This window comes from Nilaparvata lugens, chromosome 1 (genome assembly GCF_014356525.2).
Source record: "Nilaparvata lugens isolate BPH chromosome 1, ASM1435652v1, whole genome shotgun sequence".
Taxonomy (NCBI): Eukaryota; Metazoa; Arthropoda; class Insecta; order Hemiptera; family Delphacidae; genus Nilaparvata; species Nilaparvata lugens.
Window position 1 is genome coordinate 8,084,684 of NC_052504.1, and position 288,358 is coordinate 8,373,041.

The window sequence follows — 288,358 nt, forward strand, 5'->3', positions numbered from 1 at the left end:
AGTGAATCCGGTTTGCTTTCCACCCGACAGTTAAGAAAAATTTCACAAATTTTCTATGTGCTGTACAAACCTGCAGGCGTTGCTTTTTAAGTGTGCTCTCCGAGAATATCTATAGTAAATTTAGTACGAACAAGCATTCCAAAAATGGCTATAGATATTCTCAGACCTATATCACTTGGGGTATCAACATCATCAATATCGGTGCAGTTCTCTTAGGAAAATTCGATTTCCACTGACATTAAGTTCCCACGAGCGTGAAAGAAAACTTTTAAGTTTATGCTTGTTTAAGACTAGAGAATACTCATTGGGCAAGTTGATAACCTCTTTAAAGTCTCCTTCACTATCAATATCAATTATGTGTATGCAAATTTCACCACTATCAGGAAATGTGACATTGGTTACAGTATACCAATCGTAAGCCAAATGGTCAAAACCCCAATTTGCTTGTGGGTCTGCATCAATTGAAAATTCATTAAAGCTTGTGCAATCGAAATAAGCACTCATTTTATCGTCTTATCAGTTCAAACGTTTCAAAGCAAATGACACCTTCTGTTGCTGCAATTCGACGCGTGATATACTTTCCTTATCTAATGTGATGTCCAGCAATGCTTACCACTCGTTATAGATTTTCTTTTGGGGCTAATACAAACCCAGCATATTGACCAAGACCCATTTTCGATGTAATCAAATCTCCCACCTGTTCCTCAGTCAAATTATGTTGTTTAGCCTCTATCCAATTCATATTAAAACTAACTTTTGCGTAATTCCTTACAATATCGTAGGCCATTTTGTGAATGAATAATTTTAAATAATCTATAAAAGCGGGTGAACATTGCAGTCTCATCACAGTATCTTTTTCAGAATTTGTAATCAAGGTTGTTAGTTCATCATTAACCTTTTTAACAGCAAGATCCAATTCATCTTTCTTAATAAAATCTTTTAAATCAGTTTTTTGTGCATATTGCTCAGTAATTTGTTTAATCAGACCATTAACAGCATCCTTTGTAACGAATTGTTTAATCCCATCAAAAATAGTAGCTTTTATTGCGTCTGCCATTCCAGATAATCTTTTTTCAAATTCTTCCTTAGTTATATTTTTACTAGTCAATTTCTCCAAAACAGTATCTAAATATTTATTATCAATTACTGACGGTTGTGTTTCATTTACTTTAGTAAAAATTTCTGTACTAAGCTGTTTCAGTTTAGTGTTAAGATAGTTTCTGTCCAAGATCTCTAAATTTTTAATTTTATCAGAAATGGCTTTCAATTTTTCGTCCAAATAAGATTTATCAACCTTATTTTTGTCAATACTAACCAACTGGGTTGAAAAGGTATCTGATAAATTTTTCACTTCTCCTAATGCACTCTGTAGAGTTTGTGTTCTCTCTATGATAACTTTATCAATATTTGCACTAAAAGTCTGTAATGAACTTTTAACAGCTTCACTGATTCCCTGCTGATTTATTGAATCAATTATAGTCTGTGTTATGACATCAATATTACAGGAAACCTCAGCAGTTGAAGCGGTAGCAGTAGGTGTTTCAATCCGTCCGAATCGATGCAAGGTCATCGTGACACTAAATAATTAGTTTTGCTTCTCTGAGCTCTTCTAGTATAGATGAAATCTCAACATCATGAGCAGAATTCCCAGAAGCTTTTGAGGAATAGAGTAAATTTAATCTTTCCACTAGTTCATCAAAACTATCAAAGTATTGGTAATTTCTTTCATGAGAAATATTTTTTGCAAAATTCAACAAACCTTGTCCCTTCTTTTTAACAAGTTTTTTACTGGGAAATAATTTCTGAATCAATTGCGATTTAATTCCATGATTACGTTTAACATAGCCTCTTCGATCTAAATGTACACCAGTAAGTAATAAGATACGTTTGTACTTGTCAAGGTCATCATTATTATAAAGATTTCTGTTTGGTCTCGCTTTGAATAATAATTCGAGTAATCCGCGAGTTAATTGAATTCTTTCTTTATCAACATCTATATATCCATTATCAAATATTACCTGTACAACATCGCTGATTCGCCACACATTTTCATAATTTCAAATGTAAATCTTACACTATCAATGTTTTTATCTGTTAACCTATCATCAATGAAATAATACATTCGAATATTCAACCAACCTAATGAATTACAATAGCAAAATTCAGGAATTTCCTTTAATTCGCATCTTTGATGTCTATCAACTATATTCTTATTTATAATATAACATACGCTTATATGTTCTGACTTCTGTTCTTCACTTTTACCAGGTTTTATAAATGTTAAATATTCCTCAAACGTTAGTCCTTCTTTTCCGAAATTATTCAATTCTAATATTGTTTTGTCAATAAGTTCGAAATAACAACATCTATATTTTTTATCGATTTTATTCGAAAAATAGTTCTTATCAAATGAAATTGAATCCATCTCCAATCTGAAATTAAACAGAATATGCTATCAATCTTGTTCTAAGCCTGTCTCATCTGTAGAATCTCGTAAAAAATTCCAGATAAGTTTATTTAATTGTTCTTTTGTTAAATGTTTATTTTTTTCTGTTATAACCTTCTTAATTTTATCGATAGACTCTTTAAGATGACCACAATCACATCTGTATGAGCCTGGGATATTGCCATTCTCCCAGAATTTATCATATGATGTACCGTATAATTCACAAACTAAAATATGATTATAGTTATCACTATGCCAAACTCCTAATTTTTCATAATCTCTCACAAATGTTAAATATTGTAGATTTGTCCATCCTTTTTCTGCTAACTGGTCCAATAATTGGTGATGCGTCTCCAATAGTTCAGTTAGTTCACAACGATAACTTTGTATTCTCGCCATTTTTTCTAAAGAAACAGAATCATATTTACGTAATTCATTAAAATGCCTATTTATAATATACTAAGCTTATATATTCATCAAATGATTTCCGTTCGAGAGCACATATCTGAAAACATATTAAACTATAAGTTGGAATGATCAGCGTATATAATCAATTGTAAAATATTTACTTAGTTAGTAATTGACTCTTATCTATCCAAGACGGTTCACTAAAGTGTGATTTTCTAACTACAAATCATCATTTTTGTTTCCAAGGAGAATATAAAGAAGACTATAATGTGATAGCAGATAACAATAAAACTGTTGGGATTGATTGTTTGAGTTGGGCCAATAGCAAAACCTTTGAGCCTATTCAAGATAGCTTGTCACTCTTGAATGATAGTAGAAATTATTTCCAAAATGCTCCAATTTATTCTGTGTCCTTGGCTAAAATGTGGAGAAAACTGACAGATAATTTGAAAAATAGTTGTTGTTTGATCTATAATGATCTTCTACAGTATGTTTACTGGGGGGTAATAGCAATACCAGCAAATTGAGTGGAGTACAAGTAAAGCTTCCCACTGACCCACAACATAGAAATAAAATAATATCCTATGTAATCTCTGCATTTAGCTTTAATCTACTACCTATTAATTATGTGGAAATTTTCGAGGATCCATCAAACAAAAAATAATATCAGTTTCTCACAAAAGTGTGGAGAGTGGAGAGACTTTTTTCTCCAAGTCAACCATAGTTTTCTCTACCATATCCAAAGTTGTTGACCTAGATGAGTTGGGTCTTGTAGCAACAGGTAACTTAATACCACAAGTCTTAAGAAAACAGCCAAACATAACTTGTGAGCTTCCTCCATACCCTTGTCTCCTATCTCAGTGCTATCAGCCAAGAAGCGTAAGCTAGAACTGGATGAAATTGATCTAAAAACGGAGGAAAATTGAGTTTTTTGAAGCCACACAGTCATTTAGGGAACAGCATAAGCAGCTAGAAGAATTTTAAAATAGAAAATTTGAGAGGAACTTGGACCATTCACATTGGCGAAATTTTGAGCCTAGTGGAGTTTATAATGTGACTGCATTTACTGTGAATAATACTGGGAAATTCCCATATGTAGGTGTACTAGGGGAGAAAGATGGTTTGAAAAACGTTTACTTTGTAAAGGGCTGTCATAAAAATGTTTTCATTAATGCATACAAAGCTATCGAAACTCTCAAGAAAGAGGGTTATTTTGTAATCCCTTACACTGACAAAAAAGAAATTATTTGTCTACCAAGGGAAGAGAAAATTTGTGTAATTACAGTCAATGCTATGTCAAGCTATAATGGGCATACATTTCCTAGAATAGAATCAGTTAAGTTTCTCCCAGATGTTTGGAAAAACTTGGAAGACACTCCCTTCACACAAAAAGAAGTGGAGCAGTATAATAACATCACAGTGCTGGAAATTAAAGGGAAAGTGAAAGTAGGAGAGTGTAAAAAGATTGGAAGAGTTACCACAAGGTATAGAGTTAGTCATTATTGCAATAAAAGAAGTGTACAATAGAAACAATACTCGGTATATACTACAGTTTGAAAATGTGGAAGCATTTTCAAACTATTGGTTAGAGGAAGAATTTGAAAAGCCGAACATAGATTTGAATTATAAAATTAGAATCAAGCTAGATGTTTTATTCCTAGTAGGAATAAGGAAAGAGTTACTTTCTGTATTGATTTGGGCATAGATATGCTTTGATGTATGTATAATAATTAAAAAATAAAGAAAATTATTGTGACAATCCTCATGACATTGAGCTCTCACCCCTTCTCCTGATTCCTCTCTCATTTTTTCTTTCCTGCTAAACGAGTGGAGGAGGAGGACAAAGGAGGAGGACAAAGGAGGAGGACAAAGGAGGAGAACGTCAATTTTTGTCCTCGGAGGGGAGGAGGAGGAGAACAATTGTCCTCCGAGGAGAGGAGGAGGAGAAAAATTTAAGTAAAAATGAACTTACATGTGTTGATTTGACGAAATGAAGCTCAGCTAGCACCTCGGCTATGATTTTCTAGATGCAGGTAAGGTTCCTTCACGAGATTGCTTATGAGTAGTGAGGTGAGAAAATGCTGTGGAAAAACAATGTAACCAAACTGTAACACTAAATATATATTATAAAAATCAACACTTTCACAAAAATATGAGAATATAACAAAAATTTTCACTTACAATCAATAATGACCTCGAGCTAAAGCTCTGGGGAGTATCGGCAGTGTTCGCCAATTGTGATACACACCTCCTTTGTGTTTCTATCTCACTCGTACAAGCATGCAACAGACAGAGAAACGACTTGCTATATAATCGCTTTTCTCAGTGGAAAATCATCATTCACGTTAGAGAGCTATCAGTACGCGCTTCTCGACACCATGGACAAGTCACACCGTGCATCCTCATCCTCATTCTTATTACCAGACAGCCCGCCTCCGGAGAGGGAGCTGAACTACTGGGAACAGCAGAAGCAGCAGAAGAAGCAGCAGAAAAGCCTCAGCTCAGCTGCCACCTCTGCCGCCCCCTCCTCCTCAGCCTCAACCTCAGATCCCTTGAAGAAACAAGGGATCTTCGTCCAAGATGAGGATTCCAGCATCATCGTGGGAGACAGCAGCCCTCCCCCGCAAGCTACTTGGGCACCACGCCGAGCAGCGCTCACATCGGTACCCGCCACCAAGCAGTCTGTCAAGAGGAGGCTGTTTGTCGACGATGAGGAGCCTGGCGTCCTCACTCAATCAAAGGTTAGCATACAAAAAATTATTATTGTAATGTACACAAAATCTTTATAAAATGTGAATCTTATAAATCTTTTGTGTGCATTTACTGATTCTTATACTGTGAGCGAAGACTGAGCTATCTAATTGTGCTATCAAAACAATCCGAACACAGATAAATTCTCACGATGGTTGCATTGAAATTTGGATAAAAATTCAAAACATGTTTTAGTAATTTCGATAATAAATTCGAATATGTTGCATGAAACAATTCAATTATCTACCAATTTGAATTGAGTTCAAGTAATCGGAGAATTTCCGAGTTATTACTTATATATATTACTTACTATATCAAATTACTGATTCGAATAATGCATAAACTGTTTGTGTGAAACAAAAATTTGCATGAGTAATGAAACGTGAAATTCGAATAATATTGTTATTATAAATCCAATCATATTATTCTGCAATAACTTTGATGACAAATTACTTATTACTTATATGAAAAATCCAATCATATTATTCTGCAATAACTTTGATGACAAATTACTTATTACTTATATGAAAAATAGTTGTTGTTTGAGTGTGAAACAAAAATTTGCATGATTAATGATTAATTTATGTTTTCTGCAATCATTTATGTTGATTGTAATGAAGTGAAAAATTTTTTCCGATAATTGAGAGTTATGTCAGAGAATTTCCAAGTTATTACTCACATTTTTTGAGTAGTGAATCTGTTGAGCGCAAGATCACTCTCTCATGTCAGAGAATTTGCGAGTTATTAGTCACAGTTTTGAGTAGTGAATCTGTTGAGCGCAAGATCTCTCTCTTGTATGATTTTATAACCTGAAACAAATAAGAGTCTAATGAAATATTTTTCAACAGAAACGTGCGGTGGAAGAGGATGAGGAGGAGGACAGCTCCATAATGACGTTGTTACAGCAGGAGGAGGATGAAATTCTCCCCGAGGAGCACTTCCTCACCGTCATCAATAGGTACTCCCCGAAACCCTGGACTCCTCTAAGAGAGTTGATGGAGGGTACACCTTACCCTATTGAGGACGTGAGGGAGGTCTGCAATCAACATGGACGTCGCGTGGTGCTCAAGATCCGGCTGTCAGGTCAGAGAACAACAGATGTTTACATACCTGAACGTTTCACGCAGATCTTGACCTCCAAAGACATCCAAAATTTTAAAAGTAAATGCAAATCATTGTTACTGTTTTGTGAAACATATTAATCAGTACATGACTGACATAAACATTGTTAAAATGCATAAAATTTAAATCATGATAATTATATTACTTATTACTTATTTTGTTAATAATCTTGTAACAAATTTTCAGATTTACTTTTAGGGTTTCAGTTAACATTTTATGAATTTTATTATTACTTATAAGTTATTTTGTTATCCGGCTGTCAGGTCAGAGAACAACAGATGTTTACATACCTGAACGTTTCACGCAGATCTTGACCTCCAAAGACATCCAAAATTTTAAAAGTAAATGCAAATCATTGTTACTGTTTTGTGAAACATATTAATCAGTACATGACTGACATAAACATTGTTAAAATGCATAAAATTTAAATCATGATAATTATATTACTTATTACTTATTTTGTTAATAATCTTGTAACAAATTTTCAGATTTACTTTTAGGGTTTCAGTTAACATTTTATGAATTTTATTATTACTTATAAGTTATTTTGTTATCCGGCTGTCAGGTCAGAGAACAACAGATGTTTACATACCTGAACGTTTCACGCAGATCTTGACCTCCAAAGACATCCAAAATTTTAAAAGTAAATGCAAATCATTGTTACTGTTTTGTGAAACATATTAATCAGTACATGACTGACATAAACATTGTTAAAATGCATAAAATTTAAATCATGATAATTATATTACTTATTACTTATTTTGTTAATAATCTTGTAACAAATTTTCGGACTTGACATTACATCGTCTTTCAGCAATATAACCTATATCTTGTAAATCACAATTTTCAAGTATTTAGTTTTGGCACAAGCCATTACATATATTTTCATTATAATCTATAATTTTCAAGTATTGTGTTTCCTCCACTTCACTCAGCTGAGGTTGTATGAATCTATAATTTACAAGTTTTGTGTTAAGGTGACAATTGCATCGCATATCAGCATATACATAACCTACTTTGTTAACCGCATAATTTACTTGTTATATATCAATAAAAAATAGTTTGTTATTCTATAAAAAGTTTTCACTCACCTATCACACTAGTATACGTGTAGAGAACTCTCCACACTCTCCAAGTTGCATTGAGTGATAAGAAAAATTAAAATGTGTTTTATAGAATGAAGTGTGTACGCACGCGCAAGCATACGCATGAGCTGACAACATCGGGCGAACGCTCACTGTGTCAAGGTCGGCTCAACGCTCTGCCTTCCTTGTTGCGAAGTGAGGACATTGGCCCTTACACATCTGGTGTGATGCATTTCATTCATTCACGACCTTGCAAGGTCTTGTGTACATCGTACACATGGCTGGATTGACATTCCATTCATTCTTATCTGTATGACTTTTTCACATCAACTATTTGAAATGCATTTTGCAAATGCATTTCAAATAGATGATCTGAATAGATGAATTCAAAGTATTATTCCAAATTAATAGAAAATTCCATTTTTCTTTTAGATAGTGTAATGATTAATTAATTAACTTTAGTTCTGTGGGTAGATGACACAAGTTGATAAGTCACATTTTTGACCATATTGAGTTATGCATATGGTTGTGTTCAGAAAAATTAGATCTATAAGATGGTATAACTAAATATGTTGTACCTTTTTAAATAGCTGAGATATAGACCTTGCTTAAGCCTGATACTGCATTTTCTTCCAAACCCCAAGTTGACAAATATTGATAAGTACATATATCTCAACACTCTTCTACCGGTTTGTATTATAATCCAATTATCAAAAGATGACAAAATTTGATAAGTGTATGTACTGGTAGGCTATTATAAAATCTGAAAATCAATAACCCATATTGAGAACTACATAACCCATACAACTTTGCAAACAGTTCAAGTTTGGTTAACTTGATCAATACTTGTAAATAATATCAATTAATTTTTAAAACATATATTCAAATTTCTATAAAATCGATTTTTAAGATATTACCTATACTGTTACATTGTGATTTGAAACATTTGACAGATGGCAAAACATGATATCTCTGACATCACTTGCAAAAATTCTCAATAGTTAATTTAAATAAATTGTTTTATCCCTTGATATTTAAATAGTCGAGGATCAGCTGATTATATTAGTGTAAAATGGGTAAGACTATTTAAATAGTTGAGGATCATCTGATTATATTAGTGTAAAATGGGTAAGAAAAAATATTATAGAATGTTTGCAGCTATGCCAAACTTTCAAATTGCTCTCCTGAAAAGTTTACAAATCATGACTTATCAGCTTGTGTCATCTACCCACAGAGTTAATGTTCGAGCATTGAGTTGAAAGGTAATGAAAATATTGAATGTTGAGAACACTCTTTGTGCATGTTGATATTCTTCGCGTGTGCGTTAAATCATTCTATTGGAGGAAGTTCTTTCCAATGTACTTTCTTTCCCCAACTTCTTTTCCATGTCTGTACTTTCTACCAAATTACGCACCAATACTTCCAAGGATTCAGACATAAACTTGTAGGAATCTAAAAATTTAATTTTGCCTACTGAAAGTGTCAAAAAATTAAAAATATGTATCAAACAAATAATTTCTTGTGCGAAAACAATCGAATGCAAAGTATGAAATTGGCGTCTATGTATACGAATGCTCAGAAAAGAAACTTTGCACGTTATGGATTCTTCTACAACGGAAAGGAATTACAGTGTGTTTATTGCTTGCATGCACTGAGATTGCATAAAGCTCGTACATGTTGTCTGTCTACAATTAGATACGCCTCGGTCTACTATAGATATTCTCGGAGAGCACACTTAAAAAGCAACGCCTGCGGTTTGTACAGCACATAGAAAATTTGTGAAATTTTTCTTAACTGTCAGGTGGAAAGCAAACCAATCACTTTTTACAGTATAAAGATGGATTCACTCATCTAGCATTCACTTTAATCTGATAGTAGAGAATTTTTTCCTCAGGGAAATTATTTTTTCCCTCACATTTTCCAATTTTATCTGAGATTTTCGAATTATTGGACATACTAGATACAGGTCATCTACATTATTGTAGTGCAAATGATTTCTCAACTATTGTTACAAATTCCGATGAACTTTGGAAATGCTTGTATGACATTGCAGATAAAAAATGTAAAAGATCAACTTAGATCATTCTGTTAAGACATCAATAGAGCTGATACCCCCAGTGATATAGGTCTGAGGATATCTATGTCCATTTTTATCAAGAGATACGCCCCCTCAGAGTCAACTCTGTTACAGCTAAGTGCACATTATTGTTCATAACATAATCGAGGTCATGCAGTGTTTTAGCTTTGCTAAATTCAAAAAATTAACTCGCCTCTTGATGTCAATTTCATTCAATGAATTTGATTCTATTGCAAAAAATATTAAATTTTCAACAGGATTCCAAGGCGATGATTTACCGTTAACAAAAACAGAAAATGTACATTTTCCAATTTTATCTGAGATTTTCGAATTATTGAACATACTAGATACAGGTCATCTACATTATTGTAGTGCAAATGATTTCTCAACTATTGTTACAAATACCGATGAACTTTGGAAATGCTTGTATGACATTGCAGATAAAAAATGTAAAAGATCAACTTAGATCATTCTGTTAAGACATCAATAGAGCTGATACCCCCAGTGATATAGGTCTGAGGATATCTATGTCCATTTTTATCAAGAGATACGCCCCCTCAGAGTCAACTCTGTTACAGCTAAGTGCACATTATTGTTCATAACATAATCGAGGTCATGCAGTGTTTTAGCTTTGCTAAATTCAAAAAATTAACTCGCCTCTTGATGTCAATTTCATTCAATGAATTTGATTCTATTGCAAAAAATATTAAATTTTCAACAGGATTCCAAGGCGATGATTTACCGTTAACAAAAACAGAAAATGTACATTTTCCAATTTTATCTGAGATTTTCGAATTATTGAACATACTAGATACAGGTCATCTACATTATTGTAGTGCAAATGATTTCTCAACTATTGTTACAAATACCGATGAACTTTGGAAATGCTTGTATGACATTGCAGATAAAAAATGTAAAAGATCAACTTAGATCATTCTGTTAAGACATCAATAGAGCTGATACCCCCAGTGATATAGGTCTGAGGATATCTATAGCCATTTTTGGAATGCTTGTTCGTACTAAATTTACTATAGATATTCTCAGAGAGCACACTTAAAAAGCAACGCCTGCGGTTTGTACAGCACATAGAAAATTTGTGAAATTTTTCTTAACTGTCGGGTGGAAAGCAAACCAATCACTTTTTACAGTATAAAGATGTATTCACTCAGTATAAAGATGGATTCACTTTAATTTGACAGTAGAAAGATGGATTCACTCATCTAGCATTCACTTTAATTTTACAGTATAAAGATGGATTCACTTTAATTTGTCAGTAGAAAAGGGAAAAAGGGAAATTATTTTTTCACTCATCTAGCATTCACTTTAATTTGACAGTAGAAAGATGGATTCACTCATCTAGCATTCACTTTAATCTGATAGTAGAGAATTTTTTCCTCAGGGAAATTATTTTTTCACTCATCTAGCATTCACTTTAATTTGACAGTAGAAAGATGGATTCACTTTAATTTGTCAGTAGAAAAGGGAAAAAGGGAAATTATTTTTTCACTCATCTAGCATTCACTTTAATTTGACAGTAGAAAGATGGATTCACTCATCTAGCATTCACTTTAATTTTACAGTATAAAGATGTATTCACTCAGTATAAAGATGGATTCACTTTAATTTGACAGTATAAAGATGTATTCACTCAGTATAAAGATGGATTCACTCATCTAGCATTCACTTTAATTTGACAGTAGAAAGATGGATTCACTCATCTAGCATTCACTTTAATTTTACAGTATAAAGATGGATTCACTTTAATTTGACAGTAGAAAGATGGATTCACTTTAATTTGACAGTATAAAGATGTATTCACTCAGTATAAAGATGGATTCACTCATCTAGCATTCACTTTAATCTGATAGTAGAGAATTTTTTCCTCAGGGAAATTATTTTTTCCCTCACATTTTCCAATTTTATCTGAGATTTTCGAATTATTGGACATACTAGATACAGGTCATCTACATTATTGTAGTGCAAATGATTTCTTATCTATACTAGACTGGGATTTAATCTGTCAGTATAAGTTGAATTGGGTTCTTAGAGATTCATGATGCTGAAGTAAGATCTGACTGAGAGAATAATTTGAGCATATCTTCCAAGGTTGACTCTCACTGTCAGTATAACATTAGATGGAGTCACTTTAATTTGACAGTAGAAAGATGGATTCACTTTAATTTGACAGTAGAAATATGGATTCACTTTGCATTTAAAGATTTTAGGGTTGCATTTAAAGTAATATCCTTGCACTTAAAGATCCTTGCAACTAACTCTAGAACGAGAAACTTAAAGAGTAATAGGGTTTTAGCACATCTACAAAAGAGTTTCTTATCTATAATCTACTAAATAGTAGATTATATAGTTAGTAGTTAAGTTTCTTCAAATTTATAGTTTCTTATCTATACTAGACTGGAATTTAATCTGTCAGTATAAGTTGAATTGGGTTCTTAGAGATTCATGATGCTGACTTAAGATCTGACTGAGAGAATAATTTGAGCATATCTTCCAAGGTTGACTCTCACTGTCAGTATAACATTAGATGGAGTCACTTTAATTTGACAGTAGAAATATGGATTCACTTTAATTTGACAGTAGAAAGATGGATTCACTTTAATCTGTCAGTAGAAAAGGGAAAAAGGGAAATTATTTTTTCCCTCACTGTCTCTCTTCCTCCCCCTCGTCCTCACTGGGAGAGGGGTGAGGGAGAGGGAGAAGGAGAGGGAGAGGGAGAGGGAGAGGGAGAGGGAGAGGAGAAGGAGAGGAGAGGGAGAGGAGAGGGAGAGGAGAGGGAGAAGGAGAGGGAGAGGGGGAGGAAAGGGGGAGGAGAGGGGGAGGAAAGGGGGAGGAGAGGGGGGAGGAAAGGGGGAGGAGAGGGGGAGTTTGCGCATGCGCAGAGGGGGAGGGGGGAGGGGGAGGGGGATTTGCGCAAAATTTTTTCCTTATTTCTCGCGGATTGCGCAAAAATTCTTAGCAGTACTGTCAATATTAGGCTACTGTCCTCTAAATACAATTTGACTTTGAAAATAATATTTCTGTAATAAAACACAAATGTCAATCAAATTAGTAAATAGAGAAAGCAAAACATCAAGCTTTTTTATCAATTCGAGGCTCGACTAGCATAAGTTAAGAACTTGTGCGCTAGCCGATATAAATTATGCAGATATTTGTAAGACAATAATATAATTACCAAACAAAATACATTATTATTAAATTTATTCGGGTATAATAAATTATAATAATATTGAACAATAATTGATTTTCGTTGTAGAAAACTCATATCTAGTGAATAGTCCCGATTTCAGTGAAATAATGTAATATAATGATCATAATAAATGTAGTAATAATAGTTATAATGATAATCCAATCCTATAGGCTATTAAAAGAGAAGTAATAAATAGGTAAAGATGGAATCTGTTTTGATAGAATGAAGTAAAAGTAACAATGAGGTGGTCCATATGGCTAGAAGTAATGGAGGTAAAAATTTTTTATTTATATTCCTAAGTCAAAGAAAATCATTTCTTGAACCCACTTATCTAATTCCTTAGCTTTGGTTTTAGTGATTCTATTGATAATAAAGGACGTTGGGATTTAGTTGATGAGGATTTTGCTATAATAGAACATTTGATGGCGATTTACTGATAAAACTGTCCTGTCAACATTGTACATATTTGTTCCAGATAGACGTATATTATATGGTGTTATGTGGATTGTAAATTGATCTCTATTTTTATTGATGAATAGGATTATGTTTCTCGCATAGGTCTGTCGCAGTGTGTGTACTTTCAATTCATTGAATATGAGTCTGCTGGGATATAGCATTATTTGAATTGGGAGCATTGATGTTATCTATATGGAATACTGACAGTTAAAATTCGAGCTTGAAATTGATGATTGACTTCAAACTGTCAGCGTTGAATGAATGGAAAGCATTTCAATTAATGAATCATTAAAAATTGGTTTTATTTTGAGCAACTATTATCCATTATCCTTTGATGATAGTCACATTTATCAGTCAGCAAATATTTATTGATAATTATTATAATAAGTCTGCTATATAACAGGTGGGGCAGAGTGGACTCCCTAGTTTCAATCAGTCACTGAAGAGTACGCGCGCGAGTTAGCGTAGTGGGAGAGGTTCCATGTGGTGGGGGAAAAGACGCCATTATTAGTAGACACCATTCGGTGGACTGGGGAGCATCGTGGTTTTGTAGTCGAAACGTTCTTTAAAAATAAGGATAGTGTGGTGGCGACCCAGCGTGCATTTCGTAGACGGTTTGGTTTGAATCGTCATGATAGTGTTCCCGATGCTAAAACAATAAGGAAATGGATTACAAGTGTACGGGCGACCGGATCTGCACTGCCTAGAAAACCAGTCGGACAACCAAAGAGTGTGAGGACACCAGAGAACATAATGGCGGTGAGAGCGTCTATTGAACAATCTCCATCGCGCTCTGCGCGGAAACATGCTGCTGCTCTTGGAATGTCGGCCAGAACGGTGAGGCGAATTTTACACTCAGACCTCAATTTACACCCGTATAAGTTGATGGTTGTTCAAGAATTGATGCCAGCAGATTTTGTTAAACATACAGATGCTTGCAATGCAATACTGGCTTCTTTACAACACGGCACTATTCTGTGGTCTAGTGATGAGGCACATTTTCACCTCTCGGGCACAGTAAATGAACAAAATTTTCGTTACTGGACAGCTCAAAACTCACGAACTCTTCACCAAAAACCTCTTCATTCTCCACAAGTGACTGTGTCCTCCATAGGCATAATTGGCCCCTACTTTTTTGAATCGGAAGGTGCAACCGTTACTGTGAACGCTGTGCGCTATTGTCAGATGTTGGAGAACTTTTTCTTCCCCACAATTGAGGAGTATGGTGAGGAAAATAATTTGGAAGCCTTTTGGTTTCAACAGGATGGTGCCACGGCTCATACCGCCCGTCTCTCTCGCCAACTTCTGCAACAACGGTTTCCTGGCCGCTTGATCTCATTAAGAGGGGATGTTTCATGGCCCCCTCGCTCCCCCAATCTAAGCCCATGCGATTATTTTCTTTGGGGTTACCTCAAATCTGAGGTTTACAAAGTTCGACCAAGGACCTTGGAAGCCCTTAAGGAAGCAATTGTTGATGTTATCACTGGAATAACGCCAGATATGCTGCGTAGAGTTTTTGAAAACTTCATGGAACGCCTGAATATGTGCATCGCTCGTCAAGGTTGTCACCTGGACGATATCATTTTTAAAACTTAATGAAAAATAAATTGCATTGTATTTATATTTCAGGAATAAAAAGCTTTTGTAATAATCTTGTATGGTTTTTATACAGTTAACCGATCATATCAGGGAGTCCACTCTGCCCCACCCTGTATATCACATAAGGTTCCAGAGATCTTCCAGAACTCTTCCAGAACTGGTGTTGTGAGTAATAAAGAATTTCGAAAGGATAAATTGATGTGTACTGAATTTTGTTTAATATATTACCATCAATTATTGAAAAAGGTGAGGAAATGCAGAAAAGCTGAGAAAACGCTATAAATAGACCTTTTGTCATATTTTGTGATTGAAAAGTCACCGGTCAAATAAGTAACACTCTAATGTGATAATTAAGTTGGTCAGTTCCAAAACTCACCAACTCCATCTTTGGAAATTTTTCAGGAGAGCTGAAAAACTGTTACAGCTGATTGAAAATATTGACAGTGCTGAAAAAAAACAGTGATTTCTTCTGAACTCTCAGGATACAATTGCATCAAATTCTTTAATGAGACCCAACAACTTTCGACAGGAAAAAATAATTAAATATAGAATTGGTGAGTTTTGGAACAGGATAGGGTTTTTAGATGGTTTTGTTGCAGTAATGAATGGATCAAGACAGTTTTGTTGCAGTTTACAATAATCAAGTTTTAATACACTTTCAATGTAAGTCATATAGGCCTAGATTAAAAACTATCGTTTCATAATACATTTTCAAAATAAGAACAGAATTCAAGAAAAGTATAAAATTGATTTTTATAGGTATAGGATAAAAATTAGGTATTACATTTCAATAGTCTACAGTCATTATCTTTCAAAATTAAAGTGAAATATGAAAGGGATTTTTATGAGTATCATCAAAAAAGTTATTTTTTATATAACGAAGTCTCCTTCTAGTGTCAAAATTCCATCTTCCATTGGTTCCTCTTCATCTTCTTCCTGCTCACGTCTTCCCATTCTCTCATTGAAGATTTCCGAATAAAATTTGAGGCACTCAAGCTTCGACCATTCTTCCCCATAGTGCTTTCTGAAAAGCTTCTTTACATCCATCACCTTCATTGGGTTGACAGCAGCATCATTTTCTTCTACTTGAGCAACGATTCTATTGACTCTGCAGCCTCTTTTAGAAATTCCTTGTGGCTTCCCCAAATCAGTCAGGTAGGTTGTCTCCCCATGAACTTTACCATTATTTTGTTGACCTCTTGTTAGAATAAATCTCTTGCAAACGGAGAACTTGAAATGCCAGTCAGCTGGCTTTTTTATATTTCTCATTGATGCCTCCTTCCAGTCCTTGACTTAAATGTCAGTTCCTAGCCTTGAAACATTGGCTGACTCTCCAAATAATTCAAAATATTCATTTGGATGCACAATCGTTTCCAATTTTCGAATTTTCCTTTCAATGACACCAAACACCCTGTCTGGCGGGATGTAGGAATGTAGGGATGTAGGAATGCATAGCAATCTTTCCAATATGTGCCGGTGCTACAACAGTCAGCCAGTTTAGAACAGCAGTGATCACTATCGTGTTTTTATTCTGACCTCCAGCTCCGTCAGCAAAGAATCTTATTGTGTCCACTTGCTCTGGAAAGGTGGTATTTGATAGGCGATGTACAATGCATTTGGCTATTTCACTTGAACCCTTTTTAGCTTCAAGTTCACTCCAGCCATAAATGAACGTATTTTCTCGAGTTTGACAAGCTTTTGAAGTGCCTAAGCACATTGTAAAATTATAAACATAGAACTGTCTCAAAAAATAGGCAGATTGATCAGTTAGCTTTGAAAGATTAAATTTTTTTGACAATCAAATGAGTATGTTAGCTCATTCTCCTTTTCCTCTTTCAATAGAGCAAAAAACGTTTCTGCTCGTTTTTTTTGGATGGCTAATTCGGTTTTCAGTGTAGCTCTCTCCACTTCACTGATTGAAGTGCATTTAATTCTTTCTTTGAGTTCTAGACACTTTGAGCACTGATCTGTAGCAGGTGAACCAAACCCTACATTATAATTCTCAACAAAAACTTTCCTAAAATATTCATATTTAACTTTCAGTCCTTCATCATCATTCACCTTTTCATTGTAAGCATTGCAAAGATGTTGAATACTCAAGTGACTGGGGAGATATTGACGTTTAGACAGTAATGGGACTCCACTGTATGAAGGGATTCAATGAATTTTTTCACTTCAGTGAGTTTCAGCTCAGAATGTTTTGAACGATGATCTCCCGCCCTTAGCTCCTGAGGTAACTCCCCAGTCATAAGTTCTTTTCTGCATAGTCTTTGAACACGAAATTTGGAGATTTTAAGGACATCCAGAAAACATTTCTGACAGACTTCCACTAAAACTCTACCTTGTTCAACGCGGAATGTTGGAATATAATAATCAATAGCCATACCTCGTGCTGCAGAGTCTTCATGTTGAAGTCGATGGCGTTTTGGTGTTTTCCCCTTGGCATACCTGATTATGAAGTGATCTTGCTCAATCTTATTTGTTGTTTTGTAGAAATTTTGATGGAATCTTCTAATGTCCTGCATATTGATTTTGGAGCACTTGAAGTCACTCTTGTTGCCTTCTCTTATTCCATGGCCACAGTTTGGAAGAGTTGGGAATCCATGTGCTGCATGTCTGGAATCAGAATAAAAATTTGGTATAAGTCATCTTGTTATTACTGTAGACATACTTTTGTATGACAGAAAGTTCAATTTATATTTATGTCATAAGAAATCTTTTCAAAGTTGATTACTCAAACAGGAACAGAGAAAAAAAATAGTAAGATATACACCAAGACTGTGTTCAAATTCAAGTCTACTCTTAACTTGATTTGTTAGACAACAAGCTAATTTGATAAAATAGAATTCAAACATAAATTTTGTAATATTATTGAAAATATGAACAATAATCAGATGATGGAAACTTACAATAATAAAAAAATATAAGGTATGATCAGCTACCTTTGTATTGATTTTTGAGGTTATGCTGCTTTTAGTATTGATAAGTTCCTAATAAATAATTATTATTCTATTAAGCAGTAACTTACCTTTTTTCCTTATCTTTAGTTTTCTGCCAGTTCTTGACATTCCGTTTTCTTTTCGTGTAATGCCCTCAACAATAATTCGTACTACGTTTTAACCTTGTTGAACAATCACTTCGGGAGCTTCCATTTCAATCATTTTGGCGGAATGGAGTGAACAACAATGAACAATAACCTAGTATCACAGAATTAATAATAGCAGGAGATTAATATTATAGGAGTTTTCTCTGCTAGTATGTGCAGCCAAGATATATTGCCTACAGTTTAGCCAACATCATACTATTGAATAAAACTTTTATTAGGTGGTAATAATGTTATAGAATCAAATTACAGCAAAATTGTATCAGTAAGCTAGTTTTGTTGCAGTATAGTTTACAGCTGACTAAGCAATCAGAGGAGTTAGCGACTTTAGAAGTAGGAATGGAATAAGTGAGTTTTGGAGCAGTAAGATAGTTGGAATTGGAGAGTTTTGTTGCAGTCATCATTTTTCAACACAGCTTTTAAAGGGGAATTGGAGAGTTTTGGAACAAACCGATAGTATCATTGGATGTGGTATAGAATTGTCTATCAGATGATGAGAAAAAAAAATTGAAAATTTTGGAGTTAGTGAGTTTTGGAACTGACCAACTCAATTAATGAAATAGAATAGGCTGCATTTTGTTTGCTCTGTCAAATTTCTAAAAGCTACACTATTTACAGCGATGCAAATGTTTTAACTCTAATATTTCTTCCTCTTCCTCAGGACCAAGCAGTGCTAGTCTAATGGCCAAGCTAAAAAAAGAATTTACTCATGCGTTTTCAGAGGAGTAGGTAGGGCAGAAAGCTATCTGATTGGCTGACTGGGTTGGCGTTCGGGAATCATATTATAATCAACCAATCGGAGAACTTCCTGCCCTGCCGACTTGTATGAAAACGCTTGAAAAACGCTTAGTATGACATGAGATTGAATAAAATTTGACTAGGGGTTATACAAGATGTTGAAATAATTATTAATGTTAATACACAACCGATTTTCAATAAAGCAGCTATTTTTAGTCCTCTTCCAAGTTTTACTCTGATAATAATTATCACCGTTGTTTTGTGTGATATAAGTGGAATAGAAGATTCATTCTAAAATGATAATTTTTCATCTGTCAATCGATTACAATAATATTTAAAATTCAAGAGATGATTGAGTTATGATATGTAAATATTATTCCTATTGATAATTATTATTTCATCTTGTTTCTATTTCTTTTCAGTGTTAGGAACCTGTGTTTTATAAATAACTAAAGATCATATTGCTATTCTTACTTTAATACTATTTTAAAGAAACAGGTTTATTTTTGTCACATCCACATTTATTAGACTTGATGGATGTGGCAGAAATAGAACTGTGTTTTTATCAATTCCGGGAGAAATTATTCCACAATATCAATTCTTATTCAACAAGTTTTATCATTAATATTATTTTATTGAACGAAAGTCCAAATAATCATTTTATTCCTTCAATAGATCAATATCAATAATGATATAATTTATCTGTTGCAGTTGTTCCTATATGTGTGCTCAGGAAGGTGTGCACTGAGTTTCCTGGACAATCGACTGAAGTGCGTGTGTCATTCAATAGAGAGCACTGTTGGAACAGCCAACAATCTGATATGTGTGTTGTTTTCTGATAATGAAATGCAGTCTGAATGCAGCCGTTGCTAACGGTTAGTTGCACAAATTATCTTACTTGTTCTCATTACTGTAGATACTGTTCATTCCAATACTCCAATACTATATAGATTTGAATAGAACTCATCGAATCCCAATCAAAACTAGGAAAATGAATGCTTTCTTGAAAGATGCTTGCAGACTTTCCTTTCTTACAAATCTCACTTTACTATTAATTCTAGTACCTATTCGAAAATAACGTTTCAGTTGATAAGACGATGCTCTTTCATGTTCATAGATTAATGCATTCTTCCGATTCAATCTTTCTTTCATGTATTCTTGTAACCTTGCTCATAACATGTAGCCTATGTTTCCTTGTGATAAAATTATTTTTTTTCATCTAGGTAACGGCTTTGAGACTAGGACTAACCAATCACAAGATTTCTTGTCACAATGTATATCCAGCTATCATTCATTAGATTATCAGATCTCTCCAAAAATATAAATTCTAAACTCTGAATTGAGACTTTACTTGACAAATGATACCACATTAGGTATGTGTATATTGTAATCATATTAAACGTATTGTGAATTTAAAGATTGATTATAAAAAACATTCTCATTTGCTCGAATTTCACATTTAGACCTAGTCAAAGGAATATAAGCTAGACTAGTGAAACGAATCTACCTATTAATAACTCTCTCGCCTTTATATTGATACAATATTGTGAAAGTTTAATACAATTTTCATAAACTCGTGAATATCGTATTACTGTATTTAAGTTCAAACCAAAGAAGGATATAGAGAATGCATATGGAGGAGAAACTATCGTTCAAAAAAAGGAAGATTCTAACTTTATGTGTCCTATTCACTTTACATAAATCATAATAGTAGGTGTATTTTCAACGATAGTATCTGAAAATAATTTCGAATTGCATGGCTACAAAACAACATTGACTGATAAAAACCTCTTGTCAGACAAATCTAGTCTCAAATAATCACATTTACAGATAATAATTGAAACGCGGTGCTATCTTATATAGAAAGAAAATTCTTCAATGTTGTTTTCCATCACGAACTGCTTATTATTAAATAACTTCTTGTTATTAGAAAAAACGACTAGCAGTCAGATATTTTACAATAAATGAATTACAATGGTATGGAATTACAAATTACAATGAATTACAACCAATTACTTGGTTGACAACCAAGAGGATGGCGGACCTGCCGAAAGATCTCGTTGTCACAGTTAGTGATTAATTCATTTATTGTAAAATATCTGACTGCTAGTCGTTTTTTCTAATAACAAAAAGTGAAAGAAAATTGTTATATACAGAGTGAGTCATATTGTATGGGAACACTTCAATAAGTTGGAGACTGTTGTGGATATAATACTGTAACTTTCAGGATAAGTTATTAGTCAAATACTCTACCTTTTGACGTAAAACTGAATTCCAACCCCACATAAGGGGGTGACTTAGGGGTTGTTACTCGAATATTTTTAAATGTAAACACCCATTGTGTGGTACATCATTTTAAAGGCCTTTTTGAAACAAGAAAGATGGCATCGACAAAAATGTTCTATGATACTTGTATCTAAAATGGCGGCTGATTGAAGTTTTAGTTTTGGAAGAAATATTGATAAATTTCAGCCGCCATTTTGGATAAAAGTAACATAGACGATTTTTATTGATGTCATCTTTCTTGTTCTAAAAAATGACTTTAAAATGATGTGCCACACAATGAGTGTTTACATTTGAAATATTCGAGTTACAACCCCTCCTAAGTCACCCCCTTATGTGGGGTTGAAATTCAGTTGTAGGTACGTCAAAAGTTAAAGTATTTGATCAATAACTTAATATACTGAAAGTTCCAGTATTATATCTACAACAGTCTTCAACTTATTGGAGTGTACCAATGCATATGACTCACTCTGTATATTGATTGACTAATTTGTGAATATTTTGTGAAATTATGCTTGAGAGAAGTTTACTACATTAACATTTCATATTATTTTGATCCATGAAAAACACATACCGGTACTAGTTCATCATAAAATGTTAACAATTTATAAATATTGTGAAATTCATTGCGAATGAACTTGAGAACAAATATTTGTCAATTCTTTACCAAATAAATATCTTACTAGTTCATCATAATATGCTAACTATTGATGAAAATTGTGGAAGCTATCGCGAATAAACGTTGATTAGAATCAATATATTTGCCATCGTAAGATGCTAATAGTTACAAATTGGTAATATAAACTTGAGTAGAATCAATAATTGCCAATTCTTTACCAAATACTTATCTTATTTTATTTATGTCAGTAAACATTTTTTGTCCAATGTTTGTTCAATTTTATATATATTGTATGTTTCCAGCGCTACCTACTAGGACCTGATCATTGGGTGGACTGAGTAGTCCAAGCAGCATGCAGCTAGAGCCTGGCTTCAACATTTCTAATGTAGAGTGGTAGTTTAACTAATGCATTAATTGTAATTTCAATTGTATCACTTCAATGTTATTTTATCATGAAGTTTTTGATGGAAATATTGATAGTTATTGAATGGGAGCCTTAAAAGTTTTGTCTTTCTAATTTGTTGAAACCATTGTGAGAGAAAATTTCAAGTGTCATATCGCCAGGGCTGGTGCAAAATACATGCGGACAACTAAAGGAAAAAACTTTCAATTTTGCGGAAATTTAAAAAATACTGTATTTATTTAGCGCCACCAGCAAGCGGCGTCGCGGCTATGATAAGATAGCATTTCTAATTTGGTAGAAAAAATGGTTCATATGTTTAGCTAGTATATGTTAGCTCCATGATAATTCATAATTTTATTCATAGCCAAAAAACAATAATTTGGAACAGTGTGTACTTCATACTACACGAGTCTTATCCCAATCATATGGGGTCGGCATTTCCCTCCTTCAGCCGCCTCCTCCTCAAAATCCTGTCCATCTCCTCCCCGCATCTCCAACCCTTCTCCCGCATATCCCCCCACTCTGTCTCTCCACCTTATCCTTGGCCTTTCTCGCCCTCTCCTCCCACCCAGATCCAAATCCTGCACCCTCCGTCCTCACATGTCCAAATCACCTCATCCTAGTCTCCGGCATCTTCCATCCCAATCTATCTCTAGAAATACCTAGAAATAATTTATCACTAGACTTCTCCAATTGGGCTTCAAAAATCCCTTGAAGTGACACCACTGCTGGACGTCCAGGGGGCGGAACACTCTAGCTAGAGCCCGAAGCAAGCTCGACCGCTAGTTTTGTAAATTGGCGGGAGGCGCCAAATCCGCGACTCACATGTACTAGAAATTCTCCTTGCACCGGCCCTAGCAGCTAGAACCTGGCTTCAGAGTTCCTAAATGTAGAGTGTATTAATATTTTAACTAATGGATTCAAGTGTAAGTATAATTGTACCACTTTTCATTGTTATTTTATCATGAAGTTTTTAATTGGAATATTAATTGTGATTGAATGCTTTTGTCAATCATGATGGACGCCTGTGATTGAAAAATGTACATTGTATAAGCTTTGTTGGAAATTAGATTAGTGTTTTTGTAAATTATGTATTGTCCTCCATCAATGTGGTATCGTTCGTTATTGAAGCGGCTTTAGAAAGTACATAATTATAAAGTACCGTAACTGTTATATCAATGTAGCCTTAATCGAATGTTGTTTCTAAAATGTAAAGACATGACACATTTAATGTTTCATTTGAAATCTTGAATGTCGATTTAACGTACATGATTCAAGAATGTTTGAATAGTGTATGATATTTTTTGATAAATAAACATTATCCCACATTATACCGTTGTTGATATCATTGCGAATCCTTCTTAAAATTTCATTAATTTCAAATTCAATCTCAATTCAAATTATTGTCTGTATGTAAATTTCAGTTGCATGTGTAATAGAAGAGTAGAATATTTCAAATTTAGTCTGTATTAGAGAACTCTTTCTTGTAAGAATTTCTTAGAATAGAAATTGATATTTAGTTAGAATTAAAAAAGAAAATAATTGAAATCTATTTGATTTATGAGAGCCATTATGTTAGCTCAGTTGAAAAGCCTCTATATTATTCCAGAGTTATAGCAATTATTTCAGCATTATGCATTTTCTTATAAACTAGTAGTGTCTTTAGCGCCTATTATAACTCTGTTCACATCAAAAGAGTACTTGAAATTATTATTTATTACAAATCATACACTAACTATATTCATTTATAGGATACATTATTGAAAGAATGGATAGAACTAATATTATAGTCCATAATGTAACGAATCAAATGACGTATACTAGAACTGTTTTCGATCAATGGTTACAGAGATAATTGATTTCCCTCGATTACCTGCATTTTTCAACTTTGAGGGTGGTTAGGGGGTAAGCTCCAAGGGTATTTCTTGGGACTTCTGGGAGGATGACCCTCTGGGAGGGTTCTATCGATGGTGAGAGATTAGCTTTTATTAAATTTTCGGATCGAAACTGCTTTTTTGGACCTTCATTGACTGGGCTATAATGTGTTTTCTACATAATTATCATAGGTAACAATATTACTCTTATTTCAGACTTGAATTAGTGTATGTAGCTCTCTAGTAATTTCTGAAAATGTTGTAACATATTAAATCTGGGCAGATAAAAAGCCCTAACAGAAACAGTAATAGGTCTGAAAATAAAGTAACTGGCTAATATCGCCAAATAGATAATAACTAAGATTAGATAGCATCAGCTTGTTCTGGCTAAATGGTACAAGAACCTAAAAAGGATTTGAAGGAAGTTTATTGCTCATAAATAGATTATTATATAAAATATTTGAAGATTGAGGTTATGTACATGTATTCACGGATCGGTGACCTAGAGATCGATCAAACCGAAGAACGTAGAATCTGACCAAAACCCCTTGGCAGAGCTTTATTGCAATCAGATGGTGTGCAATGTGAAAAAACACCTGTCCACGTGGCTAATTATTAGGTAGCATGGAATTAATATTAATGTATAGAATATTAACTAGCATGTAAAGAGCATAAATAAAAAACCAAATAAAAATAATTTAATGTATTCAGGAAATAAGAGTTACCAGGCGCATGAATACCGAATAAAATTTGCATGCACCAATAGTAAAACGGCAGTTAATAGGCGGCAACTGTAGGCCAGTTCAAAAATATTTCTATATATTTATATAAATGTACTAGATTTTGTGTTAAAACTTTGTATAGTCTATGTTATCGATATGGCTCGAATGCAAAGAAATTATTAATCATACAATCTAAGCAATATTTTGGCATTTTTTGTAAGATCTATTTGAACCTAATGGCGGAGGACTAAGATATTTAAATTTTATGCTAATTTGAAAGTCGGAAAGAGGATCTGTAAAACTTGAGAAAGAAGAACCAGCACTCGCCAGCCAAATGCCACCATAAGAGGACCCCAAATATTTTAGAGCGTAGTACCTTACTAATGATTTTGTAAAAGTTAAAGTTAAAGTAAATTATTAAATTTCTTAAAAGACTTCGTGATGCTATTGTGAAGCAGAAGTCATTTTCATTTCAATTAAACTTATAACCCCTTGGAGGAGACGATTCCGGCTACCATATTCCCGGACCACATGGAGTTGGATCGACATCGGCGGCTTACAAGAAGATTTTCGACACGTGAGTGATTAAATTTGAATTAGTGATGGGCGCCCTAGTGCTTCGAATTAATCTGATGATCAAAGCTAGCTCGCCGAAAGGGTTTTATTATAAATTGAGAAATTAATAAGAGTAATACTTGCGCAAGTAAAATTAGTATTAAAGGTATTTAATTGAAAGAAAAATATAGATCAATATTTTAGAAAATTCTATTAAATCAAAGAAGTACAAAATCTAGGCTAGTAAAACATATGCATATAATATTTAATTTTTTGCAATACAATTTGCGATAATTTATTATAGTTCTAATTCACTAGATGAATGGCTCTACCTATTCCGTCAGGTGCCGAATCTTGCACCCTGAGATAAAAATATATATTCGATACAAAGAAATCTACTAAGTACTAGAGATTTTAATATATATATATATATTTGGATTATTAGTGGCTAATTTATCAAGCTGATCTTAGAGCACACATTTTTAATTGAATTGTCCAAGTCGACAAGTATTAGCCAGCGCATATCGCACCTACATGCAACAGAATGCATATGATTTTAAGATAAAGGCACATGGTAATGATTCGTGCCATAAATCTAGAATATAAAGTTTAGCCTGTGATATTTTTATTGATTTCAATTATTGTTCTATTTTTATATTATATTTTTCTATCGCTCTTTATATATTTTTTGCCTCGATTGATCTTTGCATTATTTGTGTAATATATGTATGAACGTTCATGGTGTGCAATTTATTTTTTATTCCTCAACACTATAGTATAAGTATCATTTTTATATATATATATTTATTATTTATTGAATTACAAGAGTTATAGGGGAAGCTCATACCTAAGCCTATCAAGATTTTTTTTTTTTAAGACTGAATACTATTAGAAAACCACGACCTAATTATATCAAATCTCATGCTTTACCGACTGATGCCAAGCAGGAGGCTAATCGTTATTTAAATATAAAGAATAACGTGACATAAAAGACATGCCGTACCAACGTGGGACTGATGATGAGAGCCAAGCTCATTGAATAATTATTTGAAATTAAGTCAATAACGATATTGAAAATTATAGATAACTTATACGAGTTTTGAGGAACTGGCGAAGTGAAGTTTGTATTACTTTTTGGGGAATCAATAGCTTTAAATAAAGAGAAATTATATGTTTTAAAGAAAATTTTATATTATTAGTACTGTAAAAAAATACATGTCTATAGAGAGAGATTATATTTTACAAGCCTAAACTGCTATTACTTTCTAGTCAAAAATATATTATGTGTTTAAGCCGGTTGGAAAATAAGTCTCAGCCTGTAAACTAGCCAAGAATAAATCAACACAAAACATTGGGGGCGCTAGAGCATTATAAAAAACTTAAGTATAAATACCTTGTTGTAAGAGTATCCAAACACTTTACACATCACTGTTTCACTGTAAGTCCCGGTTTGTGTCTCTTTTTTAAGCATTCTCGCTTATCATTCTTATCACTGTTTAATTAGCATTTATCATATTTGACATAATGAATCACACTCCCGCAAACTCTGAAGTTTCATATATGTACGGCGGTTGCACAGATCCCACTTTGTCGACTCCAAGCACATCAAACCCCACCACGGTAGATGCCAATACGCCACGAGAAAGGGAACCAGGAAGCGTCGGGTCGATAGTCTTCGATCCACCAGGTCTGCAACCTCTATCATCCACTCGAATCGACGCCGCTGAATCAACGGATAGTAGAGATCAACTTTGAAGGGGGCGAGGAGCAGCCTGCAGAACCCGCATCGCCGGAGGCCGAGTCACACCTGAGCAAACAAAGTATATTTTCAATCACAGAGTTAGATCCGCTTCAAAAGGTAATAATGGAACAAACTAGCAGTACTTTCAATATTATGTTACAAAAAACAATGGATAATATGATGCAGGAGATTAAGAAAGAGATTGCTACAGTAAAAGAGGAAAATAAACAAACAGTGGAACAGGGCATGAAAGAGACCGCAGGCGCTATAAAATCAGTAGAACAACGGTTGGATAATATTGAAACTAAAGTAGAGAATCATAGGGAAGAATTAAAAGCAATGATAACCCTACAAAAAGAAAGTCAGGATAAAGTTACGGCAGGATTATCGGAAAGGTTGGATACGGTTACATGTGAACTCAATGAAAGGATAGATAACCTAACCATACAAATCACTACACTCATTCAGGATATAACCAATAACATTAAGGCCGATTGCCACCAAGAAATCCACAAACAAATTACCGTTGCCAATCAAAACTTAACAACTACAGTTGACAAAAATATTAACAGTATTAAAGAAATACAAAGTAAACAGATTAATACGTCCACAAAAATGAACCAACTGCAAGGTAGCATCAATCAAAATACTGAAACCTGTAAAGCTTTAAATGGAACTCTACTAATTCAAAAATCCACTCTGACTCAATTAAATCAAGAAATAAACGCAAATAAAATTACACATAATAGTCAATGGCAGATAACACAGGAAAAAATAATAGCATTGGAAAATCATATTCAACAACAACCTCAAGGGATTCAAACAGACAACCTCAACGTACATAGTATATTACAAGGACTAGGAAAATTTGACAATACTGATCGCCATTTGCAACCTCAACCATTCATTGATCAGATAAAATTAGTACAAACTCTTGCACCTACCTCTTGGAATTTTTGGCGTCTCCGTTTGACTAATTATTGATTGGCGAACCCCTGATGTTCTTTCGGAGTAGAGCCCATGAATTTACATCATTGGATGAGTTTGTCGCTGTCTTCCTGGAACAGTATTGGAGCAGAAGTAAACAGTTGGACGTGCTAGCGGACATTATATCATGCGATTTCAACCCTAACTTAGACGGTGCATGTACCACTTTCGTCACTGCCCTACAGTTTAAAAATTCTCAATTGAGCGAGCCCATTAACGAATCGGCATTAGCAAGTATTATTTAAAGAAGCTACCGTATCAAGTTAGAATGGCACTCGCCACACAACCCATTACTGATTGTAAGCAGCTGATAAATCATTTATATGGCATACAGTCTGCAATGGCAATATCAAACCACCGTTCAGACCAGAGATACGCACCAAATCAACATAACTCAAAAGTTAATCAGTATAACAGCCAAAATTATGAACCGGTATCATATGATCGCTACCGATCTGCTCCTCAATTTGAACGCCGCTATGAGCACAGGCAAAATGGTAACTGGAATAATGAAAATTTTCAAAATCGCACAACCAACCACTATGCCCAGCAGAGCAATCGTAAGAATCACTATGATGGCCGAGATCGATTAAACTCAAATAATAATCACACACAAAACAATTACAACAGAAATTATAAACCGCCACCTCAACAAGTAAGTACAAATTATACATTAGCACATGCAATAGGATTGAATCAACAAAAAATCCGGAACCCAGCACCCAACGACCCGCCACCAGATATACAGAAAACTACAGCTTATAAACCATGACTATATGATACCCCCGATACAGCAAGCACAAACTCAAGTGAAACAAACCAAGAAAGGCAGGATATTTCAACATCATACACCACATTCAGAAATGATTTACCGGAGACGCAAGCGCCCGAGGACACCGGACGGCCGACATCAGGACGGAGAGGACGGCATTCGGGAGAGGAGCATGCATCGTAAGGCCCGGAGGCGGAAGAAACGGAGGAACCGCGCGCGCCGATGGAGGCCGCATGCACGCTTCAAGAGGCAAAGAAGAACACCGGACCGACACCGAGGAGGACAGGAGCGGACCGACGGCATGCATCCGCGGCACATTCGTTTTAAGGAAGATGATCAACGATGTGACCGGAATAATAGGCCAAAGAAATATAACAAAAATGGAGCTACAAGAACAAATATCGATTCATGCGTGAAAGCACCGGTCATACGCCTTACGAAATCATATTCGGTAAAAGGAATAATACATTTATCGAAAAATTAATTGATTTTCCAAGCTCAGAAGTGAATAAGTTAACAAACCCTAATATCCTTCATCTAGTAAGGTTAAAGCTAGAGCAGAAGGCAAATAGCAGAAAGAGATTCCACGACCGAGCATATAAAATATTTTCATATAACGTTGGAAATGAAGTTTTAGTAAAGAGCCACAGGTTATCAAATGCTTTGGAGAAAGTAACTCGCAAATTCTTTTTAATTTATTCAGGGCCATTCACTATAGTAGCCATATCGCAGCATAACACAGTTCAGTTACAAGAGAGTGAGAACACGCACATTGTTTGGTGGGAAAATGTAGCCAATATTAAGCCATATCACAGAATTTGAAATAAATATGATAAGAAATCAAGGAAAACATTATTATCAAACCGATTACTAACCTTCCTTAATAAATTTAATCTTGGTATAGGACCGCGTGGCAACAATCCAATGTTTTAATTCCTTCCAACCGTTAGAAGCCTGCAATAAGAAAAAGAATAAATTTTAAATGTGTAATTAAATTATATACATCAGATAAAAAAGGACACAAGCGGGGATAATATATTTAAAATTTGTAAATTACCTTTAAAGAGAAAAAAATGCAGCAGTTAGGTTAATAATTATGAAATTCGACAGCAAATTATGTAGAACCAGTGACCAGCTGGGCAAGGCCACCTGAATCAAATACGTAATGCCTGCAAACATATGATTATGAAAAAGTATGATAACCCAAAATTGTTATTTATTATTGTTATTTATTATATTTATTAATGTCGGTATATTTATTTATATGTTTTATATTTATTACTTTTAATTATGCCACGTTTGTTACCTGAAAAGACTTAAAGTGAATACAAGCTACCAAAAAACCAAAGAGCCATTAGCAAAAGAAAAGTATTGTACCTGATGTATAGAAAATTATTTATATTAAGACCTAAGGAATACTATAAGATATAAGCCCAGAAGTTTTGTGAATCGAAATTATTGTCTAAAAGGAATCATTTATGAGAATTATGAAATGTGTGTAGTTAGGTGGCGGCCCTGCAAGCGGCGAATTTAAAAATTACTATGTTTTAAGTGTTGTCAGGAGGAGTGCGTTTAGAAGTTTATATTTATGATATTTTATGTGTGTTGAGGAGGAGAATTTGTTATTGTATTTGATAAAGGTATAAAGGAGATGCAGCAAATATGTCTGCGAACTGTGATAGAAGTATGAGAGTATAATTATAAATAAAGTATAGTGTATATCGATGTATTGAAGGGTGGGTTTTCATTAAAAACATTGTGATTCTCAAATATTTTGAATTCAAACCCAGGGGCGCGTGTAACATATTAAATCTGGGCAGATAAAAAGCCCTAACAGAAACAGTAATAGGTCTGAAAATAAAGTAACTGGCTAATATCGCCAAATAGATAATAACTAAGATTAGATAGCATCAGCTTGTTCTGGCTAAATGGTACAAGAACCTAAAAAGGATTTGAAGGAAGTTTATTGCTCATAAATAGATTATTATATAAAATATTTGAAGATTGAGGTTATGTACATGTATTCACGGATCGGTGACCTAGAGATCGATCAAACCGAAGAACGTAGAATCTGACCAAAACCCCTTGGCAGAGCTTTATTGCAATCAGATGGTGTGCAATGTGAAAAAACACCTGTCCACGTGGCTAATTATTAGGTAGCATGGAATTAATATTAATGTATAGAATATTAACTAGCATGTAAAGAGCATAAATAAAAAACCAAATAAAAATAATTTAATGTATTCAGGAAATAAGAGTTACCAGGCGCATGAATACCGAATAAAATTTGCATGCACCAATAGTAAAACGGCAGTTAATAGGCGGCAACTGTAGGCCAGTTCAAAAATATTTCTATATATTTATATAAATGTACTAGATTTTGTGTTAAAACTTTGTATAGTCTATGTTATCGATATGGCTCGAATGCAAAGAAATTATTAATCATACAATCTAAGCAATATTTTGGCATTTTTTGTAAGATCTATTTGAACCTAATGGCGGAGGACTAAGATATTTAATTTTATGCTAATTTGAAAGTCGGAAAGAGGATCTGTAAAACTTGAGAAAGAAGAACCAGCACTCGCCAGCCAAATGCCACCATAAGAGGACCCCAAATATTTTAGAGCGTAGTACCTTACTAATGATTTTGTAAAAGTTAAAGTTAAAGTAAATTATTAAATTTCTTAAAAGACTTCGTGATGCTATTGTGAAGCAGAAGTCATTTTCATTTCAATTAAACTTATAACCCCTTGGAGGAGACGATTCCGGCTACCATATTCCCGGACCACATGGAGTTGGATCGACATCGGCGGCTTACAAGAAGATTTTCGACACGTGAGTGATTAAATTTGAATTAGTGATGGGCGCCCTAGTGCTTCGAATTAATCTGATGATCAAAGCTAGCTCGCCGAAAGGGTTTTATTATAAATTGAGAAATTAATAAGAGTAATACTTGCGCAAGTAAAATTAGTATTAAAGGTATTTAATTGAAAGAAAAATATAGATCAATATTTTAGAAAATTCTATTAAATCAAAGAAGTACAAAATCTAGGCTAGTAAAACATATGCATATAATATTTAATTTTTTGCAATACAATTTGCGATAATTTATTATAGTTCTAATTCACTAGATGAATGGCTCTACCTATTCCGTCAGGTGCCGAATCTTGCACCCTGAGATAAAAATATATATTCGATACAAAGAAATCTACTAAGTACTAGAGATTTTAATATATATATATATTTGGATTATTAGTGGCTAATTTATCAAGCTGATCTTAGAGCACACATTTTAATTGAATTGTCCAAGTCGACAAGTATTAGCCAGCGCATATCGCACCTACATGCAACAGAATGCATATGATTTTAAGATAAAGGCACATGGTAATGATTCGTGCCATAAATCTAGAATATAAAGTTTAGCCTGTGATATTTTTTATTGATTTCAATTATTGTTCTATTTTTATATTATATTTTTCTATCGCTCTTTATATATTTTTTGCCTCGATTGATCTTTGCATTATTTGTGTAATATATGTATGAACGTTCATGGTGTGCAATTTATTTTTTATTCCTCAACACTATAGTATAAGTATCATTTTTATATATATATATTTATTATTTATTGAATTACAAGAGTTATAGGGGAAGCTCATACCTAAGCCTATCAAGATTTTTTTTTTTTTTAAGACTGAATCCTATTAGAAAACCACGACCTAATTATATCAAATCTCATGCTTTACCGACTGATGCCAAGCAGGAGGCTAATCGTTATTTAAATATAAAGAATAACGTGACAATGTTTATTAGGTATAGAAGATTCGATGACGAAAGTATTATAATAGGTACCGTAAGAAAGAATTCTAGGATTAGAATCACTGAACAGCTCTATATTATATTATTCTTTGCGTATTTCATGCATTACGAAGAAACTCTTTTAGGGGCTTACAAAATTATCAAAATGGATCCAAACGCTTCCTGGAAAGCGCTGATAGGATGTGAGAAGCAGCCAAGATTCAAGCCACCTCACTGGTTCTCAATTTTCGTAGAAGTTTCTTCAGTTGTTGAACTGGCAATATTGGCAGCTTATCTAAGGTGAACGTCATTTTTGTATTTCCCTACTGCTTTATTAATAAAATAGAAATTGTTGGTTGATGATTGATTCACACTGTGTAATAAATGTGATGCGTTTTACAACATTTATAAAAATAATTCCAATATATTTGAACATTTATAATGTACAATCTATAAAATGTACATTTATCAGGTGATATTCCAAAAATTCATCAGCGAGGTGACGATTGTATACTCATCGTCGATTCTAAATCGTTGAATTAAAACTGATATCGGGGTACCGAGCTTCGCTTGTTATTTATTTATTGACTTTTGATAAAACAAACACAATTCTTAAAAATGATTGGGGAAGTACTAGCTAGATAAAATTTCTCGCTGATTGATTATGATTACACAGCTGGGAATAATTCTGTCTCTCTCCCACACAGGCACACGCATCTTCTGTTATCGAGAGACGACGAAACTATCATGTTTTCCAAGGATGAATTATCCTTTTAATGTCGTTCAGCGAGTTTTCCAAAGAATGAGACCCAGTGCAATCGAATCTTCATATCATAAACCTACTATGTTCCAAATTTCGTGAAAATCGTTGGAGCAGTTTTCGAGATCCGTAAAACATAAATCATCATTTATAAAAATAACCAGATAAATACAGAAATTGATCGCTTAATATAATAGGATATTTTAATTTAACCATCCTCATCTCTTCTGAACATATTGAACAAAAATCCGATAGCAGTAACATCTAAAATCAAGTTTGAATGTCTCATAATAATGGATTATTTTCCCTGAATCACGGTTCCCTAATCACTGGAGGATATTGCCAAACCTTGCTATTTTAAATTCCGTTCATGATTCTCGGATACCATGAATGGATCTCATATAAAATAATAAAATTGAAGAAAAATTACTTTTAAAATTAGTCAGAGCACTCGAATTGATTGAGCATGGTGGGATAGTAGATGGAAGAATTCTTGTACGGTATAGGCCTACATGATATTTTCATACGTGGTAATCGTAAATTATTCACCAAAGTGATCATTTTGTTCTACCGTAGTTGATATGAATGATATATGGTATCAGTAGGCTACTTTAAAGTAGATATTTGAATGTGATTTGTACCGCTATAGATGAATAATTCAAAGAGAAGAGAATAGCAAAAACTTGCAAATTGAAATTTTGTCGAAAAAATAACAACTTTATTAGATAAAATATATTATGCAAGTACAAAAACTTTTGAAAGAGGATTATAATACTAAGCTTATTGGCCTATGGCACGCTGATGATGAAATAAGAATAACTTGCTAATACAAAAATGCGTACCTACGGTATTTGCTTTCAAATAGTATTGTATACCCTATTTGTTCAAAATTATAGACTTACAATACGTTAATAGATCAGGATGTAAAATATAATTTCATATCCGTTTTTGTGTGAAGCCAAACAATGTGCATAGTCTAGACTCCATATCCAAAGAGCACTAGTTTATTTGATTCACGGGTTGATCAAAAATATTAATCAAACAAAAAACTTCGAGAATATAGAGATGAATGTTTGGTAAATTCTTCTCATGGTTTGTACCGGTACCTTCAATCGAATTTCATTCTTAGGATAGCCAAATAGAGTTTCACATTACAACGTTTGGAGACTATTTTATATATTGCTAAATCCAGCTTTGCAATATTCTATGAAAATCATATTATATATTCCAGTCTATCCTATTCTAAGTAGGTACTAAAGATACCTGAGATTGAGGTATTCATACAAATGGAAGTTTTGAAGCAATTGACTTAGTTTTTGATAATAAAGTATCAGCAGGCTTATCTATCGCATCACTTTTGATAGTTTTGAACACCTGAGGGATCTTAGATGTCGTTGATTTTGATGATTCTTTGTCTGTAGATGATTCAGTTTCAGTTTCTTCATCATTCTCTCCTTCCAATCCTATTTCATTCAGAATCCTCTTGTCCAGATCGGGATTGGTATCTGCAATGAGAATCACTATTATTTCAGGTACAAGACATAGTGTATAAACATAACAATAACTACTACAAATAATAATAATAATAATAAATCCATGAATTTTTATGCATGTCAATGCATATGCGTTGTAAAAACTTCCATATTGACATAAAGTGTATCAAAAACAAAAACTACAGTAGGACTACTATAATGATAATTAATCTATGAATTGTTATTCATCAATGAGTATCAGTTGTAGAAACTTCCTTATTAAGAGTATAGACCTTGATGGGATATTGTACAGTAACTATATACGGTAACTGGTTATATCGTAGTATGCTTTATAATAGTCATACCGTATCCAACCAAACATCATTGCTACGGTATGACTAATAATCTAATATAAAGCTGTTGCTGTTATTGTAATACTACAATTACGTCTATCGTGGAAAATTACTAAATTTGAATTTGTCATGCATCACTGCAGCATCTCTTCTATTGTTCAAATTGAATATATTACCTGATGAACTATAGTTGACCGAGCGAAGTGAGGTCTAAGATTCGAATCGAAGGTTTTTCATTTCTCTTTATGTTTATATTTTTGTTTATATTTATTTATGATTTTATGTTCCACATTTGCAGCAATAGATTTTCATGAAATTTGACAGGTATGTTACTTTTTGAATTTCGCGTCGACGTATACATACGGTTTTTTGAAATTTTGCATTTTAAGGATAATATAAAAGGAAAAGGAGTCTCCTTTGAACGCCAATATTACCGTAAAAGTCAGACTTTAGAATTATTCATCATAAATCAGCTGTCTAGTGGACTATAATACTACCCGTTCAAAAGCATCGAACATCTTGAAGATGTATCTTTCCATCAACGTCATCGGACGGACGACACGCATCGGACGGATCGGACGATTAGATTTGATGCATTGTTTTCAATTGGAGTGCGCATACCTATCCGCATCGTATAGGTATGCGCACTCCTATTGAAAACAATGCATCAAATCCAATCGTCCGATCCATCCAATGCGTGCCGTCCGTCCAATGACGATCTGTGTGCGCCTACCTTAATACATCATCATGAATTTTATACTTCAGTGAGTAATTTGATGTTTAATTGGTTTGTGAGCACAATTTTTTAAAACGAGTATAACTGTTTAAAATTGGGTCATTCTTTTTGAAACACCCGGTACCGTGAATATTTTATCTGGAAAAAATCTTACCACAAAATGGAGATCCGCTCAGTGTATTAGCGGCGAAAACCCCTCTTGCTGCAAACAGCGGAGCAAGAAAGCCTGATGCAGTGCACGCTTTTTTCGAGCATTTCAGCACCGAGGCAGTAATCGGCTCAATATTCCCAAACGTCACAGCACTGAAAAACAAAACAAATGTCGCTTACGGTTATAAGCTCTATGTACGTTGTATTTTAAATATGTTGAATAAAAACAATATAAAACTTGTAGTACCCTTTTATTAAACATTTTGAAATAAAAGTTTCAATAATGTATTAATAAAAGGGTACTACAAGTTTTATATTGTTTTTATTAATTTGAATAAAATAGCCCATATAAGTGAAGTGAATTTGAATATGTTGTATGTTCTATTTAAAATATTTTGAAAGTATGAGTGCTACTGTAATAAAGATCGTACTGAAATGTTCAGTTAAGCTGCGTTTACACCAAAGTTGTTGACAAAATGTTTATTTTTCCATCCTTATAGATTCTATTAGATTGAACGGAACTTGACAAACACATATGCACATCGTGTGTTTGTCAAGTTCCATTCAATCTAATAGAATCTATAAGGATGGGAAAATAAACATTTTGTCAACAACTTTGGTGTAAACGCAGCTTAAGCCTACAATTGATATTCTAAGCGAAGGTATTTTATTATGAAATTCTTGTTTATATGAATGGAATGAGTTGCAAGAGGACTCCATCACTATAAGATCTAATTTGAATAATTCTATAAGGAGAAATATATGGGACTTCCCAAAATTATATTTCAGAGTGGTGAGTTATTTCTTTAGAATTTGAATCATTCAACCTTTTTAGCCTGCCAGTAGAGCTGTGATCAACAAAAATTTGGCTAGCCTATATTTTTTAGAATGGTGGGGTTAGACCAAACGAGCGAATGCTTGTTCTGAACAAAAAATAATAAAAATCTGGATGATGCCAGTTCAAAAGCTCCAAAGCTACTTCATGTGCCATGATTACTCTATAGTCATGAGAAATAACATTGGATTCATATACTCTTGAAGACATAATTTAACATAGTTCTACTTTTTGTGTAGTTGAAAAGTTGATATTGTGGTAATTATTCATATTGAATGAAAAAGACTAAGAAATTATCAAAAACACAGATTTATTGGTACTAAGAAAGACCGGTTTCGGTTATTACACCATTGTCAATCTCTGATAAACTACAGTTTGTCAGAAAACCCGGTTTCGGTTATTACACCATTGTCAATCTCTGATAAACTACAGTTTATCAGAAAACCTAGTTTATCAGAGATTGACAATGTTGTAATAACCGAAACCGGTCTTTCAAATATCAATAAATCTGTGGTTTTTGACAATTCCTTAGTCTTTTTCATTCAATAACATAGTTCTCATAAGTTGGGTTGTTTCTATCCTTCTATGTCTTTTTTCGCTCCAAACTCGTGCTTTATGCTCGTTCAGTCTAGCCCCAGCTTAAGAGTTCGAAATAATTAGTTTGGTATGGTATCAGGAAGTTCGTTTATGATCGAGAATGGATTAATGCCCGGAACGTTCTGCCTTACTGAAAATTTTCATAGAGTATCTAAATCTAGTTGACGAATGATCTCTCTTGCAAAATATTGAAATATCGTACCGTATAGCCTTCGATAGATCTATATGGACTAGACAAAAGTTTTTTATGTAGCAAAGTAATTATTGTACAATGCTATTATGCACCACAAATAAGATAATGAATATATGATTTATGATTTATAATAATATAATTATAATTCATAATTACGAATTATGATATTGTACCAAAAAATTATATTATGTACCATTATATATTACCAAATAAATCAACCTGAAGATTGATTGAGTTATTATTTTATGGATGATCGAAATTGACTATGGATTACGGGGGAAAAATCAGACTTTTGGCTACAGACCACAACAAGTAATCAAATCTTTTCACTCTCAAATTTTGCTTCATTGGTACTGAAACAATGACAGGGTAGCCTAGTATAAAATTAAAGATGGTTTTGAAGCGATTTAAATGTAGTTGTAGCCTATGTATAAAAAAATTGAATTGCAATATCGCTGTTGAAATGAAAACTATACACTGTAAAAATTAACTTCAGACTTGGAGGAATACGCGGCGCAGAGAAATGGAGGGAGATCAGCCAATTACAGTGATGGATAGAGTCATAGATAGAAGCGCAGTTGCCAATTTGTCGACTGACGGATTCCAGACAGGAAACTCCGTAAGTTTAACATGAGCGCTTGAATACTCACGAGAAATTAGAGGAATGCTGGCCGGTCAGAACGGCAACTTCGCAGCCGTTGTTTCTCTACCTCTGTATGCCTTCTCTTCTGCGCATGTCCATCCCAAGTCAGAAGTTAATTTGTACAGAGTATAGTTGAAGAATGATATTGGTTTCAGCATGGTGGGAAATGTTCTTACTCATTTTCTGTAGTATTGTTAGTTTATGTTACTTGGAACCCCAATATCTGAATTAATAAACGCGTTTGTAGGTAACTTACTTGACAAGAGACCGTAATGTACCAGCTCTCCTAGCCCAGATATTACAATCGCTGTTTATCGTTGCTGTGAAGTACTGGTAGGCCTTTGTGTGAGAACAGCTGATGTAATGCGACAGAACTGTTTCAAAGAAATAAACATTTTCATCACTTTTTTCAACAGTTAAATTTCAATTATAATTTGGTCCAACAAAAGGTTCAAATAGATAAATTTAATTTCTAACGGAAAAGTAGAAATGTATTTTGTATTGTAATGTATATCCCACACGAATACAATACGAAAGTTAGGGGGTGAATATATCAAAAGTTCACGCCCCTACCCGCCCTTATACTAAGGAAGTGGGGGTGGTTTGAAGTTATCATTGTTTGGGTTTTCGCATATACAATATCTCGAGACCTCTTCGTCTATACGGACATCAACATAATTATACAAAATTAAAGCATACAGAATTTTTTACAAGTTTTGACTGATAAATATTTCTATAATACCGGTATATTTACACATAGGTTTCGAGATATCTTTTTTTGTTCAGGGCTACTTTTTAATAAAAATAAATATATAAATCTGAGTACCCTTTTTGAATTATTTGGTCACGACATGTTTCGGCTACTGATTAGATTTTTAACTGATAATTGAAAATCTTAGTGATTATCAAGAGATAATATGACGAAATAAATTAAAAAGGGTAGGTACTCAGATTCATATCTTTATTTTATATTTTCGAGATATATATATACTGTATATGCAAAAACCAAACAAAATATGTTACTTTTAAACAATCCCCATCCCCTTAGCACAGGTGCTTTTTCAAGCAAAATGTTTAGATATAATAATTACGCCAATCTTCTAAACTCTAAACAAATAAAATAATACTTTTGTAATTTGTAAGTTAATGCTTGAATGTTGGCTGTCACTTTTGTTTTGTTCACCCCCTAACTATCCCAAACAGAGCTGTGAGGCAGAAAACTCTCTTCCAAACTGTCTTCATCCAAGGCAATCGCACACAGTAACAGACGGAGAAAATTCCCTCAATAGGTGTTCGAATGTTGCAACGCACACAGTCGTCGGTCTGTTCGCACTATATGTCTGCTCACGTCTGCATGTAGATCCAGAAACAAGGATAGTATATAGGTATTCTATATACTATTCTAGCTGCAGGATAGCTAAACCAAACCCTCTCTTTCTGTTCGCACCGAATATTCTGAATAGCAAGCGAGCCTTGTATTGCGGGTTGCCTATGTCCTACCATGCAGGTGCAAGTTCATTTTATCTAGCCCCAGCTAGTCTCCCAGGTAGAGACACATATCTCCATCTGTATGCAAACATCATCTGTCTGTTGCTGTGTGCGTTCGCTTTACACCTTCTATCAAGCATTCGTTGCCTGGACTAATATTAATTGGAGTTATCAGTTACTATTCTTGTGCAATATACTACAAGTATTCTATTATTTAATAGTACTGTATAATCATAATAACGTATAAATCAGTAGGTAGTTTTTAAGGTTCTAAGTTCATGGATGACAAGAACGATATTGAGAGGCTACTCTCCAAACCACAAGATGGTGTATGATTGCAATCAATCTCAGTCAATTAAAAAATTTACAGCTCAGAATATACATTTCTTAATTTATTGGAAAAGAATAACTTCAATACTTGGGTTTTCTCAGTGCAGGAAAGGAGATTCTCATAATTTTTCATATGAATTTATTTTCCTTTTTCGAAGTGAAGTTTTTGCAATCGCTCACAATAATTATATTAGAAGCTATATTTAGTGACTTATGTTTTTGAGTCAGTGTAAATGATAGGACAGCGTAGTTGTCAGTTTTCCCACCGTCTTCTTCTGTAGATTGATATGATTCAAGTCATCGAGTTATATCTGATATAATATCATAATTTCCTTTAGATTCTTGATAATAATGATCAATTTCATCTCAAATAATGTTACATATTCTTCGAAAGAGTAAATCTTTTTATGATTTGATAATAAATTTTCATGATGAATCGAATAATAATGGCTTCCTACTTGCACAGTTTGCTGAGAGCAACAGGTTGGTTATTAAAAGCACCAGTTTCCCACATAAAAGAATTCATCTGGGCACGTGGAAAGTACCAGGGAGTGAAGTGGTAAACCAGATTGATCATGTGTTAGTATCTGCCAGGCATGCTTCAGGAGTTCTAGATGTGCGTACAATGAGAGGTCCAAATTGTGACTCTGACCACTTCTTGGTTAGAGCTGTGGTACGATTCAGGCTGGCCAATATACGCAAGGAAAGAGGAATAAGAAGATGCAAGTGGGATATTGATAAGTTGCAGGTAGATGATGAAAGGCAAATCTTTCAAAACAATTTGGAAGGGAAGTTTATGCAGAATAACATGGAAAGGTGAATTTGGAGGTGCAATGGGAAAGGATACGGAATAGTTTAGACAGTGCTGCTCAAGAAACCATAGGAGTGAAGGTAGTGGAAAGAAATCAGGAGTGGTTTGATGACGAGTGTGAAGAAGCTTTAAGGGAGAGAGATGAAGCTAGGAAAAAAATGTTGCAAAGGAACACAAGAAATGCTAGAAATAACTACAATGAGCTAAGAAGGAGAGCAAAATCAATTATAAGATCCAAAAAGCGAGAAGCAATGAAACAAAAGGTACTAAACTTAGAAACATTGAGTAATACTAACCAGAGCAGAAAATTATACAGGGAAGTGAATTGGTTCAGGAAGGGGTTTCAGGCAAGATTGAATGGGTGTAAGGACAAAAATGGATGTGTTGTTAGTAATGAGATGGTTCTAGAGAGGTGGACTGAACATTTCGAAGGAGTGCTGAACGAGGGGGAAGAAGAACAACCAAGCCAGGTGTTTGAACCTCTTGTGAGAGAAGAGGGAGAAACTGCAGAACCCACCTTTGCTGAACTAGAGAAGGCAATAACAATCCTGAAAAATAACAAAGCTCCTGGTGAGGATGGCATACTAAGTGAGATGATCAAGAAAGGAGGGGATAGATTGAAGAAAGAGATCTTTGAGTTGATTTTAATGGTCTGGAGAGAGGAAAGAATGCCAGATGACTGGAAGACAAGTATAATCTGTCCAATTTTAAAAAAGGGAGATAAAATGATTTGTGATAATTATCGAGGCATTTCTCTGCTTAGCATTGTATACAAGTTGTTCACAAATATACTTCTGCAAAGGCTCATCCCATATGCTGAGGCGATATTGGGCGATTACCAGGGGGGTTTCAGGAAAGGCAGAAGCACAGTTGACCAGATTTTTACATTGAGGCAGGCAATGGAGAAGTGCATAGAGCATGACATAGTTCTACACTTGCTTTTTGTGGATTATAAAAGAGCATTTGATAGTCTTTGCAGAACGAAGTTACTTGAAGCCATGAACAATAACGGTTTGCCATCAAAACTAATTAAGCTGGTGTCGGCTACCCTGAACGAGACATACTCTAGGGTAAGGATAGGCAAGTCTGTTGGAAGGCGTTTTCCTGTGAAGTATGGAGTAAGGCAGGGAGACGCTCTCTCGGCATTGTTGTTCAATTTAGCTCTGCACGAGGCAGTAAAGGACATTGCACATGAAAGTACTGTTGTGAATAGATTGTGGCAGGTCTGTGGATACGCAGATGACTTGGTCATAATAGCAAGAACTGTGCCGGCCTTGAGAGAAGCTTTCACTCTACTGGTGAACAATAGTGTGCCAATGGGTTTGAAAATCAATGAGGCCAAGACAAAGTATTTAAGAGTGTCACCAGCCGTAGTTAGGGGAGCTACTAGAAATATGAAAATTGGACCCTACACATTTCAGCAGGTGGATGACTTTGTATACCTGGGAACGCTTGTGACAAGTAGTGGTAAGATCACAGCTGAGATACAAAATAGAATAATGGCAGGTAACAGGTCATTCTATGCAAGTATAAAGTTATTCAAGTCTCGACTACTATCAAGAGCTACAAAGGTGAAGTTGTATAAGGCATTAGTCAGGCCTGTAGTATGCTATGGCTCTGAGACTTGGGTACTTAATGCTGGTGACATGGAAAGGCTACGAATTTTTGAAAGAAAGGTGATAAGAAGGATCCTTGGCCCTGTGTGTGAAAATGGACACTGGAAACGGAGAAAAAATTGTGAAATTGAGCGTTTCTTGGGCAGTGAGGATATCGTCAGATTTATCAAGGCTGGCAGGATTAGATGGATAGGACATATGGTAAGGATGAATGATGAAAGAGTTGCAAAATGTATATGGAGGGAAAGGCTATACAATAGAAGAAGAAGAGGTAGGCCTAGGAGTAGATGGACGGATGATGTGGAGAATGATTTAAGGACGCTTGGAGTTCGTAACTGGAGAAGGCAGGCACAGGATCGGGAGAGATGGAGGGGCTATGTCTGGGAGGCCAAGGGTTGTAACGACCTGTAGCGCTGAGGAGTAAGTAAGTAAGTAATAAATTTTCATAATGTATTATTCTGTCAAGTTTATCATATTTCTACGAACTTATTTTTCCATAATATTGAAAGAATAAGACGTTGATGTTGTCAATACCACTTTCAGTTTTGGTATTGACAACATCAACCTCATTCTTTCAATCTGTTAAAAAGTTTGTTGTTGATAGGTTCACCACTCTTGGAGCAAATTTGTTGATTGTTGTATTAAAGTGGTATTGACAACATCATCGTCTTATTCTTTCAATATTATGGAAAAATACCACAACATCTCTTATCATAGAATCAAATTATATTTTTCATTCATTTATATTCATGGTTCATTGAATTTTAGCCTCCAAACAATCTCGCAACAGTGCGAAGCTAAAAAAAATGTAGCTACCTGCTTTGCAAAATGACAGTTAAGGATAACAGACCGATGTTAATCAAGTGCTGACTGTATAACGTGTATCCCACGATAGGCCTTTTTCTTACTAAGTGGTATAAGAAAAACCAATTTCAAGAGTTGCATTGAAAAATTCGCTGATAATTATTGAACATATTTGTATAATATATATAGAGGATATATAAAGATCATGAAGGTTGAACTGAATTTGAGAATTTTCTGTATAATCTTACCTCTGAATTTTATTTTAGCAATATCCGCCAGAGACGCAATAGGCACATTTTTAGGAACCAAGCATTCCGGCTGATCGAGACCACCATTGAAATAGATATCAACATGTCCTGTTTAAGAAAATACATTCTTTAATAATCAAACACTTCAAGCATATCAGCCATCAAATCTCAATTCTATCACTATGGAAATTATGAATCACTTTCAGATCATGCGAGAGATTATCTCACTGTCCTTTTTAATGTAGAAACATTAACTTATTTTTTGGACATGTTATAAATTATCAAAATTTGGGAATTGAATAGTTTTGGGCCAAGCCTGTTGTTCCTTCCCAATCATATTTATATGATTTGTGATTGTATCCACAAATAAATAAATTAATTTCACTGGAAATTACAGTAAGATGCAAGGTTAAAGTTGAATTTGACCAACAGTTACTTTTTCCGAAAGTCACACTATCCTGATCCATATTCTCCAAACCCTCAGAAACCATACTTGAAGTTTAAATGCAAAAGATTCCTTATATGGAGAACCTGAAAAGAAGCTATTATTATTAGCGTATGGCTTGGATTGTGGGGAGTCATGTGATAAGTTCCACTTCACCCATATAACTGCAATCTCCCATGACGGAAAACTGCGTGATGGTTATTCTTGATTTTCACAGAAATTTCATTTTGAAAAAGAGAAGCTATTTTCCAAATGGCTACCATTATTGTATTATGTGCAATAGTTTTTCAGAATACGTGATTCATGATGTAATTATAGACATCAATTTTAATTAATTATAAACTATATATTGAATTCATACCTCTCTAGTTCTCAATTCCTGAATTTCCAATTCTGTGACTTAGTGGAGCTGACCGGAGCTACTTGAGAACTGAGAGTATTGTAGTCTCAATCCTAAATTTCATCAATATAATATGCTTTACAGTTCAGCTTATTAAAACAGGCATCCAAACCTACGTTATCTAATATCTATAATGTAAAAAAGTACATTGAAAAATCATAGGCCTATAATGGTTTTAAGAATTAATTCCATGAATCACTGTGAATTCTTGAAATGAGGTGAAATAGAAACGATGATGGCAGGTTCAAATAATCTTGGAACTTATGTGAAATTATGTGGAACTGACAACATCGTATATATGGTAATATTAGTGTGATAGACTGTGATACTCTGCAAAGCAGTGTTAGAATTACGGTACGGTACTCTTGAAGAGTAATTGGGAAGCATCATCCGAACTTGTTAAATGAACTCCTTGTTTTGGGATTTCTCTCATCCCAGAATCATCTCTCAATTCTCTCACCGTTTCGACTCATATCTTGAAATGGCAGAAATCCCACAATATCTCTGTTCATAGTGTAAATTCTTGAATTAGGTACTTGATAAGAATTCAAGCAGCGCTTCGTGGGGCCAAATGGGGGGCAACATTATCGTAATCAATCTGCCAATAATAGCTCACCGACAGCTGAAATCATTCCAAATCCCAATGTTGGTAGAACTGGTCGAATGTTGGTATGGAAAACGTCCACAAATTGTGCATCTGACTTATCCAATCGAACTTCTTTCGGTGTACCCTCAAAGCCAGGTTGAGCCGGGTCCAAGCCTTGAAGAAAGATGTGTACAAAAATTAGTTTCGATTTTTCGGGTTGTTCCACTCCGATCTCCATGATGTGTATAAGCAGCTGAATTCATCCTGGATTATAGAAAAATTTGAATAAATTGAATTCAGCAACCATTAAATTGAAACTTCATCGTCAACTATTAACAAAAGTACCGAGTAGTTTATACTACTCGTGTACCATTTATATGGTACACTGTATTTTCTGTTAATAATTTAAAATATTTGAGATACATAATTTTTATACAAATTACCTCCATATAAACTCTTGCTCTTAAGCAACCAACGCCTTTCATGACTTCCCTTGAGCGTCTGAGTAGTGTGGCCTACTCTGGGCCACAATAAATATAAAATTACAATTATTATAAAAATTAATTATAAAAAGTAATTTTTGTAAAAATTACAATTATATAATTCTATAATTGAGCTCTCAATTATTCGGGCGCTTTAAGACTGTGCAAAGGCTAAAAATAAACTTTCTACTCGTGATATTTTTCGAAGTTTTTCGATTTGTATATCATCAAGCTATCAAAATGAAAAAGTTTTTTCAGGACATTTTTTCTGAACATTACTTATTGAGATATGAGCGCCGAAAGTTCAAATTTTGGGGACAGAACCTTTCAAATTCGGTAAGAGATAAATCCATGAGATTTAGAGGATAGATTCTTCATGGTATTGTTGATCTAGTAAAACAAAAGTTTCTGAAAATTTCAATTTTTAAGATAGTTATCCAATTTACTAAAAATAACCAGAAATAACTCAACAAAAAAAGTTCCACTTCACCCATATAACTGCAATCTCCCATGACGGAAAACTGCGTGATGGTTATTCTTGATTTTCACAGAAATTTCATTTTGAAAAAGAGAAGCTATTTTCCAAATGGCTACCATTATTGTATTATGTGCAATAGTTTTTCAGAATACGTGATTCATGATGTAATTATAGACATCAATTTTAATTAATTATAAACTATATATTGAATTTCATACCTCTCTAGTTCTCAATTCCTGAATTTCCAATTCTGTGACTTAGTGGAGCTGACCGGAGCTACTTGAGAACTGAGAGTATTGTAGTCTCAATCCTAAATTTCATCAATATAATATGCTTTACAGTTCAGCTTATTAAAACAGGCATCCAAACCTACGTTATCTAATATCTATAATGTAAAAAAGTACATTGAAAAATCATAGGCCTATAATGGTTTTAAGAATTAATTCCATGAATCACTGTGAATTCTTGAAATGAGGTGAAATAGAAACGATGATGGCAGGTTCAAATAATCTTGGAACTTATGTGAAATTATGTGGAACTGACAACATCGTATATATGGTAATATTAGTGTGATAGACTGTGATACTCTGCAAAGCAGTGTTAGAATTACGGTACGGTACTCTTGAAGAGTAATTGGGAAGCATCATCCGAACTTGTTAAATGAACTCCTTGTTTTGGGATTTTCTCTCATCCAAGAATCATCTCTTACAATTCTCTCACCCGTTTCGACTCATAGCTTGAAATGGCAGAAATCTCACAATATCTCTGTTCATAGTGTAAATTCTTGAATTAGGTACTTGATAAGAACTCAAGCAGCGCTTCGTGGGGCCAAATGGGGGGCAACATTATCGTAATCAATCTGCCAATAATAGCTCACCGACAGCTGAAATCATTCCAAATCCCAATGTTGGTAGAACTGGTCGAATGTTGGTATGGAAAACGTCCACAAATTGTGCATCTGACTTATCCAATCGAACTTCTTTCGGTGTACCCTCAAAGCCAGGTTGAGCCGGGTCCAAGCCTTGAAGAAAGATGTGTACAAAAATTAGTTTCGATTTTTCGGGTTGTTCCACTCCGATCTCCATGATGTGTATAAGCAGCTGAATTCATCCTGGATTATAGAAAAATTTGAATAAATTGAATTCAGCAACCATTAAATTGAAACTTCATCGTCAACTATTAACAAAAGTACCGAGTAGTTTATACTACTCGTGTACCATTTATATGGTACACTGTATTTTCTGTTAATAATTTAAAATATTTGAGATACATAATTTTTATACAAATTACCTCCATATAAACTCTTGCTCTTAAGCAACCAACGCCTTTCATGACTTCCCTTGAGCGTCTGAGTAGTGTGGCCTACTCTGGGCCACAATAAATATAAAATTACAATTATTATAAAAATTAATTATAAAAAGTAATTTTTGTAAAATTACAATTATATAATTCTATAATTGAGCTCTCAATTATTCGGGCGCTTTAAGACTGTGCAAAGGCTAAAAATAAACTTTCTACTCGTGATATTTTTCGAAGTTTTTCGATTTGTATATCATCAAGCTATCAAAATGAAAAAGTTTTTTCAGGACATTTTTTCTGAACATTACTTATTGAGATATGAGCGCCGAAAGTTCAAATTTTGGGGACAGAACCTTTCAAATTCGGTAAGAGATAAATCCATGAGATTTAGAGGATAGATTCTTCATGGTATTGTTGATCTAGTAAAACAAAAGTTTTCTGAAAATTTCAATTTTTAAGATAGTTATCCAATTTACTAAAAATAACCAGAAATAACTCAACAAAAAGTTATTTTTAACTTTAACTCAACTTTTTCTTGAGTTATTTCTGGTTATTTTTAGTAAAGTTTGAATAACTTTTTTAAAAATTGATATTCTCAGAAAATTTTTGTTTTACTAGATCAACAATACCATGAAGAATCCATCCTCTAAATCTCATGGATTTATATCTTACCGAATTAAAAATGTTCTGTCCCAAAAATTTAAACTTCAGGTGCACATATCTCAAAAAGTGATGATCGGAAAAAAAATGTTTTCCCGAGAAAACTTTATCATTTTGATAGCTTGATGATATACAAATCGAAAAACTCAGAAAAATATCACGAGTGGAAAGTTTATTTTTAGCCTTTGCACAGCCTTAACCGGGCGTTTGGTTCATCCCACAGCGCCAGTTCTGCTCACCAAAATTGACCCACTTGGCACTCAGATTCATTAGAAGTTGTGCACAACACAATTCTATCTCTCCGGCCTGCTCATAAGATGACATTTAAAGATTAAGAATTAAATCAACTCAAACAAAATTCACGCACGGACAAAATATGTTTTGGATACGACGATATTATCTCATGAACAATTTTTCTCCTAGCTGCTCTCCCTGTTCCCAATACTTTAACTGGCAGAAGTTCTCAGGATAGCAAATTATTTTTTATTGAAATGAAATGAGAAAATTCTTTATTAGGCGGAGTTAGGAAATTTATTCACGATCAATAATCATAAACGAATAGTGTTTCCATCAATAGTCAGCCCCCTAGTTTGGGCGTTTTCTAATCAAAACTTGATTCATTGAAAACTCTCAAATAAAATTTGAAATTATAGATGTTCACCTGTAACCCGCCCAATTCCTGGCACTCTCTTGGCTGCATAAGATGAAATATGTGCACCCAAGCTGTGACCAATCAGATGAATTCTGCCTGGGTCCATTTTGTATTTCTTCTTCGCGTAATCAATGAATCTGGAATGAAAATAAAAATGTTTAAATGAAATTCAAAGTTGAATACTGTAAACCACCCCAAAGACTTCTGGAATATCATTTGCCAGCCTGGGAATCGAACCCGGTTACCCAGTACCACGTAAATGTTAGACAGCGGTCTTTTTATACTAGAGGCCACAGCCACAGTATACATTCAGTATGGAAACTTGAGTAGTACCATAGAGAAACAATAGCGTAATGCTTCAATAATTACTTACGCTATTATTTCTCTATAGTAGTACCCTGGCACAAAAATCCGCCAACTTTTTAGGAAGCTCCGCATTGTAATAGTCAAAGACCTTAAAGAGATATCTCTAAAGAGCATCTTTAAGGTCTTTAGTAATAGTATTGATGGGAGGTTCGGATCACTTTAATGATCCGGATCAATTATTGATCTCGTTCACTGCCACGAGCCAATCAGAAGACCAGGATTGGAACTTCCCAAGGTCACGTGATGTGTCTAGTATTTTCGCCATGTAAAAAGCATTGGTTGCTGGATAGGCGTTTGATTGACAGTTTCATTCTGTACCTATTCTGTACCACAGCGACCAGCAAGTCTACAGATGGAAATTGATGAGAAATGGCATTTATTCAAATGTTAATCGGTATCAAACGAAAATCCAAAGTTGAATGCTGAAAACAATTCTCATCGAATTTCCCATCTAGTAGTTGACCCTGTTGTCAATATTTTGCAGTACCAGTGGTAGCAGTGGTATACAGCATTTAACTTTTGACTTTCATTCAAGAATAATAATTATTTATCAATATGCATTTGAATAAATACAATAATTTCTCATCAATTACCATCTGAAAATAGAATAATAATAATTATTATAGATTTGAAATTGAATTTCAACTGATTCTAACAAACTAAATGAGATATTATCTAGTTCAATTTATTAATGGTGAAGTAGGCTTATAATAGCTTGTCTTTTTTATTTAGGTCTACTTTGAATATAAATTAAAATTGAAATCTAAGAACCCTTTTCAAATAATTTAAAAAGGGTACTTACATTTCAATTTTTATTTATAATAGCTTTATTGGAGAAGTATATTCAAAATTTTTGGAGCCATAATTTTATTCATATCATCATTTAACTTTCCTATAACAATAAGTCAATATCCATAAATAAACAAATTATCCATATTCATAATAGCAGCCGCATGCACATGTTATGCAGGGATGCCCATTTGGGGGGGGGGGGTTGGTTGGCAAAGAACAAACTGCGTCATTTAAATTTTTGAATTCATGAAAGAGGGATTCAAAAGCAATTCATGAGATCCCAAGAGAAGGTTAGCAGTGTCAAAAATAACTACTCACGTCCTTTATGGGGAGGAGTGATTAAAATTTTGAATATTAGGGGCTTGTTGGGGGTGGTCAACACTGTGTTATCAAGCAATAATTGAATCTACTATAACTAATGGATTCAAATATTATCATTCATTGACCGAACGTAGTGAGGTCTATGTTTTAACTCGGATTTTCTTTTGTCTGTCTGTAGGTAACGCGATTACGGCCAAACGCGTTGATAGAATTCTATGAGATTTGGCAATAATATTCCTTTTTCAACTGCGTGTCGATGTATACACAATAAGGTTTTTTGTAATTTTCCTTTTGAAGGATAAAAAATAAATGAATAATAATATGAAAAGAAATTCCTCCATACTCTGATATCACAAAATATACTATCATCTACTTTGAATACTATCAGACTAATCAGACTATTTTATTCTAATCAGACTATAGATTTATTCATAATCAATCAGCTGACAAATAGATTATTCATTGCATGCATTACACAGATGTCTGGCCGTGTCTATTTCTATAGGGTTTCAATATTTTTTTATGATGCGTGCCCATCAGTATCAATATTCTCACATTTGAAAAACAAATTTAATAGGTGATTTGAAATAAAATAAAAAATTATTTAATGAACTCAATAATGTTGAAGAAATTATAATATTCTTGATTGAAAAAAATAATTTTAAAATAGCTGAGAAATATGTTCATCAGATGGAAAGATTATCACGGAACTGGATAGATTTATCATATGGGATATAAATTCAAACGTGAACTGAGTTTATTGACATAAGTGAGTTTTTGATCTTGGAGAAAACAAATAACAGTTTTTAAGAGTAAATTATTATTCAACTGTGAATTGTGATTCAACTGAATCAAGTAGAACAGGTGACATCAGATACTTTTGGATAAGAAAACTGCGTGTGGTCTACTGTTCACAGAGCTACTAGTTTCTACTTTCTACCATTTTACCATCTGTACCTTCGTACCATTGGTGTATTTAATATTTTTCAATTAAATTACGAGTATATAATTATACTAGTCAGTATTTCTGTCACGTACTTCTCCTTCGCTTTTTTCATCCCCCTTTATATAATTTGAAAAAAATATTATGTTAATATAACAACAATAGATAGTTGACTCACCTAGCTATCTCAGCTCCTACAACTCTTGTGTTTGATGCTGCTTGGAAATAATTGATGGTGGAAGCACCTTTCCCCCAATCCACAATGAAAACATTCGCATCTTCCTGAGAACAATAAATTATTTAAATGAGTCGATCAAGTTACAGTAATTGCCAACTTCTGACCAAACTTTGCTACTCTCGAGAAATCCAATTTTATTAAATGACTAGTGACCCCCTGGGTTATTTAAATGAGTCAATCAAGTTACGGTAATTGCCAACTTCTGACCAAACTTCGCTACTCTCGAGAAATCCATTCTTATTGAATGACTAGTGACCCCCTGGGTTGGAGAACTCGCTTAAGAACGGTTGTATTGAAATCTATTAACTTCTTGGATGATATAATTATAACAGGCCGTAAACAAGATGAACATTTGAGGAATCTGGGGAATGATTTAACAAAACTTTCTAATGCTGGCTCAACATTAAGTTTAGAAAAATTCCAGTTTTTCAAACCAGGAGTGAGATACTTGGGACACTTAATAAACAGTACTTGATCTGGCCCAATGACATCAAGTTAATGTTGTATTTTGTCTTATTCAACTGAATAAACGAATACTTAACAATGACATATAAAACCACAACCATTAATTACACAGAGTTGATGAAAATTATGAAACAGCTAAATACTTCAATTACAAAAATAATTAGACAGTAAGTTTTATTGAGGATCCTATTTGAAATGAAAAATCACTTTTCAAATATTACTCTGTCGCTTCAACATCTTTGACCCTCAAATGAATCCAAATTCATTTTTTGAAATGAGAAGGTGGTCATGATTTCGATACGATTTCATGAGTTCCAAGAGAAAATAAATTCTTCAATGTTGTTTTCCATCACGAACTGCTTATAATTAAATCGTTTTTTCTAAAAGCCAGAAGTGAGAAAATAAATGACGAAAACCGCACATTGATATATCAACCCGTATCATTTTCTTGATGTAAAGTAATTATCAAAGACCTTAAAGAGATGCATCTTTAAGGTCTTTGGTAATTATGTTGTAGCCTATATTAACCAGCTGGAATCAAGATGTCAGCGCGTGTGATAGCTCCCAGATAGCTTCAGCTGATGTTATGAATGAATGAAAGGAAAAACTATAATCATTGCATGCAATGAATGAATCTTCAGCTGACTAAATGATAAATCAAAACTTTTTTAATTTTTTGTAAATAATTTTTTCTTATGCACTTCCAATGTTATTTCTATATCCTAAAAAGAGTCGAAGGAGTAAGTCAATTTTGTTTGTCCAACGAACTACACCGGTAAAAAGGTTCGAAGAATAAGGGCCGGTTTCCGAGCTCGGGATTTGGCTAATTCCTAGACTTAAAACAGCTGGAGTCATATATTTGGCTTTCCGAAACGGGGCGTAGTCGCATTCATTGTCATAGTCACGTTTGAATTAAATTAAAAAAAAACTAGAAAATTAAACACAAAATAGAATAATGAAAAAATAGTGTAAAGTTTCAGCTATTTTGAATTATTTAGAAATGTTCAATTTCGTCAAGGAAAAACGTTTCAAATTATAGAAATGAGAAAATAAAAACTGTGACTACTGCATGTTATTAAAACTGCGACTATACCCCGTTTTGGAAAGCTAATATTCTGACTCCAGCTGTTTTAAGTCTAGGACTTAGCCAAATCCCGAGCTCGGAAACCGGCCATAAGTGTTCAAAATTCGAAGCTGATTGATCAATTCTTTCTAAAGTTATTGTAGAACATACAAACAGGCGGACAACGACTTTGGCATTCAGTAAGTCAGAAGTGAGAACTAGCTAACGCTCGTTCAATAAGAGAGTAGAAATATCACAAAATATGCAATTATCTAAATAGACAGGGGGGGGGGGTCTCACAGGGAGCGAAGAAGCAGACTTTGACATTGAAATTTTCTTGGTCCCAATAAATGTCAGCGGTAAGCAGTGTTTAAAATAATGAATGATGATGACCTTTTCTGCGAGGGTGCCTTTGTGGGGGGGGGGGGCTGATAATAAATTTGAGATCCAGGAGGGATACCTATTTCTGTGGTTACACATTAATTATTGTATTTATTAATTTTTCCCATCATCGATGATATTTTGAAGATTTTTGACAGGTACCTTTTTGAGGAGAGCGTCCTTCATCTCTGACATCCAAGTGCTGTTGCCAGAAGCGAAGAATCCATGAGTGATGAAATAGGTCTTGGGCCGAGTCACGTCAAAGTCGGTGTCATTGAACTTGATTTCCGGCCAGAAACCCAGAGTATGACCGTCTAGAATGGACCGTCCAGTATTTCTAAAAATGATAATTATCAAACTTATTCCATTCACAAACTTCACATGGATGAATGGATGAAGATATATGTCGTAGTCTGATTCACGTTATAAAGACAGCGAATGTTAGAAGGACTGCATAGTTGTCAATTCTCTCTTCCCACCGCATTCTATATAAGTTTATAGTAGTTGTGAGTCAAGTTATCTCATATACTATCGATTTGTGAAATTTATAATGATCAATTGTTTCTCATCGAATATATTTTATTATATTCACCAAGAACATATGTATTTTCTTATCTAATCAATCAGTTAGATTTGAAATTTTCATAATATATTGTGATTGAATATTCTCGTACCGTAGTTCATTATATTAATTTATTCATAGCGTGCAAACAATTTGGCAACGTTGCAAAGAAGCCTTTTGGAAAATGATGGAGCTATCTGCCTTATCAAAAGAAGCCAAGAACGCTGTTCCACTGGCCAGTCACAGAATAATGGATCTGTAACGTTTGTAGTAACTTAATAATTTTCTGAGGGATAATGTTATTATTAATATTAATGTTAAGCATATTAGATTATTAGATGCTGAAAAATTAAATAATTCAATTATTGACCGAGCGAAGTGAGGTCTAAGGTTCAAGTCGACGGTTTTGCATTTCTCTTTATATGTTTATATTTTTGTTTATATTTATGTTTATATGTTCCGCATTTACAGCAAAACGCAGCAATAGATTTTCATGAAATTTGACAGATATGTTCCTTTTTGAATTTCGCGTCGACGTATGCATAAGGTTTTTTGAAATTTTGCATTTTAAGGATAATACAAAGGAAAAGGAGTCTTCTTCGAACGCCAATATTACCTTAAAAATCAGACTAGAATATTATTCATTATAAATCAGCTGTCGAGTGGATCATAAATTGCATGGAATTACGTATGGAATTCAATATCTCAATGTAACTTGGTGAAAAAACAGCTGTTATGTGGACTATTAATTGCATGCAGTGAGGCATGCAATTGATAACTTGAAGTAGCATACTATTTTCTCCCGACCTTTCTCTGCTTTCAACTCGGTAAGCTTTTTATGATAGTAGCATTATAGCTGTTCACATCAAATATTATTAGCATTATCGATACAACAACCCAAACAGCCATTAGTTGTTTATAGGCTACACTGATATCTCGCAGACACGACAGGACAGGACAGAATTTACTCTGATAGACAGTACGGTATTAGAGGAGACCGTGTGGTTTATTATAACGGCGCGAGGTCTTCTGTTCACAGAGCTACTAGTCGTAACTGTCTGGTATTTGATGTATTATAATATAGGTACTAAAAGTTTACTTTACCGGTATTGTATTTGTAAGCGATAATATCCATCCATATTGTGACGATTGCATAGAAAATGGAAGGTTCTTATTTATTACAATAAAGAACAGGTAGAACATGAATTGGAACGGTTACTGGAACAGCGATATAATAATGATAAATTTGAACTTTTCATGCCTTTTTCATCTGACAAAAATAACAGTGTATGACAGTATAGTATATTTCGCCCCTAGAGCAGAAAAATATTTCTGCCCGTGGTGCGAACGCTATTTTTCGCCACACACAAAAATAAACAATATATATATGAGAATAGTTGTTTACTAGGCACTTCCGAAAGCAGAAGTGGAAGATGATAGCTCTAGCAAATCTGAGGTAATCTGAATATCAGGAAATTGTCCAAGTATTTTTATTTTTTATTCTGATTTGTCTGAATAACCTAAAAGATGATGTTCAATTATGTGGGAGGTTGAGTTTATTCTTTCAAATGACAATAAGATGATATTATTATAAATGTTTTAATTATTGAATAATGAACACAAATAATGAAAAGTTTTTTGATCAGCTGCTTTTTGATCACCTTTCTTAGTTCCATGTTAGCGACTGGAAAGGGTACTCTTTCTGGCCTAGGCCGGAAAGAAACCTGTTCTGACGTCAGACGAGAGTCGTCTGCAAACAATGTCTTTCAGATCTACGTAGGGACTGAAAATCAGCTGCTTTCTGTGCAGTGTGGCGAAAACATATATGCTGCTCCACTAACTAATAATGTTAAGCTATGGATGATACTCTTATTGAATGAATTGTGGAATGATGACATAAATTTTGAGTACTGATATAAGTTTGGAAGGGGTGAAATAAACATTCGGCTACCTGGTGAAGAAGGTCAGAGTGAATCCAATTTCCTCTGGTGACTCCGGAGCCGGGAAAGCCGGTCGAAATACTGATGACCACGGATCTGATGTTGGAAAACAGCCCAGCTCATCATAGCACACTGTCTTGTTCGCAGCATCGTTCTCGCCGAACACTCTACCTGAACAACAAATCAATCTTTCAACTAGCAAACTTTCATTATGTCATTGCTAAATTGATTTTCTTTTATTTAGACTTAATCTGCGTTCACACCAAAGGTATTAAAATGTTTATTTAACCGTCCTTATAGATTCTATCAGATTGAACGGAACTTGACAAACACATATGTTCATCATGTGTATGATAAGTTATGTTCAATCTAATAGAATCTATGAGGATTAAGTTATTAAGATTCTGTTTAATAACTTTGGTGTAAACGCAGCTTCACTATTCTATTATATCCACGTGTTTTATCCAACAATAATATTATATTTTTCGATTTATTAACTTACAGATATCTTCTTCTTCTGCTAGTGCCTATTCGTTCCGAATATTGGCGATTAGCCTGACTATTGTTATCTTATTTACAGCCATCCAGAAAATACTGTGAAATATATTGTATAGTATATTTATTTGGAATTAATTTCCAACTATCATAATTATATTTCTGATTTATTCACTATATTTACACTCGTGTTAGGCATTATACTATCCTATACTATTAAACGAACAACTTCTGTTTATATGTTTAGATGTTTGTATTTCACCGGATCTCGAAAACGGCTCTAACGATTCTCACGAAATTTGGAAGAAAGTAGGTTTATGATATAGAAATTCGATTGCACTAGGTCTCAACCCTGGGATAACTCACTGAAGGACATCAAAAGGATATATATGTCTTGGAAGAACAGCTGGAAATTTTGTCGTCTGTTGATGATGGAAGTGAGTGAGCGAGTTCATGAATGTGGGACTGTGTCAAAATTATGACTCAGCTGTAGAACTTTTGTAATCATTCAATCAGTGCCGGTTGTACAAGAGCCGGTTAAATTTTAATCCTGATTAATTCCAGTAGAACCAATTTGATAAGCTATCTTTTTTAAATGGTCTTCTCTGATTAGAATTAAAATTTAACATTCTTTAGTGAAATAAATTTTTGTATTCCTCTGGGAATTGATCTCGGTCCACTGTGATTAGATAGAACCTATCTGTATGAACGATAAATATATTATAATTTCTTTTTTCGTAATAAATTTTATATGCTTTTGTACTCCAGAGCGGAGCTCGGTGCCCGGATGTTGTTCAATCTAATAGAATCTATAAGGTCGGAAATAAACATTTCGTTAATAACTTTGGTGTAAACGCAGCTTTACTATCTATATATATAAAAGCGAAATGGCACTCACTCACTGACTGACTGACTGACTGACTCACTCACTCACTCACTCACTCACTCACTCACTCGCATAACTAAAAATCTACCGGACCAAAAACGTTCAAATTTGGTAGGTATGCTCAGTTGGCCCTTTAGAGGCGCACTAAGAAATCTTTTGGCAATATTCCAACTCTAAGGGTTGTTTTTAAGGGTTTAAAGTTCGTCTTTTAGCATGTATATTCTTCTTCTCCCAATCTCTTAATTATAATTGAAATTTCCATATCATATGTTACTATAGAACTATAATCTAGATAGAGTACCTCTTCGAAACAGTGTTGTTAACTGGCAACTAAATTAATAATTTTGTCAGGTTGGTATTAAGTTGAGTTGAATTTGTTAGGTTGGCACCAAGTTGAAGATTTAAATTCATTTATCGCGGAAAAATAATTGATTGGGGCACTGCTACTTCAATCCTGGGAATATTATATTACTAGCCGTCAGGCTCGCTTCGCTCGCCATAACCGTTTAGCCAGACGTTTAGTCTGAACCCCCGACTGGATTGTCCTAACATATGATAAAAATGCTCAAATGAAAAATGCAGGCGAGCGAAGCGAGTCTGCTGATCTCATTCTTGGACGATCCAGTCGGGGGTCCAGGGGGCGGAGCCCCCTGGCTAGACGTATATGGCGAGCGAAGCGAGTTTGACGGCTAGTGCTATTATATCCACGTGTTTCATCCAACAATGTTATTATATTTTTGATTTATTAACTTTTATTCATTAACAATTTCTTCTTCTGTTAGTGCCTATTCGTTCTGAATATTGGCGATCAGCCTGACTATTGTTATTTTATTTACAGCCATCCAGAAAATAATGTGAGATATAATAATTATTGTATAATATATTTATTTTGGAATTTATCTCCAACTATTACTACGGTATAGTTATATTTTTGATTTATTCACTATATTTACACTCGTGTTGGGCATTATACTATAGTAGTAAATAGTACACTGCGTGAGCCAACACACCTATACTATATAATGCAGTTCAAAATTCTAGAAATATTAATAAAAATCCAAGTACCCTTTTTAAAAATTCTTAAAGTACTCACAACAGGCTCATAACTATTCAAGAGTTGCCCTTACGAGGAAAGGCACAGTTCAATTATAAAATATTTAGCACCGGTATCATATTAAAATATCAAAGAATAATTCTAATTATTCTCTAACTTATTATAATATATTACTATAGGGTAGCCCATCTGAATATTCAATAATGATATTATGTATAATATACTAGTACATTGCTGATAGGCCTGATACTCTACTGATTTGTAGATCTGCTATTCATTTATTCATTTCACTTTGAGCCAGATCAATAATTTTCCAGACATATAGGTGAAGTAGGCTACTTGTTCTAAATTAGAACAATCAAAATCACAATCCTCTGATTGGCAATGATGAAAATTTCAAATTATAGCTGAATGATATACAGTCACTAATAAACGTATGTGAAATTAAAACTAACGTTATCATAACGTATAAGTCACAATAAAATTGGCCAGATAGAAATTTAATGTAATATTGTATAAAACAGTAAATGGGATGCGTTTTTTGGTGTAGGCCTACCGTTATCGATTTCTTATCAGAAATGTGACATGTCCTAAATTTTTGAGAAGTTCATAAAAACGTTTATTGCTGTACAAATTTCAGAGAAATATAGTTCCGGTTTCGGCATTTGAAATCTCTAGAATGACAATTAGCAGAATTTGAGAGCCAGTGACTGATATTAGTGAAGATAAAACATGATTGTTCCCGAACCATATAATATATATATTTTTTGAACGAAATAATGACCCAAAAATAGTGTACCCTTCACCGGGATCTGGCATTTTGTCTGTAAAATGTGTGCTAATAGAACATATCATAATTAATAAAATATATAATTGATTGATAAATAGGCTGGTTAGTAGTTTTGATAATTATACAGTTCAAATTTATTGATATTCAAAACATTTTTCTTATAGGCTGGATATCAGGAGTATTCAAGAATCATGGAATAAACAGATTATTTGAAAAATAATATTCTATTTTCTCAAAATTTATGAATTCATGCAGGGCTATTTTCTTGTATTTATGAAATATAATTATAGTACCCTTTGAAACCTGACGATGGTGTGATCACTGACCCTAGTATTCATAATTTGTAATCTCATTTATTCTATTACTAATTTCAAAGGGTACCGAACTATAATTCTATTTTATTCTATTTTATATTTTGAGAAAAAGGTGCTGCGTCAGTAGAAAGTCGGATAACTCTTTCAATTAACAATTATTATGTTTTTAGTAAACCATGAGAAATATGACAGCATAGTATGACATATAATATAACATAAGTATGACAGCATAAGTTTTAGTTTGTATGAATAAACTGTCAGAAGTTCTTGAGAGAAATACTAATGTTTGGATGAAGCAGGTTGAATAGTTAGCACATAGGAGCATTATAGAGTGTTAGTATATAGAAGTTAGCGAAAGATACTCAGCCTCAACACAGGATGTTTTTATTATTATTTTTTTTAATTTATACATTTATTATATGAATTTACTCACCAGTACTCAAAGCAAATAGGATCAGGCAGCCCACCGAATGCATCAGTCCAAGTCCACACATGACTGTGAGGTGGATGAGAAGTACTGGATAGAAACAAATAATTACATCCTCATTATTCAAACTTTGTGTGCAAAATCAAATGAAGGTCAATCTATGTTAATGTTTTCTTATTGTGTTTCTTGCATTTTAACGGTAACGCATTAATTGTCTACAAGTATAGCATTGTATTACGTGAAGTCACACGATATTCTCCCGTACCTCTGTAGTCTTTCTCCATAAAGTTTAATTCTTCAATGAAAAATGAAAAGTTTTTTTCAATGGTATTTTTTATTTATCTGTCTTCATGTCATTTAATCATTTTCTAACTGACCATTAGCCAGAATGCATGTATTGGATAATATAGCAATCTGCTGTAAGATATCTTATTACTCATTTATTGATTCAATAATAAACAATTATCAATTAAAATATTTTTCCAGTTATTATAAATATAATAACAATCATATTTAATAAGGTGCATATACTTATCATATTTATAACATATGTATGCACAGTAATCTTGTATTATTATCTTTAGTAAAAGCTTGTTGCCTCAGGTTGAAATTATAGGGTTGAAAGTAGGAACAATTTATGAGTATTTCGAGTTGGAAATAACTGTACCTGATATGACATATTCAATACAAACTCCATACATTATTCAGATATTTCCTTTTATTCAATCATTTATCAATAACAGAACATCCTACTCGGAAGCTTGATTCACTTATATTTGAATATATGTAATACAAAATGATATTCTTGAAGTCATAGCCTATATCTACAATAGTGCTGAAAATAATGTAAACAGGAAATTCAAAGAAAATATGAAGAGTATTAAATATGTTATATATATGATAGTCATTCTCACAGTAAGTTATATAATGATTAAAGAATTTTTCAATAAAGTTGACAGAATAATAATGTGTGGATTATTAGTGATAATATTGATGAAATTTGCCATGATAACAATAGTTTATGCTGTAAGCAATTTCCAGTTATTATAATGATAATAATTCGACTAACCAATGAAAGCTCTATACTATCGTAAATAGATCTATATGGACTTCTGCTGGAAATAGTGACCTAAAAGTTCTAAATAGCAGTTGAAGAGGATTTTTATATTACAACTAAACAAAAGGAGTATAAAAATCAATAATTCTATGCTTTTCCTCCAATAAATCGAAAGTAGACCTAATCCTAGAGTGAGGAATCGAATTCACATTTCTAGACATAAAATGACACTCACCTCCGCGCTACAACTATTCTGTCTCATTCCAGAGACAGCTTGATTTCAAATGTGATCCGTTGAGATATTTTTCATCTCTAACCGTCTCTCTCAACGACCTTGAGCTTCCCCCACCATTATTGAAAATAAACTTTATATCCTGCTTCATCTTCAACTGACCATCGTGAAAAAACAAAACTAATTACAGGTTTTACACTTGAAATTTCCATCTAGATCGGCAGGCCATTAAAAGCTACTGGTTCAAAACAGACATTTAAATTCAGCAAACACCCAGGCAATTCTTGATTCTTCTATATAGTGTATCTCATTATATAAGACAATGTTTATTAATGCGGATTCCAATCAAATTGTATCAGAGCCAAGGTATCCACCATAAAGTGTTGGATACCGTAGTACAAATGATTTATTGAGAAGTATGATTCAATATATGAATAGGCTAAATAGATGAATAGATGAAAAACATTCTGTACTGTGCACTCTATCCTTTACGTAAAACCACTGGGTATTTTCTATTTTCGAAATATATTCAAAATCTGTGAATTATTTTAATAAGCGAACTGATTTTCAATTTCAAAACCACTTCACATGAACTCTTGAAAAAAAGATTTAAGAAACAGAAAGTTAATTCTTGCGAAAAAATATCATTCTCACTATATCATGGATGTTTGGAATCAGGTTGAGTAATTTAATGGAAGGATCTTCAGTGTCAGAATAGGAAACGCGTCAAGAGGTGTTAAACACTTCATTGTGAACATGTTTTTTCAAGGCAGACGGAATCTCACGATGAATTCTCCTATTTCAACTTCTTCTCCAAAAGACATTAATTGTTGGGTAGGGAATTTCCACGAAAATTGGATTATCTCTGGTCATTTTTTGTTCAAATGACTTGATCAGAGTCAGACCAGAGACTTGCACTGACTTTCATAATTCATATTTCAGAGTTTTTTGTTAAACTTTGTCATAAACCTAACACTTTACCTAAAACTTTAGGTTAGAAACCTAATGATTTTTCTTATCTACTACATCCAGATTTATAGAACCAGATTATGTATAGAACATTAGATTTATAATTTTCTCAATTTTAATAGGTTCTCATTATTTGAGATTTTTACATTTATTAATTCATGCTGTTTTTAAGTCTTTACTGTTTTTATGTTCTGGAATTTTTATTAGAGGATTTTTAGGTATACAGGATATTCGGTATATAGGTAATTTAGGATTTCAAAGTGCTTTAATTAGATCAAGTTTTTTAATTTCTTTATTTAGATTATGTGGTTTACCCTTTTACTCAGGTTTTTTTCAACTATGATGAGGCCTACGATATAATGGCAGTGAAGAAAGATAGGAGAATAACGTTGCCGATCCTCATGCAGTCTTATTGTAATGACTTCTATAGACGGTGCTGATACAGTTTTATTGATGTAGTATTAACTGTTCATTCCCGTTTAAAATAACCAATTATATTCTATTAAGCAATAAATTATATTTTTGAAGAATTTACATAATTAGGATGAAATATTTTATTAACTAATTATAAATTATACATTGTTAAAAGACGATCTGGCAACAGAGCAAAGCAAGAAAGAGATAGTGCTATCCGCTTTGTTGAATGATAGACAAGGATAGCAATACCATTGCTAATCAAACCCTGCCATTATAACGTGGACCTCGTCACTATACCGTAAATAATAATACTACCGAAGAACTAGTAATAATACTTGTAATAATACTACTAGAATAACTATACCGGTACTATACTACTACTATCACGGTCGTAATAGATTGGGAATGATTCAAGCATCAGACATCACGTACAGAGGTTTCAAAAAATTCAATGCAATGATGTAAAGATACCTCTCTCATGGACTTGGAAATGATTCATTAGGAAGCAAAAGGTATGTCCTCGATCAAGGCAATGGAATATGTGATAAAGCACTTGAAAGATAACAGCACAACTGGCTCGAGCATTGATTACCAATGCGCGAATGATAACATTCATTTCCGAAATATTCAACGAGAATATAGTCATTTGAGCTTCAAATTACCTAAGTTCGTAAACGTTATTTTGTGTGTATTGTATTGGTGTTTAGAAACCTATGAATTTAGCTTAGTTTGATAATGACGGTGACAAGAATGTGTGATTAACAGTTTTCTGGATAAAATATAAAATAATATCGAGTGACCTGGCTGGCTCAGGTCTGGTGTCAGAGTTTTCAGGTCGCAACTGATCAATTTCTGGATAAATTCGTTCATACTGTGTAAGTCTATCTAAAATCTATTAATTTATTTGCTTTGGTTGAGTTTCTGATTATATTTTTTGGCGCTTTATGATGATAAAACATGAAAATTTAATAATAATATTATTCATTGATGTTGTGTTCAGATTTATACTGTGTAGGCTCATGATCAATAACCTCACAATTAATAATCTATACAACAAAATTCTCATGTAATTTATTATTTCTTTGTAAAATCCAACATTTTTTCTTTTTTAAACATTATAATATTATCTACATTCTTCTTTTTTCAAATGATTAATATATAATATAACAACCTAATTTCAAGATTTCCCAAGAAACACTTGAGAGAATTTTACAAATTTTGGAACAATTTTTCCACATAAATTAAGTTTACTATGAATATTATTATCAATCAAATCCACCTAATTATTCAAATTTCATCACACAGAAGTAAGTTTTTCATGTTGGATGATTTTCACCGACTTGTGTGGAGTTGTCTTTCAACTTACTGTTAATTTGACAAATGGTTGATAAAAAATAAATTATTTATAAGAATAAACTATTATCTGGAATAATGCTCGCTAGGGCAAGCTCTATCTGGTCTAGTGTGAGAGTGTTCTAGCTGCACCAAGAGATCAAAGATAGCAAGTATTGAATTAATATGGAACTACCGTACAATGGTACAATATAAAAACATCATGGAACTTTTTGGAAAACAAGAGCATTTTAATTCATGGATACGTTTTACTCCAGGAGAATCGAGTAAATCTTCAATTTATTATTAAGTTATAAATAAAGCATTCAATCTACGGAACGGTATCGTACCATACAAAAACTTCTAACTTATATGAACTATTCATATATTTTTAAATTATAATGATTATTCATCAATTTTAATTCTAATGCTAGAATTTTACTTATTATTGAAAGTTTTTTGTATTATGTCAACAAACGTACGAACATGCTATGAAGTAAATAATTTTTGTGATTTACTGTTCATAGAGACTTTCCATTATGGTATATTGTTATAACAAAAATATTGTAATTATTGTATAATACTTTCTATTGTCATTTAAGTAGTAAAAAGTGTAATTATTGTATTTTATAATATTGTCTTGATGAACGTCTTTATTCTATTCTAATATCATTAATTTTTCAACTGGTATTTGAATATAAGAGCATACAAGTATATATGAACATAGAGAAACATAGCATAAGTAGATATCCCATGGTATAGGGCGTTTATGTCGCAACTTTTACTGTTATCTCAACCTGATAGTTCATGTAATTCTTTCCCGTGAAGCTGTGTGACACTGGTAGTCTCTCATATTGTGCCGTGTTCATACACTCTCACCCCAACAAAACAGTAAAATTCGACAATAATCAACAGTAATCGGCTTGAGATACAGTAAAAGTTGCGACATAAACGCCCTATACCATGGGATATCTACTTACGCTATTGTTTCTCTATGATATGAAGTTACTGCAATATCAATCCCATGTAGATATAATCTATGCACAAAGGGAATATTGATGGAATGTCATTGATTTACCTTGTAAACAGTCCATAATCGCGCCAAAACTGAGCCTGATTATTGCTGCACGTCTGTACTAATCACTCAATCTAAACCCGAATCAAAGCCAGCCAGCATCAATGTTAATTACTTTTCGGAAGTGAATGGTGCCTGAGTGTATTTGTCAATTAATATTCCACTACGTCATTTGGTGACATCTGCTAAGTCTTATCCACAGATGGATAGGTGTCATCAATGAATAATGACAATAGAGTTGAATATACTTCAAATCACAGATTTAGAGCAGACATACATCATGTATATAGATGAAAATTAGAAATTAGGTTGAAACTAGTTGTTTGAAATGCTTTGAAGTTTAAAATGTTTTAAATGAAAGGGTACTTCTTGTTTTTTTCTATAATTTTAATAAACTAGGCCACACAAGTGAAGTGATTTTGTGTATCAGATGTATCGCAAACTCCAGAGGAGGCACTTCCAGAATCATATAATGTTACTGGTAGGGTAACACCTTCCCAACGAATATTCATCTAATCAAATCGGTCATTCATACATAGAATTCAAATTGTTTTTTATCCTTCAATGTTGTTTCCCATTACGAACTGCTTATTATTAAATCACTTTTTTGCTATTATAAAAAGAACGACTAGCAGTCAGATTGCAATCTGATCATCCTTCTTGTTTATCCAATCTTGTTTATCCTTTTCCCAATAATTATATTACAATAACTGATAATAAATTCACCTACAACTATCGTAAACGTTTGTTTTCCTAGTCCATTGTTGTCCCTTATCCTACTATCATAAGAAGCCCGGACTTTCTATATAAACTAAGGTACCTATACTAGTAGTTCTGTGAACAGTAGACCTCACGCAGTATTCTCATCCACAAGTAGCCTACCTGATTGAAACTATAGACCTTATGGAAATACAGCAATAGACTGGCTTCTCCACACATCTGTGTAATCACTTGTCAGCTGATTTATGATGGATAATTCTATAGTCTGATTTTTACTCTAATATTGGCGTATGAAGGAGGCTCTTTTTTCCTTTTATATTATCCTTGAAATGCAAAATTTCCAAAAACCTTGTATATACGTCGACGCGCAATCAAAAAAGGAACATACCTGTCAAATTTCATGAAAATCTATTACAGCGTTTCGCCGTAAATGCGCAACATAAAAACATATAAACATTTAAACATTAAGAGAAATGCCAAACCGTCGACTTGAATCTCAAGTCTTGAACCTCACTTCGCTCGGTCAACTAAGGTAGGGTCCTGGCAGGTCCATACTTTGACAATTTCCCAAAAATAAGTTAGATTTTTGTATTACACGATTTTATCACACTATAAGAATTACAAAAAACATCCTTTTACTGCGAATCATTTAATTTATCCTTCATTTGAATTGTTTACTAAAGCCGTAATGAATAATTATCCATTATCTTTATCATCATACAACATTACTCTTATTATAGACTTGAATTAGTGTCTCTAGTAATTTCTTAAAATTTTTATTATCTACGGTACAGAAGATTAGATATAATGGAAGTATTATTATAGGTAAGAAAATATTCTAGGATTAGAATCACTGAACACCGCTATATTATCATAAATCTTGGCATATTTCATGCATTACAAAGGAATAATTCTTTTTTAAAATAGGGGCCTACAAAATTATTAAAATGGATCCAAACGCTTCGTGGAAAGAGCTGATGGGATGTGAGGAGCAGCCAAGATTCAAGCCACCTCACTGGTTCTCAGTTTTCGTAGAAGTTACATCAGTTGTTGGACTAGCGATATTGGCAGCTTATCTGAGGTAAACGTCATTTTTGTATTTTCCCACTGCTTTATATTATTGATGGACGAATAGAAACTTTTGGTTGATGACTGATTCACACTTCTTGTATAATGTGATGCGTCTTACAACATTTATAAAAACTATTCTAATTTCATAATACCGTGATGTACCGTATATTTATTAGGTGAAATTAAAAAAAATCATCAGCGAGGTGACGATTTTTACTAATCGTCGATTCTGAATCGTTGAATTAAAACTATGTTATAATTTAACCATCCTCATCTCTCATGACCATATTGGAAAGATTAATAATGATGAATCACTATCAGTGGAGATTCCTTCTTATTCGCCGATAAACACAAATAATAGGCCTATATGTACACAATTTAATAATGATATTGCAACAACTGGTGATGTTTGAATGAGAACATAAAGAATAACAGGATTTTTATTTTCATAAAGCAGCCGTCTAGAATATATCTATAGTTTTCCTAGTTGGATTCAGTACCATAATTTCTCTTGAAGTGAGAAAGAAATAAACGTTCATTAGATTTCACATAAAGCAGCCGATGTCTGATTTTCTTCTAGGACTCAGATTTTGATCTGTCTCATTTTCTTGTTTCAAATTTTTATTCTTCTAATTTTGTGAGTTTATTATTTGTCAAACTGTAGCCTATCTTTTACACGAGCCATATGAATATTCATCTGGAAATTTTTGTTAAATAAATTCTCCACATTATGTTCACATACGCCTAATCGTCATTGCGGTTGAATTCTGAGTTTAAATAATAAAGAATGAACTCTGAATTCTGAATAAAGGTTTCGAGTGACAAAGTAAGAGACTATATATAGTGAGGTCCACGTTACAATGGCAGTGTTCGATTAGAAATTGTATTTCCATCCTTGTCTACCATTCAACAAAGCGGAAAGCGCTATCTCTTTCCCGCTTTGCTCTGTTGCCAGATTGTCTTTTAACAATGTAGAAATTAATAATCAATTAACTAAATATTTCATGTGAATCATGAAAATTCATTATGAAATATTGAAAAATATAATTTCTCACTTAATAAAATATTATTTATTATTTTGAACAAGAATAAATGATTATATTATTACTATAATAAATCTGTATCAGCTATCGTCTACCTATAGAAGGTATTGACAAGACAGAGGATCGGCATTGTTGTCCTCCTATCTTCCTCCACTGCCATTATAAATCCCCACTATAGGCTGTAGTCTGTAGTCTGTAATAGGCTATAATCTGTTATTGGTACCATAATTATTTGATTTTTTTTTCTTTTTTGCGATGGGTTTGAAAGATTGTATACTTATTCAACATATTATTGTTATCAAATATGAAATATCCATCACAGAGTTTTGTCAAAGTTTGATAGCTCTAACAATTTCAGGTTTACAGCTTTGCTTCCATTGTCAACTTATCAGGATTATTCGCAATTCTGCAATAATGGTCCATATTATGCTAATGCATACACATTCAACCCGTTCACAGACAACTTCACCGAGGCATTCTACTTTTTCTCACTCTTATCAGCACTTATTTTAGTGAGTATTGTTACTGAAATTGAATATTCTTTAGGTAAGAACTTCAAGAATTTATGTAGTGTGTCATAAACCATGGGATTTGACAGCTCCTCGAACATTTTTATTTCAAAATAAAATAAAAAATACCATATGCCACTAGTGAATAATGCAACATTATTATTATGATACATTCTAGTTGGATTGAGACCTTAGAATATCAATCAGGCACTTGATTGCATGAGTTGACTCAATTATCAGCAAGTTTAGTCGGTTGAGATTTCTCAGCAAACGTCCCCAGAAGCTACCAAAGTTAGGAAAACTTGCAATTGTAATAAATTAAGCGAGAAAATTAACAAAAACTGATTTTAACAATTATCGTTAATTATAGAAGGGAAAAATAATGGTCATCAATAAAGATCATCGACTGTAAGACAACGTTTATTCACCCAATCATGCAAATGAGCAGTTAATTTCAGTTAACAAATAATGTCAATATCAAATTAGATTTTAAAGGCTGAGAGGCAGTTCTGATTACTGTTATTCTCTCCAATTATAGGGAGCACAATAGCTAGAATGCATGAAACTGGCGACAATTCTGAGGATAATCAACTCAAGCATTGACTGAAAATCACATTCAGCGAAGCCTTCATATTCTTTTCAATTCCCAACTGGAACCGTTTTTGTGACCTTCACAAAATTTCATTGGGATGAGTTTTATAGAAATAATTTCAATGACAAATGAAATCTGTTCTGTGTCAGAATTATGGAAAATTGTTTGACTCTATATTATATGGAATGCATGGATGAATCATGAACAACTTTGACACCCGATGGAATTCATGAAATCAGTCTATTATCAGCCTATTTGAAATTATAATAGTCCTAGACCTGCTCATTTTTATTACCTTCGCACTACGGTATATAATATATATACCTATTCATTTCAAATTTTAATATAGGGCACCTTTTTCAAAACCTCTATATTTGGGTTTATTATATTTTCCAAATAATATATTATGTTTAATATTACTGGATCCTCAATACCAGAAAACCTTCCAATACTATACTGCCAATTGGCATAACTTCAATATTTTCTTATACTTTAGCCTTTATGCAATGAGGGTTCTAAAATACATCGGTATTGCCTGCTGGCTTTTTACTTTGGCATAAATTTATTGTGAAATTTCAGGTAGCTACTGGGTAAGTTATAGCAGAGAAAACTCATAATGAGAATAACAACGTAGTGCATTTATAATATCACGCATAAGTTAGCATAAGTTAGTTCTGCATTGTCCCACCAGATTGCATAAGCATGTCAACAGTCGCTTGTAACGGCTTGTAATGAGTGGAAGGAGAAAAGTGGGCTGGCATGGGAATATGGAAGGAGAGTGTCAGTCTTTTGATCCGGTTTTTTATAGCTGCATCTGGCAGCCTGCCAGGCTTTCAACTCATTTCTGAGGAAGCCTCAAGAATAATATTGCAAGCACAACCAAAGGCCAATTAGTGGCCTATTATAAAAGACAAACAATTTCATTCCTTTGTGATATGTAGCTTTCTGCTCTGACAACTCTAGAGCTGAATTATGAGTATATATAATTTCTATTTTTCTATAATCTGTTGATATGATAAGTTCTTCAATATGATAGGAGAAGAAAAGGAGGATGATAAGAATAATGAGAAAAATAAGAAGAAAATATTATTTGATGATCATGAGTAGAAAAGAGTAGGATGAGATGATGATAATAATGATAATAATAATAAGAGAAGGAGGAGTTGATGGGATATGACAGATAAGGAGAAGAAAGAGAAGAAAAAGAAGAACTTCTGATCATTTTCTTTCCCTCTCATAATTATTATCCTTCTTCTCACTTCTTCTTCCACTATTATTCTCAGCTCTTCATCTTCTTCTCGTTCTCTTCCTCCTCCATTCTCATCTTCATTTTCTTCTTCTTCTCCTTATTCTTCTTCTGCTATTTCTTTGTTTCTTCTTTTTCTCCTCCTCTTCTTCCTCCTCCTAGAAGAAAAAGAAGAATAAGAAGACACGAAGAAATAGCAGAAGAAGAATAAGATGGAGATGAATAAAATGAAGATAAAAATGGAGGAGGAGGAGCTGAAGGAAGAGGAGGAGAAGGAGAAGAAGTAGTAGTAGTAGAAGAAGAAGAAGAGGAAGGAGAAGAAGAGGAAGAAAAAGAAGAATAAGAAGAAGAAGAAGAAGGAGAAGAAGATGAAGGGGAAGAAGGAGGTGATGGAGTAGGAGGAAGTGTGAGTGTTAACTATTGTTATATTCTTATTGTTGAAGTTAAACTAACAATTTCTTCCAGGTTTCAGACTGGACAGACAACCAGTCCTCTTTTGAAAAAAACATGTTCTATCCAAAAATTGTCTTTGTTCAAAAAAAGGTCTGGTAAGCTTTGTTATGAAATACGGTCGAATCTCTGAAAAAGTCTCTATTTGTTTTTGGGGACCCAGGAGAACATAAGAATGTTCACACATATCAGGTCACGGCTCTCATCATTATCATCATCATCATCAGTCTCATCACCCTTATACAAACCATGACGTGGGCATCATCCCCAGTGAAAAAAATTCTCATCAAAATATTAGATTAATAGATTTTTTGATGTGAGATTTGAAGTTATAAAATAAAATCATGGTAATCATCTCTTAGTGCCACAGGTTTATGCAGTCTAGTAATTTCAAATTATATTCTAAATCTGTACATGAACTGAATCACATCAAAATATTGAAAGTTGAATTCCATAAATTTAAGTACAACCCCTCCACATTCCCCAACCGCAAAGATTGGGCCCGGGCTAGGGACCGGCTTGCGGCTGTGTTACGTATATACATATATTACAATTCATATAATAATTAATCATTTTCCATCCATATAAATTTGATATGTACATTTTTAGTGCTACATACATTTTTTAAGTATAATGCATATACTGTATTACAATTTATATGACAACTTATTAATTCAAATTTATGTAATTTATTCTCATATGTTCATTTCTAGTGCTACTCTTTATATGAATATACAAATATAACAATATTACAATAATTTACATAATAATCAATCGATAATTCCAATTCATTCAAAATTTGATATGTACATCTTTAGTGCTACTTGTTTACATACATGCATAATATATTACAATTTACACATGATAACTTATTAGTTCAAATTTATAAAACTCTCATATGTTCATTTCTAATGCTACTTGTTTTATGTATATACATATACTACAATTTATACAGGAACTTGAGTAATTCAAATTAACAAATTTTGGCAGGTGCATTTTTAGTCCTACTTGTTCTACTTCTACTTATATTACAATTTTTCCAATTCCTAACTTATCATGACAAACTTCCCTTTCTTTGATATAATATTACTTTCTTATGATATAACTCAAGTTATGTATATACATATATTACAATAAACGTCTATTTATTTATTTCACTATTTATACAATTTTTACATGCTGGAGACCTAGATTTCTAATGTTGCAGCAATAGACATTATGATTGCAGATGAGAACATTTTCAAATTGTGTTGGCCCTACCCAGGGATGAGCTGTCAATCTAACAGGGTAGAGTTAGGCTAAAGCTGGATGACACCCAATTACCCCGCCCTCTCCTGAGGGTCGAAACTTTACAACCTGGGCTTGGTTACCAAGGTTGTAACCAAATAATGAAAATGTTCTAATCATAGATGCCAAAGCCTCAAATATTTTGCAAAACTTTCATTTTTTCAATGGATGACTTCTTACAGGATGATGTTACCCACCGACACTGCTTGAAAATCAATACTCTGAAGAGCAATTTCAAGGTGAACATGTAGTGTTTTCGACACTCATCATCAATATCTGAAAAATCGATTTTCTTGATGGTGATTTTCATTAGTCGTGCAACTACATTATTCTTGAATGAGATTTTTTTGAAAAAAGCCTTGTACATTTTCAATGAGTGGCTGACTATTTCATTGAAAGCTTTCGATGGTGCTTTCAACCCACCTCCTTCTTGCAGTCTCATACTAGAAAACGTCCTATTCATAATTAGAAGTTCTTCAGCGCTAGATAGATTGGAGTTCATATCACATTGTGAGTTGAGACATTTTTCACAAACGTATTTCCGATAGCATCTGTAAGCCAAGTACCCAGCAAAATACGTTTGTGAACAGCTCTCTAACGTGGTTGCTTCGAAGTTGTCTATTCCTGGGAGGCTCCTGGATGTCTCATCAGTTTCCGAGCATGAAGAAGATTCATTGGAAGATCCAATTGACATGGTTTCCACTGACTGAACATCTTCTAGAGTTTCCGGAACTATTCCTTCCATCTTTTCATTTTGGTCAATGATAAGTATCTCATCTTCATCCAAAGTATAACTTGATGTCCTAGGTGGCTCCATCAAATACTTCAAATTGAATAGTCTCAGAGATCCTCTGAAAACCCGAACTGTTGGATTCCTATTCCATCCACCCCTTTGTCTAATTGACGAGAATAAGTTCTCGATTGGGTCCTGATTCAATCGAGAAGTGAGTAGGTATTCCACTCCCTCAGCATCGATTAGAGACAACACTGAGTTTATTGTTAACAAAAATCCTTCAAAGCACGGTGGCCTCTTTTTTTTTGCATTGATTTTTTCGAGTTTTTGGAATATCCCTAATGATGTCTTCAAAATACTGTTTACATGAACATTGTCTTTGCTTAGAGCAGAATTGTCTGGATTTCTCGATAATTTCTTCTTACTGTTAAGGGCATCAAAGAGGGAATTCATGTGCACAATAAATTCAGCTGTATCCAATGCTGTCTCACTTCTCAATTGACCAGTTGCTACCACAGTTTTCAAAGCAGCTGCTGTTGTATGACTGAAAATTTGTGTTGCAAGCGAAACCTTCATTTTTTGGAAACTATTCGGCCAGATATGACTTGGTGTCAACTGGTGAGCAGCTCTCGTTGACCCACTGCTGGAATCAATTGCATACATCTCCTCGATGTCTCTGAATGATATAACTCTGTTATCCATTATAAAATCATGTGTGAGGAGGTTGTTTCGAACTGATTTAACAAGATGAGGAACATCGAAAAGTGCATGGACAACTCGTCCTCCACTCATTTCAAAATATGGCCGTGCAGGACTTACTCCAAGCTGCTTGTATGCACTACGATTAGTGGTACACTGGTCGCAAACAACAGCTCTAACATCAAGACCTGCATTTTCGAGAAACGTTACACAATCAAGCAACAGAGTTTTAGTTTTATCGCCTGACAGTCCTTTCTCAGTTATGAAATAACCAACTGGTAACTTCCATTGATAATAGAGGCCCCGAATCATAAAAACTGTTGCTTGCTTGCCTAAATGACAATCACGGCCATAATTTCCTATATCTTGATATCCTTCTATGATATCCAAGTTTGTCGAGTACTCCAAGGCCTGTTTGATAGCCATATCATCAAACATAAGAACACATGACTTTTCTTTTGATGACATGCACCGAGCCTTCGCTCTGATCCTCTCCATTAGATCTTTGTTGAAACCAGTTCTATAGGAGTTTTTCTCAGAAATCCAAGCTTTTATAGTGCTGATGCCTGGAAAAATCATAATTTGTTTGAGAAACTTATAGGCTGCAGGAGAAACCAAATAGAGAGTTGTGCTGATCATCTTCTCCTTTTTCGACCATGGTTGATTTTTTTTATGCTTCTGCATTCTCCACACGATAGCAGCTTCTTCACTTCGGAGGGGGAAATTCAACAAAGCAAATTTTTGAGAGTCAGAAACCCTTTTTTGTTTCAATTGCTTCTTCAACCTGTAAATAGTTGCTCTCTTACTAGCTAACTTATTTCTCAAGACTGCAACCTTCGTTGACAACACTTTCACTTTCTCTTCCAAACTCTTATTCGATGAACCAAATAAAGCTCTATTCACCGACTTCAGCTTTGGCGATGGTGATACATTATTCACCCAAAACTTGCCAGATGGGGTGCTGAGTGATGGAGAAGTTGGTGATGGCGAGACGGGAGGATTACCCAATGCACTAATATTTCTATATTTTCGGGGAGTGGATGATGATCTATTAAGAGTCGGTGTAGGGGATTCTGGAACAAGTGGTGGGTGTGAAGGGCCAGGTATTACTTCTGGTGCAACGTAGCACAATGGAACAGCGCCATTCATCAATCGGCCACTTGGCAGAATATCCGATTCTCGAAAATGCTGCTCACAGACTCTCTTTAGCTTGTTCAATTTTGTTGGAGATAGTCCAATCAAATCAGAATTTCCTGGAAAAAAAAGATACATATTGGATGAAAGGACATCAACATATTGATGATTTACAATTTACACATGTAGGCTCCATAACACTATATTCTCTCTGCCACGACGTGAGGAATTTCTTATAACATTAAAGTAGTGATAAATACTAGTGACCCCCTGGGTTGGAGAACTCACTGAAGAACTATTATATTGTAATCTTTGAAACCGGCAACTTTTAATTATAGGCTACAGAGTGTATGAAAATTATAAAAACATAAATATTTCTCTTACAAGAATAATTTGACAGTAGGTTTCATTAAGGATCCTATTTGAAATGAATATAACTCTGTCACTTTAACATATTTGATCTAAATTATTTAGGTACCCAGGTACCTAGAATAGAAGGTACTGGCCACGCGCATCTCAATATTTTAATGATCAGAGTCAGATGATCGGTGTGACGTCATTGGTGCTCTAAATATCTATTCTTCCTATCTTTTTAATGTTAAATTGAGCAACTTTGTAAGTATTTTTCTCAAAAAGTAAATAACTTTCAAGTCCCATCAACATCTCATACAATTCATACAATTTTTATCTTCAATTTTTCTAGAAATTCAATAATTGAGAATTGTATTGAATACTTGCTCTCGTATTGTGAAACACATATTTCTCATTTATAATTTGTGAGAGGAATTCTCAAATGATACTTGTTCTCTTATTGTTAAACTCTCATTCTTTATTTTTTATTTGTGAAAAGGAAAACAAACTCTTCATGATCCGATAATAATGTTTTTAATAAAAATGAATCATTAATTGAAAAGTATAGGCTACGTATGATTATGAATTCATACTATAAGTACCCTACAATATTTATATTCCTTCTAAAAAAATGATAATTCTCTAAGACAAGTGGATTGGTTGAATGCCTGTTTGAAAGACTACGAAAGGATGACAACCTTAAAAATTAAAAATTTGAATAAAAAACCTGCAGTAGAAAACCTTTGAAGCCATTCATCTTTTCAAATGTTGCCAAATTAAATCAGAGAAATCTTCTATAATAATTTGCTATATTAATTCTGTGATTAAATCTATTAATTCCTTATAGAGTATCTCTTCTCGTAGTATCAAATTAATGATAGTTCTCTATCTCCAAATCGGTATGCCCTCACATTATCGAGCATTCTGGAAGATCTAAGAGTTCAAAAGTGAATTTATAAAAAAAAATTAAGATAAATATTGTAGTTGTTGGTGGTACTTGAAAGCTATGTACTTTTGTAGAAGAAGACTTACAAAGTTGCTCGAGAAAAATAAAGATAAATTTTATTAGATAGAACATTTCTGTATGAATGTTATTATAATTTATTCTTTCATAATGCATTTTTTATGCTTCAGTACTCCAGAGCGAAGCTCGGTCCCCGATATTATGATTGTAATTGACTAACGGACTAGTTGACCGAGCGAAGTGAGGTCTAAGATTCAAGTCGACGGTTTTGGAATTTCTCTCAATGTTTAAATGTTTTTATGTTGCGCATTTACGGCGAAATGCGGTTAAAGATTTTCATGAAATTTGACAGGTATGTTCCTTTTAAATTGCGCGTCGACATAATATATACAAGGTTTTTGGAAATTTTGCATTTCAAGGATAATATAAAAGGAAAAAGGAGCCTTCTTCATACGTCAATATTTGAGTAAAAATCAGACTATAGAATTATTCATCATAAATCAGCTGTCGAGTTGACTATAAATTGCATGCCATGAAGCATGCAATTCAATATCTCAATGTAACTTGGTAAAAAATTAACAGCTGTGAAGACTATAAATTGCATGACTATAAATTGTATCCTAATAAATAGGATGCAAAGAACTTATAACAGCTCGTCTGGGCGCCTAGATGTCTTCTGGTTTTCTCGCGCTAAATTCCGGAGAGCGTTATATGATAATTAAATCTTGTGTAAGCATGATCTGATCAAATGAATAGTTGGTGTATAACTGTGCGAGGTCTACTGTTCACAGAACTACTAGCAGTTTTGTGAACAGTAGACCTCACGCAGTATTCTCATCCACCTGATTGAAACTATAGACCTTATGGAAATACAGCAATAGACTGGCTTCTCCACACATCTGTGTAATCACTTGTCAGCTGATTTATGATGAATAATTCTTTAATCTGACTTTTACTGTAATATCGACTTATGAAGGAGGCTCCTTTTACCTTTCATATTATCCTTGAAATGCAAAATTTCCAAAAACCTTGTATATACATCGACGCGCAATTAAAAAGGAACATACCTGTCAAATTTCATGAAAATCTATTACCGCGTTTCGCCGTAAATGCGCAACTTATAAACATTTGAACATTTAAACATGTAAACATTCTAACATGTAAACATTAAGAGAAATGCCTAACCGTCGACATGAATCTTAGACCTCACTTCGCTCGGTCAAATATCAAGTTATGATGTTCATTTCTCTTCTTTTCTGATACTTTTTTTAGCAGTCAGTCCAGTAGGAAATTCATAAACTAAAAAAAAACTACTCAAGTTTCATGATATTACGTGATAATAAATATTAATATGTTATAACAATAAAATAAATAATAATTTTATTAAGTGCAATGAAAGTGAAACGAGCTCTAATGTGTCTCCAAATTTATTATTAATCTTGGTAAACAGATCTTAAAATTAGCATTGCATTATGTTGATGATGTTTATTATTGTTATAAAATAATGATATTGAATGTTGATTGGCGAAATGGAAAACATGGGTCTGATTTCTGATTACAAAGTTTCTTCCTTTAATTGACATCTAATGAATTGCGTGAGTTTTCTGTGTGAGTTTACCAAGGTTAATTGAATGGAACAATATGCCCACAACCCGGATGTTACACCGTTAGAGTTTTCTGTTTGGGGGCATTAAGCATTGGGGAGTCCGATGGTAGCAAGCATTCAAGCAAGAGAGACATCAGTGTTTTATTTAAGTCGGGCTTAGGCCACAAACTTAAGTTCAGTCATAAATTTGTCAAATTATTTTACATTGAGTTTTTTCTAGCAGCTCCTTGAAGTTTAAGAATAATTAGAGGCTAACAACTAAATATAAATGCTAGAATTGAAGGCTAATCATTACTAGAGAATTAGAATACATGCAGATTGTTCTAAGTGTAAAGGTCTACTTATAAATCTCTCAACATTGTAAAATGATATAAAAAATTAATTGAAGTGAGTGGAGAGCATTTTCAAAATTCTTTCAAGTTTACAACCTATGTGCAGTGTATTAGTTTCAATCAAATATAGCGATATGAATAGATTCTTGCTCCCTTGGTCACTTGCTCCTAAAATATACACTTACTTGGTAAACTCACTCATGAAACATCCGGTATATTATTATGAGAATTATGAAATTTTCTTACCTGTATGACGTATCCAAATTTCTGATAAAGATTTGGAAAAACGGAACATCTTCAGTCCTTTGATTTTTGCTGCACTGTTTGTGCAGCCTTTGTAAGAGCACACTGTAAATGACATCGCGGAAGCTCGATTATTCACATTGGCGAGTAACTTAGTCTCTTCACTTTTAGTCAATTGCTCGAGACCAAGACGGCAAACACGAAACTATCACAACACAATCAACCATCCAGAAAGAGGACAAACAGCAGACTGTCTTCAACAAGACAACAACCAGCCTGTAGCACCCCCAGCATAAGCGGGGCTTCAATAAACAAAAGCAGCATTTTCAAAGCTCAACACCCACCATTGAACGATTCTTATAATCAACCGTGACAAGTCCTTTCTGTGTGAAACACAAAATGCAATAGCCAAAAAGGTATCAGAGAAACGAAGTTCTCCATTATATTATAATGGTAGGATACTCAGTTTTCAAAAAAGTGACCAGCACTGATGCCGATTCCATAAGGTCTGGGTAGGTAGGTAGGTAGGTAGGCTGTGGAGCCCACCCAAAAAATATTTTGGGGGGCTGAGTCCACAAAAAATTCTGATCAATTATATGGAAAAAACCCCTCCCCAGACCCCTAACCAATGAGCCCACCCAAAGATTTTGATAAGTCGGCGCCCATGGTGGCCAGGGTATAAAAGTGATAAATTCAGAATCTTCATGTTCAAATGCATGTTAAACAGCTCATTAGTTAATAATAGTCCAGTTACGAGATAGTGAAAAAGGGCAGTTTTGATAATTAGTTCCGAAAACGCAACATTTTTCGGGTAATGATTCTGGAGTATTGGATATCTTTACAAAAGTTGACCTTATAGAGCAAGTGAGAGAAAAATGAGTATATTGTGATTCCAGGCTATTAATTATGTATACTAACATCCTGCAAAAATTCAGCTTCACCAAATATTATGGATTGGGTGACTTATGTAGTTTAAATGAATGTAATAATAGTAATACATCAGCTTCTTCTTCTTTTCTCATGTTATCTTATTCTCTTCATCTCCTACTTATTTTTCTTCATCATCATGTTGTAGCTCTTCTTCTTTTTCTCCTTCTTCTGCTTCTTACTATTATCTTTTTGTCATCATGTTCTATTATTTATTCTTCTTCTTCTACTCAAAATCGTCATTTTATTCTTATCATCTACTCATCTTCTTCTTTTTCTTCTCCTCTTCTCCATCATTCTATTCTTCCTCTTCTTCTCCTTCTTCTTTTTATTTTTTCTTCTTCTCATTGAAGAAAGAGAAGAATGGGAAGGAGTAGCAAGATAGAAATAAGAAGTGGTAGAACATGAAGAAGATTAGACAGTGGAAGAAGAAGGGAGAAATCTTCTTCTTCTTCTTCTTCTTCTACGAGGAGGAAGAGAAAAAGAAGAAGAAGGAGTAGCATATGAGAGAAATAAGAATTAGTGGATCATGAAGGAGGAGAAGAGGATAAGAAAGATGAAGATATACTATACAATAGTGATAGAAAATAATAAATATTTAGAAGATGATGAACTGAAAACTTCATATTTTCTTCTTCTTCTTCTTCTTCTTTTTCTTCTCTTTTTCTTATTCCTTTACTTCTTCTTTACATAGAATTCTCATTCTTACAGAACACAGAGTAATATATAAATGATACAGTCATGATTCAGCTGTGAGAATGTTGGGATGAAATGCAAAGAAAACAGAAGGCGGTTGAATAATATTATTATCACAATAGTCCTATAATTGCTTCACATGTTGACAGGTGTCTGGTGCCGAGTTGACTGTGTGTGTGCATCTGTGTGGTGTGTGTGTGTGTGTGATAGTGTGAAGGAGTGAGGGGTGACTACCTGTCAGTGGAGTGGGTGATAGAGTTGTTGTGAGGACGGAGTGCGGAAGGGGGGTGTGCGAGACCGGAGTAGGGTTCTGCGCGCTACCTGCAATCTGGCAAAGGAACTACCTCGATTACGCATGAACAGAAAGTCCTATTCCGCTAGCCTTCTGTGCTATTCTGTGGTTATAGTCATAAGCGATAGCATATATTTTTTATTTATAATGGTAATGGTAATGTGATAATAGATGCACTTCTCAGATAAATCGATTTAAACACTTTTAACTTGACTTCTCATGATAATAAACAGTGCAGATAAATTTTCATGTTAGGTAATTTGTTTATATAATAATATATTTATGTTATGTATATAATAATATTTGTTTATGTAATAATATTCAAACATGTAGGCCTATTTTATTATAAAAAAAGAGCAGATGATGACATTTTCTCCTTACTGCAAGCTGTCTTATAATATCCTCTAAACAATGCATTATTTTCAATTAATTTGAATCATTTTAAATAAAAACAAAAATGTTCTGTTATAGGTGCTGGTCTATGAGTTTGAAAGGAGCTACTACTCAAAACATCCCAGCTATCTACATTTTTCACCATGTCAACGATTCTTCTATATAGCACTCAGGCCTCTAGGTAATATTATTAATCCTATACTATTAAACGAGCAATTTCTGTTTATATGTTTACATGTATATATTATCTGTATGTGACTGGATCTCGAAAACGGCTCAAAGGATTCTCACGAAATTTGGAACAAAGTAGGTTTATGATATGAAAATTCGATTGCACTAGGTCTCAACACTGGGATAACTCGCTGAATGACATTAGAAGGATAAATACGTCCTTGGAAAAACAGCTGAAAATTTTGTCGTCTGTCGATACCGTAATGGAAGTTAGTGAACGAGTGCATGTGTGGAATCATTCAGCTGATCTCACGAGAAGAAAAATTCAGCAAGAAAAATAATTATTTTCGTTTATTTCCCTTTTTTTAAAAAACATGTCTATTTCAGAAAGTCCAAAATAATTACTAGATGCTGTTAGTGTAGAATAGTACATAGTATATTAACAAATATTGTAGCAAACAATCATTCTAAATCGAATACTTAGTGTATCTATTTGTAATTGATGATGTGTTTGTTTTTTGAAGTGTGAATAAATTGTTATTTTGATGAGTGATAGTAGCTTAACCTAGATTTTTATATGGACTGTAGTATAAATTTGAAAAGGGACAGTTTTGGGTATAAGCCTGTTGTGCCTCCTCATATAACTCTGTAAAAATAATTGTAGAACTGAAAAAATTAATAAATAACTATAAATTTAATCTTTCGTTAAAAATTTTCTATACTTTTACACTCCAGAGCAAAGCTTGGTCCCCCGATATTGTAATCTTAGATCTGAAAAATAATATTCGAAGTAAATAATACAGTTAATTATTTTGAGTGATAATTTATAGGAACTGATAAATAAGTGCATATAACAGTTTGGGACTGACCCTGTAGTGTACTCTGTAGGGAGTTGAAATCTTTGGGTTGAGCCATTTCAAAATTGGTAGCAGATAAATTCATGAAATTTCGAGGATAAATTCTTCAAAGTATTGCTTACTGAATGGCTTACTTGATTCTTCACAACAATTCTATGAAAATTAATTTATGTTTTAAATAATAACTCAAAATGGGATATTTTTTCAAAGGGGAATAAATTTCCCTAGAATTTATTGATATTCTGATAAATCAATTAGGCCTATATCATACCAATTTAACAATATCTTACAGAATGAATCCTTGAGATTCCATGAATATATTTTCTACCAATAATTCTGAAACGACCCTGAATATTTCTACTTCAGGCGCTCATATCTCTAAAAGTAAAAATTAATAAAAAGTCAAGGTAGAGCTCTGATAGATCTATAGGTCGACCTATCTAGAAATCTCATTTTAACTTAAATAATTTAATCCGGATTATTGAAGTATGGTAGCTCGTTTATCTATCATTTCATTTCATTACAATTTCAGTCATCAATCATTCTTTATTGATACCAACAGTTCAAGAATGATATCTCTCCCTAAAGGATGCCCTACTATACTATGTAGGCGGAGTGGGAATATTCAAGTATCTTAGACAAAAAATTTAAAAGAAACAAGATTTTGAATTGTGAGCGAACAAATTCACCGCAATTGATTTAAATATAGTAGCATACGGTATACAAGTTATTCTAAACTGTCCACAGGTTTCTTCACAATTGGAGTTTTGATAGTCTCAGTCACCGTGGATCTCATGAAAGTTCAAGTGGCATGGCCAAGGCCCTATTCCTTTTACAAATTTCCTGAATTGTGCAATTCCACAGCGAAACTAGATGGTAAGAAAATAGTTTAGTTTTAATTTTCAGTTTGGTTTCAATTCAATTCTTTATTGCCTTTAACATGGTAACAAATCAAAGGTTAATAAATCAAACACTTATCACAAGAAAATAAAATAAAATTTAACAATCCAAAACTGAAAAACTAAGGGTGAGCATCCCTGACCAGCAATTTGGCAATTTGGAGGTACCGGGTTCGATTCCCAGGCTGACAAATAATTTTTTAATAATAGCGCTCATCGAATTTCCATCTAGCTGTTTACACTGTTGTCAATATTTGCAGTAGCAGAGGTCTTCGGGGTAATTTACAGCATTTAATTTAGATTTTCGTTTAATGATAATTATTAATTCATTAGCATTTGAATAATTGCTATATCTCAGTGCCTAATTTCCATCTGTAGGTAAGCAAACATACAATAGTTTAAGACAAGGAATGTATCTTAGATATAGGCTAGGCTACATTGGTTCAGGTTATTATTAGAATAGATCTTATAAGGCTATTTTGTGTATAATCTCTGCACTACTGGTTGATTGTAATGTGTGAGGATAAACATGACTTGGAGTTGATCCAACAAGAACAGGTTGAAGGCTCATTGAAATATATCTCACGACTCTATTTGCAAGTTTAAGTTGACAAATCTAGTTGAATTGCAATATTATTCTCATGTTCTCATCTCACCTGTTGCTCGCAAGCATTGATACGAAGTCATTTTTTTCAAAAGTGACGAACAATAAATAATTGTCTCATTATTGCTAAATAGTTCTGATAATATTATTGATTGCACAGAGATAATAATGTACCGTACTACCTACATTGATAGTGTAGGTTTCAACTTAGCCTTAAGTACGGTACGATTGTATCTTCAGGCTAAATAAATTGATTGATTCGTCTTGAACATAACTTTGCAATAGCAATGGTTGTTAATTAAGGCCCATTGACGGCTCAAATATATATTCAGGCGAGGTGGAACCGTCAGGGACTCCCCACTAATAAAAACCTATACAAATATTATTATTATTTGCAATAGCAAATTAAAATGAATATAATCATGTTTAGTGGGAGTGGGATGAGAGAAAAAGCTAGTGTGCCATATGAGATCGTGGAATTAAAAAATAAAATTTTCGCTTAGTTGAAAAAACTTCATTTAGGAAAGTACCTACAGATAACGGAACTATAGTGAGGTCCACGTTATAATGGCAGTGTTTGATTAGCAATGGTATTGCTATCCTTTTCTGTCATTCAACAAAGCGGATAGCGCTATCTTTTTCTCGCTTTGCTCTGTTGCCAGATCGTCTTTTAAGAGTGATGAATCAATAATAAATCAACAAATATCTTAATTATGAAAATTCATTTTAAAATTATATTGAAAAATATAAATTCTCGCTAAATAAAATATAATTTATTATTTTAGACGAGAATGAACAGTTAATATTACATCAATAAACCTGTATCAGCTACCGTCTATAGGTGGCATTGACAAGACAATGACATCGGAAACGTTGTTCCCTTATCTTTCTCCACAGCCATTATAACGTGAAGCTCACTATAGATAGATGAGATGGGCGATTAAGGATAATAATACGAATAATAATTCGGATACCCAATAAGAATAACAACTACAGAGAGTAAGGCCCGGTTGCACAAAAGCCGGTTTAATTTTAATCGTGATTAATTTTACGAGAACCAATCACGATTAAAATTTAACCAGCTTTTACAAACCGACACTTAGAGCCAGTTGCACGTACGTCGGTTGAATTTTAATCGTGTTTAATTCCACGAGAACCAATCAGAGAAACCGTCTATCAAAGAGGCCTTCTCTGATTGGTTCTCGTGGAATTAATTTAATTTCAGGCTTTTGTGCAACCGACACTAAGAATAATAATTGTCCGTTTTTTGAACTATTTTTAACGACATTACAGTCTATTTTTTGAATATTAGTTATTAAAACTAGTACTCACTGTGGAGTGCTTTCGGATCTTCTTATATTAGCGAGCAATAAATTTCTGTATATATTTATATGGTTATCTGGTTATATGGGTATATATTTATGTTCAACGGATCTCGAAAACGGCTCTAACGATTTTCACGAATTTTGAAACATAGTAGCAAGGTTTATGATATTAAAATTCGATTGCATTAGATCTTATCCTTGGGAAATCTCGTTGAACGACATTAAAAAGATAATAATATTCATCCTTGGCTGAAACAGCTGTGGATGGTAAAAAAGTGAGTGAGCGAGTGAGTATGTAAAAAATCAAAATATTGCAACCCCGAAATTCATAAGATGACATTTAGCCAGCTGAGAAATATATAAGATGACATTTACCCAGCTGAAAAATATAAACACGATCATTTCAGAGAATATGTGTTCTGTCATAGCCTACTATAGATAGATACTTTATTATCTAAAGTAAGCCATGGTTCTGTTTATCAATAAATAAAAATAACGAGCGAAGCTCGGTGCCCCGATATTTTAAATAATGTCGTTAAAAATAGTTCAAAAAACGGATTATTACTTACAGTTTGTCATGGATAGTAAAATAAATGAAAAATAATAATTATTACTTAAAAACCTGCAGCCAACTCATTGAGTTGTTTTTCCTACGTGATGATCATGTTGATGATCATCAATGATGCTGTTTTAGGGACAGTGTCGAAAGCTGTGCGTTACGCTTTGACTGCGTTTCCCTCGCATCTGACAGCTGTGACTGGATTTTGCAGCACATTATGCGCTGTTTACACTCACCACTCGTGCACACTCGACTCAGCGCCTTTGACCAAACCTATCATCAAAATGATGCTCTTCCTACTCGCCGGAACTAGTGCCATCTACAAAATGAACGTTCACTACAACCACTGGTTTGATGTTGTCGTGGGTCTATTGATAGGGGCACTCTTTGGATACCTGACGGTATGTAGCCTATACTGTAAGGCTAGCTCCACACACATTCGGTTTCATTCGGTTCGGGTCGTTTTCGGTTCGTTGCCGAAAACGAATGAGGCATTCATACATATTAGGTTTTAATTCGAACGGTTCGAATTAGGTATTTTCTTCTCAACCACAGCTGTATTTGGATTTTTACAATTCATGCTGGCATTAAAATATAAAAGCTGTTTCATAAAACTTTTAAGTCACGTAATACAGGATAATCACCATTCCAATTACATGCTAAATATAGCCGATAAAATCAGCTGTTCCTGTATTACAGGACTCCTGCGTTTTTATGAAACATGGCCCTGGTGTTCAAATAGTAAGATGAGATTTCTTGAACAACAAAATTTTCAAGTTAATTAAAAATTGTGAACTGTTTGAAAAGTTTATTTTTGATTATATTAATTTTGAACGTTCAGAGTGATTATTTTCTAAAATTGTGATTTTTTTCTTGTTTTGACACATATGGTACATAACCTTCGTCATTTCTCTTCATATTAATGAAATGGTAGCCCTTCGCTAAAAACGAATTTGAAACTGGTGGAATTTTATTAGTCAAGTGGGCGTTCGTTTCTATGCGGTTTCTATTCGGTACCATAACCTATTCAAACCGAATAACCATTTCACATTTATCGGAATTTGCCGAAAACGAAACGAACCGAATGTTTGTGAAACTAGCCTTATTGGTATTCAAAACTCCTTCAATTTTCTTATCTCCGAGTTTCATTTCAATTAATTTTAAATATTACCATATTCCATATTCTGCATATTTTACCATTTCAGTATATTAACTTCTACAATTTATTTAAACAAAAATATTCCAAGAATAATCACTATACATAATTGAATACAGTTTTCCAAGAGTTATCACAATTCAACTAATAAAACTTAATGAGAAGTAATAAAATGAATCAAAGAGTGAAACGTTGTAGGATAAACGAAGAATGTTGTTATTAAACTGCAAACTATATAGGTGTTTACTCGCTTACAGTAAATGATATTGAATATTAATGCAACGCAGAAAATCCGAAAAGATCTCTCTCCCAAAAACGCCATAAGCATAATTTTAATAATAGAAAAATGTTGAAATTTAATTCTCTAATTTCACAGATGCGAATTCTTGGTTGTGAATGTGAATTTCTATTCTACAGAACTCAGAACTTCTACTATTTGAATTGACCAAAATTTTCGATACAGTATTTATGGAGAATAAATTATTATTCAAGATGAGAATTGAATACAGAGTTTCAAGAGTAGTCACTAGACAAGACTCTGTAGTCATTAGTGAAGATTACGATTTTACCGGTAAAATGAATTACAGCTCCATAGTATACGGTGGTGAAAACCCTCATAGTTTAGTTTTTACCTTTTGGGGAACACTGGGCACTGAATAGCCACTTAGTATAAATGGATACTTCTAGCCTGATGGATACTCTCTGTATTCAATTTGAAGGATATTTATATATTTTTGTTTTGTAAAATTGTATTGACAATAAAGAAGTTTCAAATCAAAATCAATAGGTATTGGACAGCGATCATGAAATTATGGGTACTCGATTTCCTCCCATATTTCATCAACCTTTCAATAACATTCACTCAAGATTTTCAAATTTGTTGAATAAACCTTACAGACCAAAATTATATCCTGCTTTCTAAAGGATCATGTTGAAATTACTTGTATGAAATTTGAAATATTATTGTTACTTAGGTAGACTGGATAAAGGAATATCAACATAAAAGCTGAATTGAATTAAGAACCGCTATCTGAAGAAATATCGGTAAAATTGGTCTACTCATTTATTCAGAATGCCATCCAATAGGCTGCTAATATTAGCATGGAAGGACAAACCCGAAGGAAAGCGAGGCATAGGAAGACCAAGGAAGAAATGGATGCCGGTACAGGCCACTAGAGCCTAATCCTTGTAAGAAGATTATGATGATCATGATGATTGTTACTTGGGTGAATTTTGAAGCATGTGATTGGAAAGCATGCTCCATTCAGAGAGTAATTGTTTCATATTTTTCACAATTATTTAGGTATGTCTGGAAGTCGTAATTTTAGTGGTAAAACTAAAATTAAATTTAGTTAAAATATACATATTTTCTACATATGTATTTGTGGAATTTTCTTACTTTCCACAGTAAGAATATAACCTATTTTTATGGACATGTTATATATTATAATAATATCAAAATTTGGGAACAGAATAGTTTTGGGCTATGCCTGTTGTTCTCTCCTGATCATATTCATATGATTTGTAATTGTACAGAATTGTGCAGAGGAAACGCATGTTTTTCGAACAGCCAGTACTCGTCAACGGGAAAGGGTATTGCCTGGAACGAATGTTGGCAGACGATTCATACTATGCCATTTCAGTTGCTATGAGCGTTGGAACGTACAGCATCGTGTGTTCGCTGTTAAGCAGTTTTTTTTTAGAAACAATGAATCTGTAGTCACAGTGCAACACTTTTTCGTTAATATTTTAGAGTTGAGGGTCGAGGGTGCAATGCCCGATCGAAATACTGTACCCCGATGGAATGCAGCGTTTAGGAGTACAAGTTCTGTGATTAAAAAGAAACCACCTGGTCTTCCCCGTTCCCCGGAAAGTATAGACCGAGTCAGAACGGCAGTTGTTACTAGTCCTAGACGATCGACTCGTCGACACTGACTCGGTCTAAGTATTCAGGAGTACGAACTGAACGGGAAAGACCAGGTGGTTTCTTTTTCACCACAGGACTAGTACTCCTAAACGCGGCAGCCCATCGGAGTACAGTATTTTGATCAGGCATTGCACCCTCGACCCTCAACTCTAAAATATTAACGAAAAAGCGTTGCACTGTGACTACAGATTCATTGTTTCTAAAAAAAACTGCTTAACAGCGAACACACGATGTTGTACGTTCCAACGCTCATAGCAACTGTATTAACGAATAAATAAATAAAATGATTGATTTATATTTCAGCATTCATTACTATGGCGAGGCTACTCGGTCCATTTGCACGGATTCACAGACAACTCTTGGAAGCTACTCTTGCCTCGAGTAAACGTGCCGAAACAAGTTGTGAGGAGAACAACAAGTGATGATTACATTTCTACAGGGAACACCCTCAGCTTGAGAAGCCAGGAGAAACCACAGCCATACTGGCTACAAGCTTGAGAGAGCAAATTTATTTAATTATTTAATTGATCTGTATGTTAGTCATTATTGAATCATAGTTGCAAGGATACTCTTCCCAATAATTGAAATATTCGTATACAGTAAATTATTTCCTCCCTTCCAAGATGGAGTTTGATTGAGTTGAGTGTGGATAAGATTGAGTTCGGTGAACATTTGAAGATTTGAACCATTATAATTGTTAAAAATGGTTTTATAATAATTAAGAACCATTATAATTGTTGAAAAATTGATGAATGATTGCACTTTGTGTTAGAACACTCTTCTATGACGTTCACATTGCATAATTTTGATTACAGAAATGAGATAGATCAAAATTATTTATAATCAATACCCCTAAATACTTTGAATGAATGTTTATCATTTCACAAACAGAAGGGACAGACGAATAAAATGTTACTCTTTTCAAATTCATATAAATGTTATTTGACATGCGATTTGGATAGAGTTCACCCCTAGAATCAAATGAATAGGTCTTGTGTAGGAATTAATAAAAACAATATAAAAACTTGTAGTACCCTTTCTTATTCAAAACTTTAAAATATTTCAATGACTAGTTTCGACCATAACTTAGGTCATTTTCAAGTTGAAATGTAGAAAATAAAAATGAACAAGTTGATATTTATACTTTAATTAATAACTTTAAAATGATTTCAACTTGAAAATGACCTAAGTTATGGTCGAAACTAGTCGTTGAAATATTTTAAAGTTTTGAACAAGAAAGGGTACTACAAGTTTTTATATTGTTTTTATTAATTTGTAAAAAAGTAGCCCATATATAAGTGAAGTGTTTTTTGTAAACTTTATAGCAGATTATAAATTATGTAAGTTTTATAAGTAGAATGATATAATTTCCATTAATCATTTTTGTAAAGGGGGTAAAAGTTGAGCGGTTTGAAATTGAGCGATTTTGTATGATTCAAATGCTTTTTCATGTAAGTAGTCATCTTTGTTAACGTCCTCAGGTAACAATATTATTCTAGCAGCTGAGTAGCATGTTATTCAAATCCCAAGTTAGAGAAAAGGTTAGTCAAAAATCAAGATGCATATCACTTATGTACAGAAAGAATTAATATTATTGTTAATACAAGAGTTATTCACCAATACACGGGTAGAAAACTACATATCTTCTTAGAGTAAAGAAAAAAAATTACATTTTCTTCAGTCTTATGCCTTAAGTTAATGAAAGTTCAGATTTACACAGATGGGATGCGTTAAAGTTCGTCTTTTGATAAATCTTCTAGATCGACGTCTGATAGATCGATGTCTTCGTCAACAGGTAGTTGACCATCTTTGCCGTCCCATGGCTCAATCGATTGTATCTTCGGCAGAGAGGTTCCTCTGAAGGGGGCAGTTGTGCCGCGTCCATAAGACAGATCTCTGTAAAATTGAGAAAACGTTGCATTATTTGAAAACAAACTATTGATACGTATATATACTATTACAGTGAGATCCACGTTATAATGGCAGTGAAGGAAGATAGGAGAAAAGGGTTGCCAGATCTCAGCCTTGCCACCCAAACAGCTGATACTTGTATATCTGATGAATTTAACTGCTCATTATTATTGAAAATAGTTAATCATATTTTATTTGTCAAGAAAATATTTTTTTAAAGATGTAATAATAAATTTTCATGATTGAGATTGGATATTTTATCAATTAGTTGAATTTCTAAATTGTTGATGAACGATGTGGCAACATCGCAATGCGTGAAAGAGATAGCGTCATCTGCTCTGTTGAAAGATAGACAAGGATAGCAGCACCATTGCAAATCACACACTGCCACTATAACGTGGACCTCACTATAATGCTATGTTAGAAAATCTAATTACAATCTAATATTTATCAATGTATTTACAATGTATGGATTTACGAGTAGAAGGACAATATTTGATAAATCCTTTTTGTAAAAGTACTTGAGAAACCTATTGGTGATGTTTATGAAATTCTAATATTTACAATATTTAATAATAACAATATTATATTAATATTTCCAATGTTTATAGCTTAGTAAGTCATTATTTTTTTATTTTCTGGCTGAGGGTGATGCCCAAATGAGCTTCTAGGCTTATGCGTAGGTAATAAAGCGGATGATAATGATAGATGAATGAACCTACAGTTTTAGGAGGATTCCAAACAACCGGGAAGCGATTTTGAAACTCATGAATCATATTCAGAGTTGGCTTAAGCGGTCACCCTTCCAACAGGAGTAACAGGCGCATGATTCTCAACTTATCTGAGCGATAGCTCATCAGCGCGACCACTGAGTCAAACCTCATTGTAAAATCAATTCCTACCAGTTTTAGGAGGATTCCAAACCACCGGGAAGCGATTTTGCAACTCATGAATAATAATCAGCGGAGTTTGCTTAAGCGGTCACCCTTCCAACAGGAGTAACAGGCGCATGATTCTCAACTTATCTGAGCGATAGCTCATCAGCGCGACCACTGAGTCAAACCTCATTGTAAAATCGATTCCGATGAATTCCTTTATGGAAAGGGGTGGACGTAAAACCGTCTGAAGTTAAGCGAAGATAGGCTAACCAGTAAAAATATTCTAACTTTTTTTACTATGTATATATATATATATATATATATATATATTATATATATATATATATATATATATATATATATTACTACACCATATTTTATTACTACACTCTAAGCTTTTCTTGTTCCAAAAATAGAATAATCACTGAATGATTAGTGAGCAACAAGGGTAATTGACGTCTGATCTGGTAAATTTACAAATCAAATTTATTCATAAGTAATAGATATTGCAATTGGATGCATATATTCAATGAAGAAGATGTTTCTTACACCAATTTTACAGTCTGTTAATCATGCACAAAGTAAATCCTATTATATAAAGCGAGCAATTTCTGTATGTCTGTTCATATTTTTAATATATTTTTGTTTACAAATGTTTGAACTGAAAATTGAACCTGAATTTAAGTGTATGGAGCATAACCTACTTTCTGGACTATTTATAGTGTATATAAATCAAAATTCGGGGAAGAAACAGTTTTGGGCAGTGCCTGTTAGTCCTTTCCCAATCATTTTAAAGAATTGTGTTCGGTTCAGTTCGGTAGTCAATAAATAAATAACGAGCGAAGCTCGGTGCCCCGATATTTATATGCTAAGCATGAAAGTCAATTAATCATACAAATCTTCTGTGCTTCATTGGAGAACAAAATGAATTTATTGGATTCTATGAGAGAACTACAATTAATAACAGATCATAATTATTACATACCTCAAAAACTCATTGATTCCATCATATGAAAACGATCCTCTGAGAATAGAATACTTCATTTTCTTTGCGTTGAGAACAGCCATCGCCGGGTAACCAAATCCGCCAATTTCCAGTTGTTCTTCCAATTCAGGATGAGATCCAGCTTCCAACCAAACCCACCTCAAAAACAAACGAAAACTCTGTTATTTGAAGCAATGTTGAAAAATTTGAATTTATCAAGAGTAAAATTACAGTAGAAACAGCGGTGGCTCGTCCTATGTGTTCAATGGTTCATTGAGCCCCAGAATTGAATCAACTTCCTATACAATGATGAAATTACATCACAACATTTACGTAAACTTAACGTCCATGTTTTGCTTCCGGAGTGGCTTGACACAGCACCAAATGGAGCGACGAGACGGGTGGTGGTGGAAATCAGTGTTCATTCCCCAATCTGAACCCAAAAACAGGGCTGGGTGAGGTAGTAGAACGGAGGAGGGGAATCAGTTTGCTGGCACAAATTTGGTTCACAAACCTGCCTGAACCAAGCTTGCACGAGTTCATCCGAGAGTAGCCGAACCTAGCCGAGGCAAGTGAAGCATTCGGTAAACCTCGGAATTAATCGTGAGTATTCCTGATACGGATTCAGTATCAGTGCCATCTTGAACTTGCTCATAACCAATAAATTTAAATTTGGTGGCAGTAAACAGAAAAAAAATCGGTAAACAAGAAGTAGCCTAAGCGTAACAGTTTTGAGGTTATACGGTATGGTTTCGGGTATACACTGTATACAGTTGTGATAGATTTCACTGCATTTTTCGTTATATAAATTTGTTTTGCGTGTTGAAGAATATAATAATTTCTAGTGTGTTTCGTGTATTCGTGAGTATTTTTAGTATGTCCATTTTTTTTTAGTGAGAGTGTGAATATAATTTATTGCGTTACCGTAACAGATTATGATGAAGAAATATGAATAAGGTTCAGTATTATTTTGTTAAAGACAAAAATTAATATTGAGGATAGGTGTAAAATAAAACTTGATGGTAGACCAACTCCCGAAGTAAAAAGCTAATAAGAAAAATATGAACAGGACAAAAAATCTATATTTGTAGAAAATATGCTTAATCTTTGGGGGGTAATTCCTTAAAATTATAATTGATTACTTTTACACTTGATTATGCTCAATACTCTATATCCTCTTGACCTTTCTCCTCAATGGATCATGCGGTTGAACCCCCCACCCAAGCTGAACGCTACTGAGTAGAAACGACATGAAAGCACATAGATGAAAGATTCATAATATATTCCTTCGAAAGAAGGCCACATATACTTTCTTATCGGGAGTTCTGACTGTTCTCCCTGGACAATAATTCATTTATTTATTCACTTAGAACAGAATCGCTCATCATCAAGATGATATTGGAAGAGGAAAAACCAGCGAGCCCTTTGATATTGCTCTCCCAAATTTTTATCAATATCAGTTCGAGAAAAGGTTAAGTCACTTTTTACTTCTAACTCCAGTTCACAATTTCTGTCCAAAATGTGTACTTGAAATTTAGAATTTGGAATGTTTCTTAATGCAGATAAACAAGAAATGCGGTAGGAAAAGACGGATAGGTTTGAAAATAAATTAAAATAATTGGACGCAAATGAAATAATTAGACATTCAATCACATATGAAATAAGAAATATGGTATGAATAAGTACCTCTGAGAATAGAAAATTTCATTTACAATTACGTTTCTTTAAAATTATAATTTTAGTGATAAGTAAAAATGGAAAAGAGAGGATAAAGGAGTTGAGTTGATTGCTTCGAGAAGATAAAATACAAAGAGAAGAGCTAAATTTATTGATAACTTTCAGAAAGGATTCAAAGTTTCACCTTGTTACAAGACAGTAGCTCAAATTATTCACTTCTATCATATTTAACAAGATAGTCTAACACACAGATTATTTGAAAGATATTTAGGAGAAGTTTACAGCCTTCTTATTGATTCAAAAATGATGCTAAATAAAATTGTTTTTGAAGGGACGGATTCAAGGATCCAAAGGTTCAAAGAACCTCACACGTTAACCAAAGCTTATTGTGTTCCCAAATGGTATGTTAGTTAGGCAAACCAATACCTATGTCCTTTACAGGAGCCAGGAGGTTTTCCCTATGCTAACATTCCATTCATCACATTGTTGCAATCCTTGTCGCAATTCAGTGTGATATGCTTGGCAGTCTCTTTAGACTGATTAGTCCTCGTGACCTACGTGGGTTCCACTCTTGGTTTTATTCTTTTAGCCCCTCAGAAACTTCGCAGGGTCTAAAGCCTCACCTCTCCCAAGAAGTTTTGCCAGAATGGCCGCCCTTCCTTGAACAGTGGTGAGTTTTGGCCTCTCCACCCACAAACTCGTGACCTACGTGAGTTCCACTCCTGGCCTTTTTGTAGGTTCTTCCGCTGAGAGAGGGGACGCCAAACTGCCTCTAGGGCGCCCGGCGCCCGGCCACCCTTGACTCACATTTGTGCCTGGAGTTTGACCCATCTCTGGTCTCTTGAATTTTTCTTTTTGCCCCTCCGGAACTCTGCAGGGTCAAAAGCCTCACCTCACCCAAGAAGTTTTGCCAGAATGGCCGCCCTTCCTTGAAAAGTGGTGAGTTTTGGCCTCTCCACCCACAAACTCATGACCTACGTGAGTTCCACTCCTGGCCTTTTTGTAGGTCCTTCCGCTGAGAGAGGGGACGCCAAACTGCCTCTAGGGCACCCGGCCACCCTCGACTCAGCCTCTTGACCACATTTGTGCCTGGAGTTTCGCCCATCTCTGTTCTCTTGGGTTTTTATTTTTGTCCCTCCGAAACTGCCCTGATGGGGCAGATCAGATCCCATGGGTTTGAAGGCAAGGCAACTTCTGGAGTTGACTTGAGGTCCATTTTAGTCGCCTCCTACGACAAGCATGGATACTGTGGGTGAATTCTGGTTTGCAACACATTCTTGAGTACGATGATCGACTCAAAGCTCCCCCAACCCACAGGGGGCATGCTTAATAAAAAGTGAAGCATCCTTTAAAATGTAGAGACGTTAGAAAAAATAAGAAACTTACCCCCATAGTTTCTTCTTGAATTTTTCTCCAAGTGATGTCAGAGTTTTGATATACTCATTTCTACAATTAGCCTGGCAATCGAGAATATGGGGAAGGACGGCTACAACACATAACGGATGATCTTCACAGGCTTCTTTCAGCACACTTTCACCGACAATCTATAAAAAATAAATGAATGCTATCAGTAGGTAACCACAGTTGAGGAGGCGGCTACATATTATCATAGAGAAACAATAGCATAAGTAGATATACCCCATGGTATAGGGTGTTTATGTCGTAACTTTTACTGTTATCTTAAGCCGATAGTTCATGTGATTCTTTCCCGTGAAGCTGTGTGACACTGGTAGTCTCTCATATTGTGCCGTTCATACACTCTCACCCCAACAAAACAGTAAGAATCGACAATAATAAACAGTAATCGGCTTGAGATAACAGTAAAAGTTGCGACATAAACACCCTATATCATGGGATATCTACTTACGCTATTGTTTCTCTATGATATTATTTAGCTGCAAGCTTTATAAGCTGAAAGGAATAATACAAGCAGTATTAAACAGTATTTCAAGCAGAAGATACAGGAATATCGTTGATGACAGAGTAAATTCATAATGAGTTCAATGCTCCAAAATAATTTATGAAATAAAACTATATAAATTCAATAATGTCTTGTCTCAGTATAATGCATCCAATAAATCAGTTATTACATGTATATAAAATCATAGTACATGTATCTAGACTAGCCGGCAGGCTCGCTTCGATTGCCTTATCCGTTGGGCGGAGCCCCCTGGACCCCCGGCGGGTTCATTCAGAAATGGGATCGGCAGGCACGCTTCGCTCGCTTTTTCATTTGAGCTTTCTTCCTTCCGTCGAAAAGTCAAATGAGACTTTCAGGCTCGAATCAATCACCAGTTTTCTTTAAAGTGCAGGGTTACAAAGATCGTTTATTTTTATCAAAATTGATAAATATTCAGGGTTTTCTCAGAGACTTGGTTGAGACATTATGGGTAGCCTATTGTATTTCAGCCTAACAGTTCTTTTACATTTGAAACAGGAATGATATGGAGAACTTATCATATCTAACCCTATCAAGTATGAATTTGCTTGAGAAATGTAGAGAATCTTGAAAAAAGAAACATCACCAGTTTTCTTTGAAGTGCAGGGTTACAAAAATCATTTATTTTTATCAGTATTGATAAATATTCTCAGAGATATTATTACATATTATAATATTGTTTTTCTCAGAGACTTGGTTGAGACATTGTATTTCAGTCTAAAATTAGCCTGAATTTAAAACAGGAATGATATGAAGAACTTAACAAATTTCCATATCCAACCCTATAAGGTATGAATATGCTTGAGAAATGTAGAGAGAAACTTGAGAAAAGAAACACTCTAAAAAACGCTAAGGGAACGCTTGGAAAACGCTGTAAAAGCGCCTATATTGAGCGAATCTTTGGCGTAATTCTGAAGTCCTCTCAAGACAAATATCTAGACCCTAGCTGAGCTTCTGTACAAAGATTGAACATTTTCTCTCAATTGATTCTTGAAAAATGTAAGAAAACGCAGAAAAATACGGTAGGAAACGCACGGAAAACGCAGTAAAACCGCCCATCTTGGGCGTAATTCTGAAGTCCTCTCAAGAAAACATTTCTAGACCCTTGCTGAACTTCAGTACCAAATCTGACATGATCTGTCAATTAGTTCTTGAGTAGGCATGGAAAACGCAGGAGAAACACTAAAAAACCGCCGATTTTGGGCGGACCCTAGGCGTCTTAACTTTAGGCGGAACTTCACTCCCAATACAACATTTTTATACCTCAGCTGAGCCTATGTACCAAGTTTGAACATTTTTTGCCAATTAGTTATTGAAAAAGCTGAGAAAACGCAGATTTTGGGCATATCTTTCGAAATTTGTTCTTAGTGCGCCTCTAGATGGCTAACTGAACATACATGCCAAATTTGAGCCAGTTATTTGGTCCAGTAGATTTTTAGTTCTGTTGATTGTGAATAAATGAGTGAATGAAAGTGAATGAATGAATCAGTGCCATTTCACTTTTATATAATATTTACCGGTAGATATATAACATAAATGTTTTAACTCATGTAGTCAGCCATCAGCCATATAGGATTCAGGTAGACTACACTCTAGAATGGCATTAGCCAGTTTTAGGTCAACTATTATAGAAAACTTTGAACTTTTCCGAATTCCTGTAGAGTCAGACATGCCCTGCTAGTCCGAAACAGATAGCGCACTACAATAAGAAGAAGAATTATAAAAATATGGAAATTTCAATGCTTTCTCATCACTTGGGAGCATAAAGATAGTCGAAAGACAAAGACATGATGTATTGAAACTTAGTGAGTATATTGAATCAAAAGTTCCTAAGCTCGATAAATCTATTAGGGCCGGTTTCCGAGCTCGGTATTTAGCTAAGTTCGAGACTTTAAACAGCTGGAGTCAGAAAATTGGCTTTCCGAAACGGGGCGTAGTCGTAGTTTTTATGATAATCTTTATTTTCTCATTTCTATAATTGAAAACTTTTTTCCTAGACAAAATTAAGCATTCCTAAATGATTCAAAATAGCTGAAACTTTACACTATTTCATTTTGTGTACAATTTTCTAGTTTTTTCGAAATGTAATTTAAACGTGGACGTGGACTGCGAATACGACCCGATTCGGAAGCCAATTTTCTGACTCCAGCTGTTAAATGTCTTAAGCTGCGTTTACACAAAAGTTAATAACAAAATGTTAATTAAGGATTAATAACTTAATCCTTATAGATTCTATTAGATTGAACATAACTTATCATACACATGATGAACATATGTGTTGGTCAATTTCCGTTCAATCCAATAGAATCTATAAGGATTAAAGCTGAATCCCGAGCAAACCGGCCCTTAAGTCAAACTTACAAAATAACAGTATAATAAGTAACTAGCATGCCACTGAAAACATTCTTCATGAATGAAAATAGTACAACACTTAGACTCTGATGAATACCCCACATGACTTTACTTTACAAGGATGAAATTGCTGAATAAAATTCATTTCACACACGATTTTTCACATTAATATCGACAATATGTATTTTGATTTGGATAGCAACCATTTTGAGAAGTTGTAAAATCATCAATTGAAATACCTGTTTGATTTCGGGGGCAGGAACATTCTCTGCCAGCTTTTCCAGGGCCCAGTTTACAATATCGCTGCCTGTGCGACCTCCGTTGTAATCTTCAACCGATGAAGAATCTTTCTTTCCGCCAGGGAAAAATTTGATTGTAGGATATCCCTGTACGCCGAATTTACTAGCTTTTGCGCTATGAACGGTGGCATCCAATGCTCCTACTTTAACCTGCAATTTATTTTATAATCATTTAAACATATTTGTACAAGAAAAAACAAGGTTCTTGGAATTGAATAACATGAGTGTATAAAATTGTTTTATTCTACCTATTACAGTATTTGAAGTTTGTTGGAATACTTTTTGGCTGAGAAAGTGTCGTTTGTACAGTGCCAGTTTAAACTAAATTTCATATTGAATTGGATTAATGGTATTGATAAGGATCATACTATAAGAGATCATATTGATAAGGATCTCTCATGGAATGCCCATACTGACAGACTGGCGAACAGAATCAGTAGCAGTTTATTTGTTCTGCGAAACATAGTCAAGTGTGAGCCCCCTGAGACAGGAAAAACGTTATATTTCGCACTCATTCATTCACATATTGCAAATGGAATTGAGTCTCTGCAGAACATAAATAAGATATTCATTCTGCAAAAGCGGGCTATTAGGTGATTAGTGGGATTGGGGTTCAATCATCCTTGTCGAGATTATTTTAAAAGGCTGTGCATACTCACTGTACCTTGTATTTTTATTTTCAAAACTTTATTATATGTGATTAAGAATATGGGCAGTTTAACGACCAATGCACAGGTACATTCACACTTTACAAGAAACAGGAACTTTATCGTTCAGCCTCACAGGCTAACTCTTTTTGAGAAAAAAACTAGCTAAATAGGGTCAAAATTTCTAAACAAGTTGCCTAGTAGCCTAATATAGATTTTAAGAGCATGACTTTCAAAAAAGATCTTCATAAGTTCCTTGTTGAAAAAAGTTTTTATAGTATAAATGAATTTTTATGTGACAATTAATATCATATAGGCTATATCTATATTTTTATTATGTTAAATATTGAAGAGATTTTTTTTGAACATGACAATGTTCAATTGTATAGTTGTGATTCATAATGACTGTACCTGTATTGAACAAATAAAAAATATTATTATTATATTATTATAATTATTAAATCTATATCAAGTTTCATTTGTTATAGTGTGATTCGTTTTGAGTTTAAGCCAACAGTTGATTGAATTCAGTTTAAGCTTTCACAGTGCCCTAAGTGATTAACATAATCTTTGTATAAAAAAGCTGTTGACTATTGAGTGTTGCCTATTAGGCCAAAGGTAACACTCCATTTGCAGGTTTAATTATGAGAAAAAAGTATCATCATTTATCGACAGAATATTCATTTCCATTGATAAATTGTTCGTGCAGTTTTGCATGGAGATGATGAAACCCCAGTTTCAAATATAATAAAAAAATTCATATTTTTAAAATACTACAACTCATACAAATATCAAAAAGTCAAAATATGTTAAAAACACTTTTAAAAACTAATTCATTTACTAAACGAGCCACATTTAATAATAGAATTTCATAAAAATTAATAGCTAATAGACCTATATTATAAGTAACTTCAATGACTGTTTGGATAAATTTTGTGATAAAAATATACATTAAGTGTTATTTATTTGCCATCTTGTGCAGTAGTAAAGGTGAATTTGTGATAATAACACAAATTAAATAGGAATAATTGAAATTTTTACAAAGTTATTAGTATAAACCATAGAGTTCTACAGGTTTTGGTTATCACGCCATTGTCAAACACTTATCTTTTATAGTCATCTTCCACTTTGACAAATTCAAGTATTATTAAATCTGAGATTAATTACATATAATTATTATTACTAATACCCTTATACTTTTTTCTTCTAGAAAATGTTTGAACCTTGTTTCGGCCAATCACGTTATCATTATCTTTCAAGTAGCCTCATTGAAATAGATGACAAAACTGAGATATTTGAGTCTACATTATAATGATTCGACTATTCATTCTTCACTGATTGTAAAATGAATAGTACAATATTCAACTATAGTTTCAAAAGTAATATAACATCATAAAATTGTGGCAAATTTAAAATTAAAAGATCACTGACCTCATTTCATATCATTAGAATAAGAAAGTAAAATGAGATGTGGATCTAGTCTTTAATTTGTGTTTGCTCAGTTGTCTTTTGACAAGGCAAATGATTAGAGAATGGAAATGATTGTCATGTTACTCAATCATGGATGAATGTGGCAAGTCAGTTGCTATCTGAGTGAGAAACATCCAAACTACCGGATGAAAGAATCCAACAATGCTGAATAAAAGATAATATTAGGGGAAACGGCATTTACTCCAGCTATTGTTTAGTTCATTAAAAAAATCAAAGGTTTCAAGGCTCCAAGATTCAAATATCACCTAAATTGCAGACTAATTCAAAAAAATAGTTTTGGAAAGATTAGTCAATGTGGATCATGCCGGCACAGCAGCTATAATATTATTATATATTATGAATCTATTAATGTAGCAATAAAAAAGTCCATTTTTAAAATAAAGAAACACTTCTTTCCGCTACATGGGAAGTTTCTAAGGACATTGAATTTTTAGGCAAAAGAAAACACAAAATATTGGGATTGTTGTGATAATACATACTTTGTGAACTTCAATGATGATTGTGCAGAAGATATTCTTGTAATGTATTACAGTATTCAAAGTATTGATTCGCAGAAGCGTTACAATCAGTGGACATCTTTGACACGTTCAGAAACCACTTTATAGTGAGGTCCACGTTATAATGGCAGTGGAGAAAGATAGGAGAACAGTGTAGCCGATTCTCTGTCTTGACTCTTGCCTTCTATAGAATATAGCTGATACCGTTATATTTGATGTAATATTAACTGTTCATTCTTGTTTGATTAAATCAATTATATTTTATTCGCCAAGAAAATAAATTTTTCAGTGATTAAATAATACATTTTCACAATTAAGATTTAATATTTGGCTAATTAGCTATATTTCTGCATTGTTAAAAACGATCTGGCAACATTGCGGAGCTAGAAAAGGAGAGCGCTATCTGCTTTGTCGAATGATAAACAGCAACACCAATGTTAATCAAATACTGCCATTATAATGTGGACCTGACTATAGTAGCAATTAAGTCGTGCTGTATAGCAAAGAAGTTTAGATATCTACATTTATAGAGAATTTCCAAATTTTTAGCACATCATGCAGTATTAGTTCAATGTTAGTTCACAAAATACTAGTTTCTAGTTCAGTTGAATGAAGAATTCAAGATAAAATAATTATTGTGGATGTTATAAAAAAACTGTGATCTCTTCCGACTACTGTATTGTTTACTCTATCCAATAAATAAATGTTAATTTTTCAAGGTGAACGTTTTTAGATAACGACTTGACTGACCTTTCCCTTGAGTTCGGTGGCAGCATGAGCCCAGTGTGGAGCAAGATTCTTGCAGTGTCCGCACCAAGGAGCATAGAACTCAACCAGCCACATATCTTCAGAATTCAACACCAGCGAATCAAAGTTAGAGTCTGTGAGCTCTATCACGTCTTCTTGTTTTCCCTGGAGAAGAAAACACATTTTAAAGTTTCTCTTACAAAATGTATGAGAATGGAAAAATAGTTGATGAAGTCTGTACCTGTGAGAACTGTGATAGCCTAATTAATAAAATGAAAAAGAAACAATTCAATGGAGGCAAAACTTGATATATCATTGATTCAAATTACAGAATTTAAGGAGATAATTTGAATTCGTTTGAATCTATATCTTGTTTTATAATAGATTTTATAGTCGAACGGCCTTCTTCAGCTTACAAGCAAATTACTCAAATAAACTCAAATTACATTTTCAATCAATATACTTTGGACTGACTTTTAACTTTGTATTAAAATTTATTTCAATAATACATTTTCAAACATTAAAACAAAGAAAGTTACCAGTATAATATACATTGGTTTGGGTGAAACAGTTTTTCAACATAGAAAAAGGCATCAATAACTATTTCCAACATACATTTTATAAGTAGACAAACTATTTACATTTTCTCTAATAAATTTGCTATCATATTCCCAAACACACATCAAACTGATAGAATCTTTTCAGAATAAAAGGTCTCCAAATTTTCATATGAACTCTAACATTAAAATATACACGATTGAACAGATCCAATGTAACAAATTCAAGAGAAAAACTGTATCTAGAAAAAATGTTTTATAAATTTTTAAATCTTTAATAAATTATGTTTGATCATGAAGTGATTCAGAAGAGTTTCCGAATCTGCGAACTGATTAGAAAAATTAGCTCCCGTTGAGGAGATATGACCAATTAAATACCTTTTACATCTCCCAGTTTATTGAAGAACGCAAATTGATCAGTACATTATTTTTTTCATTTTTCCAGGAAGAAAAGAATCATTATCAACTCTGCCTTCTTATGAACCTTGATGCGATGTTTGTTCAGGTCAAGAAAAGTTTGAGCATTTGATATTATATATTCATTTCATCTGTTCTGTTGATGCTTTAATTTTTTACCTATTATATTAGCCTACTCAATTTCTCTGTTAATATGAAATGTATACTACCTTATTTAGCATTTAAATAGATTTTCACGCTTAAACGTTTTGCATTATTTTGATAACATCCACATAATTGGCTTTCTGTGACTCACTACCAACACTCAAGGTGTCCTATGTATGTTGACAGAGCAGGTATTATTTGCAGTAAAGTTTGAGAGATGTATTATTTGTAAAATATGTGTTATATCATGCAGTTTGTACGTACTTCTTGCAAATATGCTTGTATCAGCTTACATACATAGTAGCCCAAATGCCAATGACCATCATAAGCTCAAGTTACATAGCATTATGGGCCAAACTCTATATTGGATAAAAAAAGTATGAAATTTTCGGTTTGTTTTCAACAAGTGTGTTTCTATTCTGGCTCAAAATTTTGCAAAATTACTCATGAATTTCCAATTTGTAGAGATTTGAGTGAAATATTATTTTTTAAATATCAAAATTTAAAACTTTTAGTTTAGTCATTTATTAGTTTTGGAGTGGAAATTGGACTTTTTGAAATGAAAAGTGAAATAACTCAAGAAGTTGAATCTTACTTAGAAAAGTGAAATCTTAACCTCATTCTTTTTTGAAATTTTCATTCGTAAAAAATTGGGAGAAGACATTTTTGGGCTTTAGATAAAGGCTGGAGCGCACAACTTGGCAACGTCGCAGTCCAGCTCAGCTTCAGGCCGGCTAGTTAGTTACTGATTCCATTTATACTAGTAAAATGAATTCACTTGGGTAGACTCCCGATTAACTACCAGCTTAATGCCCTTTATCAAATACCAATACAGAGAAATTCAATTCAATGAAAGTAAAAAAATAAATAATATTAACTGATAGACTAATTTTAACTTCAATTTTAGTTCTAGGAGTTTCAAGTACAATGCCTAACTTGGCAATATATTTCACTGTTCTTACTTTCTGTGTCTGTATTTCCTACGAGCAATTTTAATGATCAAATGTATTTCATTAATAGATGAAAGTATTGAATAGTACCTTTTAAATGTAAAATAAAAATATAAAAGTCGAAATCGTCTTCTTTTTAAGAAACTTCTGAATTTAATGCATTCTCTTCTTGTGCATCCATAACTAACTATACACCGTAATGATAATCGATAGTTCAATAATATCCATCAAAGGGAATATATTCTACTACCATTTAGTTTTTTTTCGTAATAATATCCATCAATTTATATTAATACACATCATCAAGTACCCTAACCTTTATTATTCATTTTTCTTTCAAAACAAGACTTGTTTCAACTCATCTTTTTTTATTTAGGAAAAATGGCTTTAGATGAGTTGAAACTAGTCGTGTTTTGGAAGAAAAAAATACGAAGAATACCGTACTTGAAGATTTATTTATCATGTTTTAATAATTTCAAACTAGCCTTATAAAGGGAAGTGATAATTTATATTAATGAATTAATAGGTTATTGGAAGAATAAATTGCTGGAATAATGATAATTCATTCAACTTTATCCATCAACTTAATTATATCTAGGCATAATAGTATAAAACAAAATTCACAGAAGAATTAATATCCAATAGCAATAGTTTAATCTATCTTTACATATCTTTGTGGGTTTATAATCACATTATTGACATAAATCAAATACTTACTATCCCTACTAACAAATACAAATGATTTCACAATATACAATAATACAAATGATTCTACAAAATACATTTTTTTTAATGGTGTAATGAATCTATGCATATCAAGTAAAGCATGGTCGGCCTGAGCCACACGTTGCCATATTGAACGTGTTCCGGCCTTCTATCTATAGTAGGCTATGCCAGTGTCTGTTGTCTTCTCCCAATCATATAAAAATTATAATTATGATTTGTAATTGTCAATGAAATAAATAAATAAAACCTTACAGTTGTGTTGTGAGTGATGTTGTGGTACTTTTCCATAATGAATTTCAATTTCAAATTTGTGTTTTCAAACTAAATAAAAATGCTGAAACTAATTTTCTTGATTTTTGAAAGCAATTATCTTACCTTGGATGACTCGCTCTGTTTTCCTCCGAGATTGACGGAGACTTTACTCTTGATGGCAGCGATTCCAGCATCCGCCAAACCCTGAGCCGTTCTAGCTCCATTATAATCTTCGGGCTTATTTTTATTGGCCCCGAAAATTTTCACAGTTGGAAATCCTCTAACTCCAAATCTTCCACCCAAGGACTTCTGCTCATCTGCATTTACAGCACCCACTTTCACAAATCCCTAGAAAAGTATGTCGCATAAGATTGTATTTCATATAATCGGTTGACTATTTTTGAAGTTTGAATACAAAGAATCACTAGAACCATAGCCACCTCTAATACAAGACCCTGGCCTATGATATTGCAACGTCGCAGTGTAGGCCTAGAATCTAATACATGATTGGTGAAAAAGATCAGCTGGTATTCTTTTAAATCTTTTTTCACCAATCATGTATTAGATTCTAGGCCTACACTGTGACGTTGCAATAACGTAGGCCAGGGCTTTGTATTAGAGGTGGCTATGCTAGAACCCTTATATTATTGGGGAAAATTGCCCGAGTAACAAATTATTAATTATGTTTGTGGAATGGAGTGGCCGTAGTCGAGTAGATTAGATGCTGGCTTTACAATTCAGGAGCCCGGGTTCAAATCCCGCCGCAGGAAAGCTATTTTTCTCAGGACACTCATGTGTTTCGGATGAACACGTTAAGTCATGTCAGAGGCCCTGAAATTGATCAGGTGCGACCTGAAAACTCTGATACCAGACCATACCCAGTCAGCTCACTCGATATATTATTAAATAAGGAACTTGAATTCAACTTGATTTAACTTTATTAATTATCTATTTATTTACTAGTTCTCTTTGATAACTTGACCGGTTTTGACCAAATACGTTATTTTTATAATGCTGTGATTGGCTTAAACTATTTGTGCCATCAAAGAAAACAAAGTGTACGTTCTGTATACAGTTAATTGTTCCAGTTCCAATCGTAAATTGATCCATCACGTGACTAGTGCAAAATGTTCACTTGGAACGCCATTTCAAAATCGTTGGTTCAAGCTTTTGGCGCGCACTTATAGAGTTGATTTACACCAAAATGTGTCGTTCACGAGCTGCGTGAATGAAGAAAGGCTGTTTTACAAACTTACCGTCTAGAAAAGTGTGAATTTCTTTCATTCCATTACACTCGAATTTTCTATAGAGAAAAATTCATTTAACGAATGGTTATTGACATAATTTTGTTAGTTATGTATTCTATGGCTATGCTATGGTAATCGACCAATGAGAGCTCGGATAGTTGGAACTGTACCTCGTTGGAACAATTTACCACGCTTCGACTGTGGGGCAGGAACTTGGAACTGGTTTCTGGTACAGAATCTGTCAAAATTCTTCCCATGGGACGCGGAACTTTTTACCAGGTAAATTGTGAATCGGACAATTTACCACATTCTATGTACACAGAACGGGTCTAAAAAAGAGTAGGCCTACTGATTCTAGATTGATATAGTGATTCTATATGATAAAATTTATTAATTATACAGTATATTAGGCCTATAAAGCACTGAAATAAATCACTCTAGATTTGAATTATTACAAATTTTCGTAGAATTCCTCAAGTAAGTCTTAGCCTACTGCTAGATACACTTGACCATGTTTGTCTATCAATTAAATATTGAATAGAGTACAAAAGTCGTTTCAAATCTTAAAATGCAGCAAACATTCAAGTTTAGCCAAGTCGTTTATAACCATGATTTTATCATTCTATCGGTACATACTATATAAGGAGATTCATTGAAGGATCTGAATCTTTGCGAGTCATTTTGTACGTGCTGATCATGTTATTTTATGGGAGGATTAAGCTAGATTCCCACATGTCTGTGGCAGTAGAAGTGACCGGTACAGTAACTACAGTAAGAATATTATTCTCAAAAAATCTGTGCTGATAACTTTCACTGTTACTGACATGTGAGAATCCAGGTCCCTTGTAAAGAAACATGTAAATCTATTCATATTCGTAATTAGAAACTCTAAATTCGGTAATGTTTCAAAAGGCTAATTTAATGAATTATTTCTACCTTCAAAGCAGTGGCCGCTTTGGAATACTGAGGCACGAACTGTTGACAATGTCCGCACCATGGTGCATAGAACTCAACAATCCAAATGGCGTCACTTTGTGTCACTAATTTATCGAAGTTAGCTTCTGTTAAATCGATGACATCAGAGCTAGAAGGATACAAACCATGACATCCAATGAATGAGAGGAGCAACAGTAGAAACGCTGAAAATACAAATTTTCAATTAGATACACATTTCAACAACAGAAAAATTGTGACGGTCAATGCGTTTTATATGTAATTAAGGACTATTTTTTTAAAGTTGCGTTTGTCTATTATAAACTTATTTTACATCTTTCTCTTCAAAATTAATTTTCTACAAGTTCTATAAAAAATATGTTGTTTATTGTACATTTAACATAGTAAATCTGCTTCACACCTTAAATGAACTTGTTTTTCGGGACCAAGTTTCGCGTATTTCTTAAAAAATACTGTAGCTACAGGTCTGAAAACGGTTATATTCAATTCTTCAGTTAATATTACATGAAGTACGCTAAATTTTACATCATAATTTAACAGCCAAAGAATACCCGTAGGGATTCGTTTCAGCAGGAGACTGAAATTCAGACGTAATCTTTCAACCTGTATAACTTGGTAACCAAGCATTTTCGGATCTATGTTAATTGGAACTTTTTTCGTTTTTTACTTTCCTTGTCTATTACCATAGGTAAGGAAAGTATTGCTTTCCGAAAAAATTAAGGTTCCCCAATTTCTAAATTTCTATAGGCCTACGTTTCAAGGTCCCATGAGTACAAAAAAGTGGTTTTTGGGTATTGGTCTGTATGTGTGTGTGTGTGTGTGTGTGTGTGTGTGAGTGTATTTATGTGAATGTACAAATACCCGACTTCTTGCCCGAAATTTCTGATAGCGACACTAGCGCAGTGGCATCATAGCGGACTTCGCTCTTATTAATCTTATTCTCTATATCAATGGTCTGTGTACACGATATCTCATCTCCCAATAAACGGAATGACTTGAAATTTGGAACTTAAGGGGTCCTTACAATATAAGGACCCGAGACGAACAATTTCGATCTAATGCAATTCAAAATGGCGGCTAAAATAACAAAAATGTTGTCAAAAACAGGGTTTTTCGCGATTTTCTCGAAAACGGCTCCAACGATTTTGATTAAAGTTAGACCTGAAATAATCATCGATAAGCTCTATTAACTGCCACAAGTCACATATCTGTAAAAATTCCAGGAGCTCCGCCCCATCTATGCAAAGTTTGATTTTAGATTCCCAATTATCAGGCTTTAGATACAATTTAAACAAAAAATTCCAAGTGGAAAAGATTAAGCATGAAAATCTCTACAATTTATGTGCAATAACTTTTTCACCTAAAATTAAATTTAAAATAAGCTCGAAATTCGAGAAAATGTTATTATTTCAATTGCAAACTATTGGCTACTGTTGATTCTATTAAATCATTCACTATAAGAGATAGCAGACTTCGTGTGTCTCCAGCGTTATTGTCCTGTCAGCAGCTGGCTTTGATCTTTGAATAGTAGACTTGAGATGCGCGTGTACACTAGCTTCAGGTGATAAATTTTCATAACGGCAAGGAAAGTTGTGTGAGTGCGCCACACCAGATTTTTGATGTAAGAAATCACGCCCTGACTTATGGGCACCTTTTTCCAGAACACCCTGTATATTACACTTCTGTCTCTTCGTAAAGCCGTGTCCACACTGAACAAATGTTCGACAGATATGTTTGTTGAGTAGCTCAGGGACAAACATTTTAAAAAGTTTGGACAATCATTGTTGGCCAAACAGAAATTACTATTTTTCCAAACGTGTTTAGTGTTTACACCTGTAAAACATGAAACCTGTTCTCATTTACAAATATTTTGTTTGGTGTCGCGTGAACATTGGCCATGGGTAAACATTTTTTTGTCAAACATAATAAAATTTGCCCAAACTTTTTCAACAAACATGTTTGTCAAACATTTGTTCAGTGTGGGCACGGCTTTAGATAGCTCTAGCTCTAAACCCCTCATCGCTCTCTGCATTATATACCACTACTGCGGCCGTAGTGCATTGAATGGGCTTATGACAATAAGGTTAGGTAGGTTTGGAATCTAAACTGTTCAACACAAAAGCCCATACCGTATACTGCACTTGAGCGGAGTATAATATGAGCTTCTCTTAGGAATGACGTGTCTTTTAAAGTGTAAAACAAAGGAGATGATCCATCAATTATATTAGCAAGTAAACATATTTATAATTTATTGGCAGAATCCCATTTAGTACACATTCTCTTGACTTGATACTTGATGATTAGCGGGCTGGCTACCCGAGTATACCACCAGCCGGGTCTCCACAATCTGGTGGTCTTTTGCTAAAATCGACCCTAGGGTATTGAGCGTAATAAGAATTAATTTACTGCAAATCGCTTAAACATTCCTCCAAAACAATAAAAACATTTTAACAAATAAATATACAATAGTTTATGTCTAAAGTAAGCAAGGTACCGGCGAATATGCTTTACATATAAAAAGAAATAGAGAACTCAAGCAAAAATAAAGTATGAATTGATTGTTTAATTGAAAAAATTACATTTTTTTCAGCTGACGCCTAATGTATTAATTTTTGTCTGATAATAATACTTACGTTTGCCTAAGAGGGAAACCATTTCACCAATATAATTCTAATCAACTAACCTATTCAATAACAAAAGCTATGTTGAATTCAATAAAAAAAATTAATCTCTCTGATGCAAATTTAAAGAGCACTATTTAGTTCAAGATTTACTTCAAGAAAATTGTATTTTTTGCTAACCTAGAAATCACAAAAATACAGAAGAGCTATACAAAATTTGTGAGACTTCAAAGTTGTGAATCGCGATACTATTCGGTCTGTTCCTGTTTATTTTATCGGCAAAACCAACCAGCTGCAATCTGCAAACGCTACGCTTTCTCTTCTGATTGGTTGATGATTGCGTAGGATGCCATCTAGTGGCATTACAAACTAAAATCATTTCGTGGTGATTTTTTATTGGCTCTGAAACAATGTTTAATTATTTATACAATCAATAAATAAGAATAATAATGAATCATTTTATTGTGAATTGTTTTTTTCCGAAAGTGGAACAGATCATAAAAGTTTACACAGATTCTGAATGCATTATGGGTGAATGTAACATTTTTTAAAAAGTTGAAATTGCTCGAAAGAATAGTACCCGTTATTCATTTATTCTGAATTCAAAAAGCATGTTGTACTTTGAACTTTTTAATACATAATGTAAATTATTATTGAAACTAAAATTAGTTGACTACTTTATTGATGTCAACCTAACGGATTCAATAAGTTCCTTTATTCATTTACAGAAACGTTGAAAACATCATTGATCGTAAAATGAAAAATATTGAATTTTAATTGAGTAAAAACTGATGAATTGTATAAATGTAGAAAATAACAAAAACGTTCAACGTTAACCAGGGTGAGACTCAAGAATAGTACATAGCTATAGCTATAATACTACCTATAGTAATAGCTATATACTATCCTTAGGTGTGGCTGTCCCACCTCGCGGAAAAATAATCATTTAAATCCGTTTTATCTGTAGCCTATTGTCTGATCTCTGGGTATCTGAAATCGATGTTCAACATCGATAGACGTACGGTACCCTATCCTTAAGCATCATCGAGGTTCTACAATCGACTCTCGATATATTAGTTCAGAATTATCGACATAAAACCAATCTAGGCCTACCTGTAACATCCTGTGATTTCGTTGTCAGAAACAAATTAGAAACCCCATTTCTAAAAAAAACTCATGATGTCGATGAGAAGCCACTGTACCGTACCGTATATATTTTGACGAAAATAAAAAACCTAGCCTCAAAAATGTTTGCTGTGATGACACAATGTATAAAAACTGTGGTATCTTGCATGTTCTACCATTGGTGGCCAGCCTAAGAAAAGGGCCAAGCACTGAGTCTATTTGCACAACTGACTTAAAAAGATCTGCTTCCGGCTCAAACAATGCGAGGGTTCACACCGGCATCCGTGATCTGCCAGCCGACGTTCCAAGAAAACTCTGCTCGCATGCAGATGCTTTCTTATCGCTCTGGGAGCGATTTTCTCCAGGCATCCGAACGGATGTTTTCGATGAAGATCTCTCATCAAAAACCTAAATCACGTAAAAAATGAGATAGGCCTATGATAATTCTAATTTCAGATTCGGATTCAGCCCCTTCAAATAAATAATTTGGATACAAGAAAAATGTATAATAATTAAAAATTTGGAGTGCAACTGAGTACAGAGCGAAAATAGCTCTGTCGGCCCACATATGTTTTTTTTGTGTGAACACAAACTGCAGACGTTTGCTCTGTTGCTCTGCAGAGCAACTTGATCTGAACAGATCTGCTTGATCTGATCAGAGTGATTGTTCTAGGGCAGTGTGACTAGATCCATAAATATTCTTCCTTCTAATTGTATCATATTCATTCAGTTGATGATCAGTATTAAAATTACTGTAATATTAAATGGAATCAAGTATAATATCAACGGAATGAATATGATACAAATAGGTACAATTTATTGCTTTGGGAAGTTGCTATTTGACTATACTCTGTACAAAATAACTTTCGACATGGTATGGACATGCACAACAGAGGAGGCATAGAGTGGTGGGGATACAAGGGCGGCGATGTTTCCGTTTTGAACCGGCCAACGTTCTATAATTTCTAGTGAGTAGGCAATTCAAGTGCTCATGTTAAACTTCTGAAGTTTCCTCTCTGAGAGCACTGACTCGACTGATTCTAATTCTAATCGACAAATGCGCTTCCACCTATGACTATCCGTCACGGTAATTGGCTGATCTCCCTTCATTTCTCTGCGCCGCATATTCTTCCAAGTAAGAAGTAATTTTGTACGGAGTATAATCGCATATGCAACCATATGCTGGTACTCACAAGCAAAAACTCACCATAATGCTACACATTTTACAAGCTCATTCAATTTTGATTCTCATATCCTTACGACTTTTCATCGGCAAGTCGATTTTACTATAATGAGGTCCACGTTATAAAGTCAGCATTTGATTAACATTGGTGTAGCTGTCCTGTCTGCCATTAGACAAAGCAGATAGCTCTATCCTCTTCTAGCTCCGCAGTGTTGCCAGATTATTTCTGGACCATGTAGAAAAATATTAAATTACCAAAATAATCAATAAAATAATTGAAAAATATTTTTTCTTGACAAATAAAATATAATTGATTATTATTAATGAGAATGAAGATCAACTAATATTATATCAGATGAATGACCTACTAAGAAGCTATCTAATATAAAGGCAGTGATAACGCAGAGAATAGGTAACACTGTTGACCTATCTTTTTCCACTCATATTGCAACGTGGGCCTCACTATAAAACCAGGTACAAAGTGAAAAGGACTACACATCAGTCACTTTTTGTAAAGGATAAGAAATTACTCCAATAAAAATTACAAATACAGTATTTATTACACTTTTTCAAGTACAGTCTCTCTCATTGAAACAAAAATTCTTAGTCATATGGTATGATCTGAAAGTTTTGCAATGGAACATTCACTACTTCAAAATTGATAATATTGTAAAAAGACTGAATAAAATTCTCATTACTTTCACAAAAAATATGAACCTGGAAATTTCTTAAAATAAATATATATTCCGAAGTAAACACAATAAAAGTACATTTATGCGAAAGAGAACAAATAAACACTGTATGCGAAATATTCTCGGTTTTTGTGTCAAGTGAATCAATCTTGAAAAATGGAGCTTAAAAAGCAAATATCAACCAAAAGAAAATGACAGACCAAATAAAAATCAAACATGAAACTTAGGATATGATTATATCATAAAATTTATTAGGCCATCCTGTTCACCATGTATTGTTATTAACACACATCCCTTAAAAATCGTGCCTGTTCTGGAAGAACTTACTAAGTAAGAAATAGCTCATTTTCAGTTATGCTTTCCAATAGACTGGAAATACAATGTTCTAATAGTAAAAATTCATAAAGTCATACCTTTCTTATTCAAATATTTCCATATTTATCAGATCTCACTAAGTTGATAGACATACTTTTCTTGTTGGACAAATTTCACCAAAGGCAAATATTCACAAAAGGCACAAAAATCACGAATTTCCTAGCAGTCATCAATGAGGTTTTTATTATCATAAGACAGAGAGCTTTATGAAATAATATGATAACTTATTCAACACATTTGGTGAGTTTTGCATTCAAAACAAAAATGGCCAACACATTGTTATTTACAGCAAGCAAAATATAATAGCCATCTATAGTGAACCATTCAGAAATAGGCTCACCGTTTCACATTCAGGTTTCGTTTTTCACGAATAAATTACATTCATTAATAAAATGGTATTTATCTTAGTAATTATTTTAATATAGTTATCAAACAAAAAATATTAGTGATTATGATATTTGATTATAGCATGTAGGCCTACCAACTAAACATTGCTGCTGAAAAGACTTTTCATGTTCCTAACTCAATACTAGTTTTGGACTTGGTGAGTTTTACCAAAATTAGCACGAAATATAAAATTAACTCTAGAAAGTTACGGCATATAAACATGACTATACTCTGTTTACTAGCAGCATGAGAAATTCAAGAATCAATCATATTTTTGCCTTACGACATGAGATAATCATAGTGATAGTCACAGTGTAAAGTAATGCATATAGATAGACAAATGTACAAATAAATGAAACATTGCATTGAAACTGATGTCTTAATTGTGGAGCGCTCTCCATAATTGATACAATTCTTGTTAAAATAGTAAAGCAAGATTTGACAGTTCTATAATCAATACATCTAATCAATACAGCAAATTATAACCAAAAACCAATATTGATCCTTACATGTTTACATCTTAAAGATTTGCTTCATTAGGAGGAAACTGAGATATACATTCATGAGCAATATTCAAATAATTGGAGTTGAACTTGGCACCATTATGAAAATTAAATGATTATATGGAACCACAACTGACTCAAGCTATTGAATACAATTTTCATATGAATATCAAATAAAAAAAATATTATTAGTGATTATGAGACACATTTGAACAAACTGAATTTTTTCAGATTTAATTATATTTAATGAATAATTATTATTATTTAATACACCTGTTTTATTCACTTTCCTATGTGGGAAATATATGTATGGAAGCAAATATAAAACAAATACATTTTCTAAGATAGTATAAATACAACCAACTGAATTTTCAAGTAATAATTCCTTTTACAATATCATGAGAATTGATAATAATGTTTGGAATTTTTGTACAATACTTATAAATGTATCGCACGTATAAATACATATTAGCAAACACACCAAAAATAATCTATTGACATATATTTAATTACTAGAATAATAAAGTTATAGTAATAATTATATATAGGCCTAGTTATTGTATAGAAAAATAACACGAAATTCATTCATAACAGTTATGAGTAGATTTGATAAATATTTTTACGCAAAATACGTCATCTTTCTTAGTTATAAGCTAGCAAATTAACAATTGTCTGAGCTTCTTCAAATTCGGAATGATTCCGGAAATAAGAAATTATTTGGTCCCTCTTATTTGGTTCCATTCGTTCATTATAAAGAGGTATATTGTACCTTAGCATCATTCTATAAATAAACGGGTGCAATATCTCTCCATCGTCATCCACATAAAACAAGACTCTATGAAGTAATAGAGATTCAACACATCTAGTCAACCCAGAGCGTTCACATTCTTTAACGAGAAGAACAAAGCTCTCATAGCCAAATGCCTGTTCGAGTATCGTCAAGTTGCTGTCAAAGAACGAAAGAAACCTTTTTTCCAATTCTTTTACAAAGTTATCTATTTTCTCCATAAGCTGCTTGTCGTGTTTTTTACTCTTCATGTAAAAATAGTCATAAACATTCAAGTTAAGATATTTTACATCATTTTCAAATAAGTTATAGATTCTAATCAGTTTGGGATAATGCGTGATATTGACAGGAGGATTTGAGTCGATTGTGGGAACTGTGAATTCCAGTTCACCACTTGATGTGTTCAACGACACCAGCTGCATGAATAAGTACCTCACTTGGAATGCAACTGGGATTTCATCAGCATTTCGGGGCACAATGTAAGGAGATAGTTCAATGTCTTCCTGCAATTGGTCTTCAATATTGTTTTCTCCCAACGAAAGCCAACACAGGTTAGTTTTGTCAACTACATTCATAAGAGACTTGAATCCTGAATACCCGATATTGTTCCCATTCAGATCAATGTAGGTTAAGGCTCGTGCAAATGGTAGGACTTCTCTTGCAAGTATTTCAGCACTTTCTACTCCCAATTGATTATTGCTCAAATTCAAGGAAATGAGGCAATTGTTTCTTTGCATAGAGTAGTAATTACTAAATGCTGGAGCAAGATATTTGAATTTGTCATCCTTCAGATTATTATTGCTGAGATCGAGATACATAATATTGTTGAATCTAAAGTCTTCAAGATTATATTTACTCATTTGTTCTATGTTTTGAAGTCTTAGTTCAATAATTATCTCTCCATTTTTACCAGGTTCATCTACGTATGTTTGATTCAGTTTCAAATGAGTGATATTTTTGAATATTGAATATGGAAAACAAGAACCCATAACCATTTCGATTTCAGTGATGTTGATTTTACTAAAATGCGCAATGCTAGCTAGATCGGCTAGATTGAACCAGTTTGATCCATTACGAACACTTCTACTTCTGGATTGGATGTACACTTTTGTAACTTCAGTTTTATCACTGACATAATCAATTAAATGGTCAATCCCTTTTTCAAGAGAAATTTGTTTAATCTCAATTATACAACCTGGATAACTGATCAAATAATCAGAGTCAAGTTGAACAATGATCTCAGCAGCACTTTCACACAAGTGATATACAGTTTGATATCCAACCTGATTTCCACTAAGATTAAGATGGACAAGTTTTGTATTCACAAGATTCTCAGATAGGTACTCAATGCTCTCGTCTGTAATCAAGTTGTATGATAGATCTACTATTTCTAACTGGGACCCCGGAAAATTCATAGCCAAATACTTCACACCATTGGAAGAAATTTCATTTTTTCCTAGATTCAATGAAATAATTTTAGAGCGTTGAAGCACTTGCGCTAGATAATAAATGCCATCGCAGTTGATGCTGTTGCCACTGAGATCTAGTGAAGCGACTTGCGAGCCTGATAAAGACTTACAAAGTTTTTTCAGTTCTCCACAACAAGAAATCTGATTGTGACTGAGGTTGAGGGAGGTGATATTCTGAGTATGCAATATGTTTATATGTGAAAAATAATACAAAGCAAATATACATCGCATTTTTGATTGTAGATTGATTGAGGTATCAGTATCAAATGAACCTTGGTACATCCAATATGAGTCTCGTTGAGAGCCAAGCTCTAGTGAACTAATTTTCGTCCTCATTAAAATATCAGCCAAATAAAACTTATTACAACAAACAGAATTACCACTGAGATTGAGAGTTTCAATTTTTGTATATGGCAAACTCAATATAAGATTCTGTAGGCTTTTGCATGTCAAATCATTTTCGGCAAGATTCAGATTTGTTATTTCTGAACTTTTCAGAGCCTGAGCCAGATATTTAACACCAATATAATTTATTTCATCCCAATTCGGATACCATTCTGTTTCAATCAATTCCGGTACCCGATCCATTTCATTTTCTTCTAGTATAAGACTGGTCAATTTCGTACCTACCAAACATGGTGCCAAAACCTTCAAACTTTCACTGTCCAATGCATTCCTACTGAGGTCAAGCGAGGAGATTTCTGTATTTTTTAGAGCAAGTGCCAAACATTTCACAGCCCCAATGCTCATTTTATAGCCTGAATCTTCCAAATGCAAATGACGTATTTTTGAATTAACCAAACATGACACAAATATTTCCATAACTTTGCAGTCACGGTTCATGGAAGTGCCTATAAGATGTATTGATGTAATATTGGAATTCTTCACAACATTTACTAAATCCTTCATAAGAGAGCAGTCTATTTTACAACAGAATAACTTTATATTTGTTAGTTGAGAGCCCACCACACATAATGAAAGTAACTGAACAAAGGCTCTTTGAATACCACCAACACAGATTGAACTAATTTGCGAGTTTTTCAAAGCAACAGCTAATGATTCTACACCATTATCATTTGGAACATCATTCGCAAAACCGAGCGACGTTATTTTTGTATGGAGCAGACAGGCCGATAAAATCTCACAGCTTCTATTGCTAAGATGGCAACAATTTAAATCAAGTGAGAATATTTTTGTTTTTGGTAGAACAAGTGCTAGACTACTTATACCTTCACTTTCACTGCCACTATTAAGTGGATTATCAGATATATTCAAAGAAGTTATCTTTGAATCCACCAAACTTGGAGCCAATACTTTCAAGCCATCCCCATTTATCTTATTGCAGCTAACATTAAGCGTGTGAATGTTGGTGTTTTTCAGCAGCGGAGCCAAAATTTTCAAGCCATCGTTGCCTAGCTGTTTACAACCGGCCAGATTGAGGGTAGTAACATTTGAATCTACCAAGTATGGTGCAAATAATCCAAAACTCTGAACATTTATTTTTGAAGAAGTAAAATCTAGATGTTCTACTTTGGAGTTTCTCAAAATTGATGTTACGTATTCAGGGTTTATAACAAGGGAGTAACTAAGATCAAGGAATGTTGTAGCCGAGTTTTCTAGAATATCAGTAACGTAACACTGACTATTACATGGAATCACTTCATCTTCTTTTTCCTCTGAATTCTCAATTTCAGAGCAATGTTTTCTACATTTCACTCCGTATGGCCAGTTTCCACTCACATTTAAAGAGGATATTTGAGTTTCTTTCAGAGCTTTATTCAAATACTCAAACCCTTTGTGGCCGATTTCATTTTTACTCAAATCAAGTGATTCTATTTGTGTGCCGTGCAAGTGTTGGAATAGATCAATCAGCAAATTACAATCTATTTCATTACCACTAAGATTAAGGAAAGTGATACTGGTATCCTTGAGAGATTCAACTAACTTGATAAACCCATATCGGTGCAGCTCATTAGGCAGTTGAAGTTTATCAGAGGTGTTTGATCTCAATTTTTCCAAATTGTTAATGTAATCTAGAATATTATCTAAAGCAAATCTAGAGGTTATCTGACAGTCAAAACATTCACTTTTCAAACACTTGACACCAGAAATTTCTTCATCCACAGCTTCAACGCTGTTTGGAAGGAGGTTCAACGGAATAGACAACTCTTGATTGATCAATGATAGAGAATTTAGTCTAGACTGTACTGAATCAACAGAGCCACCTCTGTAGCACGAATTATTACTATAGGTGTCTCTTATTGATTCAGATAGTTTCTTGAGCTCATGGATTTTCAAGGGAGTATCAGAATCACTGATAACTAAACAAGTAAAGCACTTAATAGCCGGGGATGTGGGCAATTGGTCAGCCGATGTTGACAATAGATCTCTCACCAAAGCGCTCATCACTGACTCATGGGTAAAGAGACCCAACCGATCCCTCTCAGTGGTGGAGATATTCATCTTGAAACTATCCAATGATGGCAATAGCTTTACAGTCATCTAATCACTTGTCTGGTTTGTAGATTGCAGTCAACCACTGTAAGAGAAGAAGAAGAATCTGTTATTGGATAAGAAAGATTGAATAAATTGATTAGAAACTAGCACACTCAACCACCAACTACCACTTATTTCTCAAGTAATTCGGTTTCAAGAATTGAATTCCTAGAATCTATAGTTTTCTGTTTCATTTATTTAGCAATACACAACACATATAACACAAATAAGTCTCAAATACAGTGATAATATATCCTACACAGTACATAAAAAGAACATTTTAGTCATTGCATTAGGAGAACATTTTATTGTTGCTTTGTTCAAGAATTATTATAGACACTGGAGACACACTTCCAGTTAATTCAAATAGGTATTGCTTTTGATAACTGGCAGTGAAAATTTCAAGTCATTTCATTATTGATGTTTAATGAAACATTATATTTAGTACAAAACAGAAGTAAGAAAATATCGCTAATAAAAAAGCAAAATGCATGGTTTTTAGAGTTATTTAAAGTTGAACACATGACGATTTCACCCGAGATGTTTCACCTTCTTTACATTAATGAAATTTATGATAAGTTGTCACTTCGACTTGCCATGCATCTATTCAGACTCACTGATTTTCAGACTTACAATTTAGACTTACTGCACTTTTTTTCAGAATACATAAATAGGTATTGATTAGAAATAGAATAGTTTCACAAAAGGTACCTTTATTACCTTTGATAATGGACTGGCGATGGTTGTTGTCATGGACATTGCACTCAAGGTCGGTCGCAGTCACACTTGTGTTCGGTCCCCTCTCACGTCGCAGTCACACTTGTGTTCGGTCCCCTCTCACGTCGCAGTCACACTTGTGTTTGGTCCCCTCTCACGTCGCAGTCACACTTGTGTTCGGTCCCCTCTCACGTCGCAGTCACACTTGTGTTCGGTCCCCTCTCACGTCGCAGTCACACTTGTGTTTGGTCCCCTCTCACGTCGCAGTCACACTTGTGTTTGGTCCCCTCTCACGTCGCAGTCACACTTGTGTTCGGTCCCCTCTCACCTCACAGTCACACCTGCAAACGAAACAGTGTTACACGAGTTACATAATTGCCCGGTCAAGACATTTGAACCTGGTCAAGCCAGGTACGATTTACATGTGTGCACTGGAATTGCTATCATCATAGATATCATATATATGTTTCAGTGCACTCTTAGTTAAACGTGCTTGAATTCTCCAAATTCAAATGTCTTGACAGAACATGGCAAAACCGGACAATGTGTTACAACAACATAAAACACCCGAATTATTTTTCTGTCCACATTGTCTAGGAGGGCGAAGTTGAGGTGGAGCCGGCCCTCTTTTACACTCACATCTCATTTAGTAGATAAGATTTAGTAGACTGTTGATTAATATTGGCATACTGTCTTCACACGATCATCTCTCCCCTCCCACTTTCAACTCAACTCATGTTGGCAGCCCAGCCATTGCTATCATATTATAAAATGGGCTAAGCCCCTTATTCGATTTTCCAGAGACCTTCTTTGTACCTGCATTTTCCATTACTTGTGATCGGCGCTATCAACTCGAACAACACTATGACATTTTGTGAAATTAGGAACTTCTCGAAAATATGCAATACCTAATGTTGCTGAGGCAGCATTGAACAATGTATCTTCTCCATTATTCCAATGTAGTTTTGGGATTTTTGCCCTGATGTCCTGTGAAATATATTAGCTAAATAATTGTGAAATTTGTGATTGTACAATTAATGAAACATTATATTTAGTACAAAACAGAAGTAAGAAAATATCGCTAATAAAAAAGCAAAATGCATGGTTTTTAGAGTTATTTAAAGTTGAACACATGACGATTTCACCCGAGATGTTTTACCTTCTTTACATTAATGAAATTTATGATAAGTTGTCACTTCGACTTGCCATGCATCTATTCAGACTCACTGATTTTCAGACTTACAATTTAGACTTACTGCACTTTGTTTTCAGAATACATAAATAGGTATTGATTAGAAATAGAATAGTTTCACAAAAGGTACCTTTATTACCTTTGATAATGGACTGGCGATGGTTGTTGTCATGGACATTGCACTCAAGGTCGGTCGCAGTCACACTTGTGTTCGGTCCCCTCTCACGTCGCAGTCACACCTGCAAACGAAACAGTGTTACACGAGTTACATAATTGCCCGGTCAAGACATTTGAACCTGGTCAAGCCAGGTACGATTTACATGTGTGCACTGGAATTGCTATCATCATAGAAATCGTATATATTTCCAGTGCACTCTTAGTTAAACGTGCTTGAATTCTCCAAATTCAAATGTCTTGACAGAACATGGCAAAACCGGACAATGTGTTACAACAACATAAAACACCCGAATTATTTTTCTGTCCACATTGTCTAGGAGGGCGAAGTTGAGGTGGAGCCGGCCCTCTTTTACACTCACATCTCATTTAGTAGATAAGATTTAGTAGACTGTTGATTAATATTGGCATACTGTCTTCACACGATCATCTCTCCCCTCCCACTTTCAACTCAACTCATGTTGGCAGCCCAGCCATTGCTATCATATTATAAAATGGGCTAAGCCCCTTATTCGATTTTCCAGAGACCTTCTTTGTACCTGCATTTTCCATTACTTGTGATCGGCGCTATCAACTCGAAGAACACTATGACATTTTGTGAAATTAGGAACTTCTCGAAAATATGCAATACCTAATGTTGCTAAGGCAGCATTGAACAATGTATCTTCTCCATTATTCCAATGTAGTTTTGGGATTTTTGCCCTGATGTCCTTTGGAATATATTAGCTAAATAATTGTGAAATTTGTGATTGTACAATTAATGAAGGATTATTAGAAATTGTGAAAATTAATGAATAGCCTAACTTCAGTAAAGGCTGATTAACGCAAGTCCAATAGAATAAAGGTTATCATTGAATTTGATATGGTTAACTCATTTCACCGCCGCAGGAGCCCTGTAGCTTCTTGAGTAATGAAAATATTAAAATAATAGAGCATCTCTTCATGCAAATAGATATTCATTTTTTAATATTGATGAAGTGCATAAATAGTGGTATAAACGTTGAAGAAAAGTGGATCCTCCAAAATAGTATTACATGAGTTCTAAACCGCAGGAGCAAAAAATTGAGGGAAAATGTGTTTTTTCGAAAATGTTCACACTTTGATGATAAAAGGTTCTCAGAAAAATAATGTAGGAAATTTGCAGGCTTTAATAATTTTATATAGAATAACTATGTATGTAGGACGCATAGATTTCGAGATGTATGTGATTTTTTGTCATCAGAATAATGTAGGCCTACTAAACCGTTTGCAACAAAACATTTAACACCCGATAGGATGACCATCAAAGTCAATTTTAGCCATTTATTAAATTGCGGATATTTATAAATCTATCTAAAATTGGCAAAATCACTTGTTCGTAACAAGAAAATCACTTGTAAAATGTGAAAATTCATTGTAACTACAAGTTTACGATTCTGCTTTTGTGAAAGCACTGCTTTGTGCACTTGTAATCAGCTGTTCTCCAAAACCAAGGTTGGCAACAAGACTTGTAACCTACTTGTACCTTTGTGAAACAGGCCCCAGGTTTGAGTTAAGGGTCCTGGGTCCTACTTACTTTATAAAGGATTATTAATATACAGGGTGTCCCACAAAGATTGTAACAGCCTTTGACAATAGATAGTACTCGACATTTCTGCCAAAAAATGTTCAGTTAACTCTTTTCCTAACGACCTTAGTTTTCGAGATGTATAGATTCTTCTATATTTTCAGAATATGCCTACTTCCGGTCATTAAATACTCAATAAATCGAAAACTACTGGTCGAATTTCAATTCGAAGGATATTGTTGGAAAGAGAAATACATTTCAAAGAAGATTAATGTAATTTATCTGTTGTTAGATATTTTGTAGTTCTTTATTAGGGCTTAAACTTGAAAAAATGCTATTCTTCAAATTCAAAGTCAAACTTCAAATTTTTCTCCGGGTAATTATAGAGGTTTCAACATTTTAAAAACTTCTCAATTTCATAAGCTTTCGGATGAGTATAAATTTGAAAAGGTAAGTTTCATGATTAAGTGTTCAAAACTGCTAATATCTGGAATGAACACCTTCAAAATGAGGAATTTCACAAAAACCATGCATCAAGTGGTGATCTAAAAAAAATTAATTCTGATAAGTTGGCACCATTTAAACGGCGATTAGTTGAAATGAAGAAAATTTGGTTGTACAAAGGTAAAAATCGAAAAATAACGCCGGTTAAACTAATTGACGTAATCGATTTTTAACAGGCTATTCAAGGGGAATTAAATCTAACTAACGCCGATTAGGTACGGTACCTACTAAAAGCTGTCTTCCAATTAGTTTTTGGTAAAAAAACTACAAAATTCAAAGTATGAGCTAAATGTATGAATGAATTTCCTTTAATAAGATGAAGAAGTGTATCTAGGTGATATTAGCATTCAAAATTAGATTCTGATTTTTGTGGTTAGTTTTCGATCTGGTTCGTCTGCAGATAGCACTTGACACTAGCGACAAACAGAACTTTTCTATAGCGCATGCCTAGTGAAGTTTCGCTTCAATAACATTACCTCAATTTTGTGCCATTTGTTCAGAATAATAACATCTGTCGGTTAAATTACAGTGTTGCCAGATTGTGAAACCGTTAAAATCTTGGTTAGCTAACCGGATAACTTAATCCGGATTAAAAACTAACCGATCTTTGTGGAACAGAAATGAATTCGTAAAACTAACGCTGATATGTTAATCAGCATTAATGTCCATATTAAACAGACGTACGTGCAACTGGCCCAGAGAGTTGTTGTGTTACCTTGAGCAGTGAAGTGAGATCAACTCCGAAAACGCCTCGCATCTGTTTGAGCCTGGGACAACAGTCAGCTGGCACTCTAGCCCCACACTTGGCGTGCGCTGATAGGCCACAATCTAACACAAAAAGGTGCAAAAAGAGAGGTTATTACAAGATAATCAACAATAGAATTTGAAAAACGTTTCAGAAAATAGATATTACCGGAACAGACAACGAGACAACGAATGATAAGTTTTGGAAAAGAGATTTATGCATTCCAAGTTTCTGAAATTTGGAATGTTTTCTGAAATAGGAATTTTCTCTTACGTGGGCTATGTAGGACAAATTGAGGCCAAGCCACATGAAGCGTTTTTTAGGCATTTTCAGACGAGTCGGCAGGGCAGGAAGCTCTCCGATTGGATGATTATCATCTGATTCCCGAACGCCAATCCAATCAGCCAATCGGAGAGTTTCCTGCTTTGCCGACTCGTCTGAAAACGCCGAAAAACGCCACGTCTCTGCCCGACGTCTGTTCTTTGTGAATTGAGCCTTACTTTTGCTATTGTAGTTTGATTTCTCGTCAAATAGAGTAGCATATTCACTTTCAAAGAGTGTAGGCTATACATTTTTTTGTACCCTTCTGTATAGTAGGGATGATTGATTTAAAAATACGAGGGTCTGTTTTCAACCTCCGAATGGCCATATGAAATATGAATGTATATAAGAGAATAATTTTTTTCACTAAAAGCTATTCATACTTATAATAATTAATCTTCAACATGAAGGTTGAGAATAAGAATATGAATAATTTTTTATTCCTTCAATGCACAACAATGCTATCGGAAACGTCAATCGACAATAACACCGTACATAACTTCAGGTTTCAATCTCACAACAGTATAATGCACACAATACAACAATCTATCTATACAAGGTGTCTTTCAACAGAATAAATAATATACATTAAACAGTATAAAGTCATATAATATAATAGAATATAGTCATGAAATAATGAAATGAAGAATACATCAAAACATAACAATAAAAATATTGAGAACACTACTTATACTTAATGATATATTCTTCCTTGCTTCAATTAAAATAGTTGTAAAGTGGTAGATTAAAGGAATCTGAAAGTGAGTACAATGAATAAATTGTCTAATAGGAGGCGCTCTATGTTCTGCTTATAAATTTTAGTTGGTAGGTTCCTGGCTAGTATGGGCAATTTATTAAATAATTTCAATGATACGTGATTCGGGCTAGTTGCTATCCTATTCAATTTAGTAAATGGTACATCTATTTTTGATTTGTTCCTAGTGTTATGACTGTGAATGTCGGTTCTGCAGCTATATAAGCCTAAATTCTATTTTATTTGTAGGGAAAGCTTGAAAGCGACCATGCAGTAAACTTTCACGATTTTCTGTTTTATAGAGGCTTGCAATGTTCCAGATAAGCAGCATCGCATAAAATTCTCAAAGCCTTTTTCTGGAGCAAGAATACTTCTTGAGGCATTCATCATACGAGTGAACCAGCCTACCAAAACCCTCTTTATAGAATTCTGCCGCCAGATGACGTTGTTTTGGCTCTGCCCCTCATTAGTTTCGAGGCTCTGTCCCACAAGTCATATCGTGAGTTTAGGGAAATGGTTGAAGTTGATAGTGGCCAAGTCAGGTTTGTATGACGGGTGATTGAAATGATCCCATTTAATTTGCTGGAGTTGCACCAGCACTGTGAGGCCAGATCACATTGATTCCGCAAGTCATTTCAACTGACGTCTTTAATTTTCCGGCACCATTCATGCACAATATCATCACTCATAACGGTTCCTGTGTAAACTTGAATCATTCTTCGGTAGATTTATACCGTACTATCGCCATTTGCTTGCAAAAGCAAATAACGCTACGCAACTATAGTGTGGTCCACGTTATAATGGCAGTGGAGAAAAATAGGATAACAACGTTGCCAAACATATCTTGTCAATGCCTTCTGTAGACGGTAGCAGATACAGGTTTATTGAAGTAATATTAACTGTTCACTCTCGTTTAAAATGAGCAATTATACATGTATTTTATTAAGTGAGTAATTATATTTTTCAATAATTTCATAATGAATTTACACAATTAAGATGAAATATTTTGTTAATTAATTAATTATTCTACATTTTTAAAAGACGATCTGGCAACAGAGCAAAGCGAGAAAGAGATAGCGTTATCCGCTTTGTTGAATAATTTTTGTATATTGCAAAGTGACAAGGATAGCAATACCATTGCTAATCAAACACTGCCATTATAACGTGGCCCTAATTATAGCAACTAGCTCTTGGCGGGAGACAGAGTTGAGGCGGTCATTTTTCTGGGACTATATCTTGACAACTGACGATCCAGCCGCACCGATCACAGGGCGTTCGGTGGAGATGACAAGCTGTTCAGCTCTGTAAAATTCGCTCCCTATCGCTTATCTGTGTCTTATGATATGTTATCATATATATCATAAGGGATGATGTTATTAGCAATAGAGTACATAAAATTACTTGGTTTGAAACTTGATTCAAAACTTGCATGGGATGAGCATGTAAATTTTTTATCGACAACGCCAGTAAAGGCTTATTTGTTATCAGAAACATTCTGAGACTTGTTCCAACGTCAGTTTCAAGAATGGTATATTTTTCACTGTTCTATTCACATATGGCTTATGGCATAGAGTTGTGGGGAAGCACTGCAGAGTTACACCTTTTTCAAAATATTCAGACTACAAAAAAGAGCAATCCGCTACTTGGCCGAGCTGAAGTCCCAATGATTATTGTAAGCTTTTGTTGACTTAAATATACTTATATCTACATCAATTTATACATCAACATCTACATCAACAATCTACATCAATTATATCTACATCTTCAAACTGTTAATTTTCACTCACAAGCATTTATCTGATCTGAGAATACAATTGCTGATATCCACACTTATAATACCAGAGGGAGGAATAAACTGTCTTTGAGACAACACCGATTGCAGCTGTACGAGAAAATGCCCTCTTATATTGGAGCGAAGTTGTTCAACGATTTACCTACCGAGCTGCAGTCCTTGTCAGATGAAGAATTTTCAATGGTAAAGAGTATAAATTCCTTGTTTCAAAAGCCTACTACAGTATGAAGGATTTTAGTGGTAGAAGGTAGCGTAGTTTGTAAGTAGGCCTACTCTAGTCTTCCATGTCTGCTTTTTACTGTGAACTTATTAAGAACTGACGTTATTCTACTGTATATTGCAAAGTGTACAGTGTTGAATAAACAGATTATCTTATCTTATCGGAGGTTGAAAAAAATGACCCCCGTAGTTTACAGTTTTCTACATAAATATAAGATGGAATGCTATTAGTTACCTTCACACTTGACCCCCTGGGCTGTGAATCCCCACAGAAAGTTGCCGCAAAACTCGCACCAGTTGAGGCCCTTGAACGTGTGCACTCTGAAGGCATGTGGCTTGTCACAGTCAACCTCTCCCTCCACCCCGCCACCATCCAACAGCTCGGGCGCGCGCTTCTTCAGTCTGTAAAATGTGAAAAGCTTTAGATAAATAGCCTAGCTCACTCTAAAATAGTATCACTGGATTCTGAAAGCAATCAACAGAATTCCACTGGTCTATAGAAATCTCAGGTCCACAATTAATAGAGCGGAATTCAGGATGTATAGTTCCACGATAATATTCTGAGCTTACATCACTGAAAGCAAAAATTGATAGATAGCCAATGGTTTCTAAAAATCTTAGATCTACCAAAAAGCGGAATTTCCAATGTATAGTTTCATGATAACACTCTGTAATTATATCACTGGATTATATCAAGAACAATAATTGATGGATAGCCAATGGTTACTAGAAATCTTACGGCCGAATCTGTGAACGATGCTAAGTCTAAGGTTAGTATGATCACATTGAAAGCGTATATGCGCAAGTGCACGTCATATCATGCAAGAGCCGAAAAACAGAATCTGGAAAGTGCCATTGAAACACACAAGCAAGTGCACGCTTTCAGTGTGAATGTTTCTATTTCTCTTTACAGATTTTGTTTCAATCTGCACGCTTGGTCATGCATCACTAAGCGTGCACTTGCACATACAGAGTGAGTCATATGTATGGGAACCCTTCAATAAATTGGAGACTGTTGTAGATATAATACTGTAACTTTCAGGATAAGTTATTGGTTAAATACTCTATAGGTATCATAGGACGATAGTAGTTACAACCCCTTAGTCATCCCATTATGAGGGGTTGAAATTCAGTTGTACGTCGAAAGGTAGAGTATCTGACCAAGTTTCATCAGTAAGAAATATTACTTGGTGTAGGTAAGTTAATTAAGAAAGAATTTAAAGTTTTAAAATTTTTTTTTCATAAGTCCTTAATTTAAAGGTGTTTCTATTTTTGATTTACAAAATCAATGTTTTTTTTAAACTATTAAACTCAGTTGATGGTTTATGATATAAAATTTTAATTTTGAATATTAAAGAAGCAGATGTGTTTGACTGAATTTTTTTTCCTGAAAGTTACAGTATTTTATCTACATCATTGAAGGGTTCCCATACATATGACTCACTCTGTATATGCATAAAATAGGAGGATAACACACTAAGTTACGACACCATCATTATTAACAAGAATCAACAATTCATATCAAATCAGAAGTGGCAACATTGCCTTCCTATCATTATTCACCTGACTTTATAATGTGAGCCATTATGTCCAAATGAGTGTGTAGGTAAATCACTCATGTCTTTAGTCATTCAGCTTATGCCAAACAATTGTCTCACTTTCTAAAGTCGGGTGGAAGGCAATCATTGTGGAGAAACTGTTCCACAATTATTACACTTTTCAGACTGCAGAAGAAGGCTGTAAGAAATATAGAACCACCCCTAGCTTCATTATTCCGTAGATTAAGTAGATAATTTCCGTAGATTAAGGTTATCAACTTTGGCTTAACTTTATGTGTTTTTGTGTTGTTTATATGTTCAAAAGCACCTGAGTAGTCTTGAGGTTATGCACCTGAGGTTATGTTATTGAAGCGGTGACCATTCATTAGGCATACTCCATGAAAATGTTCTGTCTGCAGCTAGTGTCAAGTGCTATCTGCAGACGAACCAGATCGAAAACTAACCTCAAAAATCGGAATCTAATTTTGAAAGCTAATATCAGCTAGATACACTTCTCTAACTTATTAACGGATGAAATATTCATTCATATATTAATTTAGCTCATACTTTGAATTTTGTAGTTTTTTTACCAGAAACTAATTGGAAGACAGCTATCAATAGGTACATAATCGGCATTAGTTGGATTTGATTCCCCGTGAATGGCCATTTAAAAATTGATTACGTCGATTAGTTGAACCGGCGTTATTTTTCAATTTCTACCTTTGTGCAACCAAATGTTCTTCATTTCAAATAATTGCCATTAAAATGGTGCCAACTAATCAGAATTAAACATTTTCCACGCCAGTTAGTTTAATCAGCATTATCACTTGAAATTTCTGTTTTGTGCAACCAATGCATCGGATAGCGCTAATCTAGATTAAAGTATAGCATTTAATCATCGTGGATAAACGCTGGAATGATGTTGGAATTGAAAGCAGCCAATATACAAGCTCTCAGAAAAATTGGAAATACATGTCGGTAAAGCTATTCAATGAACTTGATGTGGACGTTCGAACGATGAACATTCCACCATAATTCAAAACTCACGTAAGGGATTTGCTAATGGAAAGATGCCAGTATTCTGTGAGAGTTTTTTGTCTGAGTCCAAAGCTCACTGTGATATATTGTTAATGTTTTTAGACGTCTAAGGCTCAACTCACGCTTACGCGACTCAGGTCGAGAAGAGACTGGACTCTAGTCAAGAGCATGTGTTTCCAAATGGAGACACTCAGACCAGTGGACTCTAGTCTCCGCGACTGTCACCATTTGAAAACACATGCTATCGACTAGAGTCGAGTCTCTTCTCAACGTGAGTCGCGTAAGTGTGAGTTAAGCCTTAGTGTCTGCTATTATATTATATTATTTTTACTGTTACCAATTCTACCGTCGGTCTTTATATAAGCTATTGTAGAGAATGACGTTGTTTGTAACAATCTTGTTTCTTGGCAATATTGATTGATTGAGTCTCACTATATTAATTTATGAAGAGATTCACAACACAAATATTATAAGTTATTGTGTATCAAAACAATAATTATTTAGCAAACTATTGTGTACGTTCTGGGAATATGAAAAAATGGTAAATTGTTCCAGTGGTAAATTGAACGCCATTTCAAAATCGTTGGTTCAAGCTTTTGGCGCGCACTTACACCAAAATGTGTCGTTTACTATAGTGAGGTCAACGTTATAATGACATTATTTGATCAACTTTGGTATTGCTATCCTCGTCTATCAACCGACAAAGCCAGTGGTACTATCCTTTTCAAGGTCCACAACGATGACAATAATGTTTTTGACGGTGTAGAAATGTAATTAATTAATGCAGATAATCGGCATCGCTATTCTTCTATCTTTATCCACTGCCATTATAACGTGAACCACACTATAGCTGCGTGAATGAAGAAAGGCTGTTTTCAAACTTACTGTCTAGAAAAGTGTGCATTTCTTTCATTCATTTACTCTCAAATTTTCTATAGAGAAAAATTCTTTTTATCAAATGGTTATCAAACATCATTTTGTTGATTATGTTATGGTAAACAAACGAGCTATCAGCGCAAGCGCAGAGAAGCAAGCAGACTACAATTAAATTTACCAATGAGAGCTGAAAGTCTGAACTGTCACAATTTACCAGGCTTTGATTGTGGTGGGGCAGGAACTTGGAACTGGTTTCTGGTACAGAATGTGTCAAAATTCTTCCATGGGACGCGGAACTTTTTACCTGGTAAATTATGAATCTTACAATTTTCCACATTCTACGTTCCCAGAACAGGCTCATTGTGTGGGTACCTGTTTAAGGTGAGATAGGCAGGACTCTTTTCGTAGAAGACAGTGTCACACATGTATGTGATGTATGGGCCGGCATGCAGCTCTATGTAGAGGGTGACCAGACCGTGGGCCACCAGATCGTCCAAAAAACATAACCTCAATTTTGTGCCATTTTTTCAGAATAATAACAAATGTCGGTTAAATTACAGTGTTATAAAAAAATAGACAATAACCAGAAAACATCAAGTTTCCCCCATGAAATAAAAACCAATGCTGGATTACCCTACAAACAAAAACCACTCTATAGAAAAGCGCAAAATAATAGTAAACAGGAGTCAAATTCACTTAAAATAGGCCTATATCACATTTACATCCAAAGAGGACTACTGGGAAAAGTAGATAGATTGCTGATGGAGCTGCATCAACACACTCCGGATATCCTTATTATAACGGAACATGGCCTAAGAGAGGAGGAACTTATAACTACGCACATTCCGGGATACACAAAACCTATAACCTATTTCTGCCGGACTCAACTCTTATGGGGTGGAGTGGCGATTTATAGAAATGACAACAATCAATTATCAGTTGAAGAGATCAAACCTCAAGAAACATATCACCCGGTGGAACAAAAATTCGAAATAGCTCTAATAAAAATCCAACTGAGAAAGCAAAAACTGATAATAATTGGAACATACAGATCTCCACACCCCGGAGGAGTAAACAAATACCTCACCCACCTGGGACGTTTACTCCAAGATTACTCGGCTGAACAAAACAAAATAGTAATTCTTGGCGACACAAACATAGATACAATAAAGTCTGAAAATGCAAGCTACATTGACCTTAAGAATATTTTAATTCAACACGGCTGTGACATATTTGACCTTCCAGCAACCAGAATAACAGAAACGTCAGCTACAAGTATAGATGGTTGCTACCATAATATACCAGCAAGCGAAATAGCAGCTTCCGTACATGATAACCACATCTTTGACCACCTATCAATACTCTGTACTATAAGATGGAGAAAGATCAACTATATGATCAAGTTTATCAACTAAAGATAACTATATGAATTTCTTGAATAATTTATTGTAAATTGTATTGATGGCAAATAAAAGGAATTGAATTGAAAAAAAAGTATAAGTTCAACAGAAACTACTCACTCAACAACAACTTGAAAAAACTGAAACTCAGATTGAGCCGCATAGATTGGGGACACACAAACTACCATAGGACTATTGAGGCTAAGTATGATGATTTTGTTAGAATACTGTGACAGAACATAGATGATGTCATGCCAAGAGAACCAAAGAAAATTACATCAACTAAAAATCACGTTTTTTGGGATGAAGAAACCATAGACCTCAAAAACAGATTAAGCCAGGCCTATGAAAGACTTCTGCTGACACGCTCACAAACTGATAAACTCACCTATGAGACAACAAAGAAGAGATATGAAGCCGAAGTAAACAACAACAAGAAGGGATCAATTGTAGCAAAAATTCAGCAGACCAACGATAAAAGGTAAGAACTGTGGAAAATCATAAATGAAGAAAGATGTAAAAAATACTCAACTACTAAGGACAATGTGCATCACAGCCACAATGGTCGCACTATCATAGACCCGTACCATGTTTGTAACATCCTGAATTCTGCATTTATTCAGCCGCCGATAGAATCAGTGGGGGGGGGACAACTGATGACTGTTTGGGGGAAGAAAATACAACAGTAGTACTCAGCGAATTTCGAGCCATCACAAGTGCTGAACTGAGCAGAATAATTAAGAAGCTAAAGGCCAATAACTCTTCAGGACATGATGGAATCACTGGAAAAATTATAAAATATTGCGAGGAAGAACTAAAACAGCCACTTATAGACATAATCAACACATCTTTTGAACAGGCAGCATTTCCAAAAAGCCTAAAGATATCTAGAATCTTTCCTAAGTTTAAAAAAGGTGACAAGACTGACCCTAAAAATTATAGACCTTTTGCTAACATCCCAACATCAAAAATTATAGAACGGGCAGTCTATGATCAGTTGATTGAATACCTTGAAACTAACAATTTGATATCGGTAAAACAGCATGGCTTTAGAAGAGGGTGTAGCACATCAAGGGCTATTGCAGAGTTGTGCAATAGTATAAATAGGCTATGGGAAGAAAAACAAGCAGTGTCCGGCCTATTAATTGACTTACAAAAAGCACTTGACACACTGAGCTGGGAGACTCTAAAACTAAAATTGAAAAAACTCAAAATAAAGGGAAAGGCGCTACAGTGGCTGGAGGACTATCTGTCTGACCGGAAGCAATATGTTGAAATTGAACACCACAAACAAACAAACATACTACAATACAAAACCTCTCTCCGAACCGTAAACAGAGGCGAGCTGCAAGGATCAATACTGGGACCACTGCTTTTTCTAGTGTATGTTAACGATCTACCCAGTGAAATTAAAAGGGGGACAAACTGCATATTATTCGCAGATGACACTACAATATTAGTACCACACAAAAACCAGGATCCAAATCACAGTCCAATGGATGCACCTCTTGAAGAAGCAACGCATATCTGCAATAAACTGAACCTAACAATAAACACACAAAAGACTATACATGTAAAATTCAAACCAACCACCGATACCCCAACAGATCCTACAATCAAATCACCATAGCCACTCATACACAATTTCTGGGCATCATTGTTGATAGCAAACTTTCCTGGCAACCTCACATTGAAAAACTTTGCAAAAAACTGTCATCTGTGGTATATGTAGTTCGAAGACTGCGGAGTATACTGGGGGAAAAAGCAGCATTCATGGCTTACCATGCATTATTTGTCTCCCATTAATTTGAGATATGGCATAGTGGCAAAAGTCCTCGTCATTTAAAAAAGAGCGCTGAGAACAATACTAAAAGTGAGCACAATGGAACACTGCAAGCCGCTGTTCAAGAAACACAATTTACTCACAGTGACTTCCATTTATATCCTGGAGACAATAATCTTAGCAAAGACGAAACCCGCACTAAGAGGTGACAGACATGGTCTACATACTAGGAACACCAAGGACATAGACGTTCCAATGCACCGTCTCGCTAAATTCAAGGACTCTCCAGCTTACGCAGGAGCCTTCTTCTTCAATAAACTGCCCGTCATGATGAGGAACATTGAGGATGACACTCACTTTGCCAGGGCACTCAAGCGCTACCTGATATAGAGACCGTACTACACCACAACAGAGTATGTGCAGGAGCATACATACAGTCACTACACGGGACGAATGGGGGACCTACAAGACTAACGCGAAAACCCCATTGAAGGGAAGATATCTGACGATTCCCCGGTTACCAGACTGTGGAGAAGACTGGACAAGTAACAAGTAAGTGAGTGTTGCCAGTTTGTGAAACGGTTAAAATCTTGGTTAGTTAACCGGAAAACTTAATCGGGATTAAAAACTAATCGATCTTTGTGGAACAGTAATGAATCGTTGATCAGCGTTAATATCCATATTTTACAGATGAACGTGCAACTGGCCCTTAGATAAAATTAATAATCTACAGGTTTATAAAACTCAAACAGGAGGGAAATTTTTCAAAATGTTGTTAACTTCTAAACTAACCTATAAACTCTGAAACAGTTTATATTCAAATATTATTATTATGTATAATACTAAATACTTTTTCAATGCGTGAATTGTATATTGTGTTTTTCTAGGTAATATTTGATGGTGATGAAAAATACCAGGAAAAATATTCAAACCAATCATAAACATTAGATACTAGGCCTATAGCCTAATTTTTTCTTAAGGTTAACTTTGATCTTCGAGGTAAGTTACCTAATTCAGTATATTCAGTCCATGACCGGCAGTCGCCAGACAGACTTCTTCAAAATATAAAACAATCAAAACACAAATAACTAGAGATGGCTGCAGATAGGTTGTTTCATGTAGCTCTGTAGATGGTCTGCCATACTAAAAATCATGAAACAATCTCAAACTGGTCTACAAGTTCACTGGTCTCATCATCTCACAATGAGTAGAGAGGGTAGTTGATGAGTTTTTCACGTTTCAGCCTACAAAACTTTCCATACTCCAGCTCACGAACACAAATTGGCAGTCTGTTAAAATTTTTTAGCATCCGTAAGGGGTAGCATTCGTGTGCTTTTGATAGTCTGGAGTAGGGCAGGTCAATGTTGCCCCATCTCCTGGTATTGTGGTGGAGCAGCTGGCCCCTCTCCTGATAGGCATGAACATCACTCCTTAGGAGCCGTAGGGAGCTATACATGTACTGACTGTGCACTGTCAGTATTTTCAGACGTTTTAAGATTGGCCGGCAGTGCTCCAGGTAATGCGATGACGTGATGACACGAAGAACTTTCTTCTTTAGAAGGAGAATCCTTTCACAGCTACCCGCATGGCCCCATAGTACTATTCCGTAGCTTATATGGCTATCGAACAGCCCATGGTAGGCTGTAATTAAGTAGTTGGCAGGCACATGTTGCTTCAGCTTCCGCATCAAAAACGTCACCCTGGCCAGTCGATTGCACAGCATGCCAATACAAATACTACCTACTAACATCAAATGGTTCAATTGTGAGAATTAATGTTCAATTTACAAAAAAATGTTAAATTCACAAATTTTTTAAAGCACAAAACAGGTGAGTGATATAGAGAAAAGAAAGCATGAGGAGGTATCCCATAATACGTATAGTTGAGGCTATGTTCCAAAGTTCTTGCCATTTTTTTTTTTTTACTTACCTACACACTACTTCCTCATCTCTGCCATAATATTCTTTTAACCCTTCTACTACCAAGCGGGGTAATTGGACTACCCCAACCCACATTTTGTCTATTTCTTGTAGATAATGTTGATGTATTTCATTGAAACGTTGATTATTTGTTAACCCTTCTACTATCAACGTTTTTCACATACACGAAATACAACAAGATTTTTGTTTTATATATTTATTTCAATTTTTTCCATTAATTCATAGATCAAATGCATTACCATAGCTATTAGGCCTAATATATTAAAAATGAATTTATTTTGTTAAAAAATATGTTTCTAATCAAAAACTGACAGGACAAAAAAATTGAGCATTCTATCATATTGTTGTAGGGGAAATTATGTCAAATGATTAAATTATGGTTATAGAGAAGCACATTTTTTAAATTTAGATTTTAAGTGATTATTATGAATGAGGTTTGGCAAAAAAATAAAAATTTAACAGTTAATTAATTTCTTATGTATTTCAATGATGGATGAAATATAGGTACCGAAAAATTGCATGACATGGGATACCAAGTGGGTTAATAGAGTTACCCCAAGGATAAATCTGCTAATAATTTAAAAAATAAGAGAGATGGAATGATTTTATGAGAAAAAATTACTAAAGTGATATGTTTTTAATCCTCTTCTACTCTACGCAGTACCTCCTCATTCCGCACCCGTCTCATCCAGCAAATAAAACGATAATCCATTTAAAAAATATATATAGTTTTTCGCAAGTGTATGTTACAGCAGACAACCGCAAGAATATATTATATTGTTTTTTAAAAAAGTTAATGTACAAATTTACAATAAGATAAATGTTTTTTTTTTTGTGAAAAACAGCATGGTATAATAGTTCAATTTCTCATTTTCACAAATTATAAAATGAATGAAAAAATGTATAACATGGACAATAAAATCTCATGGAAATTTTGTGTGCAGGTTTGAACTGATGATTTCTGAACATTTTCTGACTTCTTGTAGTTCGCTGTGGAGCCTTCTTTGACCATTATTTGAATTTCTTCTTCCTCGGCTATGCCAAGAATTCGTATTATAGTTTGTTGTTCTCCAGGTGATTGGGACTGGTATCTTACTGCTCAATTATATCTCCATTCAAAACTGCATCACCATTGTCAACTCCACTGATGTCGGAGTTTGTAAGATTGTCACTGATTACAAAACTCGGGTCATCATTACTGTTATCAAATAAGTCAGACCCGCTACAGTAACATTTTCCTGTAGAATTCGTGGGTTTGTGAAACCTATACAAGTCTTTGACTGGGAATAAATGAAATCTGGAGAGAGATAATAGAGATTGACAGTCAATCAGGGCTTATCAGGGTGAAGGTATTGAGGAGTACCTAGGTAAACTAGCCCACGTTGGGACACCAAATTCAAACAACTATAACTTGGACAAAAATAGGAGAAATCTTCATTTTTCAATTTAATATTTATTGTATTTGCTTACACTTTTATCCTTGAGGATGACAACTGCATTGATTGTCAATTGACTGCATTTTATTGCAAAAACAATTTTTTGGGAGTGTCCCAACCTGGGCTTAAGATCGGCCCACGATGGGACATCCCTTGCCCAGGCTGGAATATTGATTCAAAAATAAGCAATTCATTATTTTTGTTAATTTATTAAAAACATATTTGAATTTACATTTCATTATAAATATTAATAGTATAAATACATTATTTGAAAATCTCAAAGTGTGTTTTAATCTATGCTTCTGAAGCTACGTTACAGGCTATAATCATAATATCATATTTATTCATAATTTATTTCATTGATATGTAGCCTACTTTAAGTAAAATAAGTTTCAGAAGCAATGCTCATCATTATAATAGGAGCATAAAATATCATATTATTGAAGTGTCCCAATGTGGGCAGATGGTCAAGGATTTGTTTTAGACAGAATAACTGGATTAAAAATAAGAGTACAATAATGTTCTATATATGTCAAAATATTCATACAATAATACAGAAGGTATATTAGCTAACTTCGAAGTTTCAAAAATGTGTTTGTTGCCAGCCTGACACTCACTAATTTCCCTCAACTTGAAGTGTACCAACGTGGGATTGTCCCAACGTAGGCTGGTTCACCCTAGAGGTGATAGGTAGAAGCAGGTTACAACTACAAGAAAACAAAAATGTCCATCGGTCTCACAAACCTATGGTCACCAGTTGAGGGTTAACCTTAATGTATGAAATTTAATAAATACTTCACATTATTACCTGTTCATTAATAGATGGCTACATTTTTGACTTTTTATTATACTAGCATTAATTCAGTTCATTTTATCGTGAAAAATAAACTCAGCACGATTAAATAGGGTTACAAGTTTCAGAAAACAAAATCACATAAAAATTTGAAATGTTGGATGGCATTTAAAACAATTTCAACTTTTCAAGTTATAAAGACACTTTAACAAAGAATAATTGATAATATAAAGTTCTATTCAACACTTTGAATCCACCTAGTTTGAAATCAGTTATTTGAGAATAAAAACTATTGAATTAATCAAACAGTATTATAATTTTCAGATAACATTCTAGTAACCTTGTTATCGCAAGAACGTCTGAAATCCAGCAAGAAAGAGAGAATATGGAGAATACAAGTAATTCCTTTTGGAATATTTGTGGTGACAAGGATGAATTACATCAAGCTTTAAAGATTGTAAAAGAGGTAAAATTCAAAAGTTGTCATCAATTGAAATATATTAGCAGCAAACAACGAATCTTCAGAAAGACCTTTACCGTATATGTAATTCATTTTAAAATTGAACCCCAGAAATGACTTCTGTTTGCATAAAGCATATTATATTCAGTGAGGGATCGCATTGTTTTTCAGTCTTATCATTTATTTATGTAAGCTGATATCTTAATGAATTAAAATTGAAATATTGAATGAGAAACATCAATGGATAGAAAAATTGTTAATGTCGATCAATAATCAAAACAGACTAGAAAGTAAAATAGAAGCAGAGCACCTGCAAACTCCTTTAGATTTATAATCATAGATAGAGGTATAAAATAACCCTAATAATCAGAATAGAGGTATATAGTATTTAATTATACAACATTAAAATACAATATAAAATAACGGTACTCTTGAATAGCTTATGATCTCATTCACAATAATTTCGTCAAGATAGCCTACATAAAAATATAACTTTTATTTATCAGTATAGATGAGAATTGATTTGGAGCACTCCAATGATAGAATGAATACTTCACTTCTACTTTTATGCAATCCCTTGAAATGTTCTTGAGCTTGATATTAAAGTAAGCCTACTTATACTCTGTGCAAAATAGCTTTGGACTTGGAAGGGACATGCGCAGCAGAGAAGGCATACAGAGGTAGACATACAACGGCAAAGTTTCCGTTATGAACCGGCCAGCATCCTCTAATTTCCAGTGAGTATTCAATCGCTCATATGAAACTTACGGAGTTTCCTCTCTGGAAGCATTCAGTCAACTGACTCATTCAATCAATCGACAAATTGGCAACTGCGCTTCTACCTTTGACTTTGTCCATTACTGTAATTGGCTGATCTCCCTCCATTTCTCTGTGCCGCATATTCCTCCAAGTCAGAAGTAATTTTGTATGGAGTATATAGTTAGGCTAGCTATACACACATCGATTTTTGTTCGTACGATATTTTTCCGTCCTTATAAATTCCATTAGTTTAAACAGATGATGTTGTCAAGTTCCGTTTAATCTGATAGAATTCATGAAGACGACAAAATATTGTACGAACAAAAATCGATGTGTGTGTGTGCAGGGATTTACTGTAATATAGGCATACACCTTTGCAAACATTTAACATTGCTAGTTTTATTTATTGTGGTAAGATGAATAACTATCTTTCAAGGCACATTTTTCTAGCTTGGAAGAATAAACTAAATTCTTCAATGCGAATGAAATTTAATATAATAATTACCAATTACAAATGGTGTCATTATCAATTTACAGGAGTTATTTGTCTTGGGCTATCCAGCTATTCACAAATTCCCAACAACTGATTCAAGCAATGATGGTCTTGTGATTGATTTGATCAACACAACATGGAATCTCACAAGAGAAGTTAAAAAGCACAGGTTACAAAAGAAGGACACTATCAATGATCAATCTTATCAAAAGCAAAGGAGTGAGCAGTCACAGGTAATTAATTTCCACTTTACAAGTTTTCAATTTTTTACAAGTTTCATTTCTAGATTGACGGTGGATGGTTTTTGTTTCATAATTATGCAGTATTTCTTCATGATTTAGTCATCAGAAGTAGGTTTACAGACATGTGACAAACATAGAAAAAAAGTTAAAAGAAAAAAGATTGTACTCCTGAGCCAGGCATTTGCTTTGATGGTTTGGATACGGAAATATAATAAATCCTAATACTACTAACTATTCATTGTTTTATTACCCTCAAAACAAACTGAATCACTACGGTAAATATTCACTTTAAATTCAAATACTGTTCACTAGTTTTTATATAAACTTTCAAAAAAAATTCCAATATCATAGGCTAATTACCACTTTCTCAATAAATTCGTTCTGTGAAATATATTGTGAATTGAAAAAAGCAATTATTCATTTCATCCAGTGTAAAGCTGGGTGTACACCGAAGTTATTAACAAAATGTTAACTTATACTTATAGATTCTATTAGATTGAACGAAACTTGACAAACACATAATTATGTTCATCATGTGTATGATAAGTTATGTTTAATCTAATAGAATCTATAAGGATTAAGAAATTGACATTTTGTTAATAACTTTGGTGTAAACGCAGCTTTAGTTAATGAATCAAGTAATTATTCTAATTCAATAAAAAGTGACCAATTCACTGTAGTATATCAGAATAACATTGATGACCAAGTCAATCAATATCTTATTTTTCTAGAATTTTCATCTCAAGTACAAAATAACATGAAAGTCTCTGTTATTGACAATGTTCAGAGAATAGAATATCATTTAGAAAATTCAAATAATATTTTTAAACAAGGTTATGATACAAGTATGATATATGTGATTTGTGAAAAAGTGCATGTTTTGACTTGGTCACTTTTGGCAGTACACCCTCGATATGTATAGTCCGATTAGAAGCTACTCTTTTTCTAATTTTGACTTCTATTTTGTTACGATGCCAACATAAGCGTTTTGCTTGTGCGTGGGTAATGGAATGAGATGATCAAACTTCCATGCCTACTGGAGGTATATGAATCCATGACCAGGCAGCGTTAGCAGACTGAGGAAAACAACACTTTAGGGGGAGTAAAAAATAGTGGAGCGATGAAGGTAGAGGATATTAGAGAAGGTAGCTAAGAGTGTTGAAAATAATGTATATATTCAAATGTGTCAGGGCATATTGGAGCGGATAAGATATTATGGTAGAAGGTTGAAGGAAGTGGAGGAATTTATAAACATGCATTATTATTTCAATTCTCTGGTACACTCTAACTTGTAATTTTCTGCACACTCTGTTCCACTATGTTATGACACTTATAGTCCACTCGACTAACCTGACTGGCCTTACAACAATATTTTGCTCAAAATCTTGAATATCAAAGAAAAATGTCATCTTTATTGTAATTCAAATGAATCAAATAAGGCTAGTTGTTTTCACCAGCGGTAATATGAACTCGAATGTGGTAAAAACCCCAAAATATTTGCAATTGATTGATTATTAGGAGCGAGAAAGCATGTACATCTCAGTGCACAGCGATGTTCAAAAATATGTTCGCTCCATGAATGTAGACTACCGTAAATGTGCGGAGCTATAGTCTGTTTAAAATAAGTTGAGACTTGACTCTCCATCCGAAGAAATTGCCAAATCGTGTAGAATTGCAACCTTCTCAAATTTCCAATTCAATGAGAGATTGTATGTAGAATATAATCCCCGATATCCTAGAGAGAAAGAGTGAGTGAGAGTGATGACGAAGTGGATTAGGAGGAAGAGGAGAACAAGGAAAATCGAAAATGTTTGCCTGTGTCCAAGATGGAGCTCAAAGTGAAGAAGATCGCTGAAAAGCTGGTAAACGAGGGAAATGAAAGAGAACAAAAGAAAACAAAAGATAAGTAGGTGGTGGAAGCGAGAAAGTTTCTCAGAAATAATTGAAATTATGTTTTCGTTTGACAATTGAAAAAATAATTTCAATTATTTCTGAGAAACTTTCTCGCTTTCACCACCTACTTAACTTTTGAAACAAAAAAGTTTCTTGCATGTCAAAAGTTTCATGTTTTCTACACGAAATGTCTCGACATTGACGAACATAATCATTAATTAAAAAATAACTATAGGTCGAATAAAAATGATCCAGACATTAATAGAAAGGAGACTCTTCGTTAATTTTATATAAAATTATTACGCATTACGACGCCCCATGATTCTGAGAGGAGTGATATTCAAAAGAAAAACAAATCTTCGCGATGTTACAGTACCAATCTATATAAATAAAAATCGAGCCTCAAATTATGACATTCAATAACTTTTTTATGTGTGCACCGAATTTGATAATTTTTTTGGTTGTGTTCGTTATGTCCAGGACTAGGTTTATGGCCTATCAAATTTATAATCCGACTACAGGACTCTTTCCTACGGTCCTTCAAAGTTTACATGTAATCCTTATGGGAGAAGATTTGTGAGCTGACCACACACAGAAATAAAAATCATCTGTTATAATCATTGCGCATACAACAGCTGTTGGTAGATAGTAGACAAGAGTGTGTGCTGCACCATCACCACCCATGTATTTTATTCTAAACGCCACGACTAAAAACAAAATGACTTTTCTGTGTGTAACCATCCAGCAGTGTGATCTCAGGTTAAAGACTTACATGCTCTAAAGACATTGCGTTGTTTCGAATAATTGTGCTGTCTTCGGCGTTCAGAATAAATTGATTTTTAGTAAATTATTTATTTTGCATTTAATTTTTATCTATATAAATAAAATGCCGTATCGCGCCTCCTCGGTTGTGCATCCAGCTAAAATTTGCCATGAGATGCATTAAACTATTTGGCGGTACGTAGTTCGCCGGGCCAGCTAGTTTTATCATAAAAGTTGAATTTTCTATTAATCCTTCAATCCTGAAACATTTTTAGCACTACAAGGATATTGGGGATGGTATTCTACATCCAATTCTGACGTTGAATTGGAAATTTGAGGAAGTTGCAATTTTTCATGAATTGGCAACCTTGTAATTTCTTCGGATGGAGGGCCAAGTCTCAACTTATTTTACACAGACTATAGGTAAGCCCTGGTTCAGATCAAACATTTCTCTCGATTTCAAAGTATTATTCTTGTGTTTTTTCAGAAAGAGCTGGAAAAACTACAAGGCAAAGTTGACATGTTAGAGATGCAAAACAAAAGGTTACATAACGATTTACAGAATGCTAGTTCAGGCAAAGACGAAGCAGTAAAAGACACTTCACTTGCCAAGGATAATGTAAGTATAATTGTCAATAGAATCTCAATAGAACAACATATTTTTGACCGAGCGAAGTGAGGTCTAAGATTCAAGTCGACGGTTTGGCATTTCTCTTGATGTTTAAATGTTTATACGAGACGAGTTACGGCGAAACGCGGTAAAAGATTTTTATGAAATTTGACAGGTATGTTCCTTTTTGCTAAATACAAGTGGATGTGTAGGCTTGCGCAGTACAACGAACAAGTGACCCAAGTTCCACGAAAACTGAAAAAATCACAAACCGATCCACGCGTGGAAATCAATTTCTTGGAAAATTCTCGGCTGGGTGCAGTTTGCGGCGCGCCATTGCTAGCAATGCTTTTACAAAACTTTCCATCAAAAAATCTCGGTTTTAATTGATTGCTATAGAAATAATCATAGTCAATCAGCTGACAAGTTGATTATTCATTGCATGTATTATACAGATGTATAATACATGATAAACACATGATAAATGTGTAGAGAAGCCTAACACTGGTTTACAAAACATCCCACGGCGTGGGTTGCTTTTCGTGGATTAGCGTGGGTCTATTTTGCGGTGGGCCTAAGTTAGGTACTAGTTTTAAAATTGCATAATTTGACTCAAAACGATACGCTAACATGATTAGCCTTTTTCATCTTTTGTAATCAAATTTATTACATTGACTTACTTTCCGTGTCCATGATTACTATTATTCTATATATTTCCCTCCAAAAACTCAGCCACCCGGAGGACTTTGTCATTGCATTTGAGGAGGTCGTCATGAGAGCAGGTTGTTTTAAAGCAACTCGCACTGCAATAAGTGAGAGTAGTTTTGTACTAAGCCGCAGTCACAGGCAGCATTGTCCTGAATGTGACCCCAGCGTAGCAGGTTTGTTTTACATCTTGTGACTTCTGTTCGTAGTCGATTAAGGGCACTACCTCCGTAAACAAAGCCGTAGTGCATTCGTGTGACGTCAGCACAGGTAGTGGTGAGGGCCGTTTGCACAGTGAAAGCAACTGAATTCAATCAGCTGTTGGCTTAAACTCAAAATGAATCACATTATAACAAATGATACGGTACTTGATATAGATTTAATCCAGTTTAAGGTGCAATTTAGTTTAAACTGACACTGTGCAAATGGCACTTAAAGACTACTAAGTTGTGAAGGGGAGTTCACAGCTTGAACTTTCTTTCAGTTCAATTAGTCCAGTCACTATATACATTGGTGCATGCAATTTATTTTGTAGTTCTGATTTTTTAATATATTTTTTTGAGCATAGCGTCAAAAGTTATAAGTGTTTGAAATTTTGATCCTTGTGGTGTCCTTAAGCGCGTCCACTAGTAAATACTGAAATGAAGTGCATCTAACGGGCGATTCTCGTAGAACATGAACTTATGTCATTGTGCGAAATATCAATATGAGGACAATGTTGTTGGTGATGATGGTTGAAGCTGAAAATTAGGTGTTTTTCACAATACAAGGAGCATTGTTGTCAGGTGTACCTGGAAATCTATTTGAGATAGAGCGCTCTCCCTGATCTCAGATTGTAGGTCACAAAAATACGCCCAGAGGGATTTTGAATTATACATCTAAATGTTAACAATCTGAAGATACTGTTGATCAAAAACTAAAATTCATCAAAATTGATTTTTCCTTCAAATTGAAATTTCTCTCATTTAAAAAAAATCATAACTCAGTACTCATTGAAGATAGAGAGTTCCGAATGATCTCATTTTATTCAGAATTTTATGATCTGGAAAAGAGGCGAGAGCAAATATTTCTATCCGATTACGAGATTTGGCAGAAATAGCTGAAAACTGGAGAATGAGCTGAAATTACGAGGTTTTTGGGCCACTCTGTATCTAGCACAAGGAAATTTTGCATGAAGAAATTGGTTCTGGACTTCTCTTATGTACCCAAATAATATATTAAAAAATCAGAACTACAATATAAATTGCAAGCACACCCCCTTTTTTATGTCTATATTGACTGGACTAAATGCAGATTTTGCCGTTTCTCCTGCCATAGATTCAACCTTGGTTGTTTAGGTGCTGTGGTAGTAAGAGGAACTGTTGACTGAATAAAACTCCTTCTTAATTCGAGTCTTGTTGGTTTTGGCTGAGACTTATGGACATCAAATGTGAAAATTCCACAGGGAAGCCCTGAATAATGCACGTTTATCAGATTACTACTGGAAATTCATTCTCAACATATTTTCAGATAGAACAATTGAAAAAGATCATGGATTTTAACAATAGACGGTACATAATCAATCTCAGGAAAAAAGAATTGGAGCTTAGAAGTCTGCAAAATAAATTTGAGAACCTTTGTAAGACAGGTAGAGTAATTTACGATTATATTAATATGATTTCTTGTACTTCATTCCATAAATTAAAATTATTGTTTCAAGTGGAGAATTTATTCAATAATAATTGATCATTGGTCGAATTTAGACCGATGTTGGCGCATCCACTTGTGGGGTAGTTCATCTAAAGTCAAGTTAAACATAAACAATTGAATTATTTACTTTACCGCAGTAATTTGAGTATAATTTGTTTCATTTACTGGTTTTTCATTTGAAAGGGTAGTATATTATTTTTGTGCTCAATGTAACTAAGGTTTCTGAATTGTAATGTCTAATCAGGAAAGGAAAATTTTGAAAGTTAAATAATTTAAAGAGAAACAAATCTTTAAATAAAGTTTTTCATACCATTCAATAGTAAAAATAATGCCATTCTAGAATAAATAATACCGTAACATTTATTTTTTGAAGATGACATCTAGCACATATATGTTCCTTTTCTACGCAAACATTCCTGTAGTCTCTTCATCACATTGTCCATGGTTTGACGTGACATTACAACTGTAATTTGAAATCGCTTCTCGAATCTTGGCTTTAAATTCTTCCGTTGTTGCAGAATTGATAGCCAAGATTCGAGAAGCGTTTTCAAATTCCAGTTGTAATGTTACGTCAAACCATGGACAATGTGATGAAGAGACTACAGGAATGTTTGCGTGGAAAAGGAACAGTGCTAGATGTCATCTTCACGGTATTATTCATTCTAAAATGGCATTATTTTTACTATTGAATGATATGAAAAACTTTATTTAAAGATTTTTTTTCTTGAAATTATTCAACTTTCAAAATTTCCCGTTTCTTTGAAACACTCTATACTAGTGGATCGAATTAAATGTTGTAATACATCTTCAATGTTAATAATATTACAGAATTTAGTCCAGTCCATCTTGAATATTTAAATTTTCTTTTTTTACAGGAACAAGAGACAATGTGAGAAAAGAAGATGAGAATAATCTAAATAAGAGTAACACGAATGAAAGTAACAAACAGATTGAGTTGTAAGTAGAGTATCTGCCGTAATGTATTCGTATTTGCATGATATACAAAGAATAGGCATTGCATATTGTGCATCCCTATATTCATGCTATTGGAATCATGAACGATCGAATTGTTGTCCAATTGAGAAGCCTCTAATAGAATGGATGGTATAATTATAAGTTCCCAGGTCATAGAAACCTAAACTTACCAAAACATCTTGACGTTTCAACAATGTTATAGTTTCAAACGGTAGAGACAGCATTCAATAAATTAGTTATTCATTAAAAGCATTATAAAATTGTTCAAAAAGTCGTGTTTGAAAACTAGTACTGTACTGATTCACTTTGTTCGTATACAGTACTTGATCTAGATACGCCTTTTCATGAGATGTGTAAAAAAATGAGACTAGCTTTATAATAACGCTAACAGTTGTTTTGGCACTGAGTGCATTAAAATTTACCTAATTACATATTATTATATGTCATATTGTTCTTATTTCATGAGAAAATGAATGGCGAAAACCGCGCATCGATATCTCAAACTGTTTCAAAGTGATTCTCATTTAAAGATACTAATAAATCATACAAAAATGAAATAAATGAGTACATTAAAACTCTAACAGATCAACCTTTTCTGTTGAAAGTATTGAATATAGGAGTATATATATGTTACTGTAAAGGTGCATACAGATATACGCGCCGCGAACATGAGCAATTCACTTTCAATCAGCTGACTATATCTGTATTTTTACAGAAATGGTAAGATACAGATATAAAAAGCTTGGCATCAGCTGATTAGAAGTGAATTGCTCATGTTCGCGGCACGTAAATCTGTACGCACCTTTAGGCCCGGTTTCCGAGCTCGGGATTCAGCTAAGTTCTAGACTTTAAACAGCTGGAGTCAGAAAATTGGCTTTCCGAAACAGGGCGTAGTCGCAGTCATTGTCATAGTCAAGTTTGAATTAAATTTCGTAAAACTAGAAAATTGAACACAAAATAAAATAAAGAGAAAATAGTGTAAAGTTTCAACTATTTTGAATTATTTAGGAATGTTTAATTCCGTCAGTGAAAAACGTTTCCAATTATAGAAATGAGAAAATAAAAACTGCGACTAACTTATACTGTTATAAAAACTGCGACTACGCCCCATTTTGGAAAGCAAATTTTCTGTCTCCAGCTGTTTAAAGTCTAGGACTTAGCTAAATCCCGAGCTCGGAAACCGGGCCTAAGTGTTGACTAACACTTCTTGAAAAAGTGAAATTTGATAGTTTAGATTTTCTATTCAGACTTTCATTTTTGTATGATTTATGATACTAAGCAATTAAATTTATTTTTAGTTGTAAATAAACCTAACTTTAAAACGGTTTGAGATATCGATGCTCGGTTTTCGCAATTAATTTTCTCTTGAAATTCTGCATCGAAATTATTTAATAATGATTACTTAGTTATAATGTATCATATGGCCACCTTCCCATTTGAAAAACTGAAGTTGGATTCAAAATGGCGGACCAAAATATTGAAACGGCAGAATAGTAGTTTTTTAATTCGAATAGGAACCCTGATGAAACCCTCTGGTCAAATTATCCTTGTAACATGAATATTAGCCTGCTTCCATAATTTCCATCAACTCTATATACAGAGTTGTGTATATAAGTATTTTAATTCACAGAAATAATTTCTCGCCGACCATAATTTTCATTGATGATATTTCAGAGAGAAGAATAGCCACAGGAGGGTTGTGTCGAGACTGGAGAAAAATTTGGAAGAATTGGTTGGAGAAAATATTAATCTCCAGCAACACTTTGAAAAACTTGGACGAATAATTTACAATGTCCATGCAAGAATTTCTTCTATAAAGGTGAGTGATAATTCAAAATATAATAGATCGATCAATGAGGTTTGGAAGAGCTATTGAATAGGATTAATAATCATTGAAATTTCGAGGGTAAATACAACGAGTGAATTTCTTATTCCAGTAATGAGTTTTCAACAATGCAGTAAAAATGTAAATATTAGAAACATTTTATTTACCATGTAGCTTAAAGGGAATATCTTATTTACATTCTGAATATTTTACAAAAGTTTTGATTTGGTTGGTGAGAATTGGATAGTTTTAAAAATTTATCCAGCTTCTCTTCTCTTCTATGATACTATCATTTTTTAAAGAAATTCATAACAATTCTTGTTATTACTATACTCCTATACAGTTGTCCCCCTCAATTTGATAATAACGCCTGATATGGTTTTCAGAGAACATATCTGGACAGCGAAGAAGTGGAAATGCCTGACCAAGAACAATTATTTCAATTATCTTGCAATGAAAGCATGGATTCCTATTTCGGTTCTATTTCTCAAATTATAGAGGACACTTTCGATGCATTGATCAATAAATTATCGCAACAGTAAATTAGTAGCCAGTAAGAGGAAATTGCCTTTCGATATTCAAATTGCAACTTGAAATTATAGAAATAGTTAACAACTTTACTACTAGCCAAAGAGTTTCTAATAGTTTTATAGTCTAGTCCAGTTGCAGTTTGCCAATTTTTCATAGTCATTAGAGTACAAATTTTAATACTCAAATTAGGCTTATGCAGTATGAAACGTTTTTTTTTTTTGTAATTTACTGACTGTACTTATAATAATCAATTTTGTGTTTTTGTAATTTACAGTACTTATAATAATTAATTTTGTGTCTTTGTAATTTTCTGTAATTTTGTGTCCAATCTCATGTAAAACATGTTTCCGTTTATTTTATAGAATGTAGAAATTTAGCATTTAAAAAATCGTCAACAAGATATTTTTATTTAATTTTATGTCAACAGACAACTAAATAATATCCTTGCAATTTCTTAATTGCGCGTAACATCCTTGACAATCGAAAAAAGTTATTATCCACCAGACAGTGTTCACAGAATATAATTTACAATTTCAAGTAAAAAGCACTTCTTATTTATTCGTTTGTCTTTGTAATAGTCAATTTATTCTTCATTGCCGTTTCTCAAGTAGAAAATCCAGTCAATACCAAGTTCTTCACAACTGATAACAAGTTTTCCAGTAATAGGTATTTGTGGATGAATATTTTTCACAGTTTGCTCATTTTGAATCTTCAAACCAATCGCTAATTCGAGATGCTGGAAACGAGTTTTCATCACATGAATATTCGAGATAATATATTGATATCAATTTATAAGCTATAATATAATAAAGGAAAGAACTGGTTTATAATCGTATGGGATAGGAAATTTACGAAAGACCAATCATACGTCTAAACTACTGGACTGATTAATTTTAAATTTTGCATATTGTTTCTTCATTTACCGAGGATGGTTATAGGCCTATTTTGAATTTTTGAAGATTTATATAATAAATATTTTTGAATTCTTCAAGAAAATACAATAACTAATTTCGGATGTTCAATCCATTTTCAAGGTTTTCTTAACTTGAAAATGGATTGAAATTTTAATAAAAACTTGAAAATTGATTGAACATCTGAAACTATTGTATTTTATATAAAAAAACGTTTAAAAAAGAACACTGAGTGATTATTTTCAACTATAATTAATAAGTAATTGTAAGAATAAACTCCTCTGGTTGTAATTCATTGGCAATCACATAAATTATGATTATTACCTCACTTGGTTTGATATTTTGTTTTGAGGTCCGAACAATGAAGTTCTCATTGTCAATAGTCCATGTGAATGCTTGACGGGAACCAAAAACATTTTTTACAAGCACTAGTGTGTTTTTGTTAGAACTTATAAATAGCGGCCCTTTGGGAGCAGGTTTGGTACAGTAAGCAGTCACAGGGAACCTGGAAAAATCAGAGTTCCAATAGGAATATGAGAGAAGCAATTTTATTATAACTATCCAGTCAATATTTTACTGATTAATTCTCATTTTATTTGATACTAACAGCCTGTTCACATGACAGCAATTTACGCTCGGTTGTCGCGCGGTTGACCAACCGAGCGGTTGCTAGGTATAGGGAAACACATGGTGCCGTACACATGCAACGCTCGGTTTGAGTAGTCGCCGGCGAATCGCCGTGGCAAACCGCTCGGTTGCCGGGCGATTCGATATACTAGAGCAGGCATGAGAGCGTACACATGTCTTCAGTCAACCGAGCGGTTTCGAGCAGAGCAGTTCACATAGTGTACATTCTATTACAATTTCAGTTCAATTACAATATTTATTCTTTTACTATTTTCAATTCAGTTAGTAAGTTAGTTTGTAGAGGATCATATTTCATAGTAGGGTAAACTAGCCCACGTTAGGACACTAAAATTCAAACAGCTATAACTTGGACAAATAAAAAAAAATTTCATTTTTTAATTTTATATTGATTGTATTTGCTTACACTTTCATGGCAACTGCATTGATTGTCAATTGATTTTTTATTGTTGAAACAATTTTTTAAAAGTATAACATATAAACTCAATTATAAACTCAATCTCCCCCAGTAAAACATAATCTTTTAGGTTATTTGGGTACATAATGAGCTATTTTTGGTCATTTTTTTGTAAATTGAATAGCTTTCTCAAAAATTGACATTTTCAGAAAATTTTGGTTTTATTCAATCAACGATACCATGCAGAATTCATCTTCCAAATCTCTTACCGTATTTGAAATTTTCTGTTCGAAAAATTTAAACTTTAGGCGCTCATATCTCAAAAAGTAATGATCCGAAAAAATGTTTTTCTGAGAAAACTTTTCCATTTTGATAGCTTGATGATATAAAAATCGAAAAACTTTGAAAATTATCACCAGTAGAAAGTTTAATTTCAGCCTTTGCCTAGTATTAACCTAGGGCAAACCGCTCATGAATCGCTGTCATGTGTACGAGGCATGTGTAGCGACTTGCCAACCGCGCGACAACCGAGCGTAAGTCGCTGTCATGTGAACAAGCTCTAAGTGTCGCTTTCTCCAACACAGTTGATACTTACATTCTAGTTAAAACAAACCATCAGCTGACTAAATTGAAACATGACCATAAATTGATTAAACGGTTTTAATAGTTGAAACCAAGGTACCTAGAATACAATTTATTCTATTGGTTGAAACAACTTTGGAGAAAGCGACCCTGAATGAGCTACAGTATGGGTAATAGGGTACCAAAAAAGTATCATCTTTAATGGGCTAGAAGCAGGCCATCTTTAACGACCCCAAATGGGATAAAGTTATAAGTACTAAAAAGGTATTATCTTTAATAGGCTGGAAGTGAGTACATCTTTTTCTGAAAGTATTTATAAAAAATCATTTCAAGTAACTCTTCTAATACAAAAACCGGGTTAAAGAAATGAGACGGGGCCGCCGAAAACAATGGATGGACAGGTATAAGTTCTAGAAACCCTTCAATGGTCACCTATTGTTATTGAATTTCGACATTTTCGTGGTCTATTGTTAAGGTTTCCACTCCGAGCAATATATTGGAGGACCAGTGTGGTTACTTGAAGGCACTTTCAGCTGTAAACCAGTGGTAGCATACAGTGATTGGATAAACACACACATTACTATCGATGACAAGTACACATTTAGTCAAACGTACGTGGTGTGTAAAGCTCACATCGAGTTTTGGACGTACATTTGTTAGCCGTCCTTATAAATTCTACGAGATTGAATGGGACTTGACAACACATCATATGTTTGCTAAGTTGTGTTCAATCTGATAAAATTTTAAAGGACGCCAAAAAATCGTAGGTCAATAAGTATTGAATTGTATGTAATCAAGTTGGTCTTGCAGCAGTTGGTATATAGTTTGTGAGCAAGTTGAGTTCATCAAATGAGCCATTGGGAATAATTGACCGAGCGAAGTGAGGTCTAAGATTCAAGTCGACGGTTTGGCGTTTCTCTTAATGTTTAAATGTTTATATGTTGCGCATTTACGGCGAAACGCGGTAATAGATTTTCATGAAATTTGACAGGTATGTTCCTTTTTTGATTGCGCGTCGACGTATATACAAGGTTTTTGGAAATTTTGCATTTCAAGGATGATGTAAAAGGAAAAGGAGCCTCCTTCATACGCCAATATTAAAGTAAAAATCAGACTATACAATTATTCATCATAAATCAGCTGAGAAGTGATTACACAGATGTGTGGAGAAGCCAGTCTATTGCTGTATGTCCATATGGTCTATAGTTTCAATCAGGTACTTGTGGATGAGAATACTGCGTGAGGTCTACTGTTCACAGAGCTACTAGTACAATAATTACAAGTACTTGATCACTGATTAACATTCAATAATTATTGCAGAAAATACAAATAACAGATGTAAGATGCAAAGTAATAGATAAGTTGGCGTTACCGGCTACCAGCTAGAATTGCCTTCAAGAAAGCACACGGGGCCACTAATGAGAATAATGAAGCGGAATCAGAGGACAATAAAGAATGCTAGTCGAGAGTTAGAGGATGCACCTTTTTGGGACAATAGCCCAGTGCACAGGTAGCGCAGCCCCGTCTAATTTATTTTACCCCAAAAACCAAAAGAATTAATGGATGTAATATGCACCACTTATCCAATTGTCACAACTTGTTTCAAGTATCACTGTATAGATTATGATGATAATAATAATATCGAGTGACCTGGCTGGCTCAGGTCTGGTGTCAGAGTATGGTGCAGTTTTTGATGAATAACCAAAGCTGTGGCTTGTGAGCTATGATGAATTGCCACAAGTAAAATAATTAGAGAAATTGAATAAGAATTCTATTTTTCCCACAGATACCGTGAAAAGTGACCATTTCTGCACTGATTGCAGGCTGCAAAGAATTTTTTTTCCGTTCTAGTGCGCAAAGTATTACTTTGTGTACTCCAGATTTGCAGCATGACAACGCAAAATAGTTAGTAGGTTATATGGAGCACCAGTGCAGGAAAATAAAAATTAAGTTGGTAACAATGTCTGTGGTTAGATAAGAATCATCAATTCATATTTATGACTTCATATTTATGATAAAATCCCAATCTAGAAATCCAAAACAATAATAATGTTTATCTAAATCATAATTAAATAATAACTTCTCATCATTTAATAATAAATAATGTTTCTTTTCTATTGACAGTAATAATTATTTCAACTCCAAGCAATGAGAATGTAGCAAACACACATTATGAAATTCGAATTTTCAGGTTAAATAATTACCGTTCGAAATCCATGTCAATAAAATTAATAGAATAACATTCGAATATACTGCAATAAAATTTTCTGTTTTCTATGTTATTTTATAAATATTTTTTAATTTACTTATTGTATTTTTCGGTAATTTTAGTTAAGCATAAGTCTAAATATCTGAATACTGTTTTTAGCTAAATGAAACGAAGTTAGGTACGATTGTTCCCGCTAGGTCGCGCGCTTGTCGGTTCAGCCATCCCAATGAGCTGTTGGCGTGTATTTTGAATGCGAATTTTTTGTTCTATCTGTATTTTTTCTGATTCTTGAATGAATAAAAATGAGAACTTTGGCTGAGAATTTTCAACTACAATTGGATTATTAATTTTCAAATGAATTAAGGTTGTTATTAATATATTGGATGCACCTGACAAAGTATTTGAATCTATTTTATATAATATAGTATTCAATCATGTAAAACACGTCATATCACCTTTCCAACATGGTTTCATGCCCCTAAGGTCTACTGTAAGTAATCTGTTAACATTTACTCAATTTGTCTCTTCTAAATTAGATAGTCAGGATCGGGTAGACGTGATTTATCTCGATTTCAGTAAAGCTTTCAATTCAGTTAATTTTGAAGTTTTATTGGAAAAGTTAGTTACTTATGGCTTTTCAACTGATTTGATCAAATTTTTCCGCAGCTACCTATTTGATAGATTTTCACACATACATTTCAATAGCTACAAATCTGCTGACTATGCAAATACATCAGGTGTCCCTCAGGGATCGAATCTTGGGCCTCTTTTGTTTTTACTCTTAATAAACGATCTTCCCGATTGCATTATTGCATCCAGGATCCTAGTGTTTGCAGATGATGTAAAATTGTATAAATTAATAAGGAGTGTTGAAGATTGTGCTCAGTTACAACAGGATCTTGATAGAGTCCATCTATGGTGTCATAGAAATAAACTAAAATTAAATATCTCAAAAACCAAGTTTATGGTTTACACGAGACAGAGGAATTATGATCGCTACGCTTACTCATTAGCAGGCATCAATCTAGAGTATGTCAATAGCATTCGAGATCTTGGAGTGTTGATGGACTCGACTCTTGATTTTAAAGACCAATTTAATCACGTTCTTAGCAGTGCTAATAGGCTACTTGGTTTTATACTTCGTAATTCAAAACCTTTTACTAGTTGTGATGTAAGTATAAAACTGTTTAATGCACTGGTACGGAGTAAACTTGAGTATGCATCTATGGTGTGGGGTCCTGCTAATGTAACTGATAGCTACGAAATTGAGAAGATTCAAAATAGATTTCTAAGACACCTTTTCATCAAGAAATTCCGTATGTTCTGTCCATTCAATTTCCCAACTAGTGAATTGAGATCCTTATTTAATATCCGGTCATTGCAGGTGCGGAGATCATTGAATGCCCTATTGCTGTTATATAATATCTTGAATCATAACGTCCATTTACCATATTTTATCAGCCTAATTAATTTCAGTGTACCATATGCAAGACCTAGAAGGAATATATTGTTTGAGATTCCCTTTGCTAGAACAAACCATCATTACAACTCATTCCTTTATAAAACCTTACGACTGTTTAATAGCTTGAATGAACACATTGATCCTTTTTCGAACTCATTCAATGAATATAAGAAACATTGTGAACTGAATCTATCATAAGACGCTCGTTTTTGAGATGATTTGTTTTGTAAACTCTGGCTGGAACTCTCCTAGTTTAAGACTTTTCTTTTTCTGTTTACTTAGCTTTTTTTTATTAGTTATTATTTTCTTTCTCGTAATCTTTAAATAGTTTTTTTTTAATTGTATTTTCCTCTAGAATCTTTGGAAAGGATTGTTTTACTTTCATTCTTTTCACATTTTTCTTTATAATAATGAAATTAATTTGATTATTCTGAGTAAATGCTTTTTTTACATTTTTCTTTATATGAATGTAATTAATTTGATTATTTCAACTGTGTAAGTGCTTTTTTTCTTTATTTACTTTATTTCAAAATGTATATAAGTTGAATTGTTGTTTCATTTAATTGTGTAAATAAGGCTCTTTATGGATCTCTGTGAGCCTTTGTATGTAAAGAAAATGAATAAATAAATAAATAAATATCAGCATCACACACACAAACATTTGATGGATTTCAGCCATCATTTTACCCATAATTACCTACTTTTCATATTCAATGGTAACTGTAGGAAAAATTTAATGTGAAATACGTGCGCAAAGTTCCTCTGCTGCACTCAAGAAACAATTCCGCCCTCGCCTATGGCTCGGGCGTAAACATTTCTTTCGGTGCAGCAAACTGTCACTTTGCACACTAGTTGCACAAATAACTATAAACTACCGTATTAGTTATATAGAAATGATATAAATAATAGAATATGACGTAAAGCAGAGAACGCTACTGACCTGAAAATGCCTGCCGATTTAGAGCTGACTTCGAGTTGGGTCTTAATTTTTCCAATACACTCAGGCTCAAACTCCAATTGCAGGTGCACTTTTTGACCCGGTTTAGCAACAACATCTTTCTCACATTTGAAATATGGATGTGAGTTCTGCCAATAGATCATTTGATTAAGCAAAGAAACAGAAATAATATGAAAGCAAAAATAGCATAGATTATACAGAGTGTCCCACCAAGGTTGTAACAGTCGTTGACCATAGACTCTACTCGAAACTTCTGACAAAAAGTGATCAGTAAAACTTTTTCCTATCGACCTTAGTTTTCGAGATATATAGATTTTTCGATATTCTCAGAATATGCCTATTTCCGGTCATTAAATACTCAATAACTCGAAAACTACTGGTCGAATCTCAATTTCAAGGGTATTTTGGAAATAGAAAAACATTTCAAACAAGATTAATGTAATTTTATTTGTTGTAAGATATTTTGTAGTTTTCTATTAGAGATTAAACTTGAAAAATGCTATTCTTCAAATTCAAAGTGAAATTTCAAACCGATTTTTCTCGGGTTTTCTCCGGGTAATTATAGTGGTTTCAATATTTCAAAAACTTCTTCATTTCATAAGCTTTCGAATGTGTATAAATTCGAAAAGGCAAGTTCCATGATAAAGTGTTAAAAACTGCTAATATCTGGAATGAACACCTTCAAAATGAGGAAATTCACAAACAGCATGCATCAAATGGTGATGCTAGGGTGAAATCACTGAAGAATAGCATTTTCCAAGTTTAATCTCTGATAAAAAACTACGAAATATCTTACAACAAATAAAATTACATTAATCTTGTTTGAAATGTTTTTCTCTTTCCAACAATACCCTTAAAATTGAAATTCGACCAGTAGTTTTCGACTTATTGAGTATTTAATGACCGGAAGTAGGCATATTCTGAGAATATCGAAAAATCTATATAACTCGAAAACTAAGGCCGATAGGAAAAAAAGTTTACTGAACATTTTTTGTCAGAAATGTCGAGTAGAATCTATGATCAACGGCTGTTACAACCTTGGTGGGGCACCCTGTATATACAACACAAGGTGAAAAAGTATGCATCGATTAAATTGAGAAAGATTATCTATTGTGGGCAATACAGTGTATTACATTTATTTGAATAAAAATAACATTAAATTCATTTTTTATGAATCCTATCGAAATACAGTTTCAAATAGTATCTATCTTTGATAGCAATAATTTGTAAAAGTAGATTATCATCTATATTGAAATTAATAGTAATAATAATATCGAGAAGCCTGGCTGGCTCAGGTTTGGTATCAGAGTTTACAGGTCGCACCTGATCAATTTCAAGGCCTCTGACATGACCTAACGACTGTTATTAGGCAGTCGGGACCGACGATTCAATGTGTCCATCCGAAACACGGGAGTGGCCCGAGAAAAATATCTTGTCCGGGGCGGGATTCGAACCCGGGCCTTCTAATTATAACATTAACATTTATATATGTTAATATTGTAATATATTCTCTCTTTTAATACCTTGTAGCTGAAATTGCAAGTTTCATTGGAATGGTTCATCACAGGCAAAGACAATCTAACAGAGCTACCGATTTCTGTTGTGATAGTAACAGCTTCCTCAGATAATGGTTCGTTTGCTGACAAAATCAACGAATAGACGAATTCTCCAAGTTCAGGACTATGAATTTTCAGAGTACAGATTCTTTCGTTCTCGATAAAAAGTGGAAAGTACCTCACAGCTATTCTGGCCTGCAAAAGAAAACCATGTGCATTATTAAGGCCCGTATGGAAATACTCGATTTAAAGTCAGAAGTTCTTTTAAACCCCGTATGAAACCCACTATGATAAATGTAACCATATCTACAAGTAAACGTGGTTTAGTAAACGTAGTGTTAACATAATGTGGCCCCTAGATTGCAGAATAAATTGTTTCAAATGAACTGCTTGCTTGTTGAATCAACCCTAGGAAAGAAGTGATCGTTCATTTCTGGAACTGATTTCACAAGGTTGCTTTTCGTGGATTAGCGTGGGTCTACTTTGCGGCGGGCCTAATTCTCTATATTACAGTATTTCAGCTGGCATTGAAAAATCATCATCAAGGAATAAATAGTTAACTCACGTAGTCAGTAATTTTGTCTTGATTTTGATGATTATCTGGGAAGCTGGGGATGTTTTCTACAATTAAGTACAGTACAGTAGAACCTCGAAAGCTCGGAGTAACTAACTGGTACAAGAAAATCTGGGTTAACCGGTGAATGGGGGAAACATACAAGAAATAAATGAACTACTAAACAAATCGAAGACTTCTCTATTTAGAAAACACAGTACTTTCACAATCACATAATTTTTACACATTGCAATGTAAACAAAAACTAAACTAAGAATGTTTCGACCACAGTTAAAAATCGATCCGGGTAAAGCTGTGATGGGGACACATAGCACCGGTCCGATCATACTGCCGGACGACTGTATGACAGCGGAATAGACAACGAACTCGGATGCGGCAAGCCTCACTAGTTCTTCATATGACCTGTTCTATGGTCCACGTTATAATGGCAGTGGAGAAGGATAGGAAATCAACGTTGCCGATCCTCTGTCTTGTGAACTGTCCATTCTCGTTTAAAATAATCAATTATATTCTATTAAGCAAGAAATTGTATTTTTCAATAATATCATAATGAAGATGAAATATTTTGTTAATTAATTTCTCATTGTTAAAAGACGATCTGGCAACAGAGCAAAGCGAGGAAGAGATAGCGCTATCCGCTTTGTTGAATGATAGACAAGGATAGCAATACCATTGCCAATCAAATACTGCCATTATAACGTGGATGTCACTATACCTCACCCACTGGAAAATTGGACAGGAGTCGGATCGGAACGCTGTATAACAAGTGTGTCCGGACTTCCGACTTCCGAGTCAGGAGGATACGGATTAAAAATGTTCTACTGTATTATGATTTACTTTTATAACTTCTAAAACCGATTTTAGAACTTCTACACCTTCGACGCAGTTTAAAATTAAATTTTTCTGAGATTTGATGGAGCTTGATCAAGAACAATTAATATAGGTACCTTAATATTCAGTAGCATTTATGAGTAAATATAGGCTACGGTATATTAAAAAATACTTTTGGTAGAAAAATATTATTTATTTAAAGATAAATTTCTATAATATCTATTGATTGAATTTACACAGGATATGAGTGAACATACCTCATCACCAGCATTGAAGCTTACAGGTTCTGTATGGATAGAATCAATCGCTTCCGCTAAACGAAAGGACGCAGAACTTGGAAGTTTCCTGACAAGAGTTATTTCTAAGTAGACGTCCTGTCGCACCTTTGTTGTGAGTGAGAACCTCTCAAGAACAGGACAAGGCTCGAATCTTATCGAAACTGAATACCAAATGTATTCTGATGACGTATCGTTATGAAAGGCAATCTGAAACACATACATTTTTATTGTGATTTCAAACTTATGCTATCAAGGTTTCAAGTTTTTAGTTCATCTAGTCTTCAGTTTATCAAGTTTTCAGTTTGTACAGCTCTCATTTTGTCGAGTTTTCAGTTTAGCAAGGTTTCAATACGTCATGTTTTTAGTTTGTCGATATCAGTTCATCAAATTCTCAGTTTAGCAATACGTTTCGATACGTAATGTTTTCAGTTTCTTGTTTTCATGTTTTTAAAGTTTACTGTTCACTCTCTCTCTCTCTGATTAGCTTTTTACTTTCCTTGCCCTATTACCATAGGGCAAGGTAAGTATTGCTTTCCGAAAAAAATTAAGGTACCCAAATTTCTATACGTTTCAAGGTCCTCTGAATCTAAAAAAGAGGTTTTTGGGTATTGGTCTGTATGTGTGTGTGTGTGTGTGTGTGTGTGTGTCTCATCACCCAATTAACGGAATGACTTGATATTTGGAACTTGAGGTCCTCACACTATAAGGATCCGACACGAACAATTTCGATCAAATGAAATTCAAGATGGCGGCTAAAATGGCGAAAATGTTGTCAAAAACAGGGTTTTTCGCGATTTTCTCGAATACGGCTCCAACGATTTTGATCAGATTTATACTTGGAATAGTCATTGATAAGCTCCATCAACTGGCACAAGTCCCATATCTGTAGAAATTTCAGGAGCTCCGCCCCATCTATGCAAAGTTCGATTTTGGATTCCCAATTATCACGCTCCAGATACAATCTAAACAAAAAAGTTTAAGTGGAAAAGATTGAGCATGAAAATCTCTACAATTAATGTTCAGAAACATTTTCACCTAAAATTGAAAATAAGCTTGAAATTTTAGAGAATGTGATTATTCAATTGCAAACTGTTGGCAACTGTTGATTCTATTAAATCATTCACTATGAAGAGATAGCAGATCTCGTGTGTATCCAGCGTTATTGTCCTGTCACCAGCTGGCTATGATCTTTGAATAGTAGACTCGAGATGCGCGTGTACACTAGCGTTAGGTGGTCAATTTTCATAACGGCAAGGAAAGTTGTGTGAGTGCGCCACACCAGATTTTTATCTATTGGTATTTTATCTTTTTACCATGAAGATAGGTTAGTTGGTTGATTTCTAACATTTTACAAGTCAGCAATGTGATAAGTACTTTCCTTGAAAGGTCGTAGATAAAATTAATAGTGTATACAACAGTTTTATATGGTCTTTAAAGCACTCGTGAAATTTTCAAGACACGCGTTTGCTCGCTACGCTCGCTCTCTTGTGTCTTAACTATATATCTAACCCGAGCGTTAAAGACTCTCATTATAAAACTGTTGTATAAACTACTAATTTTCAAAGAGAGAAACGCATAAGCAATAATAGAACTAATAATCATGTTTATATTCAATTATTACATAGATTTTAAAAAGACGAAGAACAAATTCTTGTTTAATTCTCATCAACCACCTTTTTCATATCATACTCATGACTATAGTGAGGTCCACGTTATAATGGCAGTGTTTGCTTAGCAATAGTACCTACTGCAATCCTTGACTTTCATTCAACAAAGCGGATATCTCTTTCTCGCTTTGCTCTGAAACCATACCGTTTTTCAACAAAGTAGAAATATAATTAACAAAATATTTTATATTGATTATGAAAATTCTGATATTGAAAAATATCATTTCTTGCTTGATAAAATATAATTGATTATTTTAATCGAGAATGAACAGTTAATATTACATGAATAAACCTGTATCAGCTATCGTCTATAGAAGGCATTAACAAGACAGAGGATCGGCAACGTTGTTCTCCTATCTTTCTCCACTGCCATTATAACGTGGACCTCACTATAGCAATATTTTATTACAATTCTAGTGGAGATACTCACTTCATATTGGACAGAACATTCCTGGTAACAAAATATGTTCATAGTGTAAGGTCTTTTCTGCAAACTTCCAACTTCGGTCAGTGGATTACTATCCATTGTGCAAATTGGCTCAGCAATTGAGCTTTTAACAAGTTTGATTTCCTTTCTGAAACTGAATGAATAACTCAATTTGAATTACATCGTAGGTTCCTAGGTCTTAAAATGAGTAAAATCTCATGAATAAATATGAATATTGAATGAAAAAGACTAAGAAATTGTCAAAAAACCACAAATTTATTGATACTTGGAAATTTATTTACAAGCATCAATAAATCTGTGTTTTTTTTGACAATTTTCATTTTAATTTTTCATTCAATATGAATAATTACCACAATATCAACTTCTCAACTACACAAAAAGTAAAAAAAAAAAATGAAAACAATATATTTGTGTTTGATCAGAAAAATATGAATACGGTACCGTATGAATTCAAAATAGAAAGAATAACATTATATGGCAGGCCTACGCAAATTATGAACAGAAGGCATAGTAGAAGTTGCTGATGATCAATCTTGAATTATAAGAACAACGAATAGGAAAGCAATAGAAATTTCAATATTGGTTCCAAAATAAAAGTAATTTATTACAGTAGATTTTTATATTACTTTACCTGTGTCTGAGCAAATTAAATATTCTATTTATAAGATGAGTTTGTAATTTATTTCTCACTCCAGCGTTACTCAAAGGCTGGTCGCATATTGAGACGCGACATGAGCGAGTGCCACGACTAGCCTGCTAGACGAACTAATATCATATTATTCATGATCATATATTTATTACAATATTTATACTGATACGAGGCTGGCAAGTGTGACCTGACGATGAAGTTGATAATACTATGACATATTTGATTGTTGGATGTTTTCATGAACGGACGCCCTAAATTAGCTGATGATATCTTATCGCTGTCAATGTAATAATAGTTCAATTCTCTCTGCAGCGCCTCTATGAAGTTTTCAAAGTTTAATGTTATTAATTGTTTTTTCTCTCTCTCATCTGTTTGATCGAGTTAATTTAACAGTTCCGATCATGAATGTATGAGAGGGTTGTTGCAAGGTGCATCATATTATGTGCATCATCGCCCGAAGGAGAAGCGCCTCCCAACTGTTTGGCGTTTACATCCTACATTTAGTACGTCTGTCAAAAGATGTTGGATGAGGGCTGATTCTAAATGCCGACATTTCAATATTATTGAAATAAAACCATAAAACATCATCAGAGTAAAGACAAAATTTCTTGCACACAGTGCAAGTCAATTTACCATTGTTTATTGTTTTTGAAGGGACGGATTCAAGGATCCAAAGGTTCAAAGAACCCCACACGTCAACCGAAGCTTATTGTGTTCCCAAGTAGTATGTTAGTTAGGCAAACCAATACCTATGTCCTTTACAAGAACCAGGGGTTTTTCCCTATACTAACATCACCTGGTTGTAATCCTTGTCGCAATCCAGTGTGATATGCTTGGCAGTCTCTTCAGACTGATTAGTCCTCGAGACCTACTTTGAGTTCCACTCCTGGCCATTTTGTAGGTCCTTCCGCTGAGAAAGGGGACGCCAAACTGCCTCTAGGGCGCCCGGCGCCCGGCCACCTTCAACTCAGCCTCTTGACCCACATTTGTGCCTGGAGTTTCACCCATCTCTGGTTTTGGGTTTTTCTTTTTGCCCCTCCGAAACTGCCCTGATGGGGCAGATCCCGTGGGTTTGAAGGCAAGGCCACTTCTGGAGTTGCCTTGAGGTCCATTCTAGTCGCCTCCTACGACAAGCATGGATGCTGTGGGTGAATTCTGGTTTTCAACACATTCTTGAGTACGATAATCAATTCAATGCTCCCCCAACCCACAGGGGGCCAATTTACCATGGACAGTGCATTAGTGCTGATTTGGAGATTCTAAGAGCCAGAATCATGGTGTTGTCAGCGTTATGTCACTAAAATACGGATCCAACGTAACGGAAGTGTAGACAAAACACCGGTGAAGAATATTGTTCTGACATCAGAAATCCTACACAATAAACACAACTTCGCTGCACTGCTTGAAGTATATATCTGATTTAACGAGTGAGATGTTGGGAGGACAATCACGGTTAGAGCAATCTCTTTAACATGCTTGGATAAACTCGAGTTTTTCTGAAATATTAACGATGCAGGAGAAAATAATGAAGACTCAACAAGACATTATATAATTATCACAGCTGCAACACAACATCTTGAAGAAATTGAAAAAATATAGTGTATATGTAGACATTTGAGACTCATGAGCTTTATATGTGTTGTGTATCTGCCATATGCTAAATAAATAAAGCTGCAAAAAGTCCAAAAATAGTGTCGACTTGCCGAATAATAAAGTGGACACTCTTGATCAGTATGGGAGGAAAAATACACTCGAGATACATATGGATACCCTTGTGTAAACAATGAGAACACTATAATGAGGTCCACGTTATAATGACAGTATTTGACCAACTTTGGTTTTGCTATCCTTGTCTATCATTCGACAAAGCCGGTGGTACTATCCTTTCCTAAGTCCACAATGATGCCAATTATGTTTTTGACAGTTGTAACGTATTAAAAACGGATGGGTAAACAAAATCCCTATTTGAAAGAAATTTATAGGTCTGAAGTGGAATAATAGTCTAGCATCGCCAAATGCGATAACGTTTTAAAAGATTAGATAATATCAGGTATCACGGCTAAAATTAGAACAGCCGTATAGAAATAGAAAGTTATTTATTATATAATACTATATCAAGTATTGAAAATTTGAGGTTAGGCGTAAAATATCTATTGATCGGCGACATAATGATCGATCAAGTCGCATGACGTAAAATCTAGCCAGACACCTTGGCAGAAATTTATTGTAACTAAATGGTATGCAACTAGAGGAATTAAAAAAAGCACATGGCTAATTGTTATAAAGTGAGAAACAACTTATAAATCTTATAAAAATATACTGCATGTAATAAATGTACTTAAAACCCAAAATAAAAATAAATTAGAGTATTAAGGAAGTAGGAGGTTCATAGGTGCATGTATACTGTAGTGGATTTGCATGAACCAATCAAGTTGTAGTAATCGATGGGCGGCAATAGAGAGCCGATTCATATGTATTTATATATATTTCTGAAAATGATAAGATTTTGTAAATTTTTACTGTTCAGTTTATGTATTGGATATGGCCTGAGGACATATAAAATATCAGATATATGATATAAGCAATAATTTAATAGATTGGCACGAACTATTTGAACCTTTAAATGGCATAGTAGCAAATTATTTAAATTTATGTAAATTTGCAAGTCGGAAATGAAAATTGTGGAAAGAAAAGTAGAACCTACCCACTTGCCTGCCAGACACTACCATGGAATGTCACCAAAATTTGTAGAGCACAAGACTCTTTATTATATTGTACCTTTTAAAGACTTAAAGTTTAAATCCAATTATTAATTTTCTATAAGACTTGGTGATGCTGTATTAAAGCGAAAGTCATTCAAATATTTATTTAATCCCTTGGAGGAGACGACTTCGGCCACCAACAATCCAGGACTACCAGGAATTTCGGATTGCCGCCAGCAACTTATAAAAATTCAGCATGTGAGTGATACATAGTCGAAATAAAATTAGGGCGGGCGCCCTCAATGCTTCGAGTGAAATAAAAATAAAAGCTAGCTTGTCGGAAAGATTTTAAATATTAAGAAATTAATACAAAAAACTTGCGCAAGTCTTAAAAGGGTATAAGAAATACTTTATTGAATAGGAATGAGTCAATTTATATATCCAAAAGTACACCAATTAAAAGAATATTAAATTCTAAGCTTGTAATACTAACGTTCACCCAATCATTGATTTTATAAAATAATTTGTAATAATATAATGTAGCTCTGGTTCATTGGATAAATTGATTTATCTATTTCCATCAGGTGCCAATCTTACACCCTGAGAAATATATATTTATTATTGAGAAATTTACTGGAAATTATAGAAAATTAATATATTTATAATTATTGATTTGTCAATTTATCATTCTCTGATTTATGAAATAATATATCTAAATCGACAAGCAACAGCAAGTCGATACCAAAGCTGCATGCAAATAAATGCATATTATCAATGAATTGAAAAGCACATGGTAAAGTTTCGTGCTATAGAGTTGAAGAATAGTGTACTGATCTGTGATATTTTATCTTGATATATTTATTCTTGTTTTTATTGTATATTTTGTTGCTCTATATATTTTCTATATTGATCTGACTTTAAAATTATTCGTTCAATATATGTATCAAAATTTTTAACGGTGTACCATTCATTTTTACTCCCCAATACCATAGAGTACAAATCTCATATATATATTTGTTAATTATCAGTATTAAATTATTGCAAGAGCTCCTGAATGAGCCTATTAAGACTTTAGCGAAATTGTATCCCAGAAAACCACGACCAGATTTTATAGAGTTTAATTCTCATGCTCTACCGATTGAAGCCAAGCAGAGGCAAAGCGTTATTCATTAAAAAAACAGTGTAGAAATATAATTAAATAATGCAGAGAATCGGCATAGCTATTCTTCTATCTTCATCCACTATCATTATAACGTGGACCTCACTATAGAGACTTGATGTTGGCAACTTGAGGGCTGTTGGTGCGAATCAATAGACACTAGATAATAGACTGCTGGCACCGGGTACATGTGGAAGATAGCCAACGACCGCCGAGTATCAAATTAGTTAGATGGGTTTGCTTCACTGGTTTTTGCTTGACGGAAAGATACAGGTGACAGATACAGATACACGTCTTTCCACTCGGATCATCATCAGGTTTCAAGATGAGGAATTTGAGGAGTGTCCTGTATTTATTAACTTGTCTGACGACAGTTAACCACAGAAAAACTTTGGCTCAAGATAAAACACTACAAAAAGTGCACGGTTTCAAGTTTGTATGGGTTGATAGGCCGGGAAATGTGAGGATTAGACAGATTCGAAATGGTGCAATAACAACGGTCAACTCAGAAAAAGTTATTGAGTCGTTAAAGAGTTTTAACATAGTTGAAACTTACAATTGAGCATAATTACTAAAAAACTAAGTTTTTCACGATTTTCTCAAAAATGACTTGACCGATTTTTTTCAAATTCATACCCTGTATAGTTATATATCAGCTCTATCAACTAGCATGAGTCTCCTACCTGAGAAACTAACAGGGGGTCCACCCCATCCTTGAGAAATTTACTTTGTAACCTCCTTCTCATACTTGGGGTAGGTGGGTAGAGCAGCTTATTCAAGAGAACACACGTCGATATTTTATTTGTAGAACAGCTGTTTTGACAACTTTTAAAAAATTCTCAAATTTCATAATTCAAACGAAGGAAAATGTACTCTGAAAACAATAACAATAGTATAATCGTAGTTTTAATAAAATTATTTAGCCGCCAATCAGCATAATGTTATTCCCCTAGATTATCCTCGTTTAAGAATGAGGCTTAATGAGCAAGGAAAGTTGTGTGAATGTACCACACCAGATTTTTCTTATCGAGTGGAGACCAGGTTTCGAATACATTTTCAAGAATGGATTAATTTTCTCAATCGATTTTTCTTACCTTTGTAAAAATGGCAGCCAATTTTTCAAAAGTAGAGATTTAACAGTATTTGTTTTGCAAGGTATGTTCCATTCCAACGATGATTCTGCTTCAGGCTTTCCAGCCGATCCAATCAATTGGTACAATTTACAGGAGCCGTCAAGGAACGGAAAAAATACAGTTCCCTAAAAAACAATGATAATCTTGTGTCAGTATTCAATTATGCGCAGCATGCTTACTCCTCTCCACTAGTCTGTCCATGCTACTTTATTATTTTGTTTTCTTAATCTTATCGTTTTTGGTTGTACAATGTTTTGTTAGTTTTTACTTAGAATTGTATTGGAGGTTCAAGTGTAAGGCGGGCTACACACTGGTGTCGTAGACATGATGTCTTCGACAAATCTCATGCCCGAGGCATGTCGCATATGAAACCAACCTGTGTTGTAAAATCAGAGCTTACTCACTGCTTGCGACTGATGTTCGAGGCATCGCCTGTGTACCGGACAGGTGTCGCAAGGAACCGACACATGTCGCGCGAGACATCATTCCGCGCATGCGCTCCAGCCACTGTCTACTGCCAGCACTGAGCACTATGTCACTGCTCATGCTGAGTCTGTAATACAACCGAAAATCACGAGACATGCGACAAGCGACAGAGACATGCATGTCTCATGAAACTTGATAAGACACGACACGCGTCTTAAGACGCGTGTCTTGTGACACCGAAGTGTAGCCCGTCTAATAGAGGGCCGGCTGCGCCCTAACTTCGTCCTCCCAGGTTTTTAATAGAGGCAGCAAATCAATCAATCAATCATGCTACAAGCTGTGGAAGGAGAAACTGGGTTTCCCTCTTCATGTTGAAAGTAATAACTCTCATTTGCCATATCATTGATGGATGAAAATTTGACTGTCCTAGCATTAGGCTCAATTTACTCGTAAACGGTGCGTCTGACGGGAAAATATAACTGAACAAAATGTGTTTAGAATTGTGTTCTACATCTGGTTCAGTCATCAAAAGGGCTTATTTTTCTTTTGTTTTCAACCAACTCGAAAAAATCTGTTCTAAAAATAGCGAAGACGGCGAATATCTCCTGAACCTTGAGTTTGATGGAAAAATGTTATTGAACCAAAAGTGCTTAGAATTCAATTCTACATCATAAACACTAATAAAAATTGCTTGATCCCTCCTTCCTACGCCGCGGGGGTGTAAGTTGTGCCAACTGGTGCTTTGTAGGTGACAAGTAATCCGGGCGACACCTTGACGCCAGCGTGCAAGGTGTCATGTAGACGTGAGCCATCCCCGTCTATTTGTCTCCTTTCTAAGGAGGTGACAACTAGTGGGGGTACACCTTGACGCGAGGGTTTGAGGTGTCAAGTTGTCGTTTACGGTCATGACTAGTTGGCACCTTGTATCGGGAGGACAACTTGACGACAATGGTATATTTTTACGAGGGTACAAGTAGTCGCCTATGGCCAAAATGACCAGGTGTCAAGTAGTCAGGGTGAAAACTAGACGGTTACCCATATATTCCATGGAAAACGTTTTGGCAACTTTCCAGTTTATCTGTAGATAGTAGCCGGACTCATGATGCTTGACATTATGAGGAGAAGAGAGACTCCTTCTCCATATTGGTTCATCAAGTAGGGACCATGCAGCCTTCTCTACTCCAGATAGCGTAGACCGAAGCAGTTTCTCTCTGTGAGGATACCAGTCTTACTATTGGGGTGAAAATCGACCAGTTTTGTGGGTATGCACCCAGTCTTGAGAGTGTGACAATGTGAGACGCCCTCCACATGGCTGGGTTCTCAACACAGGGATAGACAGCCTCACACTTGTTGGGCTTAGCTCACATGAATGTATCATTCCTTCCTTTTTTTAAATACTAGAATTAATATCTATCGATTTATACACAGTGAGTCATACGTATGGGAACCATTCAATAAGTGGAGACTGTTGTAGATATAATACTGTAACTTTCAGGATAAGTTATTGGTCGAATATTCTACATTTTGAAGTACAACTGAAATTCAACCCCTCATAAGGGAATAGATAAATGTAGAAATTAAGTATTTGGAACTGATAACTAGATTTAACTAGACGATGGAAAAGTAAGAAAATATTAAGGCTCAAGTTCACCAAAAACTATTCAACTGCTGGAGTCAACTGTTCTCTGCAGTTAACTGATGTTTTACCGGCCAAAATCGGTGAGTAAGTTTCAAACGAGCCTTGACTGGTCACGTGATCTAGAACGGCTGTGGTGAATTCCTATTTTGACAGTTTTTTGTTGAGTAAGTTTCAACTGACTGTAGAACTCAGTTCTATTTTCTGGTGAATACGGGACTAAAAGGGGTTGAAACTCGAATATTGTAAAAATGTAAACACCCATTGTGTGGTATATTATTTTAAAGGCCTCTTTAAAGAGAGATGGCATCAATAAAAAAGTTCTATGATTCTTGTAGCCTATTCTAAATTGCTGCTGATTGAAGTTTTAGTTTTAAAAGAATGAGGGGTTGTAACTCAAATATAAACACCCATTTACAACCCCTATTTACATTTATATGTAAACACCCATTGTGTAGTAAATCATTTTGAAGGCCTTCCCAAAACAAGAAAGATGACATCAATAAAGATGTTCTATGATACTTGTATCTAAAATGGCGGCTGATTGAAGTTTCAAGTAAACACCAAAACTTCAATCAGCCGCCATTTCGAATACATTTTCAAGAATGGATTAATTTTCTCAATCGATTTTTCTTACCTTTGTAAAAATGGCAGCCAATTTTTCAAAAGTAGAGATTTAACAGTATTTGTTTTGCAAGGTATGTTCATTCCAACGATGATTCTGCTTCAGGCTTTCCAGCCGATCCAATCAATTGGTACAATTTACAGGAGCCGTCAAGGAACGGAAAAAATACAGTTCCCTAAAAAACAATGATAATCTTGTGTCAGTATTCAATTGTGCGCAGCATGCTTACTCCTCTCCACTAGTCTGTTCATGCTACTTTATTATTTTATTTTCTTAATCTTATCGTCTTTGGTTGTACAATGTTTTGTTAGTTTTTATTTAGAATTGTATTGGAGGGTCAAGTGTAAGGCGGGCTACACACTGGTGTCGTATACATGATGTCTACGACAATCTCATGTCCGAGGCATGTCGCATATGAAACCAACCTGTGTTGTAAAATCAGAGCTTACTCACTGCTTGCGACTGATGTTCGAGGCATCGCCTGTATATCGGACAGGTGTCGCACGGAACCGACACATGTCACACGAGACATAATTCCGCGCATGCGCTCCAGCCACTGTCTACTGCCAGCACTGAGCACTCTGTCACTGCTCATGCTCAGTCTGTAATACAACCGAAAATCACAAGACATGCAAAAGACATGCATGTCTCATGAAATTTGATAAGACACCACACGCGTCTTAAGACGCGTGTCTTGTGACACCAAAGTGTAGCCCGTCTAATAGAGGGCCGGCTGCGCCCTAACTTTGTCCTCCCAGGTTTTTAATAAAGGCAGATAATCAATCAATCAATCATGCTACAAACTGTGGAAGGAGAAACTGGGTTTCCCTCTTCATGTTGAAAGTAATATCTCTCGGACTATATAGTCGGGTACGCGACTGGGTGCCACCCCGACTACTTGTCCCCTTTTAAAACCGGTTTTTAAGGGACAAGTAGACGTGAGCCATACCCGTCTACTTGTCTCCTTTCTGAGGAGGTGACAACTAGTCGGGGGAACACCCTGTCGCGAGGGTGCAAGGTGTCAAGTTGTCGTTTACGGTCATGACTAGTTGGCACCTCCGGTCCAGTAGGTGTCAAGTAGTCGGGGGGACAACTAGACGGCAATGGCATATTTTTACGAGGGTACAAGCTGTCGTCTACGGTCACGACAACCTATCCCCTCGACTCCACTCGACAAGAAATCACCATTCCAGCTGCTCTTCATTTGAAAGTTGGAAAATGAAGCCTAACTATCCAGTTCTATATGAAAGGCATTGAGATTCCTAATTTTGTGCTGTGTATATAAATAATTATTTATCCTCATATTAATTACCAGACTTCATGTAATACCTCAGTTATAACCAGACTGATAGCTTCATCTGCCATATCATTGATGGATGAAAATTTGACTGTCCTAGCATTAGGCTCAATTTACTCGTAAACGGTGCGTCTGACGGGAAAATAAAACTGAACAAAATGTGTTTAGAATTGTGTTCTACATCTGGTTCAGTCATCAAAAGAGCTTATTTTTCTCTTTGTTTTCAACCAACTCGAAAAAATGTGTCCTAAAAATAGCAAAGACGGCGAATATCTCCTGAACCGTGTGTTTGATGGGAAAATGTTATTGAACCAAAAGTGCTTAGAATTCAATTCTACATCATAACCAGTAATAAATTTGCTTGATCCCTCCTCCCTACGCCGCGGGGGTGTGAGTTGTGCCAACTGGTGCTTTGTAGGTGACAAGTAGTCCGGGTGACACCTTGACGACAGCGTTCAAGGTGTCATGTAGACATGAGCCATCCCCGTCAACTTGTCTCCTTTCTAAGGAGGTGACAACTAGTCGGGGGTACACCCTGACGCAAGGGTGCGAGGTGTCAAGTTGTCGTTTACGGTCATGACTTGTTGGCTCGTTGTAGTCGGGGGGACAATTAGACGGCAATGGCATATTTTTACGAGGGTACAAGTAGTCGCCTATGGCCAAAATGACCAGGTGTCAAGTAGTCAGGGTGACAACTAGACGGTACTACCCATATAGTCCATGGAAAACTTTTTGGAAATTTTCCAGTTTATCTGTAGATAGTAACCGGACTCATGATGCTTGACATTATGGGGAGAAGAGAGACTCCTTCTCCATATTAGTTCATCAAGTAGGGACCATGCAGCCTTCTGTACTCCAGATAGCGTATACCACGAGTAGACCGAAGCAGTTTCTCTCTGTGAGGATACCAGTCTTACTATTGGGGTGAACACCAAGCAGTTTTGTGGGTATGCACCCAGTCTTGAGAGTGTGACAATGTGAGACGCCCTCCACATGGCTGGGTTCTCAACACAGGGATAGACAGTCCCACACTAACTTGTTGGGCTTAGCTCGCATGAATGTATCATTCCTTCCTTTTTTTAAATACAAGAATTAATATCTATCGATTTATACACAGTGAGTCATATGTATGGGAACCATCCAATAAGTGGAGACTGTTGTAGATATAATACTGTAACTTTCAGGATAAGTTATTGGTCGAATATTCTACATTTTGAAGTACAACTGAAATTCAACCCCTCATAAGGGAATAGATAAATGTAGAAATTAAGTATTTGGAACTTATAACTAGATTTAACTAGACGATGGAATAGTAAGAAAATATTAAGGCTCAAGTTCACCAAAAACTATTCAACTGCTGGAGTTAACTGTTCTCTGCAGTTAACTGATGTTTGACCGGCAAAATCGGTGAGTAAGTTTCAAAGGAGCCTTGACTGGTCACGTGATCTAGAATGGCTGTAAAATCTGACAAAGCATTTATTGGAACGGTTCCACTTGTTACTCGTTCCGCTACTACGTAGACATCATGTTGTCATTTTGTGCGTCTGCGCTGACCAGTGACGTCACAGTCGGTTCTTCGACACTGCTTTAGTCAAGCTGGTTTTCTATACTTCTATTCGTATTTTTTCGTCGGATTGTTTCCCGTTGCAATTTTAATATTTTTACTATTCGATTTTTTGGAATTTAATCTTGTCTTTAGGCATCTTACTTTCTAGATATTTGCCACCTTTTCACCAAACGTTTGTAGACGTTTCACATACATGGCTGTCATTTCCGCCTTCCCCTTTTTGTTGCTAGCACCTTTAGTTTGCTGTTTGTCTTTCAATGGAGGAAGTCGGGTGTGCGTACCTTGCGCCCGGTCTAAACTTTTCATCTGAATTCATCGGACCTACGAAACGTTTTTAAAGTGTGAATTATTCTACAAATTAATTCATTTATTCTATTCTTCAATTGTGATTCAATTATTCATCGATTGCTTCGCATATTTGCTTTGATAAACTTTGCTAAGTTCACAACCTCGTGTGAGCGTTCATCGCTATTTATTTGATCTACAGAACGTTTTTAAAGTGTGAATTATTCTACAAATTAATTCATTTATTCCATTCTTCAATTGTGATTCAATTATTCATCGATTGCTTCGCATATTTGCTTTGATTTGCTAAGTTCACAACCTCGTGTGAGCGTTCATCGCTATTATTTGATCTACAGAACGTTTTTAAAGTGTGAATTATTCTACAAATTAATTCATTTATTCTATTCTTCAATTGTGATTGAATTATTCATCGATTGCTTTGCATATTGCTCTGATAAACTTGATAAGACACGACACGCGTCTTAAGACGCGTGTCTTGTGACACCGAAGTGTAGCCCGTCTAATAGAGGGCCGGCTGCGCCCTAACTTCGTCCTCCCAGGTTTTTAATAGAGGCAGCAAATCAATCAATCAATCATGCTACAAGCTGTGGAAGGAGAAACTGGGTTTCCCTCTTCATGTTGAAAGTAATAACTCTCATTTGCCATATCATTGATGGATGAAAATTTGACTGTCCTAGCATTAGGCTCAATTTACTCGTAAACGGTGCGTCTGACGGGAAAATATAACTGAACAAAATGTGTTTAGAATTGTGTTCTACATCTGGTTCAGTCATCAAAAGGGCTTATTTTTCTTTTGTTTTCAACCAACTCGAAAAAATCTGTTCTAAAAATAGCGAAGACGGCGAATATCTCCTGAACCTTGAGTTTGATGGAAAAATGTTATTGAACCAAAAGTGCTTAGAATTCAATTCTACATCATAAACACTAATAAAAATTGCTTGATCCCTCCTTCCTACGCCGCGGGGGTGTAAGTTGTGCCAACTGGTGCTTTGTAGGTGACAAGTAATCCGGGCGACACCTTGACGCCAGCGTGCAAGGTGTCATGTAGACGTGAGCCATCCCCGTCTATTTGTCTCCTTTCTAAGGAGGTGACAACTAGTGGGGGGTACACCTTGACGCGAGGGTTTGAGGTGTCAAGTTGTCGTTTACGGTCATGACTAGTTGGCACCTTGTATCGGGAGGACAACTTGACGACAATGGTATATTTTTACGAGGGTACAAGTAGTCGCCTATGGCCAAAATGACCAGGTGTCAAGTAGTCAGGGTGAAAACTAGACGGTTACCCATATATTCCATGGAAAACGTTTTGGCAACTTTCCAGTTTATCTGTAGATAGTAGCCGGACTCATGATGCTTGACATTATGAGGAGAAGAGAGACTCCTTCTCCATATTGGTTCATCAAGTAGGGACCATGCAGCCTTCTCTACTCCAGATAGCGTAGACCGAAGCAGTTTCTCTCTGTGAGGATACCAGTCTTACTATTGGGGTGAAAATCGACCAGTTTTGTGGGTATGCACCCAGTCTTGAGAGTGTGACAATGTGAGACGCCCTCCACATGGCTGGGTTCTCAACACAGGGATAGACAGCCTCACACTTGTTGGGCTTAGCTCACATGAATGTATCATTCCTTCCTTTTTTTAAATACTATAATTAATATCTATCGATTTATACACAGTGAGTCATACGTATGGGAACCATTCAATAAGTGGAGACTGTTGTAGATATAGTACTGTAACTTTCAGGATAAGTTATTGGTCGAATATTCTACATTTTGAAGTACAACTGAAATTCAACCCCTCATAAGGGGAAAGATAAATGTAGAAATTAAGTATTTGGAACTGATAACTAGATTTAACTAGACGATGGAAAAGTAAGAAAATATTAAGGCTCAAGTTCACCAAAAACTATTCAACTGCTGGAGTCAACTGTTCTCTGCAGTTAACTGATGTTTTACCGGCCAAAATCGGTGAGTAAGTTTCAAACGAGCCTTGACTGGTCACGTGATCTAGAACGGCTGTGGTGAATTCCTATTTTGACAGTTTTTTGTTGAGTAAGTTTCAACTGACTGTAGAACTCAGTTCTATTTTCTGGTGAATACGGGACTAAAAGGGGTTGAAACTCGAATATTGTAAAAATGTAAACACCCATTGTGTGGTATATTATTTTAAAGGCCTCTTTAAAGAGAGATGGCATCAATAAAAAAGTTCTATGATTCTTGTAGCCTATTCTAAATTGCTGCTGATTGAAGTTTTAGTTTTAAAAGAATGAGGGGTTGTAACTCAAATATAAACACCCATTTACAACCCCTATTTACATTTATATGTAAACACCCATTGTGTAGTAAATCATTTTGAAGGCCTTCCCAAAACAAGAAAGATTACATCAATAAATAAGATGTTCTATGATACTTGTATCTAAAATGGCGGCTGATTGAAGTTTCAAGTAAACACCAAAACTTCAATCAGCCGCCATTTCGGATACAACAAGAACATTTTTATTGATGTCATCTTTCTTGTTTTGGAAAGACCTTCAAAATGATTTACTACACAAAGGGTGTTTAAATTTGAAATATTCGAGTTACAACCCTTAAGTCACCCCCTTATATTTTTTAAGGGGGTCGAGTATTTGACCAATAACTTATCCTGAAAGTTACAGTATTATATCTACAACAGTCTTCAACTTATTGAAGGGTTCCCATACATATAACTCATCCTGTAGATGACAAACTGCTGTAGGAAAGCTTCCTAAAAAAGCAATTTTAATAAATAAAATAGAGTAAATGCTATATATTGAAACTAAATGTTAACCAATATATTCTAACGCAATTAAGACAAATGAATTATTTAACCAACCTCATGCTTTTTCTGCTCGCTTGTCATTGTGAGTGGCTCATATATGATATCGTAAGACATGCTGTCATACGGATCTATGAGAATCTGCTTACTGCCACGGAAGAAATCTCCACTAAAGAGAGGAGAAATAGCCCAAACGTCCTCAGTTCTGTGAAATATATAAGCAAAATTATAAATCCAAAAGACAATAATTATTCACACGTATTGTGATGTAATTGTTCTCTGTAATTTAGTACAGAACAATAGTAATTGTTGATGATAAAAGAAAACTTGACAGGAATTTAAACTAGAATGACAAGGAATAGTTTCATCGTTAGATAGATCTTCAAAATGCCTGTAGTCAAAAAATATTGACACTTGTCACAGATACTAATCAGGGATCATAAATTTGTGATTATATGAATATTATACAGTGCCATCTAAAGTTATGAGAATAAGTTTTTTCTACAATATGCAGTTTTGATCTGCAACTAGAATTCTCATTATTTTGAAAAATTGGCATAGGCTACTCGAAATATGGTAATGATTGTTAAATATTTTTCATCCAAAATTGAATAAATTGTTATTTTGTAATCTTCAAGCTGTTGATAATCTTCGAGCTCGGGATTTAGCAAAGTTCTAGACTTTATTAAACAGGTGGAGTCAGAAAATTTGCTTTCCGAAACGTGGCGTAGTCGCAGTTTTTATGACAATCTTTATTTTCTAATCTCTATAATTGGAAACGTTTTTCCTTGACGAAATTAAACATTCCTATATAATAATTCAAAATAGCTGAAACTTTACACTATTCTCTCTTCATTTTATTTTATTTTCTAGTTTTTCCAAATTTAATTTAAACGTGGAATGTGACTACCCCCGTTTTGGAAAGCCAATTTTCTGACTCCAGCTGTTTAAAGTCTAGAACTTGGCTAAATCCCGAGATCGGAAACCGGCTCTAAGAGTCTATTATTGGATTTAGATTATGCTGAATATACTAGAGTAAACTAGTAGATTGTAATTTTATAAACGACTGATTTTTGCATGTTAATGAATAAATTTCCCCGATAACTATAGATGATATATAGAAATATAGTCACATTGAAATACTTACGGATTGCGCAATTCGATTGATTTGGTTTGTTGTTTTCTCACAGAGACGTTGAAATTCAAGATATCGGTTGGTGGTGGAGCAGATACACAACTTCCTGTTACTGTTAACGGTTGTGTCGATTGTATCTGTCTAATCAGTGACCTTTGCCGCTGCGCGCGATAGCTCAAAGTGAAAACTTTTCTTCTAAATTTACGCAAACTTTTCAACTAAGTTCCGTCATGGCTCAGTGTTTCAAATGTAAGATTTCTTTTACCGAGAATGAACCATCGATTGAGTGTAGTGAGTGTAAATGGGCTTTTCACCCAGCATGCACAAGACTGGAAAACATCGAGAAATTCAAAAAGAGGAATCAACAAGCCAGAGCTACATGGAAGTGTGATTACTGTTTGCCAGAAAGGAGTAGTTCTTTGGGTCAGTCGGACATTAATATAAAACAATTCTCTGATTTACTAACAAGTTTAAGAACTGAACTCACGGCAAGGCTAGATGAACTCAACTCAAAATTAGAAAACTTAAATACTAAAACCGATGATATTAAGACACATATTAACACGCTCACTAACGAAAATAATGTTTTGAAACAAAAATGTGCCGACCTAGAGTTACAAAACACGGACAATAAATCACATATTTACCGTCTGGAAAAGGAAATTCACAGTCTCCAACAGTACACTAGACTGGATAACTTGGAAATAGTTGGGATTCCCGAAACTAAAGAAGAGAATTTGCCGCTCATCATGGAATCGGTAGCTAAAACGATAAATGTGAGCTTCAAGAAGGAGGACTTATCCATCGTTCATAGAGTTCCCAATGCTAAAGGGTCTTCTTCAATTGTCGCAAAATTTACTTCAAGATCTAAGAAGATTGAGTGGATCACAGCTTCGCGAAAGAAGAGAGTCATTAAATCCAGCGATATATGCAGTAAACTACCTACCGCAACCGCAACGGTGTACGTGAATGAACATTTATCTCCATTCTTCAAACGTTTACTGGGTAGAGCTAAGGACCTGAGAATGAAGAAGAAACTCGCGTTTGTCTGGGTTCGTGATTGCAAGATCTTCGTAAAACAAACTGAAAATTCGCGAACAAGAAGAATTATGTGTGATGAGGATTTGGACGAATATAATAAGTGAATAATAATAATTATGAGAAACCGTAAATTCTGAATTTATATTTCTCGATGCGCAGTGAACTGGTTATTTGATTTTGTTTTGTTTTATATATTTACAATTTTTTCTGTCTCTAACATTTTTCCATTTGTTTTTTTTTTATTTTTGTTTTGTTTTTTAAACATATATATTAATGAATCATGAGTATAATTTTGATGAGGTGATTGAATTGGAATGTTTTAATGCAATTGAAAGTGATGATATCTTCGGTTTTGATCCAGTGGTTTATGTGGATGGGAATGAGATGGGCAATACAAATTTCCTAAATATATTACACATGAATATCCGCAGTATTAGTAAAAATTTCGATGAATTCATTTACACTGTACAAAACTGCAAGATTAAATACGATTTAATAGTATTAACCGAGACGTGGATGACTGAAAACAGATCTTTTGATTACGGAATAGACGGTTACTCGGTTATTGATAAGCCAGGCCAGCTGAACAAAAGTAACGGTCTGTGTTTGTTTGTGAGGGATGGCATAAAGTTTGACTGTGTCAATTGTGAGAGCTCGGAGGCTGATATCGTCTCGATTAGATTACAAGCATTCGACTGCTTCGTATCGTTGATTGCCGTGTACAGATCACCCTCTGCTAATATTGAAGTTTTCTTTAACGAGTTGGATATTATTCTGAGAAATATTGATAAGAATGAGAATGCGGTTTTAATAGGAGATATAAACATTGATATCTTACGTAACAGTAGTTTGGCAAATGAATATAGCGGTCTAATGCAAATGTATGGCCTGAGATCTCTTATTAATATACCTACTAGAGTAACACACAATACAGGTACATGCATAGACCACATTTTTTACAAAAATGCTAATTTTAAATATGAAAACATAATAAGCTCTGTTCAAAGGACCTGTATTACTGACCACTTCTGTACTACACTACACATAGGAAATTCAAACCCAGTCTATATTGATGTAAAGGAGAATATTATTAAACGGATAAACTATAAGAACCTTACGGACAAGTTGAGACAGGAAAGTTGGAAGAATGAAACTACTTTTAATGAGGCTAATCTTGATTTGGATGACAAAATAAATGCTTTCTTTAATAAACTGATGGACCACATAGATTCTGCGACCGAACAAATTAAAATGACAAATAAAAATAGACCATTAAAAAAATGGATAACTTCAGGGCTAATAAAATCCATAAGAGAGAGGGACAAACTACATAAAAAACTAAAAATCCAACCATTTAATGCTACACTGAAAGCTAGATACAAAAACTATAGAAATCTACTTAACACATTAATTAAGAAAGCTAAACTAGACTACTTTAAAAATAAAATGTCAACTTGTAAAGGGAACAACAAAAAGACGTGGCTCTGTATAGAGGAAATTTTAGATATAAAACGAAATAGAAAAGCTCCTGACATCGACCCTATAATATTAAATAATTATTTCTCGCAAGTAGGTAGAAGTTATGCAGAAAATCTGAATAATAGTTTGAACTCAAGTCACCCAGTACCAACTTTAGTTCCACCTACTCAACATTTTCGAGATTCGTTTTTCATTTTCCCTACAAATTCCGATGAAGTTGCTGCCATGATAAATACATTAAAAACTAATTCATCTCCTGGTATTGATAATATAAGCAATGTTTGTTTGAAAAATATATCAGAATACATATCTCAGCCTTTATCAATTTTGTTTAACAAATGTTTCGAAACAGGTCATTTTCCTTCACACTTTAAGGTTGCAAATATAATTCCACTATTTAAATCAGGTGAGAGACAAGCTCCTGAAAATTATCGCCCTATTAGTTTAATAAGTAACCTGTCTAAGATTTTTGAAAAATTGATGAAGGTACGTATGATGAAATATCTTCAAAGGCATAATTTAATAGCAGAAAATCAATTTGGTTTTCAAGAGGGAAAATGCACTGAGGATGCAATATCAGAGCTGGTGAGGATTGTGACAAATAATTTTCAGATGAACAGAAGGACCTTGGCTGTCTATTTGGACTTAGCCAAGGCCTTTGATACTATTCCTCACATCTTTCTCTTGAGAAAGTTGGAGGGTATAGGTTTTCGTGGCACAGTTTTGAAATTTTTTGAGAATTATTTGAAAGACAGATCACAAATTCTGACTATAGATGGAAAAACCAGTAAACTAAATTTAACTGAGTTCGGCCTTCCACAGGGAACGGTTCTGTCACCAATTCTATTTCTCCTCTATATTAATGACCTATTGAGACTTGATATAGCTGGTTGTCATTCGATCTCTTTTGCTGATGACACGGCATTGGTCTTTACTGGTTCAAGCTGGGATGAAGCTAAGCGCTTGGCAGAGTCTGGTCTCACGCGTGTTAAATCATGGCTTGACCAACACATTCTTACACTGAATGCCAATAAGAGTGTATATATGGTATTCTCACCAGCAGTGAGCTCTCTCCCCAGAGATATTCTGAATACTGGTATCAGAATACACTCTTCAATCTGTCTTGAACGGGAAAGATTGCGGACTGGTGATGGAGATTGTGATTGTCACTCATTAAAAAACGTGAAAGAAACTAAATATCTAGGAGTCTTTGTAGACTCTCATCTTAAATGGAATGCACATATAAATAACATGTGTAAGAAAATAAAACACATAATTCACAAATTCCATAGATTGAATGAGCTCAATGACCCAACTATAATAAAGATGGCTTATTCAGCATATGCCCAGTCCATATTGCAATATGGTATTAGGGTATGGGGTGGAGCATTGGACATCCATTTTAATAAAATCTCCGTAATTCAAAGATATATTTTGAAAGCTGCACTTGGAAGACCAAGACGATATCCCAGCCATAGCCTTTTTGCAGAGTTCCCAGTTTTAACAGTGAGACAACTTTACGTGAAAAACTTAATTCTAGCCGTTCATAAGTATAAAAATCTCTTTGAAACTAACATTCCGTCGTATAATTTCCGTTCATCATCTCATTACCGCATTCCTAGAACAAATTTAACAGTATGCCGCAGGCAGTTCATATACATGAGTAATAGATTGATGAATATTTTGCCAGACCAATTAATCTCAGATAGATTTAATAAATCAGCCATTAAAAATATAGAGAGATGGATCAGAAGTAACAATGTTTTTCGCCTCATGTACAGTTAGAATCTACTTTATTAAAAAAAACTTTTTTCTTTGATATTATTTTCACTAAGTTCTATTTTTTTCAGATATTATATTACCACAATTATTATTATTATTTAAGTTATTTATTTATTGTAAGGAACCGCTTCCGTTGGTAGAGATACCCAAAAGTTGTTCAACGTCGCCGTATTTAACTGGATTCCCACACATCAGTGTAAGTTAAAGTGATTAATACAGTGAGAGTACTATTCCCATAAGTTCAAATGGGACTATTCATACTCGCTCTGCCGTGCCGAGTGGTAATAGTTTTATCAGAACCCATGGAAATTATATTTTAATTGTGCCGATCACTTTCACTGATATTGATATCTGACCCATAATCTCTTTAAATCGTCTTTTTTCTTTAGGGCTACTTTTGAACATAAATTTGAACATAAACCTACCCTTTTTTAAATTATTTAGTCACGATATGTTTCGGCTATATAATGCCATTAACAAGTTGTTATCATCTTGTATAGCCGAAACTTGTCGTGAATAAAACATTTTGAAAAGGGTACTCGGATTTCTATTTTTAATTATACCTCTCTAAATCCATTACATATGTGGGAATCCAGCTCTAGTAGACCAATTTTGGGGCTTCATTCATATATACGATATCACAAATGTGCGAGTATTTAAACTTTTCGTTATTTGTGTGTATTATGAGAAATCATCAGAAAAAATCAAATATGAACATATTGCCATTTAAAGCCAAAATCTTACCTCCCTATCTTTTCCTTTTACGTTTGAAACCTAATTGAACAGAACATTTAAGGTTATGTTCATTTACTAGAAAATTTGAAATATCGCAGATCTGAGGCACCCCCCAATTTTGGGAGTGGGGAGGCCTACCTGGAATAACAAAAACATAATAATAAATGCAACCATACCTCCATGTAATCGTGGATTAGCCTTACGCTAGGCACACACCAGTTAGTCAAGACATGATCAGACACAATAAGTTACTTCACATAGTTGCTTATGACGCAACACACACTGATTAGTCATTGCAATTAGACATGTCTTCATAAGCAACTATGTGAAGTATTGTGACTGATCATGTCTTGTCTTGTCTTGACTAACCGGTGTGCGACCAGCCTAAGGCACAATACTTCACATTGTTGCTTATGACGCAACACGCACTGATTAGACATTGCAATTAGACATGGTCTTCATAAGCAACTATGTGAAGTATTGTGACTGAACGTGTCTGATCATGTCTTGTCTTGTCTTGACTAACTGGTGTGTGCCTAGCCTTAGATGTAGATTGTGCATAATGGCCCTAATGAATTGCTAATCTAGGTTTACATGAAGATATGGTCGCATTTATTATAATATATATATATATATATATATATATATATATATTATATATATATATATAATTTTATAAATGAATGTCTGTTTGTGTGTTAGTTTGTTTGTTCCCTATAGACTCGAAAACTACTTGACAGAATGGAATGAAACTTTGGGAATATGTTGTGTGAATATTGGGGATGGTTTCTGACCAGAAATTTTGATAGGGAAGCTGATAATAATTATATATTAATCCATTTTACAGACCTATGTTTTCGAAATTGTCGGCCGAGCGGCTAACGTAGACCGGGAAGATCATCATGATTCAAGATCATATTGTAATAATATGATTTAGCATCTAAACTTACCAGCTGTAATAAACACGTCACTCTGTGATAAAATTGTTTACTGGTATTAAAACGGTAGTTTTAAGCACATAGGAAGTCCGTATTTTTTAGATATAAATAAAAATAGTGATTGTCAGATAAATTTCAGGATTCATCAAATAAAGTCGTGTGACATGAGATACATTGACTTTTTGGCGGTACGGAGTTCGCCGGGTAAGCTAGTGTGTTATAATCCTGGTTTAAGCCAATAGCTGATCAACCAACGTTTGAACCAAGATGGTGCATATGGGTCTTTGTAAAGTTTCATAATAATCATGAACTCTATGGCTCGTATTACATCACGCCACCATGGGTGATGAACAACCATTGACGGCCAAATGTAAAGCAAGTTCAGACACCGGTGAGACACCAGGATTGATGGCTGAGTTGGTGACCCGAGTGAGACACCAGCCGGGTCACTAGAATCTGGCAACCTTAAAACCTGATGTAATGAACTAGTATAATATTAGAACAAATGCCTCCCGACTCACTCAGACACTTATAGCGACCCACTGGTTGCCGAGACTGGTGGCTGAATATATATTACGACCTAAATGGACAGATATAATATTGAAATCATCTGGTTTAGAAGTGAGCAGAGTAAAACCTAATCCAATATTACATTACTAAAAAGCATTATCTGGATGTACAGAGAAACAATACAGTTGATCGTGACAAACCTTCTTTTGCATGAATCCAATAACCTCTTCTGGACTAAAAGTCATGAGGAAGGTATTGCTTGATTTGCCTGGGAGGAATCCAGAGTTTGGTGTTATTTTGAACCAGGTTTTAGGCATTGTATGCTCCCAGTTGAAACTATAACAAAAACACAAAGAAACTCGTAAGTAGAATAACAGCTTCAAATAGAAAAAAAACACTTATTATACTTCTTCAAAGATGAATTGATCTTCTGCTTCAAAAACTACTATCTAGTTTTGAAATGTGTGTAGTAGTTTATTTCGTCACTTTCTAACGTTTTATGAATGAAATGAAAGAAAATAACTCAAGACAGAGACAATATATCAAGTAAATAAAGAAAATAACTAGGCTAGAGCTCTTGTAATATTTCCAATACAAGACTAGTTTTGGAAATTATCTCGACAGCGTGCTTGTAAGTTTCTATGATTGAACATTCAAATAGTCCTATTGAAATATTTTTGACCGAGAGAAGTGAGGTCTAAGATTCAAGTCGACGGTTTGGTATTTCTCTTTATGTTTAAATGTTTATAAGTTTATATTTATGTTTTTATGTTCCGCATTTACAGCGAAACGCAGCAATAGATTTTCATGAAATTTGACAGGTATGTTCCTTTTTGAATTTCGGGTTTTTGAAATTTTGCATTTTAAGGATAATACAAAAGGAAAAGGAGTCTTCTTTGAACGCCAATATTATCGTAAAAATCAGACTTTAGAATTATTCATCATAAATCAGCTGTCTAGTGGACTATAATACTACCTGTTCAAAAACATCGAACATCTTCAAAATGTATCTTTCCATCAACGTTGTAGACAGTTGCAGCCAAACCTGATAACAACGCTCACACTCACATTCCGGGACGACACGTCACGGTACGATAGGACAGAAAGCTCTATGTTTATTTAGAATTTTTTCTAGACATCTTTAATTGGTAAATTATTAATTAATTTTTGAGAAAACATAACAACAGGGCAATGTTAACTTACTTAGCGCGAGGTCTACTGTTCACAGAACTACTAGTATTATCTCAAGTAATATACAAACAATAGACGTATTTGAAGAGTTGAAACATCGAGTGTATATTACAACTTGCACAACTAAAAAAAAGTTAAACTCATACATTCTGATGAAGTGCATCTTTAAAAGACAAGAAACGAAATAGATGATTCAAGCTTGTAAACCATATTTCTTTTCTTACAACATGTATGAAATTATACTGTACAATAAGCTACATTTGTGAATGGAATACTGTTAATTGAACTTGCTGCATTTGAATAAAATACTGTTCATTGAACTTACTGTGTACCAATATCACCCTCATTATGGACCACCAGCTTTACTGAGGATGAGCACCCCAATACAACACAACCAAACGTCACAAATTCCCTGTCTGATGAAATTTTAGATCCCATTGCTTTTCCTTTCACCAAGCAAATTGGCTCGGACTTTCCACCATATGAGAGTAGAAGCTGAAAACATGGACTAGATTATCATATTTGATCATCAAAGGAGAAAACTAGATTAGTTTATATAAGAAGGAAATAGATATGTAAGAGATAATAACATTCAATGAATTAATCTTTGAGATGTACATTTTTATTAAAACTATAATATTATTACCATAACACCAAGACATTGCAGTGGGTTAGGCCTAACAGGTAATCACAGTGCAACCTAGGATTATTTAGTTCCAATCAATCAATCTCTTTATTCAAGACATAAAATGTATAATTGTAGATGAAAACGACATTTTGAATGATGTTATTTTGTTAAATCAGTAAATTTCCAAAGTTTATGTCTTCAGTTCATGGGGAATATTTCTCGCCTTCCAAGAGAACATAGTGAATAGACTAGATTTCTAAAAAATTGAAACTTGATGAAAATTATCATTTCATTACCTGCACACTGAAAAAAGGAACAATTTCATTAGGAGTGAAATTCAAAATAAATTCTTTTCGACCATGAGGAGCAATAGGTTGATTAGTACAAGGCTCTAGTGTAAACGGCGGTTCCATTCCCTCAGAAGGTATCAGTGACATTTCCCCGGATACTTTTGAATTATTCACAAGTGTCAGAACCTTCTTTACTTCTCGTCCGATAAGAACCGAACCAAAATCAATAGACTTTTGATGAGGATCGACCAGAGATATCTAGAAATAAAAAAGGGAAGAGATTAAAATTAGTGTCTACAGCACTGATAGGATATTACTGATAACCTTACTGAAGTTAGCTATAACTACTAGAGATAACTGCAAGATATGTAGGCTAGATTATTGATTTGATTTGAAACTTCTTTATTGTCAATACAATTTTACAAAACAAAAATATATAAATATACTTCAAAACAATAAAGCCCAAAGGTAAAAACCTGTTTGGGAAACATAATTTTTAAATATATACACACAACTCTCGAGAATAACATCAGCCGGCCTTAAAAACTAATAACAATTTGAATTTCAGCGAAACCTCTAAACTATTGTACTATATTTAGAATAATAAGCTTCCTTATCTTTGTATAATAACAAGGTGACAATTCAATTATACTACAATATTAAAATATTTGTTAATGTCGTCCTCTATTAAAAGATGCTTACGGGTTTTTTCAAAAAAATATTCTTCACCTGACAATCTTTGATATCAATCGGTAGGTGATTGAAGAATGTTGGTGCTAAAAAAAGATAGAATTTTCTGAATATTGTTAGATTAGGCTTAGGTACAACGACATTTGACCTGTTTCGAGAAACTCTTTGAAAATCACAAATTCTTCTCCCTCCACTCCTATCAAAGAATATTTTCAATGTTTTGTGAATGAATAAATTCCTGATTGGCAGAATATTAAGGTTTCTAAAAAGTTGTAACGTGTGCTCAAATCTTTTTTTAAAGGTAATAATTCTTATAAAATATTTTTGTAGGACAATTATTGGGTTCAAAGTAGTAACGTATGTGCCTCCCCAGACTTTATGTAATTATGTAATTAGACTATATATTTTGGTTCAGGATATGAATATGTTTTTCTAAAGTTACCTAGAAGTGGTAATTCTCTACTATTAATTCTAAAAAAATATTTTATCTATAATTTCCAACGACTTCTTGACGTTTTAGTATGAAAAAACTGATTAAATAACATAAAAGAACGGTAAAGAGTGGAGAGGCGTGGTGCTATCGAATGGGATGCTCGGAATAGATCCACCTGGAGATTTTTTGTTGATGCGACTAAATGTCAACTTGGAGTAGATGCAAGCTTGAAGAGAAATTGTTGGTACTTATTTTATATTTTTACTTTCAATTACCTGTGAAATGTGAATGTAGAAGGAATATGATGAATCATATATGCGCCGCAAGTATCTTTGCTGAACTTAGAGACTTGGCGCTATTTATGACGAACTCAATACTAAATTTTCTCTTGTTGACAAGACTTGTGTTGAATGATTGAAGCAATGCTAAATTGGATTATGTTTTCAATAAATGAAATATAACGTATTCAGTGGAAAGAAAGCTCTTAACATATTCTTGAAACGTTCTCTAAACGATTCTTGAAAATGTTCATAGCTAAGCACCCTTTAGTTACCTAGCTGACAATAACAGAAGAAACATTCTATTATAGCTATGGTTGGTTAATATTCTGGTAGATGGTTGCTGAATAATCAAGCCTCAATTCCCTAAGACGATTATCAACAATCGTACCTAGATGTGGCACAATATGTTCTAAACTTCTAAATAGATTTTAATTTTAGTTTAAACCTCACCTGCATGTGATGTCCTTCGCCAGATAGAACAATCTTATGGCGATCTACACCATTTATCAAGAATTCAATTGCAGCAGAGTAGAATTTCGGCTCAACTGGTGCGAATGATAGTTTGATTGGAAATGATTCACGTGGCTTCAGAACTCCATCATTAGGTACAAACACTTTAAAATGTTCAGGGGGTGGGGATACCACTTCAATGCTGCAAAGATATAATTCATGAATATTAATAGAAGAGATACCATTGCTAAGAATATAAAATATATATTTCTCGAATACCCTCAAATTGCAGACATCCAAATTCCTCTTCTATCATATATCAATAGGTGATAGCCTAGTGACAATATTGCCAATAAAATTTTATGCTGGCTACTTTTAAAGTAACAATCAGTTTGGTTTTTTGTTATAGAGTATGATATCCTTGTTTCAAAGAATGACACATAACATAAACAAAATTTCGACAGTCCCGAAATGTGTTTCTTTTCAAAATGCTTTTTTTCTTGTCTTTTTCATTAAATCCTGATTTGTAAGTATTGAATGCGTTTTAGACGAAAAAGTAACTGAACATTTTTTCTCCAGAATTGAATTCCCTATAATATAACGTGATTTAAAATACCGTTCAACGATAAGGTATCCTATTTCTATCCCTTTGAAGTTGAGTTTGAAATGAGTTTTCCAGAAGATTTTACATATTTTCTCAACAATCATCAAAGTTACACACTTTTAACGTGCTTCATTAGATTTCTCAGCTGATTTTTCATGAAAATTGATCACTCAAGTACCCTCATGAGGGCGCCACAAAATTATAGAATTAAAAATTTGGATAAAAATGTGAGTCTTCCGCCATCATTATATCAGTAACAATTCTAACAAAGCATTTTATGACTCATATAGCCACCTCTAATACAAGGCCCCACCTACGATATTGCAAAGTCGCAGTGTAGGCCTAGAATCTAATACATGATTGGTGAAAAAGATTTTCAAAAATACCAGCTGATCTTTTTCACCAATCATGTATTAGATTCTAGATCTACATTGCGACGTTGCAATATCGTAGGCCAGGGCCTTGTATTAGAGGTGGCTAGCCCATATTTACTAGACCCTTCTTCTTCATTTTGATGTAAGGAAATCTCTCACGAAGTTTGTCGGTCTATTTCGAAAACATTCTGTATATCTCAATTGGAAGTGGGAATTTTAGGAAGAAACCTCTGTGATTCCTTTCGTCAAATGTAATTATTGTTCATGATGAGATAAATGAATGAATTCCAAATTAAAGCTATATTACAAAATCATATAAATCATACTTCAAATAATTAGATTGTATATTATTTATTGAGAAAGAACTCACAAAATCCTGTCCTCATCCTTGTTGGTGACATTTAGATTTGCTGTATGAGCGTTGCAATTTCCCTGCGCATCTATTAAACAATGTCCGAAATCGTATTCTTTGAGCGAGAACTCATAGAAGGCTGACTCCGCAGACCCCGAAACGAGTATTCTATACATAGGACCTTTATCAACCTGAAAATCATTCAAGTGTGTATGGAACATCCTATAAGTAATTATTGAAGCTTTAAAATCTAAACTTATTCATCAATACTCATATTATAGTCCGAGAGATATTACTTCAAACATGAAGAGGGGAAACCAGTTACTCCTTCCACATTTTGTAATATGGACAGAGTAGTGGAGAGCAGTAAGCATGCTGCGCACAATCGGATGCTGACTCAAAAGTAGGGAGAATGCTGTTAGGTAGTGGCAGTGATTAGTGAAGGAAAGAGTATCGGGCCTCTCTGTCTTCGAGTGAGAACCGTGTTAAAAGTAATATCTCTCTGACTATAGTTATATACAATATCCATCAATTAGAGAAAGTGGATAAATTAATGTTAATTGAGACTTTTTAATTAAATTTTTGATTTCGTGATCAAGGAAATGCTACCATTGCATTAATCAAAAATAGAGGCATATCCAACAACCAACATTCAATACACAGAATTCGGATTCAATTCGGAAATAAGCCTATGCTAATTGTGATAATTTATTTTTATTATTGAAAGATTTACCATTTCATAATATCATTGGAATGTAATATCAGAGATAAAATATCATAGATACAGTCTTATATTTATCCTCTCTCTAGTAATATTGAAAAATATAATCAGCTACCAGCTTGAATTATATAAAATATCGGGGCACCGAGCTTCGCTCGTTATTTTTATCCTATTATATTAAGCGAGCAATTTCTGTATTTATATATCTGGTTGTTTTTATATCTGGTTATTTATGTTTCACGGATCTCAAAAACAGCTCTAACGATTTTCACGAAATTTGGAACATTATAGTAGGTTTATGATATGAAGATTCGATTGCACTAGGTCTCATTATTTGGGAAAACTCGCTGAACGACATTAAAAGGATAATTCATCTAATCCTTGGAAAACAGATGATAATTTCGTCGTCTCTCGATAATAGAAGATGCGTGTGCCTGTGTGGGAGAGAGACAGAATCATTTCCAGCTGTGTAATCATAATCAATAAGCGAGAAATTTTATCTAGCTAGACAATTTAATCGATTTGATCAACATAATCTGATTTGTTGACATGACATGATAATTCTCCTAAACTAGAGTATATAATAATTTTCAAAGTTGATCATTATTTGACAATTTCAAGTGATTAGTGAGTGTTATTTTGTTATTCAATTTGGTTTGTAACCAATCTAAATTAGAACTTTTCTCTTTTCAAATATTTGGACCTGAATTCAAGTGTATGGAACATAACCTATTTTTTGGACCATTTATAGTGTATAAATCAAAATTCGGAGAAGAAACAGTTTTGGGCTGTGCCTGTTAGTACTTCCCCAATCATTTTGAAGAATTGTGTTCTGTTTACCAATAAATAAATAAACGAGCGATGCTCGGTGCCCCGATATTCAGAGATAAAATATCATAGTTACAGTCGTATTTATCCTCCCTCTAGTAATATTGAAAAATATAATCAGCTAACAGCTTGAATTATAGAAATAAAGGTTCACTTTTAATTTTATCCCTCTTCATAGTTATATCAAAATTTATTACTTATATAATTTACTATTTTTGCACACTTTGTAAAATGTAATTGATGCAGATTGTATATTAAAATTACTGTATATCAATGGCCACTGGTCGGATAAATATTCCAAACTATAAAAAAGTTATATTTTGCGCACCTGAATAACGGCAGGTAGATCGTTGAACGCGATTTTTGACAGGGCGATAACACTCAGTTCAATCGTGTGTTCATCTCGATAAGCCACAGTGTCATGTTTCTTATTCCAGTAGACTTCAGTTCTAGCTAGTCGACATTCCTCTTTGTTGGAACCACATCTGTAGGTGATTGGCAGTTTTCCCAAATTAGCAATAGTCAACTGAATGGAAGACGGGATTCTTGGTGTTAGCTAAAGAGCGGAAAACAAAAGTTATTATTATTAGCATTAATCATCATAACTGATAGATTAAGGTCCGATTGCACAAAAGCTGGTTAAATTTTAACCGTGATTAACTTTACGAGAGCCAATCAGGGAAGGCGTTTTTGAAAAGACGGCTTCTCTGATTGGTTATCGTGAAATTAATCACGGTTAAAATTTAACCGGTTTTTGTGAAACCGGTACTAAATGTTTTACATGAACAGCAATGAGTTTATAATTATTGGTAGATATATCCATACGACTTAATCAATGTCGACCACCCTTTCAGCTGTCAACTACTTGATTACAATGGTAATACATATATATGATGATATTGATACAACTGTTTCTGATTGATAGTTGTCTTTTCCTTATTATGTCCACTGAATGATTGGTAGTTTGGTATTTTTCGAAACGAAAAATTACTGGTTAGGCTTACTACAAAGATGAATTAACTTACTGCTGAAGCCGTGTCCACTCTGAACAAATGTTCGGCAAACATGTTTGTTGAGAAGCTCAGGGACAAACATTTTAAAAAGTTTGGACAATCATTGTTTGTCAAACAAAAAATTACTGTTTTTCAAACATTTTCAGTGTTTGCTGTGAAACATAAAAACCTGTACTCCTCACTTACAACATTTTGTTTGGTGACCCGTCCACACTGGCCACGGGCAAATATTGTTTGTCAAATGAAATAAATTTCACCCAAACTGTTTTAACAAACAAGTTTGTCGAACATTTGTTCAGTGTGGACAAGGCTTACTATAAGAATGAATTGGGAAGTGTGACTAAAATAATGATAAGTACTAGTCACCGATATCAAAATTCCAAGTAGACCTGTTTTTAACCTGAGACCTTCATGATATTTGATTTCTCATATAAGTTTATTTTAATCAAATTACTGTAAATATCGGTGCACCGAGCTTCGCTCGTTATTTTTATTTATTTATAAACAGAACAAAATTCTCTAAAATGATCGTGTTTATATTTTACAGCTGGCTATACATCAGCTTATAAATTTCGGGGATGCGATATTTTGATTTTCCACAGAATCACTCGCTCACTTTTTACTATCTACAGACGAAGAAAGTCTCAGCTGTTTCAGCCAAGGATGAATTATCCTTTTAATGTCGTTCAGCGAGTTTTCCCAAGAATGAGACCTAGTGCAATCGAATTTTTATATCATAAACCTACTATGTTCCAAATTTCGTGAAAATCGTTAGAGCCGTTTTCGAGATCAGCGTAGATATAGATTAGTTGTATTATATTGGGTGGACACTGTTGTAAGGTGAATTATATTGGTGGCTATATTATATTTAATATCGGTGAACCGAGCTTCGCTCGTTATTTTTATTTATTGATAAACAGAACACAATTCTCTAAAATGATCGTGTTTATATTTCACAGCTGGATATACGTCATATTATGAATTTCGGGGATGCGATATTTTGATTTTCAACATACTCACTTTTTTACTATCCACAGCTGTTTCAGCCGAGGATGAATCATCTTTCAATGTCGTTCAGCTAGTTTTCTCAAGGATGAAACCTAGTGCAATCGAATCTTTATATCATAAACCTACTATGTTCAAAAATTCGTGAAAATCGTTAGAGCCGTTTTCGAGATCCGTTGAACATAAATAACCAGATAACCAGATATAAAAATAGAAACAGATATACAGAAATTGCTCGCTTAATATAATAGGATTAAGAGTTCAGTAGTAAATGTTTTTTCACTATTGATAATAACCATTAATTCAAAGCATTTTACAATTGTGTGACAATATTTTACAAACTATAAAACAATAATGTGAGATTCAGCTCTTTTTAATTGTACACAAGCTTTGAGGATCGATGAAAAATACTTTTTTCTTCATCAAGAAAGCAAATCAATTCAGGAAAAACGTCCAAAAGGGATCAAAAAATATTGGCCTGGAAGACAATTCAAATCAAATCAAAAACGTTCATTAATCAAATTAATTACAATAACTGAATTATTCAAAAAAATTGACATGAATAATTGCATTATTCACAAAATTGACATGTTAGGAAACCCCCTACAAGACTATTATCGTTGTGTGTAGAGGGGTAGAGAATTATCATAACTGTCAATCTTAGGGGAATCCCCACCAACTAAAAGCAGTAGGCTACGTATAGTTTTATCAGAATCAAAAAACTATATCCATATCTAGAAACAGGTAATTGCACTCTTACCTTATTCAAATTGATTCGGTTCTGGGCATATGGTGAAAGTTCTTCAATTGTATTGTGAAAAGTGATGTAAGAGATGCGGGGATGCACATTGAATGAACATTTATGAACATGCAGTAGTAGAGGCTCTCTACATCTCTCCACCTGACATTTCAATAACACCACGTCTTCCCCTGGCTTATCAGGTATTATTGTACATCTGTAGTGGAAAAGTAATAGAAAAAATAGTCGATTTTTACATTTGATGATATACAAATCGGAAAACTTTGAAAAATATAGGGAGTAGAAAGTTTATTTTCAGCCTTTGCACAGCCATAAAAAATTCTCAAAACTCTAAATTACATTCATTTGGTTCAAATGAACTTATATGAGAAACCAAATATGATGAAGATCCAAGTTAAGAGCTGATCTACTTGAAATTTTGATAGCGTTAACTATGGTGAGGTCCACGTTATAATGGCAGTGAAGAAAGATAGGAGAACAAGTTGCCGATCCTCTGTTTTGTCAATGCCTTCTATAGACGGTAGCTGATACAGGTTTATTGATGTAATACTAACTTTTCATCTCGTATAAAATAATCAATTATATTTTATTCAGCAAGAAATTATATTTTTCAATAATTAAATAATGAATTTTCATAATTGAGATGAAATATTTTGTGGATTAATTATTAATTCTACATCTGGTAAAAGACCAAAGCGGGAAAGAGATAGAGTTATCTGCTTTGTTGAATGATAGACAAGGATAGCAATACCATTGCTAATCAAACACTGCTATTATAACATGGACCTCACTATATTAATCATCATTATTGTACTGACACATTTTCAATTATCAAAATAATAATCATTACATAATTTTAACTAACAGAAGTCTACCAACAATTTTTCTCCACTTTGCAGTTGATCTCAAACAATTTGCTTGTATAAACAACTTTTTCGTCCAAATTATTTCTGCTAGATTCTGACCAATCCCAATAATGCTTGCTATAAATCAACTGCATTACAAAATTGATGGCGAGTCCAATTAAGCCAGGAATGAATAACCGAATTTTAATCACTGAATTTCAATCTTGATCAATGAACTAAGAAATATGTCACAATTACGTCATAATTACATCAATTCAATCTGGGAATGCGCTTTGATGAATCCACTTGCAGGTTTCACTTTTAGATGTTTGTCACCGTCTCCGAATTGCTTTGGTCTGATTGTATCCTTCGGCCCAAAATATTTTGAAATTCAAATCGACATTTTCATTGTTCAAAAGAGATACCGTGCATGAAACAGGAACCCCTGTATCACATCAGTAGAATATAGTAACAGATAATTATTAGTATCAGGTATGTTTTTATGAGATATTGGACGTTACAAGAAGTGTCCTAGTATGTTAATATTGTTCCAATTTCTTTTCAAGTATTAGGCTACCTAAAGATGGAAATTACTGAGATATTGCATTTATTCAAATGTAATAATAATTATTACCTACAAATTGATGAAAAATTGAATTTGCTCAAATGTTAATGAATAAATAATTATAGGAGGTACCGGGTTCGATTTCCGGGCTGTCAAATAATTATTGGATAGTACAGTTCTCATCGAATTTCCATCTAGCTGTTATTAACCCTGTTGTCAATGTTTGCAGTAGCAAAGTCTTCGGGGTGGTTTACAGCATTTAACTTTGAATTTTCGTTTAATAATAGTCATTACCTTCATAATGTAAGTCGTTTCTCACCATAAGAGATTTTGAAACAAGGTATTCAATTTTTAAATACGGTGCATATGATAAAACCTAAAAGTAGACTTGATTTGAAAGATGCAGTTCTCAGTACTGAACTTCGTTTCAAAATGTAAACTCTTTAAATCTAGTAAAACATTTTCAGTTTAGAATTTAACTTCATTCATGAATTCCTATTATTGAAACCTTATTATCATCATCGAGGAAAATGTAGGCCCAAATATAAAAGCCACATTTCCCAAAAATAACTTCACCATTCGAGAAAAAATTGCAACAGGTTTAAAATTATAATTCAGTTGATTTTTATTCTCAATGGTATTCATGTCCGGTTTCACCAAGCTCGGTGAGACATTTGAACATGGTCAAATCAGGTACGGTTTACAACTAGTAGTTCTGTGAACAGTAGACCTCGCGCAGTTATAAACCGCAGCCTCCTCTTATACTGTGCATCAGAGTAAATCCTGTCTGTATGTCGTGTCGGCGAGATATCGGTGTGAAAACGGCTAATGGCTGTTGGGGTTGGTGTTGATACACCAATGCTAACATCAAAAGCTAATCTCCTTCAAGACTTACTGGCAACAGGACAGCCCGAGTTCAAAGCAGAGAAAGTTCGAGAGACAATACTATGTTATTTTAGTAATTAATTGCATGCGTTATTGCACGCAACCAATAGTTCATTTAATAGTGCATAAAATTGCATTCAATGAGGCATGCAATTAAAAATCTGCACAGCAGTTGATTTTTTACCAAGTTACATTGAGATATTGAATTGCATGCATTATGGCATGCAATTTATAATCCACTCGACAGCTGATTTATAATGAATAGTTATATAGTCTGATTTTTACTCTAATATTGGCGTATGAAGGAGGCTTCTTTTTCCTTTCATATTATCCTTGAAATTCAAAATTTCCAAAAACCTTGTATACGCAATTTAAAAAGGAGCATACCTGTCAAATTTCATGGAAATCTATTACCGCGTTTCGCCGTGAATGTGCAACATATAAACATTTAAACATTAAGAGAAATGCCAAACCGTCAACTTGAATCTTAGACCTCACTTCGCTCGGTCAACGAAAGCACTGGAACATGATATGATTTCTATGGCGTTAGCTACTATCGATAATTCAAGTGCACACTTGTAAAACGTAATCGGCTTCATCATTTTTTATTTAAATGTCTTGACTGAGCTTGATGAAGCCAGGCATTAGCCAATTATTAGTGTAGAAACATTGGAGGAGATTGATAAAATTTTTGGTAGGCTATATTATCCAAACAATAAGTGAATTATATTGATCATTATAGAAATTGCTAGTATCCTTCAAACAGAGTGAGTCATATGTATGGGAACCCTTCAATAAATTGGAGACTGTTGTAGATATAATACTGTAACTTTCAGGATAAGCTATTGGTCAAATACTCTACCTATTGATTACCGGTAAACAAGTGAATGTCAACCCCATAGTCAACCCCCATTGTGCGATACATCATTTTAAAGGCCTTCTCAAAACTAGAAAGATGACATCAATAGAAATGCTCTATGATACTTGTATCCAAAATGGCTGCTCATTGAAGCTTGAGTTTTCAAAGAAATAATTGATAAATTTTAATCAGCCGCTATTTTGGATAAAAGTATCTTGGAGCATTTTTTTATGTCGTCATCTTTCTAGTTTTGAGAAGGCCTTTAAAATGTCGCACAATGGGTGTTTACGTTCAAAATAGTTGAGTTACAACCCCTCATTTCCGTAAAAACTAAAACTTCAATCAGCCGCCATTTTGGATACAAATATCATACAACATTTTTATCGATGCCATCTTTCTTGTTTTAATAGACCTTTAAAATGATGTTCTACACAATGAGTGTTCACATTTTAAACATTCGAGTTACAACCCCTAAGTCACCCCCGCCTTATTCAATTGTACGTCAAAAGGTAGAGAATTTTACCAATAACTTATCCTGAAAGATATACAATCTCCAATTTATTGAAGGTTTCCAATACATATGACTCACTCTGTATATTTTTCATATAAACACAACAAAATATAAAAAGGGTAGGCCTACTGGTAATTTTCTATAATTGAAAATTCAAGTAGCCCTATTAAAATACTTTATTATAACTGAAGTACTCACCGACAAAAGTATGTTGCATGTACACATGACTACTACTGAGAGAGACAGATGGTTCTCTAGCTTTTCCGACAATCAGAAAAGGTTGCATGACATCCAGATTCGGTATTTCCAAATGCCACAGAGACTCAAATGTGCCAGGTTCTTGAGGAAACAGGACAAACGATAGCTGCAACACAAAAATTCCTGATAAGGCAAAAGGTTTTACTTTACTTTTCAAGATTATGTCAGAAAAGACGAGGAGAATATTACCAAAGAAAGTTCTACTGGAATAGTTCATTTAGACGCCTTTTACAATACCTAGTAGTTCTGTGAACAGTAGACCTCGCGCTCAGTAAGTTACATTGACCAGTTATTATGTTTTCTCAAAAATTAATAAGTAATTTATCAATTTAAAATGTCTAGAAAACATCCTGAATAAACATAGGGCCTTCTGTGACGTGTCGTCCCGGAATGTGAGTGTGAGCGCTGTTATCAGGTCTGGCCTCAACTGTCTACAACGTTGATGGAAAGATACATTTTCAAGATGTTCAATGTTTTTGAACGGGTAGTATTATAGTCAAATGTCTACTTACGTTGATGGAAAGATACATTTTCAAGATGTTCGATGTTTTTGAATGGGTAGTATTATAGTCCACTAGCGACAGCTGATTTATGATAATTCTAAAGTCTGATTTTTACGGTAATATTGGCGTTCAAATGAGACTCCTTTTCCTTTTGTATTATCCTTGAAATGCAAAATTTCCAAAAAACCTTGTATATACGTCGACGCGCAATTTAAAAAGGAACATACCGGTCAAATTTCAAGAAAATCTATTACCGCGTTTCGCCGTAAATGCGCAAAATATTAACATTTAAACATCAAGAGAAATGCCAAACCGTCGACTTAAATCTTAAACCTCACTTCGCTCGGTCAATAAACATATAAACATAAAGAGAAATGCAAAACCGTCGACTTGAATCTTAGACCTCACTTCGCTCGGTCAATTAGGATTATCTATCAGGAGAGGAGAGGAGTATATTACCAGAGAACAGTCTCCTGGGATAATTGATGTTGAGAAGCAGCTCGTTAAAAGTTATTTTTCAAAATAAATTAAAATTAGAATTGATGATAAGAAACAAATTACCGTATTCTGCTTAAAAGGCTCAATCTCGCCATCGGGTGTGAGACACGAGAAAGGAGAATTGAGCGGCGCAACTTGTTTCAAAGTGAACCAATATGGATTGCCAGTAGTGTTTACAATATCAAATGATCTGTAAAATAGTTATTTTGTATTAAAACACGTAAGTTAACAAAATATTAAACTTATAGGTACCTATACCTGAAAAGAAGCAGTTATCATCATAGTCGCGCAATTAAGTTAAAGATTAAGTTGAAATTCGTGCGCCATCTACTCCCGTTGTGAAACAACCAGTAGAACAGTAGTGTCAACTGAGCGTCCACTAGCGGTGATGGGAACACGGAATTGGGAATGCCGTGTACATTTTGAGTTCCAGACATTTCCAATTCCGTAATCCCTTACAGGCTAGTACCGCTACTATAATACCTTTGTTTTGTTTGTTTGTTTGTTTTCAATAGATTCCTAGAGACTCTGATCAGAGTATAGGAATTGTCGAAATTTATCACACAAAGAAAGTATACGGTCACACAAAGGAACCCTCTCTACACACAAACTCTTCCGTGGTATAGAACACACCAATCATCGAAAAGCTCTTGAACTACTACTCAAAAACATGGACATCTTCACATTTTTTCAAATTAGTAGGAAGCATTCTAATGAATTTAAGGCCCATATATGTTGTTTAAAAAAAAAATCTGTTCTGTGATACAGTGAAGCACAGTCTCCTCTATTTCTTGTATTGAGTGCAGGCTCCTTAAGGGTAACCACTTGACGAGCCGACTCCTCAAAATATCATTCATGATTTTATTTTCTAATTGATGTAACGTAAGATACATATTTGGACGATTTGAAACAAAATTAGGAAATTGATGAAGTTTTGGGCAAAAACCTGTTTTTTCTTTTCCGACGATAGTATTGTTTGCTCTATCCAATAAATAAACTTTCATCGTCGAATAAATTGTATTCCCGAACTTATATGAGTGTTACAATAACAATTCAATTCATTCTTCATTCATTTATACAATAAGTACATTATCAAAATTGTATGTTACTGTTACAATTTGGAAATTATATCAAATAGAGTAGGCCCATAAAATTAACATCCCTGTGGTTCGGAATCCACCTAAAGCTGTCGGTCTACTTATCTTTCATCATCATCCGTATCATTACCCAAGCATATAACCTTGAATCACATGTTACCTCATAAAAAATCACATTTTAAAAATTGACATATTAAAAAATCACATTTTAAAAACACTGAGGTTTATTTACTTATTTAATTATAAAGGCCACTTTCTGAAGGATTTGCCTAGGTGATGGAGGAAGAATGATTGATAGACGGTTTATAATAGGATGCGAGCTCCTGACCATTAGATTATACCATAGAGAAACGATAGCATAAGTAGATATTCCATGGTATAGGGCGTTTATGTCGCAACTTTTACTGTTATCCCAAGCCGATAGTTCACGTAGTTCTTCCCTATGCAGCTGTGTGACGCTGTTAGTCTCTCAAATTGTACCGTTCATACACTATCACCCCAACAAAACAGTAAAAATTGACAATAATCGACAGTAATCGGCTTGAGATAACAGTAAAAGTTGCGACATAAATTCCCTATACCATGGGATATCTACTTACGCTTTTGTTTCTCTATGATTATACCCTCATATTTATGTCGATTTAGTCGATTTTCTCCAACTGCATATTCTATCCAAAATTTCAGAACAGAATCGGAAGTATGTGTCTAAATTACGAGATATTTGCAAACATTCATGATTCAAGACCAACAATTTGAATAAAAAACAACAAAGAGTACGTAGTCTAGATAAAGTGGGAGCATTGGGCTTTATTCGCACACAACAGTGACAGTGAACAGTGAAAATATAATTCTCATAAGTTCTAATTGGGCTATTCTCACTCAGTCCGAGTATGAATAATACCATTTGAACTTATGAGAATTATATTTTCACTGTTGTGTGAGAATCCAGCTTCAACCAAGTAATTATTAACAACAGAATACAGCTGTTGCTACTAACTTTGTGACAGGATTTGTTGAGCCAAGGACTTCGAATTCGATGACTTTGCAATGAGGCTGAACAGAGAGACAGGAGCGATGTCTGCCTGCTGACAGGCAATCAGATGTTGCCACCAGCAGATGACACACTGGAGACACTCCACTGCCACTCAAGTCAATCTGCAACTGCTCGCATGCGGTTGTCAAGCCTTTAACCCTGAAACATTGAAAACATTGAAATTTAAAGACAAATTAAATCGAATATACAGTTGTCAAGCCTGCAAATTGGAAACATTGAAATTGGAAGAATAATATCTCAACCAAATATAATATATATACAGTTGCCAAGCTTTCAACCTATTGTAAATCAAATTTAACCGAATATACAGTTGTCATGACTTTAACACAGCAAAATTGAGAACATTGGAATTTGGAGACTAATTGAACCGAATATACCGGTTGTCAAGCCTTCAACCCTGTCACATTGAAAACATTGAAATCCAAAGACCAACTCATCTGAATATAAATCCAGTTGTCAAGCCTTCAACCCTGAAAAATTGAAAAACTTGAAATTAGAAGAATAATTCCACCGAATATACATTCAGTTCTCAAGCTTTCAACCCAGTTACGTTAAAAAACATTGAAATTGAAAGGACAACTCAAACTGAATATATAGTTGTCAAGCCTTCAACCCTGTTACATTGAAGACATTGAAATTCAAAGACCAATTCAACTGAATATACATCCAGTTGTCAAGCCTTTAACCCTGCAAATTGAAAACAATGAAATTTGAAGACAGATTAAACCGAGTATACAGTTATGAAGCCTTTAACCCTGCAAATTGAAAACATTGACATTTGAGGGCAAATCAAACCGAGATTAACCCATTATTAGATGAATAATCATGTTCGAAGCCAACAGTAGTCTCGATAAAGATTTCTTGACTATCATATCAATGATTTTTCATCACAAAAATGTTTTTTTTCTTTATTGAGAGCTTAGCTCAAATTATTATATTTACTCTACAGTTAAATTTTAGCAAAACGAAAAATTAGAAGAACCAGCGAAGAGAAACAAAATAAATAAACGATGTCAACTTTCAACTGATCTGGTTTTATTGTGGAATTTGATTGGCACAATTATTTTATTTAAATTTATTGGCACAAAGTAAGAGCATAAATGTATTGGAAATGTTGCAATATACTATACCATAATTCAATATAAGTAATAAAGTATTATATATTATGTACAGTAACATAAACAACCTACATTTTAATTTGGTCAAAAATATTCAACATCTAATACTTTAATCAACAAATCTTGAAAAAGGGTCTACATTGGTTTGGTGAATTTACAAGTTTGTAAACTTGAAGTTTGACTTCAAGCTTGCAAAATACATTCATTACATACATAACGTGAATTCAAGTAAACTTGACTGATGTAATCGCCCCTTGAGTAAAATAAATAATTGTCATGATTGAATAAAAAGATATGCTAAAATATTGTGTATAGACTTCATCGTATTGGAATTCTATTCAAAACTGACTAAGCTTTAATTTGTGAGAAGAAGAAGAAGAAGAAGAAGAAGAAGAAGAAGAAGAAGAAGAAGAAGAAGAAGAAGAAGAAGAAGAAGAAGAAGAAGAAAAGAAGAAGAAGAAGAAGAAGAAGAAGAAGAAGAAGAAGAAGAAGAAGAAAAGAAGAAGAAGACGAGGAAGAAAAATATGATTAAATATTTGAAAGAAAAAGTACCTGAGATGAAGAAGTAATGAGTGAATGCCACGGACAACAGGAGCGAACGATACTTCGAATGAAACTGTTTCATTGGCTTGAATAATGCCGCTCATCGATGATATCGAAAACGGATGCTTATTGTACTGAATTGGAGGGTCAGAAAAGTTGGGTGTCTCTTTCAAATGCATTGCAGTGCTTGGTCTTTTCATCAAAGATACTGGAAAACCATACACAATATAAATTAATTGACATAATAATATTCTGAAAAGTGATATTATTTATAATGCAGGAGAATATCGTCAATTCATTTCCATTTATTGCCAGAGAATTAAATTGATTGGAATTGAACAATAGAAAGTATGTGTAACGCTAGTTCGCCTCCATGGTGCACATTGAGTAACGCTAAATGGACTAGCAAATGATGGCGGTCAGACAAACTTATGTTCTCCTGACCGAAAACTACACAACATCTTGAAGAAATTGAAAAAATATAGTGTATATGTAGACATTTGAGACTCATGAGCTTTATATGTGTTGTGTATTTGCCATACGCTAAATAAATAAAAAAATTGGAATTAAAATTATTTGAATGAATCTGGTGATGTTGAATGAACCTCCTGCATTTTTAATATCCAAGAGCCACCATAACGTGGTTGTGAATGGTTTGGATTCTGGAATACGAGTAGTATTTTCATATGTGAGTCATTTTCAACTATTTAACAGCACTGTCAAACACTACAGTCAATTTTGGTAGTATAATTTCAGTGTAAGTGCTACAAAAATTGTTTGAAAAAATTCATCTAACACATCATATTAATCAGTATTCTAGCATTGTATTGGAGGGTTGAGTGTAAGTGGGGGCCGGCTGCGCCCTAACTTCGCTTCCCTAGGCTTAAAAAAAGGCAGCAATTCAATTCACATTTTTTTTGTCAGAGATACGTTTTGGTTGTAATCTGGTTTGTTTTACAAAAAGGGTGACGAATTTAGATAAAATATGCACACAGGGAGGAGTAGTAAAAAAGGTAAATGAAATAGAATGGATGCCGACGATATTTTCATTTTTGTTGCAGAATATTTTTAAAACTCGTTACAGTTTAAACGTTTTATGTCTGTGAGTTCGATTTGAATAGAAGTAGGACACTTTATTCTCATTGAAATCAAAAGTATACTGTTTTTGGTGAGATGTATAGTGAGTGATATTCATCAAAAATAAAACACTTGAATATTGTCAAAAAGATCACGAATTTATTAAAAAGTTACAAACAAGTTCTAACACCTATAGGTGCGTACAGACTTACGCTCCGCTCCGCAATCGAACGTCACTCGAGCAGATCGATTGATGATCGCAGGTGGAGCAAGAGTGGAACGCGAGAAGAGCGTGTAACAGAGCTCGAACTTGGCAAGTTCCTAGGGCGAACGTTCAAAACTTGTATCAGGGTTTTGAATTGTCACCCTGAAAATGACACTATAGGCGTTGAAACATGTTTGTGACTTTTTAATAAATTCGTGATTTTTTTTAGACAATATTCTAGTATTTTATTATTCAAAATTATTTATATTCAAGAGATGACACATTCATCTGTCTACAATTCACAACTTGATATTTACATTGAAATTGGAATTAATTTGAATATATGACACATATTTTTAGAATAAATCAAATTTATTTATTCATATTGAAAAGGAAGCTCACCTGAGCTTGGCAATGGTTTAGCTGAGCAATATCTGTTATGAGCAGTATTTGGCTTCACCGTGTTTTTCCTTCTGCAAATTGGAGGCCCTATAATTTCATTAAGGATGTTGTTGAAGCGTGGTTGTGTGGTCCCAAATGAAACACGGGAAGCGACTGCAGAGCCACTCAACTTCCTCTCTTCGAGTCTATCAGAGCTGGCATCTTTGAAGCGCCACTCAAAACTCAAAGGAACACAGCTGTTGTTCGTTACATCAAATGTTCTACCTGAAACCTTTACAAAACGTTCCTATTATATATATAGATAAAAATAAAATATTGAAAAATTATACAACCAACAGAACTTTATTTAGGGTGATTATAGAAGGACTTTACAACTTTGGAAGCACATAAATATTTATTGAAATTACTTACAGAATTGAGAAAGGTGTCATTTTGTTACAAAACACTTCAAGTTTGAGGTGTAGGTGTTATTTTGGTTAGATGTGGTTATGTGATGTTGGTTATGCGACATACATCCCACCGATAATGGGCCTCAGTTTTATAGGCTTTAGTTCTATAGGCCCAAGTCTGCCTTAGTTTTATCCCAAGTCAGCAGGCCGAGTTGGTCTAGTAGTCTAGTGTGTTACAACATTCAGTATGATAGACGCATCGCCTGGTTCGTGGGTTCAAATCCCGCCGGTGGCATGAGAGTTTGATCATTTCATCCCAGCACCCTTGTACTTTCATCCACACACATAACAGAAGCTCTTTTAAAAGAAAGTCCTCCAGTGCATCTTGAAAACACATTAAATTCATCTTGAAAATACGGATCTTAAATGGCTCTGCGGCTGACCAATCTAAATTTGAATTTGTAGTAAATGTTACATGATGTTTCGCACACTCAAGGAGGAAGCTACAGTTTTAGGCCTTGAAATAAATGTAAGTAAAAAAGTACATGCGATGTCAGCAAATGAAAAGACAAAACTGATTAGAGACTTGAAAATAGAAGACGATTGTGAAGTGGAAGGCGTCAGCGAGTTTAAATACTTGGGAGTAACACTGACAGCTGATAATAAAACTAGTCATGAAATCTCCATCCGAAATATGATGGGCAATCGGGCATATAATACTAATCAGAAAATTTTCAAAAGCAGACTGATTTCTAGACAAACCAAGGTAAAAATGTACAAAACATTGGTAAGGCCAGTTGTGACTTACGGAGCTGAAACGCGGACCATTTTGAATAAAGATGAGAGAGCGTTGAGGTCTTTTGAGAGAAAGATGTACAGGAGGATATGGGGACCGGTCTGCGTTGAAGGAAACTGGGGAGCCAGATTTAACAATGAGATTGATGAAGAAATTGGCGAAAGAAATATCATAAGGTGTATCAGGGCAAAAATAATAGAATGGCTGGGTCACGTGGTGAGAATGAGTGATGAAAGAGTACCACAAAAGCTGCTCGATGAGAGGATGATGGGCACCCGAAAAAGAGGAAGGCCAAGAAGAAAATGGATCAGCGATGTGGTAGAAGATCTCCGTGTGCTAGGTGTGGCAAACTGGCGGCAGGGAGCACAAGAGCGGGATGTCTGGAGGCGTCGTGTAGAGGAGGCCAAGGTCCACCCCCAGGACTGAAGAGCCAGATAAAGTAAGTCAGTAATTAAGTAGTAAATGTTATAAGATAAGTGCTTTTTTAATGAATTATTTCATCTTATAACTGTGATGTCATATGCACGAGAAGGTGCTGATAATAATGATAATAATTATTGTGCTTACAGAGCTATAAGTAAAATGCTATTCCATGTATTCTGCTTATTTTTTACTTTCCTTGCCCTATTACCATAGGTACTAAGGAAAGTATTGCTTTCCGGAAAAAATTAAAGTACCCCAATTTCTAAATATCTATACGTTTCAAGGTCCTCTGAGTCCAAAAAAGTGGTTTTTGTATTGGTCTGTATGTGTGTGTGTGTGTGTGTGTGTGTGTGTGTGTGTGTGTGTGTGGTGTGTGTGTGTGTGTGTGTGGTGTGTGTGTGTGTGTGTGTGTGTGTGTGTGTGAGAGTGTGTGTGAGTGTGTGTATGAGTGTATGTGCGTCTGTGTACACGATATCTCATCTCCCAATTAACGGAATGACTTGAAATTTGGAACTCAAGGTCCTTACAATATAAGGATCCGACACGAACAATTTCGATCAAAAGCAATTCAAGATGGCGGCTAAAATGGCAAAAATGTTGTTAAAAACAGGGGTTTTCGCGATTTTTTCGAGAACGGCTCCAACGATTTTTATCAAATTTATACCTAGAATAGTTATTGATAAGCTCTATCAACTGCCACAAGTCCCATACCTGTAAAAATGTCAGGAGCTCCGCCCCATCTATGCAAAGTTTGATTTTAGTTTCCCATTATCAGGCTTCAGATACAATTTAAACAAAACATTTCAAGTGGAAAAGATTGAGCTTGAAAATCTCTACAATTAATGTTTTGTAACATTTTCACCTAAAATTGAAAATCAGCTCGAAATTCGAGAAAATGTGATTATTCAATTGCAAACTGTTTGCAACTGTTGATTCTATTAAATCATTGACTATGAAGAGAGAGAGAGCAGACCTCGTGTGTCTCCAGTGTTATTGTCCTGTCACCAGCTGGCTTGGATCTTTGAATAGTAGACTTTAGATGCGCGGGAACACTAGCGTCAGGTGATAAATTTTCATAACGGCAAGGAAAGTTGTGTGAGTGCGCCACACCAGATTTTTAATCTAATATTGGCGTATGAAGGAGGCTCCTTTTTCCTTTTATATTATCCTTGATATGCAAAATTTCCAAAAACCTTGTATATACCTCGACGCGCAATTTAAAAAGGAACATACTTGTCAAATTTCATGAAAAATTTACGGCCACGTTTCGCCGTAAATGCGGAACATAATTATAAACATTTAGACAGCTTAGATCTTAAAATAGTAGACTTGAGATGCGCATGAACACTAGCGTCAGGTGATCAATTTTCATAACGGCAAGGAAAGTTGTGTGAGTGCGCCACACCAGATTTTTTCAGTTTACTTTGCAGTTTGATTATGGATCAGCGGCGGTATTAATATGTTCCATCGATATCAATAAAATAATTAATAACTTCACTAATAATTTATTGGCGAAGTCTATTTTCTCGCAATTTACTCACTTGAAAAAGCAAGGTCTCCGGGAAAGTGATTGAGTTTATTTCGCAGAAAGGTACAGGGTTGTCGACCACCCCGGTAGCAATAACTACTATCTGCTGGCATGTATCTTCAATAACAGTGTATTCAGGCTCTACAGCACTACCCATTGGCTCCAATAATATATAATCATGACAATCTTTTGACAAACTGGAGAAACAACAGAATGGTTAATATTATTATAATCTATAAAATTCTTAAGTTAGATAGAATATTATTTTATACATTCCATTCAGATTGTGTTGATATTTCAATCAAATTCAGATGATGAGATAAAACTTACCTGCATTTCAATAATCTCAAGAGAGTAATTATTATGATTTTGTAGAATCAACTTAATTTGCAGTTATATTGCCAGAAAAACAGCCGATCGATAAATCTACATTTTAATGAGAAATTACGTGCATAATAAAGAACTCTTTTAGATGAAAATAAATCATTCGTATTTGAACAATTTTTCTCGACACTTCAGTCAAGTTTTTTGAATAAAAGTTATTAAAACTAGTACTCACATGTCGAGCGCTTTCGGATTTTTAAATCCATTTTCAACACTTATCAACACTAATCCACTTCAACACAGTGTTGAGTGTAAAAAAAGATTTAAAACTCCACAGTTGAGTAAGCTACTAGTTTTAATAACTTTTATTCAAAAACTTGACTGTAATGTTGTGAAAATAGTTCAAAAACGAATTATTTACTAGCAGTTCGTCATGGAATGTTAAATATATTAAAATAAATCACTGAAATGTTTTACAAATAAGAAAAACACTTCCTCACCTCGTCGACTCAAAACTCGATTCCTTCAGAGCGTCGACATCAGAGTGGAGTTCAACTCTCATGAAAGAGCATACGACAGGCATCTGAGAGTAAAAACAATTGGATTTAATAATGTGTAAAGATATAACAAACATAATCTACATAATTGATTAACAACTACAAGTGATTCGATTGCATTTTTCCATTCCATTTTGTTTTGTTTTTACTTAGCAACTCTTAGAAAACGGAAAATTACAAGATACAACTCTTCAAATGATTCAGAAATGATGATTTATGCACACTGAAGCGTGCATACTCTGTTCCTATCAACCAAATGAATAAGTACCTAAGCTATAAATGATTGAAGACTATAGTGAGTTCCACGTTATAATGGCAGTGTTTGTTTGGCAATGGTATTGCTATCCTTGTCTATCATTCAACAAAGCGGATAGCGCTATCCCTTTCTCGTTTTGCTCTGATGTCAGATCGTTTTTTAACAATGTGGAATTATTGAAAATTATAATTTATTGCTTGATAAAATGTATTGATTATTTTAAACGACAATGAACAATTAATATTACATTAATAAACCAGTATCAGTTACCCTCCACAGACGACATTTACAAGACAGAGGATCGGCAACGTTGTTCTCCTATTTTTTTCCACTGCCATTATAACGTGAACCTCAGAAGACAATATTAACGTGAACTATAGAAGACAGTATTAATGCTGAAAATAATATCATATGTAAGGGGGAAACAAAGGATGGATATATAGAAAAATGAACTGCCTTCATTTTGAATAATTTACACTATGGACAAAGATGATGTTGTGAAAAAAGCGATCATATCAGTGCCACATAATTTATTTGAGCCAAACAAAAGTTTCAAAGCATGATAGAATTTCATGTGTATTCCTCATTTCTATTCTGTAAACAAATAGGTTCTACTCTTTGATTCTAAAAGTTATGTACACACATCTACATTTTCTGTTCTGAATATGTTAATTGTTCATTTTTTCCATTATAATGTAGTGCTAGTATGCAATGGGTCTTGCAAGACCTGGCAATACATTGTCATTTGTGATAAAGAATCAATAAAGAATCAACTTGTTAATGGCATTATACAGCCTAAAAAAAAAGCACTCAAGGCATCATCATCATCAGTAGCCTTTATTGGTTGGACTGAGCCAATCTCAGTCTAGCCAATAAAAACCACTGATGATTGATTGATTGATACAATAAGTATTTCATCAAAATTACAGGGAGAAAAGAAATAAGGTAACCTTGTCCAAGGTAAGGTTGCACATAGTCCGAAATAGGTTAAGTCATGTAGTTTACTTCATAACATTTTCAGTCCTTGATTATTTTCACAAAATAGATTTTGAAATTTAGCTGCTTCAAAATTAAACATAAGAAATGCATTAAAACTTTAGTTTGGCTTGAATAAATAATGTGGAATTGACAATATCGCTTCTATTCTACCTTAATGCCTCCATTTTATTGAAATTCAACGGAAAACATTTGATAAATTATCTATGGACATGAGAAAGAGACGTTATAACACTCTCTGAGACTATCATTGGAAAACTTCCAATAGTCTTGGCCATGGCCAATCTATTGATTCTTTTTCACAAATGACAATGTATTGCCAGGTCTTGCAAGACCCATTGCATACTAAAACTACATTATAATGGAAACAAATGAACAATTAACATATTCTGAACAGAAAATAAATATGTAGATGAGTGTATAACTTTTAGAAACAAAGAGTAGAACCTATTTGTTTACAGAATAGAAATGAGAATACACATGAAATTCCATGAGAATAAACATGAAGTAGACTTATTACAATTGAATGTATTGTGGTAGAATCGTAATTTTGCATTACGGCATAAAGATTTAACTCTATTTCTCTATAACTCTATAGTTATCTTCTAGAACTACACTATAGATTGGTCATGGATTGGCATTATTTCAATTTATGAGAACAAGAAACTCAATAATTTGAATTTTGGGACTTACTTTGAATAAGGGTGTAATTGGTTCCTCAGAATGGAAAGTCATGCATATTTCTTCACAGCAGTTTGGATAGACCAGCCCTGACTTGGGACTAACAGTCACATTCCCAAGATCTTCCCATTCGAATCGATGAAAATCATTACTCAGATTGCAGATTTGGAAGCTTTTCTCTTTGCACTGTCCAAGGTAAACAGCTCCATATTCAGCCGCGTAAGCAGCCAAGAACTTTGAGTCGGGCACAAATTTCAACGATTTCAATAGATCTGCCGACTCTTTGCTGTCGATTCTGGTCACATCTCTCATTATAACATCGTCTTGATAACTGGAGCCGATCATTGTGATTGAATAGCTTTCATATGGGTTATTAACCAGTAGAAGCTTCAACTTGCATGTGAAAGAATCAATGGTATCTGGAAGGAATTTCACTTCGAAATCACGTTCTTCTAATGGGTTCAAAAGAATGATTGACTTCATGTCTGAAAATATAAATAATAAATATTAATTATTATTAAACGAAAATCCCAATTAAATGCTGTAAATTAATCCAAACACTTCTGTTACTGCAAATATTGACAACAGGGTTAACAGCTAGATGGAAATTCGATGAGCGCTACTACACAAGCTATATAAGTTGCTGAAGTTCTTTTTTCCGTTTTGATACTGTTCTTTTTTGTATTTGTATTTTTTATACAATTATTTTCAAAAATTATTTTAAATTATTTTCCAGCCCGGGAACAAATTATTTATTTATTTTGTTCCCGGGTTGACAAATAATTTTTGTATAGTAGCGCTCATCGAATTTTCATCTAGCTGTTAACCCTGTTGTCAATATGAATAAATGAAGTTTTATTCTCAATATAAGCTCAAAACAAGAAAATGTAAAATACATGCATACCAAAAACAAGAACAAAAACAAATGAACAAGTTTATAATATACAGAGCTGCATAGTAACAAATCACAATATTACTTTATTGAGAAAAAATACAAACCAGCACGTAAGATGCAACTTATGGACCGCTGGAGGGAGTCTAACACACTATCTTACTATTTAATAATATTTGCAGTAACATAAGTGTTTGGGGTGATTTATAGCAGAAGTCTTCTGGTGATTTACAGCATTTAATTGGAATTTTCATTCAATAATAATTATTCATTAATTAGCATTTGAACAAAAGCAATTTCCAATTTATTTCCATCAATAAATATCAGTTTAGAATTTATAGAGGATTTTGATAAGTTGCGTTTATAGTAATAACAATACTATATGCAAAACTTTGAAAATAACGCTTATTTTTTAAATAGAGATACTTCAGAAACTGAACATCCTTCTCCAATCTGTACAAGACTCAAGATTTTGAATACTCAAGAATCAAAAAATTCTCTAGAAACATGATGAGGATTATTCTTTTTTTGATTTTCAAATTGATTGATCTTCTTCTTCTTCATCATCTTTTCCTCATTTAGAAATGTCTCAATTAGATTTTGAATCTTATCTTACAATTAAATTGAATTAATTTAACAACTAGATTAAGATTTCAAACTTTTTATGTTTGTGACCCTTTAAGTAAAATATGCTAATGAATGACTAAATATCCCACTTACCCGCTTCTATTTTGTCCAACAAGCCTTCAAATCCATGTTCAGAATGATGAATTTCTGGCATCATTCTCCAGTGGAACACTTTCGATTCACAATCAAGTTCCTCAATTACAATCTATTTTACAAATGAAAAACGAATTGTTCCATGATTGAAATTCACTGTCCATATTTTATATCATTTATTAATCAAATATCTGTTATACTGCTACATGAGTTCTCAGATAATTTTTCATTTTTATACGTACCAAAATCTTCTTTACAGATTACATTAATAACGAATCTTTGAAAAATTTAATCTTAATAAATACCTATTTACCAGTTTATACCTTATCATCGTTCAAGAGACAAATTTAATTATTAATTTTTCACTTTTTGTGTAGTTGAGAAGTTGATATTGTGGTAATTATTCATATTGAATGAAAAAGACTAAGAAATTGCCAAAAAAACCACTGATTTACTCTGATACACTGGTTTGATAAATCAGTCGTTTTTGACAATTTCTTGGTCTTTTTCATTCAATTAATTATAAATGTTACGCTACAACTACAGTCCCATTATTTTTATTAATTTATTAAATTTAATAAAAAGACTAAGAAATTGTCAAAAACCACAAATTTTATAGTAAGTTGGAAAGACCGGTTTCGGTTGTTACACCATTGTCAATCTATGATAAACTAAAACTCAATACAAGATCAGCAGAATTTATACTGGTAGGCGAGTACTGTTATTGGTCCAGGGCATGTTTTCTTGGTTTTTATTTTGTACTGAAAGTAAATTTTGTTATCATGGCGAGTCTGTTGCTTAAACCGCCATTTTTTGACTTTTCCGTTATACTGTTAAGTGGGAGGAGACTGTCCAGCTGGGCCAATGGCAGGCATTCATGCCCTTGACCAATAGCAGTACTCGCCTACTAGCCTACTATACATTCTGCTGCTCTTGTATTTAGTTTTAGTTTATCAGAGATTGACAATGGTGTAACAACTGAAACCGGTTTTTCTAACTTTCAATCAAATCTGTGGTCTTTGACAATTTATTAGTCTTTTTATTTCATATGAATAATTACCACAATACCAACTTCTCATCTACACAAAAAGATTTATTAAATGTAAATATGGACATAAATCTGGCTAATATTTTACTTCAACAATTGCGTTCATCTTCAAAGATTAAAACAAAATCAACTACTCTTGAATACAAGGTAGCCAACTCACTTTGCATCTGATTTTCCCAACATTTCTCAATGTGAATGCTTTAACTGTACTGTAAGACAGAAGCGTTGGCTCAAACGGTATAATAACGTTATTCTTCGATGCACTCAGCGGTTTCACAATTTCCAACTGAGGAAGAACCCCTTCTCCAATTAATTTTATCCTTAAAACTTCCTTACCAGTAGTTATAACTGCTTCTCCTGAAACAATCTACAGAGAAAACAAAATATTTTAGTTACAAATGAATTGGATGAAGTTTGAATGCAGTGAAACCTTGCTAATCTGTCTTTCAAAGCACTGGATGCTTTTCCGGGACAACAGAAAGGCCAGATTATCAGAAGTACTAGTTCGTTCGAGTGTATTTCGTTAAGGCTGTGCAAAGGCTAAAAATAAACTTTCTACTGGTGATATTTTTCGAAGTTTTTCGATTTGAATATCATCGAGCTATCAAAATGAAAAAGTTTTCTCGGGATAACATTTTTACCGATCATTACTTTTTGAGATATGAGCGCCTTAAGTTTACATTTTGGGGACAGAACATTTCAAATTCGGTAAGAGATTAATCAATGTGATCTAGAGGATAAATTTTTCGAGGTATTGGTGATTGATTAAAACAAAAATGTTTCGGGAATATCAATTTTTGAGAAAGTTATTCAATTTACCAAAAATAACTCAACTAAAAGTTATTTTTGGTCATTTTTAGTAAATTGATTAACTTTCTCAAAAATCGATATTTCCGAAATTTTTTCGCTCTATTAGTCTAGGTGTTCGATTACCCCAAGTCGGACTTCTCCGATTAGACCAGGACCTGGTCTAAACGCACACCTCGGCTAAACGAGCCAGAATGCTTCGATTAAACCAGGTGGTCTAAACGAAACCTGGTCTAATCGAGACACTGGACCTGGTGTATTCGAACTACTGGGTTAATTGAAGCATTCCGTATCGTTAAGCCCATGTCTCGATTAGACCAGGTCCTGTGTCTCGAACAGACCAGGTATCGTTTAAGCCACCTGGATTAATCAAACTACTGGGTTAATCGAGACGAAATGCATCGATCAATCAAGTAGTTCGTTTACACCAGATCCTGTGCCTCGATTAGGCTAGGTATCGTTTAGACCACCTGGTGTAATCGAACTACTGGGTTAATCAAAGCATTCCATCTCGTTTAGCCGAGGTTTGCGTTTGGACCAGGTTTTCAGCTTCATTGTAGAATAGGACCTGGTGTAAACAAAACCTGGTCTAATCGAGACACTCTCGTTCATTCGCATATAAATAAAAACATGTTTTTCAATGTTGTTTTACATCACGAACTGCTTATTATTCAATCAATTTTTTGCTATTAAAAAAGAATGACTGGCAGTCAGATTTTTAATAGAAAAAAGTGAATTTATTCACTTACTGTGACAGCGAGATCTAGTTGACAACCAGGAAGATGGCGGACCTACCGAAAGATCTCGTTGTCACAGTAAGTGAATAAATTTATTTATTGAAAAAATCTGTCTGCTAGGTCGTTTTTTTTTTAATAGAAAAAAGTGATTGCAAAACATGTTGTTTGTTTACACTGTAGTTTTGCAACTATGAATGATAAATAATTGAATGAAAAAAAACTAAGAAAGTGTCAAAAACCACAGATCTTTATAAATATTTATAAATCTGTGGTTTTTGACAATTTCTTAGTTTTTTTCATTCAATATGGATAATTACCACAATATCAACTTTTAACTACACAAAAAGTGATAAATAATTGACAGAAGTCAAACTGAACGGAATGATGCACCGGAAATGCCTGAAATCATAGTCGATAGCATGTTAAGACTAAAGGCTATGAAAGGAGACCGCATTAAAAGCTAACAAGTCCTCCGCCGATTGACTCAACAGCATTGACGGATTTAACTGTTAAGCCGGATCAGCGATGTTTTACTGTGATAAATGTCAATCTACGATAGCGATCAGTTTTATTGGCGTGGATGCTGGTACCTTCACCATACCAGTTTTTCATATTTCGACAATTGAAACATTTTTTGTTCAGTCGATTTCTTGAGTTTGTTTCCATTGCACACAGCCATCACAAATAAAACTTTATCAATGTAATTTGAGAAGTTGATAAAAACATTTTGAACTCACCTCAAACTTTTTCGGATTGAAGCTGATAGTGAAAAGTTTACTAGAGAGTGGACCAATCGTTTCTCTAATTGGGTGCACTGTGAAGCAGGCGATATCTGTTGAGGAAGTCACTTCAAAACTCAAATCGCAAGGCAAGCGGTCAGTGTTGGAGAAATGCACATTTATGTTGGCAGTTCCACCAACCAATGTATTGTAGAACACCAGAACTAAGTCCCTCTTCGAGAATATTATTTTCGGCTCAAACTGGAAAATGTAAGAATTAATATATAGTTTATCTCAGGGTTTATTAACAACATGAAACTGAAATTTATATAAAGGTATGATTTATGAAAAATGTCAATGAGCACATAAAGAGAATAACTTGGAGAGTAGAGTATTATTAATAAGCCCTCTACACTACTGAGAAGTTGAAGCAGAATAATGAAATTCTGACCAAGCATTCTAGGCCTCGGAAGACATGGGGTACATGATAATCTGAGAGAATAATAGATGAGCAGTATCCATTATCAACTATAATCAATGAATTGTTTATTGATTTTGAAGGGACGGATTCAAGGATCCAAAGGTTCAAAGAACCTCACGCATCAACCGAAGCTTATTGTGTTCCCAAGTAAATGTTAGTTAGGCAAACCAATACCTGTGTCCTTTACAAGAACCAAGAGTTTTTCCCTATACTAAAATCCCATTCATCACCTATTTGCTTGTCGCAATCCAGTGTGATATGATTGGCAGTCTCTTTAGACTGATTAGTCGTCGTGACCTACGTGAGTTCCACTCCTGGCCATTTTGCACGTCCTTCCGCTGAGAGAGGGGACGCCAGACTGCCTCTAGGGCGCCCGGCCACCCTCGACTCAGCCTCTTGACCCACATTTGTGCCTGGAGTTTCACCCATCTGGTATCTTGTGTTTTTTCTTTTTGCCCCTCCGAAACTTCACAGGGTCTAAAGTCTCACCTCTCCCAAGAAAATTTGCCTGAATGGCCAAATTCTTTGAGCAGTGGTGAGTATTGGTCTCTCCACCCAAGACTCGAGACCTACGTGAGTTCCACTCCTGTCTTTTTTGTAGTTCCTTCCGATAAAGGAGGGGTCGCCAAATTGCCTCTAGGGCACCTGGTCACCCTCGACTCAACCTCTATACCCGCATTTGTGCCTGGAGTTTCACCCATCTCTGGTCTCTTGGGTTTTTCTTTTTGCCCCTCCGAAACTGCACTGATGGGGCTGATCCCGTGGGTTTGAAGGCAAGGCAACTTCTGGAGTTGCCTTGGGGTCCGTTTTAGATGTCTCCTACGACAAGCAGGGATACTGTGGGTGAATTCTGGTTTTCAACACATTCTCGGGTATGATGATCGACTCAAAGCTCCCCCAACCCACAGGGGACTGAGTCGATTAAAGTTATAGAATTAATTTTGTGTGATGTTCAGTGTCTAGTATAGTAAGTTATTGTAGGGACAATAAAGTATTAGAAAGTTATAGAAGTTATCATAAGTTATAGAATTAATTTTGTGTTGTTCAGTGTCTAGTATAGTAAGTTATTGTCAGGGACAATACAGTATTTCGCCAAATTGTATGTCATGTTTTAACTAATGTTCAGATGAAATAAAATTTAGTTCGACTTTTATTTGAGAGTAATACTCGGACATTGTTATAGTGTCAGAATTAAAGATTTCAAAATTCAGCGCGATACTTTCATTCTAATAATTTCGAAAAAAGAAAATTGTATATAATTAGAATGGTTAAGCGCGGCTTATAAATCAGTTCATCTACAATACTCACTACTGTTTCAAACGAGTTCGGCTGGAATTCGTCTTGCAGATGAGCTTCGTGGAAAATGGCATCCAAGTTTGAAATATCAATTTGTGGAGAGCAACCATACGCCAACAGTTTGTATGTAACACCGTCCGGATGGTCACTTCCACTAATCTTTATCAAGACGTCCTGAGAACGAAACAAAGCAAAAATGTAAAATAAGAGACTGGCCATTCAAATCACATTATTGAAATCATTCAAATCATATATTAAAAATGTATTGAAAAGATGAAACAATTAGAAACCTTTTGAAATATTATAAAATATGAATTAATAAATGAAGAAATAAAATGAAATCACTTACCGTGACACAATCACCCAAACGAGGATTTTTACAAATCACTTTCATATTGGCAACTGAACCGGGTTTCACTGTTCCACAAGAATCTCTGATTATGAATGGTTCTATTTCCAAATGTTCTGGTTTGCTCCTGAATTACGAATAAGTTTATTATTTATTTCTCATTCATTTCTCTGTACAAACACTTATAATTAAATGATTGAGAGAAAGCGGAAACAGACGAAACTAAAATAACAAAAATAATTTTCTCTAGTGAATTCAAATAAAATAATATAGTCTAAAATACGGTAGTATTAGCAAAACTAATTCCAGTAAAGAATTTTATGGGTATCAAGAAATCTGATAGAATTAGAAAATAATATATCCCGATGAATTATTGAAAGCTTGGAAAAACAAATGAATGCAACAGGAAGGAACATTGTGGAGAAAAAAATGTGAAAAATCAAACTTCTAAGACAGATGAAATAAATTATCCTCATATTTATTAGAAATATTTCTTTGATATTTTCGAATTTTATTGAAATTTGAAAATAATTATTGAAAATAAACTCACTTGGTCTTTGCTGAGGAACTTTTCTTTGACGATGCCTGATCCTGATTTTTAAACAGGGATGAGAACAGAATACAACATGAAACAGAGAAAGGTTTTTGATAGATTGCACGAATCACTCATTGAGTTGTAAAACCACAGAAATAATTAAAATAACTACAAGAACGCTTTTAAATGAGATTGAATCGATCTATTGGGCATTGCCGCACAAATAATTGAACGAATTCCAACTGAAAATAGTTTCTTGATTCAACTCAGTACATAGTTTAAAAAATAGTCTACTGTGGTATGTAGTTGAAAATATTTTTTAAATATTGAATTTTAATTTCTCCTAGCAAATGGAGGCATGTTTAACCACAAAGAATGGCCATAGAACAATATTAATTTTGATGTAATAATTGACACAAATGAGGTATTTAAGGCTCAACTCACACTCTCGCGACTCAGGTCTCTTCTCGACCTGAGTCGCGTAAATGTGAGTTGAGCCTTAAACGTTCTTTCTTTTAAAATCTTCCTACAGATAACAAGAAAAATACATGGACGGTTTTTTACTTGTATATGGTCTCATAAAAAACTCTCGAGTAGCTCTAGTTCATTAGCTCTATTCATTCGATTAGTTCTATTCATTAGCTCTAGCAAAATGAATCACAAATAAATAGTAATAATTTTTTTACAGCTAAGCCATACAAATACTGTACGGAGTTGCAGCTTCTTACATCAAGTTATAAAGCACACAATAATTACTGGTCTGTAATTCACACAAACTAGCTGGAGAAGGTTCTGTGAAGTGTAACAGACGAGAAATACTATCAATATGAATACTATTTTGCTCTAATGATATTCCAAATCTCTCGAAACAGTAAATTACAAACCTTTTTGCTCTTTGGCGTGACCTTTTTTGGTGGCTCGAAAAAATCGGGATTGGTATTATTAACAAGTTGGGGGTTGAGTACCGCATACTTGAAATCGAAAAGTCCAGTATTTTCAATTTGCAGCTGCATCTCTCGCTCAGAATCTGACAAGATTGGGCCAAAATTGATGGCAACATTCGGAGATATTTTGAAACTGCAATCAAGGTTTATGGAATTTGAATCATTTAAAAATATTATTATTTGAGTTGTAATTGGATAAGTACAATTATCCAATGATGCACACTCAAAAGTTTTGAACAGATAAAATGTATTTGTCATTATAAAACACAATAAATGTTCAATCAACAATCAAACAATTTGGGTGGCAATTTGGATTTTGACCGGGGCAAAAGTTTTTTGACCACAGCGCAATCACATAGATACGGCCACCCCGTCTTTTGGAGGTGACGATAAGCCGTTGGTCCCGACTACCTAAAATCTCTCATCATTATCCCCCTCATTCATTACCCACGCACAAGCATAAGAGCTTATGTGGGCATCACCCTCAGTATTATTATTGATTAAATAGAATCAAAGATTCAATAGGAATCAATCACACTCCCGCCATAAAATTGTGAAGAAACGTGAGAATATCAATCAATCAATTGTATGAAGATGGAAATAAATAAATTTGAATTTGAATTTTGAATCAATCACTCATTTTATTCAGTAAAATGCATTACAAAATTGGTCCCGCTAAACCTTAAAGATTTCACAGCAGGTGCCTACAAATAATGAAATACATAAATGGAATTCTATGCTAACTTTAACAATAAACTAAGGAGAAAAAACAGTTTTTCATGAAACTGGGAGGGAGTTTAGGAATTTAATAAGCAGAAGTAAGGAGTATTCAAAAGATTATTATGAATTGAGATTGCAATGGAAAGATCTGCAATTTCTCAACTTTTGAAGGAGAATGAGGATGATAGTCATGTTTTAAATGTCATAATATCATGATTTAACCAATAAAATTCAAACCTTACCTCGAATAGTACGATTTGACGGTGACTGGAATTGATATGACAGACGCTTCACTGCCAGTCGAATGCGATTCCATTATCCTTATCCTTATGGCTGGTGAATCAACTATGATCACAGGCGCTGAGCATGAGCATATAACCTTGAATAAATAGATAAAGGTTATAAGAAAAATTCAAGGAAGGATTTTCGGATCTATTGAATGTGTAATAAGTTGAATGATTGAGAATGAGATGAGTATATCATCATTTTTCAAAAATAGTTTTTGCTGGTTTTTCATATGTAGCCTACTAATCCATTAGTTTTCAGAGTTTACAGAATATTGGATATGACAAGATTCGAAATAATTCACCGTCGAAATCAACTACAAACATCTTTGCTAAAAAATAATTTTTTATAGTAAAGTTGAGTTTTTCGAACAAAAGTGATAAAAACCAATAAATCACTTATAATATTTAACCTTTTATAAACGGACTTTTGAGATTCAATAACAGATACATTACAGATATAACAGTATACATTAGGGTGGCTCGTTGGAGTAAGTGATAACGCGCCAGTCTACTAATCAAGAGAACCCGAGTTCGAATCTCGACCCGGGCAAAAGTTTTTGACTACAGCACAATCACATAGATACGGCCACCCCGTCTGTCGGAGGAGACGATAAGCCGTCGGTCCCGACTACCTAAAAAGAAGTCGTCATCTCTCATCATCATCCCTCACTCATTACCCACGCACAAGCCTAAGAGCTTATGTGGGCATCACCCTCAGTATTATTATTATTATTATATTATAACAGAGATATTGCCTGTAACTATTTTGGATAGACGTTTGCTTAACGTTTAAAGTAATAATGTAATGTATTTGCAAATAATGAAATTATCATTATTATTGAATGGGATGGGAGAACCCAACTGAAAATTAAACTTACCTTCAAGTTCATCATCTTTCCAGGTAGGATGGCACCAGATTTTGGTTCAACAGATAAGAACTCTTTCGGATGGATGTTTAGACCAGGAACTTTGATGACATCAACCCTGTATAACATTTTAAAGCAATATTGATCATTTACTCTCGATAGGTAAGAAATTGACAAACCAATTACAGTATAGTCATGATATATATTGTCTCATAAGTGGTATGCATTTATTTTATTTTCATTAATAGTAGAATATCATCTGTCAGATAGAAGGATGTATTTGAAAAGTTTTACATTATTTATAAGGTTAGCACAAACAATACAATGATCTGAAAAGAAAAAACAGGCTATTGCCAAAAACTTCAAATTTCTAATTTATTTTCAAATTGTCCAAATATTATACATAACAATAAATTATACATAACATTTATTATGACTGTTGTCTTCTCCCAATCATATTATATTTATTATAATTATGATTTGTAATATTGTCAATGAAATAAATAAATAAATAAATAGGTTATGTCCATTTCAATTTCTATACCAAATCACAATCTGAAAAATTATAATAAAACAAAAAAACAATTATGTTAATTATTTCGATGATTCCAACTCACTCGAATCCGATTCCAAATTTCCCTTTGTTTTTTAATGAAAATGCTCTGTCATTTTTCTCACCAATCTTCATAATTCCGAAATCAACAGATGAAATGCCTTTTTTAGGAAATATAACATCAACGGAAACCTCGTAACATTCTACGTGGAAATTGATAGATTTTGAAAACAGTAGAGTTTTGGTTGGTTCGTCCTCATAGAACTGGAAAAATTATGATTCAATTAAAGAGTTTTGGAAATCGTTGGCTAATTATTCATACTTGAAAACAGAAAAGCAAATACTTGACTGAAACTTTATTTGCCGATGATTATATTCACCATCCTTCTATATTACATCTAGCCACCCTGTGATGGATTACAGAAAATGAATAAATGAGGAAAACAGGTTTCTGCAATAAATTATAGTTTTGACTAAATCAAAACGTATTTCGTCTATTGGATTGTAGTTACTTGGTTTGGCAATGTGTAATTGAGATTTACAACGACAAGGCTGCCAAACTTACAAATCATGTGAATTAATATTATTAATTTATTATAACTTATAGATATTGGAAACTCTATTTATATACTACTGAAAGTAGTAGAATATCAAATTATTTACCAAATTTAAAAAGAACAGAGAAGTAAAAAGTGATGAATACAATAATTGGGAGCAGATTAGAAAAACATCAAACATTAACAATTTCTTTGATAGATGAAAAAGAGAAATGTGTTTTCAGAACAAATATTTTTCAATAAAATTTCCCTGATAGATGAAAATAGAACGTTGTTTCAAAACAATTTTCAATAGATTACAAACTAGATTAATTTATCTTCATTCTTCAAATTAAGCTGAGTTTTCGTTTGTGCGTGAATGCCGGCGTCGACCACGACAGGGTTACGATCTCAGATTGGGTACTTTCAATTTGTCTAAATAACCTACAAGATTATGTTCAATTATGTTTTAATGAGGGAGGTTGAGTTCATACTATTTTTACTTTTAAATGGCAATATGTTGATATTAATAGAAATGTTTTGATTCTTCAATAATAAACAAGAATAATGAAACGATGTTTTGGCAAACTTGAAATTTGGACAATATGAATGCCAACAATGCTTGACGTCGACTGCGGAAGATTACGCACAAACGTAAATGCACCCTTACCTTGAACTCAACTTGCTTCTGAACGACTTCTACCTTGGACGACGTATACTCAAAAGCTACGACCTCCTCTGCGTGTTCCTTGACTACGCCATTTGCAGGTGCGATAGAGAGACCTTTTACGAGCGATGCGACATCAGTTACCTCGAATATAATTGGCAGATCACACTTGTTGATTATATTCAAATTGTGTATCGATTTCTTGCCAATCAGAACATGACTGAGAGTGATAACAGGAGGCAGAAACTCCACTTCTGGAATGACCCCTGAACAGCTCAACTACAAAATTACAAATATATTTATAATCTAAGCCAGTGATTGAAACTTTATTGTCTTATTATACTATATCAACTGTTTATACTATTTCGATATTACTTTTATTTTTCAACTCATTTTACTTTGATAACATCATATTAAAGATTATTTCATGAAGATTAACTTAATTTTACTGTTATACTATCAACTATCTATATTATTTCGATATTACTTTTATTTTTTAACTCATTTTACATTGATAACATCATCATAAAGATTTTTCAGATTATTCATTAAGTGTTCATTTAGTCATGTACAATTATCACACGTATATGAGAAGGCACAACTGGCTTATGCCCAAAACTGTCCCTTTTCAAATTCAATGAAATGAGTACGAGCTTTGACTATAGAAAGAATATAGTTTCTTTAGAAAGAATATTCTTTCTATAGTCAAAGGTACGAGGTACGGAGATTAGTTTGAGTTTTTCTTTAAGAATGAAATGAATTAATCAATAAATAAAAAAATGTACTTGGTATATGTGATACTATGTGTTTAATATATTTTGAAATTTATTAATAAAATTGATTTAATTTTCAATAATGATCATTTTTGAATGCTCTCGTTCATGATGATTTACTTGTAATGATGTGTAAACATGTAATTGATAGTCAGGATTGAAACAAAACTGGACGACTAATGTCATCCAATATCCGGAGAAGTTATTATTATTAAAAAGTCAAATCAATATAATTGATCGAGGTTGAGTGATAGAGAGGACTTGAAAGTCCTAACTCTGTCCAATAAAGATTTTTTTTCATTTCATATAATGTACCGATAACGGTACGGTGGAGAATACATGTTGTAAGAATTAAAACGAATTGAATCTTACTTTTATTGAATGAATTTGCGGATTTTCTTTAATGGAACAAATTAATGTAGCTTCATGTTCTCCAGCAGCCACGGGATGAGCCCAAACTGATACATGTTTGTGAGACGACCTCTGAAAAATGATAATCTTTCTAAACAAATATGAATAATGGTTCAAATATATCACAAATAAGCAAAATTTCTAATTCAAATATATTCCAAATAAAACAAAATTTATAATTCAAAAATGTTACACCCAAAGTTCAGAGAAACTCAGCAATAATTTGAATAGATGAGTCGATTATGTAGAACTGGTCGTGAGAAGTATGTTCATTGTTTATTTAACTATGTAATAAGTTACATTCTAACTTTAAGCATAGAATATAAAATAAGAAAAAGTGTGTTATTTGAAATAACAATAAACGCATAGGTTCTTGTGGTAATTTATATTTACAACTATAGAATTCTAATAAAATTATTAAATGTGAAAACATTACAACTAGAATCGTAACAAAATAATATAAACTAAATGTCAAGTTTATAAAACATTACAACATCAAAACATTACAACTAGAATCGTAACAGAATAATATAAACTAAATGTCAAGTTTTTTCGTGTATCAATGTCAGGTAGGCTACTCTCTAGAGAAGTAGAGAATAAATGTTGAAATATTTATTTACTTATTTGTTGATACAATTACAAATCATATGAATATGATCGGGAAATAACAAGAGGCATAGCCCAAAACTATTCTGTTCCCAAATTTTGATAAAGAATAACATGTCCGAAAAAGTAGGTTATGTTCTTACTGAGGAAAGTTGAAGTTCAATTTCAGTCCAAAAATATATGTGAGCTAGAAATTTTGAATTTAAAATGATTAAAACACCGAATTATAGTCAAATATTGCACTTAATATCACCGCACTTTTAATAAATTAAGTTATTTCAGAAAATGTTGAAGCCAAAAATACACACAACTTTCAAAAAAAAAAATATATATATATAAAGTCAACTCAGAAAAGAGATTGAATATTTATCAAAATAAATGACATCACACAATTTGTTCACTATACTTTGGAATCTTTGGATTCTCGAAAAAATTGCTAAGAGAAAAAATACCAATTATAATATTGATAGTCGACATACCGATATGAATAATTTGCTCGGTGCAAACGAGAAGTTTTGGTTTCTGTATTCACTTTCTTCATTGAATGCTAAATCCATTTCCACATCCAGCTCAGAATCATTAACAAATCTTAGAGTAGCGGCTGTTGTATTTGATTCTCTAGTTTCACTGAGAATCAAAAGATGAACACAGAAGTTGAGTATGGATAAAAATAATACAAATTTACTGCGCTAAAACTAGAGAACTAGATCCTTGGTTACCTACTAGATGGGGAACTAGGTGAAGTATTCTACAGAGGCTGTTCAGTGAATGAAAAGTCATGTGATTAACCAAGTGCATATGAGAAATGAACGTACAATGCATATAAAACACCTCCAGTCCCTCCAGCAGTCACTGCTAACGATTTTTAAACCATCCGTTTTTTTCAGATGTTCAGAACTGGATGCTAATAACATCATGCAATTTTGTGGATAAATTCTTCATGGTGTTGTTTATTTTGAGAGCCTTACTTTATTTCTCAGCATATCAATTTCGATGTAATTCAATCCAATTTTGAAAAATCACTCAAATATTTGAGTTATTTTTACAAAATGTGATAAATTTCCCTAGAGAATTGATATTCTGAGAAATCAAATATGTGTTTCGGTAAACAATATCTTGAAGAATGTATCCCCAGAATTTCAAGGTTTTATTTGCAACCACCTCTGGAATGGATCACCCCAAAGATTTCAACTTCAAGAGCTTTTATCTCAAAAAGTGAACATAATAAGAGGGATTTTCTTCAAATCTGATCCAATTTGATAACTTAGTATCCAAATGGTGACTTTGAAAAATGACACCACTAAACAGATTTCTAAAGCGTGGTGCACAATCTCAAGCGAAAACTCATTGTGGTATAAGCATTTCAATAAGAAGCAATCAGTTGCAAATCATAAAAATGTTTTTGGGAATAACATAATAATATGTTAATAAGAATTACCTGCCACAATCCGGTTTTACAAATAAAGATCCAAAACTGAAGGTTTCAATATCTTTTAAAAATATCTTCTTCTTATTCTTCGATTTTCCATGACTTTCAGCAACCTGAAAGTGAATTAATGAGTTTATTTTTATTTTGAAGAAATTAAACGAAATTCGAACGGGAAAATTTACAGAAATTCACATGTTTTTCGTCAATTAAACGAAACCCGAAACTAAATCATTAAAATTAATTATCGATTATGCTCAGTGTGGATGTTCCATAAGATATTGAGCAGTATATAGCGTTGATGTTAGCCTTATTAGCGCATTGTCCAGTGGTCTATGAATCTCCATAATCATGTAGGTTGTAAAATGGAAAAGATAATCACGTTTTAATACATTTGTAGGAGTTGTGTATTATTGCTTTTACCGTGCATAACTTAATTTGTGAAGGATATTTTCGGTTTTGTCTACGAATCTTATAATTCCTCAATAAGCAATAAAGCACTCATATAAGTACGAGGTATGTATTCTTTCCAGGAATATCAATATTGAATTAGATTGCAGTACATTGCAGGATAAATAGATTAATAATTAATACATTATAACAATGAATTTGTATAGTCAAAAATTTGTTGAAGGTGTAATTAAAATTAATTGAAAATCACCTCAGAAAATACGACAGCGGGATCAAAGTTGACACTCGGAAAATCACATTTTCCACTGCACTTGATCTGATACAGCTTTCTCCCTCTTGCAACCTGCAGGTCGTACGCATCTTTGTAATGTCCAATATGTCGAGGCTCGAAAACAATCTGCCAGGTATGAGTTCCACCAGGCTCCAGCAGAACTCTTGATATCAAAGTACTTTCTTTCCGTACTATTTGACCTGTAATAAGAATCAAACATTATTATTGAAATTGATAATGTATAAGAGAAAAACTACCTACCTAATATTATATAGTTTTACTGGAATATTTTTAAAAATTAACATCATTATTTGAATCAAATTTGAAAATCTACTTTGTGAAAATAATTGAGGACTGAAAATTTTGTGAAGTGAACATCTATAAGACTTAACCTATTTCGGACTATGTGTAACCTTATTTAAATTTGGGAGAGGAAAAGCACAAGGTTACCTTATTTTTTCTCTCTATCATTTTGATGATGTACTTATTGTATGAATCAATAAAGAATGAAAAACTATGAGCATAATAGCACTCACAGGAAACGTTGGTAGGATCAGAGCTGGGTAGCAAATCACTGGTCAAGTCACTGGGTCTTGAAAAGGGTTCTACGGATTTTCGACCTTTTTTCTTCCCAGCATTGCTTTTCTTTTTCGACTTCTTGAATTTCGATTCCAATCCCTGTAAAAGCAGTATAGGATAATATTTGATAATTTGTTGAACTCAATAAATAATTTGTTGAACTCTTGGCGTGGCTGAGGGAGGGCGATCGGGACATGGGATGAGGTGGTGTGTTTGCGTGTGTGAAAGGCGTGTGTTTGCGTGAAATTTTATTGTTTCTTGCTTAAGAAAAAACCTTTTTTTTCTAAAACTCTATTTTCTAACTTTTTTTCAGTCTAAAATATATTCTACTAAATTAAATAAAATTGTTTTTTCCCCAATTATTGATTTGTACTTTTTATCATAATACTTATTATTCTATTTGAGAGATTATTTCCTTATGTTGTGATGTAGATACATTAGAATTGTATAGGAGGGTTAAGTGGGAGAGAGGGACGGCTGCGCCCTAACATCGCCCTCCAGGTTAAAATAAAGACAGCCTATCTATCTATCTATCTATAACACCCTGAGGGCCTTAGGGTCAAAACTTAGTAAAGCGGCGAAGGTAGAGTGTATTCAGATTCAGACTCCTTTATCTATGTGTTTAACAAACAAAATTCGTTCTACCGTTAAAAATGATTACCAATAAGAGTAAAAATAGCATGATCAGAGTCATATACAGACTGAAGAGTTTTACAATAATATTGAGTACAGAAAAATAATGAAATTATTTATTTAATTATTAATGTTTGTCTTTTCGGTCTCAAAATTTTATAGTTTTTACAAAGTTTGGAATTTTCTAATTAATTGTGATTGATTTAATTTAGTTTAGAAGTATTTTTTTTTTTAATTTAAACATGATTTTTGTGTGTTTTGAATTGTAATTGATGAATGTTAAGTGACACATAACCTAGCTACATTTGGACTGTTGTATAAATTAGAATTGGAACCGTTTTGGGCTTATAAGCCTGTGGTACTTTTCTGTAAGTTGTGTAATTTTGAATTATTAAATAAATAAATATGCGAATATTGAGGTATTACTGTAATACTGTTTTCACATGAAACGGTGAAGTTTGGACCTTTAGATGTCCATTCTCAGGTATCAAGGATACCCTTCCCTTCAGCACTTGACCGTGAGACAGATAGCAGATAGACTTGTATCGGAGAAGGTAGCAGATTTTTCAAATAATGCATGCATACCTGTCTCCGCTTCCTTGTACCTTCCACCCTACCTCCACCACTCCACTATTTTCTGTCACATTTCAATACATGTATGATTTAAAAACGTGTTATAAGTTCACAGATCTGTAAAAGTTGCCTAATAGTAGCATGAAATTAATTTTGAATTAAAAATACTTTCAAAGTGGAAACACTTAAGCCATAAACGCACACATCGATTTTTGTTCGTACGATATTTTGCCGTCCTTATGAATTCTATTGGATTAAACGGAACTTGTCAAACATCATCTGTTTGAAATCATCTGTTTAATCTAATAGAATTTATAAGGACGGCAAAAACTCATACGAACAAAAATCAATGTGTGTGTAGCTAGTCTTACTTTTTAGCAGTGATGACGTTTCGGTCTGTTGTTGGTGATCTTCTACTATAAATTTGGTGTTGCGCCCTCACACAACTTTCCTTAGCGTAGTGAAAATTGATCACCTGACGCTAGTGTTCATGTGCATCTCAAGTCTACTATTCAAAGATCTGAGCCAGCTGGTGACAGGACAATAACGCTGGAGACACACGATGTCTGCTATCTCTTCATAGTGAATGATCCAATAGAATCAACAGTTGCCAACAGTTTGCAATTGAATAATCACATTTTCTCGAATTTCGAGCTTATTTTAAAATTTAAGTGAAAATGTTACTAAACATTAATTTTAGAGATTTTCATGCTCAATCTTTTCCACTTGCAATTTTTGTTCTAATTGTATCTGAAACCTGATAATTGGGAATCTAAAATCAAACTTTGCATAGATGGGGCGGAGCTCCTGAAATTTTTACAGATATAGGACTTGTGGCAGTTGATAGAGCTTATCAATGACAATTTTAGGTATAAATTTGATCAAAATCGTTGGAGCCGATTTAAAAATTTAGAAATTGTGGTACCTTAATTTTTTCGGAACGCAATACTCTTTCCTTACCTATGGTAATAGGGCAAGGGAAGTAAGTGTAAAAAGTAAGTGTTTCCACTTTAAAAGTGTTTCCAATTCAAAGTTTGAATTAATAGTAGAAAAGAACGGTAATGCAAAACATTGAAATAAATATTATAACGCTAGCTTAGTTACGATTTAGTTAGTTCTCGATCTACTACTACCTCCAATGTATTCAATAAAAGCTTTCAATTATTTTCAATCTACGCATTTAATTATAAAAAACTCTCAGCTAGAGAGTTTACTACGCTCTACCTTCGCCACTCTACATGTCGTTGTGAATGCTTGAACAGTGGGAATTATCATCAATGATACAGTACCCACCTTCAGCCGCTTTACAGAGATTTCTTCCGAATTTTTCAACGATTCAGAGATGGACGGTGAGATCGATGCTAATTCCTCATCTTTAGACAGTGAATGTCTTTCACTGATCAAACTGAATCCTTTGTCGGTGTGATCGTGTATCTGTCTGATGGCTGGCTTTTTCATTATCAAGTAGCTAGTGTCTTTACAGAAAGGATTTTCTGGTTCGCAAGGCCCTTCTTCAACTGCCAGATAATTCATGAATTAATAAGATAAAGATGATAATTGATAAGATAAAGATGATGATGATTATCATTACCAAGATGAAGATGATAATATTAATAAGATGAAGATGAATCAATAAGGGAAGGAACAATTGATTTTATGTAGATCCTAGAGCAATATTGCACAGCATTTTTCTAAATTTGCACATAGGGAAAACAAAGAAAAATTTAGTAACACATAAATTATCCGTAGATGGTTATTCATCTTGTTTTCACTAATATTATTACTATTGTCTTTTTATATAATTTTAAAGTGAAATAACACTCACATTCTTTGGTGTGGCTACGACCGTTTCATGCTGGTGTTGCACATTCTCAAGCCAAACAGAAGACTTATTTATTTATATTTTCTGTTTGGCTCGAGAATGTGAAGCGAAAGGAAACAGAAGAGTGTTCTGTTTGGCTTGAGAATGTGCAACACCAGCACGAAACGGTCGTCGCCACACCAAAGAATGTGAGTGTTTTTTCAATTTAAAGTTACATAATAAATAGTAACATAAATTACAGTAGTTTATGAAAAATATTTCCACTCAATGACAAAGCGATTAGCTCCGTGGTCGAGCTGGTATGTGATTTTTAAAGATACAATCATCCACCCGATGAATGGATGACCACTTCAGCAGACTCCTCTGGAATAATATCATTTCAGAACCCAGTATATCTTTCAGTTTACTCACCTCTTATCATTCACAGGCGTACAGTTTATATGGATATCATCCTTTACAATGTCACTATATCAATACCTAACAATGAGGAAAACAACGGATATTCGTCCATATATGAGCAATATTATTGAATAATAAGTGGCCAAAATATGATGAAACATCCCATAACTGAGAAGGAGCTCCTTCTACTACGAATTCATATCTTTACATTCATTCGAGAAACCTGAGCCAAAATGTTGGCCCTGAATGCCAATTATGCCAATCACAATTCAATAGAAGAAATACGCGAATGAAATTTTTGTAGGTGGATGGTCTATAAACCCTAGGCCATATTTACAATATTATTCTCAACTTGAGAATGTGTTACTTAGCATTGAAGTAGAATTACAAATGTTCAATCAATATTATTCTTTTGAATAGACTTTGTCTTGTTTTCTACACATCCCTACACTCTACTATGAATGATTGAAGCTAATTTGGAATGAGAAGTCAAGATTCAATAAAATTCAGATACTGTTGTTGGTGAGATGTTGTGATATCTATTCATGATAAAAACACTGGGATGTTGTCAGAAATATTACTAATTTAAGGCAAAATTACATATGTGTTTCAACCCCAATGATACTGAAAATTACACCATCGGTGTTGAAACATGTATAATTTTGCTATAAATTAGTGACATTTCTGACAACATCCCAGCGTTTTCATTCAACAAAATTATTCAAATAAAAGCCTAATCAACCCCCTCTTAAATACTACATGAAACATATTTCCCATCATAGAAATTCTCTAATCAATAATAAAAATTACCTATTTTTTTCTCCATCATCTTCAATATTCGTATGAAATTGTTTATATTGTTGAGATGATTTTTTCTAAAATCAAATATCCAAACATCGACACCAGGTGATGTTCCATCAGAGTTTGAGAGTCCCACAGAGAACTGCAAAAAATGTTGAATGGAATTATAATAGTGACTTCATTAAAAACGTAGCAAAGATTGTTTATTTTTCTCAATCTAGGAAAGAACGATATTTAAGCGATAGTAATGGAAGAGAAAATAAACTCAAGATTATAGAAATGTTGAGGAAAAAATCTAGAAGAGATACAAATTTTGAAAAGCAGCCTCAGAAAAATCAAGGATTCTTTCAATAAACGATGCAAGCAATGGCATTCCAAAAATTGTGATTGCTGATGATGTTTTGAGAGGAATTTTGAGGTTGATTCATGTGAGGAACTTATATTTCATCACTCACTTTAAATTTGCCTTGCTCCTTTGACGTTGATTTCGTTTGCTTCTGTGAATCTGATTTTTTACCACCTTTGTTCGGAAATACTTTTCTTACAATACTCAGAACATTATTAAATTTCTTTTCAAAACCATCCTGCAACAAAATGAGGAATACAGCAAACCAATCATATAATTTTTTGAAATGTTGGTTTACAGCATACATTTTTTACAGTAAGCAAAATAGATTTTATTCTTAATAAACTAGATGATTCAACTGATTACTGTATTGAAAATTTACTTACAATTTCTCTCATTCATTATAATAAAGTTGATAGTCCACCTAATCGTGAACATAGCCGTGTTGAGGGGAATGTTAACTCAAGAAACATTTTATTGAAAAATACAATGCACATAGAAGTAACAAGTATTCGTTATAAATTACAGTAGAAACTGTTCCTTGCAATTGATATCAATGTAGCTGTATCATTGATGAATATAATCATCGTCTTATTGCAAAAAGATATAATAATCTTGTGAGCCTAAAATAATTAGAACACCAACCTGAGGATTAATCATAGGCACCCAACTTCCTAACAGGAAAAGAAATGAACTCAGCTCGATGCCATAATTCTTAAAACCGGCTTCAAGTAACACTGAAAAAGAGAATAAACTTCACGATAAGATGATGAAATAGAACAAGATGGTCATGAATATTGTGGATCAAGAATTAGATCAATTATAGATCAATTGTAGATCAATTATACTTTTATTGGCGTTTGAAAAGTGTTGAGAAATTACAGAAAATGTATTCTGCAAAACAATGAATACCGGTATGCAAAACGTCATTTAATAATAGAATGGGGAAGATGGTAACTCAATGAGAATTGAATAAACTCATGGGGAAAGAACTTGAAATATTCAAAGTAAAGCAGTGGAAAAAGATTGTAACTTAGAATTTTCAATATAATTTACATATAAAATTGTTATTACCAACTCGAGTTGATAAATGAATGCATATCATGCATTCAAACCTGCCATCAAAAGATAAGTCCTCAGTAATATTTTTTTTCAATTCAACACTATGCCAATCAAATTTCAATATCCAAAGAAGCTTCAAATTTTAGTATCAAAAGACCTGACGTGTTATGTGTACATGTGAAACTTCCCACGTGTTATGTTTCACCTTTAGAACAATCAGTAGAGAAAGTGGTAGAATACACACATTTTCAATAAATTGTACTGTAATTGATAGAATTATTGTTTTATTTTATTGGAGTATGGTTTTGGAAGGCAAGAATAATTACATAATCGAAGAGTATTATAATCGATGCAACTATTACAACATCAATTTCCTTAAAATTCATTCTGAAAGTCCATTTTAAAATCTTGAAATCTATTAAATTGAAACACAAGAATAAATTTGAAAAGTAATACATACCTTCCTCCGTTGAATGTTTATTGTCATCCGGATGCAATTTCTGCTTCTTGGAAGACTTTGAACTGGAAGTTTTCTTCTTCTCTTTTCGCGCAGACGAAGGTGTACTCTGGAATAACACAAGTTAAATGTTTGTTATAATAGTGATTAAATCTCACTTCAAAATACCAAATTGTAGTTATTATCATTATTGTTATAGATAACAATATAACTGTTTGTTAAAGAGGTCGTTTCTCACCGACTGATGCGTTTTCTCTTCTACTCCAATTATTTGGAAGGATACTTATCGAATATAAAACACTTTATTACATTATAAATTAATCTTTTATACTTTATATTATAACAATACAAGAGATCAATTTTTACTCAAACTACTATTATAAGTCTCATTTTACACTCCGGAACTGAATAATCTCTGAAATAAAACTGAAGTATTTTACTTCTTGCAAAGTGATACCTCTAACTACCTGAGAACTGAAAATAACATGAATAACTAAATTTAAAAAACATGAGTGGCATCTCTGAGTGTTAAGGCGGAGGAAAAATTATATGAGCATTAGGGGACGAAGTATTTTTCCTAGTTGCACCCTTTTGTTCCTAGAATTACAAATAGCTCTAGAAAAATATTTGTAGAATACAAAAACCTTTATTAAACTGTTTAACTATGGAAAATGTTACAAAATCTAAATTACCTGTTTAGTAAGTTGAGGAGTTCCAGCTTGAATTTGATTATTATCTGTAGGACGCATCGTTTCCTCTGTAAATAAATATAATAAAAAAAGGTAAGATATATTTCACCATCAAAAAATTATAATGACAAATTATAGTGACAAATAAAAGTCACAATACGGTCACATCAAATTGAATATAGTAGATAACATTGTGCTATTGGTTATTTTTTAGTATAGAGTACTACTCCTCTAATCACGGAAGTATTAGCTGAATATAAAAATTGGAATACTGTATTTTCACTTGCTTGAATCTTATTGATTATTCTAGAATCGTTTCTCCCTCTCATTGAAGTCAAAACCTTCATCCCCACTATTTGCTAGAAAAATTTGTATTTCAATGTTTTTATCGAAATACAATTAATCCAATATTATTAATATAACACAGGTCCCCTGCAAATATTACACTTACAAAAAACATTGATTTGATCTCAGCAAGATAGGCCTGTAACCTATTTCAACAACTCCCATAATGCAGTAGCTGCTGATTAGATAAGATAAATTATAGACAAGACGGGCTAAGAAAAGTCTATAGTAAGTGGGCCTCTCCAAGTTGAGTTGTTCCATTGACTTCTGAACTCACATGACAATTTCCTGATAGCAAGCAAATATGTGATACAAATCCTTCCTGCCAATTAAAACATCAGAGAGTCAACAGATTTTTCAGAATGATAGAAAACAGGATAATTCTAGATAATAGAATACCAGAATAATTCAAGATAAAGAAGAAATTCTTATAATAATAAGTTATCTAACAATATGATGACAATAAATAAGTTACTCACTATCAATTGAACCAGAATTTGACTTCCAGGTTTTGTAGTCAGCGAATAATGAGACAAAATGTACTGGATTTTGCACATCGCAACAACTCAACAAGACAGTAAGCGCTTTGAGAGGGTCTTCTATAAATTTGTTTGCCAATGTTTCAACTACAAGTCCTTTTTCTTCTCTATTGATACTGGAATGAGTACCACTGAACATATCAATTTTCGCAAACAGACAATATGTCAAACATATCGTAATTTGAATTATAATTTAAATTATATTATAGTATGTTTCTGTATGTTTAAAAAATATACATTTAAACGTATAGGTATCAATATTTACTATTAATGATACGAAATCTGAAAAATTCATATTCCCAAAATGTTTTATCAAAAAATACAAATCTATGAAAAATTTAAATATACAATTACCAGTAGATAATTCAGTAATACAATACATAATTCAAAAACATATAATCATAGAGAAACAATAGCGTAAGTAGATATCCCATGGTATAGGGCATTTATGTCGTAACTTTTACTGTTATCTCAAGCCGATAGTCCACGTATTTCATTCCCGTGAAGCTGTGTGACGCTAGTAGTCTTTCATATTGTGCCGTTCACACACTCTCACCCCGCCAAAACATTAAAAATCGACAGTAATCGACAATAATCAGCTTGAGATAACAGTAAAAGTTATACCATAAACGCGTTAACATAAACGCTCTATACCATGGGATATCTACTTACGCTATTGTTTCTCTATGATATATTTCAGTAATTATACAAAAGAAATGCAATGTAACAAACCTTTCAAGAATGATTTCTCTCAGAAGAGATAAGCTGATATTGAGTAGACAATCATGCCAATCAGTAGGGAATTTTGGAGCAGTTTTCTGCCGAGATTTAGTTTTGGGTGTGCTGGCTGGTGATGTTGATTTTCCACGTTTATTAGCCTGAGAATTACTGATTCGGTTCTTCAGCCATATCAGAGCATCAATTTTCCGAGTTAGTTCATAGTAGGGATCAGAATCTGGAACTAAAATTAAAAGCTTTGTAGAGACCAACTTGCAATAATAAGAGAAAATACAGTAATCAATTCTCAAACATTAGTGGAAGTATAATAAGAATGATGTCACTGATTCAAAAATAGAATAAAGGGACAAACTAAAATCGTGGTTGAAGTTTTAGGCCCGCCGCAAAGTAGACCCACGCTAATCCACGAAAAGCAACCCACGCCGTGGGATGTTTTGTAAACCATTGCTAGGCTTCTCTATAGACATCTGTGTAATATATGCAATGAATAATCCACTTGTCAGCTGATTGATTATGAATAATTCTATAGCAATGGTTTACAAAACATCCCACGGCGTGGGTTGCTTTTCGTGGATTAACGTGGGTCTACTTTGCGGCGGGCCTTAAATGGAAAATTTTATGTGTATCAACTGAAGCTAAGATAAAAATAGAACAAAGAGACAAACTAAAATCGTGGTTGAAATTTAAATTTAAAAAATTTATGTATCATCACTAGAATAAGATAATATTTAGGAAGGTGTGAATATTCAAAACTACTATTGTTAAGTATATTCATTGAAGTGTTCAGCAATGACAAGGGTTCTCAATCACCGATAAATTATATTAACACGTGGTAACACGTGCCAGGTGTGCCCAGCCCCCCCAAGGCCAATGGCGCATGCCCCCCCAATTCAAGTGTAATGCCCCCCCCCCCCAATCCATGTTTAATGACCTCCCCCCCCAAAGTACCCCAACTCCCAACTCTTTAGTTTTTAACATTAGTCAGTGTATGACAATAAAATTCACATCTTAAGGTGCTTACAGATATACGCGCCGCGAACATGAGCAATTCACTTTTAATCAGCTGATGCCAAGCTTTTTGTATCTGTATTTTACAGTTTCTGTAAAAATACAGATATAATCAGCTGATTAAAAGATATATGCGCCGCGAACATGAGCAATTCACTTTTAATCAGCTGATGCCAAGCTTTTTGTATCTGTATTTTACCGTTTCTGTAAAAATACAGATATAATCAGCTGATTAAAAGTGGATTGCTCATGTTCGCGGCGCGTATATCTGTACGCACCTCTACATTCTAATCTTCCAAAAGACATTATTTACCTTTGGTCTTGTGAGGAATTCTTTCTGTTTTCGTAATATTGTAAAAATATATACCATCGTTTCTTATCTCTTTAAAATAGAAATAAAGTATCTTTTTGATATTATTTTTGAGACTAGCAGTGCACCCGTTCTTGTTCGGGAGGACTAGAAAGAACTTCATCAGGAGAAACTACATGACACATATTTTAATAGGATATTAAAAGATAAGTAAGGGAGGCTTTGCTTTTTAAATTTTAAGGTTACTTATAAAAAGTTGAATAATAATATCATTGATAATTCTTTATTGCAAAAGAATATTGCATAGCAATCTTGGTAAACACAAATTTGGAACGATTTTATTCATACAATATATAATGTCGGCAAGTTTAGGTATTCTAAATCCTATACTATTAAACGAGCAATTTCTGTTTAGATGTTTTGATGTTTAAGTTTTTAGATGTTTATATGTTTGTATTTCACCGGATCTCGAAAACGGCTCTAACGATTCTCACGAAATTCAGAACATAGTAGGTTTATAATATGAAAATTCGATTACCCTAGGTCTCATCCCTGGGGAAACTCGCTGAAGGACATTAAAAGAATTTATTCATCCTTGGAAAAACAGCTGATAATTTCGGCGTCTGTTGATGATGGAAGTGAGTGAGCGAGTGCATGGGACTGAGACAAAATTATGACTCAGCTGTTGAACTTTTGTACATAATTCAATCAGGTACTTAGTGATACTTGTACAAAAGCCGGTTAAATTTTAATCCTGATATTTTCCAGTAGAACCAATCAGATAAGCTATCTTTTTGAGATAGTCTTCTGTGATTTGGTTCACGTGACATGAATCAGGATTAAAATTTAACATGCTTTTGTGAGAGAAATTTTTGCATTCCTCTGCGAATTAATCTCAATCCACTGTGATTAAATAGAACCTTTCTGTATGAACTATGAATATTTATTATAATTTCTTCTTTCGTAATAATTTTTATATGCGCCCCGATATTTATCATGAATTGGAATAGGTTGTCACTGATGTTGTGTTGTTGGTAGTATTTACTTTTTAACATTACAGGAGTAAATAACACAAGTCGAACAAAATGTATCTTTAAATGGTTTGGTTTTTGGAATAAAGATATCATCTGAACAAGTACATTCTGTAAATTCTATCTATTAATACCAAATATCGGGGCACCGAGCTTTGCTCGTTATTTATTCATTGATGAACAGATTTATTTCATTGATAATCATTTCTTTAAAATGATTGGGGAAGTACTAACAGACACAGCCCAAAACTGTTACTTACCCGAATTTTGATTTATTCACTACGAAAAATATATTTCGTCTGTGATTTATTCACAGACGAAATCATCATCTATTTTTCCATGGATGAATTATCCTTTTCATGTCCTTCAGGGAGTTTTCTCAGGGATGAGACCTAGTGCAATCGAATTTTGATATCATAAACCTACTATATTCCGAATTTCGTGAAAATCGTTAGAGCCGTTTCCGAGATCCGTTGAACATAAATAACCAGATATAGAAATAGAAAAATATAAACAGATATACATAAATTGCTCGCTATTATAATAGGATAACAACTTATAGTCCAGTCAAATGGTCGTTTTTCAGGAAACAGCCCCGAAATAATTTTTTCCGATGGTTCTATATATATATTTTGAGCGCTGAATTCTAATCTGAAATTTGCTGACACACCAGAAGGCGACTTCACCCCAAAATTTTGGATTTTTTTAAGTTTTCCATTTAATCTCGAGAACCTTGAATTTTTCGAGAAAAAGCATTCTCTATATAATATTAAAGATAATAAATTTCCAATGAATTGAGTGGTCGCGCAGGACTACTTTTTGGATACGCAACTTTGAATGTGCGAGAAATTTGTGATATTTTCCCCATTCTCACAGTCTCGCATATGCAACGTTGCGTATCTTGTGGAACACTTCAGATGCAAAATCCAAAAAGTGGTCGAGGTTGTGATGAATTTTCTCCTCTTTTCACTCCCATGAAATATACTTCTGTTCTCAATACCGTTCAAAAGTTACAGCCAATTGAATGATTATCTTTATTTTCTCATTTTTCTTGCGATTTTACTGTTATTAAAGAGTCTCTAGAATGAGTACAATGCATGATAGAAACTTGCGATTGGTCTTAAATGAGAGAAAATTTTATGCTCTATAAGCTGAGTTGCCCTAATTTTAGCCCTCAATTGATCTTGCATTACTGTTTATATCAAAAAACTGTCGAGACTGTGAAAATGAGAAAAATATAGCATATTTCTTGCAACAGCAAGGAAACTCAAACACAGGACCATTAAAAATTAAAATGAAGCAAAGGAAATCAGAATAATAGTGGATGATGAAGTTATAATTTATTTTTGTCAAAGATTTACCTTCAAACTCATAGGCTAAAAATTACTAAAATTCCTGCATACAAAATATTATCAATTGTGCTTATGCTTTATATTGAGTTACACTTAGCAAAATATAACATTGCAAAGGTGGGAAAAATTAACTACATTAGGATATCTCTATTTAATACCTTAATTTTTTAATCATAATTCAAAATGTTGACATAAAATATACAAAAAATCTTGCCCCCCCCCCCCCAAAATGTTGATGGCGCAAATTGCGCCATGCCCCCCCCTTGTGGGCAGCACGTGTCACGTGCTCCGCAAGGGTCGAATTGAAAACTTGGCGTACTGAAATCATGAAGAATTTAAAAGAGGCCTATAACCATCCTCAATAAATTAAGAATCTATATGCAATATTTCAATATAAACAGTTCAGTACCTGTAGTTCAGACGTAACGATGCGTAATTCATGTATTTCCATGTGAAAGCCGATTCTTTCCTTTATCATATTATAGATTATTATTAAATTATATTCTGAATCCCATGGTCAGCCACATATTTAATTTAATCTATTTATTTATTTTTGGAAACAACTATTGGAAATCATATAAATATTGGGTGCTACATCTCAACCAAAAGCTAATATTATAATGATAAATTGGAAATATTCTCACCCATACTGAATGGGACGTGTTCAAGATCCAGCTCCACCGTTTCTGATTCAAAATTATTCAAGTAGTACTCCTCAATTGTCAATTTGACAGATCTCGATGCTGGTGTCAATCCCGAAATAAGAGCGTCGACAATAATTCTATCAATACTTTTGGCTGGCATCTTCAACAAGCGAGCTGTCTTATTCGCCCAATATTGGAAATCTATTGAGAAAATTAAGTTATTAAAATAAATTAACAATTGATTGTAACCTATTAACAATATGCCAGATGAACAAGGACTTGAATAATTCTTTTTTTACTACTTGGTTAATTGTTACAAGTACATGAGTATTGTTACATCTCATTTCATTCAGAATTTTATAATCTGGAAAAAAATTGAGAGCGAATTTCTTTTTCTGATCACTGGATTTAGCAGAAATAGCTGAAAACTGGAAAATGAACCGAAAATACGAGGTTTTTGTGTGATAGCACAAGGAAATTTTGCATGAAGAATTTGGTTCTGGACTTCTCTCATGTATCCAAATAATATATTAAAAAATCAGTACTACCATATAAATTGCAAGCACCAATGTATATAGTGACTTGGACTAAATGAGAATATTGAGAAATACCAATGCCTGATCTGATTTACAAACCTGTCTTCGGAGCTCCATGGAAAATAATCAGACACGGGCAGCTCATCAAATTCTCAGTCGATGATTTAATCATGGCTATTTTCTCCTGCTCGATAATTTGTAATGGATCGTGTTCAGCCAGCAATTCATGAAATGTTTCTTCGTTGAGAGAAATAAAATCTGTAAAAATGAAACAAAATTACGAATATTTTCTGTTGCAGATATGTTTTTAATTGAACAAAGAACAAGGTTCTTTAGTTTGATGCTTTATACACTAGCGCTAGGTAAAGTAATTAGAATATTTCCTAATTACCTTTCAACAAATTTTCTAATTCAAGAGTTTCAAAATCACATTTTTGTGAGAATTGTCCAGTTATTTTCTCAAGCTCTGCGAGCAGCTTCTCTTCAATGCTTATTTCAGGCATTTTTACTATTTCATCATTTAATTGATTGTGTTCAGTTCGCATGTTTCCTCCTAATAAGTTATTTTTTTCATCTGTGAAAAATTTCAGAATTAGTTTTGTCAATTACAGAGACTTTAGTACCTATTGAAACCAAAAAATGTGTTGAATACATTCTTGAAAAAATATCTTTTTGATATAAAGTACTATAATTTCAACAAAAGTCGGTCCACATTGAGAGACCGCATGATAAAGTAGCCTACGTTTGGGAAACAGCCTTGATCAAAAATAATTTTCTTACATAGTTCAGTAAGAATTTCGATAATATAAAGTATAAAAAAGAATAGATTCGAATACTTAATACCTAATAATAATGTAATGCACATAATGTTGTATATATAATGTGTATAAATGGAAATGGACATAACCTACATAATATTTGAACAATTTAAGACAAAATTGAAGAAGGTAGGAAATAAGTGGGTAAGATAGGAAATTGAAGAAGTTTTGGGCAATAGCCTGTTTTTTCTTTCCCGACTACTGTATTGTTTACTCTATCCAATAAATAATATGCGTATTATGTTCATAAAAGTTGAATGGTAAACGTTGCATAGACATTGATTTCGAATGATGATTTAATTTCATGCTAGAAAAATATACTATAAAAGGTGTGCTGTTTGGCCATGTATAGAAGGGGGGTCGACAGGTGACTATAGAGCATTGGCTGGGAGGCAATTGGCTTCCCGCCAACAACCCTTGTAGAGATAAAATTCCTTGAAATCATTAAGTGATTTTTCTTGACACGATAAAAATGTTATTTTTTCCTTTTTTTTAATGATAAATTAGTCCTTTCTCTTATTTGTAGCCCAGCGTGACACGGTCTCAGAGCCATCCTCTCTCATTATGAATGATTTATCTTTCTTTATTTTACTTATTTTTTAAAAAATATTCATTTACTTTGTAATTATTATAAAAAAATATTTTGTGATTGCAAATGTGTTGTCCATGGAACTCTCCTCCATACGCAGACGATTGGTCTTTGTGGGGGAATTCCGTGTACTATATGTATCTCGCTTGCTATTTTTGTAAAGTACCTATGTTGTAAAGAAGGAATAAAGATTATTTGAATTTGAATTAATATTCTATAATCCCAGGTAAGTAAGGCTCTATTTTCTAGTCCCTACATAATTCCCTTATTTATAAATTATTTGTCAATTCGTCCTCGTAACTAGCGAGTTTAGAAAAAAACTAGCCTATTCAAAAGCTGAATTATGAATTCATAGAGTTGATATTTACTGGGAAAGTTGTGATTGTCTGCACGTTCTTTTAATAAAGTGCTTAGGTAGACTCTCATTTTCTCAAGGAAATTTTGCAAGCGATTGAGCAGTTTGGTGTTGAGAGACGTTCCATACTGATTGGGCAAGAGAGGCAGTTGATCGGTACTGTATATGGTACATAGCAGTCTTATTGCAGATTCCTCTTCACGGCAAAATCTGTCAAAAACAGAATTGCAACAGATGAATTAGAAACTACTGATAAATTATGATGTGTTGTTAACTGGAAAATTGAAATGAAACTATCAACAGATAAATCATTCTAATAGCTTTTCACAAAAATAATTGAAATTAGTAATGCTGTAGATATGAGATCTGGTCAACACATTACACAAAAAAATCATCTAGGGTCATTTCTGAAAACTATGTTATGTCAAAATTCTCAAAGAAAAATGAATCCCTCCAAGAGTATTTTGTAGAAATTTATTAGTATTCATTTTAAAATTGAATTAATTTCAGTGAGATAAGAGGATTTTATTTCCAAAGGGATTATTGTCCACCAATTAATTATAATTTTCGTAAAATGGAAAAAAGCGCTAACGAAAATTGATTTGAGGATGGTTATGTTCTCTTACTCTACTTCAATTCATTATTAATTTGTAATTGGAGATGTGTACGTGTACTTATGCAAGTCAATACCCTACAAAACATTTTCAGATTAGCCATCCATATTTCATTTCTTACATGTTCAATTTGTTGGTAAATAGTAGTGAAGGCTGATTTGGGCGTAATGCCTGTAGTCTTCCTTGACATTGTAAATAAATAAATATTGAGTAAATGTACTGATGATTCAACGAGTGAACGCAACCCTACAGTATATTAATGCTACTACTACAGAACGCTTCATCATTTTAAATATATGAAATCAATTAAAGAGACCCTTCCAATTATAGAAGTGGCGCAGAATTATTTATTGATATTTTCCTATAAATAATAAATCACAAAATAATGTTGAGTAGTTGGAAATGGAGTCAAAATCAAAGTCAAAAATCGACTTGCTCTATTTGTTTTCCAGATCTGAAGTACAAGTGTAAGAAGGTAAGAGTTTTTAAATCTTAGTGGAGAAGACTACAAAAATGAGTTGGTAGTCGAGGAAGAAAAACTTTAAGAAGACTAGTTATTTAATTTCAATTATAATTTGTTTTATAATTACCCTGAACACGACAACGAGTTCAAAGCCAATGCGTTAGTACAATATAAATCAAAATATGTAGTTTTAGTAGAACGTAGTTTACAGAAAATAATAGAAATGATACCTGTCATAATCTGGGAAATAAACTTCCACAGGAAAACTGCTCCTATTTTCAACAGTGAATGTTTTCGAATTATCTTCTACATTCGGGAAAACCGTGGGAAACGTCAAATTGTTATTAGTAATATGCAAATTCGGTTCAATAGCACAGCCTTGCAAGTTGATTTTAATCGGTTCACTGTTTTGTTTCACCTCAAATATTAGGGAGTAGTCATATTTACCCTGTAAGAGACAAAAATGGAAGGCAAATATTGAAATTTCTACAGGCTACTTTCAATCATCATAATATTATAAAAAATATTGATATATTATGTTATCATCTCTACTGAATTAGTCATATTTAGCCTGGAAGAGTATGGCGCCGGCATCACAGTTCATATTTTTGATTGGATACATACAGTAGGCTACTGTATTCAAACATCTATTGATAATTTTTCGTTTGTAAAATAATGATCGATGTAAAATACGCTGTCATAGAATTAAACATGATTAGCTATTTTAAGAAAAAGTTATCATGATGATACAAAATTATTTCAATTATTTTTAAATTCAAATCCTAATTTAAAGAATAAGTAGTAAACTCTATTTTTTACTTCATATTTCAACTTTATAATTTGAGAAAGAAATTATAGTTAGCCTGATAGTTTCGAAGCTAGTGGTAAACTGACCAAACTTTATCTACAGTTAAGAGCGTAACCTAAACTTGGAACTTGAAAAATATATACATCCGAGAGATTTACGAAGAGAATTTTAAGAGCTACTTTCAAAGCTATTTATGACTCTTAAACGGACACAGACTTTTTTCAGTCATCAATATATGTAATTCTGGTATTATAGGTACTGTAAATGATTTTTTCAGTAACATTTATTCACCTTAAACTCAGGGCGGAATGAAACTTCGACGATGTGGTCCTCAGATGACTCCAGATAACCAGAATAGCTGGATTTCAAAGAGAACGGATTACTTTTGGCGGATGGACGGTGCATGAACTTCAATGATGCCGACCATTCACAGCTGACAAATCCTCTGAGAAGAGATCGAAAAATAAACTTTGATAAGTATTCAATGACTTTGAATTCAGTACATACTTATCGTAGGTAAAAAACTTATATTTTTCTCCCAAAAGTATGCTACAATAACTAGGTGAGTTAATGTTATTATCTTGAATAATATTCAGAATTCATTGAAAATAATTGACAGAGAAAAGTGTGATAATTCTTTGATTCTCTGTTGACTTTTCAATTCTATTATTTAAAAACATGATAAATTGTATATATTCATTCATTTATCTATTTTTTTATTCAAGTTATATGAGAAGAAACTGCATACAACCACTGAATTGTACTGGATGTTTAGTCAGCATATCCTATACTATTAAACGAGCAACTTCTGTTTATATGTTTAGATATTTGGATGTTTAAATGTTTGTAATTTCACCGGAACTCGAAAACGGCTCTAACGATTCTTACGAAATTCAGAACATAGTAGGTTTATAATATAAAGATTCAATTACACTAGGTCTCATCCCTGGAAAAACTCGCTGAAGGACATTACAAGGATAATTATTATTCATCCTTGGAAAAACAGCTGATAATAATTATTTCGTCGTCTGTTGGTGATGGAAGTGAGTGAGCGAGTTCATGTGTGTGGGACTGTGTCAATATTATGACTCAGCTGTTGAACTTTTGTATTCAATCAGGTAGGCTACTTAGTGCCGGTTGCAAAAAAGCCGGGTTATTTTCAATCCTGATTAATTCCAGTAGATCCATCTTTTTGAAATGGTCTTCTCTGATTTGGTTCACGTGAAGTTAATCAGGATTAAAATTTAACCGGCTTTTGTGCAACTGGGCCTTTGTGAGGGAAATTTTTGAATTCCTCTGGGAATTAATCTCAATTTACTGTTATTAGATAGAACGTTTCTGTATGAATGTTATTATAATTTCTTCTTTTGTAATAAATTTTTTATGCTTATTTACTCCAGAGCGAAGCTCGGTCCCCCATATTATCCGGTTATTTATGTTCAACGGATCTCGAAAACGGCTCAAACGATTTTCACGATATTTGGAACATGGTAGGTTTATGATATAAAAATTCGATTGCACTAGGTCTCATCCTTGGGAAAACTCGCTGAACGACATTAAAAGGATAATTCATCCTTGGCTAAAACAGCTGAGACTTTCGTCGTCTGTGGATAGTGAAAAGTGAGCGAGTGATTCTGTGGAAAATCAAAATATCGCATCCCCGAAATTCATAAGCTGACGTATAGCAAGCTGTGAAATATAAACACGATCATTTTAGAGAATTGTGTTCTGTTTATCAATAAATGAAAATAACGAGCGAAGCTCGGTGCCTCGATATTTTATTGTAATAAGTTAGTTCTGTATCACCATCAATCAAGTCAGACTCCCCGTAATGTAATCAGAGTAATTTTTCATTGTAACATGTGTTTGAGAATGAATTGAATTCTTTTTTTAATAAAGTGAATAGTTTATTATTGCAAACCATGATTCTCATTTATTTGTTCATCCATTCACTTATTAATATAGTCACAAATCATAATCATATAGTTATGACTTTGGAAGATCAACAGGCTAAGCCCAAAACTGCTATTCTACCGAATTTGAATGGTAAATTTTCCAAAGGATAGATTATATTCCACAATCATGAATCTAAGACCAATTTTCTGTCCAAAAGAACCTATATTACAATATAAAACTATTGAACTCACTCGTTTTTTATTTGAAGTGACAACATCTTTTCTTCTCCAACTAGTATTTCCATGAAGTTCAGAGTCTTTGTAACTGCTGTGAGAAAAGGTATTGTGATCACTGCACTTATTCTCATGGGGATTTTTAGACCTCCTTTCACCTGTAGCGAAAAATTGGCATAATGATATCAATTTTGAAAAAAGTTCTGATGAATTTCTGATTTTCCAATGATGGATTCTTACTTTCAAATTCCGATACTTATTGTTCTCAATACTTGTAGGGAGCAGAGTATTTGTGTTCCCGGTACTGGATATCGTTGAGATTTATAGGAATAAGAGACACTATATGAATTGTAGTGACATGTTTATTGTTTATTGTTTTTAAAGGGATGGATTCAAGGATCCAAAGGTTCAAAGAACCCCACACGTCAATCGAAGCTTATTGTGTTCCCAAGTAGTATGTTGGGCAAACCAACACCTATGTCCTTTACAAGAACCAGGAGTTTTTCCCTATACTAACATTCCATTCATCACCTGGTTGCAATCCTTGTCGCAATCCAGTGTGATATGCTTGGCTGTCTCTTCAGACTGATTAGTCCTCGTGACTTACGTGAGTTCCACTTCTGGCCTTCTTTGTAGGTCCTTCCGCTGAGGAAAGGCCGGCCACCCTTGACTCAGCCTCTTGACCCACATTTGTGCCTAGTTTTTCACCCATCACTGGTCTCTTGAGTTTTTTCTGTTTTCCCCTCCGAAACTTCGCAGGGTCAAAAGCGTCACCTCTCCCAAGAAATTTTGCCTGGATGGTGGCCCTTCTTTGAGCAGTGGTGAGTTTTGGCCTCTTCACCCACAATCTCGTCACCTACGTGAGTTCCACTCCTGGCCTTTTTGTAGGTCCTTCCGCTGAGAGAGGGGACGCCAAACTGCCTATAGGGCGCCCGGCGCCTGGCCACCCTCGACTCAGCCTCTTGACCTACATTTGTGCCTGGAGTTTCGCCCATCTCTGGTCTCTTGGGTTTTTTTTTTTGCCCCTCCGAAACTGCCCTGATGTGGCAGATCCCGTGGGTTTGAAGGCAAGGCAACTTCTGGAGTTATTTTAGTCGCCTCCTACGTCAAGCATGGATACTGTGGGTGAACTCTGGTTTTCAACATATTCTTGAGTACGATGATCGACTCAAAGCTCCCCCAACCCACAGAGAGCTAGTGACATGTTACATTTGTAATTAAATTAAGGAGACGAATAGTTTTGGATTTCTCCTTCGGGAAAAATTAAATCTCATATTATTTTGAATAATTTTGATATTATTCAAGATTACGCTGTATTAATATTATTGTAAAAGATAACTTTCTAAAATTTACAGGCATTTAGAAGAAGTATACTCTATCATTTTAAATTTAAAGGTGAAATAAAATATATTTCAAGACTAAACTAGATTTTCAATGCACATGGAACTATAGTTTCAATGAAATCATCATCAGTGGTCTTTTTGGTTGGACTGTTGAGAACTGACAACATCTCTGTCATTTCATCTTGAATTGGAGAAGTTGCACAACATCTCCAGTTTCTAGTGTAAATTTAGAATTTTCTTAGATCTTAGTAAATTGTCAAAATCTATTATAAATATAAACATATTTAATAAATAAATAAATGTTTATTCCCCCCCCCAAAAAAAAATAAAAATAAAATTACTACACCAACTACAGAAAATATTAGATAGTATTTACAATACATACAATAGTTGGTTTCAGAAATTTCTTAAGGTGCGTACAGATATACGCGCCGCGAACATGAGCAATTCACTATTAATCAGCTGACTATATCTGTATTTTTACAGAAACGGTAAGATACAGATATAAAAAGCTTGGCATCAGCTGATTAAAATTGAATTGCTCATGTTCGCGGCGCGTAAATCTGTACACACCTTTATAATGTGCCTCCTACATGTTTAGTGTTATCTGTGTGGAAATTGACCTACTCCACTAAGGCGTACCATGTTCTAGAATAGGTTTTACTACTTATACCTATTATATTATAATTTATAATTAATGAGTATAATTATTATTATACTTACAACAACAAAAACGTTCAAGTTCAAAGGAGTAACCTTGGAAGAGTAGGTCATCCTGATTGGTTTCAATTTCACATTCAATATATTAACTCCTGCTTTGCTTTTGGAATTTTTGATAAATGTAAGCACAACATTATAACTGTCTTTCAATGTTCTAGCAGAGAATGGCAATATCACAGAGACTTGAGGATATGCTTCCAACATATTTGCATTTTTAATCAAAATGTTCTGATCAACTACTGAGTCCACAACCACTTTGCCAAAATCTGAAACAGTAACGTGTTTTTCACTGCAAGTGAAGCACAAGGCAAAGTACAAAAACTTATAAAAACTATTCAGTTAAGTCGATGAAGGTTTCAAGATTCAGAACTCATAAGGCCTGAACCAATTATGACTAATAATGAGGTTAACTAGTTGTCTTGGAATTCACAGGGTCTTATTAATAAATTATTATTGGAAATTGATTGTTTGAATAGATCCCCTTCCCCAAGTTAGAGCTTGCACATTTGAGGAAATAGTACCCAATGTTTCATTTTGTAGAAAAATTTCATGAAGGTAGTGTTTGTTGTATTTTTCATTGATATATTATGTAATTCATAAGGAATAAATTGGTAGATAAATCGAAAATAAATGAGAGACTCACCAACTACATATTCCGGACTCGGTGTCGGCAACTCAAGATATGGACGTGTTCTGGAAATCACTGAGTTCTTTGAATCCAAAAGACCATTCTCTAAGAGATGAGTATAGGTCAACATTCTCTGCAGAGCTAGGTCGATATCTTCAACTGTAGGGTACTCATCCTATGAAAAAGACATGTACGATAAATCGAATCATTCTTGAGATAAATTTCTTACAAGAAAACATGCTATGGGCTATGTCTATCTGCTCACTGATCAACAATCATCAAAGACCTCATCTATATATGCTTCAATGAACAAGAACAATTATCCAGGTGATTCAGGTGCAATTGAAATCAAAATTAAAAATTAAATTTAAAATACTTTAAATTTTATTCTTAGCCTAGTCTTTCCTCCAATGTCATAATTTGTATTATGATTATAGTGTTTTATACAATAAATGAATGAATTACATTGGAATACAATGTGATCAAGTTGTTAGGAAACCAAACAATGAGCCTCGGACGGACAGGATGAACGGAAATTATAATGGAAAAGCCAAAACAAGATTTAAGGACATGGATATACGACTTTCAACTTGTAATGTTAGGACTATGTTACAGCCGGGAAAAATGCACGAAATTGCCAAGGAAATAGAGAATTTTAAATTGGATGTTGTCGCAATACAGGAAATGAGGTGGCAAGGGCAAGGTAGGATAGACAAAAAAGATTTCACTCTGCTGTATAGTGGAACAGAGGTAAGGTCTGGAATGAGTGGAGTAGGTTTTATTATTACCAGACGGTGGAAAAAGAGCATCCTAAGTTGGGCCCCAATTAACGAAAGAATTTGCCTTCTTAGATTGAAAGGAAAGTTCCGACATATTTCTTTGGTATCAGTGTATGCGCCTACGGAGGACAGCGACGAAGTGGGCAAAGATAGTTTTTACGACCTGATAGCCGCAGAATATGATAAACTACCGAAATATGACACCATTATAATACTGGGAGATTTTAATGCAAAAGTAGGAAAGAAGACTTATCTGAAGCCAGTAGCAGGAAAATACTCAATGCATGAGGAATGCAATGAGAATGGTAGAAGAATAGTTCAATTTGCGTTAGAGAAGAACTTAATAATCAAGAGCACATGCTTCCCTCATAAAAATATTCATAAAGGTACATGGAGAATACCTGGAACACAAAATGTGAACCAGATAGATCATGTGCTAATATCGGCAAGACATGCTTCATCTATCACAGATGTGAGATCATTAAGAGACCCAAACTGTGACTCTGATTATCATTTGGTGCGAGCAGTTCTCAGAGAAAGATTGACGCTTGCACAAGCTACTAAGGGGGAGAGAAGGATAAAGTGGGACATGGAAAAACTGTGGCAGGGGGAGTGACGGACAAGGTTTGAGGAAAAAATGGAAAGACGATTGGAGTTCCCAATCGAACTATCGGAAACCCCTGAAGAATTTAATAGCAACAGAGCATGGAATGATATGAAGCACGCCATGACAGAGGTGATTAAAAACACTGTGAGAGAAAAAAGAATTGAAAGAAATGGAGAATGGTTCGATGAAGAATGTAGTAGGGCACTGCAAAGAAAGAATGAAGCATGGAGAGATATGATGGGTAGGGAAACGCGGCGTAAAAGAGAGAGATACAAGGAACTCAGAAGAACTGCAAGCAGAATATGCAGGAAGAAAAAGAGAGAGTGGCAAAAGAAGCGATTAGAAGACATTGAGACGGCGTACCTGCGGAATGATGTAGGAGGATTCTATCAGAGGGTCGATACAATAAAGAGAGGGTCGATACAATAAAGAGAGGGTCGATACAATAAAGAGAGGGTCGGTACAATAAAGAGAGGGTATCAACCCGGATCAAAGTTATGTAAAGATCAAGAGGGACAAATAATTGGAGAAGAAAATAAAATATTAGAAAGGTGGGAGGAATATTTCAAGGAGCAGCTGAGTATAGAGAGAGATAATGAAGAGTTTGCCGAGGAAATAATGACTGCTGATCCTCTAGTGGAGCCGCCGACCATGCGGGAAGTGCAGGAGGCTATCGATAAGCTGAAGAGTAATAAAGCACCTGGAAGTGATTATATACCTGCTGAGGTATATAAGTGTGGGGGACAAAAACTAACAAGATTATGTCATGAACTGATAACTGGAATATGGGTGAGTGAGGAAATGCCGGATGAATGGAAAAGAGGAATAATTTGTCCTATTTTTAAGAAAGGGGACAAACTCATGTGCAATAATTATAGGGGAATAACACTGCTCAACATAGCCTATAACATATTCTCCACAATTATTTTCAAGCGAGTGACGTTATATGCAGAGGAAGAACTCAGTGAAGTTCAGTGTGGGTTCAGAAACAACAGAGGGACAACGGACCAAATATTTGTAATGAGGCAGACAATGGACAAGTGCTATGAGTTTAATGTAGACATGCACATTGTATTTGTTGACTTTCGGCAGGCGTTCGACAGTGTAGACAGGAAGCAGTTACCTACAGTACTTACCAGGTGTGGTTTACCAAGAAAGTTGGTAAAAATGGCCTTACTCACAATGGAAGGTGCAAGAGCTTGTGTCAGAATAGATAACAAGTTAAGTATCTAAGAATCTAGAGTGAATAGAGGCGTAAGGCAGGGTGATGCACTCTCGGCAGTTATCTTTAACCTGGCACTTGATGTTATTCTTAAAGCATTGCAGACAAGCGGCAGTATTGTAACTAAGTCCAAGCAAGCATATTCGTACGCAGATGATGTGGTGCTTATATCAAGAAGCAAAGCTGGTGTGGTTGACATGCTCTAAACTCTAAAAAATGAAGGTGAGGAGTTGGGTCTTGAGATTAATATAGAAAAATCTAAGTATCTTATGATGTCAGCAAACGAGAGAAGAAGACATGTTGGTGATCTGGAATGTGAGGGAGGAGTTTGGCTTCAAAATGTGAGGCAGTTCAAGTACTTGGGTTCGCTTCTCAATAGTGAGAACAAGGTACGAGCGGACGTGGAAAGCAAGATTTTAGCTGCAAACAAGGCGTACTTTGTCCACATGAAACTAATGAAGTCAAAGCTCTTATCACGCATGTCTAAGCTGCGGCTATACAAAACACTGATCAGACCAGTGGCCACCTATGGTGCTGAGACGTGGACGCTGACTAGTAGAGAAGAGCAAGCATTGCGTGTTTTTGAGAGAAAAATTGTAACGCGTATCATGGGACCAGTCAGGACAGAATATGGGTGGCGTATCAGAAATAATGAAGAGATTGCCAATTTCATGGGACCAGAAGATATTGTACGAGTTATAAAGGTGCAACGGTTGAGATGGTTGGGGCATGTCCAGAGAATGGAGCACTGCAGACTACCGCAAAAGTTGTTAAAAAGTAAAATGATTGGTACGCGTAGAAGAGGGAAGGCTCAGGAGGAGATGGCTGGAGGATGTGAGGGCTGATTTGCGTGTTTTGGGCATCAGAGGATGGGAGAATGTGGCGGAGAGGAGAGACGATTGGAGGCGAATTGTGCAGGAGACCAAGGTCCACATCGGACTGTAGCGCCAATGAAAGTGAAAGTGACAATGTGAACATCATTTAATAGTTCATTCAGCTGGCTCGAAAAAAAATCAATATTATTATTTTTAATTTAACCTTGACCATATATTGAGCTTATTGATTGCACAAGAGATGATTGAAGATTAAACTGCGATCTTAGCACTCACTTCTAACTGACAAAAACACAAAACTCATAAAAACCGTCAACATGACGGCTCACTATTTTATCGTTGGAAGTAATCATTCATTCATTTGGTTTATCGTATTGTGAGAGATTTTGCTGGGTATAGGTACATTGGAGAGGAACACCTGCAAAGGTATGAGTGTTCGATCCACGTCAACCTGAATTACCGGTCAAATAATACTTATAATATGTATTTGTTTTTTGTTAACGAAGATTAAATTGCAGAACTAATTCTGGACTGCAAAACCTGCTCCTTAGCCGAGTTGACTAAGGCGTTGCACCCTTCAGTCTGCTAGTGCTGCCTGGTCTTCTTCTTCTTCAGGCTAGGGCCACACGAGCGCACATAGTGCGTCCGTTACAACTTACTTTTTGCGGCCGTCGCCAATGACACCACACGAGCGTTGAGTGTGAAGCGTCAACGTCAGTTATCTATCCCAATGTGCCGTTTTCACAGCGTTGGGTGGCCGCTTCGGATCCATCTTTTCCACTGCTCTCTGTCCGCAGCCATTCTCTTCAACTGATTCACGGTCTTGCCTCTTTCTGCTGTTATCCGTGAAACTGTCGCCTCCCATGTCACCCGTGGTCTTCCTGTCGGTCGTCTGCCTTGTGCCCTGGCCTCCATGTATTGGCGAGGCTTTCTGTTTTCGTCCATTCTCAGGAGATGTCCATACCAGGAGAGTATTGATTGTTGTTTCAACCGCTTTAATGTGCAATTTTTCCCTTATGCGGTCATTTCTCACTCTGTCTCGTCTTGTTTTTCCAACTATTCTTTGGATACATTTCATTTGGACCGCATTTATTTGGCTTTTCTCTTTTTTACTGACTGTCCAACTTTCACTTCCATACAATAGGATGGGCTCAATGGTTGAAACAGTGCTGCCTGTTCGCGGGTTCGAATCCCTCCGAATCCCATCGAATAGGCATGGACGTTTGATCATCTCATAATTCACTCACGCACTTCCCATTACCCACACACAAGCCAAAGATCATGCGGGCATCATCCGCAATAAAAAAATCTGAACAAGTATCTAGATACCAGAAATATCTAAAATATTTAATCTAAATATCTAGACATGGACGTTTGATCATCTCATAATTCACCCTCGCTCTTCTCATTACCCACGCACAAGCCAAAGCTCATGTGGGCATCATCCGAAATAAAAAAAATGTTGAACAAATATCTAGAACAGCCTTAAATGGAAATATTCACCTCATTTGTGATGAAAACCCAATCTGAAAAATCATTATCAATGCTCCTTTCGTGAGATTCGAGGTCGAGTCGTGATGCTTTCTTCCAGAGACTGTCAAACATTGGAGATGTTAACCACGATATGGCCGGATAGAAAGTTGCAATGGGGATGTCGTGATCCACTATCGTCCTACAAGGATTGCTTATGATAACTTGAGGTAGAGTTCCATACCCTTTAACTTCAACAAGAATTGGATTTGCAGTGTTCACCTGAAAACATAAGAGAAATACGAATGAATAATTCCTAAAAAGAAGTGGAGATTTGTTTCCATGATGATTTTTTATGTTTAACAAATAATTTATGTATGTGATGATAGCGCTCTGACAAGCAGTGTACTGAGGAATAATCCTATAGGAAGGAGACCAACTGGAAGGCCAAAAACTAGATGGTGGGACCAGGTCCGGAAAGATATGAGGAGGATGGGCCTAAAAGAGGAGGACGCGGGTGACCGAAACTTGTGGAGAGGCTTAGTTGATGAGGCTAAGTACCGACTGGGGTACGAGTGGCCACCGCAGTAAGTAAGTATGTGATTATAGCCAGAAATAATTTTTCTATTTTATCTTGTAAATTATTAAACGCTAAACTTATGCAAGCATACATCTTCAATGAGAGTTGGTGATATCATTTGATATCATTCTTAATACTCATGTAAGAATAAAATTGATATCCGGAATAATTAACAAAATTATTTAAAGCAATGAAGTTTCAAATATATTTTTGTTGGATGGTTTCTAAATAAGGGTATAGGCCTACTTGTGCGAAAGTAAAGCGAGGTTATGATTGACAAGCTTGGCCGGATTGGACTCAGAAACGTTTCGCCAGCACTAAAGGTTGATAGCATGCCCCATCAAACTCAGCCTGTATCTTTCAATTTCTAATTAATAAAAACAATATAAAAAACTTGAAGTACCCTTTATTGAAAACTTAAAAATATTTAACGACTAGTTTCGACCATAGGTCATTTTCAACTTGAAAATAATTTTAACAACTAGTTTCGACCATAGGTCATTTTCAACTTGAAAATAATTTTAACGACTAGTTTCGACCATAGGTCATTTTCAACTTGAAAATAATTTTAACGACTAGTTTCGACCATAGGTCATTTTCAAGTTCAAAATGTAGTACCCTTTATTAAAGACTTCAAAATATTTTAACGACTAGTTTCGACCATAGGTCATTTTCAAGTTGATAATAAAGGGAACTACATTTTGAACTTGAAAATGACCTATGGTCGATACTAGTGCGTTAGTATCTAGGAGTATTATTCGATAAACGTTTGAAATGGAGCTCCAATATCATTTTCACTAGGAATAAATTAAGGAAATTATTATACATTTTCAATTTTCCAAGTAAAATCATGAATATTGAAATGCTTAAGCAAGTATATTATGCGTATGCCCAATCTATCTTACAGTATGGTATCTTAGCTTGGGGAGGCGCCATAAAGACTGTCTTGAATCCCTTGGAAGTGACTCAAAAATCTATTATTAAAACGGCGTTACAGAAAAATAGTAGGTACCCTACTGAAACCCTATTTAACGAGTTTAAAGTATTTAATATTAATCAGCTGTATGTTCGATCCCTACTTATGCACATCTAAGTAGATAGACCAGACATATTCGCTCAAGTCCAACATGACTACACAACCAGGAGCTCGGTGAACGTTGGCATTGTTATTCCTAGAGTATCCAAATCAAAAAACGCAACAAATTCCTTCTATAAAGCAAATATACTTTTCTTAAAACTCCCCCAACACATTAAAGACATTGAAGCACGGTCCATAGGCGTATACAAACGCCACATTAATAGATGGCTATTGGAGGTTGGTAGGATAAGAATTTTAGATTTTCTTAAATCAAATTATACTTTTTGATGAGACTAGCCTTAATGCATGCTGAGTCGGTTGGCCATTGTTCTAATCCGTTTCTCTTGTTCTTGGCTTGACAGTGAGTTTTCTGCCCCTCATTCATTTTTCTCTCTCTTCTTCTTCTTCTTCTTCATTTCATACTTCATTTTTCCATATTTCATTTCAATCTTTTCCATCTTTCACATATATTGTCATGTTTTTCATTATGTTGACTTATTATGAACTATTTTCATTAGGAACTATTCAGATTGCTACTCTTTCCTACACACAGGCATTTTGCCCATGAATGGAAAAAATGCTTATTATTTTTATTTGAAATGTATTATGTTTGTAACATGAAATAAATAAATAAAAATATTTTGAAGTTTATAAAAAAGGGTACTACAAGTTTTTATATTGTTTTTATTAATTTGAACAAAAGTAGCCCATATGAGTGGAGTGATTTTTCCATTTTTGTGTAAAAAATATTTTTATTTATTCTAGACTGGCGTACTTCGCACTGGGGAAAATTTTCGTGTTGTAAAATGCAATCTTCTTCTGAGGAAACATAAAAAGTAACAAAATTATTCATTATTTTGTCAAAATCACGAGGATAGTCTCCATCACAGTTGAAAAGTCCCAGCAAAAAAGTTCTTTTGACAGTTCTTGGAGATTCTACACATTCCTCGTTTTCTGTCTCACAGTCAGAGAATTTTTCTCCTGTTTCAAAGGAGAATCCATTGAAAGGGTAAATTTGTTTTCCACTCTCAAAAAATGGATCGCAATCGAACCCGCAACCTTTGATGCATGAGCCGTGTGTGCTACCAATAACGCCACGGAATCACTTGGAGAAAGCTAACAATTTCGTTGGGGCTCTATCGTTGCTTAAACTTATCACAAACTGAATAATATTATTATTAAATTTAATAGAATTATAGTACTTTTTGAATTAATGAAATAATAAGACAATAATACAAATTGTAGGTATTATTATTTTTTATTATTTTATTAATTTTAAAGGGTAGGTACTATAATTCTATTTTATAAATACAAGAAAGTATCCATGAATTCATACATTTATTAAATTAAAATTGATTGAATGATAAGAATGAAAATAGGCCTATATCCATCCTCGATAAATTCAGAATCTTTGTACAAAATTGCTTGGTAATCAGTTGCATCGTCCATTTCTTATCATGTACAAGGTCAGGTATAAGGTATAGGTATATAAGGTAAGGTATAAGGTAACTCCTTTCTTCAATGTTGTTTTCCATCACGAACTGCTTATACTATTAAATCACTTTTTGTTATTGGAAATAAAGAATAGCAGACAAATTTCTTCAATCCATCTTCCAACCAGGAAGATGGCGGACCTGCCGAAAGATCTTGTTACAGTGAATAAATTCATCCATTGAAGAAATTTGACTGGTAGTCGTTCTTCCCAATAACATAAAAAGGTGCGTACAGATATAAGTGCCGCGAACATGAGCAATTCACTTTTAATCAGCTGACTATATCTGTATTTTTACAGAAACGGTAAGATACAGATATAAAAAGCTTGGCATCAGCTGATTAAAAGTGAATTGCTCATGTTCGCGACGCGTATATCTGTACGCACCTTTTTATGTTATTGGGAAGAACGACTAGCAGTCGAATTTCTTCAATAAATGAATTTATTCACTCACTGTGACAACTAGATCTTTTGGCAGGTTCGCCATCTTCCTGGTTGGAAGATGGATTGAAGAAATTTGACTGCTATTCTTTATTTTTGATAACCTAAATTATAAACCTTTATTTTTGAGTTACCTAAAGTAACTCCTTTCTTTATTAATAAGAAGGTGATTTACCTGTATGATGAACTCATCTTTGAGTTGTTGACATATTCTGGGGTAGTAAGTGACTTGTATTGTGGCCGAGCTGAGTCCGGCTATTTTCTGGAAGGTTGGACTGACCACAAACAGTCCAGAGTTCAGAAGAGCTTCACTGTGTTCCACAAGGTTCTTGTTGGCAGTTACGTGGAGCTCCATCTCACACAGGTTTGTGATGGTGATGTTTTGACGGTGCATGTCATTGAATGACTGAAAACAGTCATGAATATTAGTATATTTCGTACGTTGGGCCGAAAATGTGCGTTTACCGGCTCGAAATCAGTTTTGAAAACTAGAGAAGATTGAGAGCCGGTAACACATTTTTTCGCCACACTGCACAGAAAGCAGCTGTTTTCCAGTCCCTACGTAGATCTGAAAGACCTTGTTTGCAGACGACGTCAGAAAAGGGTTTCTTTTCCGGTCTAGGCCAGAAAGTTGTCTCTTTCCAGCCGCTCATGGAAGTAGTTAATAAGTCATCCGCTAGATCGGGCGAGTGTCCACTTTCATCATCAGTGCTGAAGTCGCCATGATTTCAGTTCCAGTTTCGAATCAAACTAATTCGCTTCGCAACCAGTTTTATTCAATTATGTATTGTTGATTAGTGCATTCCGAATTTTCAAAAATGCTTGAAGATGACTGTGGTATTCCAAGTGAAATTTTAAAAGAATCTGAAATCCAGACTGCAAATCTTCTACCACTAAAATCAAGAGATAGGTACGATAGCTTAACGAGTATTCTTTATTTTGTATTCTTTATTTATTTTGTCAGCAATACCTGTAGTGTGGCGAAAAATATCGTTCGCACCACGGGCAAAAATGTTTTTCCAGCTCTCAATCTTTTCTAGTCCTCGGCCTACGGCCTCGGACTTGAAAACCGATTTCGAGCTGGAAAAATCTCATTTTTTGCTCTAGGTGCGAAATATACTATTGCCAGTGGTGGAATAGTATATTTCGCACCTAGGGCCGAAAATGAGACTTTTCCGGCTCGAAATCGGTTTTCAAATCCGAGGCCGTAGGCCGAGGACTGGAAAAGATTGAGAGCCGGAAAAACATTTTTGCCCATGGTGAGAACGTTATTTTTCGCCACACACAAAAATAAACAATATAAATATGAGAATAATAGTTTATTAGGCACTTCCGAAAGCAAAACAGGAAGGTCATAGCTCTAGCAAATCTGAGGTAATCTGAATATCAGGAAATTGTCCAAGTAATTTATTTTTTATTCTGATTTGTCTAAATAACCTAAAAGATTATGTTCAATTATGTAAGAGGTTGAGTTTATACTTTTTATTCTTCCAAATGACAATAAGATAATATTATTATAAATGTTTTGATTCTTGAATAATAAACACAAATAATGAAAAGTTTTTTGATCAGCTGTTTTAGCACACTTGAAATTTGGCCAATCTGAATGTCAACGTCAACAATGTTTGTTGTCGTTGACTTCGGAAGTTTAGGTTAGAAGTTCTATCCTACTATGAAAATCTAATTTGAATAATTCATAATATATATCTTATCTGTATTTTATTTATTCAAATAAAATGATAGTATCTTATTGCAGAATACTTAACTTATTCAATTCTAGAAGCATAAACTAATTCCGTTTCATAAACTATTTTGTAAACACATTCACATCAAATCAGAATCAGCTGACTCCAAGGTTATTTTACAGCCCTAGGGCCGTAAAACTTTTACCGGCCTGGTCAGAAAACAATCATTTTCGGCCTCCATATGACGCACGAAAACCAGCTCATTACATCCAAGTGGGGCGAAAACGCTATTTTTCGCTACCACATATTATTAAGATGAAGTTGAAAATAATTAATACTAGTTATTTTACACCCGAGAAATAACTATTACAAAAAAATATTAATTACACTCGAATCAGCTGACATGCAACGCATTGAACAATCAAACCGGGAGGCTACCTATATGCATCGACAATGACCCTGAATCAGCTGACATTCAAGATTATTTTACCGGCCTAGGCCCGAAAATTATATTTTTCCGGCGATCTCGCCAGAAATGGATCGTTTTCGGCCCTCATATGTGGTATGAAAAACAGTTCATTATGTCCAAGTGTGGCAAAAATATTAATTTCGTATATTATCCAAAGAAGGTATATGAGTGGATTCCGGCTAAGAGGAGGAAACGAGGACGACCACGTTTGGCAGCAAAACATAGAAGAGGCCATGGTGAGCAGAGGCATCCCAACAAGACGTATGGAGAGATAGAGGCAGATGGCGTGTTGAGTGCGGGAAACGGCCGGGAAGGCTGTAAAACCCCGCGTATGAGGTATAAGGTAAGGATATTATTCAAAAGACAGAACTGAAATATCTGAGATACCTTGTTAGTTCGTTGTACTTTCATCCTGTTGCAATAGTTAAATTGATTTGTATTAAATATTTACTTACTCCTTGGCTCTACAACCAATTGATGGTCTTGGCCTCCCTTAATACGCCTCTCCATTCATCTCGATCCTGTCCCTTCCCTCTCCATCCAGATGATGCCCATCTGCCTCAAGTCAGCCTCTCTTTGTATCAAATAATATGTAGCCTACGGTATTTTCAAGGTATGAATTTTAAAATGATAAATTAATAAATATCGTACAGTACGCGTCTCATAACTTTGCCTCCGTGACTTGTTAACGGCATATAACACTACCTCCGTAAACAAAGCCATAGCGCATGACAGGTGGTTGATGGTGACGTCAGCACAGGTAGGGCTCCTACACCAATAAAAACACGAATAGATCAGCTGAAACTAACAAATGTTATTGGTGTAGTAGCCCTACCTGTGCTGACGTCACCAGAATTGCACGATGGCTTTGTTTACGGAGGTAGTGCATATAGGCTAGGTATGGTTCCCGGGGAAATATTATTACTTCTCCAAAAACATAAGAAGGAACTACATGGAAGAAGCTCCCTACAGGGCTTTCTTGAAGGAAGCACCCTACACACAGAGAGTTGCAACGTATCACCAACAATTGAAAGAGCATAATAGAAATGTTGAACGAATGTCAACAGATAGATAGGCTGTGTTGTGCTAAAAAGACGTAACTCCAAAAATCTCCTTGTGTATCTTTTCGGATGCAACACGTTGCTTTTGAGAAGATACTAAAGAACATCTGTTGCTTATGGATACATTTTCAAAGACGTTCGATGTTTTTGAACGGGTAGTATTGTAGTCTAGTGGCCCTCCGCCGATAGGCAAAGCTACAGGATACGGACTGTACAAATGTATCATGAAATATATACAGAGTGTTCGGAAAGTCACTGTGCACCAAGTGATTCATTTCTATCATTCAGGTAAAAGTACCCAGAGACTTTCAGAACACTCTTTACATAGCAGTACTCACCCTGAACCCGAAATCGACATGTCTTGGTTCCAGACTGTACTGCACTTGCGCAGATCCACCAAATATGGTCACCGTTTGACATCGACCGCCGATAACATGGCAAGATGCTTCAATGATATACGATTTCATGAAACAAGGGAAAAATGTGAACGTGATCCTCAGATTTTTATACCCTTCAATTTGTCCAAAACTGGGGTTGATATTCAGCACCTGCGATTGAAAAAAAACAAATGTTCTCAACTTAGATGAATAGATAGATTAAATAGCATCCACTGCCCGCCTGAACAGGGGATCAGGAACTTGTCAAAAAATCTAAATGGTCGAACAAAAAAGACACAGCCCACAGTACCAAATACACAAGACACAGGAAAAGAAAGCATTAAGCAATTCATGTGGAGTAATGTTCAATGTACTCTTCCTTTGAGTAGAAAGCACTCTTGGAGAAATCTATTTTTAATTGAGATCTTAAGTCGCGTTCATTCATACTCTTTATGTCATCAGGTAAAATATTATATAATAGAATGCCAGAGCTTCTGACGCCTCTCTTAACCTAGCGCTGCAGTGCAGGATGGATTCTCACAGCTGGCATTGTTGTCATTTGAGATGGGTGTCTGGCTTGGAAGTGTTTCGGCCGCATTGCAGGAGGACTGTTAACGGTTACCGGAAGATCAACAGCTGGGTTTTTTCGTAATTTTTCATGATAGAGAAATTCTGATTGCAGATTCATTCTCAGCGACCCCAAGTTTAGCCAGAAGGCTCAGAATGTCAAAAATGTTTTTAAATAATTGAAAATCATCATGAAAAGTCATTAATATGGTAGTACACCACGTTTCTGGAAACTTTTTACTCGTGACTGGAGTTATTGATTATAGGTAACACAAAAATCAAAATAATCGTAAGAAAAGAAACTGCTGATGAACGCGAATAAGACCGCCACTCCATTGTTCTATTGTCTCGGCTGGTTGGCTGAGCCTGGCTGGAGGGATCAAATAACCGACTGGATTGATCTTACGTCTGTCCGCTAGGCGGAACTACGCCGACCATTGCTGGGTGGAAGATGTTACTGCGGCTGCTCGCATTCCCACCAACGCTGCTATTATTTGCTGTCTAAGCGCCTAGTCCGAGTCAGACAAGCATCCAGCCTGCACTACGTAGCTAGCTTTATAGAGAGCTAGAGACCTAGCTGATAGGTAGAATTTTAAATCTTTTTCGAATGAATGCTAATACATAAATAATGAACAGAATGTTTTTGGTAGTTTGAGTATACTAAATTCGATACTCTAGTTTTCCGAATCAGATCCCAGATTATACACTATTAGTGCAAAAGTATATATTTTGAATGAAGACGAACGAGTTCCTCCGACAACACCACCTTCTTGATTCAGCCATAACACCTCCACACCATTCCGTAAGGTGAAATTTGCGAGGTTCAACTATAATAATAATTCATTTATTTGATCCATAGATTTATATACATGAATGTAAGATCTTGTCAATCATAAGTTTACACAGAAGTTGTCAAGTACAGAGTAAAAATTGAATAAATATAATAAAATATATCAATTACAATCTATTTAGGCAGGCACTATTTGAGTGGCATATCACAGTTTGAGTTCAAAAAGTCTTCTATAGAGTAATAGAGGGCCTTTCAACTAAATAACTAAACAATTTTCTTCTTAAAGCTTTATCAGATACATTCATGGCTCCAGCAGGATGCTAGTTAAATAAATTGATTTAATAAATTTATAAAACTCGGCTATAATGGACAGATTTGGAATTACTACCATCGAGGTTTTCCTACTTACTTGCGAATCACTGGTACTGGCTTCTGATGTGAAAGAACAAAAAGAAGGTTTACAATCCATCACGCTTGAATTTCGTATCAATTCTCCGTCAATCACACAAGGCTGCAAAGATAGAGGTAATTGAATAGAGGTAATGATAGAATATATAATTATGAGAAAATAAATAATGATGAGACATGAGACAATACTTTACTCCAATTCCAAGAGGATCTCTCTGTCAATAAAATCGATAAGCTTAATAATAACCCTTTAAAGAACCGTATTTTTCTTTGAAATGATGGAATAAGTGTCAAATGAGTACTAAATTTTTTACGTTGAAAAGTTGTTAAGTTACACATTTTGTTAAAGGTATGTAAAAGGTATTTTTACAAGTAAAGGTATATTGACGAATGAATAAAGGAATAATAATAATAATAAATTCATTTATTCTTCCAATTTATACATTTCACATAATCAGAAATTATAAATAGTACAGTAGATATATAACAACATCAATCTTGCAAATTATAAAAAATAAAGATAATATAAAGATAATACAATTACACGTTGTACAAAGAAATCACAATAATTCATTTACATCAAAAGAAGAATGAATAATTTCAAGTACCCCGAGGACTAAAAGTCCTGTTTGGGACACCTTCATATTTTTAATTAAGAAAGAAAAAAAGCAATAATAATACTGAATACTTTAGACAATTCAATACAGTAGGCAATCTGCTGACAAATTTAAAAAAAAAAACAAATGAAAAATCTTTATTGGGCGGATTGAAGGACTTTCAAGTCCCCTCTTTCACTCAATTTTCCTAAAAACTAAAATGTGGTGACGCATTCCTTCTCGTAGCAATATACAGGAGATAAATTTGAGACCAATTTATTAGAAATTAAATGATTCCCAATGATATTTGCTGGCCTTGAAATACTTACCATGATATTTTCACTTTTGACAGTCACTTCCCATAAGTAAAACGCAGTCAGAACTCCATCATTAATAAGCTCAACTTCACAAGACCTGCTTGAGAATGGTGGGACGGTTCCGAAATGAAGCTCACGTCTTGACAGTTCTAAATTTGGGTAGTTAATTTCACCACTGAGAGAAATTAATTCCTGTAAATAGAAATAAACTAGTCTTATTAACAATGAACTGTATACGTGTAAGGAAAATAGAACATGAAAAAGTATGGTCAGATGTATTTCTCGTTTCACATGTTCAAATTTCTAAGCAATTATAGGAGAAATATGTTTGAGTTACATGTTCAAGTTTTGTTACACTTTGTTGGATCACTACCTCCGTAAACAAAGCCGTAGTGCATTCGTGTGACGTCAGCATAGCTAGGGCTCCTACACCAATAAAGACACTAGCTAATATAGATCAGCTGAAATCAACGAATTGGTGTAGGAGCCCTACCTGTGCTGACGTCACAGGCATGCACTACGGCTTTGTTTACGGAGGTAGTGGTTGGATAAAAAAGGTAAGACTGGAAATAGCAAGTTTATCAAAAAATTTTATAAGCGTAATTATCCAGTACATTATTGTGTGTTTGTGAGACCTGTATATGTTTCATCTTTGAAAATTTGGATAAACAGGTAGGAAAATTTCAAAAATTTAACAGTTTGATAAATTCGAGCTTATATGCAAATACAAATGCTTATATTTTCAGATACAACCGGAGTATGGCATGTGATATTATTATAAAATGAATAAAATCATCAAACTTAATCCAAAACACGCGAAAATTTTACTTGAGATTGAAAAAGTATTGAATACATTATCCTAATTGATGTTAAAAATCAGATGTAAATTGTACATTTTTTGTGTAGTTGAGAAGTTGATATTGTGGTAATTATTCATATTGAATGAAAAAGACTAAGAAATTGTCAAAAAACCACTGATTTATTGATAATTAGAAAGACCGGTTTCGGTTATTACACCATTGTCAATCTCTGTCTCACAGTCTCCTCCCCCTCAACGGTGTGACAAAATGGCGGCTTAAGCAACAGAATCGCCATGATAATAAAATTCACTTTTAGTACAGAATAAGAACCAAGAAAACAAATGTGAAAGATAATAAAACAAATATGTAAATGGAAAAACTATTGACTAATGTATGCTTACATGTTTATGATAAAACTAAATTCGTAGTGTTGTACTGGTTGAAATGAATCTGGTCATTTAAACTATACTGGGGATTTTCCTTAATTACTCTTGTTATTTCTAAAGCCTCTAGAATATTCAAAGATCTGCCTTTGTTATTAACATGCAGAAACTCAACATTCTCCTTAACTGTGAACTTGTGATTATTTGTTATCAAATGTTCTGCAAAGTTAGATTCCCCATTTTGTTTATTCCAATCTCTGATGTGTTCTTTAATTCTACTTTTGAAACTTCTACCAGTCTGACCCACGTAACAAGCATTACAATCATCACATTTAAGTTTGTACACCCCGCTTTTATCCCAAATATCAATTTTGTCTTTACTCCAGCTAAATAGACTATTTAAAATCGGTTTGGTCTTGAAAGCAACATGAAATCCATTCCTCCTCAATTCCCTACCTATCTTATCAGATACAAGGCCTAAATATGGAATTGTTATCCAAGTCTTCTCCTCACAGTTTGAGCCTACAAAGCTAGAATTGATTGAAATTTGTCTATCAATTTTACTCAATAATCTGTCCACCATACTTCCTTCATACCCATTTGTGACAGCTATCTGTTTAATTTTAGTGATCTCAATATCAAAATCATGATTGCTCATAGGTATTGTTAGTGCTCTATAGACCATGCTATTGAAAGCAGCAAGTTTATGAGAAATAGGATGACAAGAATGAAGAGGAATGATAACATCAGTATGGGTTGGTTTTCTGAAAATAGAAAACTTGTGAAAACCAGTGCTATGATCTATTCTTAAATCTAGAAAATTCAATACACAATCCTGTTCTACCTCTACAGTGAATTTTATACTCTGAATAATCACAAGTTCACAGTTAAGGAGAATGTTGAGTTTCTGCATGTTAATAACAAAGGCAGATCTTTGAATATTCTAGAGGCTTTAGAAATAACAAGAGTAATTAAGGAAAATCCCCAGTATAGTTTAAATGACCAGATTCATTTCAACCAGTACAACACTACGAATTTAGTTTTATCATAAACATGTAAGCATACATTAGTCAATAGTTTTTCCATTTACATATTTGTTTTATTATCTTTCACATTTGTTATCTTGGTTCTTATTTTGTACTAAAAGTAAATTTTATTATCATGGCGATTCTGTTGCTTAAGCCGCCATTTTGTCACACCGTTGAGGGGGAGGAGACTGTCTAGCTAGGCCAATGGCAGGCGTTCATGCCCTCGACCAATAGCAGTACTCGCCTACTAGTATAAATTCTGCTGCTCTTGTATTTAGTTTTAGTTTATCAGAGATTGACAATGGTGTAATAACCGAAACCGGTCTTTCTAATTATCAATAAATCAGTGGTTTTTTGACAATTTCTTAGTCTTTTTCATTCAATATAAATTGTACATATTCTAGGTTTTCCCGCATTTTATTGCTTTATGACAGCTCTACAAAATGACATTTTTCTTACTCAGATTTTTATTACCTATTTAAAATTATTTTCTCATTTAAACATTAAGAGAAATGCCAACCGTCGACTTGAATCTTAGACCTCACTTCGCTCGGTCAATTATCCTTAAAATGCAAAATTTCAAAAAACCTTATGTATACATCGACGCGCAGTTGAAAAAGGAATATACCTGCCAAATCTCATAGAATTCTATCAACGCGTTTGGCCGTAATCGCGCTACATACAGACAGACAAAAGCAAATCGAGTTGAAACATAGATCTCACTACGTTCGGTCAAAAATTAGTTGAAAGCTTAATGACACACCATTGATAGATGATGGCTATCGGACATAGACTCTTCTAGAGTCTACTAGTTCAATCGATCTTATGAGTCATTGAAAGGCCATTCAAATCAATCCAAGTTACAATATTTCTACCAGTACAGACATAAAATCAATCACCTCTACATCTCTGTAAGAAACTCTCAAGGTTCCCTTGAACACCGTGCTAATAGAGTTTAGACTGGTGGAAGGACTGAAAATGATGTCGATTGGCTGAGAAGAGTTCTTTCCAAAATGTATTATTCTATCCTCGGTGCCAAAATTCTGATTGTCCAAAATTAGAAAAGGACGTTTGACTTGGAACTTGCAGAGAATTGTGAGGTCTGTATTGTTGTTGGCAATGATGGTTTCTGAAATTAAAAAAGCCTCATATATATTTTGAAGACAGAATTATTGTGTAAAAGTCTCTGTAAGAATGTGATGAATTTATCACTTCATAATGTTTTATAATTTAGGCTATAGATCAATTGAAAACGTTTAAACTAACTGAAGCATGAAGATAGATTTTATCTTATCTATTTAAAATTAACTTACATCATGAACTTTAGACCAAGAGATATTAATTTTAACACGGCTATCACTCGAAGACAGAGAGGCCCGATACTCTTTCCTTCACTAGTCACTCCCTCCACCTAACAGCATTCTCCCTACTTTTGTGTCAGCATCCAATTGTGCGCAACATGCTTACTCCTCTCCTCTACTCTGTCCATGCTACAATAATTGTGGAAGGAGAAACTGGTTTCCCCTCTTCATGTTAAAAGTAATATCTCTCGGACTATAGAGATCATTTGTAATCAGTGATCAAAAAAATAATAAATGCCCATCTGGATCTTAGCATTAATTATTAATGAAAAAAAATTGACAACAACAACTACAAATGAGTAATATATTTGCAAAAGAACACCACACGATCAAAAATTTTCAGGAAACTTGAGAACAATTTTGAAGCGATACCGTATAATTGATTTTCTGTGCAAGTTATTCAATCACAGTAACAATTTTACCCTTGAAATAAGTTTTAGTAAGTTAATTACACCAACTAGGTAGAATTACATGTAGTAACTATATTCAATATTATCATGATGATTGTGTTAAAACAATCTTCGAGAAAAGTTATGTATCTAGTTTTGATAAAGACAACTATAATAATGAAAAAATATAATTATCTTGGCTGATGAGTCCAACTCAACCATCCAATTTATTATATTTGATATGCATTACTGTGAAAAAGAAAATACTATACAAATAACTAGTTGAACCCAAAATTTTGATATCTTTCTTATAAAGGTAATTTGATTAAAACAATAATTATGTTGTAGCAGAATTCATTATCAATTTCCAATATAAACTTAATTCCCTTCGAATCAATATCCTCATTGGAAGTTTTTTCAAAATTTGTCATCAAAATTGATCAGTCTCGTGAATATTTTTCAGCGTGAAATACAGCAATCATTCATATTATTCGCAAATTACAATAAAGGCTATATCCATTTATTGATTTAATTATTCATAACTATAGTGAGGTCCACGTTATAATGGCAGTGGAGTTAGATAGAAGAACAACGTTGCCGATCCTCTGTCTTGTCAATGCCTTCTATAGACGGTAGCTGATACAGGTTTATCGATGTAATATAATCAATTTAAAATAATCAATTATATTTTATAAAGCAATAAATTATATTTTTCAATAATTCCATAATGAATTCTAATGATTAAGAAGAAATATTTTGATGATTAATGATTAATTCTACATTGTTAAAAGACGATCTAGCAGCAGAGCAAAGCGAGAAAGAGATATCGCTATCTGCTTTGTTGAATGATAGACAAGGATAGCAATGCCATTGCTAATCAAACACTGTCATTATAACTTGGATCTCACTATAATAGTGTTTTGATGATAAATTCTACCCAATACTTACGAGTTTGATTCATCAATGTGCGACGATCTGGTGTAATGTCGATACGGAAATGCAAACTAGATTTGGACAATTCCAGGCCTCGATTGATAAACTCAACTTTCAACAATACTTTATTGAGAAGGAAGCGAGCGCCTTTGTTGTCAATTGCTGCAAATACGTAGAACTGTTCATTTATTTCCCCCTCGCTAAGAAACAGAACAAAACAAAAATCATTAGCCATAAGCAAAAAACAAAATAGTTTGAGATTTCATTGCTTGAGAAGTCAACAGTGAAATCTCTATAAATAAAAATCGAGCCTTAAATTTTGACATTCAATAACTTTTTTATGTGTGCACCGAATTTGATAATTTTTTTAGTCGTGTTCGTTATGTTCAGGACCATCAAATGTATAATCTGACTTCAGAACTCTTTTTTGGTAGAGAGTTAGTGGGGAGGATATTTTTAATATTCTTTCCGAAGAATGGACATTGATATGTCCAAAGCTCCGCCAATTTAAGTAGATGCATAACAATATAATTATTATCTATAGTTACTATATTACAAATTGCTTTTTCATATCATATACAGTTCAATAATTATTTTCTTAGTTTATATTATGTAAATTCATCTATAATTTTACTGTATTGTAAGCTATTGTATATAAGTGTATAAGCCAGTATATATTGTAATCTACATAAATAAAGTACTCAATCTATCAATCAATCAATCCTACGGTCCTTCAAAGTTTACATGTAATCCTTATGGGAAAAGATTTGTGAGCTGGCCACACACAGAAATAAAAATCAGCTGTTATAATCATTGCGTCATACAACAGCCGTCGGTAAGACAGTAGACAATACAGTAACTATATTACCCAATATAGTGATATGGTTACTGTAATATAGTTACTGTAGTAGACAAGAGTGTATGCTGCTCTATAATCGCCCATGTATTTTATTCTAAACGCCCCGACTAAATACAAAATGACTGTTCTGTGTGTAACTATCCAGCAGTGCGGCCTCAGGTTAAAGACTTACATGCTCTTAAGACATTGCTTTGTTTCGAATAATTGTGCTGTCTTCGGTCTTCAGAATAAATAGATTTTTAGTAAATTATTTATTTTTCAGTTGGAAAATTATCTATATTAATAAAATGCCGCATCGCGCCTCCTCAGGTGTGCATCCAGCTAAAGTTTGTCATAAGATGCATTAAACTATTTGGCGGTACGAAGTTCGCCGGGCTAGCTAGTATAGAATATATACTATGAATTTCCAGAGACAGTAAATACATAAAGATAGACAAAGAACAAAATAGCTTAGAATATCATTGTTTTAGAAGTCAACAGTGAAATATGGAATAACTTGTAGGTTTTTTTTTACAGACAGTATTATAATATAAAATCTTGGATAGACTCTTTTCAAACACGAATAACAAGAATATTGCAAAAATAATTTATTTTAAAAAAATACTTAAATAATGATTATTAAACTAAAATCCAAATTAAATGCTGTAAATCACCCTGAAGACTTCTGCTACTTACTAGCTGTTTACCCTGTTGTCAATATTTGCAGTAGCAGCAGATGTATTCGGGGTGATTTACATCATTTAATTTGGATTTTCGTTAATAACAATTATTAATTCATTAACATTTGAATGATTGAAATATCTCTTACAACATTATTCTTACTGATATGCCCATGTATAATGTAATATGCCCATGTAACGCAAGAAAACGTTACATTGGCAAACTTAGAAATATTATTATGAATTCAGATAAAGTTATGATTCTTTTGTCAAATTTAACTGTTGTCTGTTGTAAAAATAAATAATATATATATATATAATTTTTGTGTAGAAGCTGTTAGAACTAGGTCATTAATTTTAAGAGTACCACAGGCTAAATTTCTACCGACACTTGGACTCGATTTCGAAATAATAGTTATGTGAATATATTGAACAGATTATTGAACAAACTAACAACAATACTCGAAAGACCTTACTTTGAAAAGTGATTCAATCAACTAGTGAATTAATTTATTGTATTATTGAATACTATGTACTCAACTCTTTGTATATAGGGCATGACCCTGATTACAAATGCTATTCTATTCTAATTGAAATATCTCAGTAATTTCCATCTGTAAAGTACAAAAACCTTGCATATCAGCGAATGCTCAAAAGAGGATTAAAAGTTAAAGGGAATTCGATGAACAACTTTAGTTACTGTATTGGAGTCCAGGACGGGATTCCAAACATCTCAACTTTGATTGTCGTTTAGTTGATTTAAATGCTTGTCCACTTGACATCTCTGTACAGAGTATAGAGACACCGTATATAAAAATAGAAGGAATACTTTTGCAACTATTCCACTTCCAATGAACATATCATAATTTATTGAATGGAAATACTATTATTTCATACTTGAAAACCTATTACCTTAAGATTGCATGAATTTCAATTAATAGATTCCAACTATCAAATAAGAAGATAGCATAGTTTCTCACTCTGCATAAATTGAGAAGTCAGGTCTTCCCTGTCTAAATGGCTGATTAAGGCTAGGCACACACCAGTTAGTCAAGACAAGACAAGACATGATCAGACACATTACTTCACATAGTTGCTTATGAAGACATGTCTAATTGCAATGACTAATCAGTGTGTGTTGCGTCATGAGCAACTATGTGAAGTATTGTGTCTAATCATGTCTTGTCTTGACTAACTGGTGTGTGCCTAGCCTTATTCATTTATTCATTTACACAAAATGTACATCATCAAAATGATAGGGAGAGGAGAAATAAGGTAACCTTGTGCTATTCCTCTCCCAAATTTAGATAAAGTAACACATAGTCCGAAATAGGTTTTGATTAAGAAGAGTCTGTAAAATATCGATCTCTTTTCAATGTGGATACTTGTGATCTGTGACACTGCCATTGTTATCAAATTTTAGATTTATCAATTAACAACGAATAAGGCTAAGCGCACACCAGTTAGTCAAGACAAGACAAGACAAGAAACGTTTAGTCACAATACTTCACATAGTTGCTTATGACACAACTCACACTGATTAGTCAATGCAATTAAACATGTCTTCATAAGCAACTATGTGAAGTATTGTGACTGATCATGTCTTGTCTTGCCTTGACTAACTGGTGTGCGCCTAGCCTGACTGATGAGTATTTTCGATTGAACTGTAACAATTTTCAGATAAAATAGATCTTGATTTTCCACTTACCTCTCACTGAAAACATGTAAGTTGACGATAGATGATTTATGTGGTGGAATATCGATCTTGCAAGGATCAATTCTGAAATTTTTCCTGCAAGGCATAATTCAAGAGAGAGTCAATCATCTATATACAGTTTTTCACAGCCATACAGTATTCTTATCGAAACTTTCAAATAATCACCGAGAGCATGATCTCACAATCACCCATATCATAAATTTATCACCGCAATTTAATGAGAGGAGTGAAGAGAATGGAAAAAATAGAGTTAATAAAGAAAAGAAAATACTTATCAATATGGAGCACGTAACATAATTGAAAGAATATCTGTTATGTGATGATTCATGTTTGAAATGATATGATGTTATACATGATTTAGTAGTTTTTAACTCAAAAATTTCTAGTTTCATTCAAAATTTAGACTTTTTGAATAATTATTAAGTTACTGTTCTAGATTGTTCTATTTTAGTATCTATTTGATTCAAAATTTGCTCGTTTATCTGAGTATTGAAGAGAGTAAATTGTATTTTGAAAAGTGAAAGTGACATAACCAACATTTTGATTTGGACAGTATAGTATAAATTGGAAATGGGACAGTTTTGGGCATGAGCCTGTTGTGCCTTTCCTCATGTTAAGTATTTGTACAAAATGTGATAAATAAATAAATAATATGATGTAGGCTAATATAGAAATATTTGGATATCATCATAGAATAAAAATAGTAAGACCTACTATAAATTGCTAATGAGTAGTACTATTAGTTCTCCTCTGTTAAATACTGATGAAATACTGGTACTAATAGAATACTAATATATATTTAATATTTTTTTTAATTTTGGCTTAGTGGTTTTGTGTGTTTTCGGTTTTGTATAAATGTTTGGACTTTTTAACATCAAAATGAACTTAATTCCGAAGTGAAAAGTGTAAATTTAAAGTGATGTGCTTACTTTAACCCTAGTGTCCGGTTTCCCATTAGAGAATTTTGGACTATAAACGGCGAGGTGGAACTACCCTTGGGTCTCCCCACCATTAAAAGCAATACGCTAATAATAATAATATACTAATACATAATACAATAAAGGAAAGAATTGGCTTATACACGTAAGGGATGGGAAATTCACTAATGAAGCATCCTTACGTCTGAACTACTGGAGTGATTAACTTCAAATTTTGATATAGACTCTTAATTTACCAAGGATGGTTATAGGCCTGTTTTGAAAAAGTTAAGATTTAAGTAGGTCAAGTTTTCAGTTTATCAAGATGTCAATCAGACCCTTGCGGAGCACGGGTTACCTGCTAGTCTTCAATAAATCAAGTGATTGTTGATATCAACGATCGTCAATAAACACCAAACGAATTATCTTCAAATGAATTAAGTTTATGTTTAATAGTATTCGCTAGTTAACTTGGCATGATACATTGGATAACGTGAAACACAAGATCATAGGGAGATCAAACGAATCATACTTACCATTCTGTACTATCTTCATAATGAGGCATTAGTTTGCACTTCATATCTTTCGACCAGTAAAGAGTGTGCAACTTCGTGCTGTGATTTGTGGTTCTCAATGGAATTGTATAATGCTTATTGCTGCAAGTGAACACTATGTTTTAATAATAGAGTAAAATATTTATACTTGCTTTTTATTGAACTTACGAAAAACTTTGTAGAGGTTGTTATGAACAAAAAATAATCAACAATTAACTAAAAAAATAATTAACATTCTGATTTTCCAACCTTTTTTATGAGAAAGGTCCCTAATGAAAGGATTGAAACATATAAACATCACTATTAAAAGATGTAAAAAAAGGTATTTCATGGTGTCAAGAATTTGAAAATTCCAATTTATTTTTCAGAACAAAAGAATTGTTTTGGTAAAAGAAATTAAGAATGTATAAAGCTTGGATGAGTGTTTAACAGGCGATTTACACTACATAATAATGACAATTGATTTTAAAAGGAATAAGGCAAGGTGCACATCAGTTAGTCACGACAAGACAACATTATCAAACACGTTTAGTCACAATACTTTACATAGCAGATTGTGACGTAACACACACTGATTAGTCATTGCAATTAGACATGTATTCATAAGCAACTATGTGAAGTATTGTGACTGATCATGTCTTGTCTTGACTAACTGGTGTGTGTCTAGCCTAAAGAGTTCAGCAGATTAACTGCATGTTATGAGTCGTTTGATGATTCCTAAAACAGTAGATGAGCAAAAATGGTGTTAATTATTAAGGATGAATCAGTGGCGGTTCTAGGCCTAGGCTGGGTAGGCGGCCGCCTACCAGTTTTTATGAGATTTTTTCTAATTTTTCATGTAGCCTAAACCTAAAAATGTTAAATAAAAAAATAAATTTGGAAGTATATTTAAATGTTTATAGTCATGAGTTATATTTAATGATTCAAATTCAAATTCAAATTCAAATTTTATTCAATCCAATTCACAATATTTACAAATTATGAGAAAAAATAATACAGCTTAACAATATTAGAGTAATAAGTTAATATTTTATAAAGTACATAAAAGTCTAATTTTTTAAACAAATAACAATAACATCAGACAAGAATTCGAACATGCTAAACCAGGACTAATTTGTGAATTTGGATAGAAAAATACTGCTTGCTGAGAGTACAAAACTCTACGTCTGCGAGCAGGAATGAATATCTGATAATTTATGAATTTATAGAGAAGTAGAAAAATATAAAAAGAAGAAAGAAAGAAAAATTAGCAACCAATCACTCACACATTCACACTAACCATGCTCACTCTCCAATTCCAGCTCATTTAGCCAATGCATAGCCACCATTATCAGAGTATTTTAACTAAGAAACCACATTGAATAAGGTCTCTAGATAGTCAGGCATAAGACCTCTAAGCCATCCAAGAACTTTTGTTTCAAAAACAAGTCGATTTTGTGTTCTCTTAATTTCAAGAGGAATATTGTTGAAAAACTTAGGGCCGAGAAATACAAACGATTTCTGGAAACAAGTGGTATACGATTTAGGAAGTCTTAGTAAATCAGATGTCACTCTCCTAGTTTGATAACTAGGAACATCCCTGAACAACGCATGACCACAGTTTCCAGACATAACATAAAACATATACAATACTTTGAAAACATAGATATATCTGAGAGGCAAGCATCTGAGACTCTGAAAGATAGGAAAAGAATGTTCATATCTACCCTCCTTCTTGATGGCACGAACTATGGATTTTTGTATAGTTATTAAGGGCTTCAAGTGACTAATGTAAGTGGAGCCCCAACAATTTATATCGTAGCTGATTTTTGAATCGACAAGTGCAAAATATAGCTGCCTCAGGACACTCATATGGAGAAATTTATTCAAAAAGTAGAACTTCCTCAGCATTAACAGCAGATGGCTTTTTATATTAGTAATATGATGAGACCAAGTGAGCTTTTCATCAACAATCACACCCAAATATTTTAATGAGTCAGTTTGACCAACCACCTCACAGTCACAGTCATCACTCGCACAGCTACCATGAAACTTCAGTGCAGAAGGCAATGTCCATGATGTTGATAGTGTAAACAGCATGTATTTTGTTTTTGAAAGATTGAGCTGAATCTTATTGTGTCTAAACCAGAGCAACAGCTTGTTCAAATCATCCTGCATTAATCTTACCAAATTGGGGCCATCCAGATCACAATATGCCAATGCAGTGTCATCTGCAAAAGATACAGGCATACCAGAGAACGAATAGAGATCATTAATAAAAATGAGGAACAAGATTGGCCCAAGGACTGATCCCTGTGGTACACCACAGTCCACTACCTGAACCTCACTCTTCACACCTCCAATGGCTACATATTGTTGTCTGTCATTCAAATAGGACAAAAACCAGTCATGAGCCACGCCCCTGATGCCAGCATTATACAATTTATTTAACAAGATCGAATGGTTCACTGTGTCAAATGCCTTTTTTATATCTAGAAACAGTCCTGCGACACAGCGTGCTGGCCTGAAGTTGAGACCAGAGAAAACAACTGCCATAAACCTTTCAAGAGTCATTTCTGTATTCATACATTCACGAAAGCCAAATTGGTTACTATAGAAAAAATTACATGAATCAAGAAATTCTAGAAGTCTCCTTTATCTTCTCCAACAACTTTGAAAATACTGACAGCAGGGATATAGGTCTATAATTGTTCAACTTTAATCGAGAACCCGACTTGAAAACTGGCACCACTCTTGCCAGCTTCATCCCAGAAGGAAACACCCGTGTAGAGAGACTACAATTGAAAATATCAACTAGAATTGGTACTATGGCCAGCGCAACATTCTTCAATAATCCAGAAGATATACAGTCACCCCCACAAGATTTACCATTGTCTAATCCTCTAATGTAAACTAAGAGCTCATCATAGGTAACAGCTTCAAGGAATATAGACTTCTGCTGATTAGAATGAGAATGAGATTAGAATTAGAACTCAACAGAAAATTGTTTTTATTCTATTCTATTACTATGCCACATTTGCAGTGCGTGAACGCAGGGCTTTCTATGCTTAGAACGGGGAAAACATACCTCAGGTCTACAATGACAACACAACGTCTAACTAATCTTTCATTTTATCTATTGAACGAGAGGAAAGTGAAAGGCTGATTAAGAACCCTGAAAAAATCTTAGAGGCTTTCAGCAATGTTGGGCAAAGAAGACTACAGTTGTAAATATAAAATGTATTACTCTATGTTCTAAATAATGTTAAAGTGTAATAAACCGTTGATTTCATGAATACTAAAATGTGTATTTATTTCAGAAATTTCCTCCGATATTCCAAATAAATAGCCTATCAATTGAAATATTATTTGAAAGAATGATTAAAACAGCAAAATTATGGTTGGCCTATTAGCAAAATAGTGTCGAATTGAACAATCAAATATGAGTATTAACAATTTTTATATTTATTAATACATCTTCATTTAATACCTATATGCTTTGATGTATTTTTTACATGAATTACTCAAGTAGCCCTACCCTAGGTCTATGAATAGACCTACAGTATGATAAGTTTTGCCTACCCAGTTTTTTATGTCTAGAACCGCCACTGGATGATTATTAGAAATTGCAGTAAACCAACTGAATATAATAGTATTAATCAAGCCAAATATTCAATGAAAGCTATATAAATAGAACAAAGGATTTCTGATACTGCAATTATTGGTCGACGATCTAAATAGCATTTGTTGAATGAAACTGTCCATAAACATTGATGCTTTTTATTATTGATCGAAGAACTAAATATTAGAGGTACATTATAGTAAAAAACACAAATTTAAATTGTCAACCACTTTTTAGTGTGAAAAAAGTGGTTGTAAAAAGTGGTTGACAATTTAAATTTGTGTTTTAATTATGGAAAAGTACCACATCACTCACAACACAACTGTAAAGTACATTATAGTACTTAATGTTTTTTTTAGGCAGTTTCTTTCAACAAATTTTCTTCTGCTATTTAGATCTTGGGCCAATATTTGCAGTTTCAGTCTAGATCTATTTATACAGCTTTCATTGGATATTTGAATTAATTGTTATCATGAGGTTAATTACCTGGCTAGCTTTCCCAAATTGTAGACAGGCGAAATGGATGGTGTTATAACAATACTGGAGCCATGACCCTTAGCGTTGATGCATAGTACGAGTTGTCGGCCATTCTTTATATTGATGAGGATGTTCTGAGTGACATTGCCTGAGTCATAGAGCCGTATTCCAACAGTCAGGCGAACTCTACTATTTGCCTCCAAAACTCCACATTCTGGGTCGATTTCCACAAAGAATTGGTCTTTTTCACCCTGTCGAAATACACCATCAGTGACCAAATACAAAATATCATTGAATAGATATCATGAATCTACAACTCAATTATAGTGAAGTTTTAAAAACTGTCTATGAAAATGCCTCCAAAACTCCATATTATGGATCGATTTCCACAAAGAATTAGTCTTTTTCACCCTGTCGAAATACACCATCAGTGACCAAATACAAAATACGAGATTCATTGAATAGATATCATGAATCTACAAATCAATTATAGTGAAGGTTTAAAAGCTGTCTATGAAAATGCCTCCAAACTGTCTCCAAAACTCCATATTATGGATCGATTTCCACAAAGAATTGGTCTTTTTCACCCTGTTGGAAAACACCATCAGTGAATCACCAAAAACAATACGAGTTTTGATAGTTTGATAAATAGATAACATGAATTTACAACTAAATTATAGTGAAGTTTTAAAAACTGTCCTAAAAATTCATAATCGTGGAAGGATAAAATTCTTCAGTTCACAATAATAATAATTTATCATTTCTTGCTGACTACAAAATAACGTTCGTTCTTGATCTGCAAATTGTGATTCTTTTTCTGGATATTTGTAAAATTAGATTGAGAGCCATATAAATTATTACCTCCATACCGATCGATTCTTAGACCTAAATTTAGCTGAGCTATGAATCAAGTTAATAATACTGTATTATGTTATTGTAAATTATTACACAATGACTTATCTGTAACGACTTAGCCTAATGAAGATGTATTTTTTGGCTGAAATAAATCATTGAATCATTAAGCACAAGATCGTTGCCAGTGATTCAAATTTATTACACACACATTACTACTGTATACAAAAATCAAAATAAAGTTCAGCATGACAATACGATTCAACTGAAATTTAATAATAGACAGCAAGTGAAAACCACTGGCATAAGATGACTCTTGAATTTGAATTTGATTAAAATTGATTGAGAATTTAAATTGATTGGTTGCTAGATAAACGAAATTTCTCTCCAAATGCCAATTACAGAGTGCCAGTTTAAACTGGATTGAATCCATATTGGATCTCGTTTATTATGATTTGGTTAATTTTGAGTTCACGCCACCAGCTGAATCAAATCACTGTGGCTTTTACTGTGAAAATGGCACTTGAAGTATCGTTCATTAATACAATGTATGTATTGAAATTGCTCGTAATATACCAGAGAGTGCCACCATTTAATTACATGCATTACAGTTTACAGTAGGCGTCCCGCAGCTTTGCATCCGTGACTCTGAAACGCCACATTGGCAAGGTATAGCCATTTCACACACATCGATTTTTGTTCGTACGATTTTTGCCCTCATTGATTCTATCAGATTAGACGGAACTTGACAAACATAATCTGTTTGATCTAATAGAATTTATGAGGACGGCATAGAATCGCATGAACAAAAATCGATGTGTGTGTAACTGGCCTATGGTTCGCTGGGTAATATTCACGGCATTGCAAAAGCATCAGGCTTCAGAGACCCTAGATGCCTAGACGGAGGAAGCTCTCTACCGAGACTTCTTGAAGGAAGCTCTCCCTACACACACAGAGATATATAATAATAATAATTTCAAGTGACCTGGCTGGCTCACACAGAGAATCTTCATGAATGAGAGAGTTGCAACCTATCACCAACAATGGAGAGAGCATGTTGAACGAATGTCAGCTGATAGGCTGTGTTGTGCCAGAGAAAACTTCTATACTATAGTGAGGTCCACGTTATAATGGCAGTGTTAGATTAGCAATGGTGGATTAGACAATCCTTGTCTATCATTCAACAAAGCGGATAGCGCTATCTCTTTCTCGCTTTGCTTTGTTGCCAGATCGTCTTTTAATAATGTAGAATTAATAATTGATTAACAAATTATTCAGCTGAGGCTATTTGGGAGCTATCACACGCGCTGACATATGATTTCAGCTGGTTAATATTAACATAGTTTACAACTTCTACATGAACAAAATGATAAGGGTTGATATATCAATGCGCGGTTTTTGCCATTAATTTTCATCGTAATTTGAAAGTGATCATTAACAAGCAGTTCGTAATGGAAAGAAACATTGAAGATTATTAGTCTCTCTTTGAACACCGTATCAAAATAATGTATCACATGTCCACCTTCTCATTAAAAAAAATAAAATAATTTTGATTCATATGAGAGTCATATACGTGTATGTTGAAGCGACAGAATTATATTTGAAGAGTATATTTTTATTTTAAGTAGGCTCACCAATGAAACCTACTGTCAAATTATTCTATAACAACTTATCATACACATGAGACTACTGTCAGATTATTCTTGTAAGAAAAATATTTTAGCTGTTTTCATAATTTTCATCAACTCAGTATAATTGGAAGTTGCGGGTTTCAAAGATTACAATACAAAAGTTCCTGAGCGAGTTCTCCAAACCAGGGGGTCACTAGTTCAATTGACTGACCTCAACAGCAGCAAAGTGTGCGTCGATGGGCGAGTCGTTGATGAGTTCGACTGCAAGCGCCTGATAGGTGAGCAGCTGCACGCGGCCAAAGTGCAGCTCGTTGGGAATGAGTGTGACCATCGGGCCTTGGCCACTGCACTGCAGCTCACACAGCACCTCTGCATTCTGCTCGCCAAACAGCAACATCCTGCAAATAACAAACACATAATCTGTAATAATTATAATAATGGAAAGAAACGTCTTACACATGTACGAGATAGGAAATTCACGAATGACGCATTTGTCTGAGCTACTGAACCGAACTGAACTTGCAAGTTATATATTTACCGAAGATGGTCATAGGAGGAAGAAGAGGAGAAAGAAGAGGAAGAAGGGAGAAGAAGAAAAGGAGTTGTTCAGTGATGGATTGAGATAGATAGTGCCTAATCCACACATTGGCCCATTGGCTTGCCAAGTCACTGGTCAAGCTGGTAAGCTTCAAAAATGTTTACTAAAAACTGTAGGGCCTAGTACAAAAATTTAAAAAAAATCAAAACTAAATCACGATTTAATGATTTTTAAATTATGTTGGACTTTTCAGCTACCACCTGCCACTGATTTGTAAGTGTGGAGAGTTTTTCTTACCTTGGAACTGAACTGAATGTAAGCAATAATCTGAGTCAGGAAATTAAAAAGAGAATTGATCAAAGTAGCAGAGCTTACTTTGCAAATAGGAGTTTGATAAAGAATAGAGTAATATCAAGATTCACGAAAGTAAAACTATATCGAACACTATAATACTATTCGAATTATATCGAAGACCGGTAGAGACATACGGCTGTGAAACTTGGGTTCTCAACTCCCAAAATATGAACGCATTGAGGATTTTCCAAAGGAAAAAGATAAGAAGAATTCATGGTCCCATACGCGAAAATGGAGAGTGAAGAATCAGAAGCAATGCAGAGATAAGTAACATTCTGCGGCGAAAAGATATAGTAAGATTGATAAAGTCTAGAAGAATCAGCTGGCTGGGACATGTGCAAAGAATGTGGAACAATAGGATGCAGAGGCAGATGCTTGTTGGAAGAATGGAAGGAACAAGGAAAGGAGGTCGCCCGAGAAAACGTTGGCTGCAGAATGTAGAAACTGATGCATTCTATTGTCAAAAATTTCTCGTTCTCAATTTGTTCTAGTAAAACCTATAAAGTTATAAATACAGGATGTAGTAAAAGATCTGGCGTGCCAAGGAGTGAGAAACTGGAAGAGACTAGTCAGAGGGATGAATGGAGGCGAATTGTTGAGGAGGCCAAGGTCAACGCAGGGCAGTAGCGCTTCGAAAGTAAGTTAAGTACCTGCCATTGTTTCAATAACAGAGTGATGGAATTTTTATTATGAGTTTACTTACTTGACAATTTCAACATGCTTTCCGACTTGGGTGACAATCCATGTCAGTTCAATTTCTATCACTTCCAAGCCGTCAATCATCACCTCCTCCTCAGAAATGTGATACGATAATCCAGTTGAGGCAGAAACCTGTAACATTCAATATAAAAATTCATAAATAAAATTTATTTATAAGTATATCTAAAAATATAATTATTCTATTATTTTATCAATTTCAAAGGGTAGGCTACTATAATTATATTTCATAAATACGAGAAAGTAGCCCTGAATTCATACATTTTATAGATATATAAGTTTTTTTTTCTGAGGGTGATGCAAACTTGAGCTCTAGGCTTGTTCGTGGGTAATGAGGCGGATGAAAATGAGAGATGAATGGACCTACAGTTTCAGGTAGATTCCGAACCTATATGATCTACAACTTCAAGAATCACTCAAAAAGACACTGTATCTTACAATAGAGACCAATCAAAAGCTTTTGGATTATAATGTGTTCTGCTGGCTCAATTCTGAAGTATGCACAGGGAGATAAAACTCACTTGATTCAATTATTGGAATTTTGTCACTTAACTAGAAATTGGAATCTCTAAATTTCATTTAAAAATAAGACATCTTGCGTTCATATTTAGATGGTACATCGGCAGAATATCCGAAAATTGTACAGAGAAACGCTGCCAATAAAGAGTGCAATAATAATTTTTTTATTTTGTAAATTTAAATTTTGTTTCATGTTTTTAAGAAAGATTTATTATTAATCTATCAAAATTTAAAATTGTTTGTTTTATTCTAATTTATATTTACAGATTGTGATTTGATGTAGAAATTGGAATGAACATAACCTATGTATAATATTTGGACAATTTAAAACTAAATTAGGAGATTGAAGATGTTTTGGGCAATAGCCTGTTTTTTTATTTTCCGATCATTGTATTGTTTTTGTAAGCTAATAAATAAATAAATACAGGGTAATTTTTCAGTCCTGTTTCCCAGTTCTTAATGTAATTTGAAAAAAAAACGGGAATTCAGTTGCAATAGACATGTATCAATTCGATAATGTATAGTCTTTTGTTGTATACAAAAGAAATATATCTCATCACTTATTACTTAGTTACTGACGATTATTAAAGAACATGGTCAAAATGTCCGCCCATTGACACTTATAAACGCCTTGACTCTTTTCACCATAATATTCATGTTCTATGGTAAAATACATTATGTCAGTGAGGCGACCGGAATCCACACAGAATTTTACACAAGGATAACCAACTCTCACAGTTGAATGTATAAGTTACTGATTGAGTAGGGCTACCAACTTTGTGCGACGAAACAGCATGTTCCTTATTAGAAACAATAAGAAATGCACACAATAGGGTAACAGGACTAAAAAATACTCTGTAATTCAAAAGATAACCAATAAACCTACAATATAAATATATAAATGTACATGTATAATGAATTATTACTATTCCACAAAAATTTTCAAAGTTGAGCATTTGTAAAACGATTTTCTCATCCTTTATATCACAGCTTTACGTCACTGCTCAAAGATATTATCGTGGGTAGCCGACAATAGCAGAGATTAGCGATTATGTACTAATGAAAGAAAAATAATAATCCATCTGGTAACGTATAGGCCTACTACACAATTTTAAATCTGCCTACAATCCAGCATCGGGAATTCTCCACATTGGATGGATATAGGTAGTTTATACTTGAATAGAAGATACTACATTGGATAGATATAGCTAGTTCATAATTGAATAGAAGATACTACATTACTTACTACATTTTCCTCCTCTATACACGGACTTGTTACATATTAAGAGAGTAATTTTCAAGGGAATGTATTGTAAAATGTCACTTTCTGAAAATAAAATTAATTTGGATTGAATTACCACTTGTGGCATTATATGAAAGTATCCAGGAGCGGAAGAGATATTCCTCAAAGTCAGTGTCTGTCGATATTCATAATTGATGAAACAGAATGGACTTTTGATAACTTCTGGTAGGACGACAATCATCGGTGAAATAGCATTGGCTGATAGTTTAACGCTGGACGTTTCTGCCTCCGTGTTAACATTCAGTTCCAGTACCAGAGAGGCTGCCAAAACTCTATATTTGTTTGGAGTGAATATTATCTGCAACAAATCAAATCAATGTTTTATGCCATAATTCTAAAAATAATAATACTTGATACAAAGTTATTCAAAATAATAATCAATCCTTATTACACCAAAAAGTAACCTTGTTAATCAAAATAACACATTAGGCGCTACCGTGAGTGCTGACAGCGAGTATCAAAATCAATTTTCAACAAAAAGTACAAGGTGCGCCATAGAAATGTACTTATTTGAAAAAAATCCCGTACGTTGAATTGGTCGTGTAAAGGGGTAGGAGGAGGCGCATCTGGAGGGGGAAGTTCTCAAGTTTATCCTTCCTCAAGTAAATTAGTCATCATGCTCTGGTCTAGAGAGCAGCGGGCCTTCGCAGTTGAGAGAGTCTTTTCTAATGGTCGATCACCTTCCACGCTAAATTTGAAATTCCTCCTCACAGACTCGTTCCTGCCATAATTCGATTCTGTCGAGGCTTAACTCATTTCAGGAGTGTGGAAGTGTCGCTAAACCCAGAAATGGATTTCAACGAACCATCAGAACTCTAGCAAATGTCGAAAGAGTGAGGCAGTCAGTTGTGCGTTCTCCCCGGCGTTCGGCTCGCAAACACACAGCTGCTATGGCATTTCTGACTCCACTGGTCGACGAATTTTCCATGAAGACCTTCAACTTCATCCCTATAAATTGTCTGTTGTTCAAGAATTGACTGAACGCGATTTTGTTACCCGTCGAAATGCATGTGATCTGCTGATTGACAACCTGCCTGAAGACGCGGCCATTTTTTTAGTGACAAGGCTCATTTCCACATGCGATTCGTCAATGCTATTTTTTTATAGGGTTATTTGAAGTCTCTGGTTTATGTCGATCGACCACGGACCATAACACACCTCAAGAACAACATTCGCGACACCATTGCCAACATACAGATTGATATACTGCTTAGACCATTTATAGAATAGACACGGCCAATTGTATATTCATACTAAAAGTCGATGAGGCCAACATCTCTACTGCCAAATCCACCCACCTTGACGTCACAACAGTCTGTTGTGTAAGTGTTTGTGGTGTTTAACTTACATTGTTGTTGAACAATGCATTGTTGTTAGCTTGGTTGTGACGTCAAGATGGGCGGATTTTGCAGTAGATGTTGGCTTCAGAGGGTAGACTTCCCAGCGTGTCTACTCTATAAATGGTCTAAGATATACTGCAACGAAATTTCAAAATTCGACTTCATCAGTGTATGCGCAATGGGGGTCGCCATTGGTCTGATCTCATTTTCAAGACTGCATGGAGAAAAATTGAGATATTGTCTTCTCATAAAAAAATTGAAACAATAACTGAAGTACTTTTGTTTTTATTGACCTTTAAAATAAGTAAGTTTCTCTGGCGCACTTTGTATTTTGTAACAAGTGATCATTTAATTTTAGAGACTAGTGCACAATTTTATCTTATACGATAATGGTGACTTATTTCCTAGCAATACTCTCAATATTTGTAGTCCGTCAGAAATCATAGCATAGGAATTTTGACAGTTGAAGTGCACCTTATAGCTTTAATTTAAAAGTGCACGGTTTCTAGAATGCTTATCAAATCAAATGTACACTAGAGTCTATCGGACACTATTTTATTTATTCATTTATTTATAGTACAAAATACTACAATAATAATATAATTATGACATTGGAGGAAAAAAATAGGCTAAGCCTGTACTATTTCTCTCCAAAAATGTTGATAAAAAGTTGATGTTGGTTCAATAGTTCCAAAAACCGGGCCTAGGTGAACTGCAAGTAAGTAATTCTGTAACCAAGTTCAACTTGAATGTAAATAATATTCGTGGAAGGCAAATTCAAATTCAAATTCATTTATTTGCCATAAAATAATACAGATTGATGAAATAAATATTCCAACTTACAAAATGGCACTACCGGCAAAGAAAACTTGTGCGCCGGCAGTGAGTTCGAACAACTAGGTACAGCAAATATGTCAATAAAAAGAAAAAGAGCTTATTCAAACCATTAGAATAACTAAAATTATGGAAACCAGGTCACATCTCAAAACTTACAAACGATAAGACAAAGTAACAAAATCACAAGCAAATGACAAACTTAAAAAGACCAATTCAAGGAAGCCATGACAATTTTTTTTTTAAATTTATAACACAAGAATGAAACACTACCTTACATTACAACATTACCTTAATTTGTTTTGTTTCCCCGGCACCTATTTCTCCACTGGATGGTTTGATTGTGAATTCTTGTGGACTCTGTGGTAGATAAAACTTTCTCTTTGATTGAGAGAACGATTCACAAGTTAGTGCCGGCTCAAATCCATCTTGAGGAACCGACATAGAAAACGGTATCGCGACTAGAGAATTGTTTTTCAGATGGACGATTTCCACAATTGGAAAACCTGGAGATGAAATCAATGTCTTATATGTTGGTATCTTTCAGTATGATATACTATAGTTAGCTGAGTTCGAAATAGTGAATTCCTCCGATTATAAGGAATTATATACTTAACATTTCACAGGATAAAGTTGAAGTAAGAAGGTATAATGAATAATATAAGTTGCAAATAAGTTTTTCAAATGTGATTCAATTTTGTACAAAATTAACAATTGTACTAATTTTAATTGATATCGGTTTATACTGGATTTTGTACGGTATAGTATAGGTTTGAGAGTTAAAAATATTCCCAATTAGAATCGGATCTATGCAATTCCACTACCTTGTAACAGTAGCCTATCAACAGAGAAATTCACGTTATAAAGTCAGTGGAAATTATAGGAGATCATAGCTGCCAATTCTCTTCTTCCACTTAAATAGCTGTAACTCTGGTAATCCCGTTTCAAGTATTATACAGAGTGAGTCATATGTATGGCAGCACCTCAACAAGTTGGTGTAAAACTTTAATCAGCCGCCATTTTGGTTAAAAGTATCATAGAACATTTCTATTGATGTCATCTTTCTCGTTTTGGAAAGGCCTTTAAAATGATGTATCACACAATGGGTATTTACATTCAAAATATTCGAGTTACAACCCCTCATTTCCTTAAAAACTAAAACTTCAAAAAGCCGCCATTTTTGATGCAAGTATCATAGAACATTTTTGTCGATGCCATCTGTCTTGTTTTAAAAAGGTCTTTAAAATGATGTACTAAATGATGGGTATTTACATTTAAAATATTCGAGTTACAACCCCTATGTCACCCCCTTATGAGGGGTTGAAATTCTGATGTACGTTAAAAGGTAGAGAATTTTACTAATAACTTATCCTGAGAGCTACAGTATTAAATCTACAGCAGTCTCCAACTTATTGAGGTGTTCCCATACATATGACACACTCTGTATAATACCATATTAATAGTTGATTCTAGTTAATAATCATCATAAATTATATTTCAAATATATTATATTCACCAATAAAAAATATCTTTCCGAGATTTAATAATACATTTTTATAATTTGGATTCAATATTCTGGTAGTTCACTATATTTCTTCATAGGCTATGAACGATTTGGCAACGGTGCTGAGTTCAAATGAGACAAGTATATCAAACCAATGTTTTTTATTTCGGTTTATGCCCACATTACTTTTTTGTTGCTTGTGCTTGGGTAATGGAATGTGCCTCAGGTAATCAAACATCCAGCCCATCAGCGGGATTCGAACCAAGAACCAAGCGATGCTAGCAGTCCGAAGTTTATAACGCTCCTTACCACTAGACCAACCCGGCCGGCATGTTAATCAGAAGCTGACTTTATAGCTAAATCCCACTACAGCCATATTCTCTGCCAACATATTATGCTAGTTTCACTTTCCAATCTCAGTCGTGTGCTGTTGAACCGGCTTTAAGGACAGAAACACACAAGGTTGATGGGCAAACATAGTCTGACTTACGACAGTATCGCACGAGAGCAACTGCAACTATATCAATATAATAATTGACACAACATCGACACGACAATCGCTTGTGAGTTGAGGTGAGTGTTTTTTCAAACAAAACTCTCTTTAAAGCATTTGTCACTGTTTTTCAGAAAAAAATATTAAACAACTCGTCACAGCAAAGTAGCTAGCTACTAATTAAGGGCCAAATGAATAATATAAGTTGCAAATAAGTTTTTCAAATGTGATTCAATTTTGTACAAAATTAACAATTGTACTAATTTTAATTGATATCGGTTTATACTGGATTTTGTACGGTATAGTATAGGTTTGAGAGTTAAAAATATTCCCAATTAGAATCGGATCTATGCAATTCCACTACCTTGTAACAGTAGCCTATCAACAGAGAAATTCACGTTATAAAGTCAGTGGAAATTATAGGAGATCATAGCTGCCAATTCTCTTCTTCCACTTAAATAGCTGTAACTCTGGTAATCCCGTTTCAAGTATTATACAGAGTGAGTCATATGTATGGCAGCACCTCAACAAGTTGGTGTAAAACTTTAATCAGCCGCCATTTTGGTTAAAAGTATCATAGAACATTTCTATTGATGTCATCTTTCTCGTTTTGGAAAGGCCTTTAAAATGATGTATCACACAATGGGTATTTACATTCAAAATATTCGAGTTACAACCCCTCATTTCCTTAAAAACTAAAACTTCAAAAAGCCGCCATTTTTGATGCAAGTATCATAGAACATTTTTGTCGATGCCATCTGTCTTGTTTTAAAAAGGTCTTTAAAATGATGTACTAAATGATGGGTATTTACATTTAAAATATTCGAGTTACAACCCCTATGTCACCCCCTTATGAGGGGTTGAAATTCTGATGTACGTTAAAAGGTAGAGAATTTTACTAATAACTTATCCTGAGAGCTACAGTATTAAATCTACAGCAGTCTCCAACTTATTGAGGTGTTCCCATACATATGACACACTCTGTATAATACCATATTAATAGTTGATTCTAGTTAATAATCATCATAAATTATATTTCAAATATATTATATTCACCAATAAAAAATATCTTTCCGAGATTTAATAATACATTTTTATAATTTGGATTCAATATTCTGGTAGTTCACTATATTTCTTCATAGGCTATGAACGATTTGGCAACGGTGCTGAGTTCAAATGAGACAAGTATATCAAACCAATGTTTTTTATTTCGGTTTATGCCCACATTACTTTTTTGTTGCTTGTGCTTGGGTAATGGAATGTGCCTCAGGTAATCAAACATCCAGCCCATCAGCGGGATTCGAACCAAGAACCAAGCGATGCTAGCAGTCCGAAGTTTATAACGCTCCTTACCACTAGACCAACCCGGCCGGCATGTTAATCAGAAGCTGACTTTATAGCTAAATCCCACTACAGCCATATTCTCTGCCAACATATTATGCTAGTTTCACTTTCCAATCTCAGTCGTGTGCTGTTGAACCGGCTTTAAGGACAGAAACACACAAGGTTGATGGGCAAACATAGTCTGACTTACGACAGTATCGCACGAGAGCAACTGCAACTATATCAATATAATAATTGACACAACATCGACACGACAATCGCTTGTGAGTTGAGGTGAGTGTTTTTTCAAACAAAACTCTCTTTAAAGCATTTGTCACTGTTTTTCAGAAAAAAATATTAAACAACTCGTCACAGCAAAGTAGCTAGCTACTAATTAAGGGCCAAATGAACAATCTACGTTTAACGCTAAACCATGATTACTTGTAGATATGGTTGTATTTATCATAATGTGTTTCATACAGGGTTTAAACGAACAGCTGACATTTCTCCGTTTAAACCGAGTATCTGCAAACGGGCCTTAATGGATTTAATAAGAGCCGTATGCTAACACTACGTTTAACGCTAAACCACGTTTACTTGTAGATATGGTTGTATTTATCATAATGTGTTTCATACAGGGTTTAAACGAACAGTTGACATTTCTCCGTTTAAACCTAGTATCTGCAAACGGGCCTTAATGGATTTAATAAGAGCCGTATGCTAACACTACGTTTAACGCTAAACCACGTTTACTTGTAGATATGGTTTCATTTATCATAATGTGTTTCATACAGGGTTTAAACGAACAGCTGACATTTCTCCGTTAAGTATTTGCATACGGGCCACAGTTACTCATTACCGAGTTGTTTCATTACTAACAATATGCTTGTAGGAGATATCAACACTAGTAAACACTATTATTTCAAACTGAATTTTCTGTGTGTTTTTGTGACGAGTAAAGTTTCTATTCTATTCTTCTATCTTATACTATTAAACGTCGTTTAATAAACGAGCAATTTCTGTTCATATTTTTATATGTTTGGATGTTTAGATGTTTATATGTTTGTATTTCACCGGATCTCGAAAACGGCTCTAACGATTGTCACGAAATTCAGAACACAGTAGGTTTATAATATAAAAATTCGATTGCACTAGGTCTCATCCCTGGGAAAACTCGCTGAAGCATTAAAAGACTATTAATATTCATCATTGGAGAAAAAGCTGATAATAATTATTTCGTCGTCTGTTGATGATGGAAGTGAGTGAGAGAGTTCATGTGTCAAAATTTTGACTCAGCTGTTGAACTTTTGTAATCATTCAATCAGGTACTTAGTGCCGGTTGCAAAAAAGCCGGGTTATTTTCAATCCTGAATTATTCCGGTAGATCCATCTTTTTGAAATGGTCTTTGATTTGGTTCACGTGAAATTAATCAGGATTAAAATTTAACCGGCTTTTGTGCAACCGGGCCTTTGTGAGGGAAATTTTGCATTCCTCTGGGAATTAATCTCAATTCACTGTGATTAGATAGAACATTTCTGTATGAACTATGAATGATATTATAGTTTCTTCTTTCGTAATAAATTTTTCATGCTTTTGTACTCCAGAGCGAAGCTCGGTCCTCGATATTTAAAATAATTCAAGCTAGAACTGGGATTGAAGTTTTTGATGTTTTATTACTCACCGAGTGGAACATTCCCAAAGTTGATTTCATTTCTATCGAAATATATATTGGGACGTAGAACTTCGCCTCTGTGAAATGAGAGGGGACAGATAAAATGGAGTGCACATACCTATAAGATGCGGATAGGTATGCGCACTCCAATTGGAAACAATGCATCAAATCTAATCGTCCGATCCGTCCGATGCGTGCCGTCCGTCCGATGACGATCTGTGTGCGCCTACCTTTATAGGCAATTTTTTTTGCTGAGGGTGATGCCCACATGAGCTCTGGGTTTGTGCGTGGGTAATGAGGCCGTTAATGATGA

General features: G+C 34.1%; 9 protein-coding genes and 2 long non-coding RNA genes across 22 annotated transcripts in view; 4 read left to right on the forward strand and 7 right to left on the reverse strand.

Annotated features, from left to right (window-relative positions):
- Positions 1-2,451: 2,451 nt before the first annotated feature.
- On the reverse strand, positions 2,452-6,458 carry LOC120351525. Of its 2 annotated transcripts, none has more exons than XR_005571446.1 (3): positions 6,285-6,458; positions 4,827-4,935; positions 2,452-2,850 (listed from the first exon to the last, which is right to left on the reverse strand). It is a non-coding gene; the product is annotated as an uncharacterized LOC120351525 (long non-coding RNA). The 2 variants fall into 2 exon arrangements; XR_005571447.1 differs by having other exon boundaries at positions 2,452-2,951.
- On the forward strand, positions 4,925-7,141 carry LOC111051024. Its single transcript, XM_039429278.1, has 3 exons — positions 4,925-5,595; positions 6,454-6,688; positions 6,991-7,141. The coding sequence occupies exons 1-3, from the start codon at positions 5,233-5,235 to the stop codon at positions 7,107-7,109; spliced, it is 717 nt and encodes a 238-aa protein (XP_039285212.1). The 5' UTR covers positions 4,925-5,232; the 3' UTR covers positions 7,110-7,141.
- A 12,564-nt stretch (positions 7,142-19,705) lies between these two features.
- LOC120351531 lies at positions 19,706-23,626 on the forward strand. Its single transcript, XR_005571449.1, has 2 exons — positions 19,706-19,865; positions 22,195-23,626. It is a non-coding gene; the product is annotated as an uncharacterized LOC120351531 (long non-coding RNA).
- Positions 23,627-34,197: 10,571 nt separating this feature from the next.
- Positions 34,198-65,060, reverse strand: LOC111048092 (inactive pancreatic lipase-related protein 1). Of its 3 annotated transcripts, none has more exons than XM_039429315.1 (11): positions 64,902-65,060; positions 59,823-59,906; positions 55,862-56,021; positions 53,511-53,685; positions 51,380-51,483; positions 48,789-48,916; positions 47,046-47,189; positions 43,778-43,885; positions 38,737-38,854; positions 36,217-36,365; positions 34,198-35,006 (listed from the first exon to the last, which is right to left on the reverse strand). In XM_039429315.1, the coding sequence occupies exons 1-11, from the start codon at positions 64,915-64,917 to the stop codon at positions 34,780-34,782; spliced, it is 1,413 nt and encodes a 470-aa protein (XP_039285249.1). In that variant the 5' UTR covers positions 64,918-65,060; the 3' UTR covers positions 34,198-34,779. The 3 variants fall into 3 exon arrangements, with proteins under 3 accessions (XP_039285249.1, XP_039285252.1, XP_039285257.1); XM_039429318.1 differs by lacking the exon at positions 64,902-65,060 and adding an exon at positions 61,109-61,190; XM_039429323.1 differs by lacking the exon at positions 64,902-65,060 and adding an exon at positions 60,886-61,123.
- Positions 63,048-88,437, forward strand: LOC111048093 (phospholipid phosphatase 2). Its single transcript, XM_039429337.1, has 7 exons — positions 63,048-63,366; positions 66,546-66,699; positions 68,091-68,244; positions 80,265-80,367; positions 81,962-82,090; positions 84,737-85,002; positions 87,988-88,437. Exons 2-7 carry the CDS (start codon positions 66,566-66,568, stop codon positions 88,180-88,182), a joined length of 981 nt encoding a protein of 326 aa, XP_039285271.1. The 5' UTR covers positions 63,048-63,366; positions 66,546-66,565; the 3' UTR covers positions 88,183-88,437.
- An 812-nt stretch (positions 88,438-89,249) lies between these two features.
- Positions 89,250-109,311, reverse strand: LOC111048090 (protein disulfide-isomerase A6 homolog). The gene is made up of 8 exons (XM_022333935.2): positions 108,988-109,311; positions 106,337-106,539; positions 104,277-104,501; positions 101,111-101,272; positions 97,666-97,875; positions 94,522-94,679; positions 91,459-91,617; positions 89,250-89,580 (listed from the first exon to the last, which is right to left on the reverse strand). Exons 1-8 carry the CDS (start codon positions 109,007-109,009, stop codon positions 89,415-89,417), a joined length of 1,305 nt encoding a protein of 434 aa, XP_022189627.1. The 5' UTR covers positions 109,010-109,311; the 3' UTR covers positions 89,250-89,414.
- A 2,507-nt stretch (positions 109,312-111,818) lies between these two features.
- Positions 111,819-127,590, reverse strand: LOC111051117 (beta-chimaerin-like). 7 transcript variants are annotated; one of them, XM_039429385.1, is made up of 6 exons: positions 127,520-127,590; positions 126,192-126,358; positions 122,841-122,953; positions 120,136-120,140; positions 118,713-119,017; positions 111,819-118,035 (listed from the first exon to the last, which is right to left on the reverse strand). In XM_039429385.1, coding segments are annotated over exons 1-5 (354 nt in total). In that variant the 5' UTR covers positions 127,588-127,590; the 3' UTR covers positions 111,819-118,035; positions 118,713-119,016. The 7 variants fall into 7 exon arrangements, with proteins under 7 accessions (XP_039285319.1, XP_039285306.1, XP_039285313.1 ...); XM_039429372.1 differs by having other exon boundaries at positions 118,713-119,050; positions 120,107-120,140; XM_039429379.1 differs by having other exon boundaries at positions 118,713-119,037; positions 120,094-120,140.
- Positions 127,591-133,337: 5,747 nt separating this feature from the next.
- LOC111059132 (ankyrin repeat domain-containing protein 26-like) lies at positions 133,338-148,243 on the forward strand. 2 transcript variants are annotated; one of them, XM_039429428.1, is made up of 8 exons: positions 133,338-133,590; positions 137,085-137,226; positions 138,517-138,705; positions 141,857-141,988; positions 144,194-144,311; positions 145,249-145,330; positions 147,023-147,167; positions 147,560-148,243. In XM_039429428.1, the coding sequence occupies exons 2-8, from the start codon at positions 137,146-137,148 to the stop codon at positions 147,713-147,715; spliced, it is 903 nt and encodes a 300-aa protein (XP_039285362.1). In that variant the 5' UTR covers positions 133,338-133,590; positions 137,085-137,145; the 3' UTR covers positions 147,716-148,243. The 2 variants fall into 2 exon arrangements, with proteins under 2 accessions (XP_039285362.1, XP_039285369.1); XM_039429435.1 differs by lacking the exon at positions 133,338-133,590 and having other exon boundaries at positions 136,238-137,226; positions 147,560-148,028.
- Positions 148,098-175,790, reverse strand: LOC111059348 (hydrocephalus-inducing protein). 2 transcript variants are annotated; one of them, XM_039429414.1, is made up of 9 exons: positions 175,666-175,790; positions 174,576-174,723; positions 168,565-168,727; positions 160,205-160,355; positions 158,087-158,314; positions 156,392-156,619; positions 154,851-154,996; positions 148,940-149,120; positions 148,098-148,440 (listed from the first exon to the last, which is right to left on the reverse strand). In XM_039429414.1, exons 3-9 carry the CDS (start codon positions 168,633-168,635, stop codon positions 148,288-148,290), a joined length of 1,158 nt encoding a protein of 385 aa, XP_039285348.1. In that variant the 5' UTR covers positions 168,636-168,727; positions 174,576-174,723; positions 175,666-175,790; the 3' UTR covers positions 148,098-148,287. The 2 variants fall into 2 exon arrangements, with proteins under 2 accessions (XP_039285348.1, XP_039285354.1); XM_039429420.1 differs by lacking the exons at positions 168,565-168,727; positions 174,576-174,723; positions 175,666-175,790 and adding an exon at positions 165,827-166,190.
- A 13,610-nt stretch (positions 175,791-189,400) lies between these two features.
- LOC111051318 (hydrocephalus-inducing protein) lies at positions 189,401-238,582 on the reverse strand. The gene is made up of 38 exons (XM_039429347.1): positions 238,439-238,582; positions 238,147-238,305; positions 237,512-237,712; positions 233,161-233,389; positions 232,369-232,544; positions 231,548-231,612; positions 230,859-230,964; positions 229,982-230,073; positions 229,446-229,574; positions 229,000-229,132; positions 227,262-227,485; positions 224,720-224,861; positions 224,163-224,383; positions 223,514-223,617; positions 222,555-222,702; positions 221,431-221,541; positions 220,289-220,564; positions 219,147-219,346; positions 218,542-218,647; positions 217,619-217,755; positions 216,597-216,789; positions 215,728-215,768; positions 215,178-215,304; positions 214,841-215,002; positions 213,070-213,312; positions 210,949-211,155; positions 209,741-209,852; positions 208,141-208,613; positions 206,139-206,221; positions 205,328-205,511; positions 202,179-202,449; positions 200,504-200,702; positions 198,777-198,971; positions 196,746-196,872; positions 195,622-195,787; positions 192,873-193,048; positions 191,759-191,954; positions 189,401-189,536 (listed from the first exon to the last, which is right to left on the reverse strand). The coding sequence occupies exons 1-36, from the start codon at positions 238,548-238,550 to the stop codon at positions 192,936-192,938; spliced, it is 5,967 nt and encodes a 1,988-aa protein (XP_039285281.1). The 5' UTR covers positions 238,551-238,582; the 3' UTR covers positions 189,401-189,536; positions 191,759-191,954; positions 192,873-192,935.
- Positions 238,583-239,763: 1,181 nt separating this feature from the next.
- LOC111051311 (hydrocephalus-inducing protein-like) overlaps positions 239,764-288,358 on the reverse strand; it is a 65,235-nt gene continuing 16,640 nt past the window's right edge. The window contains exons 11-31 of the mRNA XM_039419871.1: positions 288,055-288,122; positions 283,344-283,558; positions 280,934-281,176; positions 279,043-279,170; positions 277,659-277,845; positions 274,974-275,215; positions 270,869-270,988; positions 269,407-269,490; positions 266,196-266,380; positions 264,397-264,626; positions 261,299-261,478; positions 260,375-260,476; positions 258,570-258,779; positions 255,192-255,422; positions 251,459-251,707; positions 246,530-246,689; positions 245,890-246,152; positions 243,842-243,981; positions 241,986-242,139; positions 241,117-241,334; positions 239,764-240,019 (exon numbers count right to left, since the gene is read on the reverse strand). Coding sequence (XP_039275805.1) covers positions 239,764-240,019; positions 241,117-241,334; positions 241,986-242,139; positions 243,842-243,981; positions 245,890-246,152; positions 246,530-246,689; positions 251,459-251,707; positions 255,192-255,422; positions 258,570-258,779; positions 260,375-260,476; positions 261,299-261,478; positions 264,397-264,626; positions 266,196-266,380; positions 269,407-269,490; positions 270,869-270,988; positions 274,974-275,215; positions 277,659-277,845; positions 279,043-279,170; positions 280,934-281,176; positions 283,344-283,558; positions 288,055-288,122 — 3,865 coding nt within the window. The remainder of the gene's footprint in view (positions 240,020-241,116; positions 241,335-241,985; positions 242,140-243,841; positions 243,982-245,889; positions 246,153-246,529; positions 246,690-251,458; positions 251,708-255,191; positions 255,423-258,569; positions 258,780-260,374; positions 260,477-261,298; positions 261,479-264,396; positions 264,627-266,195; positions 266,381-269,406; positions 269,491-270,868; positions 270,989-274,973; positions 275,216-277,658; positions 277,846-279,042; positions 279,171-280,933; positions 281,177-283,343; positions 283,559-288,054; positions 288,123-288,358) is intronic.

Bases quoted from the DNA above. Each gene is read 5' to 3' on its own strand.
- LOC111051024 (XM_039429278.1), top strand. From the start codon at position 5,233: ATGGACAAGTCACACCGTGCATCCTCATCCTCATTCTTATTACCAGAC. The intron at 5,596-6,453 runs GTTAGCATACAA...ATTTTTCAACAG, and splicing joins GCGTCCTCACTCAATCAAAG to AAACGTGCGGTGGAAGAGGA. The intron at 6,689-6,990 runs GTCAGAGAACAA...TCCGGCTGTCAG, and splicing joins GCTCAAGATCCGGCTGTCAG to GTCAGAGAACAACAGATGTT.
- LOC111048092 (XM_039429315.1), bottom strand. The intron at 36,366-38,736 runs GTAAGTTACCTA...TTTGTTTTTCAG, and splicing joins ACATTACGGTCTCTTGTCAA to TGCTGTGACGTTTGGGAATA. The intron at 35,007-36,216 runs GTAAGATTTTTT...TTCTCATTGCAG, and splicing joins GAGCGGATCTCCATTTTGTG to ATACCAATCCCGATCTGGAC.
- LOC111048093 (XM_039429337.1), top strand. From the start codon at position 66,566: ATGGATCCAAACGCTTCGTGGAAAGAGCTGATGGGATGTGAGGAGCAG. The intron at 80,368-81,961 runs GTAATATTATTA...AACTGTCCACAG, and splicing joins TATAGCACTCAGGCCTCTAG to GTTTCTTCACAATTGGAGTT. The intron at 85,003-87,987 runs GTATGTAGCCTA...TTTATATTTCAG, and splicing joins CACTCTTTGGATACCTGACG to CATTCATTACTATGGCGAGG.
- LOC111048090 (XM_022333935.2), bottom strand. From the start codon at position 109,009: ATGGTTTCCCTCTTAGGCAAAC. The intron at 104,502-106,336 runs GTAGAAATAATT...ATACTTTTCTAG, and splicing joins AAGCGGCCACTGCTTTGAAG to GGATTTGTGAAAGTGGGTGC. The intron at 89,581-91,458 runs GTATGTAATAAT...TCAATTTTACAG, and splicing joins GGAATCAATGAGTTTTTGAG to AGATCTGTCTTATGGACGCG.
- LOC111051117 (XM_039429362.1), bottom strand. From the start codon at position 117,998: ATGACTGTAAAGCTATTGCCATCATTGGATAGTTTCAAGATGAATATC.
- LOC111059132 (XM_039429428.1), top strand. From the start codon at position 137,146: ATGGAGAATACAAGTAATTCCTTTTGGAATATTTGTGGTGACAAGGAT. The intron at 138,706-141,856 runs GTAATTAATTTC...GTGTTTTTTCAG, and splicing joins AAAGGAGTGAGCAGTCACAG to AAAGAGCTGGAAAAACTACA. The intron at 145,331-147,022 runs GTAAGTAGAGTA...ATGATATTTCAG, and splicing joins AGTAACAAACAGATTGAGTT to AGAGAAGAATAGCCACAGGA.
- LOC111059348 (XM_039429414.1), bottom strand. From the start codon at position 168,635: ATGAACATACCTTGCAAAACAAATACTGTTAAATCTCTACTTTTGAAA. The intron at 160,356-168,564 runs GTAAGAAAAATC...TTATTCATTCAG, and splicing joins TGGCTGCCATTTTTACAAAG to TTTCAGAAAGGAAATCAAAC. The intron at 154,997-156,391 runs GTATTAAAAGAG...ATCTATTGGCAG, and splicing joins CTTGCAATTTCAGCTACAAG to AACTCACATCCATATTTCAA.
- LOC111051318 (XM_039429347.1), bottom strand. From the start codon at position 238,550: ATGCCTGAAATAAGCATTGAAGAGAAGCTGCTCGCAGAGCTTGAGAAA. The intron at 220,565-221,430 runs GTAAGATTCAAT...GTAATTTTGTAG, and splicing joins CGCAAATTCATTCAATAAAA to TTGAGCTGTTCAGGGGTCAT. The intron at 213,313-214,840 runs GTGAGTATTGTA...TACATTTTCCAG, and splicing joins CGAACTCGTTTGAAACAGTA to TTTGAGCCGAAAATAATATT.